The sequence below is a fragment of the Triturus cristatus genome, chromosome 5_2 (genome assembly GCF_964204655.1).
Source record: "Triturus cristatus chromosome 5_2, aTriCri1.1, whole genome shotgun sequence".
NCBI lineage: Eukaryota > Metazoa > Chordata > Amphibia > Caudata > Salamandridae > Triturus > Triturus cristatus.
This window is the reverse complement of record NC_140588.1, coordinates 196,598,620-196,886,977: the sequence shown is the minus strand read 5'-3', so window position 1 is coordinate 196,886,977 and position 288,358 is coordinate 196,598,620. Positions and strand designations below refer to the sequence as shown.

Genomic DNA, 288,358 nt, shown 5'->3' with positions numbered 1-288,358 from the left:
TTAAAAAAATTACTACAGTTACTACAGTGCTATGGCACCTATTTGGGACTTTCCAGGCTCACCAGAGTAGACTAAAGACTCGCTAGTAACTCCGCTATCATTGGCTGGGATACAGTGCTGGACCCAACTTAGCCCTGAGGGCTCCCTGTTATCATGGGAAGAAATAAGCAACTTGACAGACAGTGGGTTATCAAAATTCAAATATCTTCAAATAAAAAGCTGGACTCAGGCAATTGGTATAGAAGTGGGTGCCCAAACGAACTGGAGACGGCCCTGAACTCGAGCAAGCGGAACAAGGAAGAGACGGCCAATTTATACTGGATTATGACTGACCTGGCTGATGGCGATTTCATCCTTCCATCACAGCTGTGGGGAGAGTGCTTGTCTGGCTCCAGTACAGAAGAAATCTGGCAAGTATCTTATGATTTACTATACTGTACAATATATGCTGCCAATTTAAAGAGAAATCATCTCTTCACTCTTCAAAGGGTATATTGGTCTCCTCTCAAGCTTTCTAAATTTGCAAGAGGATCAATTCCCTGTTGTCCGAAATGTGAGCAGGAAAAACAGATGATGCTCATATGTTTTTAAGCTGCCTAATCCTACAACAGTTCTGGGGCTCTGTTGTTGAAGGTATGGAAGCCATGTTTGGTTTCGAAATTCAGGTGAGGTATTTTCCCAAATTATGAGTCATTATCCTTAGATATAAGTAAGCTATCCCTTTACTTAATCCTGCTCGCCAGGAGAGAAATCTGTAAAATAATTAACTTCCTACTCCTAAACGTAGTGCCCCGTGGCACTACGCTTAAGAGTAGGAACTTTAGGAATTGTCAGAGTCCGTGTTACCACTTGCACGGGAGCAGAACGTTGCCAGTTCCCAACGCCCTTCCAAGGTGTTCCCGCAACGCGCAATTTTTAGTATTCGCACGATGCTTAAGAACCCCCGGGGGGGGAAAGGGGATGGGACAGAGAAGAGACTGCTCACACCGTCTACTTCTTGCTTCAGCGTCAGGCGTCTACTGTTGGCTTTTTCTTCTGACAATAGTGTTGCTGCAAGAAACGTTTCTTTAATTACTTTAAGTCTTGACCCCTCCTGTAAACCCCAACACCCCCTCTGTAACTCTACCTACCCTGAAGTGGTGTGAACTTAGCTCCTCTTCTTATTGATAGGGCGAACCTTGACCTTGTTCTCTGTAACAATATAGATTTGATGTTACTAAGCTTTTAAACCTATTGCCTCTAGTACCTTGTATACATATATCTACAGGGTCCTCACTATTCCTCACCTCCTCAGGTCAAGTTGTTCTTTTAATGTGGCGGTTACTTCTTCGTATATGTTAGGATCTTCTTTTAAGGTCTGCTTGTCCTGACTAAAAACTCTTCCTTAGTTTGTCGGGGAGAAACCTTCCTGCTTGAGTCTTAAACCCTTTATTGTCTTTTACCTAGAGGTAATTTTCGCTTCTGATATTTTATCTTACAACTGGTTTAATATCTGTATCTGGCTTTTTCTTCTACCAATACACATTTTGTCACCCTTTTCATGCTACTGTACGGATACTTCCAAAATACGACTTGGTTGAGCCGTCTCTTATCACTCCGGTATTTTTTCTAGGAGAACTGTGCGCCAGCTTGACAAAACTCTCGTCTAACGCTAGGCGCACCACAACAACGGAACAGTCTCACTGTAGTCTTGAGTATTTTCCACTAGAAGCTGGAACGTCACTATGAATGCGTAGGCCTTCTCTGCAACTGCGGACTTTGAATTCACTGAGGAAAAATCAAGTGCGTGCTATCTTCCTCACGGTTCAGGTGAAGTGCGCCTCAGAACGCACTCGACACCTGAACGGCAATGATTGCTCCGAAAGACTAGAACGCGCCACATAGTTTCCTACTGCGGTCAATTAAACCGCCATCTTGGAAACTACAAGTGGCTCTTTTCTTAGTTCCTTGCCTTGACCTATGCTTTAGAGCTAATATGCTCATGGCGAATCTTGTCTTGGGCGGTTTGTTGGTGATCCTGACAGTACCCTCCCTCAAAGTAGTTTCTCTCGGCTTGGGTTTGTCTGGAAACTTCTTGTGGAACTCATTTATCAATCTTGGAGCATGAACATCCGTTGACAACTCCCATGATCTCTCCTCGGGTCCAAATCCTTTCCAGTCCAGAAGATAGTACAAGTGTCCCTTGCGAATCTTGGCATCTAACACTTGCTTCACTTCAAACTCCTCTCCCTGTTCAGTTAGAATTGGCCTAGGTGGTTGATTTATGCGCACCCCATTTGATGCCTTCTTTAATAGGGAGATATGAAACACAGGATGAACAGATAATCCTATTGGTAAATTCAATTGATAAGTCAAGGCACTCAACTTTTTCTTAATTAAGTATGGGGCCGATAAACCTAGGTTGAAATTTCCTATTTCCTTTAAGGCGTAGATTCTTTGTGTTCAACCAAACCTTATCACCCACTCTTAACTCTGGCCCCTTTCTTCTCTTCTTGTCAGCATAGTGCTTGTAATTTTCTTTTGCTGTGGTTAAATTTTTAATGGCCGAACTATGTACCCTAGTCATGTCTTCTACTAGATCTGTAACAACTGGGACATCTGCTACCTGAAAATTTAAGGATTGGTTGGGATGTCTTCCTGTGTTCAAATAAAAAGGAGAATAGCCTGTGGATACATTTTTCGCATTGTTATGTGCGAACTCTGCCGCCCACAAGTATTCTGGCCATTCCCCCTCCTGATCTAACAAACATAATCTAAGGTACTGTTCCAACTCTTGATTTGCTCTCTCAGTTTGGCCATCAGTCTCTGGGTGATAACTAGTAGTGTACCTAGATTCGATATTCAACCTTTCAGTAAAAGATCTCCAAAAATGGGAGAGAAATTGGGAGCCCCTGTCAGAGATTAATACTTTGGGTATCCCATGTGCTCGGACTATATTTTGACTGAACACTAGAGCTAATGTCTTGGCGGTGGGTATTCCCTTCAAAGGTATAAAATGTGCCATTTTAGAAAATGAGTCTACACAAACTAATATTGTATCAAATCCTTGACTAGATGGTAATTCCACTATTAGGTCTAGTGTGACTGTGTGCCATGGGTAAGGTGGTGTGGGCAAGGGCTGCAAAAACCCCTGTGGAGCTCGCCGCTCAGATTTTCCCCTTGCGCAAGTCTCACATGTGGCTACATACTGATGTATATCTTTGATCATATTTGGCCACCAGAAACGTCTTCGGATCAGATCTTCAGTTTTCAATATTCCTTTATGACCTGCTAAAACGTTATCGTGACATTCCCTTAAGGCCTTTTGTTGCATCTCCGGGGCAGGCAGATAAAGGGCTCCTTTGTGATACAGTAAACCCTCTTTAACTTCTCGGTTTGGATCTTCTTTTAACCAACTTTCAATTTCTTCTGGGGTAATTAATTTCTGATCTTCATTCTCTGATTCTTTTAAAACTGCGCCAATCACTCGTTCTGTAGGTATAATTTCTTGACTCTTGACTTCCTCTGGATTTTCTTCAGTACCCAATCTTGATAAGGCATCTGCCTTGCCATTTTGCGATCCAGGCCGATAGGTGATGATGAAATCATAGTTTGCGAAATATAAAGACCATCGCAATTGCCTGGGTGTTAAGGTTCTAGCAGATTTTTAAAAACTTCAAATTTCGATGGTCTGTATAAACGGTGACTACATGTCTGGCGCCCATTAAGTAGTGGCTCCAATCCTTAAAGGCATCTTTAATTGCCAATAATTCCTTTTCGGTTATGGTATAATTGACCTCAGCCGGGGTCAACTTTCGTGATCGAAAGGCCACTGGATGCAATTGCCCTGTCGTTTTATGTCTTTGAGATAGTACACCTCCTAAGGCAAAGTTAGAGGCGTCTGTTTCCACATAAAAGGGTTCAGAAGGATCTGGGTGAAGTAAAATTGGCGCCGATGTGAAGTCTTTTTTCAACAGTGTGAAAGCCTCTTCTGCCTCCTTTGTCCATTCAAAACTCACCCCCTTCTTTAACAACTTGGTTATTGGAATCAATTTCTTGGAGAAGTCTTGAATGAATCTTCGATAGAAGTTGGCAAAACCAATGAAACTTTGAATCTCTTTCACCGATTTTGGAGATTCCCAATCCATTACTGCTCTTATCTTGTCTTTATCCATGGTGATTCCTTCAGGGGAGAGCACAAAACCTAAGAATTCCACAGAGCAAACTTTAAAAGCACATTTTTCCAATTTAATATATAGGCTGTTCTCTCGTAACTTTTGTAGCACCTTCTTCACATGTTCTTCATGCTCTTCCACCGTGTTTGAATAAATCAGTATATCATCTATGTACACTATGACTGTTTGATCTATAAACTCCTTTAACACATCATTTATGAAGTGTTGGAATGCTGCAGGAGCATTACATAGCCCGTAAGGCATTACTTGGTATTCAAAGAGCTCATGTTTAGTTCGGAAGGCGGTTTTCCATTCGTCACCTTTTCGTATTCGTACTAGGTGATATGCCCCCCTTAGATTCAATTTGGTATAAACTTGTGCTCCTTTTATCTGATCCAGTAGGACTGAAATTAAAGGCAAGGGGTACCTGTTCTTAACGGTGATCCGATTGATTGCTCGATAGTCAATACAAGTTCTCAATTCCCCATTCTTTTAGGGAATAAAAGAAAGTGGCGAAGAAACTGGGGATTGAGACGGTCGAATGAAACCATTTTCAAGATATTTTTGCAAGTAATCCTTCAGGTGAGCGTCTTCAAGCTCCGTTAGAGCATAAATTCTGCTGCACGGAAGATTAATGCCTGGCTCCAATTCTATTTTACAATCGAAGTCCCTATGTGGAGGGAGCCTTTCAGCTTCTACCTCACTGAAGACATCCTGGAATTCTGTATATTCCTCAGGCAAATTGGTGGTTGTTATAACACAGATTGTTGCCTCTCTCTCGCTTAAATGTAACGCAGGTGATTTCGTAGGATCTCCCGAACATTTCTTATAACAATTCTCCTCACAATATTTTGAACTTAGTGCTATAGTTCGGGCCCCCCAATCGATTGCCGGATTATGCTCAGTGAGCCATGGCAGGCCCAAAATCAACTGAAACTGTGGGGCATCGATTAAATTGAACTGCAAGGTTTCCACGTGTCCTTCGTCTGTCTCCAACTCTACTGGTTCTGTATGGCTCACAATAGGGACGGACGAAAGGTTGGCGTCGTCAACTGCACGAACTGCTGCCCTCTTGTTTTCTGGCCACTCCGTCTCTACCACCAGTTTATTGAACTGAGCCAAGTAAGAAATTAAATTGCGACTCCCCTGCTTCATTTCCAGCAGCTCGTTGTCTGTTGCCTGCGTAGCCTTTCGTCTGTCAAAAATTCTCAGGAACTCTTTTTTGAATTCATCAAGATTGTATAAAATTGGGTCATTTCTGGAAACCATTGGCATTGACCAAGAAGCTGCGTCACCACTTAGGTATGAAAGAATAAATGCCACTTGAGACTGCGCATCTGGGAAAAGTGCTGGGTGACACATAAAGTGAAGGGGACACTGAGTCAAGAAAACTTGAGCCTTCTGGGGATCCCCATTAAAACGTTCTGGAGGGGCTAAGGGAATTACTGGTGATAACGAATTAATTACTTGAGTTGTGATTTTAGGTTGAGAGGTTGAAGCATCACCGGGATTTCCTTCCTGAGAGGCCGGAAATTTTAAACTAGGTGCTGACAGAAAATTAATCATTTTAAACGTCAAATCAGCAGTTTCCTTTCTAAGCTCTCTGCTTTCCTCTCTCACTGAAATTAATTCCCTTTGAATGCCCTCTAAAACTTCCCCTAATTTTTGGAGGTCTAGTCCCTCAGCCATTCTGCTCAGGTGCTGAATTACAACGTGGGCACTTCACTCTGTCAGAGTCCGTGTTACCACTTGCACGGGAGCAGAATATTGCCAGTTCCCAACGCCCCTCCAAGGTGTTCCCGCAACGTGCAATTTTCAGTATTCGCACGATGCTTGAGAACCCCCAGGGGGGGAAAGGGGATGGGACAGAGAAGAGCCTGCTCACATCGTCTACTTCTTGCTTCAGCGTCAGGCGTCTACTGTTGGCTTTTTCTTCTGACAATAGTGTTGCTCCAAGAAACGTTTCTTTAATTACTTTAAGTCTTGACCCCTCCTGTAAACCCCAACACCCCCTCTGTAACTCTACCTACCCTGAAGTGGTGTGAACTTAGCTCCTCTTCTTATTGATAGGGCGAACCTTGACCTTGTTCTCTGTAACAATATAGATTTGATATTACTAAGCTTTTTAACCTATTGCCTCTAGTACCTTGTGTACATATATCTACAGGGTCCTCACTATTCCTCACCTCCTCAGGTCAAGTTGTTCTTTTAATGTGGCGGTTACTTCTTAGTATATGTTAGGATCTTCTTTTAAGGTCTGCTCGTCCTGACTAAAAACTCTTCCTTAGTTTGTCGGGGAGAAACCTTCCTGCTTGAGTCTTAAACCCTTTATTGTCTTTTACCTAGAGGTAATTTTCGCTTCTGATATTTTATCTTACAACTGGCTTAATATCTGTATCTGGCTTTTTCTTCTACCAATACACATTTTGTCACCCTTTTCATGCTACTGTACTGATACTTCCAAAATACGACTTGGTTGAGCCGTCTCTTATCACTCCGGTATTTTTTCTAGGAGAACTGTGCGCCGGCTTGACAAAACTCTCGTCTAACGCTAGGCGCTCCACAACAACGGAACAGTCTTACTGTAGTCTTGAGTATTTTCCACTAGAAGCTGGAACGTCACTATGAATGCGTAGGCCTTCTCTGCAACTGCGGACTTTTAATTCACTGAGGAAAAATCAAGTGCGTGCTATCTTCCTCACGGTTCAGGTGAAGTGCGCCTCAGAACGCACTCGACACCTGAACGACAATGATTGCTCCGAAAGACTAGAACGCGCCACATAGTTTCCTACTGCGGTCAATTGAACCACCATCTTGGAAACTACAAGTGGCTCTTTTCTTAGTTCCTTGCCTTGACTTATGCTTTAGAGCTAATATGCTCATGGCGAATCTTGTCTTGGGCGGTTTGTTGGTGATCCTGACAGGAATGGACCTTTTGGCCACACCAGAACCATTGTATTTCTAAAACGATCTAATTATAGCGGTGCACTGGACATGTAAAATGCAAATGCCGGGATACGCGGGATCCAAATAGGTTGTAAAAGGGGCAGGACCTTTGGAGTAGTAAGTTCCGTTGGAGTGGGCATCTACAGAACCAAGCTAAAAATATCCATTCAATAACGGGGGCATGTAGTGTTAACGCTGAAGCATTTCACTTTTCAACAGCGTTTGACTACAAGGCTACCCCTTCCCGGTCTCTTTGAGAAAGATTTATTCGATCACAATCGGGTAAGGGCATATACCGATGTATCTTTTTGCCGAAATGATGATGGACAGTACATTAATGAATAGAGTGATTTATGGTGTATATATACATGGTTCCACTGTAATAATCATGCAGTGGAGTCGGATTATTTGAGTGTGTGTATGTTTTAACTTGGGATAAGGTACTCACGGTTTACGAGTTGTAGATTGAATGCTAGCATTGGACGCATACTGCCAGAGGCAGTTTGCGGTTAAGTAGACTCAAGATCAGCTCATTCACACAGTCACAGATCACAGAGTGAAAAAGAAAAAAAAGCACACCGAGCACATTGGGAGTGCAGAATTTGAAAGATGTGATGTAATGAAATGCAAAAATTGTTTTTTGTTTCCTTTCACATTTCTTCTTACAGGCGGAATTTTGCGTTATTTCCAGATGGAGTGATAAGTATACCCTCCATACATTGTTCATGAGGGAACAGCTTTCTGTTCTGCCAAATATTAATATATATAGGTAAATTCCTTAATCGATACCAGGGAGGGAACTCTGTTTTACCCTGAGGAAAGCCCAGGCTCGAGCAGGCCGTTAACCATGGGCTGAAACATGTGGCATATCTTTAGGGTCATAGGACCATTATCTCCAAAAGACCCCTTTTATGTCTATTTTAATATCCGCTATGTCCCCGCGAATAAAGGGATACCTGGGGAACGCAGTAGGATTTTTATCTTTATACCCCCTGGCCTACATCTTCTTAGCGCTCCCTGAAACACGGTCGAGCCCACCCTGACCTCTAGGAGTCAGGGTGAACCCGATGATGAAGCATGACACTAATAGGGTGTGTGAGGGCTAATTAACAAAAAGGAGTTGCCTCCTTTCCCGCATCCAAGCGGAGTACGCCACATACGATTTATTTTGAGCTTGATGGTTCCGGATACCTTACGTTTGTTGCAGTTTAATTGGGAGGGTGTATCCACTTCCTTACAACCTCTCATACCCCTTGGTGCCAGTGGAGCACGCTCTTCCGTCACTTGTGGTTAATAGAGTTCGATGTCACTCAAGCTTTTAAGGAGTGCTGTGTGGTAGGGGTCATTTCAGTCTTTCAGATGAAAGTTGAGGCCACAGAGGTGAATATAGCCTCTGGAGTCAATGGTGACAGAGCGACAAAGTTGGTGTTGGGGTTGCTAAAGGTGGCTCGGGGTCAGTTGGTCAGTAGGCAAGGGTTCCATTCAGTGTGAATGTTTCTGAGATTTTTCCCTTGAAGTGCAGGTGTTCCATGAATGGGATGGCGTTCTCTGTGGATGTTGTGTATTTCATGGATTCCTTGTGGATGATAGCAAGTCCTCCTCCTGGCTTGTGAAGACAGTCCTGTCAAGAGATCGTGTTGACCGCTGGGATTGCTGTAGTGATGTTGGGAGCCAATGAGGGGTTGAGACAGGTTTCTGTGATGAAGAGGATATTGGGTGCGTCCCTGCTCAGACGGTCCCATATTTCGGTTGCGTGATTGCTGATTGATCGTGTGTTAAGAAGCATGCATATGAGTAGGGGGTTGATGTGCAGGTTTGCTATGGTGTGTGGTGTAGGATGGGAGTGTAGACATTGCTGGCGCTTGTATGGTGTGTGTGTTGGGCAGGGGTGTTGAGGGCATTGTTAGTATTTGTGTGGGGGTGTGGGTGGGTGACTGTCAGAGAACCAGCCATGGGTACAAGTGAAAGCTACTAATGTGGTTTGAGATATGCCGTGGCAGCAGTTGGGGGAATAATAATAAATAATAATAAAGGGGCTTGTAAAGCGCATGGTGACGCCATCCCGGCGTGTCCCCGCACTGTGGAGAAAAGTCAGGGCCAGGAGAGGGAAATTAAAGGGAAAACAGATGGGTTTTCAGAAGTTTTCTGAACAAGGTCTCTGAATCCGCTAGTCTGATACTCATGGGGAGAGAGTTCCATTCTTTGGCAGCCATTACACGAAAAGAACAACCACCCATTCTGGCTTTCTTGAGGCGGGGAATTTTAAGCAATCCAGTTCCCCCAGAGCGGAGAGTTCTGTTAGGCTCGTAGGGGATAGCCAGATCAGTCATGTAGGGGGGAGCTTTGTGTGAGATGATCCTGTAGCACATTAGAAGTGCTTTAAATAGGACTCTCTTTTTTATGGGGAGCCAGTGCAGAGTGGCTAGGGCTGGTTTAGAGGCTGATCTTTTTGGGAGTCTAAGGACTAGGCGTGCTGCCGTGTTTTGGAGTACTTGAAGTCTCCTGATGTTTTTTTGTGTTGTTCCGAGCAGAAGCACATTTCCATAGTCTATCCTCGAGGTCACTAGAGCTTGGGTCATAGTGCGCCTGGCTTCAAGAGGGAGGAGGTCTAGGGTACGGTTCAAGGTCTTCATCACCCCGAAGCATTTCCCTACCACTTTGTGCACATGGTTGTCATAGGAGAGTCTGGGATCAACCCAGATCCCCAGGTTCTTAGCTGCTTTGCAGGGAGTGGGTAACGGCCCCAGACATGATGGCCACCACTCCTTGGTCCAGCTCGTATCCCTGCCTCCAATTACCAGAACCTCCGTTTTTGAACCATTTAGCTTCAGGCAGTGCTGGGTCATCCAGCCTGCCAGAGCCTGCATGCAGGTTTTAAAGTTGTCGGCAGCAATGGAGGGTGCTTGGGACAGGGAGATGAGGAGTTGGGTATCGTCGGCATATGAGACTAATTCAATGCCGAACGATTCAACCACTTCAGCCAAGGGGGCCATGTAAAGATTGAACAGGGTGGGGCTCAGGGCAGAGCCCTGAGGTACCCCCTGTTCTAAAGCTATGCTATCAGAGAGGTACATGCCTCTCTGAACCTGGAAGCAGCGGTTGGTGAGAAAGGCTTTTAGCCAGCCCAGTGCTTCCTGGGTGACCCCGGCTTTGTTCAGACACTGCAGCAAGATGGAATGTGCCACAGTGTCGAACGTGGCACTAAGGTCAAGCATAATCAGTGCCATAGTCTGGCCCTCATCAGCGCCTGCCCGTAAGGTTTCGGTCGCTCTCAGAAGGGCGGTTTCAGTGGAGTATCCTGCCCTAAACCCTGATTGAGAACTGTGGAAGGCATTATTAGACTCTAGATGGGCCATGAGTTGGCTGTTAGCTATTTTTTCGGCCACCTTCGCCAGATAAGGTAGCAACGAGATGGGCCGCAGGTTTTCTAGGATATCCTGACTTATGTTCGGTTTTTTCTTTATCGGAAGTACAATGGCTTTCTTCCACTCCGCAGGGAGGGTGGCCGTAGAAAAGGAGAGTTGGAGAATGTATCTAAAGTGTTGTTCTAAGACTTTAAGGCTAGCTGCTAGTATCTTGGGAGGGGCAGGATCCCGAGGGGAGCCTGATTTGATGCTTTTACAGATACTATTTAAGGTTGTGGTAGGAGGGACAGAGAAGCAGTTTAGGCATGTCTTAGCATGACTGATCTCCAAATTCTCAGTGAAGTCAGAGCCCAAGGGCAAATCCTTAGAGAAGTTTGCGTAGATGTTGGTGATTTTACTGGCAAAGTATTTAGCAATATTATTGCACGTTTCAACAGAGTCATTCTGGGCATTGCTCTCATTAGTTACCACCGAAATTTCTTTGAAAATTTTGAAAAGCTCCTTTGAGGAGTTCTCAGCCTCTCCAATGCGGGTCTTATAATGAAGTGCTTTAGCGGAACGGATAAGTTTATAGTAGCTCGCTTGCGCTTTTTTATATTGGTTTTTGGCTGTGGGGCAAAATTTAATGCGCCATTCACGTTCCAGTTTTTTGCATGCAGATTTTGCAACCTGAAGTTCTGAAGTAAACCACGGGGAGGGTTTCCTCATCTTCTTGTTAATTACTGACCTACGGATGGGAGCGGTATTGTCTAGGGCAGTTAGGACACAGTTCTTAAGGCATGTATAGGCGGTCTCACAGTCGGACCCTCCAAGAGGTCCTGCCGCTTCAAGATTGTCGATGAAAGTGTCTAAGTTAAAGTTTTTCCACTTTCGACATTGGTAAATCTGCGTGCTATCGCTCCTTGTTTCAGACTCGGACACCCATATTTGTAAGGGAATGACAAAGTGGTCAGACCAGGGAACGGGTATTGGAGGAAGCGCTTCTACTCCATTCCAGTTGCCAAATATGGGGTCGAGCAGGTGACCTTGTCTGTGAGTAGGGTCCTGGTTTTTAAGAGCTAGCTGCAGGGAAAGTAATTCAGCTTTTATACAGGAGGCATCCTTGTCTTGGACATCATCAAAATGAATGTTCATGTCGCCAAGCACCAGGAGTCTGGATTTCCTCAAGGCGAGATGTGCTGTCGCCTCTACTAGGCTAGCTGTAAAATCAAACAGTCTGCCTGGGGGTCTGTATATAAGAATAACTGATAGGGAGTGTTGGGGCCCCAGTGTGATAGTGAATGAAGCAGCTTCGCAGTGGTCAATTGTCAGGGGGGATAGGGAGCATTCCAGTGGGGCTCTAACAGCGATAGCTATTCCTCCACCCCTATCGTCTTGCCTGTCAAGCCTAGCGATAGAATATCCAGGAGGCAACGCCTCTATGATGTCTGGGTCAGAGTGTTCGCCAAGCCAGGTTTCAGTTAACAGCAAAATATCAAGTGCTTCATCCTCGAGTAGATTATAGACTTGGATGCAGTGTTTACTGAGAGATCTACAGTTAAGCAGTGCGGCTTTTATCAGTTTTTTAGGGGGGTCTATTATGGAGCCAGTTTCAGGAGTAAAAGGGCACATAGAACAGTTGTGTAATGATAGAGCCTTCATAGAGTGTAGACATGGTAGTGTTATAGCAGGACGGAGATTCAACAAGGTTTGTTTATCATACCGTATGTGGAGGGGATTTGGTAGGCCAGGGTGTATGGCCCCGCGCCCCGTCCGGCCGCGGACGGGCGCAGACGGGCTTGACTTTAGCTCGACTTCGGCGCGCTTCCGGCGCGCCCGCTGCACGTGTCCGCTGCGCGGTCGCTGGCCAACACACATTTATAGGCAGTAGGGGCAACTAGAACGCTGACCTGGCCGCCCGAGCCCGGAAGTGCTGGCTCCTCCTCACCCTCCGCAAACAAACACCCAGAAATGGACGCGGCGGACCGGGGCGGGAGTCGGCAAGGAAGTGAGTGACAGGAAATTAAGTGAGCACACAAAAACTTTTAAAATTTAGCCTTACTCGCTAAAATTAAAATACCACGCTATGGATCAGCGCTAACAGTGTGACACATGAAATAAACACAGCACGAGCGGATAGAGCCTGCCACTGCCACCGGCAAGACTCTTCTCCACAGTGCGACTGCGTGAGGCTGCAGATTAAATGCACATCGCCTACAGCGCAACTAGAACGCTGACCTGGCCGCCCGAGCCCGGAAGTGCTGGCTCCTCCTCACCCTCCGCAAACAATCGCCCAGAAATGGACGCGGCGGACCGGGGCGGGAGTCGGCAAGGAAGTGAGTGACAGGAAATTAAGTGAGCACACAAAAACTTTTAAAATTTAGCCTTACTCGCTAAAATTAAAATACCACGCTATGGATCAGCGCTAACAGTGTGACACATGAAATAAACACAGCACGAGCGGATAGAGCCTGCCACTGCCACCGGCAAGACTCTTCTCCACCATGGCGTCTGGCATCTAGCGACCTCAGGAGTGCTTCACAGTATCTGTGGGCGTTGATATAACCAGGGCTGCTGTTGTGGGCATGGTCCAGGCAAAGATGGCCTTACATTTGGCACAGCAGCGGCATGTCCACTGCACATCTGTGATAACACTGTCATTAATTAGGCCCTGGGAGGTGGGAGGAGTCCAGGGTGCCATGATGTCATTTACTGTGCTGATGAGTGTTGGGAAATGGAGTCCTCTTGTTTGGCTTCTTCTTTTAAGGACGGTTTTGTCAGAAAAAACAGTAATGTTACTTCATAGAAGGATGATGAGAAATTCAGTGGTATCACTTCCTGTGCAGGTGGATGATGGAAGATCCAGCAGTGTCAGTTCCTGTGCTAATGGGTGATTTTTATTGAAGTCCTCTTAGTTGTTTCTTCTTTTAAAGATGGTTTTGACAGGATAAGACAAAACAAAAAGCAAAAACAAAAAGAATTACCAATCACTATACACACACCTAAACACATTTATATAGACTAATTACCCCTCCTGACCAAAACGTTTACTTTATGCAAAATCTAAGTTTAAAATAAGCATACTAATTATGATGAAAGGGGATCTTGCTTCGGTACGCCCCCATCAACCATTGCTGAATGAAGAAGTAAAAAAATATTTGTCCAATACCAGTTATGGCACTCAAGATGGCGCTATAATTGAAATTAAAAATAATTAAATACATAGTTTAGTTTAAAGAAAACATGTTCTTGCAGCATAGTATAAAAGGTGTGTGGGTGATGTTTAGCATATGGTTTGTACTGGATGGGCATTATTGCCGTAGAAAATACTATGATCAGACATTTTAAAACTACTCCCACTTTGTATGTGTGCTGTACAGTGCAGCACACATGCAAAGTTTGGACAAAAACACTTTTCTCCTACTTTGCGCCTGCCTCAAGGAGGTTTATTTTTGTGGTGCAAAGCCCTGTCTACAAATGTTAGTAGACGGACTTTACATAAAAAAAACATAGGTGGTAGCATGGGAACACACATGGACTACTTATGGAATGTCTCATTTTAAACAACTTTTTAGCACAAAAGGAGTTTCCCAATGGAAAGAAAACAGTTTATCAAGACTTTTCACCAGTTTGTTTAACCTTTGGTCACCTTTATAACTCTACGCCCAAAAGTTACAGTTGTTAATGTTGAAGAAAACTATATTAATGCATTTATTTTTCGTTGACTTACAGTATTTATTTAGCCAAATTACCTATTTTTTTTTATTCCACTCTACTAAGTTTGATTCCTGAGCTACTTCTTTTTTAAAAGCTTAATTTATTCATTAAACATGTACATAGCAACAATAGCATATGCATTAAAAGACCATTGTCTTCAAAGAGAGATTATCTATCATATACACTGGGAACTGGGAACCCCATGTTACTATGTACACTGCAACATGGACAACATAGACTTCTGCACAGACTTCTACAGGCACAGCAATAGGACTCTTACTCATTGGCAACCCTACAATATCGGGCGACTCAGCAACCTCAGGGTCCTTAAGATGGTCAAGATACGTCCTCAGTGGGACCCAAGCGCCCTTCAAGCTTGAAGATGCTTGGAAGCATAATGGAGTACGTCTCTCCATTGTCATTGCAATAGATCGCACTTCTAAGCCGCTGTTTCAGTGTTAGCATCCGACCCCTCGTCCAATGGATGCCTGTTTGCCTTTTTGCATGCATTAGTTATGCCTCCATTGAACATGTCAAACTACACCATGTGGCCGATTGTACATAGTAGGCCACGAGGTGTCTGTGCTAATCTGCAGGAAGTTCCTCTGCAGCTAGTGAGCAACACTGAAGCTGTTACTCCCAGACTGGAGGGGAGAATGAGTCTGCAGTCAGCAACATGACTGAAGCAAGCACTGTTCTTACTACTACATCTTTAGCAGCTGATGTCGTTTATACTGATCCACCGTCTGTGGATCCACTGCTTTTTGGATTTTTTGAGTCCTGCTACTGAACTGGAACCTACTATTTTTCAACTCAGTGCTTCTGGATATTATATGGATAATGATAACCTTTTCTCAGAAAGTTCTTCTGTTTTAAACACTCCTACAGCACAGATTTGTGTTTTTATTACATGGTTGAAATGCACTTAGCTGGTCCCACCTTGGATATAAGTTTGAATTACACTTTCCTTGTTTTTTTTCTTTATCTGTATTTGATTTTGATGGGTTTTTCCAGTTAATTAATGGCCACTATCTTCCAGATTGTTCTGATACAGAACTGGTCAATGGGGTGTGCCCCCCCCCATTCTTATTCCCATAAACTGAATAGAGACTTGTCCCCCATGAACATTTCAGCCATTCCTTCCAATAACTGATGAAACTGTTTCGGATAAGGTTCCATTCAACATATTCAGCCCTACAGAGATACCATGTGTGTTTAAAGTTTTCATGGGGGATATAATAATACCTGGGTCACATTCAGATGATTGGGATGTTGAACCTGTTAATTCTATGCTCTCCGAGCTGCACTATTACACTGTTTTTGGATTAGAAGACTTGTACCTTAATTCTGCTATTTATGTTGACATGTTTCGTTATCACCATTATGACCATCAAATCCTGCATAGACTCAATGTCTGACGTATACTTTTTAATTATACACAATGGGAACATTGTCCGACTCCCCCATAAGTCCCAAAATGTATACAGCTAAATTCACATATTTTGTCAGGATGTAACACTGTAGATCCTACTTCAGAGTATTTCAAATTAGTTTTCAACCCACTGCAAAAAGATTTGCTTTGACAAACTAAGCTGATTTATACAGCTATGTTTGTCAACCAGTTAGCCCTTACAGGCTATGATTATTGGAAGGACACAATTGAACTAAAATCGATTTGGAGAAGCAAACCTGTGCAAGTCCAGGGGACGGAGACCTTGGTTTGAGCATGTTTAATCTCAACATCGATGATCTACTCAATGACACCGTCCACCAGACGTCTGGGACTGGCAAAAATTAAAGAAATTGATACCCCGGATACTCCTTCCATCGCCTGTTTTGATAATTGGAACAGCTCTAAAGTATGGTGCAGAATGGTACATTCATTTCCACACATCAGATTTTCATAGGTGGTATTGTGGTCAGTAGACACAAATAGTTGTCATGCTCATTTCCTTTTGAAGCTGCTCTCATACAAGAGCAGCTTCAAAATTGGCTGCAGGACAGGCTGGGGGTCTGTGCCTGAAGAAAAGGAGTAGAGGAGCGCGACGTGGAACGTGGCCGGCTGTAGGTAAGTTTATTTCTTAAATTATTATTATTATTTATTTTCTCCCCTCCTTTTGTGACCCCTATTCCCCACTCAACCCCCCGCCCACCCATCCCGCCACTCGTAGCAAACACCGGCTGCTATGGAACAATTGTTGAAATATTCCACACTCCCTGCAGTAAAACATCATCTTCCTCTTCTGTCGAAAGACATGGATTTGTCATGTTTTGTATTAGGTCCTAAATTTCCATGTTCTAAAAGTTTTATGTACGCTACATATAATGAAATTTGGAAATTCTCCCAGATGGTATTTGCCACACGCTTAAGAGAAATTGATCAAGATCATTTGGATAAAGTGTCCGCTGTTGTTGATAATAGTATTAATACACTGTCATCTCGCATTTATAATACGAATAATATTGTGTTGTCTGGTATTGAAATTGTGCAAAGTGGCATGTCAGCATTATATCATGAAAGCGTCACCCCAGGGGAGACGTCCCCTCAATGCACAGCTATATTCTCCAGATGAGTGTAGTAATCTCATTCAAAACACTTTAAACCATATATGATCCGTCAATAGAATGTATATCATGGGCATGGTCAGCTCAGATCTATCATGCAGTTCAGCTGGACACTTTAAACATGTAAGGATGGGCGTGTACCATGGCATTGTGTAAATTTCAGCATATCATTATTCCCTTTCATTTTGACACACAAAGAACAACTGATGGCTATGAAAGATGCAACCTATACAATGCTGTATTTATAGAAGTTAGGACAACATCCATGTACCATAGCCGAAACATCTTCAGCAGTATGCTTGATACACGGTGTAATATCTTTGCCTATCTCAACATTTTAGTTCACAGCTTGTATAAAACATTCCCCTGTTGGTAGATATGAATCCCTAGGAGCGAGATTACTTCATGAATTATGGTCACTTCCATTTACCTATCGTTGTGAACGTGCTGGCAAGGAAGAATTCTTATTGGAAAGTAATGCGACTCTTCCATCAGGCACTCACTAACACGTACACAAGCAAGTTATTGTGCATGGCGCATGTAATGCCTCTGTAGTGAATTTGGCGTGTTTTTTAAAAGAGATACCAGCCCGCAAATGGAGTAATACGTGCTCTCATTCATTCTCATTTTTCTAGTGTGTTCGGAGGACTACTGCTGCTGTTATTCCTCATTTGCAGCATTTTGATCCTATGTTTCTTTCTCTGCAACGAATGTTCCTTTTGCAAGACCTCTGAAACTACCAACGCCCGAGCAGTGTCGTGAACGTATGCTTCGATACTTTGGAATCTTATTGCTTCAAGAACTTGACCTTGACTGGTCACTAACATTCAGACCTGCCGGGTTTACCTGTGTGCTACCCCCGTTTCGCTGCGTCTGGTGCCCCTTTGACTGGGCATTAGATATTTGCCCGGCTTTTCAGACACTTGCTCCCATGTACTTGGAACTGCTGATGAGTCCTTTATCAACCCACTATCAAAGTTGTCCTTTGGGTTTGCGGCTTCTCCGTCATATGGGGTATAAGCCACTCCTTCTTTAGGAGATGCGTGCATCGGCACATGGATCACAAAAACTGGCTCTCCTAGCTTGGATGCAGGTTCTCCAGTATTTGTCTCGGCATCGGCTGAGACCGAGGATCATTTTTGTTATCTGGAACTTGTGACCATCCATCCTGGAGTCCCCAGTCATTGAATTTGCGAGTGACATCATGGATTCCTCCGACTCACCATCATTTAGTCACCTTTCTCTAAATTGACATCTTAGATTTTTATATTTTTTCTAATTCTTCAGGAAAGTGCTTAGTGCATATGCTTTGAGTTTGCTTGCATTGGGATCGCAAACATTATTTTTGAGTTATTTGTCATGCTATTGTTCCAACAAAAAAGAGGGTGTTGTGTGTTTCCTACATGGACATTGCTGTTTTCCATATGTTAACCTAACTTTGCACATTGTAGGCCGCTTCTGCTTTGCACACATTACTTAAAGCACAGATTTGTTTTTGTGCCACAATGTATTTTCACATATAGTTAGCATGTTTTTGACCTTTTCAAGGGATTTAGTCTGCACAGCCTAGGCAAGGTTAAACAACACTGCTTTTTGTTAATTTTGGTGGTTGGACACTAGCACCTAGATATAATATTTTTGTCATATAACTCGGGACATGTCTATCAAAACACTCAGAGAGCGGAAGCTGACAGACAGCGCAGAGGTCTTAAGACAAGAGAGCTGCCTCAGCTAGGATGTAGAACAACTATCTATGAATACTAAATTATGGGGTTGGCTGCCAATACCAGAGATCTATGATCTATAGTCACTAATCATTTAGATTTTGTAGTAAGGGTCGGTTTAGGCAAATCTGTCAGTTAATATGACAGAACTCTATATTGTATACGGTCTGATAGCTATGCTAATGGCATTACTGACCTCTTTTTGTTTGCTACTTGAGGCACAACTAATACACATTGGAGCACAATAGATTCAATAAATATTATAAACTTTCCTTGTGTTTCATATTTCTATTTAATGTGGACAAGTACAACTGAGAAAACAAAAGGGGGTAACCTTCTACCACGATCCTGAGAGTCAAGAGTGTTGTGTTCTGGGGTGCCAAATCAGCTGTCCCCCTGGAAAGGTTAGGAGGGCAAGAGAGGCCCTATGAGCCAGTCAGATTCAGGTCTGTAGATGCTAATGGGGTATGGTGACTCAGTCCCTACATACTGATGTTCTATGGTCCCAAGCATAGTTCTGTTCCTGAGCAGAATCCCTGGCTCTATTTACAAAAAAGTTCAGAAAATGCAGGCAGTGATTTACATCTCAACCTGGGCATACTGTTGTAGGATTTGTTTCCATTCATAAACATTTGCGGAAGTACACATGGCAAGCTTTGTAAAGCACATTTTTATAGGCATAATTCTTGTTGTGTCATGTGGCATCTCTCGAGAGGTCCTTTTCCTTTTATGTGCAATTCTCCATTGTATAGTATTCAACTCTGCGCAAACTCATACTTTAAAAAAATAATCTCCAAAGGAAAAACTTTTATCCATGAATAAAACCCTTCGCCTACAACTTGTGAAGGTCTTCAAGTAGGATAGGAGTTTGAGAAGGCCTTCACACATATATGTCTGTAGGCATTTCCAAATTTCCAAGGCAAACTCTGCTCTGAAATGCCTACTTCTCACCCCTTATGTATGACTGCTAATTTCTCTACATTCTTGCATTTATGATTGCCAGAAATCCTTTTGTGCATTCTGGACAGTCGTTTTTCGGCCCTAAAATACCTTTTTGAATAGGGCCCAATGTTTCGGTGGTAGTGTTCCATAGTACATCTTTGCATCAAAATACATATAAAGAAATGTAAATAATGTAATCACAAGAATATCTTCTTTAGGAGCAAAATGGCACCTGGAATCAAACAGAGAATCAATGAGTCAAGCAGCATGTAGGGAAAAAACTCATCAGAATCAGCATAATATATGTTGGCTTTTACAGCAGAGAGCACAATCGAGCATGCAGTGGTAGGTAAACATTTCTCAAAGAGGTAGCTAACTTAATCCATTATCAAAGTCTGCCTATAGTTGTGTATTATGATTTTGCACAAGAGAGCAGGGTGAAAAGACTCATAGGCTCCTTGTGTAATAAACAGTGAGAACACCCAGCATGACAGCTAGGTATACAAGAGCTAAATCAATGCAAAGTCAGATGAAAAGTGCCATTCTGGACGTTTTTGGTAAAGTACTTAGCAGAAAAATGGATCTGATTCACAAAGGTAAATGTACATATGTAGATTTACTCACATGTAAATCTACTGTTGTATGACATTATTATTGTGTAAACAATAATATCTGACATAAAAATTGTCACAAAAGTATTATGATAGCAAGAATATAATGGGATAGAATATCCGAGGTTAGAATATTGCATTTTTAAGGGCTTAACATTTTTAACAGAAATGTTTATATTTTAGATTTTTTATTATATTGTAATGTTTTATTATTTAGCATGTTTCAGAATTAATAATATGCTATTGCTAATTCCAAAGTTGTTAGTAGTTTGTTATTATTTTGGTAATATTTTAAAAAGTGTTCTTTTTGAGTTTATATCATCTTTTATATATATTGGTGGGTTGCTGTGTTTGTGGTGGAGTAGGGCAGGAAGTTCTTCTTTTAATATATATATATATGTTTTAATGTTTGTTCCAATTTTTCAACATTAATTGTTAGTTAGATTATTAATCATAAAAATCATTTGACTGATAAATTAATGTTGGTATTTTAATTGGTTAAGTATCATTTTAATTATGTAAACTGTTTAGTTTAATTGATTTATTTAATTTAATTTAAAGTAATGGGTTATGTTTCTGTAAATTATAAGCATTTTGTGGAATATATTGTATTTGATTTTTATTTTTTAGCTGTATTTGACTATTTTGGAGGTCATTGGGACTGCAGGGCAGTAAGTTGGAAAGTGTCTTCCCATATTGTTAACTATTTTAAATAGTGAACTATGTTATAATTTTTTTCACTTTTAAATAAGTACACTTTTAAAAACATTTGTTTCAGTAGATTTTATGGTTGTTTACATAAATTGGAAAATATTTGTGTATGGATTTTTAATTAATATTTTAATGGTTTTTTTATGTTGTGATTTGTCTTCAATATTTCATATTAGTTACCATTAATATTTCCTACACTTTCCCTACTGTTGCTTAGGTTGGAGCGGAAATATTATATCTGACTCCCCATAAGACCAAAACTTTCCTTCTGTTGTTTAGTGATGGAGGGAGCTTTATTTAAGGGTCAAGAAGGCAGGGGGCTGAGCACAGAGCTCTTGGAGCCTTCACGGAATGAGCGAGGGAGTGAGTTAGGGAAAAAAGGGGCACCTTAATTTGAGCCGGGGGAACGCTCGCTCTAAAAATGGAGGAAACAGACATGTGAGCCATGGAAACTGAGGCTGAAAGATTTGGCAGTTTTATTAAGAAGGTGCAACTTCAAAAACTACAAGACAAAGGCATAAAATACAAAATACAGAATTTAGATAGTCACATGGATAAGATGGCATTTCTGTATTAAAACTATTGTACTGTCTGAGAGAGAGAAAGACTAAACCTCAAAGACACATTTATAAATGAATTATGGAAAACATAAGTTACATCAAGGAAAATGTTCTCAGAATGTAAAACACACTTGACCTAAAATACTGAGAATACTCACGTACCTACCTAAAACCTAAAAGAAAGCAACTTTGCAAATGTAATATAAGTATGGAATGCTCAATAAGAAAACACCAATTTAGGGACAAAATAGCATAGCAAAATAGCATATACAGCAAATATATTGGCAAGTTAAATTGTATCTTAAAAACAAAAAACAAAAGCTTTTGGGAACCACCCACACCCGCCCGCCATCTACTAACAGACGGGTGGGGTAGTCCAAAGATGTCTCTGTGGTCTCCCTTCTTATGCTCTTTAAGGTGGTCAGAAGTGCCTACGGTATCATCATCTCATGCCACGTCTACCTCGTGACGTACGGTATGGTTCTAATATTTTACCATACATGGTGACGCCCTTTCCAGTAACTGTGGTACGTAAGCTAGGTGAAAGTTCATATCTCAGGCAAGGCGCTTGCCGTAATTTGAATGTGCAAGCAGAAAAATGTGTATTATAAAGGGATTCTGTATATACATATATAAATCTTCACGTCTTGTGTTCCTTAGCTTGACATATCTGCGGTGGCAACTTCCCTAAAAGTATGTACCAGCCCAGGATGCAGTCTGCTGTATGTCGAAAGAACAGGGGGATGTTGAGCCTTGAGATAGTGAACTTAGCACACAAGTAGGGTGGGGGCTCTTAGGGCCCGATTCACAGAATTAACTTAAGACGAAATCCTAAACTTACTACTTTTGGTATTCACAGAATGCACTTACTACTTTTGGTATTCACAGAATGCACTTACTACTTTTGGTATTCACAGAATGGATTTACGACTACTAACTTTACGTCCGCACTCGGGCCGGAAATTCCGGCCTGGAGGCGGGGCTTCCGGCCCGGAGGCGGAGCTTCCGGCCCGGAGGTGGGGATTCCGGCCAGTGGCGGAGATTTAGCCATGGCCAAAATCTCCACCTCTGTGCGGACGTAAAGTTAGTAGTCGTAAATCCATTCTGTGAATACCAAAAGTAGTAAGTGCATTCTGTGAATACCAAAAGCAGTAAGTGCATTCTGTGAATACCAAAATGGTAGTAAGTTTAGGATTTTGTCTTAAGTTAGTTCTGTGAATCGGGCCTGGAGTTTGGAGCAGGAGGCCTCACAGAAAGAGGAGCTGAATACGATTTGGATCAAACCTGCCTTCAGCCTGCTGTACAGGAAAATGGCAGAACTATGGTCAACTTAACAAAGAGGCCTACATATTGAACAGAAGGGCCTATACAGGGGTTTCATTCTGGTTGAGCGGTAAGGATGTCCCAGGGTATTTGTTATATAGTAACACAGGACCGTCTGGTCAATTTAACACGGCCTACAAATTAGGCTGGCAGGGCAAGGACAAGGGTCTCATACCTCAGGTGTGGTCAGAACGGGCCTGGGGCACGCTATGATATAAAATCGACCCTCTCTCATTTCCTCCTCTTGTTCATTTTTTTTTAACAAAATCCTTACAGCATATCTTTCAGGTCTTTGAGGTATTTGGTAATGGTAGCAGGCTGCATTTAGTGTGGTCCTATTGTTACTTTTACAACTTCTATAAGTGCTAGGTTATTCACATTCCCTGTTCTATCCTTGTTCTCCCTTTGCTAATTATGCATTTCTCAGGAGGTGCAACTGCTACGTACTCGGTTTGTTTACTAAAGAGCATGTTGTACATTAGGACAAACAGGTATGACATTGTAACACATGCCGCTTTCTGTGTCGGTAGGCCAGTGTGTGTAAAAATAACATCCTGCTCTGTCAACTGTCCCCCTTTCCCGTCTTTATCAATGACAATTTATTCAATGTGGTACAAAAGTCATTATAATAGCAGCAATGGGGGGTCAATGCTGCTAGTAGCACCCATGATCATTTTCTCTAATTGTTCTGAAAGTCTTGAGCAAGTCTTGAGGCATTGTTCCAATCGTTGGTACGTGTGGCTAGTGTGACTAGTTGGAAGAATGTCTTATCTTCTGCTGCATCTGTACTAGGTTCAAAAAGGTCTGCTGAATAATAATGTAGAGCCTCAGAGATGATACCTTTAAACAGAAAACGTAACCGTTGGTGCCTGTCTTCAAATAATTTGAGAGGTTTGCAAGCACTTCTTATTACTTAGGCACATTCGATATGAAGAAAACAAAGGGAAGAAAAGGTAAAGATGCCTCGATGTCACAACTTGTAGACTGAGGGGTTGGGGCGTTGATGTTTCCAGACGTTCTTTAGGTGAAGTATCCTTGGGGCCCGCTTACATACTTGTCCTTTCTCCTCTGTGTAGCACGTGCAACCCTTCAGGATGAGCTTGGGATACCATTCCCACTTGGTAGTTTCCGTGGAACACATGTAGTTTCTGTGTGGCTCCTTGCCCCTTGCACAACCCCTCAATCATCTGTGAGATGAACGCCGGTCCATTGTCAGAACCCATAAGCAGAGGTTCTCAAAAGCGTGGTATGAACTCTTTCAGGAGGCATTTGGCAATAGTTTGTGCATTGCTGTTCTTGAATTGGCATGCCTTAGTCCATTTGCTGATCGTGCACAAAATAACCAACACGTACTTGTAGTTTTAGTAGGGGGGTATGTTGATGAAGTCCATTTCATGTGGGGAAATGAAGTGGCCTGAGGCAGTGGAATTACAGCTTTAGGAAAACAGTCTGATCTTCCTATCACGTCGTACAAGTGTTGAACCATGAAAAAAAGATGGGCCATGGGGGCAAGCATTATCGTTGGTAAACATTTCTTTCCATTTGGGTCTATTCATATCCCTTTTCTGTTTGCATACATCCTCCCCTGTTCCCTTCTTCCTTTTCTTCCACCCAGCCCTTTTAATAATATATTTAGTGTCATATGCCATTCTTTCTTGTACATCTGCATCAATAAACTCTTTACCAATTGATTCACAGTCCTTGGAGGTGTGTGCAGCACATTCTACAATTGAAACTGGAAGCAACAGGCCTTGCAATAGTTGAGCTATTAATGGTGCACGCTGCATGTGTTGTCCAGCTGAGGTAAGGAGGGAACTCCAAACGAAGTAAAGAACCCAAAAATTATATTGGCATCCCTATACAAGATTTTAAAACGAAATTCATTATCTTCAAAAGCAAAAGAGGAATTAAAACATTGTACTATAGCTTGACCCAACAGCAAACACAGATGAGAATCTCTGTCACAGTAACACCTTTAGGAATCAAAAACACTCATAGTTATCAAACTGTGCCCAGGGATGTGGAATTCCCTTAGCCCCACTCCCAGGACATATTTTCTTGAGGTCAAGGACAACAAGTTTTCATGCATAATTCGTCCTTGGGACAAGTAGGCCCAACCCCTACAGCACAAACCCCTTGGCTGTCAGTCTACAGTACCACATTATGGATCAGGGAAAGGCCTTGTCTGCAATAAAGGTAACATTTGTGTCCATGCGTTAATGCTGTTCAAACTTGCATTTATTGTTCATTAATGCGAAGGCTTTTTTATTAGGGTGAGTGCTCTAAGTAAATGTTGTAAGCTCAAACTGCACTACTGACAGTGGTTAGAGTATGAAAATGTGTACACACTTTTTCAATTTTTAGCAATGTGAGGCTATGTATACTGCTCTCAGAATGCTCTTCAATTAGATGCAAATATTTGCAGAAGCTTGAAAGCAAGACTGATAATTTGTTGCTTTTAAAATGAAATGTTCACAAAAAGAATGCAAAACATTTAGCTAAACTAGTAGACTAAGGTAGGTACCATTTCTTTGCAACATAAAAATAAACAAGCATTGGTAAAGCCAATGAAATTGTTGGTCAGGCTTTTGGCTTTGTCAATGCACAACTTGTTTTGGCAATATTTTTGTGAAACCTCATTGGTGTGGGAGCTGCTGGGCCCTCACCATTATGACAAACATTGACAAAAGCAGAAATTGTTGCGGTCTCAAAAATCACAGTAGTTCCTGGCACTGGATAAGACAACTGTGTGTGGATATGCTCCTTGTGAAAGAACAGTGAAGCTAGCCAAGAGAGGGAGGGAGAGACAACATTTTACTAAACATAAAAGGTCATTGTTAATGCCAGACCTAATTAGGGGCCAAATTATGAAATAAAGTGCACCCATGTCTTTCTAGAGATATACAACTGTTGTAAATTCACAAGACTACAGAAGTAGGCCAAGAAATAGTACTCCTAGAAGATATTTGTGATCTGTATTTCAGCATGAGCAAATATGCAGGTGTACTATATTGCTCAAGCGAAAATCTGAGCTATTGCAAGTTCACTTTTCCTTCAGCCACTTTTTTTTGTGAGCCAGAACTGTTGCTTTCCATTACCTCCAGTCCCAGTATGTAGATCTGCAGAAACGTGGCAACATAAGTGAATTGTTAGTATTCAAAGCCTACTATGGAAGGAGTCCTAACATAATCAGAGAGGCTATTTCAGCGCTCTTACATAATGACATTGCTGCCATAATTTGTCGCTGCATTACATGCCACAAAAGCGACAAGTGTATTTTGTTACAGGACAAGTATATTTAAGAAGCCATCTGCCCCATTAACATGTAGATATTTAATTAAATTTCACACCCCTTTGTGCCAATCCCTACACCTTGAAATCTATTTTCAAACACCATGAAATATTGCACCTATATATTAAAACACATATTAAATCTGTACACATTGTATCCTTGAAACATTATAATGCGAAGCACAGTTATTCAATGCACACTATCCTTCTGTATTGGCATATACTCATTACAAATGATCAATACCTAAACATAATATAAACACAACATTACTACTTTTCCTATTACTACTATCCTTTGTGTCCCTGGCGAATGCACTGCATTTAGAATGCATTTTAGCACATTTCACCTTACACTGTAATTTATTACTCCAATATTCTCTCCAACTCTGAAGAACATCTGCTTGTGAAGATGGCGGTGTTCCTGTTGTGGCTGATCACCTGTCCTCTTCTTCTTTGGACTCAGGGTTGATGGGGCCCTTCCCCTTCTGAATACCTGAGTAGAAAGAAACTTCGCAGCGGGTGTTAATTTATACAAATATATGCCTTCTTACATAATTTCAATGCCACTGTGATGTCTAGTTGATGTGACCTATACATATATTAATTGATCAGGGAGAAGTATATGGTGCGTTAAGTTGTTGTCAGAACATTGAAATATTTGTGTGTGAAAACAGAGCGATCAATGGGCAATAAACTATTTTTGCTTTCTCTCAATTTATTACCTTTAAACAGTCCGTGCAGGCATTGCTATATCGTAATGGACACATGATCTAACTGTCATCCAAACGTGTGGGAAAATGTGGTAGGCCTGAGCCTGTGGTATGATAAATTTTCCTATTTGTATTTTATTTCTAACCAGACACGAGGTGATGAAAACAATAACATTGAGCCCATGTAAGCAAACATCCCGAAGAAATCCACAGGGAAGAATCTAATATTAATAACCTCTAATCATTCATTAACTAAGAAAGCGAAAGAAGAGCCCAAACAGAAGATAGAAACTTTTAAGAGAGATAAAAACTTGTAGTGGTCGAACTGCAAAGTTTATGCAACCACCTCTAAAGTCTGCAACTCTAATTTTAGAAGGCCTCTTTAAATTCACACCTATTACTCTGACAACACTGTGATACTGAGCATTGCTTACTCTATGCATACTGTCCTTTAACATTGAGATCTATTTTATATCTGCACGTATTATTTATTCTTTTGTATTTTCCTAGTACTGGGGCATGTGGTGGCTACCTGTGGTAATCTTATTCCTACGGATCTCTGGTTGTCTCATATTTTGAAGGCTGCACACAGCTGTGCATATCCGAAAACGTATTCCTTACTTCCTCTCACCCATCTGCACATAAACACATACATATTCCTTCACTAAACTGCACTATGTGAAACCTGAAAACACTGTATTCAATCTCGGCTTCCCTGTTACCAAATTGTGTGAATCTAGGCAACTATTCCTCTTCACTTCCACAGACACAAATATATTTCTACACATACATTTTCTTTCTACTAAATCCTATGTTCGCTGCCAACCACAGGAAGCCCATTTCCTGCCTGGCTCAATGCCCAAAATCTGTGGTCGGCCAGGACTGCTACTTCTGAAGGCAGCCTCAAAAATCTGTTAACCCTTCAACACCATGTAATATCCAGACATGTGTTGTCTTTAATTGTACGTAAAATATAGCTTATTTTAAAATAATATGGCTTTTTGTAAAGCGCACGTTTACTCAGAATGATATTGTGGAGCAAAATAGCAAATCTTTATTGTTCCCCTAACTCAATGGTACTCATTTTATCCAACTTGGAAAGATGAAAGGCTGAGGAGACCCAGCAGCATTTGACGTGTGCCCATGAAGTCAAACCATGGGTATATCTACCGTGCATTCCACTCCATATTTCTATCTCCCCTATTCTGTGCACTTCCGTGCACAAGAAATTGGAAGGGAACAGTCTTCAGTCATAACTTGCTTATTCCAATCTTCTGTCTAATGCTCACCATCTGCTCCGACATTTACGTTGCTCTAAGTCTAGTGTCACTATCTTTCTTGGCCATGAAACACAATTTCAAAATTTTCCCTAACCCCAACTGTGTGCTCTTTGTGGCAGCACTTACTGGATCTGCCCTAGTATTCGGGCTACTGCTTGTGCCTTCTTCAGTTACTGCAGAATTTGGACGCAGGTAGGAGTAAATTATTCTGTACTTTGTTGCTCAGTACTACAGCATTTGGTGTAATCTTCAGTGTGAATTATAATTGGCCATTCAAATAGAGAGATATTAATATGTATTTGAAACTGAAAGTATTTCCTTTTCTGCCAGGAAACTATATTACCTATATTGATGGCATTTTTAGTCTTTTTCATATTGTGGGCCATGATCCAAAAATATCAAAAGGAACAGCTCCATTTTACCTGGTATTACATCTTCTATCATTGTGCTCTGGGCGGTAAGGGACGGCAGTCCTTGACCTCACCTTATTATGTGGCTGGTCTATCATTTGACGCTGGGCCAAGTCTCAGGTGTAATAGCAACCAGAAAATGCAAAAAGGTGCTGTGTGTTGTGGCGAGAAATTCATGCAAAAAGCCTTCCTCCCCCTCTTACTACCACTTTACTGAATATTCAAGTGGGAGGATCCTTTACTATGGGTGCAAGCACGCCAGAAAGGTGAGATGAGAAGCGTAAGGTGTCACTGTCAAGGAACAGAATGTACTGAATTTAGTGTGTAATGAGTTAAAATAGGGGAGCCCATTTAAAACCATGCTCAAAAAGACGTAATTAAGAGTCGTGAAGGCAGCTACTTGGAAGCTAGACACAGTATTCACTGGATGTACCGCGCACCAGTTGCGTGGTCTCTAGTTGAACCTGTCTCAGTTAAAGTGGGTGTGCTCGGCACGTACCCAGATGTTCCTGCTTATCACCTCTTACTGTAGTGCACAAGAGACGTACCCCTCTATATAACATCTCCTGTGGTACCACTGTGAGGCGAAGAGATGAGGAGGGCCCATAAGCAAAATAAGAGATGAACGGTAAGTATTTCCCTTCTAAAAACAAAGGTCTTACGGTGAAGTGCCACTTTTATTCATCAAATCATTAACACAGCAGAGAATATATTCATCAGTTTGTTAGCTCCAGAAAGACTATTCAAAACTACAATTGTAATCAGCCCAAAATAGTAACACAAAAATAGATGTTTATGACGCTCAAGTATCTAGAAGGCAAACCCTTAAATGAGAAAATTAATCGTGCAGGTATTTACAATTTCAAGATACATTTAAAGGCAATGAAAGGGTGAAATTTTATGGTCCTGGGGCACTGCACCAAGGCAGCTTAATTTGAGGGGGTGCTTCTGCAAAAGTATGACAAAATAGACGTGTAAACGATAGGGAAAAATAGCTGTCTGATTTATATAAAAGAAGAACCCATTTTATAAAAAAAAAAGCCAATATATATAGCCTGGAAGTCTTAGCAAAGTCTTGGCATTTAAAAACACATTTCTGGAGCGAAGAACAAACTCATGTAATGCAAATATATTTTAAGTCAATGGAAATACTTTCAAAATTCAACATACACTTTACTGCAATGCTAGGAATGCACATGTTAAGTTAGGAGGGACAACCATTAGTGCTTTGCAATAATGTTTTAGAATAAGGGCAATGCAGAGGAGAGAGAAAAAGACAATTTCAAAGTACAATAAGAAATTAGAGCTTCAGCCAAAGATGCTTAGATAGAGGGCTGAAGGAGACCACACAGGCATCAGTGACCCAAGGGGTCACTGCAGTGGGGTAGTCCATCGAATGGACTAAGGAGCAGATTTTTATACTCTTTTAATGATGAACTATTGACCACAAAAGGACAACATTATCAGGTGCCTCTGACCTATAGGACATGACGCATTGTGGTCATTTCTGGGAAAAATTTAAGAAAATAGAAGTGCCACCCACGCTACAAAACTTTCTCAAAGGTCACAAGATTCTTGACCATGAATCATAATGAAAATAAGCACCCATTGAACAGGATTTGCGTCACTTCAAGGAAAAAGTCCTATAAGCCAGATAAGAGAGGGAGAGACGCTAAATTGCAAATCGAGAGAAGGTGACAGACATTATATCTATTAAAGTACACCGCATGTAGCTGAAAAAGGAGAAGAACAGAGGACACCCATTACAATATGGAGAGAGAAGTCGAAAGATGTTGGCTACTGCCAGGCCTAAGATAGGAAACCACAATGCAATGTGATGAAGAAAAGTAGCTCCCCTTTTGGAAGCACGCAGTTGAAAAAAAGGATACTGTTAAACTCAATGCGATAAGATGCCTCCCATTCCCTGCAGAAACGTTCAAACAATACAATTTACACCAAATAAGTCATTAAAATTCAAAACAAATGTGAGCTGCCAGACGCAGCTCCATAAACATGTATCTGTGTCACAAAGTGAGAAAAGCCAGACACAACCTCCTGTCACCAAGTACATACTTCAAAATATAAATGTGAGGAAATAGTTAAACAATTCGAGATATATTGTTGTGCACTACATGGTCAGTTATCTGAAAATTATTTGTGCTAATTAAATGTGGTGCTGCGCCACATAGGTCAGACAGGGGCTGGGGGGGGCAAGGGGTAGCTATATAATACTATTTATTCACAAAAAGGCAACAGCTTTAATATATAAGAAACAGTTACAATCCTAGCTATTATTGGTCTTATTAAATACATGAAGGGCCAGTGCACCAGGCACAGATGCTTAAAAAGACAACCACAATGCATGCTAAAATATTCGCACTTCAATTATACAAAATGTGAAGCATATTATGTACACGTCTATCTATATATATATGAACCCACAGCGCTAAGTGCACATTCTCCTCTGCTGGCCTAAATGCGTACAGAAGGGTGTCTTAAAATAACATAGCAAAAAAATAAACGTCTTTAAATTTCATTTCAACACAGAAAGAGAACAAAAAAGCACATTGGAAGGTGTTCTGTTCATAAACCATAATCACACAATACTCATGTTGACTGTCTTTGGAAATAAAAATATATACTGACAGTCCGTCGCAAAAGCCGAGGAAGTCTGATAACTGCTTATCATAAATCCTCATGTGCCAGTCACAAGACGTAGAGTGGCACATCTTAACCGGGACTCGGAACCACTCCTGAGCCCACAAAAAGCTGAGATTTGCATCATGCAAACTCCTTGCCTTCCTGCACAGGCGTAAACTCTCTGTTACACAAAATATATCTCCATAATAGTAAAAAAAACATAATGTAAGTCCTAAAAAAACAATGCTTAAGCTAGCGAAAACATAATGTCTAATCAATCATCCCGGGGAAACCACTTGTAATAAACTCTAAACAGGAGATATACCTCAGTCCGTTAGCTACGCGTGCCGGAATAATCAACCTCATCCCTATTGGTACTGAAATAGGGGTCCCCTCTGAATTATCAGAGGAGCACTGGCAATAAAAAAACACATAAATAATCACTGAAAGATTGTAAATGCAACCTTTCCCTCTCTGTCAGGTGGTCCCAGGTGGTCCCTGTGACCTCCTCGGACAGAGGCCCTCCCCTTGCTATATTTGGAGAGGCACCATAACACGTTACAACAATAATAAAAAATGAGCACCACTGAAAGACGCCAGATGCAGTCTTTCCTTTGGCTCTACGAGAGGCACAGTAATAAAATACGTCTATTTATAGCAAGAAAAACACATAAATCACCTAACTTCCTAACTTTACTCTCTGGCTCAGAATTCCATTTCGCACACAAGCTTCCTCAGCTTAAAAATGTCCTTTAGCAAGACCAGCCAGACAGGGAAGAAAAACTGAAAGGGAGAAGGAACGCAGAGGTCTCACAAGCGCTCCTCCCAAAAACTGTTACCAAAAGACACACTCACGTCAGGCAGCAATTATAGTTACCCGAGTGTCTGTCTCTGAGGTTCAGTCAGAAAGGAGTCCCGAGTGTTTAGACTGTGTCCTCACGGTCCCAGCTGCAGTGGAAATAGTAAATCTGATCGCTCCAATATCCAGTGCTTTCCCTACAGTTGTTTAGGATTGAATGAGAATGGTAAATTCGAACATTCAAAGAGCCAAACCTTTCTCTACTATCACTTAGTTTGGAGTGGGAATAGTAAATTCAACCCTTCGAAAGAACAGAAAATTGTATTCCTCCAAATTTTAATACTTTTTGGTGTTTCTTTATCTTGAAGTTGGAGTGTTAATATTTTGTTGTCTATGTTTTTCTATTAATTTTTATTTTAGTGGAGTTTAATTGTTTGACATGTATGTTATGTTTCTTAGTTTGGTTATATAATTGTAAATATCTTCTCTTGTTAAAGTGGTATCTATTTTCATTAATGTTTGTAGATCTTTTAATATAGTATACATTTTGGTTAGGTTTATATCTTAAAATTGTTTATTTCCTTTTGTCGAAATGCGTCGGTGGTGGTGTTTGGCATAATGCAGATGTAAATTGTCAGCAAACAACTTGGGAAACTGTGGCTCTCTGTAGTGCAACTTCATTTCTTTGTTCAATATACTAACTTTGGGGTGAGTGGTCATTCCCCAAAAGCGTGCATCGGCAGCAAGAGTGCACTGCGATTTTGACTATTTAAAAAATGGCGCAAAGAAGAAGAAATTGAAGTTCCCTTTAAACCTAAGAAGATGTGTTTAATTTATATAAAAATGAAATTGCATTGCCTGAATTTCAGACATCATTGCAAATGTTGGAACAAGAAATAGAGGAAGATACTAATCATAATGCAGTAATTAAACACAACACTGCATCAACTAATAATACTTCCACTTTCAGGTCTGGTGACCAACTTGGGCAACCAATTATTGATAATGAAGCTGTGGTTGCCATAGACGATGTTCAACATGCAATGAACAAAGTGAATTTGTATGTTGATAATATGGATTACTTAGTATTTTAATTAAATAGTGAGCAACTACAAATATACAAAGACATTAAACAGTCAATGGGTCAAGAACCTCAATAAGAAAATTGATTATGTGTACAATATATGACCGGCCAAGCAGGGAATGGGAAAAGCTTTATTTTTAAAGTATTTACTGTTTAGGTGCATAAAGATTTTTTATTCATGTTTTATTATTTATACAGCATCAAGGATCTCGCACATTATACATCATGACTAGATCTACTGCTTATTTAAACATATGCATCTGACAAGGTGGCATCGCTTTATACAGCTCACATTCTTCACGGTGTTGCAGTCTGGCCTCTGAATGGGGAACAGGATATCACACCATAGCCATTCGTAAGAGTGCATATGTCATGTACCTCTATAATTTCTACTGTATACTCGTTCTCAGTAATTGGTGTCCCTTCACCTACGCGTAAATCCAAAAGCATCTGTCTCCATGCCCTAAGATCCTCCTCCAGTTTCTCATCCTGCCAGACATGTTTCATCCTGACCTCTTCTGCTATCACGCGTTTCTGTGCATAAAGTTACTAACTCAAATGTATATTATGTAGTTACTGCTCCTACTTGCTTAGCAGTACTTAACACCAAAGGAATTGCCTTACTTCGTCTACTGTAACTACCTGTGGAGCATGATTCTAAATGAGAATGCTTTCGAAAGAAACATGTTATTGTTTTTGGAGACTTATTACAATTAGCACCTGTAAAAGGTGAACCATTTTTCCACAAACATTTGTTGGAAGAAACTTGGAATTGTTTGGGAAGTATAGGCCGTGTTAGTATTTGGTTGCATTTCACACATAGAGAACTAACAAAGAATTAGAAGCAAACTAATAATGAAAAATATGCCAAGATATAGAAAGACATTCGTCTAGGCATTGTAGCAAAAGACGCAAAGATTATGCTAAGTGAACAAAATACAAGTAAATTATTTCTAAACTTCATTCACCTGCTAAAGTTATGCATTATCTTCTTTCATGATCACAGCCATTGGTTTCTTTAATCCCAACTGTTGACGAATGTGCTCGATTAAATTTTGAAACACTACATCTGGAAGACAAAGAAATTATACATCTTCTTTGTAAAGATAAAGTGGAGAAACACATAACAAAACATACCTATAAGTAAAACTTTAGTCTCAAAATTCGGAAAGTTAGAAAAGTAAATTTCGAAGACAGGAGGATTGGAGGCAAATGTACAGCTATGTAAAAATTGTTTTGTCATTTTACTTCCCAATTTATATGTAGAAGGAATACTATATGGAGCCATGGGATTTGTAATGGACTTTCTGATGTCTTAAAGAATAAAAATATTGCATTTATTGTGGTTAAATTTGACAACATTAAACAGTAAAAAGTTATGTCTCTTTTGTAGCAAGATTCTTAACCCTCAAAGATGTATATATTCCTGGAGAACAGTTTCCTCTTTATTTGGTTCACATAGTAACAATACAAAAATCACAAGGACTAAGCTAAGATTATGCTCTAATTAACATTGGCTCTACAATATTCAAACAGGCAATGGCATACGTTGCTGAACCTCATGTTAAAAAACTAACAGGGCAATATATTACTGATTTTGATGACACAAGAAATAAAGCAGACAGTAGGTGTGTCAGTGAATACAATCATTTGTGAAACAAATACACCCCTCCTCTTGGTCACTACATCATTTAGAGAGAACCTAAACTATATTTTAAAGAAAAATGTATTCCAAATACAATTACGAGAAAGATTTGGAACAATCATAGAAAAATAAAAAAATTCAAAACAAAACGAAATTACAGGACATCAATGTAAAAATTGAAATAGCTTAAATTGCTATAGCAATGTCATGATTCATCTACTTTTGTGCCTACCTTCTAAGTAAGAAATAATCAACCAGCGTGTACATCATTTCTTAAACACCTTCATAAATCTTTATCATTAAAATCTCTCAGAAAACCACATATACCACTGTATAAGTGACATAGGAGATATGGTAGATATTTGTAGAGGTGCTATTCAGTTTTCTATCAATGAACAACAAGATGCTCAAGAATTTTGCATGGCTGTTCTAAAAATAATAGCTAACAAGACATATCCGAGTTCTAACCTCTTTGGTCTAAGTTACACTTGGGAACATGAATGCTTCCATTGCCTACATTTAAGATCTATTGTTACACAATTTTAAAGATTTGCATATCTACCAAAACCTGATTGCAAATCAATTATATTTACGATTTAAATATGCAAAGCTGTGCAAAAGATCGTATGTCCAAACTGTAAAATCTGAACCTGTCTCAACACTTAATTTTACGCTCGCCGGGAGGTGGACTTTCCTTGCGTGCGCTCCCCGACTTGATGTTAATGAGCATGAGCGAGGAAAAAAACTCTGTGAGCTCCGAGGAGTGGAGTTTTCGGAACTCCGCAAGCTACACGTACCACAGAGTGCAGAAAACTCCGCAAGCAGAGCGGAGTTCAACGCCCACAATTACTGTCTTTGTGTCTTCTATGCTTTGACATATATCACATTACTATAGTCTACTGATATGCGAACAGCAGATGCGCACAGCATGCATGAGGTTTCTTCACAATCCAAAAGATGTGTCTTTCCCCAGGGTTTCATGATAACTACTATCATATGATCATCTTAAACTGTAAGTGTTCTAAATGATGACATAGTTCTGTATCAGAAATGTTACTTATGGTTGAGAAACACAGAAAAAGAAAACCAGTAATGGATTTACTTGATGTTATGTTCATTACATACATTCAGATATAACTGTAGTAGTCTAGTATAAACTTAACATCTTCAGCCATTGCAATTGTGGAACAGTTGTAAGGTGGCTTTTGAAAATAAAAGATTTTGTTACTTCCAGGTTTCCCTATCTCGTAATTGGAAAAATTACATTGAATGTGGATAAAAGACATACAGTTCCTGTTTCGTACAATTGGAGAAGATGTAAGCTAATTGCATGCTGTTTTAGAAAGTCACAAACACAATCAAATTCTTCTTTTACAAAAGCAAAAGTAGGTATATCCCTTTACGGTATGCTGCTGTACTCTACTTTGTGGCACTATGTGACACGCTAATCCACTATACTGTGTGACACAGCACTCAACTGTATGATAGGTGACTCCACTCTACAAAACGCCACTTTTCTGTACGAGATCCCACTCCACTTTACGCCACTCCAGTCTATGTCCCTCCACTGTATCAGACTGTATGGCACCCCACTCTATCACATATCACTTAACTCTCCAACTTTAGACTGACTGTACTACACTTAATAACAGTGCACCCAAACACACACCACTTAACATCCCTTAACTTAGTGACAGACGACTGAATGATACTCCACTCCAAAACAATGCACTGTATGACCGACCACTGTACAACACCACTCAACCCCGCTCCAGTGATTGCTATTTAACAATAGAGTTCTCCACTCAACAAGGCTCCATGCTCCTGAGCTGTAGGACTAGCGGTGGGTGGAATTGGTGGAGTTTGATCCCGCAATAAAATTCTAGGAGGTCACAACAAGGCAGAGTGGGCATTTTGTGCTATATTCTTGGCAAAATGCACCCTCTTGTCCAAAAATGGCTGCGAGGATGCATTTTGATCTAAGAAAATAGCACAGTGAAGTACTACCCCTTACATACTCTGCAGTGATTACTGCAGAGTATGTAAGGGTGCCACGGCTAAGTGGTATGCTGTGACGTCTAAACTTTAGAAACCACTGCATATCACTCTGCATGGCATACCCTTCAGTGCCCTTACATACAGTGCAGTAATTGCTGCTGAGTATGTAAGGGTGTATCCACCAAAGTGGTTTCTAAAGGGAGCCACAAGAGGGACTAGTTCTCCTATGTTTAAAAAACACTGCAGATTAAACTTTAATCTGCAGTGATTTTTAAACATAGAGGGACTGGACCCTCTTCCAGCACTCTTTAGAAACAACAATTTACTGTAGATTAATTAGGCCAGCGGAGCAGCGGAACTTATCAGTAATTCCATGTTACAAGAGTTATAAGGAATTATCAAATTCTTTTAATTTTGCCGGCGGAATTAAACATTTTGCCTAGGTCTTTATACAACAATATACTCCACCCTATCCCACTGCACGACACCATAGTCCAGTCTATTGCACTCAACAACACTCTACTACACTGTGCGGCACTCTATGATACTCTACTTCACCCTTCAACGCTTTGGACTCATCCATTCCACAACACTGTACTCCACTGTATGCCACTGTACAATACTCTACTACACCTTATTACAATATACAATCCTCCCCTATATGAAATTGTACTACAGTCAATGACACCTTTACATACTCTACTCCACTCTAAATTAGTGTATGACATTCTACACCAGTCTAGGACACGCTACTGTGTGACATGCCACTCCCCTCTTCTACAGAACAGATCAGTTCACTGTACACTTATGCACTGTTGAACATTCTACAGCACGTTATGACCCTCCACAGTACGCAACTTTACACCACTGTATGGCACTGGATGAGAGGGCACTTTGCATATTATTAAATATGACTCTAGTACTCTATCATAAGGTTACTTTGTATCCACAATAAGGTTTGTGTTTCACTTCCCTTACACTTACGTTTCATCAGTATTTTATTTTCAAACATGTTTTTCTGCTTCCTAAAAATTGTGGTTAGTATTAACACAAGCTCTTTATTATGGGAAATATTTGGGTAGTTCTAAAAAGAACATGTTTTTTCTTCCTTTTGCTTTTTTTCTTTTCTGTGTAATGTTTGTGTTTTTTCTTATTGGTCAACATGACCAACGAAACAAAAACATTACGTAGATGATAGAGGAGGACAAAAGGGGGGGAAACTAGGGATGTTGGGGAGGATACTGGTGAGCGATGACTAGGGTTTTAATTTTTGGTCATTCTCACTGGCAACAATTATTGTGTGACACAGTAAACAGTACTTGGTAGTATTCCCATACTGCTGCATAATATCACTAGCGTGCCTCAAGATGTGGACTGGCACCCCAGTGTTTGGAGTAGGTACTGAAGGTACATCAGATAAAGTGGATGCTTGTGGAGGTCAAGAGGATACTGCAGATCTTGAAGGGGTTGCATCTGCAACTGCTGTAACCACGATGACCTTCTTCAATTTCTGCTCCCACCTCTGTTCCACATGCACCAACCTTACAGAGTAGAAGGCCTCTCGATACTTCTACATCCCTGTTGTCCCGGAAGCCACACAAAATTACCTTCTGGCACATGTTACAGGTAACCAGCCCTTCCAGTTGACTTTTTCCTCATTAGCTGGCAACGTCAAAAAATGCCACATCACAGACTGGATGTATGACGTAACAACGCGTGTGTTTACAACGCCTGCAGTTACATCGCGGTTTTTACAACGAAGCGATGTAACCACGCGATGCCATTACAACGCAAGTCTTTACATCGACTTGCACTAGATGGCGTGCTAACATTAGAAAAGCGTAATTTACTATTCCAACTCCAGTCCACTTAACAGTAGGGAAGGTGTTGGGATAGTAAACTACACTATTTGTAATGTTAGCACGCCATCTAGCGCAAGTCGATGTAAAGACTTGCGTTGTAATGGCATCGCGTGGTTACATCGCGTTCGTTGTAAAATCCGCGATGTAACTGCACGCGTTGTCAAAGTTTCGTTGTAAAGGTTGTTTCCCACACAGACTCTTTCAACTTACTCCACCTTCTTTTCCACCTGCACCATCAACAGCTCCTTCTGGTCTTCCTCCTGATGCAGCACAGGATCTTTGTGCTCAGCTATAGTGCGGAGATGGAAAGTTGGAAACATACCTCCAAACAACGCTATTTTCAAAAAGGAAAATAACACCCCTTTCCCCTTAAAGGCTCACAGTACAAATGATGAGAAAGGTGTCAACTTCCTGTTTCCTGTAATTGACGTAGTTTTAAGCCAATCAGAAGTTGTTTTACAATCATGAAGCAGTGCAGTACTATCACAATAGTATCTAGGGGGTATTGTGCTACCCACAAACCACATAACAAATTAAAACTCTCAAATTTAACATATAAGTAATAATGCCAGCCTGTTACGACAACCTTTGTGTGTTTTTTTACTAAGGGCCTGATTACGATCTTGGAGGATGGGAGACTGCGTCACAAACATGACAGTTATCCAGTCTGCCAAATAACAAGTCCCATAGGGTATAATGAAATTGTAATTTGGTGGACGGGATATCCCTCAAGTTTGTGATTGAGTAACCCTGAATGCCAAGATCGTTATCAGGCCCTAAGTATTTATATTCTATTACCAAAATATTTTAATTAAACCATTTTTTTAAGTGGCTTACCAACAGAACCCAATACTACTAGGAAGCAGTCAACACCCATAGACACCATCATTACTGTTACATAGTATAAAGAACAAAGAAATGGGCTATAAACACAGCCCAATACTACTAAATTTCACCACCAACCATATATAGTGTGCTGACTGCAGGAAAGGAATATGGCTTTGTTTTACCTTTTAAAAAACTAATATAGAAATAACAATTTATACCTCAAAACATATGTATCTATGTTCTTACTTTAAACTGTTGCATTCCTATATGACACTGTAGGACTGTTTTAAAAAGCAAATATGAGTTTAATGCATTATATGTTCAGAATAAAAGTTTCAAATTCATCAAAAAAATAAAGGTTAAAGCTGACCTTCTGGCCAGAGACCTGCGCGTTCTCCCCGCAGCTCCGCTGGTCTGGTCTGTTGCTGCTGTTGCCTGGTGCAAGCAGGGTTTGAGACCCCTCTCGGCCCACTCTCTGCCTGCCCCTGCTACTGGTATTGTGCCCTCATTGTTGCCTGCTCAGTTTCGTTAATTTAATTCTGCTGTCTGCTTGGTTCTTTTGTTTTCAGTTTTTTTATGCAGTTTTTTTTCTGTGCTCAGAGTTCTTGTCCCATTGCTGTCGCCGTGGCACCTCCCCCTTGCTGTTTCCTGCCTCCCAACTGCTCTTTCCCTCCCCCTCCCCTATTTAATGGTGTCCCCGCCACCAGTGCAATGAAGGCGCACCAAAGGCAAGCCCATCTGAGCCCCTCGGTGACCCGACCGCAACCAGTGCCAGGGACCCTGGATCTCCGACCATCCACAGCTGCAACTCAGCCACCCTCCTTGAACTCAACCCTGGAAGAAACAAAAACTGCCAGCAGTCCACACCGAACACGACCCATGGCCAATTCTCCTACCGCCACTGCTGCCAGATATTCGCCCCCGCCACCAACACCACCGACGCCCTGAGATGCATCATCCTCAACGTGTGCTCCATACACAGACACATCGGTGAGATTTGGAACCTCCTGTACACGCTCTCACCCGACGTCCCCTTCTTTACAGAAACCTGGACCAACGCATCCTCTGCCCCTGACATCACCATCGCCATCCCGGATGGATAAAAGATCCAGAGGAAGGACCAACCTGACCACCTGGGAGGAGAACTCGCCATTGCACACAAAAACTCACTCCGACTCTCCACCTCGAGCAACACCTTCCCCACCTCCAGGTCCAGACCAGCCCCAACTCCACACTTCGCTGCACCCTCCCCTACAGACCCCTTGGCTCTCGGGTCCTCTTCGCCCACACCATCACCGACCTCATTGCACCCCATGCCATCGCCTCCATGGACTACTTACTCATCGGAGACCTGAACTTCCACCTCGACCACCTCAGCGACCCCAACACCACCACCCTCCTGGACAACCTCGCCAACCTTGGACTGAAACAACTCGTCGCCACACTGACACACAGGGCAGGACACACCCTCGACCCCATCTTCACAGGAGGGAACAACATCCACTTCAGCGACACCACGTAACCCCCTTGGACTGACCACAACTGCGTACACTTCCTCATCAACAAACACAAGCCGGCCAAACCTGCTCCGCACCCTCTACGAAAGAACTGGAGCAGAGTCACCAAGGAGCAACTCAACTCCACCCTTAACTATGGCACCCCACCGCTGTAACCGATGCCAACCTTGCAGCCAGGGAATTGCACACATGGATCTCCAACTGCACAGACAAGCTTGCCCGCTATGCAACTCCGACAGACAGAGCCCCAGAAAAGCCACCTGGTTCACCACCGACTTCCAAGAAGCCAAACGCAGCTGCAGATGCCTTGAGAAGAAATGGAGAAATAGCAAGACGACTGAAAACCACATCAACTACAAGAACGCCATGACGGAATACCACCAACCCATCAGAACTACCAAAAGAACCTTCATCCACAACAAAATACTCAACAACTCCAGCAATTCCAAGGCACTCATCCAGGAATTCTCCAAGCCCCCCAGCGAAGCCATGGACATCACTCCCTCCCAGGACCTCTGCGACAAGCTTGGATCCTACTTCCATCTGAAGATCGAAAAACCTCTACGGCAACGTCAACGACCAAACACCTGACTGCGCAACCACCCTGCCCTCTGGCAATGCCACCTAACCCATCATCTACTCCTGGCCACCGGTCACAACCAAAGACACCACCTCGACCATGAAAGGCATCTGCTCAGGGGCCCCCACAGACCCCTGCTCACCACACATCTACCACAGAGCCACCACCACCATTGCGACAGAATTATGACGCACTATCAATGCTTCCTTCAAGATCGGCATTTTCCCCAATGACTGGAAACGCGCAGAAGTCCCACGGTCCTCAGGAACCACTGGCCCATCTCGCTCCTCCCCTTCACGACAAAAGTCGCTGTGAAGACCGTCAAAGCAGAACTAACAAGGTTCATCGAAGATAACTCCATCATCGACCCCTCCCAATCCGGATTCTGCAGCAACCACAGCACTGAGACTGCCATACTTGCTGCCACAGACAACATTTGCACTCTCCGTGGCCAAGGCCACACTGCAGCCCTGATCCTACTTGACCTATCAGCAGCATTCAACACCGTCTCCCACCACACACTCGCCACCAGACTACAAGACGCCGGGATAGAAGGAACTGCCCTTGACTGGATCCGCACGTTCCTCACTGGCAGAAGCCAAAGGATCAGACTGACACCCTTCCTCTCCAAACCCACGGAAATCAACTGCGAAGTACCCCAGGGATCATCGCTCAGCCCAACCCTTTTCAACATCTACATGGCCCCCCTCACCGCCATCATCAGACTGCAGAGCATCAGCATAGTATCCCATGCCAACGACACCCATCTCATCCCCTACCTCACCAAGGACCCCACCACAACCAGACTCATCTTCCAGGAAGGAATGCAGGACGCCGCATTCTGGATGAGCAAAGGCTGCCTGAAGCTGAAGTCGGAGAAGACAGAAGTCCTCATCCTCTGACCCACCCCATCAGCATAGGACAACACCTGGTGGACCAACGCCCTTAGCAGACCTCCGACCCCTACAGACCATGCCAGAAACCTTGGCATTGTACTCGATTCCTCCCTCTCCATGAACTGACAGGTCAACGCCACCGCTTCTGGCTGCTTCAACACCCTCTGCATCATCTGTAAGACTTTCAAATGGATCCCCCTGAGTCACGGAAGACAGTCACCCACACACCCATAATCAACAGACTTGACTATGGAAACGCCCTATACGCCGGCATCAACAAGTCTCTACTCCACAAGCTCCAGATGATACAAAACACCACCCCCAGACTCATCCTCTGCATCCCTCGACACGAGCACATCAGCCAACACCTACGGAATCTCCACTGGCTCCCCGTAGAGAAGAGAGTCACTATCAAGATGCTCACTCATGCCTAACAAATGCCTCCATAACACAGGACCCCAATACCTCAATAAGAGAATCACCTTCCATGTAGCCAAGAGAAACTTCGATCCACCAACCTCGTCCTCGCCGAAACACCACGCATCCGCAGAGCCAGAACAGGGGGATGAGCCTTCGCCTACATCGCAGCCAACACCTGGAACGAGCTTCCAATCTACATCAGACGCACCCCCTCCCTGAACACCTTCAGGAAGGCTTTCAAGACCTTGCTCTTCGACTGAATGGAACCGCAGTTCCCCCACCCCCTCAGCGCTTTGAGTCCCTCACGGGTGAATAGCCCGCTTACAATTCCCTGATTGATTGATTGAGTTTTAGTTAGGAAAATGTTATCTGTTATTACAATATAAAGCCAAATTAAAGTACACAAACCTTTGAAATTTTAATAACTAATAATTGTACCATGGCTGTTTTTTTTCCGGCAGTTTAAACATGCTGAAATGTATCCGAAGAAATGTCCCGAAAAAAACATCACATACGGAATTCAGTATGTGTAATAAGGATTGCATATGATGTTCCTCATTTTCCAGTGAAGAGCTTGGAAAAGGAGGTTTTTACTGGCCCTGGTAATGCTATTTGTTAAGGAGCACATTACGTACGGCCCAGTTAATTGTAACAGTTGCAGTAACTTCTGTTACCACAGAGCTCACAATTAGCAGGTTGATGGCTAACACTGCGCGCCCAGTTTCAACCAGTAACTTTATCAAGAAAAAATAATTATCGGGACGTGTAAGCAGTAAAATCCACACGTTAATTCACGAACCCTTAATTGGGTGCTATCTCTTGGACTCAGTAAATTCTGACAAGGGGACTTGGATTGTATCAAGTTCGCACATTTTCCTAATCTACTCGTGAGGTAACATTCGAAAGGCTTCACGTTACTGACTGGTCTCTCACAGCCAGATGACAGAGAGGGCCAGTGTGTAAAACGCTTACCGAGTGAGATGCGTGCTTTATAAATGCCATAAAACTTTACATCGGGGGTGAGAACACGTTTTACCAACCCACACGTGATTTTATCCTCTTCCGATATATATAGCGCGAACTCGACCCGAAGGTATGGGAGCGCTTTACTTGAGCACCGGTTACGTTTCACAAGGACACATTCATTGTTATAGTTTGGTAGGCATGGGAGATGAAGTGATTTGCCCAGAATCACAGGATAATGAATCCAACGAAGCTCGAACCTTGGTTTTCCAGCTCCAAAGTCGGCAGTCTAGCCTTTCGTCGTTAAATCTGTATGTAAGAGCTTTCAGAAAATATACTTTCTCGAATGAAATGTGCGCCGACGGGTCTCAAAAACTCCAAAACCCACACCTGTTTTTTTAAATGTCTTTCCCCTCCGATTATGTTACTTTTGCAAAACACCCAGTGTGATGTTTAATGGTCTCAGTGGCAGGAGCAGTCATTACCCCATTCACAGCGCAGAGGAAGAGCGGCTCTTTTCATCTCGTCGTGAATTTACCTTTTGGAATGCATTAACTTTTCACCTGACCCCGAGGATGCGGAACAATTTTCGGTTGTCCAAAGCTGTCATGAGCCTCTCAGCTGCCTTTGTTTTAGCTGTCATTCCTTTCCTCTTCCATTCTGAAGTGTTTAGAAAACATCGCTCCGGTACAGTTGAAGTTCAGTTCCTAGAACACGGCTCTGTTTGATGCACGGATGCTCGGACGCCGATGAAACGTAGTACTGAGCATGGCTGCCCTTTCCGTCTCACATATCACAGGTGTCTGGGCAAGTAAGCAACTCCTTTTATTATTATCCCTTGAAGTTATTCATATAAAGGTCTTGGTTGACACTACCTTACATCCTTAATAACTACCAAGAGAGTTAAAAGGTGTGAAGCCCTCCCCAAAGCCATCTAATAAGGGAATTACTTTGTAAGGGTTACCAACAAGTCTGGAAATCTGTGTTTTGAGATAGCAAAATATTCAACCTTAATTAACTAAGTTACCACGCAACACCGAGATCCATCAAAGTGCTAGAGGAAGTGACGTCACATATCCTTTCCTTAGATGACATCACAGGGTGCCATCTTGTCCCACCTTAGCCTATCAAACGACTGCAAGCAGGGACCACTATATAAAGTGATCATAGTTATTAAAGGCCCTATTGGCTTGTCTTGTCTCTGCTTAAAAATGCCCTACGGCCAGCGGTAGAAAGGACAGTGGCAGGTGTATAACATATCCTGTGTGTTTGTAAACCTCACGTTTACGTATTTGTAAACCTCACGTTTACCCGTAGGCATCTTGGCGCAGAATAACAGATGTTTATTGTCACCAACTCGATAGCACTCATTTAATCAACGTCAGATGGATGAAAGGCTGAGGGGACCCACTGAGATTCGAACCAATGACTATGAGATCAAACACAGGCCCTTGCAGTGGGTGCATTAGTCCACTGAGCCCCCTGACCCAGCTGCAACATCCCTAAAAAAGGGGAGTCAGGGTTTGTTGCTGCTACCCCCAATGTACGACCATGGAGGTTGGATGTCAATGGTACTGTAACCCAACCGCCAGTGGTGCTGGGTTTGTGCAACATGAAAACTGGCTGGTCTTGATTCCCTCACGCTTTTCCTTTTCACCACCTGTATCTTGTCTATTTAACACACTCTCACAAGTTCTTCTTCCATGCCTACTTTATCACTGGTTCCCTATCTTTCGTTTCCTACTTCTTTTTCTCCCTTTTCTGCCATTTACTCTCTTGCTCTGGGTCTAAGTCTAACGAGATGCCCCCCCCCCCCCCGCCCATCACCAGCAACCACTGCGCAAATTAAGCACTTGAAAATGAGCATCGCACTCGTTAATTTGATTTATCTCTGATTGTAATTAAAAATGACTGACATGTATAGAATGTAGAATTTGATTACATTCCCTGGCTGTTCACATAGTTCATAATGCATGAAATTACAACAATTGACTTAAGTATACACAGTGCATACAGTTATATTCTCATCCTATATAATGTGTACATATACAAGATGGTGCTGGGACTCTGTGAACTAAACAACAAAGTTACTCTAACGGCACTCGCACATGTATGCCTTAATAATTTGAGAAAACGTCTCTAAGGGGCAAAGAATTGTGAAGAAAAAAGTTGTTTTTGGGCGACCGGTTTACTGAAGGTGCATTATAGCAGAACAAAAGCCAGCGTTTTCAATATGTAATTGTGCTTGGTGAACAGGTGGAAGTGGGATGAAAGCAGGCTGTGTGTTACAAAACAGAATATAGATCCAAAGCATGGGTACTGGTAACTCGCTGAAAATGGGGTAATGGTATTTTGACAAGGGGAGAAAGTTTTGCAAACTTGGCCTGAAGCAGTGCATTAGGGTGGCTGCAGGCGTGATGGGAAGGTTTGCATCCGATGGCTCTGTGTGCAGGAAATGGATGCGGATAAGGTAGACCGCAGTAGTTCTTAACCTATTGACTTATGTGGACGCCCATTTAATCATCAGTGGAACATGAGGACCCCCTCTGAATCATTATTGGAATCTGGGGACCCCCACCGAGTCATTACTGGGAGCCGGGGACTCCAGCCTAAGAGTTTACGATTATTTAAACCTCATTAATACACAAAGAAGTGCAGAAACAAAGTATTCTTCAAACAAATACAAAAATGATGTCATATTTTACTTAATTCACAAAAAATATGAAAAGGATTAACATTTTGGAGCTTGTCTAAATTTAATTGAGACCACTCATCATCCATACTATATTCTGTTTAATGCACTTGCAGGGCTCCCAGGAGCCAATCTGAGGATTCTAACTTAATTTTTTGCCACCAATTTCAAATTCCTTCACCTTTACAGAGCGTTAAAAAAAATTACACTATTTATTTTACCTCTTTATTTAAATACATTTTATTAAATTGGTAATATAATTTAATTTTCGAGGCAGCCTCAGACTCGCTGAGTAGGCTTTTTGTGTCCCTAGGAGTCCCCGCACCACAGGCTAAGAACCACTGAGGAAGAGGCTAGAATGGGTCAGACAGTGGTTGGCGGCATGAAATTGAGAGGATTCGAATTAAAAATGTAAAAGGGGGGAAAGATTAGGGGAAAAGAGGGGCAAAGAAGTGGTTGAAGAATGTGGTTTGGCAGCAACGGCATGGAGGGCAAAACCTTGCGGGAATGGAGATGTTTTGAAAGAATTTCAAATGAAGGTGGGTATTTGATGCAATAGGGAAGTTTGTGAAAAGCTTGAAGAGAGATCAAAGGAAATGTCTGGTGTAAAAGGGAGCAATGAAGGGAAATATGCTGCATGGAGCCATGCAGGGTACAGGCAAGTCTGGGAGGCAAAGTGCATGCAGACTACTTCATACACTCACTCTAGGGTAGTGGTAGTTCCTTATCAGATGGGAACAAGTGAGCAATTTTGGGGTAGATTGTTGTACTCTTTACATGAATACATTGGTAGCCATGTTGTAAGTTTCTAAGTCTTCTTTATTGGTTCCAGTTCCAAATGATAGCAGTCTTAGTTCAGCCATGTACCAGCTCCTACACCAGCCCCACCAGGAGCAGCCTGCCTAGCTGCTCAGCCCATCTCCAACTGTCATCACTCATCCACACAGGCACCCAGGCATTCCATTCATCACAGTCACACCAACATTCCGTTACCATCTCTCACTCTGGCTGAGCAGCTAGAAAGACCTCGGCTAATTACAATTAAATGTAATACTCAGGATATAACATAGATTTTAAAGCTGGGGTTTTCAGCTAGGGTTATTAAGGCATCTGGTAATGTTGGGAGTCTGAATTGTTACCATCAAATGTTGTTCAGAAGAAACTAAGGCAGGATTACTGATGGAGAGAACGACAAGTCCATAGCTTCCTTGGCTTGTTGGGGATGCAATAGAGTTGCACCTTTGTTGTGATCCCTAGAAATGAAAGGTATTTGTTCAGTCAGCGTTTGGGAAGGGCAGTCAAAAGGAGAATTCAGGCTAGGAAAGGCAGCAGGTTTCTTTATGAGAGCATGAAGGATGCTGTGAAAACTTGTCAGGGAGGTTGTGGGGTAGGGGATGGGACAAGTGTGACACTGAGGTGGTTTTCTTGCTGTGACAGCATGTTTTTGCTTGTTTGGATGTAATGCTTTACAGGCCTGGGGCTTCTCAGAGGTGCACTGGAGTTTTTAGAGCATTTTCCTTGCTTGACACATTGGGTTTTATTATAGTGGATGGGGTAAACACTAAGGGGACTGAAGGGGGAAGTTGAGGTTGTGTTTTTCAAAGCTTGTGAAGACATTTAGGGACGCAAATGTTTTTGGAAATACAGAACGGCTGGTGACCAATATCACATTAGTAGAAAGAAAGATGCAGAAAATGTATTAGGCATGTGACATTGGGGTGGGCTGGGCATTGTTGATGGGGGTAATCATATTGGTGGGGCAGTAAGAGTGTTGGAGGGGAGATCTTTCTGAGAACAGGGCAAATTCATTGTAGAGTGTGGGAACACACGTGAACATTAAGTAGATAACTAAAGCTACTAGGTCAGGAGTATTGGTTCCTGTGGACTAATACAATTAATAATGATACTGGTATGCGCAATCGCAGTGAAGGAAAGGGTTAAGTCGATATCCAAAAGGGAAGAAACCATATACAGCTCAATATTTGGTAAGAGCAATAGTTGTTTATATTTATAACAATGCAATTTTACAAAACACAGTGTCCGCGTTGTGCATGGAACCTAGAATAATAGTGACATATTTTTGACATATACACTTGCTTACCAACATTTAGTAAAGTTGACCATCAAAAGTAATACGTAATATAAGTAATATAGACAGCGTCCTTATAAAATAATAGCAGCTGGTGAATGGTTCGCTTTAATTTTGTCGACGGCGTTTTGATCCCCAAAGCAGTGAGGGGTCTCTTCAGGACCTGATGATGTAGGGACATCTGAAACAAATAATTATCTGTCAGCTTTATTAAGGTGCACCACAGGGAAGTGAAAGTGTCAGAAGGCTACTCACATGGGACCCAGCCAGGCACCCAGTGAGGGGAAGGAAGCTGACAGCAAGGTCAATTGCACGGAGTCGCAAGACTGGATGTAGAGAAAGTAGAATTCGAAGGGGAAACACGTCAGTCCATGTGATTCAGGTGGGTCTCAGGAGCGAGGCAATTAAGATTCCGGTGTAAATGTAATCATTCTGACCAGCGGGGTGTGACCCTCCAATTTTTAAACAATGCGTACACAACAATCCGTGTATCTTAAATGTGGTTAGCTTGCAAGGGACCAAAAGCACGTGCAGTCGCTACGCGTTAATGTAGAACCATCCGAGTCTGTCTCCACTTGTTCAATTGAATAATTGAACAAGTGTAGACGGACTCGGCCGGTTCTACACTAACGCATAGTGGCTGTGCGCGCTTTTGGTCTCTTGCAAGCTAACCACATTGAAGGGTCACACCCCGCTGGTCGGAATGATTACATTTACACCAGAATCTTAGTTGCCTCGCTCCTGAGACCCACCTGTTTACACGGACTGACGTGTTTCCCCTTGTAATTCTACTTTCTCTACATCCAGTCTTGCAACTCTGTGCAATTAACCTCACTGTCAGCTTCCTTCCCCTCACTGGGTGCCCGGCTGGGTCCCATGTGAGTAACCTTCTGACCTTTCATTTCCCTGTGGTGCACCTTAATCACGCTGACAGATAATTCTTTGACTCAGATGTCCCTACATCATTAGGTCCTGAAGAGACCCCTCACTCCTTAAAAAGTTTGAAACGCCGTCGACAAAATTAAAGCAAACCATTCACCAGCTCCTATTATTTTATAAGGAAGCTGTCTATATTACGTATTACTTTTGATGGTCGACTTTACTAAATGTCGGAAACCTAGTGTATATGTCACGAATATGTCACTATATTTGTAGGTTCCATGCTCATGCTCACTGGGGACACTTCGCACTGTTTTTTGTAAAATTGCATTGTTATATATATATATAAACAACTATTGCTATTACCAAATATTGAGCTGCATATGGTTTATTCTCTTTTGGATATCGACGTAACCCTTTGCTTAGCTGCGATTGCGCGTACAAGTATCATTATTAATTGTATTAGTCCACAGGAACTATTGTTTCTTGTGAGTAGGGTCTCCCTTGTTTCCTGTACTCGGCTAGGTCAGAAGTGGCACTAACAAACACCAGGTGCATTGCTATAGTAAAGGTATGGCACTGGGGAGTGGAGTTGTGTACTGTGGGGGTAAATGGTCTAATGAATAGGTATGGAAATGTTTCTAAGATACTTGGAGGTGATTGTTCACAGGTTAAGAGGCGGGCAATAAAAGGGAAAAGACAGGTTTGCTTTTTAATGGTTAGATGTGTTGTAGCGTTTCTACTGGGCTCTTTGGATACATATTTAGTATTTCTTATTATTTTTCTAACCTCTGGCTACCTATCACACTCTATTGGTCCTCTGATGGATCTTGTTTTGTGCAGAAAGAGACTGGTTATTTAGAGGATGAGCAATTATCTAATGAGGACCAGGAATAAGATAATTGCTATATTCAAATTATATTTCATCCACTTAAGAATCCCAACGGACCAGTCAGATCAAATGATTTACCCACAAGGAATAATGAGTCAGAATCAGCAGAATTTAGCTTAAGTTTCAAGTTTAGTTATTCATTCAGAAGTAAAGATCATTAAAATAACAGTATATAACACTAGAATTATATTAGTACTGGGTTTAATCAGGAAATATTTATTTTTAGGAGATTCAAAAGGTGACTGGGAAAAATCTCCCTCGGCCGTGGGAGATTTGGACATCTATAGCATGTGGGTCAATAGGAAATCAGTTGAGTATCATGCAAATCCTTAGGAAAGTTCAGTAAGTTCCAAGTGACCAGTTCCAGTTTGGAAAGACATAAATCTGCCTCAGTCTGTCACTTCAACACCAAAGTCACAGCAGCATGACGTAAACCTTTCAGCCGAAACGTATTAACTGCACTAGCGCACCGATCGACAGCAGATTGCAGCATTACATCACAGTTCGCTTTAGTCCTCAGATGTCCAAGTCGTCACCACTCACTGCTGCAAAGCTGTTCACACAGACATGCACCTTTGGTTCCATAATCCAGACAATATACTCCAAAGGATGTATGACGTTACAACGCACACTTTTACAACGCACACTTTTACAACGCATTTTTTACAACGCATAATCCATTACAACGCATGACATTACAACGCATGACACTACAACGCATTTTTAAAAAATACCTTTACAACGCATTACCATTACAACGCATACTACCTTTACAACGCATACCATTACAACGCATAATATTAAATTGCATTTAAGGTAAGTATTAGATAGTATAGGGGTTAAAATTACTTTTCTAACTCCAGGGGGTGCAACAGTAGGGTAAGTGTTGGATAGTATAGGGGTTAAAATTACTATTCTAACTCCAGGGGGTGCAACAGTAGGGTAAGTGTTGGATAGTATAGGGGTAAAAATTACTATTCTAACTCCAGGGGGTGCAACAGTAGGGTAAGTGTTGGATAGTATAGGGGTAAAAATTACTATTCTAACTCCAGGGGGTGCAACAGTAGAGTAAGTGTTGGATAGTATAGGGGTAAAAATTACTATTCTAACTCCAGGGGGTGCAACAGTAGGGTAAGTGTTGGATAGTATAGGGGTAAAAATTACTATTCTAACTCCAGGGGGTGCAACAGTAGGGTAAGTGTTGGATAGTATAGGGGTAAAAATTACTATTCTAACTCCAGGGGGTGCAACAGTAGGGTAAGTGTTGGATAGTATAGGGGTAAAAATTACTATTCTAACTCCAGGGGGTGCAACAGTAGGGTAAGTGTTGGATAGTATAGGGGTAAAAATTACTATTCTAACTCCAGAGGGTGCAACAGTAGGGTAAGTGTTGGATAGTATAGGGGTAAAAATTACTATTCTAACTCCAGGGGGTGCAACAGTAGGGTAAGTGTTGGATAGTATAGGGGTAAAAATTACTATTCTAACTCCAGGGGGTGCAACAGTAGGGTAAGTGTTGGATAGTATAGGGGTAAAAATTACTATTCTAACTCCAGGGGGTGCAACAGTAGGGTAAGTGTTGGATAGTATAGGGGTAAAAATTACTATTCTAACTCCAGGGGGTGCAACAGTAGGGTAAGTGTTGGATAGTATAGGGGTAAAAATTACTATTCTAACTCCAGGGGGTGCAACAGTAGGGTAAGTGTTGGATAGTGTAGTGTAATATTATGCGTTGTAATGGTATGCGTTGTAATGGTAGTATGCGTTGTAATGGAATGCGTTGTAAAGGTAGTTTTTAAAAATGCGTTGTAGTGTCATGCGTTGTAATGTCATGCGTTGTAAAGGATTATGCGTTGTAAAAAATGCGTTGTAAAGGTAGTGCGTTGTAAAAGTTGCGTTGTAAAGGTTGTTCCCCTACTCCAAAGGCTCCCGGGTGACACCCCTTGGAATTACCTGAAATGTCAGACCACTCTGTCCTATTGGTCGTCTTTGATAGGATGAGGATGATGTAGTAAGTAAAAAGAATACAATACAGAAGACTTAAGTAATTCAGATTATGCAGTTTCCTTAAATGTTGTAAGCGTAGTCGTATCAACAATGAATATTTTGGAGAAAAGTGAAAAAACTGCTTAGGAAATGTCAATAGTTTTTTCTGAAGTATCTGTTCTAGCATGTATCTGATAATGTTACCATTACCATTAAGTGTACTGAGGATTGACAAAGGAAAAATATGAGAGTTAGAATACAAATGGCAACTTCACGAAATGTTCTCACAGACTTCAAACTATTCAGTTCATGAGTTCAATTTTCGAAAGAAAGAAAAAGCAGAATTTGCATTAAACACAGCTCACACACGATGGGTTTTTACTGAATTATGAATCTCACATTAATAACAACAGGTACTATTTTTCATGAATGAATGCATTAATAAACACTTGAATCAAGCCATAATAAATTCATGTAAATATGAGGTACTCATAACATTTTAGTAAATGTCAACATTACACACATATAGAATAAGTACATTATTAGTCTCTTTGCATATATACTATGAGGCACACATATTTAATATGCACGTTTGGCAGAAATTTTCACGATAATACTTTAGCCAAAACCTGTGGAACACATACCTTTCTTTTGTCATTTTCAGTGTATAAATTACAGCATCAAATAATTCATTCATAAATTCTCACCTAACAAATAAGCTATTACTCATAGCATTTCTTGAATTCATTGATATCATGTTATCAAATCATAAGATTAAAATCAATGATCAGTGTTAATGATTCACATCTAATAAAGTAAACAGAAATTTAGCATGAGCTATTCTGGTATCTGCTTGCTTTTACGATTCAGTATCTGAATCAAAGTTGTATTTGTTGTTTTGCAAAAATGTGAAGCTAACACGTTTTTCATCATTTGTGTAATGTCTTGTCAAAAATCTTTACTTTTTGTCACAAATTTGTTAGATGAAATCGATGATCTATCAGATGTGAAGGAGGTTTCATGACTAGAACAGATTTTAGGAAAACTGATATGGTATGCTATGTTCAGGTTTGAGATTATTAAATCCCAACAGATTATTGGAGTGCAGGTTCTGAAGGTTTGGGGGAGGAAATGGGATGCAGAAGGTAAGTATTGAGTATGGTTGCAGCAACACGTTTTATAGGAGTTTACTCTGAGCTTGGTGCTTTTACAATGAAGCATTGATTGAGGTTGTTGGGTAATCAAATTCCACTGGACTGCTAGTAGGCATGGATTTGTAAGGGTCACAGGTTGAAGATGTGTGTTGCAATGGTTTTTGAACAGACAATTATGATAGGGAGGATGGCAAGTTTGAAGGAAGATTGAGGAAATCTAGAGCTATGTAAAGCATTTTTGATTTTGCTGGGGAAAGAGGGATTGTGAAGTGCCATTGTGTGGCAGAAATGGAGGTAGTGATGAAGTGATTTAACTCTTTAAAGAGAAACAGTGAAGCAGACTTTTGGGTACCAAGGAAAATGTATTGGGAAGTGGGCTCTTTTAGTAGGAGGAGGAAAAGATGGTAGGTGGCTGTGTTTAATTTGAAGGCCTTTAACGTTTATGCAGAGTGGGTGCTGTAGGTCCTTCTGTATGGGAGTGACTGAAAGGGCAGAGAAGAGGTCAGTTGGGAGTAAGGCTGGATTGGAAACCAAAAGCAGTCCTGGCAAAATTGTTTAAACCAGGCCTGCCACCTTCATCTCTGCTTTCTCATCTCTCTCACTTTTTCTCATTCTCCTCTCTCATTCTATTTCCTCTGTCTCTCCTGAAGCCCCCCTGTGTCTGATGTACTCACCTAGGGAAGATGGAGAAAGTGACAAAGGTACCAGTAGTGGACTCCCTGCTCTAACAATTTGCCTCCAATGGTTCCAGTCGTCCATGGAAATACCTGGCAGTGAGAAAAAGGAGTACTAGCAAATTACTGGGGGAAAAGGGATGCCTTGTGGAAGGAACATTGTGGCCCACCCATATTGAATTACTGGAGAGGAGACAGTTTAAGAGACAGTTGAATTTTTGCAGTGCAAGAGGAGTAGACAGATATGTGTGAGAAAGGAGGGTGAGCTTGCAGTAGTCGGCACTTACTATGTCAGAAGTGCATAAGGGTGATGGGTTGACTTAGGAACAATAACTAGGTAGGTGTTAGGGAGGAAGATGAAGCAGGGTTAATTGGAAGTTCTAAAAATGTTGGGCATGTAGCTGTGCATGGAGTTTATGGGTGCAGAGTCAGAATATTGAGTTGGAAATGTTGACCTACAGAAATATCGACAGCAAGAATATCGTGTTCAAGAATTTCGACTTTAAGGTAAGAAATATCGTTTTTAAAAATATAGAAGTCATTAATATCATTTGCAAAAATATTATTTTGAATTAATTAATAATAAGTTGGTAATTAGTATTAATTTATTAATTGAAAATGACATATGGATATTGCGTAATTCATTTTAAATGTGCGTTGTGGGGTTTATAGGGGTAAAGGGCTGGAAGTAATTTACGTTCCATTAATTAATAATTAGTTTTTAATTAATGATAATTAATTAATTGAAAATTAAATATGGAAATTGTGTAATTAATGAAATACACTTGACCCTATGGTCCACATGTAAGTCCATTACCTCCGTTAGAGCAGTGGCGTAGTTGGTGAGCCCTGCGGAACGCCTTAGGCCAGCTCAAAAGAGCAATGGGTGGAGCCTAGCAATGTCTCTAATCAGCCTCCTACCCATGTCATAAATTAGAAGTGTTAATGGGGTGTTACGGGGAATCATCACCAAGTCCCTCAAAAACGTATGCTCAGACCTGCTGATTTAATCTACGTTCTCAAACCCCCATAGCTCGGCTCCGTAAAGAGCCGAGCTAACTGCATTTGCGTCATAAACTACAAGGGCCGGGGCAACTGGCCTGCAATACGAGGAGCAATGTTCTTTGGTTAGTGCCCCGGTCACGCGTTTATGGTTCAAAAGCATTTTGGCTAAATGGGGCCTCCAATGCATTTTGTCAGAGAGTCGAATACCAAGATATTTGAAGGTCCCGACTCTCTCCAGGGGGATACCATTCAGTGTGAGATTGTTCCTAAACGATTTATGGGGGTTGAAAACCATGAGCTTTGTCTTTTTGGTGTTAATGACTAAGCCCTGTGAGTCACAGAAAGATTGGTATCTGTTCATTAATTTTTGTAGCCCAACTGGGGTCTTCGACACCAACAAGGCGTCATCAGCGAACAGGAGCATTGGCACTTTGTCGCCCGCTTGTATTGGGGCATCGGCTGGGTCTTCTTGGAGAAACCTCAGCACCCCGTTAACGTATAAGGAGAACAGAATGGGGGCCATGATGCAATCCTGGCGGACTCCCTTGCCAACAGGGATCTGCTCAGTCAGATGCCCTTGGGCTCCCCATCTCACCTGGGCATAGTTTCCCTCATGGAGACGAATCAATAGGTTAAGAATTAGGGGTGGAGTGCCCATGTCTTTAAAGGTCTGCCACAATCTGGCCCTAGGTACCAGATCGAATGTGGTCTTTAGGTGGATAAATGCAAGGTAAAGGCTGTCCTTTCCAATTAGCACAACTTTCCAATATATAAGCATTAGCCTAAATACCTGGTCGATCGTCCCTGTACTGGCCCTAGAGCCCACCTGGTATTGAGAAAGGACATCCTCCTCTTCGGACCATTATTGAATTCTCTGTAAGAGGACCCTGCCTAGCACCTTTTGCATAACGTCAATCAGACTTATGGGCCTGCAATTTGAGGGGTCTGCCTTATCACCTTTTTTTTAAATGGGGACCACTTCAGCTCCTTTCCAGGATTCTGGGACTGGGCAACCTGCAACCATAGCGTTGAACAATAGCTGAAAATAACACGACCATCCTCTAGGATCAGACAGGAATAAATCACCTGGAAGTCCGTCTGGACCAGGGGCTTTAGCAGGGACTAATTTCTTAATTGCTACCTCTATTTTGACCAGCGAGAAGGGATCACTAACATTCCCTACTGGAGGGACGTAAGTGGGGACACATGGCTCCTCCAGACATCCGTCCTCTGAAGTGGAATATAGTTTCGCAAAGTGGTCATACCATTCGTGGCAGGTGATGTGGTTGGGCAAAGTGCTTAGATCCCTGTTGTTGCCCCGGCTCACTAGTGACCAAAATTGGTGATGCTTCCTCGTAACACCGCATTAACACCTCTAATGTACGACATGGGTAGGCAGCCATTTAGAGACATTGCTAAGCTCTGCCCATTGCTCCTTTGGGCCCACCTAAGGCGTACCGCAGAGCTCACCAACTACACCACAGCTCTAACGGAGGTAATGGACTTAGATGTGGACCATAGGGTCAAGTGGATATCATGTGTGAAGAAAACTGTGACACTGCTTGGCCTTAAAGAATCATGGGACACCCAAATTCCCCTGAGCAAGGTGGAACTTAAGCGCCATTATTGGGATTGGATAGACAGTCAGGAGCTTAGCAAGCCAAATATGGGGAGATTAACGGATTAATTTCTTTTGTTTAAGCAAACTAGAAGCCTAGAGCCTTACCTAGATGTGACCCAGGTCCCATGGGATAGGGCCCTGTATATTCAGTTTAGGTTTGGCTCGCTCCCTGTTAATGCTCTAACATCCAAGTGGCACTCGGCTGAGAACACAACAGAAAGATGCCCTTGCTGTGGAGCCCCGATGGAGTGTGTTGCTCATGTCATGTTCTCTTGCCCAGCTTATAACAACACAAGGTTCAAATGGTTAAAACCAATTTGCAGTGACATGGGCACCCGCGACCACCGTTTTGCTCTGCGCATCCTTAATTCCGATCCAAATGTCCTTTTTTCTAGTAGGGTGACCAAATTTCTAAGCCACGCATGGCTAGTTAGGAACAAAGCCCTACGTGGGGTGACCTTACCATAGGCCTTCGTGATTTCTGAGGCAGCCAAAAAAAGCTATGTGGTGTTGCACTTACTAAAACTACAGATTACATTGGGATGTCACCACAAATTTAGAATGTCTCTTTTTTTTTGTTTAAATTTCTTTATTGGAAATTTTACTTTTCATGGTACATTGTTATACATTTGCATTAATACATGATGACAGAAGTAAACAGGCTGTCAGACTATATCAGTGTATTGTGGAACATCCATCCTATCCTATTACATAAAGTTTGAGCACGAGACATCATAATTACATGGATATTACATCTCCAGTGGACTAGTGCAAGTGATGGTAGGCTGACTAGTGCCTGGCGCCTGTATGTGTGGGTTTCCGCGAAGGAGCGAATTGATAATCAGTCCCCCCCTCTATCCCTGTACACCTCTGCGGTAAATTACCATGTTTGTGTTCCCAATACTTATGAACCAGTTCTAGGGGTGTCGGGGGGTAAACGTAGAACAGTTAACTAAGGGAGAGGGGGATGGGAGGGGGTCGGGGAGCCTGCGAGCTGTATTGTGGTAAACATCTATTGCGCGGTTGGTTCCACCTCATCTATGAGGTATCTGTGGTATCAGTAGATCAGGGAGTGAGACGTCCAAAGGGGGTTACCTCTCCCATCGTGAGTCAGGGCTCCATTCTGGTGGGATCCTAATATACGGTCGGCCCTTCATCTCCCATAGTTATGAAATGCCGGCATTTTCTTGCGCTATCGGGGACACGGGTGGAGATTGAGATTGTGTAGCCCCGGGTGAGTCACCTAGTGTTGTTTCTTGTGTAAATTGGAACAGAAGTTGCGCCCATTCCATGGAGATGGGATGTTTGCGAATCCCCTTCACTTCCTCATCTCTCAGCGTTTCTTCCTCCGCCTCCCCCCATTTTTAAACGGCACTTATCCAGGCTGCTTCCGGGGGTCCTGCTGGTGCCCTCCAATGCATGGCTATGCCCCATTTTGCCAGGAGCATGGCTAAGGACGCAAACCTGCACTGCACTTTTTCTGTCTTCCGCCTGCGGAAGACCCCCAGGGCACATGCCTCCCATGTGTCAACATTCGTGAGGTGGACCGTTGCCCCCAGCACCTGATGGACCCCACCCCAATATGATTGGATTGTGGGACAGTCCCGGAACATGTGTTTGAAGTTCGCCTCAGTGTTTGACATCTGGGGCAGGCGAAATGTGGGTAAAATCAGTGAAGGTGATACGGTGTTAAGTATGCGCGATTTAGAATATTGAACTGAATGTTTTTGAAGCGCGTGTTTCTTGAAACCTTTTTTTGGGTACTCTAGAGCCTTTTCCCATTTAGGGGCCAATTCCGATCCGGGTCGGAAGGGCACCGAACGCGATCCGGCCGGAAAAACTGCGAGCCATACACGTGTTTTCCGCCCGACTCATACAGCTGTACGAGCAAGCAAGTACAATCCGAGCTACATGGAATTCACCGACCGAGTCGTTTCCAGGTCCGAACCGCTCCGTACGTCTCAGTCGTAAGCTAACCGTGGCATGCAATGGATGTGATTTACGACCGAGCCAGTACAATGCACGCGTCGGACAGCCGGTGCGAGCCGGAGTGTCCGGCTCGCAAAACGTCCGGGTGGTTGCATTTGGGGGTCCGCGTCGGACCCCCTGTCACCCGCAGCCCTACGACTCGGACACAGGGGGAGATCCAAGGGTCCCCCCAACACAGGCATGTACGGTGCGGATGGCACCAACGCGTACCCACTGTAGGGGGTGCCCTTGTGCGAGACATACCCATTCAGTCAATGGGAGCCCATGTACTCATCGTACGACCGGCTCCCATCGACTTCTACAGGAGTCCAACCGAACCGAGTCCGGCAGTATACGGCCGCATCGTACTCGCTCGGTCGGACTGCAGGACTCCGGCTCGGTCGGAAAACACTCCGGAGTGCTTTCCGACCCGGATCGGAATCGGCACCTTAGAATATCTCTTTTGATGGACATAGCACCAGCACTTTATACAAATACTGCTGTGATGAACCATGCTCCTCTTCACCTCTTTTTCCTCTTTTTTGTATACTTCTATTTTAACTATTTTGTACTTTTATGGTAGGAATTCATAGAAAATGGCATGCACACTTTTTTAGATAAATGTTTTGAGTGATATTTGTTTTATGCTCTGTATTATAAAATAATGCCATAAATGTTGCGCCAAGACATTTTAATTGAATGTTTGTAACCAAAGACTTTTTACCATCGAGTACATGTTTTATTTATTGTATAAATGTCAAACAATGCTTTTATGATACAAGTTGTCGAAATAAAGCTATTGAAAATTGAAAATGGTAATTAATTTTAGGTGTGGGTTGTGGGGTTTATAGGGATAAAGGGTGGGAAGTAATTTATGTTTTTTAATTAATAATTAGTTGATCATTAATATTAATTAATTAATTGATATTCAATTAGGGTAATTGATTATGTTTTTGTGTATGGATTTTACTTTTATAGAGGTAAAGGGTGGGGAGTAAATACATTTTACTTACTTTATAATTAGTTGTTAAATACTATTCGTTTTTTTAATTGAAAATACGTTTTAATTGTGGAATACATTTTTTACAGTTTAATTTTAGCTGTGATTTGTGGGAGTTATAGGGGTAAAGAGTGGGAAGTTTAATCATTTTTATGAGTTTTAATTTTTTTTTTAATTAATAATGTTTCTTTAATTGGTAATTAATTATATTCATAATGTAAGTACATTTTCTTTTCAACTTAGATGTGCATTGTGAATTGTGTGATGTTATAGGGTAGGAAATAAAAAGTTAATTTATGTAATCATTAATGTTTTTGTTTCTATATAATTTCTAATGAAAAATATTTATTTGAAAATTATTTTTTATTTTATTTAATATATTTGTAGGTATGAGTCATATGCATTTAACATTATAATTTGTTTTTAAAAATTAGTAATATTGAATATATTTGTATTGTAATTTGTAACATATTTATATATTTTTTATGTAGTTTATTTTTTAAATATTTTTGTTGTTGTTAATATTTTGTTTGTTTTTAATTTTGAACTGCCTGGAGTTAGAGTATTAATTGTTACCCCTCCGAAATCCAACACTTTCCCTACTGTTGCACTGATTGGAATGGAAATAGTAAATGTTAACCCTCCACTATCCAACACTTTCTCTAGTGTTGCACTCACTGGAGTGGGAATAGTAATTTATACCCATTCTATTTCGAACACTTTCCCTACTGTTGTACTCATTGGATTGGGAATATTAATTTGTACCCTTCCGATATCCAACACTTTCCCAACGTTTGCACTCATTGGAGTGGGAATAGTAATTTTTACCCCTTTGCTATCCAACACTTTCCCTACTGTTGCACTCATTGGAGTGGTAATAGTAATTTTTACCCCGCCGCTATCCAACACTTTCCCTACTGTTACACTTATTGTAGTGGGAATAGTTATTTTTATCCCTCCGCTATCCAACACTTTCCCAATAGTTGCACTCACTGGAGTGGGAATAGTAACTTTTACCCCTCCACTATCTAACACTTTCCCTACTTTTGCGCTGACTGGAGTGGGAATAGTACATTGTATCCCTCCACTATCCAACAGTTTCCCTACTGTTGCACTCACTGGAGTGGGAATAGTAATTTTTACCCCTCCACTATCCAACACTTTCCCTACTGTTGCACTGACTGTAGTGGTAAATTTAGGTTTAAAGATTTTTAAATAGTTTAATGTTTTAATTTATAATAGAATGTTTTTTAAAATAGATTTTAGGTTATTGGTATATAAATATATACATATTTGATCAAGGGATCTGGGTAGCCCGAAACGCGTATGGCGGCAAAACGCACAATGAAATAAAAATATCAAAAGCACGCACCAAGTGGAGTCCGTTCCGTTAATTTTTTGGATGCAGAAGAAGGAGTATCCCAAAAAATAAAAATATAATATACATTACCTACTGGCAGTCGCCAGTAGGTAGTTATAGTTAGGACCTATTTTACATAGGAAATCCGCAACATTCTATTTGGAATAACGTTGGCGCCAATTGACGAATCTTCGCGAACTTTTCAAAACTTTTGGCCAGCTCCGGTCCGCTCCTATCCTGAAAATTTCACAGTGATTCGTCAAGCGGGGCCCGAGAAAAAAGGGGGGTCCCTAAACGCATTTTCCCATAGGACCTGTTGACGCAGCTACAACCCGAACTGCTGAACGGAATTACACCAAATTTGGCAAAGAGGTAGTCTTCAGTTCAGACTCGTGACTTTTGCTTAAATGGTGTAAATCCGTTCAGTAGTTCCTGAGAAAATTAGAGTTAAAAAGATAGATATATCTGGGCGGACCCTAACCACACATCTCATCGTGAGATCTGATTGGCTGTCAGTACTTCATCCAAGAAGTGTTGGCAGCCATCTTGGAACCAATATACATGATAGCACCTCATTAAAAAGCATTGCAGTTAATAGAAGGTTTTAAGACTTTAGTTACATTATAAATCATTTGTTCATGGTACCATACTCATTTTAGGAATTGTGGTGTGTTCTAAGGTGATTTTACCATGTGACAAAGCCTTCTGCTGTGATATCATGAATCATGTTTGAGAGAAAACTATTTTCTCATGCTTTTCCCACAGAGGTTTGGAAGGTGATCTATAAGCTAAACTGAGAGCATATTTTCTGTAAATTCACATTATCTTTCTCAGTCATGTGAGAATGAAGTCTGACATTCTCAGTAAAATATGTACATCCAACAAGGGCAGAGACTGTCAGTTGATTCCTTTGTGTTCTACTGCAGCATCCCAGAGTGTTCTAAAGAACAACTAGAGCGCTAACAGTCCTCCTTATAAGTTCGCTGCCACGCTGCCTTGCCGCTTGTAAACCGGGAAACAGTCAGGCTTACCTGCACTTTAATTGTTGTGTCACCCGCATTCGGCGGGACTTAGTTAGCGGGGGCTCCTGGCTTACGGCGCTTGACCGCCATCTTGGGGTGGGTGAGGGAAGGCTTTGGCCATTCTAGGCGCCATATTGGGTGGGTCAGCCGCCATACTAGGCGGAACCCGCGTGGCGTAATACTATTAATAAGAATGGAAGAACGGGCGCGCAGCGTTCGCGCGGAGCGGGCGCGCCGAGGGCGCGCCGGAGGTGCGCCAGAGGTAAGCCCGTTTGCGCCCGTTCGCGTCCCGGTTGCTCCCGGTACTACAGGGCGACTACTCCACACTTAGTATACTCCCGAGAAGAATTGTGTGCCTTGAACCACCATATGGCCCCAAGTAAACGATCTACCACGCGGTCATCTATCCAGCCCACTATATCTTGTGGCCTTCTTAATGTCCGCTCCCTTTTGAAGCACCATGCCGAAATTGCGTTACTAGTTGAGTCTGCTAAATTGGATATTTTGTTTCTAACAGAGACCTGGACCAGAACAGATAGTGGAGCGGAGCTGGGTTGGGCTTGCCCTCCGGGCTACTTTATAAGACATATTATTATTATTTAATCTTTATTTCGGCCGATTTGGCCATAAAAGATGTACAAAATAAGCACAATGAACATGTAAAACCATCAGAGAAAGTAATCAGGAAACACATCAGATAAAAGACCGTACAATTAAAATTAGAACTTAAAATTAGGTGGGAGCCTGCGACTTTAAAATACGGGTGCGAATATGCCAGACATTAGTAAGAAATTTGGCTAGTGCAAACACAATTGGACCTGAAACGTCAGTTTTTAAAATCCTATACACCAGGAGGTACTCCCTAAAACCAAGGTTTCTAATGAGTGGTAGGAGCCAATATTTCCTGGCGGCCTTGTAAGTTGGACAAAACAAGACCACATGCAGATCGCTTTCCTCTGCTCCCACACATGCCGGACATAGCTTGGTAGATGGCAGTGTTGACCAGGAGCAGGTGTAAGATCGCAGAGGCAATGTGCCATATCTCCATTGGAGAAATAGCTTCCTGGCAAACACAGGAGACATAGCGTCCAGAACCCTCTCCAGCCGGTATGAGTCCTTGCTTTGCGCGAATACAAATGTTAGTGACCCCTCATCCTTGCAGTCTAAGGCCATAGATAATTTCTGCTCGTGGTAAGCACTGACCAAAGCTCTTCGTGGGATCCTTAGTGAGGCATTAGCAGGATCCGACCACAGGTCGGGGAGCCCCAATCCCGTACAGGACTTTTTTATATATTTTATCCACGGGATCTGTAGAGCTTTAGGGTGGGTTAGAAACTCCCTCAGTTCCGCCCTATACGAAGAAAGTTCTTCGCTGCTCCATAGCCTTCGCCAGTAGACTATGGGTCTGAGACCTAGTTCATCTGCTATTGGTCTCAGCCCCAGGTCCATCCTCGGGGGGAGGAGCGGGGTACCGGACGGGAGTGCTACTATCTGTCTAATGAAGTTGTTCTCAGTTATAGACAAGCTGCAGGAAGCTGTGTGACCCCACATTTCCGCCCCGTACATCAGAGCTCCTCTTGCCTGAGCCTTGTATATCTGAATAAGCGGCCCCAGCGGTCGATATGTCGAGCTTTTCATCATCCGAACGATGCCGCCAGTGGTCTGCACTAATTTAAGATTAACCCTAGTCTGGTGGGTTCCCCAAGACATGGTTTCATTCAGCGTTACACCTAGATATTCAAAGGTGGAGACTCTCTCTAAACGTGATGCTCCCAGTAAAGGGTTCGGGCGTGATCTTGGGGTTGGGTTCAAGACCATAAACTTGGTTTTGGTAGAATTAATTTCTAACCCCCTATCTGTGCAGAAAGCCACAAAAGAATCAAGGATCCTCTGTATCCCCATGGGAGTTTTGGACAGCAGCAGGGTGTCATCTGCAAACATAATTGCAGGCACCCTGCTGCCATTCAATTTTGGGGCATCAGTGTATTCAGTTCCATTGAGATGAGCGATTACCCCGTTGACGAAGAGGCAGAACAGGGTCGGTGCCAATACACAGCCCTGTCTGACCCCCCTGTCAACGGGGAATCTGTCCGTTAGTTCCCCAAGTTTCCCGCACCTGACCCGGGCATAGTTATTATGGTGCAATCTCTTTAAAATGATCAGGATGTCTGGGGGGACCCCCATCTCAGCCAGAACACTCCAGAGTTTTCCTCTGGGCACGAGGTCAAAGGCCGCCCTCAGGTCCACAAATATAGTGTATAAACTACCCCCTTCCAATATTGCTGCCTTCCAGTAGATAACGTTCAGACGAAAAACCTGATCCACTGTGGAGACTCCCTTTCTAAATCCCGCCTGGTACGGACTGAGGGCGCCTGTTTCCTCTACCCAGTCCTGAAGCCGATTCAGCAGTATCCTGCCAAACAGCTTCTGTGACACGTCAATTAAACTGATTGGTCTATAGTTGGCTGGGAGCAGGGGCGAGCCCTTTTTAAATATAGGAACCACCTCTGCCCCCAGCCAAGTACTCGGAATTTCCATGCCACGCAAGACTCCATTAAACACAGCAGCCAGATAGGGGGCCCAGACACCGGGCTCTTGCTTGAACAGGTCCCCGGGCAGGACATCCAGACCTGGCGCCTTTCCGCCTTTAAGTCCCGTTAATGCTACCTTCACCTCGCCCACTGTTATCAAATCCCCGCCATACTCTGCCAGTCCAGTACCGATGTCAATCTTAGTTACTCCCAGCTCAGAACTGTAGAGAGACTGGAAGTGTGCCTGCCACACCCCTGCTGCAATATTTGGCTCTATTGCCGAAAGGAGGTTCCCCGACCCCCCGTTTACTACTCTCCAAAACGTTCGGTGGTCTCTTGCTGCGAGGGAAGTGGTAAGCTCCTCCCACTGGTTCTCCTCCCATTCGGTTTTAGCATGGGTAACCAGTTTTTTATAAGCCCGTCTATTTTCTCGCAGCTTCTCTCTGCCTGTTCCCTCCTTGATGCTTCTAAGGAGTTCTCCCTTTGCCTTCCTGCAGGCTGCATTGTACCATAGGGCCTTATGTTGCTGGGTCCTCCTCTGATTCTGAACCCTGCTAAAAAGCTCACAAGCCGCTCCCTTTATAAGGTCCTCATGAGCCTGATATAATTTCTCATGGTGGTCTGTATTGCCCACATCATTGGCTAGCTCTCCCACTTTTTCCAAAATAGGGATTAAACCTGCGTAGAGCTTCGAAAGTTTCACTTGGCTCGTAGCTAGTTTATCCCACCTGATTCTTCTCCTGTTATTATCTAATAGTAGTTCGGGGTTGAACTCCTCCATGGTTGTTGTGGAGGCCTTTAGCCCAGGATGGCTAAAATCGAGTTCAAGGGCGTTATGGTCACTATCCAATCTCTCCACAACCCTAAAGTCCAAGATAGAAGACCAGTTCACTATCTGCACAAGGGCATAGTCCAAGCGGGACTCTCTTCCCACTCTGTTGTACGCGGTTTTGCTTGGTACATCTGACTTAATACATCCATTGCAGGCTCTAATTCCATGCTTTAGGGTAAGGGCAGTAATCTGCAGTGCGACAGGCGTCCATGCCTTTGGGGAAGGTCCTACGACAGAGGGTACTGACCACCTGAACTCTTCTTCCATGGGAAATCCCTCTACGAGGCCGACCAGCGGCTCAAAATGGGAATTTAAATCCCCTCCCACTATGTAAGTAATGTCTCTTGGCATTTCCGCTAAGTATACTGAAAGCTCCTCTATAGTGGGAGATTCACGCGAAGCTCCCACTGGCCTGGAGTAAATATTTATCAGGGCAAGTTTCGCTAAGTTCGGCCAGGCTAGTAAAACCACTAGGATATCATCTGATGGCACCGGTAGGCGTGAAGCCTGGCATCCTAAGTGGGATGCCACCCAGGTTGTGAGTCCACCAGAGGGGCGGCCCTTACCCTCCCACCTAGCCGGGATGGAAAATGACTCGTATCCTTGGTGGTTGTAATCTTCCCTTGCCCAGGTCTCTTGGAGCATGCAAACATCCCCGGACTCGATGTAAGTTGTCCAATCTTGAGTGCCCAGTTTACTGGCAAGGCCAGCCACATTCCACCAAATTAGTCTCATGTGCGCTGGAGAAGCCACAGAACGGATTGCAGAGGTGGAGTGGGGGGAAGCGCCAGCACCAGAGCCAGAAACTACACCAATTGCTCTAACAGGGTCATTTTCAGAGGTGGGTTCAGCCGGATCAGGAAGTTTACTGGGACCGTTACCCAAGGTCACAGGATTTGAGTCCGGGTTTGGGGGCAGTCAGTCCACACCATCCAAACCGTTCAGGCAGTTAAAACGATTGTGGTCCAAAAAGGGAGTCTCCAGAGGTCGATAAACTGGACGTGGAGCATATCCCCTATATCTAGATCTTCGTTCCACCCTTGTCCAGTTACCTTGTGACAGATCATGGTGCATGCAAATGGGAGGGAAAAAGAAGGATACTGGCAAAGTCTGTATGGTAGAATCCAGTGATCTATTTGACCCAGCACAAATGTGTAGTACTGTTCCAGGGTCTCGAAAAGACACAATGATACAGTCCCCTGCTATTGATTTCCCCGACTTCCCCAACCATGGTACCCTTCTTACCATAATAATCTCATTGTTGAGGTGGGCTGGGAGAGGTCTATTCCAATTCAACCATTTAATGGTTTTCCTCTTGAGTGAGTGAAAGTTCTCATTTTCACCCAGTTCTAAAGAAGGAACACCAGCCAGAACCACCATGAGGCTGTTAGCCTCTGGTAGTAGGTCGGGTCCCCGTGGTCTAGACATATTCCTCGAACTACGGGGAGGGGTGGTGGAGTGGGATTTATTTGTAGGGACACACTCTCCCTCTCACAGCTCGCAGTTAAACAAGTGACAGGATTTGAACTCTTGGCCTTCTCCCTGATGGCTCAGGGTGGCATAGTATTAGCAGGTCTTCTTTGTTATAGACCACCCTCCGGAATCACTTCTTCCTTCCAGCAATTTATTGACCTTGTTTATGACCTATCTAACTCACATGCTAAGTTCATAGTGTTGGGCGATTTCAATCTACGACCCTCAGGCTCACAAGAACTAGCCTTCAGAGAAATCTGCCAAGCATGTAGCAAAATACAGCTAGAGCAGCTTGTGCAGTGTTCTACTCATGTGAAGGGGCACACCTTGGACTTGGTCTTTGCGGACAAGAAGTTGGTCGTTATTAATGAGGTCATGGATCAATGCTGGACAGATCATGCTTTGGTCCTTATGTCCATCTTTGTGTCAGGAGAACAGCGTAGTGAAGATGGCCTGGCTAGGCACAAATTTATTAGACAATGGTCTCGTTTGTTAAGGGGGTCAAGTTTACCTTCACTACTGTCCACAACATTTGCGGTGGAGGAAACTGTGGATAAAAGCTATGCTGCTCTTAGTCAACAAATTCTGACATCATTAGACGAATTGATCCCTCTAAAGAGGATGAAGAACAAACCTCTGAGAGCCAACGCCTGGTTTACTAATGATCTTAGTCAACAGAAACTTCGCTGTATGCAGGCGGAGCGTGCTTGGAGGAGAGGATACGGGGAATTGGATCGTGTGGCGTATAGGCAGGCCTTGCGGGAATATAAAGTCCACTTAAGGATGGCCAAGGCGAAGTTCTTGGAAGATTCTTTGACCAAAGCCACTAATAAATCACAGACCCTCTTTAAACTGGTAAATAACTTGGCCAATCCTGCCTGCGCAGCACCAGTTACTGTAGTATCTCAGGAACTGTGTGACTCCTTGGCCTCTGCGTTTGAGGAAAAAATTAAGCTAATTCTGAGTGGCCTTTCGACCTCGGGCAACGTGGCCTCGGGAAAGCTTTCTCCATTGAAATCTCTCCACTTCCCAAGTGATGAGGAGGTTAAAGGGGAGCAACAGCAACTATCTTGCTTTCCTACCCCTTCCTTGGAGGAATTCTATACACTAGCTAATGGTGTGTCCTCAGGCTCCCCACTTGACCCTTTGCCACACAAGATATGGAAGGCTCTCCAGACAGAACTGCTACCTCCGCTGCATACCATCTGCTGCCAGTCATTGGCTACAGCTTTGGTCCCTGACAGCTGGAAGCTGGCAATAGTGACACCCTTGTTAAAAAAGCCTTCTTTGGACCCGCTATGTGCAGCTAGCCATAGGCCTATCTCGTTGCTACCATTTCCTATAAAAATTTTGGAGAGGCTGGTCACAAGAACTCTATCTAACTTCCTGGAATTCAACTCATATCTGGATGCAGTCCAATTTGGATTTAGACCAGCGCATGGGACCGAGACCGCCTTGATCACCGTGTTGGATGATCTGCGAACGCGTGTCGACACAGGTAAGGCAGCATTCTTAGTGTTGCTGGACATGTCGGCCGCGTTCGACACGGTGGATCATGCTGTCCTTTTGGACCGCCTTCAGAGAGCGGGTGTTGCTGGTTTGGCGTTAGGCTGGCTAAAATCTTATCTTGGTAATAGGCAACAAGCGGTTGCATTACCATCTTTTCGCTCAGCCATACGTCAGGTGAAGCAGGGTGTGCCACAGGGTTCCGCGATCAGCCCGATCCTTTTTAATCTTTACCTCCGACCCCTAATCAGTTTGATAAAATCATTCGGCATTTCAGTTATCAACTACGCCGATGATACGCAACTGATTTTTTCTTTTGAGGGTAAGGAGGCGGTCTCGAGGGACACTTTTCATCAGTGTATGTCGGAAACTGCAGAATGGCTTCGGTTTAATTCACTCCAATTTAACGGGGCAAAAACCGAGGTGCTTCATTGCTCCTTGGACCGGCCCTCTCGCCCGCTTCCAGGGGATTTCTGGCCGGCTTCTATTTTGGGCACTGTGACAGCTGCTGAGTCGGCTCATAATCTGGGGGTCATGTTTGAACCTAGTCTGCAGCTTGACGCCTCTGTAAACAAGACCACAGCAACGTGTATGGGCTTACTTCGAGCCCTACGTAAAATCCGGCCGTTGCTCCCCCTGGGAGCCCGAGCAGAGGTGGTGCGTAGTACTATACTCAGTAGACTAGACTACTGTAACGTACTGCTTCTGGGGGCTCCCAAGTTTTTGGTAGCTAGGTTGCAGAGGGTTCAAAACATGGCAGCCAAATTGGCCCTAGCCCGACCACGCTCCGCGTCATCCTCAGCAGCATTATTCGACCTTCATTGGCTGCCTGTCCAGCAGCGTATTCTTTTTAAGGCCGCATGCATTGTTTTCAGGGCGTTGCATGGGCTGGGACCTCTGCCACTCCAAAACCTCTTTTTTTGGTATCAGGCTGCTAGACCCCTAAGATCCTCCTCGGCGTTCCTGATAAAAGTTCCTAAAATTGTCAGAGTGAGGATGGGCGGCCGCGCTTTTGGCTTTACAGCAGCTAAGTTGTGGAATACCCTTCCACTGTCGCTAAGGAGTAAGCAAGATCTAACTTCCTTTAAAAAAGAATTGAAGACCTTTCTTTTTCCAAGAGCAATGTAGTGTATTAGATCTGATGATCCGTTGAAGGTCAAGCGCCAGGATACCCTTGGGGTGGCAGTCGCGCTCAACAAGAATATAATACATACATACTACATACATACATACATACATACTTATGACAAACGTATTGCACACCTGAAGCCATCCTGATTGGAATAAAGTGGTAACTCTTAAAACATTTAATTTAAAAAGGAACAAAATGAGGGGGTTCATTTTGCCATAGAAAGTATGATTAGTGCTGCAGAAAGAAAAATTAGGGCACATTTTGAGTGACTTCTCAAATCCTCTTCTATTTCATTAACAAATTCTGACATGCAGACTGAAACATGCACTTTCAATACCAGCAGCAGACTTCCCTGGTGAGCAGAAGCTTTACTACAGTGATCTAATAAGCAACTTGAGTGCTAACATTCTGAATTTATGGCAAATGTGTGACACATCTGAATGACTTCTTGATGGAATCAAAGTAAAAAACTGAAGTATTTCCTACTGAGGAGACTGCAGTAAATGAGGAAATTAGGAAACTTCATAACAAATAAGTCTCCCAAAATGGCCACCAGAGACAAAAGAGCCCAAATGTAGCATAAATATCACCCACATGTAGCCCAAGTATAGCCCAATGACAGAATGTCCCAGAGTGTTCTAACGAACAACTAGAGTGCTAACAGTCTTACTTATGACAAAAGTATGGCACACATGAAGCCATCTTGATTGGAATAAAGTGGTAACACTTAAAACATTTAATTTACAAAGGAACAAAATGAGGGGGTTCATTTTGCCATGGAAATTATGATTAGTGCTGCAGAAAGAAAAATTAGGGCACATTTTGACTTCTCAAATCCTCTTCTATTTCATAAAAAAATTCTGACATGCAGACTGAAACATGCACTTTATGGCAAATGTGTGACGTATCTGAATACCTTCTTGATAGAATCAAAGTAAAAAACTGAAAGCATGTCCTACTGAGGAGACTGCAGTAAATGAGGAAATTAGGAAACTTCATAACAAATAAATCTCCCAAGATGGCCACCAGAAACAAAAGAGCCCAAATGCAGCACAAATATCACCCAGATGTAGCCCACATGTAGCCCAATGACAGAAGTGTGCAAAACACGTATTTTTTGTGTATATAGTGCAGACTTGTCAAGTATTGGAGTGCTTTACATAAGCATTGGTTACATCACACAAGATCAAATTCATTTTGGTTGTAGACATGGGGAGATTAAGTGATTTGACCAGAATCACAGAATGTTGAGCTGAAGCAGAAACTCTAACATGGTTCCCCAGTTGCAAAGTCTGCAGCTCTAGAAGTAACACCACATCCTCTCCCCTAAGTGCAACATGTAATCAAGTGGTCAACTGGGTAAAAAAACATAAAGATTACAAATAATTTAAAAGTTCTTTGTCGCTATTTGAAAACTCAGAAAATATGTCCTCATTTTAGTTTTTTAGAGCACTAACCATAATTTTGATGCAAATAAGACCCTCTCATAAATGTAATTTCTAAAGGAAATGCTCTAGGTATTACAGTTTTGATTACATCAAGATGACGTCAAGGGTTCCACACTTTTGTAATAAATATAGAATGTTAGCAATCTAGTTGTTCATTGGGATACTGTTGAGAAGCAGAGGCCAGGGGCACAGACTCTGAACATTGAAGGCAGGTAGGAGAGTGCAGAGGCAACAATTTGACCACACTGGGCAGGCAGGAAGGGCAGTGGCAGCACAACAGATTATGGAGGGCAGTGGAAAGGGGGGCAGGGGCAACAAACCAACAATACAGGACTGGAAAGAGAGGCTGTGGCAATATAATAGACCATTGTGGGCAGAAGGAAGAGGCAGTTGAAGTACAATCATACATGTCAACAGACCCGTTTCAGCCAGGAAAAGTCCAATGTTTTTAAGCTCAAATGGGCTTTATTTGATCTGTCTCCTGTCTACAATCTCCTCTTTTTCAATGTAACTCAAAGGGGAAAATCAATACCCCAGTTTTTTTTCAAAATCACCCTCTTACCAAGTTCAAAATGTTCGCAAGTATGGCACATTGGATCATGGTAGGCAGGAGGAATTGGTGTAGGGACCTGGACTCAGATAACAGAGGACAGGAGGGACATGGAGAGGTGCACCAAACTGACCCTACAGGGCAGGCATCAGGGTTTGCAGCAGCACAATACACCACACAGCGCATGCGGGATGGGAGTGCAGCACAACAATCCATAGAAAGCCATAGGGAGGGGACAGGACCATGCACATGGACAACAGAGAACAGATGGGAAAGAGGCAATGGTAGCTAGTTGACCATAATGGACAGACAGGAGAGAAAGCTGCAGCATAACAGACCATAAAGGGCAGGAGGGACGGATCAGGGGCATTACAATGGAACAGACAAGCCAGGAGGGAGGGAAATGGGGGTCTGCACATGGAAACAGAGGGCTGGGGGCAAGGTGGCAGGGCAGGAGCAGCAAGATGACCATGGAGGTCAGGCAGGATGGGCACTAGAAACAAGACACACCATGGAGAGCAACAATGAGACTATGGTGGCATACACACAGACCATGGAGGGAAGGTGGGAGGGGGTCAGGGGCAGCTAGCTGACCACACAGGGAAGGTGGGAGGGGCCATGGCAGCACAGAAGACCATGCATGACAAGCGGGAGGGTTAGTGGCAGCACAATGGCTATGATGGGCAAGAAGGAGGGTGAAGGGGCATGCACAAAGGACCATGGAGGATAGAAGGGAGGGTCAGGACCTGGGCACAGACAAGAGAGTTCAGGGGAAGGGGCCTCACGACAGACCGTGCGGGGCAGGCAGGAGGAGCAGTTGCAGCACAACAGATCAGGGAGAGCAGAAGGGTGTGGCAGTAAAATGGACCATGGAGGACAGGAGAAAGGGGATAGGGGCATGGCATGTGGACAGGCAGGGTGGAGGTGGCAGGGACAGGTTACAGTCATCTGACAATGCTAGGCAGGTGGGAGGGGAGTGGCAGCTCAACAGAACACTCAGAGTAGATACGAGTGGCAGGTCCATGGAACATAGTAGGCAAAGAGGATGGAGCAGGGGCATGCACAAAAACATCGGAGGGCAGGGGGAAGGAGAATAGGGGCAGCAAGCTAAGCACAGAGGCTAAGCAGGAAGTCAATGATGGGCCATAGAATTGGGCAATGGAGGGCAGGAGGAGTGGACTGGTACATCATGCTAAATGGAGGGCAGTGGCAGCACATCAGACCATGCATGGCAGGAGGGAGGAGGCTAGTCCATGGATCCAGACAACAGAGGATAGGGAGGAGGTGGATGGGGCAGCAAGCTAACTGTTCAGAGAAGGTGGGTATTAGGAACTTTATTGTTTTTAAAATGTGTCTGTGCGAACTACTTAAAATATGAACAAGTATGCAGCATAATCTCACTTTTATTTAGGAAGAAGAGGACGTTTGTGACTGTGACTCCGGGCTCACTTGGCAGAAACACCCCCTGACCCTCCACCCCCATCGCAAAATGTAATGCCCGTGAAAAGGGTAGGTGGACGCAGTGTTATATAGAACATAGTCCTGAGAGCACGATTGAAAATGAAAACTAGATGTAGTATATGGTATAAACTATGCACCAAAAAGTGTGATATAAGATGAACCGGGGCGTGAAATATAATATGCAATACATTGTGCGCAATGACAGATTCATTGGAGAGCGCGAGATAGCACAGGCACTAGCGCGTGCTATGCGATATGCGCCTTGGAGTGTAATATGCACAGGGCAGTGTTGTGTAACATAACTAGTCTCTAAAGTTGTAATATAAAATATGTGCTGGGGAGTGTAACGTTGCATATGCACTGTGACAAAGATATGGATCCCAGATTGTAATATGTATGGCATAGCACTGTGCGTTATAACATACACATCGAGGAAGGCACGTTAGATGGGGCAATATAACCCGTGCGAAGGCAAGTGTGGCATGGCATATTCCCGGGGTGGTGTTACAGTGCACATGGGCTAGAGAGTGTCATAGCATACGCACTAGCTGGTGGAATACAACACAGAGGTGTGAAGCAATCGGCGGGCACTAGTTCGTCTCCTTTCCAGAGAGTAAAATAAAAAGTATTACACATCCGGCGGTGGATGTGTTTTATATTAACCGTGAGGGGGGTTTCTTGCATAATTTGGTCGAATTTTTGTCGAATCCCCTTTGAATGGCTTGGTGTGCGTGTATATTAAATGTGCCCGTCAATAGCTACCCATGTTTGTATAAATAAACAACAAGGGTGTCTACTTGGAGAGTACCCACCAGCGGGGGCGCCGGGATTAGGCACGGTAGGGCGTCAGACACGTCAGAGCTTCATTAGCGGTGTAAATACATTCCATGTGAATTCATTCTATGCATAGTCGCCTTTTAATGAATATCACGCAAATCGTCACGGTGATAGGTACATACGGTTTGTCCAGCATGTCCTAGGTGTTTCTATAAATATATATATTTTTAAAATATTAAAAATCAAAGGCCGGCCCCAGGGGATGGGGTCCCCGGAGCCATAAGTGGCCTGAGGAGGGGGGCAACGCAACCCCCTCCTAAAGAATTTAAATTTAAAAAAGGCCATGACCCTGGGGTGGGGTCCCCGGGGCCGATTAAGGCCTTGGGAGGGCCAAATTTATTTTTTTCAACAAAAAAAAGTTAGGGTGCAGGCCCTGGGGGATGGGGTCCCCAGGGCCAGTAAATTAGAAAATGAAGGGGGGCCACACAGCCCTCCTTCTTAAAAAAATTAAAATAAATAAAAGACCGGCATCGCGCTGGAGGCCACGCCCCCTCCTTGCAGCACTCTGCAAACGCGCCCCCTGGCCAGTTGTAAGTTGGGGAATTAATTCCCCTTCAATACTGAGGGTCCCTGAGGGCCAACTAGCCCAACAGGTATCTCCAGTGTGCGCCAGGGAGCTGTGTTGCAGACAGGTGTTCTGAGGCCACGCCCCTTTTTACAACTCTATGCAACACAGCTCTGTGGCGCTTACTGGAGGTACCTGGTGGGCTAGTTTGACCCTAGGGACCCTTAGGATTCAAAGGGACTTAATCTCTCAACTTAGAACGGCCACAGGGCGCGTTTACACAGTGGTGAAGGGAGTGGACGGGGCCTGAGGTGACGTGTGCAAATACGCCCTGTGGCGCGTTTTAATTTGGGGAAATAATTCCCTTTCAATCCTGAAGGACCCTGGGGGCCAACTAGCCCACCAGGTGCTTCCAGTAAGTGCCACTGCTCTGCGTTGCAGAGAGGTGGTCTAGGCCGTGCCCCTTTTTACATCTCTCTGCAACACAGCTCTGTGGTGCTTACTGAAGGTACCTAGTGGTCTAGTTGGACCCTAGGGACCGTCAGGATTCAAGGGGACTTAATCTCCCAACTTAAAACGTCCACAGGGCGTGTTTACACAGTGGGGAAGTGAGGGGATAGGGCCTGAGGTGACGCGTGCAAACACGCCCTGTGGCGCGTTTTAAGATGTAGTTTTAATCCCCTGCCCTATTATATACTAGGGGCATACAGAGGAGGTCATGCTGATCACAGGGGGACCCCAACACATAGTGTTCCCTAGTGTATGTAGGTGTTTTCACTGTATTCTGAGTGTCTTTTAACATCGCACTGGCTCTAGGACTGGTTAGTCAGACTCAGTTACCACCAGTATCCGTCTGAAAAAGTTGAGGGTACAGGATGATTTGGCAACAAGGCTTCTTTCTGCTCTTCTGTTAGTTCTTTCTGCATGTTATCCTTCTTCCTGCACTTTTCTTCGTCTTTGAGGACTTCTGTTGCTTCTTTCTGCATTTCTTTTTTTTCTTTCTGTGCGTTTTTTCTTCTTTCTTCACATGTCCCATCTCTGTAGGCATAGTTAGAAATTAGCATTTAAAAAACCTTTGAAATTCACTGAAAAAAACATAGGTTTCAGGGGCGTTATAGTTAGCTGGACTTTTCACTCGTACAAGACCATTGAAATTCCCCCGTTATAGTTAGTTCAGCTAACTATAACTCGCACGCCCGCAATGCACTGCTGATGACGTCACATATTACATCACTCATGACATGGTCAGTGACATCACTCATGACATCACTGATGACATCTCAAATGACATCACTAATGACATCACTGATGACTTCATCCTTGTGATAGAGTGGCAGACCTCCTCTTCCCCTAATATAACCTTTGATACACACATTCAAAAATAGAATCTACAATGTTCAAAACAATGGACATACCAATACCAGTTACAACAACCTATTCAGTAATTCTAAGATCCACATACACATACACTCATTCACCAACAGTCCTATACAGTCACTCATACATGTACTCACTCATCATATGTACTCACACACCTATACATCCTGTTACACAACGCCACTCATCCATAGAGTTACTCACACACATAGTCACTCATGCTAATAAAGAATCAAACATCCATTTACTTGCATATACAGTTATACACACACCACCACACTTACTTCTACAGAAACGTACACATACTTAGTCTTTTAAACAATCACTTATAGAAACACATACTTATTCATACAGGAACTCTTTCAATCTCTCACTCTCACATATACTCACTTATATACATCAATAGTCACATATACTAGTTTAAAACATATGTAGTTACTCATAAAGACACTATTGAGACAGTCTATCACTCACTAACACACCCATGCACACACTCATCCACCCATACAGTCCTGCACACATGCTGTCTTCAAAACATACAAACAGTGAGTCACTCATTCATGCACCTATGCACTACGTAATACCCCCACCGAACCATACAGACACTTAGACACTCACACTGATACTCAAAAAACCAACTAATAACCTATATAGACACTCATGTAGCTACTCACCAACCCATGCAGCCACTTATACACAAAGTGAGAGACTGATACAGATATTTACACATTTAAACATTACTCACTAAGCCACGTATTCAGTAAGATACACTTAATCAGTCAGTTATACAATCAATTTTTCAAAAACAAATCATCCATTTAGACACTTATATACCCCTTTATTCTTCCATCGACCTTGAGATATACATATATAAAACATATGTAATTTTCAGAAAAACACACATTCACTGGATGATGTCATCAGTGATGTCATTTGAGATGTCATCAGTGATGTCATGAGTGATGTCACTGACCATGTCATGAGTGTTGTGATATGTGACATCATCAGCAGTGCATTGCGGGCGCGCGAGTTATAGTTATCTGAACTAACTATAACGGGGGAATTTCAATGGTTTTGTACGAGTGAAAAGTCCAGCTAACTATAACGCCCCTGAAACCTATGGTTTTTTCAGTGAATATATATATCTATATTCACTTGAAAAACCATAGGTTTCACACATGTTATAGTTAGCTGGACATTTCACTCGTAAAAAACCATTGAAATTCCCCCATTATAGTTAGTTCAGATAACTATAACTCGCGCGCCCGCAATCCACTGCTGATGATGTCACATATTACATCACTCATGACATGGACAGTGCCATCACTCATGACATCAATGATGACATCATCCTTGTGATAGAGTGGCGGTCGCGCAAGTTATAGTTATCTGAACTAACTATAACGGGTGAATTTCAATTGTTTTTTACGAGTGAAATGTCCAGCTAACTATAACATGTGTGAAACCTATGGTTTTTTAAGTGAATTTGCAAGGTTTTTTTAAATGCTTATTCCTAACTATAACGTGTGTGAAACCTATGGTTTTTTAAGTGAATTTGTAAGGTTTTTTTAAATGCTCAGTTATGTATGTTAAATACATGCCCCTCTTGGCTTTAACTCACTTTGCATCATGGTAGATGTAGTATCCACAATGTCAATTGCATAGTGCACGCTGCCAGATGAATGCGCTGTTAATCCTTTAGTAGGTTAGCATGTTAGTCCATAGTTGCTCACCTTCACAATGTCAAATTTCCACCAACTGGAAGCACAACGTTCCCATCAGCGCTTCAAATTACTAGCGCCAGAGACCTGCTCTTCCGCAGTGGGGCCCTCCCGATCTGAGTCAGACGGTAATAAATCAACCAAAAACCCACTCTGCATTCGAGGGCCACACACGTTGTGAAAACGATTTCCCGTCTTGTTGGCAGAAAGAAAGGCTTGCAAACAGTGTCCTTTCAAGCATATTTATTCAGCATGCCTCAAATCCAAACATGTTTCGGGCAGCATTGCCCTTGGTCACTGGCGTAGGCAAATTCAGGAAGCAGCAAAAGTTTAAAAGTGCACCTGCGCCTTGTTAAATACACACCCCTCTTGGCTTTAACTCACTTTGCATCATGGTAGATGTAGTATCCACAATGTCAATTGCATAGTGCATGCTGCCAGATGAATGCGCTGTTAATCCTTTAGTAGGTTAGCATGTTAGTCCATTGTTGCTCACCTTCACAATGTCAAATTTCCACCAACTGGAAGCACAACATTCCCATCAGCGCTTCAAATTGCTAGCGCCAGAGACCTGCTCTTCCGCAGTGGGGCCCTCCCGATCTGAGTCAGACCGTAATAAATCAACCAAAAACCCACTCTGCATTCGAGGGCCACACACGTTGTGAAAACGATTTCCCATCTTGTTGGCAGAAAGAAAGGCTTGCAAACAGTGTCCTTTCAAGCATATTTATTCAGCATGCCTCAAATCCAAACATCTTTCGGGCAGCATTGCCCTTGGTCACTGGCGTAGGCAAATTCAGGAAGCAGCAAAAGTTTAAAAGCGCACCTGCGCCTTGTTAAATACACGCCCCTCTTGGCTTTAACTCACTTTGCATCATGGTAGATGTAGTATCCACAATGTCAATTGCATAGTGCATGCTGCCAGATGAATGCGCTGTTAATCTTTTAGTAGGTTAGCATGTTAGTCCATTGTTGCTCACCTTCACAATGTCAAATTTCCACCAACTGGAAGCACAACGTTCCCATCAGCGCTTCAAATTACTAGCGCCAGAGACCTGCTCTTCCGCAGTGGGGCCCTCCAGATCTGAGTCAGACCGTAATAAATCAACCAAAAACCCACTCTGCATTCGAGGGCCACACACACTGTGAAAACGATTTCCCATCTTGTTGGCAGAAAGAAAGGCTTGCAAACAGTGTCCTTTGAAGCATATTTATTCAGCATGCCTCAAATCCAAACATGTTTCTGGCAGCATTGCCCTTGGTCACTGGCGTAGGCAAATTCAGGAAGCAGCAAAAGTTTAAAAGCGCACCTGCGCCTTGTTAAATACAAACCCCTCTTGGCTTTAACTCACTTTGCATCATGGTAGATGTAGTATCCACAATGTCAATTGCATAGTGCATGCTGCCAGATGAATGCGCTGTTAATCCCTTAGTAGGTTAGCATGTTAGTCCATTGTTGCTCACCTTCACAATGTCAAATTTCCACCAACTGGAAGCACAACGTTCCCATCAGCGCTTCAAATTTAAACTTTTGCTGCTTCCTGAATTTGCCTACGCCAGTGACCAAGGGCAATGCTGCCCGAAACATGTTTGGATTTGAGGCATGCTGAATAAATATGCTTGAAAGGACACTTTTTGCAAGCCTTTCTTTCTGCCAACAAGATGGGAAATCGTTTTCACAACGTGTGTGGCCCTCGAATGCAGAGTGGGTTTTTGGTTGATATATATATATATATTCACTGAGAAGACCAAATGTTTCAGGGGCGTTATAGTTAGGAATTGGCATTTAAAAAACCTTAGAAATTCACTAAACAAACCATAGGTTTTAGGGGTGTTATAGTTAGCTGGACATTTCCCTCGTACAAAACCCTAGAAATTCCACTGTTATAGTTAGTCCAGCTAACTATAACTCGCGCCCCTGCAATGCACTGCTGATGATGTCACATAATACATCACTCATGACATGGTCAGTGACATCACCGATGACATCACTGATGCCATCTCAAATGACATCACTGATGACATCACTGATGACGTCATCCATGTGATAAATTAGTGCATCTTCTCACCCCCTACTATAACCTTTGATAAACCGACTCAAAATTTCAGACGGCCATTTTGAAAATCATAGATACACACCCACTCATTGACTCTTAGGTCTACATACATCTCCACTCACTCACCTGTACAGTCACTCATACTTACAGTCACTCTGTACAGGATTTTCATATGCATTTATACACCTATATAGACACTCACACACCGCCAATCATCCATTGAGGTACTGACACATCTAGTCAGTCATGCAAATAATTATTCACAGTCCAATTTACTCACCTATACAGTTAAACACACTCAAGTTCACTTACTCATAAAAATACTAACAAATTCTGACGCTCTTATACAATTACTGATACAAGCACACACTCATCCATACAGCCACTCCCAAAATCACACACTCTCACATATAGATAGTTATATACTCTTACACACATATACACTGCGTTTCACATATGTAGTTACTGACACATGCACAACTGAGATATACATTCAATCACTAGCACACCCTTACATACAGTCACCCAACCATACAGTCCATCACAGATGCACTCTTAAAACCCTGCACCCACTGAATCACCCACTCACACATCTATGCACACACACCCTACCCACACAAACACTCAGGCACCCATACAGATACTCAGACAACCAATCAATAACCCATATAGACACCCATATAGCTATTCACAAAACCATGCATCCACTTATACACCAACACACAGACACATACAGACATTCACACAGTTTAGTCACTAGTCTGCAGTAAGATACACTTAATGACTCACTTATAGAGTCAGTTACGCACCTAGAAAATCACCCATTCACACACTTATACACCCACTCATTCTTCCATAGGCCTTTCACTATAAATATATAAAACATATTTAAACTTTACAGAAACACACAGTCACTGGATGATGTCATCAGTGATGTCCTCAGTGATGTCATTTGAGATGTCATCAGTGATGTCACTGACCATGTCATAAGTGACGTAATATGTGACGTCATCAGCAGTGCATTGCAGGGGCGCGAGTTATAGTTAGCTGAACTAACTATAACAGGGACATTTTTAGGGTTTTGTATGAGGGAAATGTCCAGCTAACTATAACGCCCCTGAAAAATTTGTTTTTTTTAGTGAATTTCAAAGGTTTTTTAAATGCCAATTCCTAACTATAATGGCCCTGAAACCTTTGTTTTTTTCAGTGAATATATATATATATATATATATATATATATATGTATATATATATGAGAGCCAAAATCCAACTTGTCAGAAAGTTTCAAATGTACTGAAGCTTCTTAAGCAGGAAACGGACACCAATGAGTGCTGTTGCTGTTTATTCAAATGCAAGAAATGCCGCCATGACGCGTTTCGGGCTCACAAGCCCTTGATCACATGACATGCCATTTGCTTTTTTTCCTTTTTTAAAGTGCTAGTGCTATAAATGACCATGAAGACAGACTATGTGTCTGTTTTCCAACATATCGATTCACGACATAATGCCAGATATCATAAGGCTGTTTTACAGCAGATTACAGTTTTGTAAACAATTTCATACACTGTTTAAATACATTGAAGTGTGCAGTATAATTCTTCTGTTAGTACAAAAAATGAAGACAGGCTATATATGTCTGTCTTCGTACATTCCGATTTACGGCTTAATGCCGAAAGACAGTTGTTATTTGCATCACTGTGTGATTGTAAACAATTCCACTCTCTGTATAAATACAATAAATAACGATGTTGATGTACTAATATCGTGACCATGTGGCATAATAATGGGGCAGGAAATAAATATGAGGATATACAATTTATGAGTGTTAAAAACATTCTTGACATAAAACACACAAGATGGAAGCTGTTGTATACTGTTAAGATTACAATTCCTTATTATTTCTCAAAGTCTTTCCTTGTCCCATATTGAAAAAATCAGCGATATGTTGGGCTGGGTCATATGTTATAAAGTGCTAAAAATATGTGCAACACCTGAATAAGTAAAGTGCAAATAGTGCTTGGAACTGTTTTAGAATAAAACAATTAAAATTCGGTGCTTAAAAAGACATATTCCTTTTTTATCCAAAAAAGGAAAAATATAGTTTAAAATTAAAATTAAAGGGAATCAGCTAGGATGCTAATGGATACCTCAAAATTTGAGACTGAAGTGGAGTATATAGGCCATCTAGCTTCATAATAGATGCCTAATGTCTGGATTAGTAGAATCCTTTTAAATGACAATTGCACATCATATTTCTAGAGCCAGGTATATAAGTCTTCGGTTGTATTAAGGCCATTTGGATACTTACTATCGAACTCCAAAATATATTTTGTCTCCAGTTTCCTCAATTGGGCCTCTCTGTTACCCCCTCTTCTCAATGGTGGTATTGAATCCACAATATAATATTTGAGATCTTGTACAAGATTGTTATGGACTTCCTTTATGTGTCGGGCCACAGGATAGCTTGGATCTGCATTAGCTATACTCTGGTGTGTTGAAGAATTCGCTTGTGGACTTGTAGCTTTGTGCTACCGATGTATTTCAATCCACAAGCACATTCCAACACATAAATTGCATACTCTGATTTGCATGTCAGTGATTTGGAGATTGTGGTAGGGGCCAAGTTGAATGGGGTTGTAAAGGTGTTTTTGTTTAAACCCAGTCTGCAGGCTTTACATGAGAAGCATTTCTTAAACCCTTTAGAACTCTTTAGCCAGTTTTTATTTACAGAGATTTCTGGGCTACTTTTGACTAAATAATCACTGGATGATGGAGCCTTTCTATAAGTAATGACTGGATTAGCCGAAAGGTGTTCACCAATTATTGGATCATTGCGCACGATGTGCCAATTTTTTCTTAGAACACGACTAATTGCATCTCTTTGTTTGTTGTAAGTCATAATTAATCTTGGACTAGAAGTCTCTTTTGTAATTTGACTGGGAATCATAGGCGGTTCTATGCTAGAAATGGGAAATAGCAATTCATCTCTGCATAGTTGGTAAGTTTTATTTATGGCCGCCGAGATTGTGTGTGTAGAGTAGCCCCTCGCTAGAAAACGGTTTTTGCACTCTTCTTGTGCTTGAACCAGATCCTCGTCTCTGCTGCATATGCTGCGAAGCCGCAGCATTTCTCCATACGGAATGCTATATATAGTATGTTTTGGATGGAAACTGGAAGCGTGTAGGATGGTGTTGCCCGCTGTTGGCTTGCGATATAATCTAGTCTCCAATTTATCATTGTGTATGAAAACTTCTACATCTAAAAAGCAAACCGAATGTTCACTGATATTGTAAGTGAGATGCAAGTTGATATCATTATCATTGAGCATGGGGATGAATGTTTCTGCACTTTCCCTGTTGCCATGCCAAACCAAAAATAGGTCGTCTATGTATCTGACCCATTTAATTATGTGTTTATTGACTATATCCTCATACAGGGTATGTACTATTTCCTCCTCCCACCAGCCCATATATATATATATATCTATGTATCTCTCTCTCTCTCTAGATATATATATATATATATTACCTACTGGCGGTCGCCAGTAGGTAGTTATAGTTAGGACCCTGTTTCCATAGGAAATCCGCAACATTCTATTTGGAATAACTTTGGCGCCGGTCGATGAATCCTCGCAAAATTTTCAAAATAGGTGGGGCGCTACGCTCCGCTCCTACCCTGAAAGTCTCGGGGGGATTCGTCAAGCGGGGGCTGAGAAAAAAGGGGGGTCCCAAAACGTGTTTTTCCCATGCATTTTTCCATAGGACCTTTAGACACAGCTACAGCCCGAACGGCTGAACAGTTACTTGAAATTTGGCAGAGAGGTAGTTCTCAGGTCAAGGAAGTGCCTTTTGTAGGTCTGGTGTAAATCTGTTCAGTAGTTCCTGAGAAAATAGCATTTAAATCAATATATATATCTGAGCCAGCTTACGGTGCGCTTACCGTGCGCTTACGGTAAGCTTACCGTACGCGTACGGTGACGTGCGCGAGCGCGATTCTGAATGGCTGTTAGATCTTAGTAAACATTCGAATCGGTCGAAACCAGGAAGCGGCGGCCGCCATTTTGTGTGTTTCACTCAGAAAAAAAAGGGTGATAACTTGAAAAGGGGGCAAGGAAGAGAGTTACAGACCCCCTAACATTTGAAAGGGGGTCAAAGAAGGACAGAAAAGTACAAAAAAAACATTTATTAATTTTAAAAAAAAATCGCGGGGTACGCGTACGGTAAGCTTACGGTAAGCTTACCGTACGCGTACGGTAGAAAAAAAAAATAAAAAAAGAAAATAAAATCAGATTTAAGTGTTTAGATATTAGGGGGCTCTAAAAAGAGCCGTTGTGTTTATGAAGTGATTTGATTTTTTAGTGGTACCTACAAGTAAGTCCCGACGCAGAGTCTAAGGTTCAAGAGGAAGACTCTGTTCCCTTCATCAGTGAAGTGTACACCATCTCCTCTATAAATGTCTTGCATGTCGTAACGCAAGTTGTTGTGGTAAATGGAACCCATACCATAGTCTCAGAGGAAAGCAGAAACAGATTTGTTGACGTGCTTTCTTGCTTTGTCAATCTGCGGACAAAATTGATTGGACCAGTTCCATTTTTGCCTTTGGCATATGTTAGAATACACAAAGGCAGTTTTAGGGAAAAGTGAAAACAATTGTGCAAAGGTGTCCTTCATAAGCATTTCCAGACCTACCCCAGTCAAAGTGCCTAGGTCATTGCCACCACAGTGCACTATTATGAGGTCAGGGTGTTGGATTTGCATGAAGGATTTCACCAATGGCATCAATTGGTGCCACTTTAACCCTCTCTGACCAATCCATTTAATGTCTACATTTGGCAAAGCAAGGTCTCTCACCATACCTGTTTTCTCTGCATACGTTTCACTCCAGAAGACATAGCTGTGCCCTACAATCCACACTGTGAACATCTTCCAAGGAGATCTGGATGCACTCAGGAGGTGTAATTCAGTAGAATGGTAAAAAGAAATGAAAGACAGTTTGGAAATGGAGGCATACATATTTTTTTTTAAAAAAAGAACTGATTGGCTGTTTCATACCATTCTACACTAAAAACTAGGCTGTATGTGTAAATTTATAGAAGCATGTTTTGTATTGGTACAGAAAAATGTGTTACCAAAGAACAGTACTATGGATTTGCTGTTAGGTTTGAAAAGTCAAGCACTCCTGCTCTTTGGAAATGAAACATTGTGTGGTGAACTTCTGACCTAACTCTACACAGCAGTGTTTCAAGAGCAGTTGCTATGGTAGCAGGCAGAAGTCAAGTTGGGGGAAGGGTACTAGGCTGAAGTCAAGTTGGGGGAAGGGTACTTTTGGAAAAGGGTTGGTTTTCAACCAATAGAAATGTGTGATTACATTTGAAAAAAAGGGGGAAGCACTGAGATTTGAAACTAACATGTATATGTGTGGAAAAAGAGAGGGAAACATTGCCATTATCTGGTTCTGCTGAGAGGAGAGAGGTGTACAGAACAGAGATCCTGGCTCTGATAATCTGCTGTTTGAGTGCCACATTTCTTTCACAACTAACTAATTTTAAAGGTGAGTTAAGAGTTTGAGAGGGGATGTATATGGTAAATTAAGAAATGAATAATAGAATTGGAATTCCTTTTGTTGAAGTTGTGTTTATCATTTTGTGTTTTGGGAGAAATTTAAATGTGAGGAACATGTAAAATAATATGGATTATGTTTTCACCATAAATTAAGGTGTACTGGTATAAATGAGGAATACTTTTAGGGTTTGAGGTTCCAGTCAGTAATGCAAATACATTCAGCATCACTAAGGCTGGTTGCCCTTGCTGGAGTGTAGTCAGTCACCCAGGTTACACATGTTGCTGGTCTCAAAAAGCTGTTTGGACATTTACTTTTTTGAGAATCTGAAAAGTGGATTCAAAATGTGTCAGACTGTAAAAGTACTTATCACTTGCAAAAAAAAAGAGTAGTAAGTGTGCTTTCAAATTGGCAAAGAAATTTCGTTTTCTGACTAATATGAAACCATGACTCTGCGTGCAAAGAGGAATTATAGGCAGAGATTTATTGCGTATTGCTCTGGTGATTTTACATTTGCATTAGATGGAAAGGGGGAGCTATTTTTTTCTGCAGAAGCAGACTCTTAGCACACACCCAGCTGCTTATCCTGTGGAATCATGCATAGTATTCACAACCGAGTGGGGTTTGAGGTTGCAGTCAGTAATGCAAATACATTCAACATCACTAAGGCTGGTTGCCCTTGCTGGAGTGTAGTTAGTCACCCAGGTTACACATGTTCCTGGTCTCAAAAAGCTGTTTGGACATGTGCTTTTTTAAGAATCTGAAAAGTGGATTAGAAATGTGTCAGACTGTAAAAGTACTTATCACTTGCAAAAAAAAAGAGTAGTAAGTGTGCTTTCAAATTGGCAAAGAAATTTCGTTTTCTGACTAATATGAAACCATGACTCTGTGTGCAAAGAGGAATTATAGACAGAGATTTATTGCGTATTGCTCTGGTGATTTTACATTTGCATTAGATGGAAAGGGGGAGCTATTTTTTTATGCAGAAGCAGACTCTTAGCACACGCCCAGCTGCTTATCCTGTGGAATCATGCACAGTATTCACAACCGAGTGGGGTTTGAGGTTGCAGTCAGTAATGCAAATACATTCAGCATCACTAAGGCTGGTTGCCCTTGCTGGAGTGTAGTCAGTCACCCAGGTTACACATGTTTCTGGTCTGAAAAAGCTGTTTGGACATGTGCTTTTTTAAGAATCTGAAAAGTGGATTCGAAATGTGTCAGACTGTAAAAGTACTTATCACTTGCAAAAAAAAAGAGTAGTAAGTGTGCTTTCAAATTGGCAAAGAAATTTCGTTTTCTGACTAATATGAAACCATGACTCTGTGTGCAAAGAGGAATTATAGACAGAGATTTATTGCGTATTGCTCTGGTGATTTTACATTTGCATTAGATGGAAAGGGGGAGCTATTTTTGTATGCAGAAGCAGACTCTTAGCACACACCCAGCTGCTTATCCTGTGGAATCATGCACAGTATTCACAACCGAGTGGGGTTTGAGGTTGCAGTCAGTAATGCAAATACATTTAGCATCACTAAGGCTGGTTGCCCTTGCTGGAGTGTAGTCAGTCACCCAGGTTACACATGTTGCTGGTCTCAAAAAGCTGTTTGGAGATGTGCTTTTTTAAGAATCTGAAAAGTGGATTCAAAATGTGTCAGACTGTAAAAGTACTTATCACTTGCAAAAAAAAAGAGTAGTAAGTGTGCTTTCATATTGGCAAAGAGATTTCGTTTTCTGACTAATATGAAAACATGACTCTGTGTGCAAAGAGGAATCATAGACAGAGATTTATTGCGTATTACTCTGGTAATTTTACAGTTGCATTAGTAGGAAAGGGGGAGCTATTTTTCTGCAGAAGCAGACTCTTAGCACACACCCAGCTGCTTATCCTGTGGAATCATGCACAGTATTCACAACCGAGTGGGGTTTGAGGTTGCAGTCAGTAATGCAAATACATTCAGCATCACTAAGGCTGGTTGCCCTTGCTGGAGTGTAGTTAGTCACCCAGGTTACACATGTTCCTGGTCTCAAAAAGCTGTTTGGACATGTGCTTTTTTAAGAATCTGAAAAGTGGATTAGAAATGTGTCAGACTGTAAAAGTACTTATCACTTGCAAAAAAAAGAGTAGTAAGTGTGCTTTCAAATTGGCAAAGAAATTTCGTTTTCTGACTAATATGAAACCATGACTCTGCGTGCAAAGAGGAATTATAGGCAGAGATTTATTGCGTATTGCTCTGGTGATTTTACATTTGCATTAGATGGAAAGGGGGAGCTATTTTTTTCTGCAGAAGCAGACTCTTAGCACACACCCAGCTGCTTATCCTGTGGAATCATGCATAGTATTCACAACCGAGTGGGTTTGAGGTTGCAGTCAGTAATGCAAATACATTCAACATCACTAAGGCTGGTTGCCCTTGCTGGAGTGTAGTTAGTCACCCAGGTTACACATGTTCCTGGTCTCAAAAAGCTGTTTGGACATGTGCTTTTTTAAGAATCTGAAAAGTGGATTAGAAATGTGTCAGACTGTAAAAGTACTTAGCACTTGCAAAAAAAAAGAGTAGTAAGTGTGCTTTCAAATTGGCAAAGAAATTTCGTTTTCTGACTAATATGAAACCATGACTCTGTGTGCAAAGAGGAATTATAGACAGAGATTTATTGCGTATTGCTCTGGTGATTTTACATTTGCATTAGATGGAAAGGGGGAGCTATTTTTTTATGCAGAAGCAGACTCTTAGCACACACCCAGCTGCTTATCCTGTGGAATCATGCACAGTATTCACAACCGAGTGGGGTTTGAGGTTGCAGTCAGTAATGCAAATACATTCAGCATCACTAAGGCTGGTTGCCCTTGCTGGAGTGTAGTCAGTCACCCAGGTTACACATGTTTCTGGTCTGAAAAAGCTGTTTGGACATGTGCTTTTTTAAGAATCTGAAAAGTGGATTCGAAATGTGTCAGACTGTAAAAGTACTTATCACTTGCAAAAAAAAAGAGTAGTAAGTGTGCTTTCAAATTGGCAAAGAAATTTCGTTTTCTGACTAATATGAAACCATGACTCTGTGTGCAAAGAGGAATTATAGACAGATATTTATTGCGTATTGCTCTGGTGATTTTACATTTGCATTAGATGGAAAGGGGGAGCTATTTTTTTATGCAGAAGCAGACTCTTAGCACACACCCAGCTGCTTATCCTGTGGAATCATGCATAGTATTCACAACCGAGTGGGGTTTGAGGTTGCAGTCAGTAATGCAAATACATTCAACATCACTAAGGCTGGTTGCCCTTGCTGGAGTGTAGTTAGTCACCCAGGTTACACATGTTCCTGGTCTCAAAAAGCTGTTTGGACATGTGCTTTTTTAAGAATCTGAAAAGTGGATTAGAAATGTGTCAGACTGTAAAAGTACTTATCACTTGCAAAAAAAAAGAGTAGTAAGTGTGCTTTCAAATTGGCAAAGAAATTTCGTTTTCTGACTAATATGAAACCATGACTCTGTGTGCAAAGAGGAATTATAGACAGAGATTTATTGCGTATTGCTCTGGTGATTTTACATTTGCATTAGATGGAAAGGGGGAGCTATTTTTTTATGCAGAAGCAGACTCTTAGCACACACCCAGCTGCTTATCCTGTGGAATCATGCACAGTATTCACAACCGAGTGGGGTTTGAGGTTGCAGTCAGTAATGCAAATACATTCAGCATCACTAAGGCTGGTTGCCCTTGCTGGAGTGTAGTCAGTCACCCAGGTTACACATGTTTCTGGTCTGAAAAAGCTGTTTGGACATGTGCTTTTTTAAGAATCTGAAAAGTGGATTCGAAATGTGTCAGACTGTAAAAGTACTTATCACTTGCAAAAAAAAAGAGTAGTAAGTGTGCTTTCAAATTGGCAAAGAAATTTCGTTTTCTGACTAATATGAAACCATGACTCTGTGTGCAAAGAGGAATTATAGACAGATATTTATTGCGTATTGCTCTGGTGATTTTACATTTGCATTAGATGGAAAGGGGGAGCTATTTTTTTAGGCAGAAGCAGACTCTTAGCACACACCCAGCTGCTTATCCTGTGGAATCATGCACAGTATTCACAACCGAGTGGGGTTTGAGGTTGCAGTCAGTAATGCAAATACATTCAGCATCACTAAGGCTGGTTGCCCTTGCTGGAGTGTAGTCAGTCACCCAGGTTACACATGTTGCTGGTCTCAAAAAGCTGTTTGGAGATGTGCTTTTTTAAGAATCTGAAAAGTGGATTCAAAATGTGTCAGACTGTAAAAGTACTTATCACTTGCAAAAAAAAAGAGTAGTAAGTGTGCTTTCAAATTGGCAAAGAGATTTCGTTTTCTGACTAATATGACAACATGACTCTGTGTGCAAAGAGGAATCATAGACAGAGATTTATTGCGTATTACTCTGGTAATTTTACAGTTGCATTAGTAGGAAAGGGGGAGCTATTTTTCTGCAGAAGCAGACTCTTAGCACACACCCAGCTGCTTATCCTGTGGAATCATGCACAGTATTCACAACCGAGTGGGGTTTGAGGTTGCAGTCAGTAATGCAAATACATTCAGCATCACTAAGGCTGGTTGCCCTTGCTGGAGTGTAGTCAGTCACCCAGGTTACACATGTTTCCGGTCTGAAAAAGCTGTTTGGACATGTGCTTTTTTAAGAATCTGAAAAGTGGATTCAAAATGTGTCAGACTGTAAAAGTACTTATCACTTGAAAAAAAAAGAGTAGTAAGTGTGCTTTTAAATTGGCAAAGAAATTTCGTTTTCTGACTAATATGAAAACATGACTCTGTGTGCAAAGAGGAATTACAGACAGAGATTTATTGCGTATTGCTCTGGTAATTTTACATTTGCATTAGATGGAAAGGGGGAGCTATTTTTTTCTGCAGAAGCAGACTCTTAGCACACAGCCAGCTGCTTATCCTGTGGAATCATGCACAGTATTCACAACCGAGTGGGGTTTGAGGTTGCAGTCAGTAATGCAAATACATTCAGCATCACTAAGGCTGGTTGCCCTTGCTGGAGTGTAGTCAGTCACCCAGGTTACACATGTTGCTGGTCTCAAAAAGCTGTTTGGACATGTGCTTTTTTAAGAATCTGAAAAGTGGATTCAAAATGTGTCAGACTGTAAAAGTACTTATCACTTGCCAAAAAAAAGAGTAGTAAGTGTGCTTTCAAATTGGCAAAGAAATTTCGTTTTCTGACTAATATGAAACCATGACTCTGTGTGCAAAGAGGAATTATAGACAGATATTTATTGCGTATTACTCTGGTAATTTTACAGTTGCATTAGTAGGAAAGGGGGAGCTATTTTTCAGCAGAAGCAGACTCTTAGCACACACCCAGCTGCTTATCCTGTGGAATCATGCACAGTATTCACAACCGAGTGGGGTTTGAGGTTGCAGTCAGTAATGCAAATACATTCAGCATCACTAAGGCTGGTTGCCCTTGCTGGAGTGTAGTCAGTCACCCAGGTTACACATGTTTCTGGTCTGAAAAAGCTGTTTGGACATGTGCTTTTTTAAGAATCTGAAAAGTGGATTCAAAATGTGTCAGACTGTAAAAGTATTTATCACTTGCAAAAAAAAAGAGTAGTAAGTGTGCTTTCAAATTGGCAAAGAAATTTCGTTTTCTGACTAATATGAAAACATGACTCTGTGTGCAGAGAGGAATTACAGACAGAGATTTATTGCGTATTGCTCTGGTAATTTTACATTTGCATTAGATGGAAAGGGGGAGCTATTTTTTTCTGCAGAAGCAGACTCTTAGCACACAGCCAGCTGCTTATCCTGTGGAATCATGCACAGTATTCACAACCGAGTGGGGTTTGAGGTTGCAGTCAGTAATGCAAATACATTCAGCATCACTAAGGCTGGTTGCCCTTGCTGGAGTGTAGTCAGTCACCCAGGTTACACATGTTGCTGGTCTCAAAAAGCTGTTTGGACATGTGCTTTTTTAAGAATCTGAAAAGTGGATTCAAAATGTGTCAGACTGTAAAAGTACTTATCACTTGCCAAAAAAAAGAGTAGTAAGTGTGCTTTCAAATTGGCAAAGAAATTTCGTTTTCTGACTAATATGAAAACATAACTCTGTGTGCAAAGAGGAATTACAGGCAGAGATTTATTGCGTATTACTCTGGTAATTTTACAGTTGCATTAGTAGGAAAGGGGGAGCTATTTTTCTGCAGAAGCAGACTCTTAGCACACACCCAGCTGCTTATCCTGTGGAATCATGCACAGTATTCACAACCGAGTGGGGTTTGAGGTTGCAGTCAGTAATGCAAATACATTCAGCATCACTAAGGCTGGTTGCCCTTGCTGGAGTGTAGTCAGTCACCCAGGTTACACATGTTTCTGGTCTGAAAAAGCTGTTTGGACATGTGCTTTTTTAAGAATCTGAAAAGTGGATTCAAAATGTGTCAGACTGTAAAAGTACTTATCACTTGCAAAAAAAAAGAGTAGTAAGTGTGCTTTCAAATTGGCAAAGAAATTTCGTTTTCTGACTAATATGAAAACATGACTCTGTGTGCAGAGAGGAATTACAGACAGAGATTTATTGCGTATTGCTCTGGTAATTTTACATTTGCATTAGATGGAAAGGGGGAGCTATTTTTTTCTGCAGAAGCAGACTCTTAGCACACAGCCAGCTGCTTATCCTGTGGAATCATGCACAGTATTCACAACCGAGTGGGGTTTGAGGTTGCAGTCAGTAATGCAAATACATTCAGCATCACTAAGGCTGGTTGCCCTTGCTGGAGTGTAGTCAGTCACCCAGGTTACACATGTTGCTGGTCTCAAAAAGCTGTTTGGACATGTGCTTTTTTAAGAATCTGAAAAGTGGATTCAAAATGTGTCAGACTGTAAAAGTACTTATCACTTGCCAAAAAAAAGAGTAGTAAGTGTGCTTTCAAATTGGCAAAGAAATTTCGTTTTCTGACTAATATGAAAACATAACTCTGTGTGCAAAGAGGAATTACAGGCAGAGATTTATTGCGTATTACTCTGGTAATTTTACAGTTGCATTAGTAGGAAAGGGGGAGCTATTTTTCTGCAGAAGCAGACTCTTAGCACACACCCAGCTGCTTATCCTGTGGAATCATGCACAGTATTCACAACCGAGTGGGGTTTGAGGTTGCAGTCAGTAATGCAAATACATTCAGCATCACTAAGGCTGGTTGCCCTTGCTGGAGTGTAGTCAGTTACCCAGGTTACACATGTTGCTGGTCTCAAAAAGCTGTTTGGACATGTGCTTTTTTAAGAATCTGAAAAGTGGATTCAAAATGTGTCAGACTGTAAAAGTACTTATCACTTGCAAAAAAAAACAGTAGGAAGTGTGCTTTCCAATTGGCAAAGAAATTTCGTTTTCTGACTAATATGAAAACATGACTCTGTGTGCAAAGAGGAATTATAGACAGAGATTTATTGTGTATTACTCTGGTAATTTTACATTTGCATTAGATGGAAAGGGGGAGCTTTTTTCAGAATCTGAAAAGTGGATTCAAAATGTGTCAGACTGTAAAAGTACTTATCACTTGCCAAAAAAGCAGTAGGAAGTGTGCTTTCCAATTGGCAAAGAAATTTCGTTTTCTGCCTAATTTCAAACCATGACTCTGTGTGCACACAGGAATTGTTTTTAGATCTTTAATTTGTGAAGGTGTTATTGTGATTTTCACTTGTAGGAAAGGGGTACTTAGTATTTTAAGATTTGAAAAGATCATAAAAAATGTAGTAATATATTTAAATAAAATAAAGGAATTTTTTTAGTTTTTTTCAGGTATTGCTGAAGAGCAGTGAACAAAATTTAAGATGCATACAAAATCCAGACTAAGGAAAAACCACAAAAAAAAAACTATATTTGAAGACAACTGGAGGACCTAAGTTAGTTGGAGATGCTCATGTTGGGAAAAAGAGAAAGTCTTCTGGTAAGCAGACAAAAGATTTTTTAAAGAACATCTTCAAAAAAAGGAAAAATGTACAAAATGTCTGTACTGGAAAGAATGTTTTAAATAAAAAACAACAGGAAAAAATTGAGCATTTAGTTAATGCAAATATACCTTCAGAAACAATAAAGATTAACTTAAACAGAAAAACAGCGTTTAAAGAGATACGTAGAAAAATGTTTCAGAGAAGAGTTATGTCCAATTTGATAAAGGATGTGAAGAAATATAAGCAAAAGGCTAAATTTTATAAGAGAAAAAAAGAAATTGAAGCCATTGCAGCTAAGGCATTAGAATTAAAAAGGAAACTATTCATTTTAATTTTGAATAGGATGCGTACATTAGATAAAATGGTTAATGTACTGAAATCACAAAGCAAAAGGAAAAGAGTAGTGAAAAGAACAAACTTTTGTAAAGTGTTTTTAGGAGAATGGATGCATAGTTCAAGTAGTGAACCTTTTTTTAATGAAGAGAGTTATTTTCAAAGTAATAGTTTGCTGCATGCAGTTGACACCAGAGGTCGTGCTTATGAAGTGAAAAATGGTTGTATAATGGAGAAGGAGAAAATGGTTCCAAGAGATGAGGTACAAGTGATGGCGGATGAGGCTATGGGGAGACGTCCTAAAGCCCCAGTGTACACTTGGAATTGTAGTAGTATTTGCACTGTGCGTCAGGAATCTATTGATACATTTTGTGAGTTTCTAAGAGAATATAGTAAAAAAAGTGTAAAACAGAAGATTAAGGTGCTTCAAAGTCTAGATCCATGCAGAGTGAGAGAGAATACTGGTTTGCAGGGTCATTCTCTGGCTTGTCTATCTAGGTAAGTGTGTAAAAGTGTTTTTCATCATTTTAGGATGCTGGCTGTTCCTCATAGTGAAATGAGAAAGTTTGTGAGACCGTTGTATTTTGCTAAAAGTCCAGCAATAAAGTTAGATGAATTGAATAGGGCTCTGTTCCGTGGATCGGTATCAGATGTAGAGAAGGTTACTGATGAAATTCAGTTTTGTTACTTTGGTCCTGAACAAGACAGTGCAGAAAAGGACACAGTAAATGAGGAAGAAGTGGAAGAGAATGTAGAACCCTCTGTAAGTAAGACATTTAATGATCACATAACAAAATTTGCAATAATCTCTAATGAAAGACCAAATATTACTTGTATTTGTTGCCGCAGAACTCATTATAGAAAACAAACCAGGAATGTTGATCTCTACAGAAAAAGTGAAAATGAAGATAATTATAAGTGGAAGGATTTTGCCACATATATATTTCTTGAAAATTGTTTTGAATTGGGTGAAGATCAGCGTATTTGTAAATACTGTTACAACAAGTTAGAGGAAAATAGAATGCCGACCAGAGCTGTACATAATAATTTAGAATTGGATGTTATTCCTGCCGAACTTTCTGAATTAAATACTTATGAGTCTATACTTATTCAATGTGTTCATCCGTTCCAGACCATAGTACGTATGGAGCCCAAAACTGGTAAATTACCTCCTTCAGATTTACTGAGAGGTTTAAAAGGAAGAGTGGTGTATTTGCCCTTGGATTTGAAAAAAAATATGGAAACTATTGATGCAGATACTTTGGAAACTGAACCATTAGTTATTCTGGTTAATGGTGTACCTACAAAGAATAAGAAGATTTGGCAGGAGCTGGTAGATGTACGGAAAGTACAAAGAGCAAATTTGTATTTGAAAAGGAATAACAAATGGTATGAATCAATTTATATAGAAGAAGAAGAAGAAGATTTACAAGAAGACACAGAAACACCAACTGGACAAATTGAAAAAGTGGACAAGTCAAAGGAAGACGAAATTTATGAACATTTTAGCATACATCCTCTTCATTCAAAAGAAGTTATGGGAGACAATATTGATCTGTTTCAGATGAAGAAAGCAAAAGGAACTCCCGTGAGTGTATGGGAGGAGAGCTTGGAAGCTCGATGTTTTCCCCAGCTGTTTCCTACAGGAAAAGGAGGACGATACGATGAACGTCCAGAACAGATTCCAGCTTCTGAGTATCGAACTACAAGACTATATGCAGAAGATCCCAGATTTCGACAAAGTATTCCTTATTTGTTCCATCTTTTATTTGAAAGCGACTTGTCTGCATTATCATATGCAGTAAATCACATTTTAAAAAGTGGAGTACATTTACAAAATGTGTCTGCTAAGGATTTTATGGAGAAAGTGCAGCACCGAGATGATCATTTGGAAACACAACTGATCAATCTGATGGCTTGTCAGCGTGGGACAAATGAATATTGGTACCGACGCCATGGTGAATTAAAATGCATGTTACGAAATTTAGGAACACCAACATGGTTCCTTACTCTAAGCTGTGCTGAGTACGCTTGGGATGATTTACTGGATTTTCTACGAGAGGCAAATTCAAACATTAAAAACATCGAATACAAGACAGCAGGAGAACTGTGCTCATTGGATCCGGTTAATGTTTGCAGATATTTCAATCATAGATTTGAGGCTATGATGTCCTTCATCTGCAATAAAAAAAATCCACCTCTTGGAGAAGTAGAGGATTTCTTTTGGAGAAAAGAGTACCAGGCAAGAGGTGCTCCTCATATTCATATGCTGTTGTGGATCAAGGATGCCCCAAAGTTTGGAACAGATACTGATGAAGCAGTGTTATCTTTCATTGAAGAATATGCAACATGTGCTATACCAAAAAGCACAGAAGAGAAAAAGTTAAAGGAGCAAGTTTTACGTTTCCAAAGTCATCGGTGTGGAAAATACTGTCGACGGAAATACAAGAGCAAAGATAAATACTACACTAAATGTCGATTTGGATTTCCTAGACCTGTTCTTTCAAATGGAAGAGTAAACAGTTTTATGTCATCTGTGAGACATACTATTACAAGAAAATCACCTAAGAATACCTACAACCTTAAAAGAAAAGAAGAATCAAAAAATATAAATGACTACAACCCAGTCATTTTATCCATGTGGAATGCTAGCATGGATATACAGTATGTAGCTGACAATTCCATTGCTGTTGCTCGATATGTAACGTCTTACATTACTAAATCTGAAAAAACTGAATTGAAAGAAATGTGGGAAGAGATTTCTCACGAGAAGACTGTCAGTAAGAAGCTGTACAGTTTCAGTTTAAAGATGTTATCGCGGGGGGCGTGGCCAAGATGGCGGGGTGAGCGGACGCTTCCTCCCGCAGCTCCTCCGGCCCGGCCAAGCTTGAGCCCTTTTCTTACGCTTTTCTCCCCCTGCTGAGGCTCAGCGCGGGAGAGGAGAGTGGCGGAGCATCAGGGGTGCATATTGGTGCTGTTTTGGTTCGGATCGCCTCGGGGGAACCCCCCCAAAAGTTCGATCGAGTTCAAGAGACGACGGCGAGCCCGAGGGGCGGAGCGCATTGGAGTGCTGTCCGGACACCTCGGTTGGGCCTGGTGCTGAAAGTTGCGATTTGGAGGGGATCTGGCCCGCCGCTCGACGGAGATCGAAGGAGCCTTGCGGGAGAGGACCCGACGGGGCGGAGGGCTTGAGACGGGCGCCCCGGCACTCGGATTTGTGATGGCAACACCTCGCACTGCGGGGGCCCCTAACCCCTAGCCGAGGTACAGCGGACTCCCTGACGGGGTTGGACCATCTGGGCCCTGTGCGCGACGGACTGGGGCCGGTGGTGGAACTTATTTGACTGTGGGGTGCTTCAGGGGCCCCGGTGGTGTCGTCGGGCCTGGTCATTTTGGCCTGCTCCGCCCTGCCGCCATTTTGTCCCCGAAGGAGCAGTGGTGGCAGCCTTCGCCGGAGTCCTGGCTGCTGGATGCAAGTGACCCCCGCTGCTGCTGGGCTGACTCTCGGAGGGATGTGCTGATGAGACCCCCCCACTGCGGCCCCCTTGGTTGTCTCGCATGGGCTCCCGCGGCTGACGGTGACCGGGCTGGGCCGCCATTTTGTCACCTGTGACGCAGCGACTTCGCTCGTGGGGGATACCCACGTCGAGTGCTTGCCGGCGGCTGAGCACCCCTGGGGCGCCTGGATCCGTGCTCGACTGCGGAGCTAGCGATGTCTGGAAGAGGCGGCCCGAAGAAAGGGGACCGTACCCTGCCGGACATGCTTGGCAGGGCCCAGCAATTGCGGGACAGGACGCAGCCCTCACCGGGGTCCTCCCGGGCTCCGGCGGATGTGACTGGGGGGGAGCCACCCGTCACGAGGGCCTTTATGGAGGAACTGTTTAGCTCCCTCAGGGAGGACTTCCAGACACTGAAGCGGGAGGTGGCCAGTGAGGTCCGAGAAGTGCGCAGGGAGGTGGAGGGCCTTGGCGAACATGTTGAAGCGGTGGAGACGGAGGGCCAACATCGAGCGGAGGAGATAGTCCACCTACAGCAGGACGTTCTCCGCCTCCGGGAGCAGTGTGTGGAGCTCCAGGCCCACTCTGAGGACCTTGAGAACAGATCTCGGAGGAACAACATCCGAGTGCGTGGTGTGCCGACTGCGGATGAGGGGTCCGATCTGAGGGGCTACCTGCAGGCCCTGTTCCGAGAGATCCTGGGGGAAGCTGCGGACTTTCCCATCAGCATTGATAGGGCGCATAGGGTCGGCCGGCAGCGCCAGTCATCGGCACCTCCACCGGACATTCTGGCCTTCCTGCCCGACTTTCCACTGAAGGAGCGCATCATGGCTGAGGCCCGCAGGAAACAGCCCCTGACTTTCCGGGATCGGCCGGTGGCGCTTTACCAGGACCTCTCCGCCATCACGCTGCAGAAACGCAGGTCCTTTAGGATTGCCACTGACTTTTTGCGCGAACACGAGACGCAGTACTCTTGGGGTCACCCCTTCCGCATGATTTTTCGGTGGAATGGGGTGTTACACCAGCTACGCTCCTTGCAAGACATTTGTGGTGTCCTGGGGCTCACGGCGGCGGAGGAAGAAGGAGCTACGCCGTCGTGGAGGTCCTCGGAGAGACGGAACCGGCGGAGGTCAACGAGGCGGCGCTCAGCGGCCAGCGTGGGGCGTCCGGACTCCCCTACCATCAGGGCGGACATGGCCGACGCTCTGAGGGCGGCGGCCGGGGACTCGACCGGCTCCTCTGGCGTGGCCTTGACGGCCTAACACACACTCCGGGGGGAGATGTCTTTAGCTTCTTTACATGCTTGGTACGGGGCGGGGGGGTGGGGGGGGAGCGGATGGAGGTGAGTGGCTGGACGTCCACTTCGTTCTTTTCTACGGACTTGCCCGTCTTGGGGCTTGACTGAGACAATGGGGTGTTTGAGTTTGTGGGTGGCTAGTTGCCAGGGTTGTGTTTGGGGTGGGGGAGGGGGTTGTTTTGGGGTTGGGAAGGTCCCGTCCGATGTTGTCTATGCCCGCTTTGTTTTGGCTTGTCCTGCGCGACGGCCCCGCGCGCCCCACCCGCTGATTCCCTGCCCATTGCATGGCGCTCCCGATCCCCGCGAGGAATGCCGGGCCTAAAGGTAGTGACCCTTAATGTTCAGGATCTGAATAACCCGGTGAAGCGCAGAGCGATCCTATCGTTGCTGGAGGGGACGCAGGCGGACATTTGCCTTTTGCAGGAGACACACTTATTGCCCCGAGACTGCCATAGGATGCGTTCTGCCAGGTTCCCTACCCAGTTCTTTTCCTCGGCAGCGAACAAGACGGCGGGGGTAGCCATTCTCCTAGCGAGCTCCTTTCGGGGGGAGGTTTTGCAGAAGTGTGCTGAACAGAAGGGGAGGCTCCTTGCGTATCGCATGCGCCTGGGAGGCATAGCATTTACGGTCGGCTCCGTTTATAGCCCAAACGATCACCAAGAGCGCTTCCTAGACTCCGCGCTGGTGGATGTCACTGCTTCCCCCGACCGCCACATTATCTTGGGGGGGGATCTTAACATTGTCTTCGATTCTGTGATGGACAGATCGGCGCAGCGCTTCCCGCAGACGGGGGAACTGTCCCGGGCTGGGAGGGCCCGGATTGCGGAAATGGACTTGCACGACCTCTGGCGCTCCATGCACCCCACGGATAGGGACTACTCTTATTTCTCGCACGCACACCGAACCTACTCACGGCTGGACTACCTCCTGGTGAGTGGACCGATGCGTGCCGCTGCCACGGCGGCGGACATCGGGGTCCTGACCCTGTCTGACCACTCCCCAGTCACCGGCGTTTTCCAGTGGCCGGCGGCCTCCCCCTCTCGGGGGGTGTGGCGCCTCCGGGATACCCTTCTACACAAGAAGTCGGTGGTGCAACGCATCGGGGAGGTCATACGGGACTATCTCACCCACAATAGCAACACTGACACCTCGCAGGCGACACAGTGGGCGGCATTGAAGGCAGTCCTCCGGGGGGAATTTATCTCTATTTCTGCAGCTGAAAATAAGGAGCGGCAACTGAAGAGGGATGAGCTGACAGCTCAGGTCCGGGAGCTTGAGCAGGTCCACCGCCGCACGGGGGCGCCGAGGGTGTGGAGGCAGTTGAAGGCAGCGAGGAAGCTCCTGTCGGCTCTGGATCTTGACAGGGCGGAGTATGCCGCCCTACGCTTGAAACATGCCTACTACGCTGGGGGGGACAGATGTGGCAAGCTCCTAGCACACCGGCTCCGGTTCGCGCAACAGCGTAGCGTTGTGAAAGAATTGGTGGGCACGGACGGGGGGGGGTTGTCTCCGGGGACGCGGAGGTAGCGGAATCTTTCTGCGGCTTCTACGAGGCGCTGTATGCTGAGGAGCCCTCCTCGCCACGGGATGCCGACGGCTATTTAGAGTCGGTGACCCTCCCGGTACTGGATCCGTCTCAGGCGGACCACCTGGAGCGGGACATCCATGTTGAGGAAGTGATTTCCGCTATCGCGCGGCTGAAACATGGCAAGGCCCCGGGCCCGGACGGGTACACGTCGCTATTTTACAAGACTTTTTGCACGGTTGTGGCCCCTGTCCTTACTCGGCTATTTAACTCTTTCTCCGAATCGGGAGCCATCCCTCCGGATCTCCTGAGGGCGACGGTCGCGGTAATCCCGAAACCTGGGAAGGACCGGGCCCTCTGCGGCTCGTACCGACCCATCTCGCTTTTAAATGTCGACCTAAAGTTGTACACGGGGATTCTCGCGTCCAGGCTGAGTCCACACCTCCCCGGTCTGGTGGAGGCGGACCAGGCTGGCTTTGTGCCCGGCAGACAGACGGTTGACAACACCAAGCGGGTGACGCATGTTCTGGAGAAGGCCTCAAGGATCTCGGGGGAGCGGATGTTGCTGTCCGTCGATGCGGAGAAGGCCTTCGACAGAGTCCACTGGCCGTATCTTGAGCTGGTCCTCAAGAAATTGGGAATCGGCGATAAGTTCCGCACCATGGTATTTAACTGCTATAAGCATCCTTCAGCGTCGGTGCGGGTCAATGGGTGTAGCTCCGGGGGCTTTGCCATCGAGCGCGGCATGCGGCAGGGCTGCCCTCTTTCGCCGCTCTTGTTTGCCCTCTACATGGAGCCGTTTGCTCAGAGGATTCGTAATAATCCGGATGCTTTCGGGGTCCGGATGGGCCAGTACGTCCACACCGTCAGTCTCTACGCGGATGATGTCCTGTTGACCTTGGACGACCCTAGGAGGTCGCTGCCTGCTTGCCTCCGGGAGCTGGACGCCTTTGCGGGGGTGGCCGGCTTCTAAATGAATATGAGCAAGTCGATGGCGTTAGACGTGTCCCTGGCTGCGGATACCAGGAGGGATCTTCAGCGGCTCTTCCCCATGCAGTGGTCCTCGTCCACGGTGCCGTACCTGGGGATCCTACTGGCGCCTACATTACCGGAGATGGTTACGGCCAATTATGCCTCCCTCAGCAGGAAGATCAAGGATGAGCTTGGCCGCTGGAACAAAGGCCTGCTGTCCTGGCTGGGGCGAATCGCGGCGGTCAAGATGACGGTGTTGCCCCAGATACTATATCTTTTCCGGGCCCTCCCGCTCCAGCCCCCGGTGGGCTGGATACGACAAATGCAGGCTGACATCTCCCGCTTTGTCTGGCAGGGCCGCAGGCCACGCATGAAGAGGGTCCTCTCCACGCTTGCTCCGGAGGCGGGGGGTCTCGGTATTCCAGACCTCCGTAAGTACTTTCAGGCGGCACAGCTACGCTATCTGGTGGAGTGGAGCAGGTGGGAGTCCGACAAACATTGGCTCTTCCAAGACCAGGCAGTGGCGGGCCGCACCTTACAAGAGGTTCCATTCCTGCGCCGCGCGCATCGCCCCCCTAATCTTTACGCTTCCTTTGTTACGCGGGTCCCCCTGCGTGTGTGGGACGCGGTCTGTGAGGCCCGGGGCCTTACCACCTTCCCTTCGCCGCTCACGCCCATTGTGGGCAACCCGCACTTCTCCCCAGGGATGGAGCCGGGGGTTTTCTCCCACTGGGTGCAGGCGGGCTGCAGGGCACTCTTCCAGATCTATGGCCCGGAAGGAGTGGTTCCTTTTCAGCAACTCCGCCAGGAGTTCGGCCTGACGGAGCTGGACAGATTGCGCTACATGCAGGTTCGGCATTGGGCCCTCCAGCCCCAGGTGCGCGCCACCGCCGCCCGTCCAATTACACCGTATGAGAGGTGGTTGGCTACTAGGACCTCCGACGCTAAGCTAATTACCGATCTGTACAAATACCTACAACCCCCGCCGTTTCACTATTACAACCCGGGGAGGGAGCGCTGGCACAGGGAATTGGGCAGGACACTCAGCCACAAGGAATGGGACAAAATTGCGTATCGGGCGCGGCACTCTGCATATCACACGGGCCTTACGGAGACCTTTACTAAGGTGTCCACATACTGGTACTACACCCCGGAGAGACTGCATGAAATGCATAAGCACACTGACAGGGGTGCTGGCGGAGCTGCGGGCAGGAAGGTACCCTTTCACACATTCTTTGGGATTGCCCAGTGCTGACCGCCTACTGGAAGGAAGTTCTGGACGAGGTGGATAAGCACTTTGGGATAGAGCTGCCGCGACTCCCGGCGTATGTCCTGTTGGGCCTCCCCAATGACCTAATGTACCCACTGAAGTCCCGTAGGGGTAGGCAGATCGCAATTGCGCTGGGGTCTGCGGTTCAGAACATTCTAATCCACTGGCGCACAGCCACCGTCCCCTCCATCACCGGTTGGTTGCATAGGCTTTGGCATGTGCTGGGGATGGAGAAGCTGTCGCTTACGGTTGCGGGGGAGATAGACCAATTTGAAGAGCTGTGGCAACCCTTTCTAGCGCTGCTGTCCACTGAATTCCGGGAGCTCACCTGCCCGAGGTATCTTAGGCTTCTCAGGCTGACGCCGCCGGTGACCCCGGCGGACTAGTTTACATGTGAGGCGGGGACCTCCCAGGGAGGGGGAGGGGGGGTGCGGGGCTTCCTGGTGAGGATTACTCTGGTGCGGGACCATAGGACGGGGGGGGGGTGTGGGGGGGGGGGGTTTCGTTACTGGGAGGATGGGGGATGGGGGGGGGATGGTGTTCTGTTGAGTTGCTGATGGCTTTCATTGCTTAGATTTGGGGTGTCGGATGCGCGGGCGGGGTTCCATAGCTTGTATTTCTAGCCTTCATTTACTGTGTTTTTCCCCCTGACTTACTGCGCTACCTATTGCCAACCCTCTGGAGATGCACCCTTTTTCTTTGACTGTATTCCATGTATCCTGACCTCCTATCCCCCTCCCCCATGGTTTGTTTTTGTTTCAATAAAAACGTTTTAAACATAAAGATGTTATCGCATCGAGAAATTGGATCCTACGAATGTTCAGATAGGTTATCTTCTGCAAGTCTCTACTCGAAATCAAGAAGAATAATTTGGGCAAGTTTAGGCCTTGCAGCAATGAGAAATCGGGTACTGAAATCTGTTGGAGAAATTGAATATTTGGCCGAAAATGACCCAGAAAGTACAGATATTTTGAAATCAAACATGTTGGACACATATTATCCCAAGAGAAGTCATCATCTGGAGAACATGTGTCTCTATGAAGTGCTGCAGAACTACATTTATTCACGGAAAGCCGCAGAAGACATCAACAATGGAAAATATAAAGTCATTGGTGAGGAAGGATGTTTGGTGAAGCAAACAAAAGGAAGTTTGATAAATCACAGGAAGCTGAGTTGCGACACTACTGACAAAAAGGAATTTTACTACTTGGCTCTTTTACAGCTGTTTAAACCATGGCGTACAGAGGATGAACTACTGGGAGATTTTCAAAGCTATGAAGATTCATTTAATGCTTGCAAAGACAGCATACAATGCAGTACATTCACAACTTATGTGCAAATGTTAAATGAAGAAATTGAACAGGAAACTACAATTGCAGCTGAAGTAGCTAGAGACAGTTCTCAAGACAGCCAAAGTTCAGGAACACTCAGTCAAGATCCCCTAGGACAACCAATCGTTGAAAATGAAGCTGCAATAGCCATGAATGAAGTGGAAACGGCTATGAATCAAGCTCAAGAAGAATTTATAGACTTACCAAATTTGGAAAGACAACTGAATGAAGAGCAGCAACAAATTTATGAAGAGATCAGAAACAAAATTGATCACGGATTACTACATGAAAAAAAAGAGTGCTCATGCACATCATTTCATCCAATCAGGATGTATGTAAGCGGACAAGCTGGAACTGGAAAAAGTTTCTTAATAAAAGTCATCAGAAGCTACCTACAGCAAAAAACGGATTCTACTTTGTCTTGTGTGGTTACTGCTCCAACTGGGTTAGCAGCATATAACATAAAAGGAATCACCTTACATCGTTTGCTAATGTTACCAGTGGAGCATGAGAACAAAATACAATACCACAAGCTAACTGGAGAAGCATGCTTGGAAGTTTCAAGAGTATTGAAGAAGATGCAAGTTCTCATTATCGATGAGGTGAGCATGGTATCAAACTTAATGCTTGCCTTTGTGCATTTAAGAATGCAGCAAATTCTAAGGACAGACTATGACGTGTTATTTGGTGGAAAACATGTCATAGTTTTTGGGGATCTTCTACAGCTTACTCCAGTTAAAGGACAACCAGTGTTTAATACTGTGACACATGAAGACACAAAGAAGTCATTGGGAAGCATTGGTAATGCAAATATTTGGTCCTTCTTTGAGTACAAGGAACTTACTACTAATATGAGGCAAGCAAACGATGAAGAATATGGAAGTATTCTGAAAGATATCAGGATTGGACTACTGACTGAAGCTGGCACAAAAGCATTACAGAGTAGGTTGCTACATAATTTATTTCCAAAGGAAGAAATAGTTGCAGAGAAGATATACAAGAACATTGCAGAAAAGAAAAGTGTCATCTGCTTAATGCCAACTCTACGTGAATGCTCAATATTCAATGAGGAGCTTTTGAAATTGGAAAAGGAAGATATCAGGAAATTGGAAGCAGTGGACAAAATTCAGGATGGAAGAATTACTATCACATTAACAGGCAAACTGAAAAATAAATTGGATTCACTAGAGAAGAACATTTCCAAAACTGCTGGATTAGAAAAAAATCTATATGTTTGCATGAACTGTAGAGTATTTTTAAGGAGAAATTTGGATGTTGAAAAAGGTTTAGTTAATGGAGCTATGGGAAGAGTTGTGGGTTTTATTAATTATCAGAAAAAAGATGGAATAGAATGTTTAAAAATAAAATTTGATCAGATAGAAGAAGTTATAGACATTTGTCGTTGTACAGTTCGTTTCATGCTTGTGAAAGACTTATATGTACAAAGGAAACAGTTTCCGTTTTCTCTAGCATATGCTGTAACTATTCACAAGTCTCAAGGATTGACTGTAGATTGTGCATTTGTAAACATTGGTTCAACTGTGTTCAAAGAAGGTATGGCTTATGTAGCTTTGTCACGAGTGAAAACATTATCTGGTTTATTCATGATAGACTTTGATGATTCAAAAGTTAGTGCTGATGCAAATTGTGTAAAGGAGTATAATAGATTAAGAAGAACCTATGCTCCTCATTTAGGTCAGTATCCTGTGTTAGAGAAGCGTGTAGTTTCTCGTAAAAGGAGAATTGAGAATATCTGTAATGAGGATGTAGAGAGGAGGAAAAAAAAGAGGAGTGATGTAATTGCAAGCAAAAAGAAAAAGGAAAATGAAGAAGAGGTTGTAGGATGTCATTTTGAAAATAGCTCTGGTGTCAACTGCTACGCTAATGTAGTGCTGAATGTTGCATTTTATCTGGAAAGTTTGCAAGAGCAGATAATAGTAAATCAGAGAAAAAGATTCTGTTCTGAGTTGAGTCTCCTTTTTCAAAAGCTGAGTAATGATAAAACTCAAATAGAAAGTGCTACTGAAATTAGAAAACTTTTAGATGTATGTTCAGGACGAACACAGTTTTCTCAAAATGTACAGCAAGACGCACAGGAATTCTTGATGTATTTTCTTCAGGTACTGGAAGAAGAAGGGGTTCCCATTGAAAATATGTTTGGTGTCTCTTATAAATGGGAACATAGTTGTGAAAACTGTTACAATACATGTGGCTCTAATGTTGATTCTGAAAGGTTTATTTATTTAACATTGCCAGACAGTAAAACAGTCACTTTTGCTAAATTTATTAAAGATGCTAATCATAGCATGGAATGCGGTGAGTGTAAATCTGACATGTTTTCAAAGTTAATTTTAAAGGAATACGGACAGTATGTAATTTTAATGATGCAACGATGTAAAGCTGATGGTTCAAAATTGGATACTTTAATAAAGAAGTTTATAGGACAGCAATTATCAATTTCAGGAAAAACTTTTGTAACAGTTGCAATAATTTTCCATGAAGGACCTACTGTTACTTCTGGACATTACACAGTTTATCTTAAATGTGAAAAAGGCTGGACACTGTGTAATGATTCCCAATTGATTTTCAAGCAACGTTTGCCTTTTGATTTAGCAAATTCCTATCTAATCTTCCTGAAACCAAAATTTTAGAGAGACTTGGCAAGATCTGTACAAAACAATTTTACCATTTTATTGGATTACCATTGGAATTTTCAAAAAAAAAGATTTTTCAAATTACCATTTGGCCTAATGGAAAGGTAACCAATTGTAATGTGGACTTATTTAATTTTTAATGAATCTTTCGGAAACCAAAAATTTAGAGAAAATCGGTAACATCTGCACAATTTAAATTTTGGAATTTTATTGGATTACCATTGGAAATTTATTCAAAAAAGATTTTTAAAATTACTATTTGGCCATAAGGAAAGGTAACCAATTGTATTGTGGACTTATTTAATTATTAATTAATCTTTCGGAAACCAAAATGTTAGAGAGAATCGGTAAGATCTGTACAATTTAAATTTTGGAATTTTATTAGATTACCATTGGAAATTTAATCAAAAAAGAATTTTAAAATTACTATTTGGCCTAAAGGAAATGGAACCAGATGTATTGTGGAGTTATTTGAGATATAATATTTTTGTGATTATGCTTCTGAAACAAAATTGTCAGACGGTATTTTAAAGAAATATTTATTGTTATTAGATGATATTTTTATAGAATATTATGCATTTCTATAATGTTATGTTTAAGTAAAAAGAGATTCTGGGCTTTTTTAAAACAATCTTTGAGATTGTTATTTTTTTTTGCCCGCTGTTAAGTGATGAATGCAATTGCTTTCACAATTTATAGTGAAATGCAATATATTCTGAAAACAGCAAAAAAAAGGCAAAACATTTTTTGGGGAAAATATGTAAATACGTGTACTGTGTTATATAATGATTTATTAAATATTAATACTTTTTTCTTTTTTTTCAGATTGTGAAAGAAAATTTTCGAAAAAAACCAACCATTTTTTCAAGTAATTTCAATTACATTTTAATTAAAAATTAAATTGTTGGGTGGGTCAGGTAAGTCAGAAATTAGATGGTCCCTTTCTACCACTTTATCTCAAACAGATTTTTAGTATTTAGTTATTAATTCCTCAAGGATCTTGAGATGTGGTAATTGATTTTTAGTGTTTTTAAAAAAAAAAAAAAAAAAAAATTACGCTTACGGTAAAGCGTACGGTAAAAAAATTACGCTTACGGTAAAGCGTACGGTAAAAAAAAAAAAAAGTTTTAAAGAAAAAATAAAAAAAAGTTGAGAGGTAAGGTTGGCTCTTAAAAGAGCCGTTGTGTTCATGCAGGGACAGAGGAAAGGAAGAATGGGAACATTAGCTGGTAGGACAAATGTGCTGGTCTATTTTGTTGTTAATGAGGGGAACACTGGTCTCCCTATGAACAATTAGACCATGGCAAAATGAACACCGCATAGTAACCCTCGCAAACCGATGGTTCGTTTCCACAGGATCAGAAAAAGGTGAATCTGCCCCCACAGATGAAGGGCTCTGCTGAGCTTCCGAAGAAGGACTCGGCTGAGCTGCTGTGGATGTGCTTGGTTGACTTACTGAAGGGTTTCCTCCAGTATGTCGAGCATGTGTCCTAGGGTGTACATCGTGAAGGTGTCTCAACATAGTGTGATTCCCGAATGAATACTTCTTGTTGGGATTACCTCTCGAAAGTACACGCTGGCACAGCTTGCAAGTCACCAAAGCAGCATTGACTTTTTTCTCACCCTCAGGAAAACTAAAATACTCCCATATAAAAGAGCTCTTCTGTTTCCTCCTTCTCTGCCTGATGGTGGTGCTGCTAGCCTCACTCTCAGTAGAAGAGTGCTGGTCTGCCATCGTATCACAAAGACAAGTCAGCTCCTTCTCCTAAGGGATCACAAGCAGAAATGAGGGGAATGGGTGTGGTGTAGGAGAGTTCTAGAACTGAAAGTAAGTGTTTCATGATCACATGACCCACCGTGCGCGTACGTTACGCTTACGTTACGCTTACGGAGCGCTTACGGTAAAAGTACGCATGCGCGTAAAAAAGACACGCGCTCGCGCGCATGCACATAACAGTCACTCCCCAACACTTCCACGTAACGTGCGCGTGTAGCGTACACGCTTACGCGCCCCATACGCAGTACGCACGGCTACGCAAATTGCGTAACTATACGCAAAAAGAGTAGATAAATTACGAACATTACGTAAACCGTACGCTTACCGTACGCTTACCGTACGCGCACTTAAAAAAAAAAAAAAAAAAGAGAAAAAATGATTTTCTATGTTATACTAATATATCTTACCTGTTTGGTAAAAAAAAAAAAGAGAAAAATTAATATATTGCAGATTTTTTTTTTTAAAAAACATAGTGTTTTAAGAGAATATAAAGTTTAAAAAAAACACATTAAATATATGAATTTATAATAAAAAAATCATACAAAATCAATAAAAAAACCATGGGAATCACATATGTTATAGGTAAGAATTAGCATTTAAAAAACCATACAAATTCACTGAAAAAACCATGGGTTTCACACACGTTATAGTTAGAAATTAGCATTTAAAAAACCTTGCAAATTCACTGAAAAAACCATAGGTTTCACACACGTTATAGTTAGGATTTAGCATTTAAAAAACCTTGCAAATTCAGTGAAAAAACCATAGGTTTCACACACGTTATAGTTAGCGGACATTTCACTCATAAAAAACCATTGAAATTCCCCCGTTATAGTTAGTTAAGCTAACTATAACTCGCGCACCCGCAATCCACTGCTGATGACGTAACATATTACATCACTCATGACATGGTCAGTGACATCACTCATGACATCACTGATGACATCTCAAATGACATCACTGATGACATCATCCTTGTGACAGAGTGGTAGACCTCCTCTCACCCTAATATAACCTTTGATACACACATTCAAAAATAGAGACTAAAATTTTCAAAACAATGGACATACCAATACCAGTTACAACAACCTATTCATTAATTCTTAGATCCACATACACATCCACTCATTCACCAACAGTCCTGTACAGTCACTCATACATGTACTCACTCATCATATGTACTCATACACCTATACATCCTGTTACACATTGCCACTCATCCATAGAGTTACTCACACACATAGTCGCTTATGCTAATAAACAATCAAACACCCATTTACTTGCATATTCAGTTATACACACACCTCAACACGTACTTCTACAGAAACTTACACATACTTTCTCTTTTAAATAATCACTAATAAAAACACATACTTATTCATACAGGAACTATTTCAATCTCTCACTCACACATATACTCACTTATATACAACAATAGTCAAATATACTTCTTTAAAACATATTATGTAACTCATAAATACACTATTGAGACAGTCATTCACTCACTAACACACCCATACACACACTCATCAAACCATACAGTCATGCACACATGCTGTCTTCAAAACATACAACCAGACAGACAATCATTCATGCACCTATGCACTACGTTAAACCCCCCACCGAACCATGCAGACACTCAGACTGATACTCAAAAAACAACCTAAAATCCAATATAAACACCCATATAGCTACTCACCAACCCATGCAGACACTTATACACAAAGTGAGAGACTGATACAGAAAATTAAATATTTAAACATTACTCATTAAGCCATGTATTCACTAAGATACACTTAATCAGTCAGTTACACAATCAATTTTTCAAAAACAAATCATCCTTTTAGACACTTATATACCCATTTATTCTTCCATCGACCTTGAGATATACATATATAAAACATATTGAATTTTCAGAAAAACACACATTCACTGGATGATGTCATCAGTGATGTCATTTGAGATGTCATGAGTGATGTCACTGACCATGTCATGAGTGATGTAATATGTTACGTCATCAGCAGTGGATTGCGGGTGCGCGAGTTATAGTTAGCTTAACTAACTATAACGGGGGAATTTCAATGGTTTTTTATGAGTGAAATGTCCGCTAACTATAACGTGTGTGAAACCTATGGTTTTTTCACTGAATTTGCAAGGTTTTTTAAATGGTAAATCCTAACTATAACGTGTGTGAAACCTATGGTTTTTTCAGTGAATATATATATATATCCCAGGAACTCCGCTACTGCCTCCTCACGGACAACGGATACGGACCACAGTTTGGTGCAAATTTTGTTTATTTCAAACACACAATGCTGCCATGACGCGTTTCAGCCCGACCTTGGGCCTTGATCACATGACACGGTAAAGCGTCACCCCATTGGTTTATATAATACAAGTAACAAGCAAAGTGATTGGCACATGTGTTAAAACAAATGACACAAATAAAAGACTACAAGCTACAAGTTCACAAATTTTTTCTAAGCTGACAATACGAGTAAAATACAAGTAAATCAATACACCTAAAATCTTATGAAATTTGTTTAAAAGAATGTCATTTTCAAATAAGATTATTATAGGTTAAAAGATTTTTTGTATGTAGTTGAAACTGTTGCTTGTATAAATATCTCATTGAGCTTGATTGTACATATAATAAAAATACTAAAGTGCAAAGTGCCTACTACGAGGGAAAAAAACATTTTTTTAAACCTATTAAAACATTAAAAGTGTTTAATGTTATGAGGACCTATTTTTGTGTTTAATATATGTGTACCTCACCACAGTACCCTGGTTCACCCAAATTGTGCGAAGTGTTTTTCGCATGTTTATATAATTGAAATTCTCAGCTTAAATGCCTGAGTCAAGGGATAAAAAAAGAGATTTTTTTATATAAATATTATCACTGGAGCCCCAGTGATTTGTTACTCGCGCGCCTGCAATCCACTGCTCATGACGTCACATATTACATCACTCATGACATGGTCAGTGGCATCACTCATGACATCACTGATGACATCATCCTTGTGATAGAGTGGCGGTCGCGCGAGTTATAGTTATCTGAACTAACTATAACGGGGGAATTTCATTGGTTTTTTACGAGTGAAATATCCACCTAACTATAACCTGTGTGAAACCTATGGTTTTTTAAGTGAATTTGTACGGTTTTTTTAAATGCTAAGTTATGTATTTATTAATATATATATTTTTTTAAGGTTTTTCACAGTGCGCGCACCGTGCACGCACGGCACGCACCGTGCGCGCACCGTGCGCGCGTATAGATATTTATATGCTTTTAAATGCTATTTTCTCAGGAAATACTGAACAGATTGACACCAGACCTGCAAAAGGCACTTCCCTGACCTGAGGAGGACTACCTCTCTGCCAAATTTCAAGTAATTCTGTTCAGCCGTTCGGGCTGTACCTTCGACTAAAGGTCCTATGGAAAAATGCATGGGGAAAACGTGTTTTGGGACCCCCCTTTTTTCTCGGCCCCCGCTTGACAAATCACCCCAAGACTTTCAGGGTAGGAGCTGAGCGGAGCGCCCCATTAGTTTTGAAAATTTCGCAAAGATTCGTCAACCGGCGCCAAAGTTATTCAAAATAGAATTTTGAGATTTCCTATGGAAACACGGTCCTAACTATAACTATCTACTGGCGACCACCAGTAGATAATATATATATATAGTTTAGTAGTGTTGTGTGGATTCTTCAAAATTGTGCTAGCAGACTACCTGCACCAGTGCCAGTTTAATGATTTTCACAAAGACCCGTCTTAAAATGCAGAACCTTCAGACAAATTTATGTATTTATTTGTTCACAGTTGACATGAAACATGCAATACATTTTGGCTTGAAAAGTCTTTCTCAAGTCTGTAGTTACAATATAAATGAGCATCATTTTTAAAGTGAAAAAAGTTGAAAAAAATATCACATGATCATGAACAAAGAAAACAATTTTAAATGCCTGTGAATAATTTATCTACAGTTAGTCTTCATACCTAGTTGTAAAAACCCATTTATTTTCTATTTGTTAATTACAAAAAATAAATATAAGAGATTATATGCAAAAAGCCCAAATGGACCAATCAGTTCTTGCTGCCTACGTATTACTCCCAAGCGGAAATATCTTTACTTTATAAATCTTTATTTGGCTATAAAGCCATAAAAGCACATACAAACAATCACAGTATAAAATACATGAAGTCCCATTGAAAAAATACAGTGAAATGTTTCATATATAAAATAGCATCTTACTACAACACTAATGCCCATTTCAGAACTTTTCAAGGCTATCGAGGCTGGACCCGAAAGACAAGTGCGTGGGGACAAATTGTATTAAGTAATACGAGCAGTCCCCAAACAGGGTGCTAGTCCCTCATTGAGACCTGCTACATATCCTTTGCTGTGGGCAGTATGATCTAACTAAATGTCTGAGAATCAATTATCTCACATACTACAGACAAGACCCACTATACTGCATTCTTTTATATTTTCTGAGCCTCCACATGCATAGCAAAAAATGTGAAAGTGCAAACACAATGGGTTGCCTAATGTCACTACTCATAATCCTGATTGCTAATGTATAATTTCCCCATCCCAAATTGAGACACAATGGAAGGATCAATTTCCTTCTGTACCCGAGATAAACTGGGCAAAAAATTATTACATGCTCCATCATTTCTCTGAGCTTAGTACAGAAAGGACAATGTCCATCTATCTCAGTGGGAGCATGCTGCCAGTTGGCAGTGACAGAGTAAATAGGCAGGATTGCTAACCGAGATTTCATATAAAGTGTTTTGGCTTTTGGGGGTTCTAGCTCATCCAGAAATGTTTCCAAGATGTATTCATCTTTAAACTCAGGAAAAGATGCTGTAAGGGTACATACCCTGGATTGCCCTAAACTAGATTCATGTAAGTGCTGCCAATATGTACCCTTTGTTATTGCCTTGGATACCCAACTGACTTCCAGGGGGATAGTCCATAGATTCCCACAACTAGTATGGAACAAAGATTGTTTGATGAATCTGAACCAAGGGATCTTAGATGCTCCAGGCAGTCCCAACAATTCATCAAAACCCAATCTATAGTAAATCATTTCTGAGGTTGCTCAAATCTTCACCAATACAATATAGGCCTCAGTCCCGATTTGTTAACAATTGATCTCACACCAAGCTCCTATCTTAAAGGAAAAAGCAGAGTACTAGCAGGGAGATTAATTAAGAGATGCACAAAATTGATTTTTATACTTTCAACAGCGATCTTGGGGCCATGTGACCCCAGAGCTCGGCACCGTATAGGGCCACCCAAGTGCTTGAAGATTGTACATTTGGAGGACTGGGGATATTGGGTGGAAATGGAGCCCTGCTGTGACTTCACCCTGAGAGTTGTTCTAATTTTTACCTATGCCTTGTAATGTGGGGTTGCCAATTAAAATGCTCAGTGACCGTAACCCCTAGATAATCAAATATTTGGACTCTTTTCAATGGGGTCCCATTGTGTGTAGGGTAGGATCTGGTGGGTGCACAGTGATGCAAAACCATAAACTTGGTTTCTGCAAACAGAGGTTTCTGCAAACAGAGGGGCCTAGAGATCCTTGCAGAAGAACTCAAACTGACCCAGGAGCTTTCTTAAGTCCCATAGGTGTTTTGGAGATCAAGAGTGTATCACCCGTAAACAGAAGTGCCAGAACCCTGGCACCAGCTAGTCTTCAGGTATTGTTCTCGCATTTCTCAAGGTAAGATATCAAATCATTAATAAATAACATAAAAAGATTTGTGGTCGGCATGCACCCTTGCCATACTCCCCTGATGTCTGGAATGCTTTCTGTTAACTCATCCTGAGACCCATATCTAACCTGGGCAAAGTTGTGATTATTCAGTCTTATAATGACATCTAAAAGATACATTGGACTTCCAATACCAGCCAATACCATGCAAAAGGTCTCCCTGGGTACTAAATCCTGCACACAGGTCCACACATGTAATATGGGAACAGTCCAGGGAAGACGTGGCTTGGCAATTCGGGCTGGACTGTTCCCATGAGGCACAGGGTCAGACTGATTTGCATATGGCCATGTCTGAACTGGGGTGGCAGAGTGGGCTAAAGAACGGTGATGGATTAAACCCAGATCAGTTGACTGGGGGTGAGTGCTTGCAATGTTCAACACTCCGTCCATCATTTCCTTTGGTTTTTGCTTTGTTCGCCATAAGTTGGTAGGGTATGCTCAGACGTGAGTCCCTTGCTCACTTTGCCACTGGATTCAAGCAAGCCTGGCTGAAGACGGCTGAAATGCCAGAAACCGGTCCTAGGAAGCTTGTTTCCGGTCCACAGAAGACATGGCTTGGCAGTTCAGGCTGGACTGTTCCCATGAGGCACAGGGTCAGACGGATTTGCATATGGCCATGTCTGAACTGGGGTGGCAGAGTGGGCTAAAGAACGGTGATGGATTAAACCCAGATCAGTTGACTGGGGGTGAGTGCTTGCAATGTTCAACACTCCGTCCATCATTTCCTTTGGTTTTTGCTTTGTTTGCCATAAGGTGGCAGGGTATGCTCAGACGTGAGTCCCGTGCTCACTTTGCCACTGGATTCAAGCAAGCCTGGCTGAAGAAGGCTGAAATGCCAGAAACCGGTCCTAGGAAGCTTGTTTCCGGTCCAGGGAAGACATGGCTTGGCAGTTCAGGCTGGACTGTTCCCATGAGGCACAGGATCAGACTGATTTGCATATGGCCATGTCTGAACTGGGGTGGCAGAGTGGGCTAAAGAACGGTGATGGATTAAACCCAGATCAGTTGACTGGGGGTGAGTACTCGCAATGGTCAACACGCCGTCCATCATTTCCTTTGGTTTTTGCTTTGTTTGCCATAAGGTGGCAGGGTATGCTCAGACGTGAGTCCCTTGCTCACTTTGCCACTGGATTCAAGCAAGCCTGGGTGAAGACGGCTGAAATGCCAGAAACCGGTCCTAGGAAGCTTGTTTCCGGTCCAGGGAAGACATGGCTTGGCAGTTCAGGCTGGACTGTTCCCATGAGGCACAGGATCAGACTGATTTGCATATGGCCATGTCTGAACTGGGGTGGCAGAGTGGGCTAAAGAACGGTGATGGATTAAACCCAGATCAGTTGACTGGGGGTGAGTGCTTGCAATGTTCAACACTCCGTCCATCATTTCCTTTGGTTTTTGCTTTGTTCGCCATAAGTTGGCAGGGTATGCTCAGACGTGAGTCCCTTGCTCACTTTGCCACTGGATTCAAGCAAGCCTGGCTGAAGACAGCTGAAATGCCAGAAACCGGTCCTAGGAAGCTTGTTTCCGGTCAAGGGAAGACATGGCTTGGCAGTTCAGGCTGGACTGTTCCCATGAGGCACAGGGTCAGACTGATTTGCATATGGCCATGTCTGAACTGGGGTGGCAGAGTGGGCTAAAGAACGGTGATGGATTAAACCCAGATCAGTTGACTGGGGGTGAGTGCTTGCAATGTTCAACACTCCGTCCATCATTTCCTTTGGTTTTTGCTTTGTTCGCCATAAGTTGGCAGGGTATGCTCAGACGTGAGTCCCTTGCTCACTTTGCCACTGGATTCAAGCAAGCCTGGCTGAAGACGGCTGAAATGCCAGAAACCGGTCCTAGGAAGCTTGTTTCCGGTCCAGGGAAGACATGGCTTGGCAGTTCAGGCTGGACTGTTCCCATGAGGCACAGGATCAGACTGATTTGCATATGGCCATGTCTGAACTGGGGTGGCAGAGTGGGCTAAAGAACGGTGATGGATTAAACCCAGATCAGTTGACTGGGGGTGAGTACTCGCAATGGTCAACACGCCGTCCATCATTTCCTTTGGTTTTTGCTTTGTTTGCCATAAGGTGGCAGGGTATGCTCAGACGTGAGTCCCTTGCTCACTTTGCCACTGGATTCAAGCAAGCCTGGGTGAAGACGGCTGAAATGCCAGAAACCGGTCCTAGGAAGCTTGTTTCCGGTCCAGGGAAGACATGGCTTGGCAGTTCAGGCTGGACTGTTCCCATGAGGCACAGGATCAGACTGATTTGCATATGGCCATGTCTGAACTGGGGTGGCAGAGTGGGCTAAAGAACGGTGATGGATTAAACCCAGATCAGTTGACTGGGGGTGAGTGCTTGCAATGTTCAACACTCCGTCCATCATTTCTTTTGGTTTTTGCTTTGTTCGCCATAAGTTGGCAGGGTATGCTCAGACGTGAGTCCCTTGCTCACTTTGCCACTGGATTCAAGCAAGCCTGGCTGAAGACAGCTGAAATGCCAGAAACCAGTCCTAGGAAGCTTGTTTCCGGTCAAGGGAAGACATGGCTTGGCAGTTCAGGCTGGACTGTTCCCATGAGGCACAGGGTCAGACTGATTTGCATATGGCCATGTCTGAACTGGGGTGGCAGAGTGGGCTAAAGATCGGTGATGGATTAAACCCAGATCAGTTGACTGGGGGTGAGTGCTTGCAATGTTCAACACTCCGTCCATCATTTCCTTTGGTTTTTGCTTTTTTTTCGCCATAAGTTGGCAGGGTATGCTCAGACGTGAGTCCCTTGCTCACTTTGCCACTGGATTCAAGCAAGCCTGGCTGAAGACGGCTGAAATGCCAGAAACCGGTCCTAGGAAGCTTGTTTCCGGTCCAGGGAAGACATGGCTTGGCAGTTCAGGCTGGACTGTTCCCATGAGGCACAGGATCAGACTGATTTGCATATGGCCATGTCTGAACTGGGGTGGCAGAGTGGGCTAAAGAACGGTGATGGATTAAACCCAGATCAGTTGACTGGGGGTGAGTGCTTGCAATGTTCAACACTCCGTCCATCATTTCCTTTGGTTTTTGCTTTGTTCGCCATAAGTTGGTAGGGTATGCTCAGACGTGAGTCCCTTGCTCACTTTGCCACTGGATTCAAGCAAGCCTGGCTGAAGACGGCTGAAATGCCAGAAACCGGTCCTAGGAAGCTTGTTTCCGGTCCACGGAAGACATGGCTTGGCAGTTCAGGCTGGACTGTTCCCATGAGGCACAGGGTCAGACTGATTTGCATATGGCCATGTCTGAACTGGGGTGGCAGAGTGGGCTAAAGAACGGTGATGGATTAAACCCAGATCAGTTGACTGGGGGTGAGTGCTTGCAATGTTCAACACTCCGTCCATCATTTCCTTTGGTTTTTGCTTTGTTCGCCATAAGTTGGCAGGGTATGCTCAGACGTGAGTCCCTTGCTCACTTTGCCACTGGATTCAAGCAAGCCTGGCTGAAGACAGCTGAAATGCCAGAAACCGGTCCTAGGAAGCTTGTTTCCGGTCAAGGGAAGACATGACTTGGCAGTTCAGGCTGGACTGTTCCCATGAGGCACAGGGTCAGACTGATTTGCATATGGCCATGTCTGAACTGGGGTGGCAGAGTGGGCTAAAGAACGGTGATGGATTAAACCCAGATCAGTTGACTGGGGGTGAGTGCTTGCAATGTTCAACACTCCGTCCATCATTTCCTTTGGTTTTTGCTTTGTTCGCCATAAGTTGGCAGGGTATGCTCAGACGTGAGTCCCTTGCTCACTTTGCCACTGGATTCAAGCAAGCCTGGCTGAAGACGGCTGAAATGCCAGAAACCGGTCCTAGGAAGCTTGTTTCCGGTCCAGGGAAGACATGGCTTGGCAGTTCAGGCTTGACTGTTCCCATGAGGCACAGGGTCAGACTGATTTGCATATGGCCATGTCTGAACTGGGGTGGCAGAGTGGGCTAAAGAACGGTGATGGATTAAACCCAGATCAGTTGACTGGGGGTGAGTGCTTGCAATGTTCAACACTCCGTCCATCATTTCCTTTGGTTTTTGCTTTCTTCCTGCAAGACACCAGAAAACAAGCTTGATTGATAATGACCATGGAGACATTAATAGAAACAGGACTAAAGGCTTCAGAAGTAACTAGAATAGGGCCATATATAATTGTAGCTGCTGAAGATTTATAACAGTCCCCCATAACCTCCAATTCTTTTGTGACAATTTTGTGATTACCAATGCAGTCTAAAGCTGTCAAGCAGAGGGGGCATACTGAACCTAAATGAGGTTGGGGACACGACTATATGTTTCAGAGATATTTAAAATATAGGCAACTAAGGGTGTATATACTAATGAATTAAATGAATCCCACATGCCCTCCAACCCTCGTGAAGTGGCCTCATGGGTACCAGTACAGTCCATGGCTTCCTGTGCGGGGGGCATCCTGGTTGATTATGGTGGCCAAGGCAAAAATAATCACTAAAGCCCCTCCATCAAGTTTGTGTTACCTCTACTGTCTGCCAATTGTCAACCACGTTTTCGACATTTACAAACTGCTGAAAACAATTGTGTAAGGGTAATTCAAAGACTGGGCGCAGTGGAACAGGTATCCTAATCATTGGGCAGGCCAAAGCCAGAGACATGCTTGCCTTTCGTGGCGGTTTATAGAAGTAACAACAACACGAGTGAAAAAACTTCTGGTCTGGAAAAAGAAAAGGATTGGGAAAAAAGTTAGACTGCAACAGCCAGTCAGACGTATTTCTTAAGGAGAGTCTTTCTATGAGGATAGAGTCCCATCACCCACTTGAGTGGCAAGCTTCATCATTTGGGATTATACTGGGTAAAAACCCTACTATATCTCTGTGCTACAACCTTCTAGATTAACGAAGGGAGCTAACAGATAATACAAGAAATTGTATCAGGTGGTGATAACAATGAACCCTAGATGAGTCGTCTCCAAATTTTAGTCATGGGTGAGGGTTGCAGTGCAAAAAAGTGTTGGTGCAAAAAAAGGTGGTGATGTTTAAAATTGACTACCAGGATACTGAAAATTTATATTAAGTGCTAACCTAGTGTCAAAAATAAAAACAGTGCATAGACAGTTTTAAACAAATAACTGTACGAAGGCCATATAAAATGGCAGGTCTAAATGTTTCAACTTTAGGGTGTTATGTCCCTAGCTTTCGTCAGGACCTCAAAAAGATGAAACGCTACTGCAAAACTGTGCTTATGTGCCAAAGTTTAGCAAAAAACAAACAAGAAAACTGGTTGAATCAATACAACCTGTCTTGCTCCTGTATGCACAAATTGGAAAGGCTATCACAGGAGTATAAGCTGCAATCCTGCAAGAAAGACAGAGAGACAACAGCAAATAATAAAACCTCCCAAAGACGTGCACAGTACTATCGTTGTAAAGAAAAACATTTATCCCAATCGTACTTATGTTGTTTTGTATATCTATATCTTTTATCCACTGGTATAAACTGTCAAAACAATTTTCTAATGCAAACTACTGCGCTTCCCCGGCTTTATGCGGGTGTGCTCCTCACCTCACCTGGCAACCGCTCAGGGTAGGAGGCACCGCTCTATAAATAGGGTATAAACATAACAATTGCCTCAGAATCTATGTTATTCTCTGAAAATATGGTTAACCCAATACATTTTTATATCAGCCCTATAAAATGATCACCAAGGCTTGTTCGCAAAGAGCTCCCAATCAATATGTTGAATACTGATAATGTTGGTATAAAATCTCGCAGACAAACTTGTTAAGACTTCTCAAATCGTAAAAATACTTGAATGTAAATATAACATATACTTTGTCTGCAGAGCCAACTGTATATCACTTCGTTGTCCTTATCCCTTAGTTTCAATATAGCGCTCGCCACAAACATATCAACAACCATGTGCATACATGTCAGAGAGCTAACAATAGCTCATATATACGACGACTGTTTGTGTGGAAAAGATCGCCGCTTTAAAATTCAGGTAATGAGCTCAACACCTCATTTGAAAGGTAAAGTAACCTACAAGTTTAGGAGGGAAGCATAGAAACATTCTCCCCATTTTAAGAGAAAAATACCAGCATCAGACAAAAGTCCGAGTCTTACCTGTCCGTCGGTACCTCTGGCTGGACCTAAGGCGGAAGGGGAGGTAACCGACGGTACAGGAGCCATATATTTAAGTCCGGGCCAACCATTCACCATCGATAGAGTGAATCGCGTCCAAACAGCATCACCTGACCGCACGAGGGTGTGCGCGTGATGTCAACATTTTACGAAGCTGCATGCTGAGCGTGTGCATGTCAGTATCTCTTGGGAATTGTAGTCTTTTATTAAATATATCCGCACAAACGTAAGTACATACTGTTTAAGAAATTTAAAACAATACGCAAAAAGTGCACAAACCATGGCCTCCATAGGGTAGTCCTTTTATGCATGATATATATACGGAGCCCAACATTTTCAGAGAGGAAAAAGCAAGGACTGATATACATGGTCAGAAACTTAAGTATAATATTACAAAATACTATGGCAATCGCTCAGATGTTATTTGTTAAAAAGATAGAAAAAAGATAGAAAACTTTTTTTTAATATGCATTCCAGAAAACACTTATTGTGCAAAAAATCAATCTTTTAGCATAAGAAGACCAGGAATGTTATTAATACAAAAATGAATTGTATAAGAGAACTAGTGACTCTCTTCTCAAAGAGAAGAAGTAAGCCCAATTTAGTCTAATCTTCTTAGCAGTGATAGCAAGGTTTGATACCAATGAATCCTATATAACAGACATCAAAAGTGAAATAGCCATCTAGAAGGTGACAAATAGTGTCCGTCATAGAGTCACCCACGGTATTTCGTCGTTAAGACCCTGGCTATCACTTCTGAGTTTAAAAATCCATTTTTGTTCTCTAATAAATAGGAACCTTGTGATGTCACTCATATGAGATGGTATCAGTGGTTGTTCTAAAACCGTCCATCGTAATTCCTCTGCCTTATGTTTCTGTGTCAAAAAGTGATTAGTGAGTCTTGTCGCTTGTTTATTGCGCCTAATGGTGCTTTTGTGCTCATTTATATGCAACTTGACCTTTCGTGTCGTCATTCCCACGTATCTCAATGAACAAGGACAAGTGATTTCAGGATCCAAGGTTTTCCAGTCCCTATGTCTATTGTTTTGGTTTGTTGAGTTTGTGGGCAAGCAGTACAAGACCTACATGAAAAATTACCCTGTACTGCAGGCATATCCCACAAGGTGCTGACTGTATTCAAGGATGTGTTCAATGGCCTAGTATGTACCAAGCTGTCTCGAAGGCTAGATCCTCTTTTGAAAGAGAAGAGAGGAGTTGGAATGCTTTCATTGCCTATGTTAAGAAGTTTCCAATGCCTACGTACACTTTTTTGTACTTTATTAGAAAGGGTGCTGAATGTGTTGACAAAAGTAAGTCTTGTAAGCGGAGGCTTCACAATTTTTGGTTCAAGAGGAGCATCACGGTTATTATTAGCTGCTCGTTTCCAGGCCTGTTTGACCAGTCTTTTAGGGTATTGGCGATTTCTTAGTTGTTCACACAGAGCTCCTGCATGACGGTGGAAATTGTCTACATCTGAGCAATTCCTGCGGATCCGCAAGAATTGCCCAATTGGCAAATTTTCCCGAAGGGCTTTGGGATGGTGACTTTCAAAGGTCAGTAATGAATTTTTTGCCATTGGCTTACGATATAAATCGCTGCCTAATTTACCTTGAAAGGGACAGATAGAAATATCTAAAAATGGTAAACTGACTTTGTTGTATTCAATAGTAAAATTAAAATAGCGATTTTGTTTATTAAGCCAAGTATGGAACTCTAATATCATGGTCGAAGTACCTCGCCAGATAACAAAGATGTCATCTTTGTATCTTTTCCACAGCAAGATGTGATTGCGAAAGAGATTGCTGTGGTCAAAGATACATTTCTGCTCAAACAAATGGACGTACAAATTCGCCAGGCTGGGCGCAAAAATGCTGCCCATTGATGTATCTGAGGTTTGGAGATAAATCGTATCTTCAAATTTGAAGAAGTTCTCAGTCATGGCCAATCTAGCACACTCCATGATAAAGTGTACTGGCGTGATAGTATCCAGATCCTTTGCAGCTAGAAGACCTCTTACTGCTTCAAGGGTTTCTTCTTGTGGGATACAGGTGTATAAGGATTCAACATTCAGACTTACCAGGAAATCAGTTTCTATATCAAATTCAATTTCTGGTAGTAGTCTTAGGATGTCTTTCGTATCCTGCAAATAGGTAGGCATCTCTCTGACCAAAGGTCGTAAGAATTGATCTACAAAACTCGATAAGGGTTCCAACAGAGACCCTATCCCTGAAATGATGGGACGTCCAGGTGGCTGTCTGAGGGCTTTATGAATTTTAGGCAATACGTTGAAGTAAGGCATTACCGGATGGTGTGTAATCAAAAAATCTGCTTCTTGCGATGTTATCCATCCTTCTGCTTTGGCCTCTTCTACTAAAGTCATTATTTCTTTCATGAGCCTAGGTGTAGGATCTTCCGCTAATGGGCAGTACGATTTCTTGTCGTCTTTTTTCTATCTTTTTAACAAATAGCATCTGAGCGATTGCCATAGTATTTTGTAATAATATTCTTAAGTTTCTGACCATGTATATCAGTCCTTGCTTTTTCCTCTCTGAAAATTTTGGGCTCCGTATATATATCATGCATAAAAGGACTACCCTATGGAGGCCATGGTTTGCGCACGTTTTGCGTATTGTTTTAAATTTCTTAAACAGTATGTGCTAACGTTTGTGAAGATATATTTAATAAAAGACTACAATTCCCAAGAGATACTGACACACGCACGCTCAGCGTGCAGCTTCGTAAAATGTTGACATCACACGCTCGCTGTCAGGTGATGCTGTTTGGACGCGATTCACTCTATCGATGGTGAATGTTTGGCCCGGACTTAAATATACGGCTCCTGTACCGTCGGTTACCTCCCCTTCCGGCTTAGGTCCAGCCAAAGGTACCGACGGACAGGTAAGACTTGGACTTTTGTCTGATGCTGGTATTTTTCTTTTAAAACGGGGGAGAATGTTTCTATGCTTCTCTGCTAACCTTGTAGGTTACTTTACCTTTCAAATGAGTTGTTGAGCTCATTACCTGAATTTTAAAGCGCCGATCTTTTCCACACAAACAGTCGTCGTATATATGAGCTATTGTTAGCTCTCTGACACATATGAACATGGTTGTTGATATGTTTGTGGTGAGAGCTATATTGAGCCTCTCTATTGAACATTGAGGGGATAAGGACAACAAAGTGATATACAGTTGGCTCTGCAGACAAAGTATATGTTATATTGACATTCAAGTATTTTTACGATTTAAGAAGTCTTAACAAGTTTGTCTGCGAGATTTTATACCAACATTATCAGTATTCAACATATTGATTGGGAGCTCTTTGCGAACAAGCCTTGGTGATCATTTTATAGGGCTGATATAAAAATGTATTGGGATAACCATATTTTCAGAGAATACCATAGACTCTGACGCAATTGTTATGTTTATACCCTATTTATAGAGCGGTGCCTCCTACCCTGAGCGGTTGCCAGGTGAGGTGAGGAGCACACCCGCATAAAGCCGGGTAAGTGCAGTAGTTTGCATTAGAAAATTGTTTTGACAGTTTATACCAGTGGATAAAAGATATAGATATACAAAACAACATAAGTACGATTGGGATAAATGTTTTTCTTTACAACGATAGTACTGTGCACGTCTTTGGGAGGTTTTATTATTTGCTGTTGTCTCTCTGTCTTTCTTGCAGGATTGCAGCTTATACTCCTGTGATAGCCTTTCCAATTTGTGCATACAGGAGCAAGACAGGTTGTATTGATTCAACCAGTTTTCTTGTTTGTTTTTTGCTAAACTTTGGCACATAAGCACAGTTTTGCAGTAGCGTTTCATCTTTTTGAGGTCCTGACGAAAGCTAGGGACATAACACCCTAAAGTTGAAACATGTAGACCTGCCATTTTATATGGCTTTCGTACAGTTATTTGTTTAAAACTGTCTATGCACTGTTTTTATTTTTGACACTAGGTTAGCACTTAATAAAAATTTTCAGTATCCCGGTAGTCAATTTTAAACATCACCACCTTTTTTTGCACCAAAACTTTTCTGCACTGCAACCCTCACCCATGACTAAAATTTGGAGACAACTCCTCTGGGTTCATTGTTATCACCACCTGATACAATTTCTTGTATTATCTGTTAGCTCCCTTCGTTAATCTAGAAGGTTGTAACACACAGATGTACTAGGGTTTTTACCCAGTAGAATCCCAAATGATGAAGCTTGTGACTCAAGTGTGTGATGGGACTCTATCCTCATAGAAAGACTCTCCTTAAGAAATAAGTCTGACTGGCTGTTGCAGTCTAACTTTTTTCTCAATCCTTTTCTTTTTCCAGACCAGCAGTTTCTTCACTCGTGTTGTTGTTATGTAGGCTGGGGACATAATTCTGCTTGGTCTTTAAATATTTTCCCTTGGACCCTTTTTTTGAATATATTTTGTAGCAGGTTTATAGAAGTACCCCAAAATCAAGAGCTGGGGGCAAGCATGTCATCTGCATGAGGAATCTCATTCACATAATTATTTCTGTGTTTTACATTCAGACAGAATCAACTACTAAAAGAGTGAAATTATAACTGTGATAGAACAAAAAAAGAGCGGGAAGAACAGATCATTACATAAGATATGTGCATGCTCAATTCACTCACTACTCCTCACCAATGCTCATGTCAACCAGCTCATGTGAATTCAACACTATATTTAGATTCTAATCCTTGAAGTGCCAAGATTCTACTCCTTCTCTTACACTCTCTGAAACACAATCAATCACAAAATATTGAAAACAAATCTAATTGCTGTTATAAAATTGCTTAAAATGTTAAGCCACAAGATACTTTTCAGACATTTTGCATGTTGGCCACACATTTTCCAAAATCCTCTTGTGCGCAATAAAGATCATGCTCTCCACTTAATATTTTGATGAGGATATGTTAAAATGAATAAAGTAAAATCTGTCTTGCATGTAAGACGTGTTTTAATATTTTTGGATATTTAAGATAACTGTATAGGCTTTGTATATTCTTTGCAATGCAATTCATGTGTTGCTTGACCTTCTTAGATTACACATGATTTACAGTGATTATATTTTCTTAGTGAACCACAGTTTCTTTCTCATTATTTCCAGTATTGGTAACCTACTTCTTTTGTGGTGATTGCATATTTACAAAGTGTGTCACATTTTTGATGCAACGGTGGTGCAGTGTAGTGCTCCATATTTACAAGCCCATGTAAAGCCACCCTGCGTGGCTTTTCGTGGCCTTGTAAATACGGCCCCATTTCACACTGCACTTTACATGAAAGGGACATGCTGATGGTGTTGCTGTGGGAGTTCCGATGCAACACCCATGGATTCTGCCATATTCCCAGATTTACAACATTTTGTAAACCTGGGAATGCATTAGAATGCTATGCCTGCCCAGGGGAGTAATAATTATATTTCTCCTAGTTTTTCCTCTTCCTATGCATGCTGCATTGTGCATCACACATAGAAAGTGGATAATACCTAACGTCATTGTTTTTGTGCAGGAAGGGACACTCCCCTAAAACGCAGACACCCTTGCACCATGGCGCAAGGGGGCCTGCGTTGGTGCATTGCAGGCAATTGTGCACCAGCACAGGGTAAAGCACAGGGACGCCACATATTGCTGTAAATATGACACATCCCTGGGCTTTGAAAGCTACGCAGCACAGTGCTGCCAAATGGCTTGCGGTGCCGCATTGCGTCTTGTAAAAAAGCCCCAATGTATCTCATTAGAACCATTTAGAACATTTCATTATAAGTGGGGGTTAACTTTGTGTAAAATGTTGTGGGTGTGTTTAGAGTTCAACTTCTATACTCAAAGATGCGAAGAGATTTACATTACATTAAAGCCATGGCGTTGCACATACTCCACTGCTTATCCCTCCCATAGAGATGTTTGTTAATCAAGCTTTATTCTTGGAATCATGATCATCATGAGATAAGTTTGCCTGGCCGAACCTTCTTTGTGTTTTTTTTTATCTTCGGGTGCATCTGTCAAAAAATAGGAAGCCATTGTGTAGGACAGGAGATACTTTGCTGATTGATGCGGGGAAGGGTGTTTTTACTCTTTGGACTTTTATGGGCAGGTGCCTGTCTTGTATGTGAATTGAAACTGTAACATAATACCCTTTCCTTTGCCGTTAGTTGCAGTAATAACATAGGTTCTGCATACTAGAGCCTGCGGTATTACGATAGAGAATAGCTTTTTTCATACTGGATTTTCCAGAGCACAGATACCTGTTTAGATGAACATGGTACATGAATTGCCTGATGAGGACTCTAAGATCATGATCCTGTTCTAAGCATGTGCACAGTCGCAGAAAGGACATGCGATTCTATTGTGAATGTAGTTGTGCTGTCTACAGTGCTCGCAGTAACCAAGGAATTCTACCAGATGGTGCTTGAGTTGCAAACAGCACAGTGCATAAATGTGGAGCAGCAACCATTGCTGTGTGTTCACGAACTCCGCCCTCTGCACTTCATTCACTTGTCTCAAGGATTTACAGATACGTCAAGAATCCTGACGTATCTGTAGGCGCAAAAGTGATGCATTGCTGAAGTGTGTCTGAAAACAGACACAACTCCAGCAATGTGTCCTTTCACAAGGGGCAAGCCCCATGTGAAAGGCCCTGCCACAACCTTACGCCTTCTCTGAGGCAGGCGTAAGGATTTGATGCAGTGGCATCCTAGAAGTGGCACACTGCTCCACTTCTACTTGGCTTTCTTGCGGGGGAACGCCCATCCTCCATACATTATACCTGATGCAGGCATAATGTAGCGCAGGGGTTTACAAAGTGACACATCTGCCTTGATGCGTCACTTTGTAAATATGGCTCAACGGGGTGCATTATTTAAGCTGCCAGTGTGTCAACAAAGTGACGGACCGTCAGCGTAAATGCGTCACAAGGGGCTCATAAATAAGCCCCCAAATTTGTATTGAATACATGCCTCAGACCCCTTTTGCATCAATGCATGAACAAAGAGCAGGATCTCTGATGTAGTCCTAGTATTGCTTAACACTTTTCCATCAATGTATGCTCTTCTGAATCAAAACGTATTTCCTCGCGAGATATTCAGGCCACTCTTAACCATGTTGATAACAACATAACCTGTGTATCCCTTCTGCTATGTTGATGCTGAAAAAGAGATAATTGGTGATACCCAACTTGGTGATAGTCATTTTATTGACCTCAGATGGATGAAAGGTTTAGTGGACCCAGTGGCGGCACTTTCTATCAGAAGTTGCCAGTGTGCCCCAGTGGCACTTAATTTAGAGGACCTGGGCGTACTTAGAACTATATTTAAAAAACATAAAGCCATGGACACTGCATGCACTTGACATTTTGCATTGGCAGTGTTGTTGCTGACATGTTCTTATTTATTCCACTGACCTTTGCCACCCTGCTTCACTTATTTCAGCCAATATTTCTCAGAAATGAAATGCAAAGGATGAAATCAATGGACTTGGCAACGGTCAATAGGGCGTACTAAATCTTCAGCAGCGTCACTGCAACTTCTAAGACTGTGACTTTAAAAATATGACTCAAACCTTGATTTTCATACCACCGAGGGATTCATTACATTCATGTTCTTCTTTGTAAGGATGTAAACTTCAACTAAGCTGCGCACAGACTTTAAAAGGCAAGCTTTCTGTAAGAAAAATAATCTTTTTTGTATGATCACTCCCTAACTTCTGACGGATTCTGCAGTTTTTTTCAATTTAAGTTACGCTGGACCCTGCTGTCCAGGCCCTAGGCATGGACTCTGAGCTCTCAGAATGTACGCATAATTGGTTAACACCTAATTGGCATATTTAACTTGCCTGAAAGTCCCTAGTATATGGTAAAAAGTACACTCAGGGCTTGTTAGTTAAATATCACTAGTGGGCTTCAGCATTTAATTGTGTCACTGCTGCTGTGACAAAGTGAAAACATGGCTCTAGGTCTACCACGACATCCTAACCGGGCAGCTTTTAAACTGCTAACTCGACATGGAAAAATAACCCTTTTTTTCCAAGTCCAAACTTCCCTTTTTTAATATTTATAAGCCTCTCCTAGGTAAGGCCTTAGAATCCCACAAGGGAGAGTGCTAAATAATAAAAAGAAGAACATGTTGCTTTTATGTTTTGCATGTCCTGATAGTGAAAACTTGCAGTTGGCATTTTTACCGTAGAAAGGTTTGCTAATATGGTAGTCACTGGCTAACATGGGGTTCATTAGCTCAAACACTAAGGCCCTGATTACAAGTTTTAGGCAGAGCTGTGGCGCAGTGGTACAAACCGCGAGTCGACCACTCTGCCAAAAATCCTGCCCGCCATATTGTGACTTTTTCGTATTGTGGCAGGCAGGCGATGTGGCAGTCCCATGACGGTGCCTCTTTTAAAGGCGGCGGTGCCATTAGAAATGCACCGCAATGGGACTACACTACCAGGTTCCTGCACAGCATGGACTTGAAAGTCCATGCCGTGCAGGAACCTATGTGCATGTACACAGGGGGCACATGTTATGCCCCCTTATGTGCATTCACATATGTTTGAGGCACAGGGGGACCCTGTAGGGCCCCCTTTGTTTCCCACCTGCCAGGCTTTTCATGGCAGTGGAACTGCATGAAAAGCCAGGCTGAGAGAAAACTCGTAATATCATTGGCGGGACCATGCCACTAAGCATATTGTGGCCTCTGACCTCGGGTCCTACACCAGGGAATGGTGCTTCCATGGCAGAGCCGGTGGCTCCAGGGCAGTCTCACTGCCGGAGCCGTAATCGGGTGGTCATACCACCGGTGCGGCGGTTGCTGGATGCGCCACCGCTGCGCCACCACTAGTCCTTGGACAACCAGACTAGTAATAGGACCTTAAGTGCTAAATTCCACTTCACTTAATATAGTTTCAAGGCGTCAAATGAATTGCTACATTAAACCCGACATAGTAACGAAGTTGTATGTAAGGTAACTTGTAATATAAAGGGCACTTTAGAAATCCACCACTTCCTTGTCCCAAAGTTCTAGCAGCCATTTTTGATCAACTACAGAAGTTGTCACCTAAGACAGCCTGTTGCCCTGCTGCCAAGAAGTGTGAAGAGCTCCCAGGCATGAGGAAGGAAAGAAATAGGGGGGTGATGTGACCTCCTCCTCATCCTGACAAGATGACCCGAAGGCTAGGGCCAAGATTCAAAGAGGCAGTCACCTATGATAGGCAAATGCGAATAACACCTTTTATTTGTGTAGGTAGACAGGCTGGCATGTCACCCAGAGGGGCAAAACCCATGGTATATTTTATTTTCCAGGAGGAGTAGCTCATTTCACTGGACACACCACAAGGGTGTGCCCATAACTCTGACCAAAGGAGGAAAAGGATTTGGGGAGAAGGATGCAATGTGGGATTGTTTCGTGCCAATTCCATGGAAATGATGCAAGAGTGGGTAAGGGTATCCTGATAGGAATTTTGCCCCCATTGCCTATGAAGTCCATCCCACACACAAACTCAAAATTGGCAAACACTTGGCACTCCTTGTTACCAGTCTCAGGGCACCACTGGACTCAGAAAGGACCGAAGGAGGATTGCACCTGCTGGACCTTTGGCCCTCAGAAATGCAGATTGCACCAAGTAAAACAGTACCTGCATAACCAAGGAGGAAAAGGCTCCTCCTGCTGCCTATTTCATGGGGATAGACTCCAGAGGCTGGACCTGCTCCCACTCATGCCAAGGACCAGTGAGCTGGCCCCAAGGACTAGTTAACTAGCTTTCTGTAATGCTTCAGGACATAAAAGCTAAAGAAGCCCTGCATCTGCAAAGTGCCCAGCTGACCAGTTGCAAATGGTCTTACCCAGGAATCTACTGGTGTAGCCTGTGAGATCAAGTCCTAGCCCCCAACAGATGCCCCCCAGGTCCTGGACCCTTGGCTGCTGCAGCTAGAGTTTACTGTTTTGCCTCACATAACTACAACTTCTAAGACAAAACTAAAATATAGTAGTGTTTTTTTGGGCACAGAGTGTGAGACTCATACACTACAGCTACCTACTAGTTCAAAGAACGCCATTAAGAACCAAGGCTTCCAACCAGACCACTGTATTTTGATTGTCCATCAGCATTGAATTCAACACCGAACTTAGGCTGCAAAGGACCCCATCGAAAAGCCAGTCAACAAGAAAAATAACTAGAAAAGTTTCTAAGTATGAAGATTAACACTTGACGAGGACCAACCTGACCCCTGTATCCAACCCTTGCTCCTCCATGGTCACCCTGATACTTTGACTTTGCTTCGGAACCTCACATTTTTGGAGTGAATTGAAGTGATTTATGAAAACCATGCAATAATCCTAATTCCGATTCCCTGCGTCAGATTTTTTGTTGTTTTGGTGTCTATTTGAAGAGAAATATATATCCTATTTTTAAAAACTGCAGTGGAATTTTAAGTGCCTCGTGTTTATTACTTATTGACTTTTTGGTACTGAGAAATGCTTTACACATTTTGCCCTTTTAGTTAAACCTGAAAGCTCTGTGCCACAGCTAATCAGGACTGAGCTAAGGTTTGAGTTTAGAAACCTCACTGGACCTGATACAGAATAGTGAAATTAATACTTGGGAGCCTATTAGGATGGCACCGTGGAAAATCCGGCATCCAAATTAGGATCATCCGCCAAAATAAACCGACCGCATTGAAAAAGAGGCCAAGAAAAACCGTCGGTAGCGGGCGGAGATGGCCAAAACTCGCCTGCGGCGGTCGAATTCGCGGCAGTAAACCATCAAACCACCACCAGGACAGCGGAGACACCCCATGGAAAATTAGGATAACCCCAAAGCCCACGTGGTACGTTCAACAGTTTCCGACCGCCGCGGTCACTAATAGTGATGAATGGGAGAGCCGGCGGAAGAGCTGCAGCACACCCACCGCTGCAGACGCTCCATGACAAACATGGCAGACGAATGAAAAAATCCACAACAAGGCCACAAAGTGCACACACCAAAGCAGCCATGCACCCCAAAATACAGAACACACCCCAATGACACAACCACATGGCAAATACAAAAATACAAATCCCAGGACAACCCACACAACACACCTGACAGAAACAACCCATTTGGAAACACCCACATAGCTGAGTGGAAAACCAGCCCCTTCCCTGACCACAATCCTTTGCAACACTCCAGAAGAGAAGGGCTTGAACCATAACAGAAAGGAGAGGCAAAACATTACACCACACACACATCACCACCACCACCACTTCCATACCTGCACCTCTGACCCCCTGCACATCACACACCATACACATCACCCCTTCCACCACTCACACCCCTGCACTCACAACCCCTTTGCACATCACACACCATGGCACACACCATGACAACCCACAAAATGCCAAAATTCACAGAGAGTGAGTTGAAGGTAATGGTAGATGAGATAGTCAGAGTGGAACTACAACTGTTTGGTAGCCTGGTCCAACAGACACCATTAGCCACAAGAGCCCAAATGTGGGCAAGGATAGTTGAAAGGGTCATTGCAGTAGGGACCACCCCGTGCTCAGAAAATGAAATCATGAAGCAGTGGCATGACCTGAAGAGGGTTGTCAAACAGAAGAGGAGCAAGAACCGTGAGCTGGCTGAGAGGACTGGCGGTGGCCCTCCCATCCCACCAAAACCATTCACTGCATGGGAGGAGAAGGTTCTCTCCATACTGCATCCCGAGAGTCTCACAGGATCAGCCGGGGTGTGGAGGCTGGTAAGTACAAACAAATGACTACCACCACACTGCTATGTACTGGCTTGCATAACTACAAAGCTACCCCCCCTAGGCACAAGTACATTCATATGCACCACACACTCCCCAACACATGTCTCACAGATCCAACATTCACTCACTCACTCACATCCACCCCAAACGTAGCTAGCAACATCATCATGGTGGCATGTGCACAGGCAACCAGCACAACAACTCCCACCGTGCCTCCTGTCCCACCCCTGAGCAGGATGTTGCACTCCACACCACCCAGAAGCATCAGGAAGCCATGGTCCCACTACAAGCAAACTAAAAGGTAGGTAGCCATCTTGCCATGGAGGCTGTTTGGGGTGGGAGGCCTGCACTACAACTCCCACCATGCCCCCTGTCCCACCCCTGAGCAGGATGTAGCACCCCACACCACCCAGAAGCATCTGGAAGCCATGGTCCCAGTACAAACAAACTAACAGGTAGGCAGACATCTTCCCTGGGAGGTCTGTTTGGGGGTGGGATGCCTGAACAACAACTCACCCCAGGCCAACTCGTCCCCCAGACGCATGTGTCAGCCATTGTATCACCACAAACAAAATAACAGGTAGGTAGACATATCATGCTTGCCAGTCACACCCCTGAGCAGGATGCAAGCATCCACCACAGACACACACAGATGTGTCAAGTCAAAGCCAAATGGGAATCCAGAACAGGTAAGTAGCCAGTATGTGCACACAGCCAGTGTCCGTAAAAGCATGGTGCCACATGACAACACCAGCTCTCTCATTGCACACACATAAACACAGATCTTGCCACTCAAACTGTGCACACAGCTAAGCCAATGAGACTGTCACAGCAACCAAAGTGTGACACACCAATGCACATGTAGAAGAAAGTCTGGGCACAATCATGCACAGCACTGAAATCCATGTGTAAGTGCCATGGGGCAGAGGAGCAGGGACCAAATGAGAAACTAGAAAGCATGGTTGGTGGTACAAATCCAGATATGCACATGACAAGACAAAGGTATGGAGGAGATGACAATGGCCTGTTCATTGCCAACGTCTGACAAGGCAGAGTGAGCAAAAACAGAGTCCTCACAGAAGTGTTTTCATGCGCTAGTGCCTAGATGGCAACATGTCCCTGTACTCAGAAATCCTGCACATTGCGCATGGTAGGTATTGACAACTCACACCATGGACAAGTAATGCATGTACGACAGCACCATGTCAGGAGGCACAGTAGTGCACATACAACAAAATGTGATGAGTAGTCAACTGTGTTGTGTACAAACAGTGAATGACATACAGCTAACACAAAGCTTTCGGTGTGCACTACAATGACCATCTCCCATCTGACCCACAGGTGACCAAGATCTCACTGCAGAGGACAACACCAGCAACCTGCACAGCCAGTCCCCCCCGGTACATGGACCCTTGGATATTGACTCCCAGGATTCTCTGGACGATGAGCTCGAAGCTGGCCCATCTGGTGTGCCATGGTGCAACAGGTCACAGGACCCCATCGTCCACCCCACCACATCTGCTGCAATAACAACATCACTGCAGACCCCTGCTGTTATGGCCTGTGTGTCCACCGCCACCACCACCACCAGTGCTGCCTGCTACACCCTCCCTGTCCCAGAGGATGACCACCCCACACCACCGACTGAGGAGGGCAGGGAGAGGATGTGGGTGCCAACTTGGTGAGGCAACTGGCCCATGGCAGCAGGGAAGGTGGGAGGGGCAGGGTCACCCACAGACAACAAGAGGCTGGGACCCAATCCCTGGACCACATCACCAGAGTCTTTGGGGCATATGAACAGGCCCAGGGACGAATGGGCCGGTTGGACAAACTTTTCTGCGAGCTCATCCTGCTGATGAGGTCCATCGATACCCGCATGGGAAAAATTGTGGACCTCTTGGGTCAGCAAGTGGCGGCACTGAGGGACAGGCCGGTGCCACAACCAACACCTCCCTCTGGTGGGCTGCAGGATGACAGTTCACCATCCTCCCCTGTGGCCACAGAGAGGGGTGAGTCCTCAGACCCCACTGGCCATACAGCCAGGGCTCCCCATGCCAAGCACCGAAGGGGCCATCCTAAGAAAACCCTGGGAGTATCTGGAGGCAAAGCAACTGCCAAACGCCAGTCGCTGAGCCAGCCCTGATGGCAACCCTCTTCACCACTGCATTGACTTTTTGGACTGTCCTTCCCCACACTGCCTTGTGAATGGCATCTGTCTGTTGGACTGGGTCACTACATCAATGTGATGGCAACTCAATTATCTCAACTGCCATACCTGACAACTCACTGCTCCACTAATCACCTCATTGTAAATGTTCACCCCCCTCATATGTCACCATTGAAAATAAAAAATCCTTACACACATGTTGTTGTGTCTGCTCCGTCTTTATTGCAGAATGTACTGTCTTCAACATGATTACAATGTACCAGGAGTATGGAATGTACGTAGGCAAGGAGAGGTTAAAGGCACCTAGGAAAACACAACAGAACAACATTCACTAGTCTTGTTGTGTCATCACAGACATCACACAACACCTACCATCAAGATAATCCAACATGCACACATCACAATGGGCAACAAGTGCCAACACACACATCCTGTCGAAGTACAAAACTGCCCTGTTCCAGAAACATTGTCAGCCACCACAGTCAACAACGGGCTGCAGTCACAAAGCCCACATACACCTTCACAACAACAGCAACATCATCAGACAATGGATCAGTTGTACATTGTCACTCACCTTCAAGTGAAGTAGCGGGTCATGAGCTGTTGACGCAGGTCAGCACCTTCCTCCTCTCTACTGTCCTCATCACTGGACATGGGCTGGTTTGCAGGCGGGGGCATTTGCTGCTCATCAGCATCCAGGAGCAGGGGGATCTCCTTGCGAATGGCTAGGTTGTGGAGCATGCAGCATGCCACTACAATCTGACACACCTTTCCGGGCGAGTTCATCAGTGCACCTCCAGTCTTGTCCAGGCAGCAGAAACGTGACTTCAGCAGACCAAAGGTACGCTCCACCACACAACGTGTCCTCCCATGGGCATCATTGTAGCGGACATCAGCTGCTGTCCTGGGATTCCGCAGTGGGCTCAGCAACCAAGGACGGTTGGGATATGCAGAGCCACCTATATGTGACAAACACAGATACACATTGCACTGTGGCTGGGTCAGAGGACAGCATGTCACACACACAGCACGCTTTTTTGACTAGACATACTCACCCACAGTCCATGCACGCTCAGGAAGCAGATTAGCCATCAGCTGGGGTACAATGCTGTTACGCAGGATGTAGGAGTCATGGGCCGAGCCTGGAAATTTGGCACACATGTGCGGGATGATCATATCTGCCTGGCACACCACTTGCACATTTATGGAGTGGAAATGTTTGCGATTCCGGTAGATGTGCTCACGTGCCTGTGGTGGTACAAGCCCAACATGGGTGCAATCAATGGCACCAACCACATGGGGGATGTGTCCAAGGGGATAAAAATCTCCCTTCACAGCAGCCAATTCCTGCCCCCTGGAAAAATGGATATATGTGTCCTTGTATCTCATCATGGCGGACAGGACATCCCATAGCACCATGCTGAACATGGGTTGCGACATCCCACATGCGCTGGACACCGTGTGCTGGAACGATCCAGTGGCAAAAAAATGCAGGGCCGCCATTACCTTAGATGTGGGGGTGAAAGCTGTTGGATATTTCGGCGAGGCTGCAGGTGGGGCTCCAACTGAGCACAAAGGGTCTGTAGGGTGGCTCTATCCAGACGGAATTTCCAGATGATCTCATTCTCCATGTCTGCCAGCACCGTAAAGGGACGATCAGATTTGGTCACCTCCTAGTTGAGATGAAAGTGGACACATGTCAATGCAATACATCACGAGATGGGCACAGCATCTCACGTTTTGCCGGACACAACGCCAACAGTGACTGTCATCTAAATTGTGTTACAGACCAGCTGACATGTAGGGACTCCTTCAGCTACACTGATCGTACACCTGTGAACTGACACCCAGCAATTACATCCAAATCATCCTCGCCATATGAGAATGCACATATGGATGTGGCCACGTTCACCATGGGCACACCTGGGAGTATATCATCCAGCATTAGTGTAAAAATGCAACACCACTGTCTCACAGCTAGCTGCTGCACCTGACACGCCTTCAGGCGTTAGTCGAACTTGGTACACATCAACAACACAATGACCACAGGATGAGCATACATGACGAGTGTGTGCATGGTCAAACAAAAGCGAACAGGCACATATGGACAATCTTCAACTTGTCATACATCACAGTGATATTCCCTGCACTTTTACACCTTAACATGTGCACACATTGGTGAGTCCATGACAACACTGTCCTGTGTACAGGCACATAAATATCACAAATGACATGTGACGGAGTACATGCCAATCTAAAAAATCACATACACAAACATGGCATGTGTGCCAATCAGTGGGGTACATGGCACATTGGCATTGTGTGCACTGTGACGTCCCATCAACCATGGGGACACTGTGCACTGTGGATGACTGACAGTTGGCCATTGACACAGCATCATGTGTCCATTGGTGCTGTCACAGTCATCCGCCACCCAAATCCCAGTCACCCATGTCACTGTATGGCACCCAACTCGTGGTAGCTACCGCCTGGCCACCTGCGGTGGGTCACCGCCAATGCTACGGACACAATCGCAGTAGTCACTGATACATATGTATTGCCAAATGGTGGTTGGCATGCTCCGCCACCCAAATCACGGTCAGCCATGTCACTGTATGGCACCCAACTCGTGGTAGCTACCGCCTAGCCCCTGCGGTGTGTCACCGCCAGGGACACAATCACGGTAGTCACTGATATATATGTATTGCCAGATGGCGGTTGGAATGCTCCGCCACCCAAATCCTGGTCAGCCATGTCACTGTATGGCACCCAACTCACAGTAGCTACCGCCTGGTCCCTGCAGTGCGTCACCGCCATGGACCATGCCCTTACAGCCAATGGAATCCGCTATCGCAGTGGCATGATGTAATTTTGAAAATCAAGGTAGGCGTGCTCTGCCACCGCGGAGCCCGTCATTGAATGCAATTGAAAGATGCACCACCGCGGTAGTGCCCGCCTGGCCCCTGCGGTGTGTCACCATCATGGACCATGCCCTTACAGCCAATGGGATCCGCTATCGAAGTAGCTTGATGCAATTTTGAAAATCGTGGTAGGCGTGCTCCGCCACCGCAGAGCCGGTCATTGGATGCATTTGAAAAAGGATGAACTGGAACACCAATTGAAGCAGCTTAGAACCACAGAAACAACACCAGGGGCCTATATATGTGTGGGAGAGAGCCCCACATTGCCACTGCTCACAGATCCTGCTGCCTGAAACCCCTCACCTGTCGCTGCCTCCAGGGACTGGTGCCTGAGACTCCTCACCTGCTGCTGCCTTCAGGGACTGCTGCCTGAGACCCCTCACCTGCTGCTGCCTCCAGGGACTGCTGCCTGAGACCTCTCACCTGCTGCTGCCTCCAGGGACTTCTGCCTGAGACCCCTCACCACCCACTGCCACCGCTGCTGTCTCATGTCCACAGTGATAGCAAGGACTGAGAAGATCCGTGCCAGTCCCTTCACAACTGAGGAGCTGGAGGTCCTGGTGCATGAGGTGCTCACACAGTACCCAAGGCTATATGGTGCCCCAAATGTCGTGGTGAGTCTTCAACAGTGGGAGTGAGAGTGCATGGGGGGCACACATTTAGTCGGTCTGATGCAGTATGTTTGGACTGTCCTTCCCCACACTGCCTTGTGAATGGCATCTGTCTGTTGGACTGGGTCACCACATCAATGTGGTGGCAACTCAATTATCTCAACTGCCATACCTGACAACTCACTGATCCACTAATCACCTCAATGTAAATGTTCACCCCCTCACATGTCACCATTGTAAATAAAAAATCCTTACACACATGTCGTTGTGTCTGCTCCGTCTTTATTGCAGAATGTACTGTCTTCAACATGATTACAATTTACCAGGAGTATGGAATGTACGTAGGCAAGGAGAGGTTGAAGGCACCTAGGAAAACACAACAGAACAACATTCACTAGTCTTGTTGTGGCATCACAGACATCACACAACACCTAACATCAAGATAATCCAACATGCACACATCACAATGGGCAACAAGTGCCAACACACACATCTTGTCAAGGTACAAAACTGCCCTGTTCCAGAAACATTGTCAGCCACCACAGAGTCAACAACGGGCTGCAGTCACAAAGCCCACATACACCTTCACAACAACAGCAACATCATCAGACAATGGATCCATTGTACATTGGCACTCACCTTCAAGTGAAGTAGCGTGTCATGAGCTGTTGACGCAGGTCAACACCTTCCTCCTCTCTACTGTCCTCATCACTGGACATGGGCTGGTTTGCAGGCAGGGCCTTTGCTGCTCATCAGCATCCAGGAGCAGGGGATCTCCTTGCGAATGGCTAGGTTGTGGAGCATGCAGCATGCCACTACAATCTGACACACCTTTCTGGGCAAGTCCATCAGTGCACCTCCGGTCTTGTCCAGACAGCGGAAACGTGACTTCAGCAGACCAAAGGTGCGCTCTACCACACAACGTGTCCTCCCATGGGCATCATTGTAGCGGACATCAGCTGCTGTCCTGGGATTCCGCAGTGGGCTCAGCAACCAAGAACGGTTGGGATATGCAGAGTCACCTATGTGTGACAAACGCAGATACACATTGCACTGTGTCTGGGTCAGAGGACAGCATGTCACACACACAGCACGCTATTTGACTAGACTTACTCACCCACAATCCATGCACGCTCAGGAAACAGATTAGCCATCAGCTGGGGTACAATGCTGTTACGCAGTATGTAGGAGTCATGGGCCGAGCCTGGAAATTTGGCACACATGTGCGGGATGATCATGTCTGCATGGCACACTACCTGCACATTTATGGAGTAGAAATGTTTGAGATTCCGGTAGATGTGCTCACGTGCCTGTGGTGGTACAAGCCCAACATGGGGCAATCAATGGCACCAACCACATGGGGGATGTGTCCAAGGGGATACAAATCTCCCTTCACAGCAGCCAATTCCAGCCCCCTGAAAAAATTGATATATATGTCCTTGTATCTCATCATGGCGGACAGGACATCCCGTAGCACCATGCTGAACATGGGTTGCAACATCCCACATACACTGGACACCGTGTGCTGGAACAATCCAGTGGGGGTGAAAGCTGTTGGATATGTTCTGCGAGACTGCAGGTGGGGCTCCAACTGAGCACAAATGGTCTGTAGGGTGGCTCTATCCAGACGGAATTTCCGGATGATCTCCTCATTCTCCATGTCTGCCAGCACCGTAAAGGGACGATGCAGATTTGGTCACCTCCTGGTTGAGATGAAAGTCAGCACATGTCAATGCAATACATCACGAGATGGGCAAAGCATCTCAAGGTTTGCCGGACACAACGCCAACAGTGACTGTCATCTAAATTATGTTACAGACCAGCTGACATGTAGGGACTCCTTCAGATACACTGATAGTACACCTGTCAACTGACACCCAGCAAGTACATCCAAATCATCCTTGCCATATGAGAATGCACATATGGATGTGGCCACGTTTACCATGGGCACGCCTGTGAGTATATCATCCAGCATTGGTGTAAAAATGCAACACCACTGTCTCACACCTAGCTGCTGCACCTGACACACTTTCAGGCGTTAGTCGAACCTGGCACACATCAACAACACAATGACCACAGGATGAGCATACATGACGAGTGTGTGCATGGTCAAACATAAGCAAACAGGCACATATGGACAATCTTCAACTTGTCATGCATCACAGTGATATTCCCTGCACTTTTACACCTTAACATGTGTACACATTGGTGAGTCCATACCAACACTGTCCTGTGTACTGGCACATCAATATCACAAATGACATGTGAGGGAGTACATGCCAATCTAAGAAATCACATACACAAACATGGCATGTGTGCCCATCAGTGGGGTACATGGCCCATCAACCATGGGGACACTGTGCACTGTGGATGACTGACAGTTGGCATTTGACACAGCATGATGTGTCCATTGGTGCTGTCACAGTCACCCGCCACCCAAATCCCAGTCACCCATGTCACTGTATGGCACCCAACTCGCGGTAGCTACTGCCTGGCCCCCTGCGGTGTGTTACCGCCAATGCCAGGGACACAATCGAGGTAGTCACTGATACATATGTATTGCCAAATGGCAGTTGGCATGCTCCGCCACCCAAATCACGGTCACCCATGTCACTGTATGGCACCCAACTTGCGGTAGCTACCACCTGGCCCCTGCGGTGTGTCACCACCAGGGACACAATCACGGTAGTCACTGATATATATCTATTGCCAGATGGCAGTTGGCATGCTCCGCCACCCAAATCCTGGTCAGCCATGTCACTGTATGGCACCCAACTCGCGGTAGCTACCGCCTGGCCCCTGCAGTTTGTCACCGCCATGGACCATGCCCTTACAGCCAATGGGATCCACTATCGCGGTAGCATGATGTAATTTTGAAAATCACGGTAGGCGTGCTCTGCCACCGCAGAGCCGGTCATTAGATGCAATTGAAAGATGCACCACCGCGGTAGCGCCCGCCTGGCCCCTACGGTGTGTCACCGCCATGGACCATGCCCTGACAGCCAATGGAATCCGCTATCGCGATAGCATGATGCAATTTTGAAAATTGCGGCAGGCGTGCTCCGCCATCGCGGAGGCGGTCATTGGATGCAATTGAAAGATGCACCACCGCGGTAGTGCCCGCCTGGCCCCTGCGGTGTGTCACCATCATGGACCATGCCCTTACAGCCAATGGGATCCGCTATCGAAGTAGCTTGATGCAATTTTGAAAATCGTGGTAGGCGTGCTCCGCCACCGCAGAGCCAGTCATTGGATGCAACTGAAAGATGCACCACCGCGGTAGCGCCCGCCTGGCCCCTGCAGTGTGTCACCACCATGGACCATGCCCATACAGCCAATGGGATCCACTATCGCGGTAGCTTGATGCAATTTTGAAAATTGTGGTAGGCGTGTTCCGCCACCGCGGAGCCGGTCATTGGATGCATCTGAAAAAGGATGACCTGGAACACCAATTGCAGCAGCTTAGAACCACAGAAACAACACCAGGGGCCTATATATGTGTGGGAGAGAGCCCCACATTGCCACTGCTCACAGATCCTGCTGCCTGAGACCCCTCACCTGCCGCTGCCTCCAGGGACTGGTGCCTGAGACCCCTCACCTGCTGCTGCCTCTAGGGACTGCTGCCTGAGACCCCTCTCCTGCTGCTGCCTCCAGGGACTGATGCCTGAGACCCCTCACCTGCTGCTGCCTCCAGGGACTGCTGCTTGTGTCCCCTCACCACCCACTGCCACCCCTGCTGTCTCATGTCCACAGTGATGGCAAGGACTGAGAAGATCCGTGCCAGTCCCTTCACAAGTGAGGAGCTGGAGGTCCTGGTGGACGAGGTGCTCTCACAGTATCCAAGGCTATATGGTGAACCAAATGTCGTGGTGAGTCTTCAACAGTGGGGGTGAGAATGCATGGGGGGCACACATGTAGTCGGTCTGATGCAGTATGTTCCTGAGAGTATGGTGTTGGGTCATGCACTGCCTAACATGCTGTCTCCATGGGTAAGGGGTGTGTAGTCTATTTCACATGTTACCCTGCCTGCACGTCAAGATTGGAGGGACATGTCTTGTCTTGTCAGCCATACAGTGACGCAGCAAGCTGGTAATGCAGGAGTCAGGACAGTGATTGCTTGTGTGAATGACTGTGTGGGTCCCTGTTGTCCATCTCAGTGTGAGCCCCCCATTGGCCTGTACAGTCACCGTTAAATCTGACAAGGACCCATCACTGAATGTACAGAGTGTTACATGTGTGTTTTTTGCAGGACTCTCCATCGATGAGCTATATCAGCCCTGTAGATTGCACACGACTGGCCCTGTGAGAAGGGTGTGGGTTTGTGAGATCATGTCCCTCAATCTGGCATCCATGACACAGTGTGTTATTCACAGGGCAAGGTCGTTGAGACCTGTGCAGTGTTGGACACAGTGAGTCTTCCCCCAAACGCATGTTGACATGTGACGTATGTCTTGCTCTACCTGGAAATGGACAGTAGATGTGGGCAGACTACACATGGCTTTCTGTGCTAGCATCCTGCTTATATGTGAGATGTGCAGGTACTGTGTCCCCCTCACACCTGCATGCATTTACTTGTGCTTCTCACATGCAGATGTACCCTGTGAGATGCATTCCTGTCTCCGCAAGACATATCTGTGGAGTTGGAATGAGTCAGTATCATGCTACTCTACTGGGAGATTTTGTTACATAACACTGTGTCACTGATGTTTTCTCACTCTTGTCTCCCATGCCTGCAGCTCAAAGTACACCAGCATAAGGCCGTGTGGATGGCCATGGCGACCAAGGTGCGGGCCCTGGGTGTGTCAAACCGCCGGCGCACCCACTGCCACAAGAGGTGGGACGACATTTCACGGCTGGCAAAGAACATTGCAGAGATGACACTGGGGCTGCTCCCTCGCAGTGGCAGGTTGGTACGGCGCAGCATGACACCACTGATGTGCTGCACCTTAGCCGTGACACACCCTGAGCTGGATGCACGATTGAAGGAGCATCAGCAGCAAATTAGGGGTGAGTATTTTGGGAAGGGTGACTTTGGCTGTGTGTGGCTGCCTGTGTACACAACCTGTGCCAGCAATGGGCTATGTGATGTTGGTTGTGTGCTGCAGTGGCTTGTAAGTAACCTCTGTGCTGGGTGCAGCTTTCATGCATTTGTCATACCTGTGCTTCCTAAGGGAATTCGAGTACTGGGCATTTCAATAGCATTCTGGGTGGTGGGCTTCAGGTCTGAGCTATTTGTGTTACTGTTTGAACGGAGCCACATGCAGGATGTTGTGCTGTGTGGTCATCACATGGCTCACTTATGCCTGGTTTTCTTGTTTACACACACTGTTTGAGTAACAAAAGTGTGTTGGCACAATGTCAATGCACAGGGTGGCGTGCAACATGTAGATTTAGTCATGGTCCTGGTTGCTTTGCTTGCATATGTTTGTTCTGTTGCTGCCACTGAACTGATCGTACATCTCTCTCTCTCATGCAGCATCTCCCATGGTGGGGAAACAAGCACAACAGCTGCACAGGAGCATAGTGACACAGATGTGACCAGCGCCTCGGAGGTGGACAGGAGTCTGCTGGAGGAATCACAGCCCGAGACGCAAAGTTCAACGTCATTTGATGCCAGCGGCGATGCTGCCATGTTCGCGGGCACAGGGAACGGGGACTCTGCATCATCTTCTACCTCACAGCGTACAGTGCCCACCCTCTCAGCCACTTCCTCTGGTGCTGCCAATGTTCGCACCAGTAAAAGGGGAAGAGTCTGCTTCACACCAGGCACCACAGCCCCTACCCCCCTGCTGCCATCAGTGCAGAGTCTGTGGAACTTTTGCACCAGCTGTGTGTAGGCCAGACAGTTCTCCTCAATGCATTCATAGACCACGACAAAAAATTGGCTCCGGTGGTTGCTTTCATGGAGGGCGTACATTCAGACATGGGTGGGCTGCACCAGACTGTCCAGTCTTTGTCCTCCGCAGTGACGGCAGCCCTTCAACTGGTGCAATCTCGTAGTCCAGCTCCAGTCCCTTTGTCAACCCCCATGCCAGGGGCCAAGTCTGACGATAGTGACCATGCTCCACCGACCTCAAGGTCATGATACAGCACACGTAGCACACAGCAGCAGCAGTCCAAGCGGTCCAGGCCACAGACACCATCCCCACAGAAAACCAAAGCCACCCCAGAGTGCAAAGACAAAAGCCCGTCAAGCGACACCAGGGACCAAAAAGAAAAGAAGCAGACCTCAGTGTCACATGGCTCAGAGCCATCCCCAGCCAAGGACTCTCCTGTCCCAAAAGCGTCTCCCAAAAGACAAGCAGACAATTTCCGTGCCCACTGAGAGGGTGGTGCCTGCCAAGGGTACACATAGGAAGGGCTCCAAGGCAGATTCACCCACTACCTCGACTCCCATTCCAAGCCCAGTGAAGCAGGGAAAGGAGGGCACTGTAGGGGGAACACCTGGTAAACTGGAGGGGCAAAGGCAAGGCCAGGCAAAGCGTACCACTGGATCCAGCACGTCCCCAGAGGGAGAGCCAGCGTCTGCATCTGCTGCAGCCTTGGTGTTGAGTGTGCCTGTTGTGTCCACACACTTCCCATTGATCTAATGTCAGGCAAGCCATTTAGAATCCCCAAGAAGTGAAAAGGTACCCCTCCACAATCTTCCAACCACACTGTGTCTCACGTATGCATGACTCCACCTCCACGTGCCAGTACACCAACTGGTCGAAGCAGCCCTCCGGCTTGCCAAGCCACTGATAGCTCTGCCTCAACTGGGCCTCTCTCTCCCCAGTCAAGTGCTCCAACTGTGCCCGACACCCAGCCAGCTCCCAGCCTGACTGACAGCCAAATCTGAATGTTGGTCAACCTCACACACCTGCCTCTCCCACAGCGGGGCCCGTGCTGCCCATCGTGACACCCTTGACTGTGTTGCTGACCATGGCAGGGTACAGTCGCACACATTCCCTGTGCAGCTTCTAATGGACAAACTCTACTCTTAGTCCTTCCTACTGGCCTTGTCATTCACTGCTGTGTGCCCCCTGCCTGTGCTGCTTCTCATGGACTCACTCTGCACTTAGTCCTGCCCACTGGCCTTGTCGTTCACTGCTGTGTGCCGCCTGCCAGTGCAGCTTCTCATGGACTCACTCTGCACTTAGTCGTGCCCACTGGCCTTGTCGTTCACTGCTGTATTCCCCCTGCCTGAGCAGCCTTTCATGAACTCATCCTGCACCTTGGACTGGCCACTGGCCTTGCTGTTCACTGCTGTTTGCCCCCTGCCAGTTCAGGTTCTCATGGACTCAGTCTGCACTTAGTCCTACCCACTGGCCTTGCTGTTCACTGCTGTTTGCCCCTTGCCTGTGCAGCTTCTCATGGACCCAGTCTGCACCTTGGGCTGGCCACTGGCCTTGCTGTTCACTGCTGTTTGCCCCCTGCCTGTGCAGCTTCTCATGGACTCACTCTGCACCTTGGACTGGCCACTGGCCTTGCTGTTCACTGCTGTTTCCCCTTGCCTTTGCAGCTTCTCATGGACTCAGTCTGCACCTTGGACTGGCTACTGGCCTTGCTGTTCACTGCTGTTTGCCCCCTGCCTGTGCAGCTTCTCATGGACTCAGTCTGCACGTAGTCTTGCCCACTTGCCTTGCTGTTCACTGCTGTTTGCACCCTGCCTGTGCAGCTTCTCATGGACTCAGTCTGCACCTTGGACTGGCCACTGGCCTTGCTGTTCACTGCTGTTTGCCCCCTGCCTGTTCAGCTTCTCATGGACTCAGTCTGCACTTAGTCCTGCTCACTGGCCCTGCAGTTCACTGCTGTTTGCCCCCTGCCAGTGCAGCTTCTCATGGACTCAGTCTGCACTTAGTCCTGCCCACTGGCCTTGCTGTTCACTGCTGTTTGCCCCCTGCCTGTGCAGCTTCTCATGGACTCACTCTGCACTTAGTCCTGCCCACTGGCCTTGCTGGTCACTGCTGTTTGCCCCCTGCCTGTGCAGCTTCTCATGGACTCACTCTGCACTTAGTCCTGCCCACTGGCCTTGCTGTTCACTGCTGTTTGCCCCTTGCCTGTGCAGCTTCTCATGGACCCAGTCTGCACCTTGGGCTGGCCACTGGCCTTGCTGTTCACTGCAGTTTGCCCCCTGCCTGTGCAGCTTCTCATGGACTCACTCTGCACCTTGGACTGGCCACTGGCCTTGCTGTTCACTGCTGTTTCCCCTTGCCTTTGCAGCTTCTCATGGACTCAGTCTGCACCTTGGACTGGCTACTGGCCTTGCTGTTCACTGCTGTTTGCCCCCTGCCTGTGCAGCTTCTCATGGACTCAGTCTGCACGTAGTCTTGCCCACTTGCCTTGCTGTTCACTGCTGTTTGCACCCTGCCTGTGCAGCTTCTCATGGACTCAGTCTGCACCTTGGACTGGCCACTGGCCTTGCTGTTCACTGCTGTTTGCCCCCTGCCTGTTCAGCTTCTCATGGACTCAGTCTGCACTTAGTCCTGCTCACTGGCCCTGCAGTTCACTGCTGTTTGCCCCCTGCCAGTGCAGCTTCTCATGGACTCAGTCTGCACTTAGTCCTGCCCACTGGCCTTGCTGTTCACTGCTGTTTGCCCCCTGCCTGTGCAGCTTCTCATGGACTCACTCTGCACTTAGTCCTGCCCACTGGCCTTGCTGGTCACTGCTGTTTGCCCCGTCTGTGCAGCTTCTCATGGACTCAGTCTGCACTTAGTCCTGCCCACTGGCCTTGCTGTTCACTGCTGTTTGCCCCCTGCCTGTGCAGCTTCTCATGGACTCAGTCTGCACGTAGTCTTGCCCACTTGCCTAGCTGTTCACTGCTGTTTGCACCCTGCCTGTGCAGCTTCTCATGGACCCAGTCTGCACCTTGGACTGGCCACTGGCCTTGCTGTTCACTGCTGTTTGCCCCCTGCCTGTTCAGCTTCTCATGGACTCAGTCTGCACTTAGTCCTGCTCACTGGCCCTGCAGTTCACTGCTGTTTGCCCCCTGCCAGTGCAGCTTCTCATGGACTCAGTCTGCACTTAGTCCTGCCCACTGGCCTTGCTGTTCACTGCTGTTTGCCCCCTGCCTGTGCAGCTTCTCATGGACTCACTCTGCACTTAGTCCTGCCCACTGGCCTTGCTGGTCACTGCTGTTTGCCCCGTCTGTGCAGCTTCTCATGGACTCAGTCTGCACTTAGTCCTGCCCACTGGCCTTGCTGTTCACAGCTGTTTGCCCCTTGCCTGTGCAGCTTCTCATGGAGTCAGTCTGCACCTTGGACTGGCCACTGGCCTTGTCATTCACTGCTGTTTGCCCCCTGCCTGTGCAGCTTCTCATGGACTAAGTCTGCTCCTTGGACTGGCCACTTACCTTGCTGTTCACTGCTGTTTGCCCCCTGGCTGTGCAGCATCTCATGGACTCAGTCTGCACTTAGTCCTGCCCACTGGCCTTGCTGTTCACTGCTGTTTGCCCCCTGCCTGTGCAGTTTCTCATGGACTCAGTTTGCACTTAGTCCTGCCCACTTGCCTTGCTGTTCACTGCTGTTTGCCCCCTGCCTGTGCAGCTTCTCATGGACTCAGTCTGCACCTTGGACTGGCCACTGGCCTTGCTGTTCACTGCTGTTTTCCCCCTGCTTTTGCAGCTTCTCATGGACAAGCTCTGCATTTATGCCTTTTTCTTCTCTAATGGGGCCTATCTGTGCAATTTGTGAATAAAGACAGTTGCTCATGTTGTCTGTTTTGTCTGTGTCCTTACTGAATAAAGTATTTCCTGTGTGTATATGGTTTACTGTGCCACATGCTCTGTATGCCACTTCAACACTGCCAATGATTTGTCTAGTTTTTATAGGTGTGATAGGGACTTCATTTCCTCCTGACTCTGATGCTTGTGGGTGCAATGATGGTGGTTTACGATGAAATACCGTTATCATTATCATTCTTTGTTCATGTTAGATATATTGTTCACATGTCAGGTTTGGGGGCACTGCCAGCACAGTGTGTGATTCATTCCACTGGATTGCAGGCAGGCTTGCCAGGATCATCATGTATGTGTGTTTTTACTTTCTGTGCGCCCAGCAGTGTAGGTGTATGGTCTTGTTGTGATGGTCAGTCATCCTAGTCACATGGGTTACTTTCAATGTGTGCACCTGGGTGGTCAAGAAGTGAGTAGTGTGACGGGGGTGTGTTTGTCGTGAGTGTTGATGTGTGTGTGCCCATGCAATGTCAACTACACACATGTGTCACCCATGAGTAGAATGCATTTGTGTGATTGTTCAGGCCTGTGATTGTGATTGTGTGCACATGTGTGAGTTGTATGTTGTGCACTGTGCAGTGTGTTGGTGTGTCCTTGCAGTTCTGGCTGACTCCTACTTGTTGTTTTAGCTAATTGTGAGTATGCAGAGTGTGTGACTGGCAAGTCAGGCTTTTGTTTTGTTGAACAGCCATGTGTCTTGATACTGTTTGTACTCACTGTGCATACCTGCTCAACCACACTGATATTGTGGGTGGGATGTGCTCATGCATTGCTATCACATGGGGCTTTGTTGCCTGCAGTGTGGCATGTGGTGTGCGGTGTCATACCATCCCCTATCTGTGCTTCAGATGCCTTGACATTGTGATTCAGCACTCCCTCTATTTGTGTATGGTGCACTCCTGCCATGTCCACTACTGAAATGTATGCCACTTCACTTTGATGTCAGCTGTCCCCTTGTGTTGCCTGTCTGTGTGCCTCCCCATCACTTAATTTGTGACACTGTGCTTTGTGGTGCAGATCTTTGTCCAGGAGCACTGTACCACTCATGGCATTTCCCCAATTAGTTATCTGTGTTGTAGTACTGTTCAGCAGTCATGATTGCTCATGTGCAGTTCAACTGTCTTTGCTGGCCAGTCCTCTGGTCAAGTTGTTTCCACTTTGGTGTCCCAGACTTGTGCATCTGTGGGTTTTGTGTTAGGTGTATGTGTGTATGCTGGGGTACTACTTGACTTCCTGAGTGTGATGTTGTCAGTGTGCTGTTTTGCTTGTTGTTGCGGGTGTTCATGGTGTGTCTCTCATGGCTGTGTGGGACTGTTATGTTTTGTGTTCACACACTGCTTGTTGTGCATGCAGTGCTGTGGGTGTATGTTGCCTTGTCCTGGCGTGCATCCCCTGATTTCCTGCTGTGTTTCCTATGTGATTTATTGGCATGTGCATCTGTTGTGTGTTTGATGTGGCTGTGTTGTTCTGTGATGGTGCATTTCTTGTGTGTGTTGTGGTATGTTGTCTGTGCATTGTTCCTGACTGATGTGGTTGTGCACTCCTGTTGTGTCTGTGCTCCTATTGCCTTCCCACAGTTTGGCTGCACAGGTCATGTGTGGTCTTGTTGTGGTTCTGTGTGTGTTTCTGTTGAGTTATGTGTTTGGCAGTTATTTTTGTGCAGACATTGGTTCTGGCATCCCTGTGTGTGTGTGATGTTTGTGGATACCCCCAGGGAGTGTCATTGTTTGTCTGTGTATTGACTGGACATTATTGACACCCTTCTGTGTGTCTGGCACTGGGGCTGTGTGCTGCAGGTGTTAGGGAGGTATGTGTGGAGAATCCTACTTGTGTTTGACTGTCATGGAGTGTGTCAATGTGCCCTGTGTGTTGTGCTGCTGGCATACTCCTGTGAAGCTGTTGTGTACATATGTGTGGCTGTTCACAGTTTGACTTCAGGGCCTTCCTTTCATCCCCGTGCCTATAAATGGGTTGCCTTGCTGTCTCCCTGAGTTGTTGCACTGAGGTGACTGTGGTTTGAGTTCACTCACTGTGCCTGTCATGTTTGCTTTGATGGGGTGAGGGTGTTGTTCTCTGTTCCTTGTCTTGCATGTGATGTACACATGCTTGTTGGTTGTCTCCTTGGCCTCCCATTTGTGTGCACCTCACTTTGGCTTTCCTATATGTTGTGCTCCATTGCTGGTGGCATGTGGAGTGTGTATGTGGCTGTGTGTCAGTATGGGATATGTCTGTGTGAGTTGGCATGCTGTGTGTCCAGTAGGATGTTTGTTGATTGTATTTGTGTGCGTTCATTTTGTGCTTGTATTCAGCTTTCTTGCCATGAATGTGGTGTTGTTGTGGTGTGTGTGTTGCCCTGGGCCTGTGCTTTGGTGCTGTGTGTTTCTCTGCAGCCACTCCTGCTGTTGCTGTCTCCCTAGTGGTTTGTTGTGTGGTGCTGGGTATGGATTCACCTAGCTTGTGGTCGGGCATGGGGTGCACAGGGGGTTGCACATGGCATGTCCATTCAGGGGGGGTGGAGCAGTGTGTGGAGTGTGGAGGTGTGGCCCTGTGTACTTTGTTTCCTGCCCATGCCTGGCGCTGGCCCTGCCTTCTGCATTGTGCACATGTTTTCCCTAGTCTTGACCGCTGCGGTGACGTGACCGGGACATTACTTGGAGATCACGGTGATGTGTGAGCTGGCTGCGGAGGGGTGACTTGGTGGCAGGTAGGAAATGTGTGGGTACACTTGTGTATGTGTTCCTGTCCCCACCAGGGTGTCTGGTGTGGCCAGGGACCCTGTATCAGCCCATGAGTTGTGTGTTGTGGTTGTGGGCAGGATTGTGTTGTTGCGTACCTGCGGCGGCGTCCGCGACGGTCCATGAGTTGCTGGTGATGTATCAGGTTAAGCACCGGAAAGACGTGAAGAGCTGGATCCATTGCGGTCTGGACTGGGAATAAGGTTTCGCACTCCGCTGTCGAGCTTCTGCTGTCTCTAGTTGGGCGGTTTCTCCGCTGCGGTGCGGCTGCCTTTTTGTGAAATCCTGATTTGTACAGCGGACGGGACATCATTCTGCACGGCTGTGAGGCTCCATTGGCTCCCACCGCCGAGGTGGCGGGTGCACTTTGATGGCGGTGCACATCACACTACGGTGGACGGGAAATGGGCAATGTTTGGCCATGCTAATATGGCGGGCGTGAGGCCCGCTGCTGGCGTGCGGAAAAAGGCATTTTCCGGCACAGCGGTGGTGCCACCGCCCGCCATCCTAATAGACCCCTTAGTGAGGTCTCACTACCGCCCCAACTAACAATCCACTTTTCTCACAATGATGTTTCAACAGTGTGATGTATTTAGCAGTACCATTCAGCTAATAGGCTACAAAATGTATTTGTTCTAAGCCTTTAATTGGGTAATTTGTGATTTTTCCAAAGTATTTTTAATTCTATCTTTTGCCCCTTATGAAAATGTAAGGGGCACTTAAAGCTAGACGTGGCTAACCTACGCAATCTGTCCATCTGGGAGCTAAAGGCCCTGCACAAGAAAAGAAATCTCAAGATAGGCAACAGAGATACCAAAGCCAATTTCCAGAGAGCTCTTAGGGCCTGGGAGGAAGCCAGGTTAGCTAAGACCACCCCTGAAAGAGAACCAGAGAGGGGTAAAGAAGACAACATCCCTGTATTTCAGTAAGATGATGAGAATGAAAATCTGTTTCAATGCAATCCAGAAAGTGCATTCTCTGTAAATGGCAGTGTAGGAAACTCAGCCAGCACTAGCTAGTCAACAAGGCTTGCGGAGAGGTAGAAGGTTAAATGGCAATACTGACCTTGGAAGAAAAAGGATTGACCATTAAGGGAAAAAAACCTGACCCTAGAAGAGAAGATGGCAGGACTAGACCTCAGGCCCTAAAGAGATGGTGGCAGTAAACAAGAGTTATATATGTAGGGGGATGGGTGGGTCACACAACTCTAGACTGCCCCAAAAGTTTGTGTCTAGTTCTTTGGTAGGAAATTACATGGATAATTTGTTTGCCTGATTTGAAAGAGCTCTAGGGATGACAAAGGTGGGCACCCAACACTTGTTGTGGTAACTGATTATAGTTACTAGGATCTATAGGCTCCAAACACTAGAGAAAAGACACAGCAAAATCCTATCACCACATGAAACATGTCCTTGTCAAAAAGCTTGGTATAACCCCAGAAGAGTACCACAACTAATTTAAGGGATACACACAAATATATGCAGCAATCTTGGATAGACCTGCAGCCATAGCAATAAAGGCACTAGAAGGTTGGTTGAAGGGCAGTGAAGCTAAGACATATGATGGGGTGTACAACTTTTTGTGAAGGAGCACATTTTAACCATTTATTTCTGAAGTGCAACTACACCGTCATCTAGTAGACTCTAAGCTGTCCAGTCCCAGAGAGCTTGGCAAGATAGCTGATGAGGGGGTACAAATCAGAGAGTCCTAGAAGTCCCAGTCAGGAGGAAAGAAAGGAGGTCAGGCCTTACAACAGGGAAACGAGGAGCGCAGTAAAGGCAGAAGGAAGGAGTTTCTAAAGCCCCCAAAAAGTTTTCCAAAAGGAAAGGGAGTCCTATGACCCATCCAAGTCCAAGAGGGGGGGATGTAGAAGGAAAGAATGTTGACCCGTCAAAGGCTGGGGTATGCTATGACTGTCAGCAGTCTGGGAAGAAGAGAGGAGATCCTATTTGTACCAAGTGTTGAATCATGTCTTCTAGCGCAGAGACCTCTTTTTCATTTCAGTTTGAAGACATTTGGTATTGAACATATAACAACTGATGAATTGTTATTTTATCAAATTCATATTTCTGGCATGTACTTCTATTTTCTAAATGTATGATGAATATGTCTGATGAGCAAGATCAATCAAAAACACATTCAGTGGTAATTGAGTGACTACCTTAGAAATTATTCCAGGAATGTCATAAATCGCATGACTGTTTGCCTCCATAATTCTATTATTTTATCTATTCTTATTACTTGCTTTTAGGCTTCTTTCTTTTAGTTTTCAGTTCTTAAACACATACAGGACAGGTTCCATTTTACCTTTAGTCTCCATTTTAGTTAGCCTGTCCAGGCTGTCCAGCTTGTTTATCTTTGGCCACAAATCCATTCTAGGTAATGGAGTTCACAATCTTTGACAGTGGAGGCAGCCATTTTTTCCTCTATGCAGAATCATCAACATGTTGGTCTTTGAGGCAGATGTCATATGTGCCTATCTTTCCAAGAACTGTGAAAGTGTGAAGTCATTTAGATATACACATTAACAAAACCCCCAGTGCCACATCAGTCTGGGGCAGGTGCCTTTTTCAAGGTCATATAAGAAACTTAACTCAAATAATGTAGTCTATATTGACACATGGCTACCTTATTAGTACATCCACTGATGTATATGATTATGTCAAAACATTCCTAAGGTGACATTGCAAATTTGCTCTTAGATAAGATACAACACATAAGGACTACCATTTGACCACTTAGCTAGTAGAGAAACTTTACCTAGGTCACAGATGCAGATCCAGATGAGTACAAATAGAGAGGCAAACACAACCAATTCATGTATATAGTGAGTTCAGGAACAAGTGAATAAAAGTTGCCGGTCCTGGTTGCTGTGTTGGTGTATTTTCTCTATTATATCTGTTTTTCCACAGAAATAGCGCAGCCAACGCGTTTCACCTTATAGAAGGCTTCATCAGGGCATATACAAGAACAAGCCACTCGAGAAGGGACAAACAGTGTTTCTCTTCAAAAGATAGGCAGTCTTATTTGAGCTGAGCTGCTACAGGTTGTAGTATCACGGTATCTCAATGCTTCAAACAAATCAAGGATATAGGAAGAGTAAAGCCCATGCACGTGTCATCACATCCCAATGGAAGTCAGAACAAAAGACCAACCGCTTTCGTGTTCGGAAGCGTAATGGTCAGAATATTCTTTCATGCATAACTGGTCATGGGTGAAAGAATATTCTGATGCTATATCCTCGATTTGTTTGAAGCATTAAGATTAAGGACGCTTCTTCAGTAGACTCCGAGCGCGAGACGCCGGAAGATTCAAGGAAGCAAGTTTATACCTGAAGATATACGTACACAGAGGCCGCTGGCCCCGCTTTTCCAATCAAGTCCTGAGCCCACCGAGATTGTGGGATTAAATACAACCACTTTTCTGCGAGCGCAAGATGCCGGAGGTCCCAAGGGAGCACATGGTGCCCCTTATTTAGGACAATAAAAGACAAAACTTCCCCTGTGTTTCACCATTGTGATAAACTGAGTTTGGTAGTTATGTTTTTTGTGTATATGTCCTGGGTTATATCACTAATCCTTAAACAAATATGATTTACCAATATAACAATTGACCACATTGAATTTGGTGGAGTTGTTTGTTTTTCAAAGAATCAGTGTTGAGACTTACCGTACCATTAATTGGGGTCCTACCTTTTGTGAGGACAAAATAAGAAATGGTTTAAATTTTGTTTTGTGGCAGAACCACTGCTCGTTTAACGTACTTATCCCCAGGTTCTGCATGTGACTGGGTTACCCCATTGGTATTATCGACCAGGCTCCTAGTAGGCCTCTCCAGTCCAAGATCCGGACAATTCTGGCTTGGGAGCCTCCCAAAACCCAAATGTTAACTTTCTTGGCCTAATAGGGTACTACAGGTGGTTGGCAAAAAGCTCGGCAAAAAGCTCACAATAGAACTCGCCTTCAAAAAGCAGATCAAAAATGGCATTTGGACTGAAGGCTGTCAGAAGACCTTTGATACCCTGAAATAGGCTATGTGCTGCTCAGCGCATGCCCTAAAAGCACCTGACTATAGCAGATAGTTTAGAGTCGGGACAGATGCTGAAATTTGGGTACTGTTGTTACGGGTAACTGATCAGGGCCAGGATCAACCTGACATAAAGTCCCTAAGGTTTGACTCTATCTTATGTAGGCCCCAACTCCATCTTAGTTCACAGAGGCCACCATCTTCCTTAACTTGGGCCAAGATTATTGCCTGAGATTCTGACAGAGACGGTCTCAGCTGCTCCTGCTGCAAGCCCACTTCAGGCTTCACAGATGATACATATCACCTGAAGATTGAAGCTGATAAAGCCAAGTCCCCGATAAAGGCCGACTGACTGCTATCTCAAAGGATGTTTGCCCTCAGCGGTGAACACTGTCTTCACACCTCTTCTGATAAAGACAGCCTGTTCTGTCAACAAGGTATGCACTATGCAGTCCATCTCTCTCTCTAAGAAAGTCCAGACTGCAAGTTTCTCTGTCTTTCATGGTCTCACACTATAGAACATAGAAGTAGGCGTTAGGGTATTAGGTTCTAGATAACATGTTGAATGACATTTGAACAATGCTGGAAATGCTAATTTTATTCTTGTCATTTGCTGTGTCTTGTTGCTGTTTTTATCATATTCTGTGTAGTTGTTTTAGATGTACTGAGAAACAGATTGTTCCTGTAGTAATAAATAATTTTAACTTAAAATTGTTCACTTTTTTTTAGTCTACTGTGTGTGTGATACTGTGAAAAAACGAAATTTGACCGGGAGCAACCTGCCCCCTGCATCTGACAAGTACTCATCAAGTTAAGCCTGAATTTTTGACTTTGCCCCAGACTCTCATTTTGAGGCTCCTAGACTAAGAGTGAAAAGCGCAAATTTGCAAAGCTTTTTGAAGTGAATTTCAATGATTTATGAAAATTTCACAAAAATCATAAATGTGGTTTCCTGCCTCAGATTTTGGTGTCTACTTAAATATATAAATATATTCTATTTTTATAAATTGAAGTGGGGTTTTATTGTGTCATGATTTTGTACGTATTGATTGTTTTGGTGTTAATAAATGATTTACACTTGTTTTCCTTTGAGTTAAGCCTGACTGCCATGTGCCACAGCCACCGTGGCGTGAGCTATGGTTTGATTTAAAGTAACCTAGCTGGACCTGATTCACATAGTGACATTATAACTTGGAGAGGTCTAACAATCCCCCAACCAATAATCCACTTTTCTCACACCTTCCTTAGACAAAGGATTGCTACATCACTTCAATAACAGTGCAGGAATACCTAACACTCAGATCGAGGAGTGTAGCTATCATTAGTGGAACAGGTGCAGCTACAATGGTTCCCAGGGCTGTACACTCTTTCCTCCCCAAAAGGGGCTCATTTTTATACTTTCTATTTTTTTCTAAATATTCTTGAAGAGAACCTCCTGAATCCTTCCTATGGTAGAGGGTCTTGTTCTCAGTTCAGGTCAGGTATTACACCCAGCTATGAGAAACACAGGGGGAGGTAGCGGGTAGTAACAGTCATAAAATTGGGTAGCACCCATGGTAGATTCAGGTGGTGGCCTCCAAATAAATTTTCTGGATAGCAGTACTTATTTATTTATTTACACATTAAGCACTGACTAATGGGTTTCAGACCTATGACCATGAGATCAACCACAGTTCCCCGAAGTGGATGCATTGGTCCATCAGTGCACCAACCTATGAGATCCCATTCGCTTCTGTTTGATAGGCCATTCACAGTCTGTTATCTGCCTGTAGGGTCTTCCGGGACCCCTTGGGCTTGCATGGTTGTTTGACCTGCTTTCTCCTCGCCTCTCCAATGGTAAAAGCATTTTCCTTTTCATTTCGTCGCTTTGCTGGTGTGAAGTGTCAGGGACTCTCCGCTCATTGCAAACACGTCTTCACAATGGCCTGCACCAATACATCATTTTCAAGAAGCCCTCTCATAACCCTTCCTTGTGCTTCACAACCTGCTATGTGTTTAACTGACTGATATTTTTCACTTCTGTATAACTGATGATCATGAATAGAATGAAAAAATTGAAAACAAGGTCGCAGCAGTTGGATGAATGCCAATAAATATGACTAGTGAGTTCACTTATCATCAGCAATGTCCAAATATCCTGACTATAAGATCATTATCTGCAGCCTTGGCTCAGCCAGCAGCTTCATGCCTCTTTGAAAAGATTGTACATTTTTATCCTTTCTGCTTCTTGTAAGATAAGAGTTCTCACGTAAAGGTTCTTTTTTCCATTCATTTAATCTCCTGCATTAATCAGGAGCTTTTAGAGGATCAGAAACAAGACAACATGGTTGTAAAACTATTTCCACAATTTACATTTTACTGCTGCTCTGGGGCAAAACGGAATTCATGTCAGTCACATCTCTCCCTGTAGCATTTTTGTTGTTTATACATGAAAGGCTAAAGTGTTATGAGATCTAATACTGTGTTGTTTTAATCCATTTATGGATTTTACTTGTTTTTAAATTGTGTCTGAATTGTTGTCTTTTATGATGTATTTTTGGTATTCCAAATAAAGATTTCTTGGACTTCAACTCAAGTCAGTGCTTCATACCTTAAGGTTCTTTTTCAGAGTGCTGAGGAATTTGGAGTAATGTGAGGGAACTTGGGGGCATATTATCAAGCACAGCGTTAAAATTATCGCCACTTTAATGGCAGAAAACTGCCTCTAAAGCAGCGATAATGGGCTTGATAATATGCTGCAGAGAATTCCAATAGAAGCTCAGGTTCACACCAGAACATGGGCTTCTATCGGAATTCTCAAGGGCATATTATCAAGCCCTTTATCGCCGATTTAGCGGCAGTTTTCTGCCGCTAAAGCTGCGATAATTTTAACGCAGTTTCTTGATATATGCCCCTATGTTACTGCAAATTTCTACTCTCATTATGAGTTGTCTGGTAATCATTCCAGTAACTCCAGTTCCTGGGTTACCAGTACCAGCAATCAAAATCTCCTGATGAACCACGTAGGTCTCATGATTCTGTTGAGGCTGGTAGCTGCCTTTTCTAGAACCCTCAAAATAAAAAGGGGCCAATTGACACTGTGAGGTTCTGGGACTTGTTTGTGGGTATTCTCTCAAAAACGTATAAATCACCCATTTGGTGTTGAAATATTCCAGTCGGAGAAATGGTTACATGTTTACCCACCCAGTTTAGATGGGTGGACACAAAATCATTTTTTACTGTTCCTTAATGCCACATGAAACCTGGTGGCAAGGAACAGTAAAACCACTGTCGTGCTCCCCTCGCAATAGGAGAAGCCTCCCATGGCAAGGGGGGCATTACTTTCTCGAATACTGTTTGCTACAGGGTTGTGTCCTTCCGACTTTGTTAATTGTTGTCATAAACCTGTCAACCTCAACATACAGTTTGAGGCCACATTGGCATGATTTTACAGTGACTGATGTAGAGCAAGGTGTAATAGGACACAAACTCAGGTCCTTATTTATATTCTGGCAGATAGAATATTCCCCATTGGCCTGGAAGAGGACTTTACGTCCCGCAGGCCAAGAATACTCCCCCTGCCAGATTTATAAATGACAGCCTGCCAGGCTGTCATTTATAAAGGCATTGACAGGAACCGCGGTCATGGCGGTTCCTGCTAATGCATTTTACTGTATATCACAGGGCTGCGTCGAAAGGACGCAACATTGTAGCAAACTGTATTCATGTTTTCTTTTCCAAAAGGAGAATCCCAAAACAGGATTTGCTTTTGAACAGAAAAAAAAGAAATGCTCCCCTCACCATAGGAGGCATCTCCAATGGCAAGGGGAGCATTAGTATGGTTTTACTGTTTCTTACCACCAGGTTTTACCTGGCAGTAAGGAGCACTAACAAATGACTACATTTCTGTCCATCTAAACTGGGTGGGTGGACATGTACCCCCTCCTCCGACAGCCCTTACTCCCCAGGGCCATCGGAGGATTTTGGTCACAGCTGAAACAGAACAATCTCCACAATGGCCAAACTTATGGCCTGCTGCCATTAAATATGGGAGTGGGCAACTATATTAGCGGGGAGATATCTCCATCTCCATTGTGAAGGAGTACTTCCTCTGCCAATATATAAACCAGGCCCTCAGTTCCTTGAAATGATGGGCAATTGTTCTATGTGTTTCAATAATCTTTTTCTCCAGTGCCTCATCAGCCTAAATGGACCGAATTTACTCACATTCACTTGCTGTGGTCATCAACTATTATCAGGAGATGACATCCATCCAGTAAGTTTGCAAACACCTAATGACTAAGGTATCAGAGGGATGCTTTCAGAATTTAAGGGTGCAAGTGAGCCATTCAGCCTTGTCACCTGACATAGTAGACAACCAGTTATCCGTATTCCACTTGATGATCAATATCATGGACCATACTCTATGATGTAGCACATCTTTGTTTTAACAAGGCCTTGGTGTCCAGTGTGTGCCAATTTTAAAACTCAATATGCTAGCAAAACAGGCACAGTAATACAATTATTTCTGAGCAGTAGTCCTTCTTCTGTGATTGATAGCCTGTCCTGCTTACTTTGAATAGCCTGCAGTGTATTTGAAGCCTCAGAGTTGTGATATAATTGATTTTTTAGAATGTGTCACCATTTGTTTTCTGTTACACTCTTTTCAATTGAGTGGCATTCATCATAAAGAGAGGCTGTCACCATTTCTTTGATATCTAAATGGTGTGGTCTCTTGAGCCCTACTGGAGTGAGGTCCTCTTGGACTCACTTCGGTTCTCCATTTTAGTTTTACATTTTGCACATTTTAGCAGACTTCCTTTTAACTATATTATTTTTACATGTTTTATTTCTGAGAAGACAATGTACATGATGCTTGTTTTAAGAAAGTCTTTCCTGCGACATTATTGGTACACTTTGTTCAAAGCTAAGAACAGAACAAGATATCGTAGTTTTGCATGGCCCACTAGGGGGCGGTTTCTACATCTAGACAAAATATTGCATCAAAACTGTACCTCTAACACAGTTGTTTTATTATATAAACAGTGCACGGTCCCTTAATGTGTCAGAGGGGCACTCCAGCCACGAAGGTCCTGGAACGACAGATGTGTTCAACATGCAGCTCTGCTAAAGCTGATCTTCCATCCTGATCCTGCAGAGAAGGATTACCAATACTACCCCACACCAAGTCAGCACGGTATGGGGTCTCAGGATAACCTAAGAGATTAGGCAGAGGCTACACCGGCTATGCTCTCAGAGTAGGGGAAGTGATAGGCAGGGATATATATATATATATATATATATATATATATATATATATATATATATATATATATATATATATATATATATATATATATTACCTACTGGCGGTCGCCAGTACGTAGTTATAGTTAGGACCTATTTTCCATAGGAAATCCGCAACATTCTATTTGGAATAACTTTGGCACCCGTTGACGAATCTTCACGAAAATTTCAAAACTTTTGGCCAGCTCCGGTCCGCTCCTATCCTGAAAGTCGCGGGATGATTTGTGTAGCAGGGGCTGAGAAAAAAGTGGGGTCAGTAGTTCCTGAGAAAATCAAAATCAAAATCACATATATATCTGGGCGGAGCCTAACCACACATCTCAACGTGAGATCTGATTGGCTGTCAGTACTTCATCCAAGAAGTGTTGGCAGCCATCTTGGGACCAATATACATGATAGCACTTCATTAAAAAGCATTGCAGTTAATAGAAGGTTTTAAGACTTTATTAACATTATAAATCTTTTGTTTATGGTACCATACTCATTTTAGGAATTGTGGTGTGTTCTAAGGTGATTTTACCATGTGAAAAAGCCTTCTGCTGTGATATCATAAATCATGTTTGAGAGAAAACTATTTTCTCATGCTTTTCCCACAGAGGTTTGGAAGGTGATCTATAAGCTAAACTGAGAACATATTTTCTGTAAATTCACATTATCTTTCTCAGTCATGTGAGAATGAAGTCTGACATTCTCAGTAAAACATGTACATCCAACAAGGGCAGAGACTGTCAGTTGATTCCTTTGTGTTCTACTGCAGCTTCCCAGAGTGTTCTAAAGAACAACTAGAGCGCTAACAGTCCTACTTATGACAAACGTATTGCACACCTGAAGCCATCTTGATTGGAATAAAGTGGTAACTCTTAAAACATTTAATTTGAAAAGGAACAAAATGAGGGGGTTCATTTTGCCATAGAAAGTATGGTTAGTGCTACAGAAAGAAAAATTAGGGCACATTTTGAGTGACTTCTCAAATCCTCTCCTACTTCATAAAAAAATTCTGACATGCAGACTGAAACATGCACTTTCAATACCAGCATCAGACTTCCCTGGTGAGCAGTAGCTTTACTACAGTGATCTAATGAGCAACTAGAGTGCTAACATTCTGATTTTGTGGCAAATGTGTGACACATCTGAATGCTTTCTTGATGGAATCAAAGTAAAAAACTGAAAGTATTTCCTACTGAGGAGACTGCAGTAAATGAGGAAATTAGGAAACTTCATAACAAATAACTCTCCCAAGATGGTCACCAGAGACAAAAGAGCCCAAATGTAGCCCAAATATCACCCAGATGTAGCCCAAGTATAGCCCAATGACAGAATTTTCCAGAGTGTTCTTAAGAACAACTAGAGCGCTTACTGTCTTACTTGTGACAAAAGTATGGCACACCTGAAGCCATCTTGATTGGAATAAACTGGTAACACTTAAAACATTTAATGTAAAAAGGAACAAAATGAGGGGGTTCATTTTGCGATAGAAATTATGATTAGTGCTGAAGAAAGAAACATTAGGGCACATTTTGAGTGACTTCTCAAATTCTCTTCTATTTCATTAAAAAAGTCTGACATGCAGACTGAAACATGCACTTTTAATACCAGCAGCAGACTTCCGTGGTGAGCAGTAGCTTTGCTACAATGATCTAATGAGCAACTAGAGTGCTAACATTCAGAATTTATGGCAAATGTGTGACATATCTGAATACCTTCTTGATGGAATCAAAGTAAAAAACTGAAAGCATTTCCTACTGAGGAGACTGCAGTAAATGAGGAAATTAGTAAACTTCATATCAAATAAAACTCCCAAGATGGCCACCAGAGACAAAAGAGCCCAAATGCAGCACAAATATCACCCAGATGTAGCCCACATGTAGCCCAATGACAGAAGTGTGCAAAACACTTATTTTTTGTGTTTTTGCAGTTTTATATAGTGCAGACTTGTCAGGTATTGGAGTGCTTTATATGAGCATTGGTTACATCACACAAGATCAAATTCATTTTGGTTGTAGACATGGGGAGATTAAGTGATTTGACCAGAATCACAGAATGTTGAGCTGAAGCAGAAACTTCAACCTGGTTCCCCAGTTGCAAAGTCTGCAGCTCTGGAAGTAACACCACATCCTCTCCCCTAAGTGCAACATTTAATCAAGTGGCCAACTGGATAAAAAAACATAAAAATAACAAATAATTCCTTTGTCGCTATTTGAAAACTCAGAAAATATGTCCTCATTTTAGTTTTTTAGAGCACTAACCATAATTTTGATGCAAATAAGACCCTCTCATATATGTAATTTCTAAAGGAAATGCTCTAGGTATTACAGTTTTGATTAAATCAAGATGACATCAGGCGTTCCACACTTTTGCAATAAATATAGAATGTTAGCAATCTAGTTGTTCATTAGGATACTGTTGAAAGGCAGAGGCCAGGGGCACGGACTCTGAAAATGGAAGGCAGGTAGAAGGGTGCAGAGGCAACAATTTGACCACACTGGGCAGGCAGGAAGGGCAGTCGCAGCACAACAGACTATGGAGGGCAGTGGAAAGGGGGGCAGGGGCAACAAACCAACAATACAGGACTGGCAAGAGAGGCTGGGGCAATATAATAGATCATTGTGGGCAGAAGGAAAAGGCAGTGGTAGTACAACCATACATGTCAACAGACCCGATTCAGCCAGGAAACATCGAATGTTTTTAAGCTCAAATGGGCTTTATTTGATCTGTCTCCTGTCTACAATCTCCTCTTTTTCAATGTAACTCAAAGGGGAAATCAATACCCCAGTTTTTTTTCAAAATCTCCCTCTTACCAAGTTCAAAATGTTCGCAAGTATGGTACATTGGATCATGGAAGGCAGGAGGAATTGGGGTAGGGACATGGACTCGGATAATAGAGGACAGGAGGGACATGGAGAGGTGCACCAAACTGACCCTACAGAGCAGACATCAGGGTTTGCAGCAGCACAATACACCACACAGGGCATGCGGGACGGGAGTGCAGCACAACAATCCATAGAAAGCAATAGGGAGGGGACAGGACCATGCACATGGACAACAGAGAACAGAGGGGAAAGAGGCAATGGCAGCTAGCTGACCATAATGGACAGACAGGAGAGAAAGCTGAAGCATAACAGACCATAAAGAGCACGAGGGACGGATCAGGGGCATTACAATGGAACAGACAAGCCAGGAGGGAGGGAATAGGGGTCTGCACATGGAAACAGAGGGCTGGGGGCAAGGGGGCACGGCAGGAGCTGCAAGATGACTATGGAGGTCAGGCAGGATGGGCACTAGAAACAAGACACACCATGGAGAGCAACAGTGAGACTATGATGGAATACACACAGACCATGGAGGGAAGGTGGGAGGGGGTCAGGGGCAGCAAGCTGACCACACAGGGAAGGTGGGAGGGGCAGTGGCAGCACAGAAGACCATGCATGGCAAGCGGGAGGGTTAGTGGCAGCACAATGGCTATGATGGGCAAGAAGGAGGGTGCAGGGGCATGCACAAAGGACCATGGAGGGTAGAAGGGAGGGTCAGGACCTGGGCACAGACAAGAGAGTTCAGAGGAAGGGGCCTCACAACAGACTGCGTGGGGCAGGCAGGAGGAGCAGTTGCAGCAGACCAGGGAGGGCAGAGGGGTGTGGCAGTAAAATGGACCATGGAGGACAGGAGGAAGGGGATAGGGGCATGGCATGTGGACAGGCAGGGTGGAGGTGGCAGGGACAGGTTACTGTCATCTGATAATGCTAGGCAGGTGGGAGGAGAGTGGCAGCTCAACAGAACACTCAAAGTAGATAGGAGTGGCAGGTTCATGGAACATGGTGGGCAAAAAGGATGGAGCAGGGGCATGCACAAAGACATCGGAGGGCAGGGGGAAGGAGAATAGGGACAGCAAGCTAAGCACAGAGGCTAAGCAGGAGGTCAATGATGGGGCATAGAATTGGGCAATGGAGGGCAGGAGGAGTGGACTGGTACATCATGCTAAATGGAGGGCAGTGGCAGCACATCAGACCATGCATGGCAGGAGGAAGAAGGCTAGTCCATGGATTCAGACTACAGAGGATAGGGAGGAGGTGGATGGGGCAGCAAGCTAACCGTTCAGAGAAGGCGGGTATTAAGAACTTTATTGTTTTTAAAATGTGTGTCTGTGCGAACTACTTGAAATATGAACAAGTATGCAGCATAATCTCATTTTTATTCAGGAAGAAGAGGACGTTTCTGACTGTGACTCCGGGCTCACTTGGCAGAAACACCCCCTGACCCTCCACCCCCATCGCAAAATGTAATGCACGTGAAAAGGGTAGGTGAACGCAGTGTTATATAGAACATAGTCCTGAGAGCATGATTGAAAATGAAAACTAGATATAGTGTATGGTATAAACTATGCACCAAAAAGTGTGATATAAGATGAACCGGGCGTGAAATATAATATGGAATACATTGTGCGCAATGACAGATTCATTGGAGAGCGTGAGATAGCACAGGAACTAGCACGTGCTATGCGATATGCGCCTTGGAGTGTAATATGCACAGGGCAGTGTTGTGTAACCTAACTAGTCTCTAAAGTTGTAATATAAAATATGTGCTGGGGAGTGTAACGTTGCATATGCACTGTGACAAAGATATGCATCCCAGATTGTAATATGTATGGCATAGCGCTGTGCGTTATAACATAGGCATCGAGGAAGGCACGTTAGATGGGGCAATATAACCCGTGCGAAGGCAAGTGTGGCATGACATATTCACGGGGTGGTGTTACAGTGCACATGGGCTAGAGAGTGTCATAGCATACGCACTAGCTGGTGGAATACAACACAGGGGTGTGTGGCACTCGGCGGGCACTGGTGGGTGTAACACAGCATTGGGCTCAGCCAGAAGTGCGCTGTGACTCTCAAGTGAGGTTCGTCTCCTTTCCAGAGAGTAAAATAAAAAGTATTACACATCCGGTGGTGGACGTGTGTTTTATTAACCGTGAGGGGGTTTCTTGCATAGTTTTTGTCTAATTTTTGTCGAATCCCCTTTGAATGGCTTGGTGTGCGTGTGCATTAAATGAGCCCATCAATAGCTACCCATGTTTGTATAAATAAATGACAAGGGTGTCTACTTGGAGAATACCCACCGGCGGGGGCGCCGGGATTAGGCACGGTAGGGCGTCAGACACGTCAGAGCTTCACTAGTGGTGTAAATACATTCCACGTGGATTCATTGTATGCATAGTCACCTTTTAATGAATATCACGCAAATCATCATGGTGATAGGTACATACGGTTTGTCCAGCATGTCCTAGGTGTTTCTATAAATATATATTTTTTTAAAATAATAAAAAACAAAGGCCGGACCCGGGGGATGGGGTCCCCAGGGCCATAAGTGGCCTGAGGAGGGGGGCAACGCAGCCCCCCTCCTAAAGAATTTAAAAAAAAAAAAGGCCATGCCCCGGGGGTTGGGGTCTCCGGGGCCGATTAAGGCCTTGGGAGGGGGGCCACGCGACCCCCTTCCTAATTTTTTTTTTCAACAAAAAAAATGAGGGTGCAGGCCCTGGGGGATGGGGTCCCCAGGGCCAATAAATTAGAAAAAGAAGGGGGGACACACAGCTCTCCTTCTTAAAAAAATTAAATAAATAAAAGACCGGCATCGTGCCGGAGGCCACGCCCCCTCCTTGCAGCACTCTGCAAACGCGCCCCCTGGCCAGTTGTAAGTTGGGGAATTAATTCCCCTTCAATACTGAGGGTCCCTGAGGGCCAACTAGCCCAACAGGTATCTCCAGTATGCGCCAGGGAGCTGCGTTGCAGACAGGTGTTCTGAGGCCACGCCCCTTTTTACACCTCTCTGTAACGCAGCTCTGTGGTGCTTACTGGAGGTACCTAGTGGGCTAGTTTGACCCTAGGGACCCTGAGGATTCAAGGGGACTTAATCTCTCAACTTAGAACGGCCACAGGGTGCGTTTACACAGTGGTGAAGGGAGGGGACGGTGCCTGAGGAGTTGGGGAAATAATTCCCTTTCAATCCTGAGGGAACTTGGGGGCCAACTAGCCTACCAGGTGCTTCCAGTAAGCGCCACTGCCCTGCGTTGCAGAGAGGTGGTGCAGGCCGTTCCCCTTTTTACACCTCTCTGCAATGGCGCTTACTGGACGTACCTAGTGGGCTATTTTGCCCCTAGGGACCCTCAGGATTCAAGGGGACTTTATCTCCCAACTTAAAATGGCCACAGGGCGTGTTTACACAGTGGGGAAGGGAGGGGACGGGGCCTGAGGTGACGTGTGCAAACACGACCTATGGCGCATTTTAAATTGGGGAAATAATTCCCCTTCAATCCTGAGGGCCCCTGGGGGCTAACTAGCCCACCAGGTGCTTCCAGTAAGCGCCACTGAGCTGCGTTGCAGAGAGGTGGTCCAGGCCGTGCCACTTTTTACACCTCTCTGGAGGTACCTAGTGGGCTAGTTGGACCCTAGGGACCCTCAGGATTCAAATGAATGTAATCTCCCAACTAAAAACGGCCACAGGGAGTGTTTACACAGTGGTGAAGGGAGGGGACGGGGCCTGAGTTAACGTGTGCAAACACACTCTGTGACGCGTTTTAAGTTGGGGAAATAATTCACCTTCAATCCTGAGGGACCCTGGGGGCCAACTAGCCCACCAGGTGCTTCCAGTAAGCGCCACTGCGCTGCGTTGCAGAGAGGTGGTCTAAGCCGTGCCCCTTTTTACATCTCTCTGCAACGCAGCTCTGTGGCTCTTACTGGAGGTACCTAGTGGTCTAGTTGGACCCTAGGGACCCTCAGGATTCAGGGGGACTTAATCTCCCAACTTATAACGGCCACAGGGCGTGTTTACACAGTGGGGAAGGGAGGGGACGGGGCCTGAGGTGACGTGTGCTAACACGCCCTGTGGCACGTTTTAAGAGGTAGTTTTAATCCCCCTGCCCTATTATATACTAGGGGCTTACAGAGGAGGTCATGCTAATCACAGGGGGACCCCAACGCATAGTGTTCCCTAGTGTATGTAGGTGTTTTCACTGTATTCTGAGTGTCTTTTAACATTGCACTGTCTCTAGGACGGGTTAGTCAGACTCAGTTACCACCAGTATCTGTCTGAAAAAGTTGAGGGTACAGGATGATTTTGCAACAAGGCTTCTTTCAGCTCTTCTGTTTGTTCTTTCTGCACATTATCCTTCTTCCTACACTTTTCTTCGTCTTTGAGGACTTCTGTTATTTCTTTCTGCATTTCTTTTTTTCCTTTCTGAGCATTTTGTCTTCTTTCTTCACATGTCCTATCTCTGTGGGCATAGTTAGAAATTAGCATTTAAAAAATCTTTGAAATTCACTGAAAAAAACATAGGTTTCAGGCACGTTATAGTTAGGAATCAGCATTTAAAAAACCTTAGAAATTCACAGAAAAAACTATAGGTTTCAGGGGCGTTATAGCTAGCTGGTCTTTTCACTCATACAAAACCATTGATATTCCCCCGTTATAGTTAGTTCAGCTAACTATAAATCACACGCCCGCAATGCACTGCTGATGACGTCACATATTACATCACTCATGGCATAGTCAGTGACATCACTGATGACATCACGGATGACATCATCCAGTGAATGTGTGGTTGTCTGAAAATTAAATATGTTTTATATATGTATATATATATGTATATCTCAAGGTCGATGGAAGAATAAATGGGTATATAAGATTGTGCTTGGGCTGTTAAATATATTAAAGCTTATTTCTGGTGGGAAATGTTCACCATAAAAACTGATAATGAGCCTTTATTGTCCCTGCTTAATAGTAATGGGATGGGTAAGTCCTATTTGGCACGGATGTTATCCAGAATGTATGAATATAATTGTTGGGTTACTTATATTCCTGGCTTTTGCAATATTTTAGATGCCTGCTTGTCAAAGTTGCCCAACTCTTTACTAAAAGTAACATTGGAATTGATTGAAGAGTGTGTTGTAGCATCTGTCGATCATGTCTTTAGTGTGGGTGAGGGGAGCTTTACCAAGGAAGATTGGATTTAAAGCATTAAACATGAATAGGAGCTAATTTGAGTCAAAGAATTTATTAGCAAGGGTTTGCCTCATGAGAAATTACTATCCTCTGTAATGCAAGGCAATTGGACAGTTAAATATGTAATTTCTGTCAATAATGGTGTTGTCACGAAGGAAAATAGTGTTATTGCCTCCCAGAAAATTTGCTACATTATTAATAAAATGTGCTCATTCTAGATATATGGGTAAAACTCACCAAGAGAAGAGAATTATTTTGGTGACCTTATATGGATACACAAATTTACAGTTTTGTCAAACTATGTTCCAAATGTGCCAATTCTGATAAGCCCTTTGCTACAAGTCTGATCAGACCAATACATACAGCCTTTTCCAAAAGGCCTTGGGAAAAGCTAGCTTCAGACTGCTTAAGACCATATGAAAGTTTATCTCAAAGGTTGTTTCTTTCCTTATTGGTTATTTTTCCAAATGGGTTGAAATCAAGCGGGCTGCTCAACCCACTACTGATTCTGTAATTGATTTTCTCAATGGGTCTTTTATGAAGGAGGGTTTGCCTGACAGAATGGCCATTGATAATGTGAAGCATTATACAGCTCAAAAGTTCAGTGGCAGGTGGTGGAAATTTAAAAAGGCAGGTCGTTTACATAGATAATTGGCGAATGCCAGCGAGCGAACGAGCGCAGGGAGCGAGCCTGACAGCAATAAAGGGGATTCGGGGGGGGGGGGGGGGTATGTTTTAAAAATTGGTGTCTTTTTGGCGCAATTTCAGCATTATTTCTGAGATAAATGGACTAAAAATTCAGTTCTTCTAGGCATTCATAAAAGAAAACTCATACATAATTTCAGAGAATTTCTGGGTTGCAAAGCAAGTCTGACTTCTGAGGGGGGCTAGGGTGCTAAGCAAGACTGCTTTGGCTCTACCCTTTCTTCCAATAGAAAACACATAACATAGGTGCATAAACGTCCACAAAGAAACACACTTGTAATTTGTTCCTACCAATAATGCAGGCTAGCCACTTCCTTTTCTTCAACAGCTATTCAATTTTGATTGCCCAGTAATCTTCATGACATATTAAATAGCTACAACTATAAGAAATATCCATTCGAAACAAACATTTAATTTTTAGGAAGTCAGTAAAAGCTTTGCATTTTTGAGCATGGCAATTTTGCAACAAAAAAGATAAAGTTGTACTTAACATAATTTGTATATCGCTCTGAAGCTCTTGGGTCCATCAGTACCTTAGAAAATTACTAAATAAAAATAAGTTATGAAATGAGTCTAATATGCATTGATTAAAATATGAGAAATGTCCATTAAAAATCTTTCATTCATTTTAGAAAAAAACAACAAAAACTTGATAAGCAAAGGCAGGCTAGGTAAAATTGTTAAAAAATAAAACATTTTACTTTATTTTTAAATACTTTGCATGCCACTCTCAGGCCTTTGTGCCTGTCAGTACAGTAGAAAAAGGTTACATAAAAATAAATTATGAAAATAAATAAATGTACATTTTAAGAAAGATCCCTTCAGAACCAATATGATATTTGTAAACTAAAACCAATACAATTATTTAAAATAATACTATGTAAATACTTTGCATGACACTCTCAGGCCCTTGTGCCTGTCAGCCAGCAGAGCAGAAATTAAGTTCCCTCATTTCCCGTATTATGGTAATAATTGACATTCTGGCCTAAAAGTTGTCATAGACTTACTGTGCAGATTTTTTACTATTAACAAGTGATGGGGAAAAGAAAGATGATGGAAGGAGGGACACGGGGGGGGGTGAGGGCAGTAAAATACAAAAAGGGAAAAAGGCTAGGAAGACACTCAAAAATGCAGCAAGCAACTGTGTCTTAGATCGCACTGATACACTCATAGAGGAATGTGAGGACTTATTGGTGAGTGAGCCAATGCAGCTTACGAGGGATAACCCCCTGACACGTATGGATCACCCTGTTAGAAAGAGTCCAGATAGCTGCCCCGTGATCCCTAATATGTTTCTTAAGCCTAAAAAGTGTCCTAAGGAGAGCAAGGGTAGGAGTCAAACTAGCCCAACTAGGGCATCAACCTCCACTGACATTATTATAGATTCATTGGAATCTGATAGTATCCAGCTGATAATAATTGACCCTGTCATTAATTGCACTAATAGATTCCACATTTTGTTTCATTCTCGGGAAGAGGGCAGCGTCCAGAGTACTGAAGGGCTAGTGTCTGCAAATATAGATCAGGTTGGAAAACAGGTAGCGACACATATCTCAGATACTTATGAGGTTATTCGGGCAGTCCACTCATTACTGACTGAATTGGGGTCCCTGAAAACCATGATGATGAACTTAATTTCTATGGTTAAACTTTTGATGCAGGAAAAGACAGCCAGCACTGACTGCCCAAATTACAGATCGAACAATACCTGCACCTTGCCACCAGCCCAGGTAAAGCCATCTACTACTCGAGCAATTGAAACATTGAGTAAAGTAGCCCCCCACGTAGTGCAGTGGCCAAGCAGAGTATCTCTTCTACAATGACCCCTGCTGGAAATACTGTAGCTACCACTACTAGAACTATAAGTAGCTCCATGCTCAAAAGCACAACAAGTAAGCAGAGGCAGCTACATCTGGGCAGGACTCTCAATACCTGCACACCATCAACCAGGCTGAGTCCAAATCATGAAGTGAGGGGGGCTGGTACATTTATTAAGTCTGTTAAAACTCGAAAAATGTTCATGGTAAATGTCCTGAAATTGGGACAAAACAAAATAGAAAGTCCAGACTCATTGTCTAACAAGGTGATACACTGGATGCGGCATGTAAGGGGCTGTCGCTCAGTAATAAGGGAGGACATTTTGAAAGTGGGTAGGCTTACTTCCCCTAATAACCCGATGGATTGCATTGAGCTAACTATGCAGAGTGAAACTTTAGTTGAAAATCTTTTGACACTTGAATTTAGAACTTGCTCCCCTGTCCATTTGACTATTCAGTTTAGGCAGTCTCCCCCTGCTGATAATTGTAATAATCTTCACGTACGGCAGGTAGCTAGAATAAGTAATTCTACTCTTGAATGTAATGACACACAACAGGTAAACATAATAGGCAGTTCTACTCTTGAATGTAATGATTGACTGCCTGGGTTTCTCATGACATGTGCTGACAGTAGAGTAGACCAATCATTATCTGGGGAAGGTGATCCTATAGTGACGTGGTCCTGCAGTACCCAAGGTGGGCCGATTGAGGTTGTCCAAAATTTAACCTCAAATGTATTAGAACCTGTGGCTGGAAAAAGGTCTAGCAACCCTCGGTTAGAGTCTTGTCTGGACCCTATACCCAACACTAATGATTCTAAAAGGGATACTTTGCTATCATGGAACATTGCAGGAATTGGTCCTAAAATACTTTCTCCAGATTGGGTTGTGTTTATTGACCTCTTTGACATTTTCTGCTTACAAGAAACGTGGCTGTTAACTGCCCAACATCGGGAAGGCTTTTTAAATTATCATGTACCAGCAGTTAAAGAAGTAAAAGGGCACCCCTTGGGTGGCTTAACCATATGGGTACGGCAATCTTTAGGCATTAGTATTAAGGAACTTCCTATCAATAACAATGATATTCAGGCATTAAGATTAAATTTAGGTTCTTTTGGTAAGGTTGATATTTTTAATATTTATGCAAGGGGAACAAGAGGGGCTAGGTCTCAAGTTATAGCGGCTTTAGATGAACTCCTTTAATCTCCATTCCTCAGAAAGTAAAATAGTCATAGTAGGTGACTTTAATACAACATTTGAACCACTTGTCAGGGAGGAATGGCCCCTCACTGAAGAGGAAGATGTTGAGTGGGGAGTCCCAAAGATGGAGCTTGCTCCCATAAAGAAATGGACAGAGCTGGTAGTCCAGATAAACTCTGTCTGTTTAGAGAAAGGGCACAGGGCACTAAATGGTAGGACTCCTCAAGATAAGCTAGGGCTTAATACATTCAACAACGGGTTTAGTAAAAGTAGGATCGATTATATTCTCGTTAGCCTGAACCTCTGGCATACTGTTGATGACATGGAGGTGAGAGATAGAATGGAAAATGATCACAATCCTCTGTGTGTTGGGTTTAATTGGTGGGTACCTGAACAAGCGACTGCCAGAGAGGCTGAATTACACTCCCATGATGTGTTCCCTACGAATAATATGAGAAGGCTTAAGTGGTCGAGTGTAGCTGAAGGCCCACAGGCCATGGATAAAAGGAGGTTGACCAAGCTCTAGTAACGCTGAATAGCATAAATCCTAATAATACTAGTCTGGAGAATGTCACCCAGTATCATGACAGCCTTTTCCTACACTTGAAATCTTATTTTTTTAAAGCACACAGGAAAAAGAAGGCAACTTATCAGAAATCCAGTAGATGGTACGATAGTGACTTCCGGCAGACAAGAGCCCTCCTAGGGAAGGCCATTAAAGAAGGGGACCTAGCCGCAGTACGTGCTGCTAGACAGGTATACAAAAACTCTATGGCCAAAGCAAAACGTTCCTCGGATGAAAAGAGATGGCAGGACTTGAAAGAGGCCAGCAATAAGAAAGATAGTAAGCACTTCTGGGCCATTATTAAGTGGGACAGAGACTGTATTCCTGATTCCCCAACTAATCACGTTTCCCAGGAAGAGTGGGTTAAACACTTTGGACCACAATATGCATGTAGCTCTTTGGAGTTGACAGTGGGTGAGACAAACTGTGTATTTTTTGTAGATGAGGCTTTCACTATTAATGATGTTGAAGTAGCCCTTTGTGCAGTCGTCGGAGGGAGAGCCCCCGGCCAAGATGGTATCCCCGCTGACGTGTTTTTACATGATAAAGTCAAATGGGGAAAATACATCTTATTATTGGTTAACGCAATTGTGCGAGGAGCTCTCATTCCGGACTCCTGGAAAGGGGCCGAAATAATCCCCGTGTATAAGAAAGGTGAAAAATCCTTGCCGGGGAATTATCGTCCCATCAGTCTGATTGACTCACTACAAAAAATATTGGGGAGATTAATTCTTAATAGGATCCAGGACTGGGTTGACGAGCACAGTATATTGTCACCTCTGCAAGCTGGTTTTCGTGCCTATACGAGCACTATTGACCAGGTGTTTCGTTTTGTTTCACTATACTGGAAGGTGGTGGCTTTGGGCAAAGGCAGCATGTATGCTGCCTTTGTGGACATAAAATCAGCCTTTGATCTCGTCCCCCGCTCCAGGCTATGGATGACCCTTCAAGATTTAGGTCTATCTGCTGAAGTCTTGACGCTCTTAAAGAGATTGCATGAGGGCAACTATGCAACAATACGTTGGGGCTCACAGGGCTAGGTGACTGATTCTTTCCCGGTTGAGCGTGGGGTGCGACAGGGATGCGTCATGGTCCCGACATTATTTACTGTATTTATAAATCGGATAGTTGATTGTATGGCAAGAGTTAACACACATGCCCCGGTCTTGGCAGTGATTAAAATCCCAATTTTAATGTTTGCCGATGACACTGATAATTTCAAAGACCCCGAGTGGGCTCCAACGAGCTCTGAAAGTATTTGAGGAGTTCTGCTCCACTCGGGGGCTCGAAGTCAATGTGTCAAAAACCAAACTCATGACATTAAATCAACATAAAGTTTTTAAAGGTGGCATTCTAATGAACAGGCATCCCCTGGAACAACTTAAGGACTTTACATACTTAGGGGTGAATATTCAGAATGATTTAAAGTGGAATCACCAGATTAACATGGCCACCCTGAAACATCGGTAGCTGTCAGGGGCTCTCCGCCTCGAGCACAATAGGTCTCTGACGAAACCTATTAGACCAGTGCTCCAAGTTTACGACGCTAAAGTGGTGAGCTCTGCATTGTATGGCGTAGAACTTTGGGGGTTAGAGAACTTGTCAAAATTAAGTTCATCTGAAAATAAGTTCTTGAGAGGTATTCCTAATCTCCCACAAAGTACACCGCTCTGTCCGCTGTTCCACGATCTTGGGAGGAAACCTCTCCAGGATATTGCAACGCTACGCACTGTGTTATACTGGCGTAGATTGTGGACAACACCGGAATTAAAACAATATGCTGAAGGTTTCATGGATATCATAAAAGCTGATACCTTTCATAAAATTAGTTGGTTGTATGGTGTGAAAGATATCTTAGTTAAAATTGGAATGACGACACTCTGGGACGAACCCACTATATCCTGCTTTCCAACTAAGAAGGTTTTAAAAGAGAAATATTAGGAGATGGTCACTTTAGGTGTTTTTAGTGCCAGTGAAGCATCCTCTTTAACAGGAAAAAGTTTGGAATTTAAACCCATCTCGACTTATGAACCATACTGGGACACTGTTACTAAACCCATAGACAGGAAGCTCTATTTTCAGCTGAGAGAGGGTTCGCTGCCCCTAAGATCTTTTACCTCGAGGTGGACTAAAACAAGTGAGAGTAAGTGTCCTTGTTGCTCGGCCTCCAATGAAACTGTTGCGCATATGTTATTTGCCTGCCCAGGCTATGAAAATCGTCATAGAGTATGGCTGAGGCCTGTATGCAAAATCTTGGGGACAAGATGCAGTTTGGCAGCTGAAAGAATATTGTGTACAAATACCTCATCTCTCTTATTCATAGCAGTTGTCAAATACCTAGGATGGATGTGGATAATTAGGGCAAAGTCCATCGCTGTTTAAAAATGTGCCTCGTTAAACTGTGTTAATATATTTTTATTACCCATGAGTTTAAAAAAAACAATATGCCCTGTCATACAGTGCTTCTTATATTCATTGTTTTTTAGACAATTTGTCTATTTACCATATTTAAACGTCCCCATTAGCATATATGCTTTTTAATAGGGTTTATTATGAACTCTATGAATTTTGTTTACAAATTATTTTAAGCTATGAAATGATTGTGTTAGGTCTGACCAACTGTGAACTTTATGAATTTTGTTTACAAACAATTTTAAGCTATGAAATGATTTTGTCAGGTCTCACCGACTTCGAATTTAGAGTTTTGTCTCAGGAAATTATGAACTATTGGGGACACATAAATTGTAACCATTGTCCAAATAGGCTTTTATATAAAATTGAGTGTCATTTTATTGTAAGTATTATAATTGTATGTGCTTTTATGACGATGTGTCGAATAAAGCTTGTTTGGTATTGGTATTGGCAGCTGCAGCAGCATGTACAGCTATTCCCCAAGCGGTATAGCCTTGTAACTATTTGAAGAATTTCTCCTGGGATCCTGTTAATAATTAAAATATGGTGTAAGCTTTCAGGCTTGGTGCCATTGCATGCACAACACCCGTGGTGATTGAATAGTTTGAACTTGTTAATTCAGTGATCTGCCTAGATTTTAAAAGGTATATTCAAATTATGGGGTCCTTGAATTACTATTATAAGGATAAAATAACTATATGTTAGGAGAAAACCTAAAACAAAGTAATTTAGACTTGACTTTAGATGGCAAATAATACAAAACGTATGGAAAATGTTCTCCAAAAAGCATAAGACTCATTGAGCAATACCCTTTAAAACAGTTCTAGGCAGATCTCTTGTATATCCAACACAGTGAAATTCATGTATATTTTCTAATTAAGAGTTTAACATTGCAGTTAGACCATTTCAAAATTCTACAAAGTTTTGAACGGAGCTATTTTACACACAAGACAGACTAAAATTCCAGCCGATAGACAGTGCTAGTCCTATCAGTGATCCTATTACTCAATGGACAGCAGTCACACTGTCAAAACACATTAGATAGATTGTATTTATCCTACTCACTGTATATACTCAGTGTGCAGTAAAACTTTTGTGTGCACAAAAGTAGACTGAAAAACATTGGTGTCAAAAAATATTGTCGACTGAAAAAATAGAATGAAAATAAACAGTGGCTTAAAACATGGTAAAATGTCACGCATTATAGAGCAAATGTAAGTGTACTGGGAGCAGGGGTAAGGGGCATCCACCTAAAGTACACAGGAGCATTTAAAATGAGGTGGGGTAAAGGGGCAGGAGACTAGCAATGCATTATTCAGGTAATGTTAGCATTAATGGATAGTTAGGGGATTTTAGGGTAGCACCAAGAAGTAGTAGAGGGCTATTGTGAATTAGAGTACTATTTTTTTAAGCATCAAGAAAGGATAGAATTTTTGGGCAGTTTGGGGTGTGAAGGCTTTAGAGATGGGAAGCATTAAGGGATAGAAAGGAATTATTAGGCTACAGTTAGATGAATGAAATAGTGCATACAATATTACAAGTTAAAAATCAATATTTTTGGAATTTTCATAGTTCATAATGAAAAACACAAAATTATTCCCTTGAACTTTTAACTCGCCACAACCTCATAATCTCTGCACTGTTCTGCTAGGAAAAAACAACAGGCCTTCACACCTAAAGACCACACAGTTGGCACCCATATACAGCTGAATGTATACTGACAAATAGCCTCCCTCACATCGAGGATAGTAATGGAGGGGCTATTAATTTTGATCTGTGGATCAGTAAGGCAATAGATTAACTAGCCCCGGAGAAAACAACCCAGCCTAGGAGATGATTACTGACTTCTCCATGGTATGCGGCAGAGTTAAAGGTTGCTAAAATTAAATATAGGAGACAGGAACGTCTCTGGAGATCGGATTACAGTCCTGCACACAAGAAGAAATATAATCAAATATTGGAAGAATATAAATCCCTAATAAAAGTGGCCAAAACGACTTATTTTACTAATAAAATTCAAGAGGCTAAAAACTCCTCTACGGAACTCTTTAAAATAGTGACCTCCCTAACTAAGAGCCCTAATGACATAATTTTTCGTCCTGGTCAAAATTTCTCTGATAAACTTGCCCTTTTTTTTCAAAACAAAATTCAAGAAGTCTATAATGAGCTTTTGAATCTGCAGGTCGATCCTGGAAATGACACAGGCAAACCCATTGAGGATCCAGTTAATCTGAACTGTCTGACCCAATTTTCTCCTTTAAGCGAAAACCAGGTCAGTGACCTATTAACTCAAATTAAATCAGGTTCACCCCTTGACCCTTGTCCTCCCTGTATTTTCCATCTGGCCCCTACAGAAATAACTGCTTTCTTGGCTCCCCTGTTAAATGAGGTTATTAGATCTGGAGTTTTTCCTTTGAGATGGAAAATGTCCTGTATTAGGCCCATTCTTAAAAAACCTTTATTGGACCCACAGGACATCAAACACTATCGCCCTATATCCTGCCTCCCGTTGCCATCTAAAATATTGGAAAAAGCCATCAATTACGAGCTGATGGAATTTATAGACACAAACAGTTCCTTGGACTCTACACAACATGGCTTTAGACCTAGACACTCAACAGAATCTGCTTTAATAATGGCAACGGAGGAAATCCGTAGAGTTATGGACAATGGTGGCAGGGCCATTCTTGTCCTCCTTGATTTAACGGCAGCGTTTGATACCGTAAATCACAGGGTATTATTGGGAAGATTGAAATCATTAGGTATCAAAGACTCTGCTTTAGCGCTACTTCACTCCTTTCTGGATTCTAGATCACAACAAATTCATTGGGAAGGACTTCAGTATGAGGTGTTCTCTCTCCCATGTGGCGTCCCTCAGGGATCTGCGTTATCCCCGACATTGTTTAACCTTTACGTAACACCACTGGCAAACCTAATAAAAGATCATGGGTTAAAATTAGTGTCTTATGCTGACGACACTCAGCTGGTGGTGTCTCTGACTCAAAGTGTGGAAGTCACGGCGGAGAGATTCAGAAATTGCCTCTCTAGTGTGATGAGCTGGATGAGTACAAATTTTCTCAAGCTTAACACTGAGAAAACGGAGGTGATCGAATTTGGCCAAAAACCCTCTATCTGGAACCATCGTTGGTGGCCTCCAGAAGCAGGTGTGTGCTCAGTCCCAACGCATAAAGTGAAGAACTTGGGCTTCCTGGTTGACAAAGATTTAACACTAACATTTCAAGTCAACCAGGTTACTTCGGCCTGCTTTTTGATGATTAAGGTTCTTCGGAAGATACTATAGTTTATTCCTTTCTTCTTAAGGAAAACTGTAGTAGGGGCTCTAGTTCTATCTCGTATAGACTACTGCAATGCGTTGTATGCTGGAATTGGTGAAAGACAGCTCTCTAAACTCCAGTCCCTGCAGAACGCGGCGGTAAGAGTACTGTTAGATCTTCCAAAACACCATCCTACATCATCAAGTATGAGGTGTCTTCATTGGCTTCCAGTGCGGAGGAGGATACAGTTTAAGGCTTTATGCCTAGTACATAAAGCTGTACATGGAGGAGGGGCAGATGATATGAAATTTCTCTTCCCTCGCTATGTACCGACTCGGACATTAAGATCGGGGAGTTTAGGCCTAGTAAAATCAAGAGGGCCCGGTGGGGTGGTAAGGCCTTTTCATTCCAAGCGGCAAAGTTATGGATTACCCTGCCAACAGAACTGCGATTAGGAACAAACAAGACTCTGTTCAGAAAAGCCTTAAAAACTTGGCTATTCACTATATCTTAGATACGATCCCGATTACCTCCCTCTCTCACAGCGCCAAGACGCCTCGGCATAAGAGCGCTTAATAAATATCTCAGTCAGTCAGTCAGTCAGAATGTGGACCTTTCCCATAAATAGAGAACAATGTCCTACCTTGTGGCCTGAGGTCAAGGACCAGGAGGCTGAGTTTTGATCAAGGTCCTGGTGCAGCAGAGTCGGAGCCACCACATGTCCTCTTTCGATATCTCTTAGTACTGATCTTGAATGTGATTATATCACGACCAGTCTTAACTCGAATTTCTCATGTGCTAAAAGAATTAAACCAAGAATTATTACCAACAATTACATTGCATTCATGTAATGTTTCTAGCAGACGTGCTTCCTGTACACTACTGTTTTCCACAAAACAAATTAAAAAAAATATTTAAAATAATAAACTCAGGTGGTTTTTAATGGAACGTGCATAAGTGCAAGTGAGCTCCTGGGTCTCTGCAAGCATGGTGATGTGTGCAATTTTGTGTAGAGTTACATGTTTCTACAAAGAAGTGCATGCCCATGTTTAAACATGAATCTATGTGAACGAATGTGTGTATATGTTTGAGTATGTGTGCATTGCAGTGAGCGTCTGTGGCACTGGCCCTAACGCTAGAATCCTCTTGGTGTAGTGAGCAGAGGTATGGGAACACCTCATGTGACTAGAGGGGGCATGGTAAGTTTAGGTTTTACAATGGCTACATTCAGGGGGCTGGAGAGTCAGGGGACAGGTAAGCCAGTGATAATTTCCAGTAACTGGACCCCAAGGTTGAAAACATTCGGCACCAAGGCCAATGCCCCCTTAAAGCAGCCTATAGTCACCTTTCCAGAAAACAACAGTTGGCAACGTTTATGACTTGCACTAACTGAGGAAAGTGTTTTACACTCAGGAAAGCAGCCAGTATGCCAATAGATTGGCGATTATATTTTTCCAGGCAGTGCCAAAATTTGATTGTGCTAAGAAAATATGTGGGACAAACTGCATGATTTCCATGATGCACTTACTGCCAGCGTGCTGACTGCTTAAATACATCCACTCATACAGCATGCAAGGTGGTTAGAACCCAGGGGTGCTATAGCTTGAATGAATAAAGCATTCTAGTGTGGTGATGCGGACGTCAGCACTAGTCTGACCACTAATGAGTGGTACTTGACAGGACTTGAAAAGTGAACATTCTTCAAAATAAAAAAAAAGTGTCTCTTTTTAACATTTGAAAGCTTAGACATTATCAAGTCAAATTATAGCACCGCACTGAGAAGACTTAATTAAACATGATAGGAGATAGGGGCTGACACCCACACCTGAATAGGGCTATGCCTGTCCCAACACAAATAGCTGCATAACCGCCTGTAGTGTGTCTGGAGCCAGGGATGGAAGGGCAGAGACCTTTTGAGGATCAAAGACAACCCTCTTTTATTGTCTCCCCCACTTCAAAGACACATTTTGGTATTAGTACTGGACCTGTGACACCCCCAAGTTCAGTCACTTTGGGGTCTGAAGGAGACTCTGCAACTACGAGGCACTACGCTGTCAGGAAGGACTGCCCCTTTGTCACTGCGCTGGCCTTATGCCTGCTGATTGCTGTACTGCCAGGAGTGACTGCCTCTTTGTACTGTGCTCTGCTGTGTTGGCCTGCTCCCTGCTACCTCTGCGGTGACTGACGACTGCCCTCTATATCCCACAAGTTCCCAAGAACTTATTAGCTTGTCTCCTGTTATGAAAGAATCAGGGCCATAAATGACTTCTGTGTACCCAGACCGAGCACTGCATGCAAAACAACATCTGCTGTGGGCTATTGGTATGTTTTATTGGGCCACCAGACACACTCACACAGTCTAGCACCTGCTGTGTTGGTGCGCGGTCACCGTTTGCTACTAGTCATACTCGAGATTGCTGTTTTTGAAGATACCGCAGTGCCGCGATGTAGCCCTTTCCCCTCAGTCAGCACCAGGAGCACCGAGCAGCGTGACTGCATTCTGGTTGCCTAGCAACACAACGATCTGAGCACGCTCTCTCCGGGCTGTTTGGGCCGAAGATTCACAAGACTGCCTCTACTGTGGCTGAACCCTAGCCCTGCCTGCCTCTGTGCTCCGTGTGTGAGGCCCGCTGACACAGCAGTATGGGGCCAATGACCTGCCTGTGTTCCTGCGGCCATGGCGGAGCCCAACTCATCTTCCTACCATGTGAACCCCATGTGCGAGACTGGCGACAACCAGAGCAGTGACTCCAAGCCCTAGGTACTGTCCCTAGGGCCCACGCGACCTGTCTTCAACCCCCACTGTATTAAAAACCTTTCTGAGGCAGAGGCGGCCGATGGGCTCATTTGAGGATTACTGTAACTCCATTATAGTTTCATGAGCACTGTGATGCCCCAGGGGAATGAGCTATTAATGTTACTACTGGCATAACTCTTGATAGACTGATTAGATTGTTATCCTTTTGGCCTCGTTTTAATTACAAAAATATGGCCTATTTTTCTACAACTGGTGTGGAGTTTTTTTTGTGGTGTCTTTCACTGTATTACTTTACTATGTGTTTCACAAATACTTTACACATTGCCTCTTTGATAAGCCTGCTCTGTGCCAAGTTACCAGACAATGAGCACAGGAAATTGTACATGTGTATCTGAATTAACCTGAGTGGTGGTGGGTTCTGTCTGGCTTAGGTGTATACCCTAGCCAACCAAAATCCTCATTTGTAACAGGGACACATTCAGCAGCACCTCCTGCTGCAGGTTGTCTGCGCTTTTATTCCGAGCAGCAACGTGCAAGGGGGGGCAGCCGTTTATCAGATTTCAGCTGGGCCCATAACAAAGGCCGAAGTTAAAGGGCCATCAGGCCTCCTTTTAATCCAGGGAGCTATCTGGAACCTCAAACCTAAAAGTAAATTCCTCGACCAAGGCGAAACAGCTGTCCTCTTCCTCCTGGACCTCTCAGATGCCTTCAACACCATTTCCCACCACATCCTCTGCACAAGACTCCACGATGCCTGCATCCGGGACAAAGCCCTGGATGGATCTGCTCCTTCCTCATCGGACGAACACAGAGCATCAGACTTCCACCATTCAACTCAAAACCCACAGAGATCAGCTGCAAAGGGCCTCAGGGCTCCTCCCTGAGCCCCACCCTCTTCAACATCTACATGGCCCCATCTGCAGCCATCGTCAGAAACCACAGAGTCAACATCGTCTCCTACACCAACAACACGTAGCTGATTCTCTCCCTCACAGAGGAACCCACAGCCGCCAAGAGCACCTTCTGCAACGGGATAAACGCAGTCGCCACCGGGATGCAAGACAGCTGCCTCAAGCTTGACTCAAACAAGACCAAAGTCCCCAACCTCTGATCCACCACCCAGTGCTGCCACCCCCTGTGCTGGGCCGACTCCTGGTGGCCCAGGCAGAGGGGGCCCGCAGCACTTGGAACCCCCCACACCCACCTACCACATTCGAAACCTTGGCATCTTCCTGGGCTCCTCGCTCTTAATAAACCAGCAAATCCACGCTGTTTCATCCAAACTATTTCCACACGGTCCATCTACTACATAAGATCTTCCAGTGTGTCCCCACCGAGTACAGGAAAACCGTCACCCACGTGCTCGTCAGCACTCTAGCCGGCACCACCCAGAAACTCCAAAAGAAACTGCAGAACATCAAGAACACCTCCGCCAGACTCATCCTTAACATCTCACGCCGCCACCACATCACCGGCCACCTGAGAGGGGAAACAGCCATTACAACGAATTCAATACAACACATGCCATTACAATGCATGCCAACACAACACAAGTACCATTACATCACAATGCCATTACAATGCATGATATTACAATGCATATGCCTTTGCCAAGCATGCCTTTTCAACACATTTCCATGTAAAAGCATGAATGGGGTGTAGAGGTATATGTTTTGGGGTGCCAAGGTTAATTGTATGATTGAGGGTGGGTTTGGGTTTTGGGTGCCCAGGGTAATTTTAGGGTTTAGGGTGGATTTGGGTTTTTATGTGCCAAGGGTAATTTTAATTTTTAGGGAGCTATAGGTTTTGGGGTAGCAAGGGAAATTTTAGGGTTCAGGGTTGGTTTGGGTTTTGGGGTGCTAAGTGTAATTTTAGGGTTCAGGGTGGGTATGGGAGCTGGGGTGCCAAGGGTAATTTTATGGCTCAGGGTGGGTTTGGGTCTTGGGGGGCTAATGGTAATTTTAGGGTTCAGGGTGGGTTTGGGGGTGATAAGGGTAATTTTAGGGTTTAGGGGGTGTGGGTATTGGGGTGGTAAGGGTAATTTTAAAATTTTAGGGGGTATGGTTATTGGGGTACAAAGGGTAATTTTGGGGTTTCAGGGTGTATTAAAATATATATAGATATATACATATATATATTATCTACTGGCGGCCGCCAGTAGATAGTTATAGTTAGGACCTATTTTCCATAGGAAATGCGCAACATTCTATTGCCAATAAGTCTGGTGCTGGTTGATGATTCCTCGCGAAATTTTCGAAACTTTTGGCCTGCTCCACTCCGCTCCTACCCTGAAAGTTTCGTGGTGATTCGTAAAGCGGGGGCCGAGAAAAAAGGGGGGTCCCAAAACACATTTTCCCCCTGCAATTTCCCATAGGATCTGTTGTCGCAGCTACAGCCCGAACCGCTGAACGGAATGACATCAAATTTGGCAAAGAGGTAGTCCTCAGTTCAGACTCATGCCTTTTGCATAAATGGTGTGAATCTGTTCATTAGTTCCTGAGAAAATTAGGGTAAAAAAGTTAGTGATATCTATGGCCGGGGAGGATCCATGGACCCTACCCGCACCGTAAGCGCACCCTCCCCGAATCGAGCGCGCACCCTCCTGATCGCGCGCTGAATGCTAATTGGCTGTCGAGTGTCTGTCTACATTCGAAACTAGGAACTCTTGGCGGCCATTTTCTGCCTCGGTAGAAGCGAGGCTGATGAAGCAAGGGGAATAAGTGTGTAAAACATATAATGGGGGCAGAGTGGAAATACTCTGACCCTCTCGAGGTGCTTAGGGGGTCCCAGAAGGACCCCCTGGGGACACCTTTTAAAAAAAAAAAAAAAACAGCGAAATGCGCGCAGTGTGCGTGCATCCTATCGCGTTTGGTGCACGGATCCTCTCGCGTTGGGTGCGCGGATCCAAGGGAAATTTTTTTTAAAAAGGCAAGAAATAATTGGTTGTATGACAACTTTCTACACTGAAAGGTAGGGTGTATATTTCTGTTTTTTAAAGGCATGATTCTTATTGGTTAACAAAAACTGATTGTAAGGAACATTATATATGATAAGCTGATATGTTGAAAAGTCAAGCACACTTGCTGTCTTGTTTAGCAACATTGTGTGCTGAACCTGTGACCTGTGTGCTCAGTGCAGTGTTCCATGACCTGTTTCTATGGTAACAGGCAGAAGGCAGATTGGGGGAAGGGTTGAAATGTATTTCATTTGGAAAGGGTTGAAATGTTTAACCAATAGAAATGTGTGTTTGCTTTTGAATTAATGTGTGAAGGATTGTGATTGTGTGTTTACATGTATATGTGTGGAAAATGAAAGGGAAACTTTTCCATTCTTTGGGGTAGATTTATGTTTCCTGGCACATCCCTGCAAATCAGCAGGGATGCGCCAGGAAAGATGCGTCACGCAAGTTTACCCTTGCGCCACCACAGATGCGCCGCATTTACAATGCAGCGCATCGTGGCGCAAGGATAAACAGATGCGTGACGCATCTGATGGCGTAAGGGCGGCGCATTGCTGGAGTCGCGTCGCAAGCACGACGCAACTCCAGCAATGTTTAGGGGCTGCCCATACCTAACATGCTGCGTCATGCCTTACGCCTGCTTCAAGCAGGCGTAAGGTTTTGACGCAGCAGCGTCGGAAAAGTGACTGAGTGAAATCTTGTAGATTTCACTGCATCACTTTTCCGAGGCTTTTTCCGATGGAACGCCCACCCTGCATACATTAAACCTGATGCAGGTTTAATGTAGCGCAGGGCTTTACAACGTGACGCATCTCCCTAGATGCGTTACGTTGTAAATAAGGCGCAACATGGCGCATGGTTTACGCCGCCGCTGCTTCACAAAAGTGACGCAACGGCAGCGTAAAAGTGGCGCAAGTCTAACATAAATCTGCCCCTAAGTTTTTGCTGAGAGGTGCACAGTGCAGAGATTCTGTAAAAGAAAATCTGGTGTGTGACTGATATCTGGTGTGTGACTGATATACTTCTTAATCTACAAAACAACTTGAAAGGTGAGTTATTTAATTTTGAGGGGATGTATGTAGACTATTTGGATTTTAATCAGACTAATGTATTTCTCCTGCTAAAGTGTAGGGAGTACTTTTTTCTCTACAATCTTATTGACAGTGTGTGTGCATGTAGAAACCATTCTGTGATAAGCATTTGTGTTTTTCATGTGTTTGCAGACAGATAACTGTGCTGTTTTTATATTTTGGTAGAATTAGAAACCAGTCATTGTTTATGAATTTGTGAAATGAGTTATGTTTCTATACTAAAATGTAGTACTCCTTCTAGATGAAGAAATGTGTTTGGGTATAGTGCAAGGGATAGTGTTGTTTGTCTAGAATCAAACAGTGAGTATGTGTGCATTTGGGAACCACTGTGAGAGAAGCATTTGGTAACATTGTGTATTTGCTGACAGATAACTGTTTTAAAACCTGTCATGTTGTCAAGTTTTAGTAGCATTGGAAGCCAGTCTTTGCTTATGCATTGGTAAAATGAGTCATGCTTTGACACTAATGTGCTGTACTTGAATATGTAGATTGTGTGTAGTCTCCTTACCCCTTGCACAGTAGTGAATGAGTTTTTGTAAGCTGCTAGGGATAGTGTTGCTTGTCTAGAATCACACTCTGAGTCTGTGTGCATTTGGGAACCACTGTGAGAGAAGTATTTGGTAACATCGTGTATTTGCTGACAGATAACTGTTTTAAAACCTGTCTTGTTGTCAAGTTTTAGTAGCATTGGAAGGCAGTTTTTGCTTATGCTTTGATTAAATGAGTCAGGCTTTGACACAAAAGTACAGTCCTGAAATATGTAGATTGTGTGCAGTTACCTTACCACTTCCACTGTAGTGAATGAGTTTTGGTAAACTCCTAGGGATAGTGGTGCTTGTCTAGAATCACATTGTGACTCTGTGTGCATTTGGGAACCACTGTGAGAGAAGCATTTGGTAACAACGTGTATTTTCTGACAGATAACTTTTTTAAAACCTGTCATGTTGTCAAGTTTTAGTAGCATTAGAAGCCAGTCTTTGCTTATGCGTTGATTACATGAGTTAGGCTTTGACACAAAAGTGCAGTCCTGAAATATGTAGATTGTGTGCAGTTCCCTTACCCCTTGCACAGTAGTGAATGAGTGTTGGTAAGCTGCTAGGGATAGTGTTGCTTGTCTAGAATCACACTGTGAGTCTGTGTGCATTTGGGAACCACTGTGAGAGAAGCATTTGGTAACATCGTGTATTTTCTGGCAGATAACTCTTTTAAAACCTGTCATGTTGTCAAGTTTTAGTAGCATTAGAAGCCAGTCTTTGCTTATGCGTTGCTTAAATGAGTCAGGCACAAAAGTGCAGTCCTGAAATATGTACATTGTGTGCAGTTCCCTTACCACTTCCATAGTAGTGAATGAGTTTTGGTAAACTGCTAGGGATAGTGGTTGTTGTCTAGAATCACACTGTGAGTGTGTGTGCATTTGGGAACCATTGTGAGAGAAGGATTGGGTAAGATTGTGTATTTTATGACAGATAACTGTTTTAAAACCGGTCATGTTGTCAAGTTTTAGTAGCTTTAGAAGCCAGTCTTTGCTTATGCATTAATAAAATGAGTAATGCTTTGACACTAATGTGCTGTACTTAAATATGTAGATTGTGTGCAGTACCCTTATCTCTTCTAGACTAGTGAATGAGTTTTGGTAAACTCCTAGGATAGTGTTGCTTGTCTAAAATCACACTGTGAGTCTGTGTACATTTGGGTAAGGATTGTGATAGAAGCATTTGGTAACATTGTGTATTTGCTGACAGACTGTTTTAAAACCCGTCATGTTGTCAAGTTTTAGTAGCTTTAGAAGCTATTCTTTGCTTATGCATTGATAAAATGAGTCAGGGTTTGACACTGAAGTGCAGTACCATGTACTATTCTCATCACTGTTTCCAAGTACTCATGTTGTGAACCATACATTACACATAGAAAGCTTCAAATGTCTATGCAGTATGCATGCAGTCTTCTAACATACTATACACTTGTCTTTCACATCTTCAATTCACTAGTCAGTATCCATACAGTCCAGCAAACACCCTGTCACTCCCTTTGCACTCCTCTAGTGACCCATTCAGTACCAAGTACTAATCCATTCACTGTGTCAAAAGCCAACCACTTATAAATTCACCCAGGCACTCTCCTTGCAGCACTCTAATCAGTCAGTCAGTTCCCAAGTACTCATGCAGTCAGCATGGCCTTAGCACATAGACTGCTTCAAATGCCTATTCACTATGCATGTGGGCCTCTAACCACCTACACAGTTGTCTTTCACACCTTCAATTCCCCAGTCAGTAATCATACACTTCTAGCAAACACCCTGTTACTCACCCAGTGTGTCTCCTTATAGTACTGTAATCATTCAGTCAGTTAGCATGTAGTCTTTTAGTGAGGTAGGCTTTAGGGCATGAACTGCTTCAAAGTATTATGCATTATGCATGTAGTGTTTTAACCATCGTCACACTTGTGGTTTAGGGCTATAGTTTCTTAGTCAGTTTTTATATAAAATGTGTTTGTACAGTAATGGAATAGTATACATTTGAAAGTTATTAATATACATTTATTTGTGATTCTTTTTTACAGATACAGAACAGGAGTGTTTCTCATCCGTTTGCACTCTTCTTGTGCAAGATTGTTTGGATGAAGGGTCCTTAGGTGTGTCATCATACTTGCCGTGCCGTACGAGTATTTCTTGTTAGGATCCCCTCGCAACAGAACTCTTTTGCAAATCTTACACGTGACCAAGGTGGCATTGATCTTTGTTTGCCCCTCGGGAAAAGTAACACATTTCCACACCACTGAAGAAAAACGTTGTAAGCGTGGTGCCTCCTCCAAAAATTCATCCTTAGATTTGGTGAATATTTTAAAGCGACAACATTTACAGTTTTTGTAAGTTAAACTTATAAAATTTTGTTAGCCGAAAGCATTTTATATATCTGGGATTTGTATCTTGTGGTATTTTGCTGAGAATAGCATGTTGTTTTTTTTTTAACAATCTTTCTTATTGTTTTTTTTTTGCCAGCTGTTAAGTGATGAGTACGATTGAAATCACTATTTTTAGTAAATTTCAATATATTCTGAGAACAGCAAAAAAGGCAAACAAATTACTTTGTGGAAATTATGCTGTGTTGTAAAAAATGTATTATTACATGTTATAATTTTTTCTCCTCTTCTTTCACAGATCCAAATTTAAAAATAAGCAATTTATATTAATTTAGATTGGAATGAAAATTTGAAAACAATGTATAGCATTTTTTATTGCTATTACTGTGAAGGTAAGTTTAACTAAGTCTCAATATGTAGAATGAGGAGGTCTGCAAGAAGCTACAAAGTTGAAACACGTTTCTAAAAACATTCTGTTTATACCTATGTAGTTTTGAAATCTGACCATAATCTGATATCATGTGACCTGCAAAAAAAGAGATTTGAGGGGTTCATAATATTTCCCATTATAGCTATTGAAGGACTGTAATCATTTCAATCAATCTTCTTTGAACATCTTTGCAGACAAAACTCTGTGCTTTCCTTCTATCATTCGCAAGGAATTTTAAAACTGGAAATATGTCACTTTTTGTAACATAGTTATTGCGCAAGACACTCTTTCATATTTACAAAGAGAGGAAAAGGCACTCTGTGCACTTTTTATACTCCATGTAAATATAACCTCATTATGCACACCAATTTGCGTTGAAAGGTGTTCTATAAGTGTTGTTGTGCATGATTGCACTGAATACTCATAGAAAAAGACACATGTCTAGATTTGTCAGAAATCATAAATCTCGATATGTGTGTGAATGCTGCGCCATTCTAAAATTGGTGTAGGAAAGCACAACAAGGAGAATTGTTTTCATTTCTCCACATTTTTATATCTTCAATGCATGCTACAATGCTCAGCATGCATTGAAGGAGAAAAATGCCTTTACTGATTGTTTTTGTGCAGGAAGGTGTGTCTTCCTGCACAAAAACAAACAGCACATGACACAGATATCCTTGCACTATGGTGCAAGGGTGCCTGTGTCACCACATGGCTGCAATTTAAGCAGCCGTGCAGAGAGAAGCATAGATTTGCAACATATTTATGTACATATGTTGCATCCCTGTGCTTCGGGAGTACTACAGCACACTGCAGTTAAAGAGGTTACTGTGTGATGCTGCAGCACTTCCTCATAGTTCTGCACTTATACATTCACCATACGCTACTAATGCATTCATTCAGTCAATTACGTACTACACATACATTCGTCTAAACTTTCACACACTAACAAAGAAATTTAGCTCTTTTTTTAAACTAGGAAAGTTAGTTCTTACATGACCTTTTTTTTCTTCTTTCTTCTTTTATATTTTTGGGGGGGTTTTCTGAACAATTCTTAATTTTTTTTGTTTTTTCTGCAAAAAAAACAAAAAAATAAAACAAGAGGAACTAAACAATGAACTCCAGCGAACAATAAAAAATGTTTTTAAAAAACTAGCAAATGTGACTCTCTTGCCGGCGGCAGATCAGATCGATCGACTGCTCACCGTAGCACAAAGTCGCATTGCACTTAGTGCAGAGCACTTTTTCAAATTCAAATTGAGGACGGATGTCCAAATTTTGGGCTGATGGATGCACTCTTGAAGTGCTCAGCTGCGATGAGGTGGAAGGTGCAGGAGCAGGAGTGTCTCTCATCCGTCGGCATTCTTCTCGTGCAAGATTGTTTGGATGAAGGGTCCTTAGGTGCTTCATCATACTAGCCGTGCCGCACAAGTATCTCTTGTTAGGATCCCCTCGCGACAGCACTCTTTTGCAAATCTTGCATGTGACCAAGGTGGCATTGGTCTTATTCTGCCCCTCAGGAAAAGTAAAAAATGTCCACACCACTGAAGAAAAACGTTCTTTGCGTGGTGCCTCCTCCAAAAATTCATCCTCAGATGTATGAGGAGATGCAGGGGATGCCTGCTGCCCTGAAGCCATTTTTAGTAGAAAAAAGTTAGAGCTAAGTGTAAACTTAGTCTATAAAATCTTCTTCTCTGCAAAGAGATGCTCCTCCAAAGAAGGTCAGAGAAGAATGATTGAATTGGGTGGGGTCTTTTAATAGTTAGAAGAGGAAGTGTAATGAACCAATCAAATCTCTTTTTTTGCAGGTCACATGGGATCCGCGCACCCTGCGCTTAGGCAGCACGCACCCACCGCGCATCCGCGAAATTTAATTAAAAAAAATTATAGGATTAGATGTAAAAATATATTAGTTTCAAGACTAGTTTAGAGTTTGTCTTCAATTAATATTCACATGAAATACATATATATATGTTTTTTTAAATGTTAAATATTTCGCGGGATCCGCGCACCTTCCGTGTCATAGACACAGATGACGCATCGTGGAAGCGCGTAAACGTCGCATTACGTACATCGAACGTGTCGCGTATAGGCTGGGAGTCTCGTACCTGTCGCATTGCGATCGCGCACTAAACACGTACCCAACGCATACCATGCCCGGATGCTAACGCGTAGAGATCGAGAACGGTGCGCATAGGGTGCGCGGATCCAAAAACATGGGAAAAAATATATAAAATAAAGTTTTGAACATATAGTTGAAAAAATATTTTTAAAAATATAGAAAATATGTTTGAAAAACCCAATAAAAACAAATAATATTTTTTAATTTTTAAAAGAATTAATTACAAAAATAAATTTAAAAAATGGTGATAAAAAAGAATTTAGAAAAAACATAATTAATAAAATTGACACTCTGAATTTGAAAAATATAGAAAGCCAATGAAAATCATTAAACATGATATCTTTAGAGATAAGTCATAGACAGGAATTAGCATTTAAAAAACCTTAGAAATTCACTGAAAAAACCATAGGTTTTATGCACGTTATAGTTAGGAATTGGCATTTAAAAAACCTTAGAAATTCACAAAAAAAAAACATAGGTTTCAGGGGTGTTATAGTTAGCTGGACATTTCCCTCGTACAAAACTCTAGAAATTCCCCTGTTATAGTTAGTTATATGACCATGTCATGAGTGATGTAATATGTGACGTCATCAGCAGTGCATTGCGGGGGCACGAGTTATAGTTAGCTGAACTAACTATAACAGGGGAATTTCTAGGGTTTTGTACGAGGGAAATGTCCAGCTAACTATAACACCCCTAAAACCTATGTTTTTTTTAGTGAATTTCTAAGGTTTTTTAAATGCCAATTCCTAACTATAATGTGCATGAAACCTATGTTTTTTTTCAGTGAATATATATATACATACACACACACACACAAACACACACACACACACACCATTACTTACCTTAACCACTTTTACCAAGTATATGCCTTTACCATGCATGCCTTTGCGTTGTAATGGCATGCGTGGTAAAGGCATATGCATGGTAAAAGTGCGCGATGTAATGGTAACGCGTTGTAACAGCACTTGCGTTGTTACAACTGCGTTGTAAATGCATGCTTTGTGTTGGCATACAATATAACGTCATATATTCCCTGAGAGACCTTCAATTGCTATCTATCAACAAAATAATTACCTTCAAGTTCCTCACACATGCCTACACATCCCTCCACAACGCCAGACCTGCATACCTCAACCACCACTTCTCCTTCTACACTCCCACCAGACATCTCCGCTCCACCCAACTGGTCCAGGCTGCCTTCCCATGTATCCACAAGACCACTGCTGGAGAGAGATTCTTCTCCTAACTCCTGGAACTCCCTGCCTTTGCACCTCAGGCAATCACCATCACGGCTGCAATTCAGGAAGGACCTCAAGACGTGGCTCTTCGACTGATCCGCAGATCCCCTTCCCCCCCACACTCAGGGCCTTGAGAGTAACCCTTACGGGTGAATAGTCGCGCTTTATAAAACTACTGATTGATTGATTGCAATGGATGGGAAAGAAAAGCTCAAAGCTTATCACTTCATTAGAGGCTTGCTTTTGACTTTGTATTTACACAAATAATTTAAATACCAGTATTTTGTTTTCATTTCTTTTTATAGTGTTACTCATCCACATGTAGGGTGTCAAAGTTATTTAGATCACAAGGACACATATATTGACAATAAATCATGAGTGTGTACATCAATGTACAGGTTGAGTTACATAAGTAAGTGAGGGTTACGAGGTGTAAGAGTTGCATGCTGTTTATAGCTTACTGTGCTATATTAGAAGGATTACAATTTATGAACTGTAAATAACAAAATGATCTCTGTGTTAAAAACAGTAACCCACTTATCTAGCTACATAAAATAAAAATCTGTCATCTGCATATTACATTGCACGTTACATGATGTGCTTTGCATGAGACATATTAACCCATGCAAGTTTATTTAAATGCACTCATGAGCAAGTTTATTTAAATGCACTCATGAGCCATGATACTTGACCTGCTAAACGGACTGTGCAATATGCTAAAAAAAAGTTACAAAGCAGCATATTTAAGTAATGCAAACATTCCAAAAATAATTTAGAAGCACAATATTACATTTTTCACACTTACCTTATCCGGCAGCTTCTGTCCTGGTCAGTCAGCCGGTTGATGGTGTCATTGCTGGTTGCTGGCTGTCTGTGCTTCTACAGGGTCAGAAGAGCTGAAAGTGAAAGCTCTACTCTGTACAGCATTTGACTCCACCTCACAAGGTCATGAGTTAAGTCTAGTGACATAAAAAAAGTGTTAACAGCGTTTCTTTTTAAAAAAATAAAGTATAAAGTTAATACAATATTCGTTCATTGCAATGATTATTGTAATAACAATAAAATACCTTTCCCAACTCGTCATAGAGATGGGTGGGGTCAGTTATGCTTGACCCTACCCCATCCAGTGACGACTGGTGAAAGGGTGGGGTGAGGGTGTCCTTATTCCTGGCCCAGCTTAATCTGAACCTGTAATGCAGCCTCGGGCTTGCCATATCCATTAATATATTAAAAACACAGAAATTGCATGGAAATGAATGTGTTATAATGAAAGATGTCTCGTAGACAGGTCACTTAGAAACAGGTTGTAGGTTTATTGGTTAGTCACAAAGTCCATGTAATGTTCATATAAAGCCCATGTAGAACTCCTGTAAAGCCCCACCAGGAGCAGCCTCCACTGGCGACGATTTGGAGGAATCTACGTGTGTGCTACTTCAATGGATTATGGTTTCTGATGCTTAAAGGATTTACAAGAAAAAAGGAACTTCAAGAGAACTTAAAAGCTGGTATTTAAGGAACCTGTGTGTTGCTGAAGGAAACTGTACTGGAACTAACTAAGGATGTGAGTAAAGAAATTTAAACTTATGAACTCATGTAGAACTCCTGTAAAGCCCCACCAGGAGCAGCCTCCCTGCTGCTCAGCCCATCTCTTCCAACTGCCAACTCCTCCAGTCCCACACACTCAACATTCCAAGTGACATCACTCATGGCTGAGCAGCAAGGGACAGAACAGTAATAAGGAAGATGCACCAACAACAACAATAGGTTATAACAGAATGGTAGACATGTTAGCTTTACGAGTTCACGAGCAGGCATGTTAGCTTTCCTTTTCATTTTTGGATAAACGGTTTGCTGCATATTTTGTGTAATATCTTCACTCTCTTTATTTAATTCTAAATACACATCGTCCCTGTGGATAATAACGTTTTTATATCATCTAGGAAATAACAAATGCTTATCTACATGCTTTCTCTTTACTATTGTCCTTACAGCCTTGAGAAAGTCACGGTGGTGACAAAGCGCTCGTTGGCTGCCTTTCGTGTGTTTTCGGAAACAAGGACTGGACCGTCATTACATCCTGGAAGAAAGCTTTTAAAATGATGTCAAGCATGATTTACATGTCTTGGGGGCATATTATCAAGCCAGGCGATAACATTATCGCCGCTTTAGCGGCAGAAAACTGCCGCTAAAACGGCGATAATGGAATTCCAATTGAAGCCCATGTTAGATGTGAAGGACATCTAACCTGAGCTTCAATTGGAATTCCATAGAGCATATTATCAAGCCCATTATCGCCGTTTTAGCGGCAGCTTTCTGCCGCTAAAGTGGCGATAATTTTATCGACTGGCTTGATAATATGCCCCTTAGTCCTTGCCCTATTGTAGCAAATATAACACATTGTTAATATACGAATACATTATTAATTGAATATATGATTACATTTGCTTGTTATGAGGAATCTCTTCTCATCAGTTTTTTCTTTGGGTCAAACTTTATTGTCTTTAATGAAATGAGTGCCAGGGTGCTTTTCGAAAGCGTTTGGCAAGTTACTGCTGTTTCTTGTGCTAATACACCTTAGGTAGTGGGGTGTTTCACCCTGAGTGGCACCAACTTGACTTTTTTCTTCATGTAACGATTGTTTTTCTACTGTATAAGGCCGGTACTTTTAGTCGATCTTGAGGTGCGACCCTTATTGCCACCACTACCTTCTTGTGTAGGTTGTATTGTACGTTTTACCTAGTTACCTTAAGTTTGACTTCAGCTTGTGTTGTATTTGCTGCCTCACGCTTTCCATGAGCCTTTTCCCATTTACTTACCTTCTGTCAGTTAGGTGCTGCCCCTTGGCTTGATAATATCTTCAACCTTTGCTGGGCACATTTGTTACAATAAAGCTTTGTTCTTCACCATTTTGCCTCTCTGTGGGGCATATCATCAAGGGCTTTATCTCCACTTTAAAAGCGGGAAAAGCGGAGATAAAACCAATGCCCTATAAGCAAGAGGGTGCTATTCGCATGTTAGCACCCTTTTACACTACGCCTACCTTTGTATCTATAATGAGATGCAAAGTGGGCGTTCCTGACATTCACTACATGTCAGGAGAGCAATAACGCGTCTTTGCGCTATGAGCAAGGATGTCCTTCCCTTTTAGCAGACGTTAGTTTTTGGAGAAAACTGCTGTTTTCTCCAAAAACTAACATCTGCTAAAATCCTGACTAAGCCACCCCTAACACTGGGGGTGGATTATGCTGATACGACCACAGGGTCGTAGCTGATACGACCACAGGGTCGTATCAGCAAGGTTATCGCCCTTTTGCAGGGAACATCGCTGGAAAACCAGCGATGTTCCCTACAAAACGGCGATAACATCGCTATCTCTGGAATTTTTATCGCCCTGGAGCAGCGCGTTGATAATAACGCGCTACCAGGGCAATAAAAAGCAGAGATAGTCAGCGATAAGAATATTATCACTAAGCACGGCCAGCGATAATTATCGCTGACCGTTGCTGATATGGCCCTGTGTGCCTTCATCAAACTTCTGCAATTTAGTACGATGATTAGGTATTTGATGATCTAATTACTTTGACGATAGCAGTAACTGTTTATTGCTCCTTTCAGCATCCTTATGTAGACGAATATTATCGCCTCTTCTGGTTGCTTTGGTTTCTGGACTACGACTATTTGGTGATACCCATGGGGCGGGGAGTTTCAAGCCATCTTTCAACTTGTTCTCATACGTGAAAAGAGATGTTTCCACGTGTCATCTTGATGGGTTGACTGAAGGGCAAATGTCTAACTTTGCAATTTTATCTTTGACCGTGCTGCATCGCAGTCAATTCAGCTGGTCAGTGGTGGGGAGTATAAGAAACAACTTGTGAACTTTTTTGCCTGTAAGGTGTAGCAACAGAAATCAGGGGCATATTAACAAGGGCTTTATCTCCGCTTTTTTGGCTTTAAAAGCCAAAGAAGCGGAGATAAAAATATCGCCCTATCAACAACAGGGTGCTAACATGCAAAATCGCATGTTAGCACCCTTTTTCACTACACTTCCCTTTGCATCTCTAATGAGATGCAAAGTGGGCGTTCCAGAGCAAAATAATAAGCGACATTTCTCCTATTATCAAGCTTCACGCTAACCCTGTTAGAGACAAAAAAAGCAGCGCTAACCACGGTTAACGCTGCTTTTTTACGTCTGCTAATTTTCAGACTTAGCCATGTAATCCAATGGGAGGTGTATTACATGGCTAAGTCCACCATGGGCTATCAACAAGGATATCCCTATCTTTGTAGTTTTATCACTGCATTACCAGCGATAACCTCCCAAAATGCCGCTATCGCTGGATTTTTTATCGCCTAGGCGGTTAGTGTTGTTAATAACGCGAAAACCAGGCGCTATTATCCAGCGATAGCGGGCGTTAAAAAAATTAAAGCTAAGCGCCCTTAGCGTTAATTTTCCCTGTTCCTTGTTAATATGCCCCTCACTTTGTTGCTGGGTCAGTCTCTTTTATTGTTGGTAATTTTTCAAATGAGCAAACCACAGCTTCCATCTTCATGCTACAGTTATGGAGCAGAAATTATGTCAAATGGCATTAAGGTTGCTGGTTTATTTTGCAACATGATTCTCACCATGAGTTATCTCTGTTTACTTCCTAGCCCTTGAGTAATGTGAGCACTTACACAAAAGGAGGTTTTTTTTGTTCATCACATAGAACACAATATTAGTGTCCCACTTGGATGTATGTGTCACCAGTTCACTTTCTGAGTTTTATGATGAGTTAAATGTCGGTACTTATTCAAATTCTGGGCCGGATTCACAAAAGTTAACTTTCAATTCAGTGTAAGTTTATGACTTTTTACAATTCACAAAGCAATTTTATTAATTGGTATATTTACGGCTGTAGAGTCTTCGCACTCATGGCCCAGACTCCGCACATAAAAAATAGGCATTCGTAAGGATACATAAAATTGCTTTGTGAATTGCAAAAAATCGTAAACTTGCGCAAAAGTGTAAGTCTGCCTCTGTGAATCAGGCCTAAAGTGTATTAGGTGAACCTGTTTTTTTACGTTCTGAGGCTTGTGGAGTTCTGTTGAGGATATGGAGGAGTCTTTGCACCACCTTCCGCTTGCTCGGTCAGCCTCTTGCCGCCTTCCGTTACTGTATGAGCCACACTAGGTGAAAGTGCAGTAGACTCAGGTGGGTTCTTCAATGAACCTGGTGACTCCAGTGCCCTCGCATTGGGTGGAGTAGGTGGGTGGGCTAGCAGAGCTGCACTGCATTGCCATGCATGTTCAGCTGGAGGTCTTTGAGCACGGTATGCATGAGTCTTTGCTGTGGTCACCCCTCTTGGCACAGCAGCTGTGCAGGTGAGCAGAGATGGACCATGATGCCCGCTTCTGCGGCCGATGATCCTCCTACCTCAACATCTGCAGATCAGGTGTCGTGCGGGGCATTCTGTTGAGGGCATCATGCATAAAATGTAAGATGGGAAAACAGTCATAGTAAAAGCAGTTTTAGAAATGTGCTCATCTAGGGTCTGATATATAAATGGTTTTTGAGTCGTTAACTAGCCGCAAACTGTTAGCGACTAATAAATATGTTGTTTGCGATGTAGAAAGACTTTCTAAATTAGTGTTTCCTAAACTTGCACACCACACCAATGAAATATCAGTTTCTTGTTTCTGTGATATAAATGATCAAATCGCTATAGGAAATTTCCAAACAGCAAGTCACTATTTTGATTCACAAAACATTTGCAATTTGGAAATTTCTAAAAACACTGTGTTTCGCACTTGAAAAAGACCATGAATTTGAAACAGGTGGTAACCACATGTGAAGTATAAAATGTGGCTGAAAAAAGCCTTACAATCTTTCACAATGGCTGCACTTTCACAATGGCTGCACTGGGTCCTCAACAAAGAAGGAAATGAAGGGCAGAAAGGATATTCAGGCAGAGAATGACCTTGTTTGACCAAACCAATGAGGGAGTTCATTCAAGATACAGGTTAACCAAAGAGGTTATTTTTAGTTATATTAATGAATTAGGCCCTGTATTAAGTACACGTACTCTGTGCAGTGTGGCAAAATCTACACATATTCAGTATAGTGTAGTTTACGTCTGCTAGCTTCTGGGAGCTATCAAAGCAGTGTGGCAGTTGCGGGAGACATGGGATTACAACAAATGCGCTACAACGCATTCCTTTACAATGCAGTTGTTACAACGACCGCATTGTTACAACATGAACAATTACATTGCAAGTTGTTAAAATGACTTGCTGTAGAGGGCAGAAGGTTTTGGATTTACAATCCAACAACTTCCCTGCTGTTGCACACACTGGAGTAGGAATAGTAAATTATACTATTCCTAAATCCAGTGTGCCAGGGTTTACCCAGTTGGCTGTTTGTGCTGGACTGTTCCCATGAGGAGCAGGGTGAAGACTGATTTGCATAGGCTGGGTCCAAACTGGTTGTCGTAGTGAGCAATTGAATGATGGATTTAACACAGATCTCTTTACTGGGGGTGAATGTTTGAATTATTCAAGATTCTGTCAATCATTTGTTGCCGCAGCAATTTTCGCCCTAAGTGGGATGGGTATACCCAGACCTGGATCACTTCCTCGCAATGCCACTCGGTTCAAGCTAGCTTGGCTGATGATGGGTGATACCCTGAAACTGGTTCCAGGAAGCTTGTTTCCAGTAAAGGGAGGACCTGACTTGGCAGTTTGGGCTGGACTGGTCCCATGAGGAGAAAGGTCAAGACTGATTTGCATATAGCTAGGTCCAAACTAGGGTGGCATAGTGAGCAATAGAGCAATGGATGTGTCCCAGAATTCTTTACTGGGGTGAATGTTTGATTTATTCAGAATGTTGACCATTATTTGTTGCAGCAGCATTTTGCACCCTAAGGGTGATGGGTATGCCCAGACGTGGGTCCCTTGATTGCTGTGCCACTTTATTGACGCTAGCCTGACTGATGACGAGTGGTACCCAAGGACCGACCCGACCATGCTTCTTTCTGGTCCTCGGAGGACCCAGCTTGGTAGTTTGTGCTGGACTGTTCCCATGAGGAGAAGGGTCAACACTGATTTGTATATGGCTGTGTCAATATTGGGATAGTGTAGTACTAGTGAGCAAAAGAATGCTGGATTAACACAGCTCTCTTGACAGGGGGTGAGTGTTTGAATTATTCAGCATTCCATCCAACATTTGTTGCCACAGCATTGTTCGCCCTAAGAGGGATGAGTATATCCAGACATGGGTCCCTTGCTCGCTATGCCACAGGATTCAAGCTAGCCTGTCAGATATGAGGTGATAACTGGAAGCTGGTCCCAGGATGCTTGTTTCTATTCCAGCGAAGGCCCAATTTGGCAGGTATGGCTGGACTATTCCCATGAGGAGATGGGCAAGACTGCTTTGCTTATGGCTTTGTCCAAACTGGGTTGGCATAGTGAGCAAAGGAATGATTGATTTGACCAAGATCTCTTGACTGGGGGTGAATGTTTGATTCCTATGAGGAGCAGAGTTAAGTTTGATTTGCTTATGGGTGTGCCCAAACTGGGGTGGTGCAGTCAGCAAAACACTGATGGATTTAACACAGAGCTCTTGACTGGGGATGAATGTTTGATTTATTCAGCATAGCGTCCATCATTTGTTGCTGCAGCATTTTTCACCCTAAGTAGGATGGATATGCCCAGACATAAGTCCCTTGCTCTCTGTACCACTGGATTCAAGCTAGCCAGGCTGATGAAGGGTGATTCCTTGAATCCGGTTCCAGGATGCTTGTTTCCAGTCCAGTGAGGACCCGGCTTAGCAGTTCCAGCTGAACTATTGCCATGAAGATCTGGGTCAAGACGAATTTGTATATGGCTGGATCCAAACTGGGGTGGTGTAGTGATCAATAAAATGGTGGATTCAACCCCGATCTCTTGAGTGGAGGTGAATGTTTGATTTATTCAGCATTCTCTCCATCATTTGTTGCTGCATAATTGTTTACCCTAAGTGGGATGGGTGTGCCTAGACATGGGTCCCTTGCTCACTATGCAAATGGATTTAAACTAGCCTGGCTGATGAGGGGTGATACTAAAAAATCAACAAGTTAAATCCAACTCCCTTAAAGCTATTTCTTTAATGTGGCGAATAATCTCAACCATCAACTAATTTTATTACACCGTTTTAGCATTTTTGAAGGAGGTAGCCCGTTTTTCCTATTTTCTTTTCTCTCAACCCACTTCCAGTTTATGGTGAAAACCAGTGTGTATCCATGGGCGATCCAGGAAAGCTGTAGATTTCTGAAAAATATGAAAGATTCTAAATTCGGCAAGTGGTCATATGTGTAGACCACTCAACGTTGTCCCATAAAACCTAACTGTTAAAATAAAGAAATATTGAAAATGAGTAGAAAAAAACTGCCATTTGTGACAACGTTTTCATCTGTTGCCTTTAGTCAAGATGGCTGATTTACAACAGCAATATACCATTATGTCCACTAGACCCTTCTAGTTGTGGAGATATATAGGGTTTGTAGGTTCTCCAAGAACTCAAGGTACCCAGCGCAAACAACCGAGCTGCGCCATACAATCATTTTTCATTGTGTACCAAGTATAAACCATTTCAAATGGTGAAATATGTAGAGTGAAAAATAGGTAACAAGGAAATCTATGTATTTCTCAAATTGTTACCAAATATAGAGTTTTGGAGCAGTGTTTATTTGTACATCTTTGAATTTGCGAGTACCCATACTAGCATATGATTTATAGGGTGTTTTTTTAAAAAATGCCTTCTTTCTTACACACTGGCATACATTTGTAAGTTATAAATGCAGAAAAATCTAATTGGTATCAACAAATGTTCTACTATTTTATGCTTCCACATGTCTTCCGATATTAACGGTACCTCACTTGTGTGGGATTGCCTAATGTCCACAACAGGAAACGGCCCACAACGCAACCTCAATACATCATATTTTTCCACTCAAAATGGAGCCATTTTTTTGCAAAGTGGGTAGCTGTGGATTTTGGGCCCCAGTTCAGCCATTACTTATAAAACCTGGCAAACTTGCACATTTTTTAAAGCTGGACACATGGGGAAATCCAACATGGGGTGACATATGTGGCTCTCACCAGGGTTTTCTTTACTCAGAATCTCTTGTGAACCTCACACTTTGACTAAAAAACACATTTTCCTCACATTTCTGTGATGAAATGTTACCTCACCTGAATAAATCACATTTTTCCACTCAAAATGACCAATTTTTTGGACAGTGGGTAGCTATGGATGTTGGGCCCTAGCTCAGCTGGCACATAGGGAAGCCTAGCAAACTTGCACATGTTTTACAATTAGACATCTTGAGAAATCTGGGGTGGGGTTACTTGTGTGTCTCTCACCAGGGTTTTTGTAACACAGAATACCTTGCAAACCTCAAACTTTGACTAAAAGACAGATTTTCCTCACATTGCCGTGAAAAAAAGTTCTGGAATCTGTGGGGATCACAAACGTCCTTCCACCTACCACTCTCCCCAAGTATCCCAATAAAAATGATACCTCACTTGTGTGGTTAGGCCTAGTTCCTGTGCAAGGAAACAGCCCAAAACACAACATGGATACATTACATTTTTCCATTCAAAACTGAACCTTTTTTCCCAAAGTGGATAGATGTAGAATTTGTGCTGTAGCTCAGCCAGCACCTAGATAAACTTAGCACACTTGCACATTTTTGAAAACAAGACACCTGGGGAAATCCAAGGTGGAGTGACTTCCGTGGCTTTCACTATGTTTTTCTTCCCAGAATCCCTTGCAAACCTCCAACCTTGACTAAATAAACACATTTTCCTTACATTTCTCTAATGGAAAGGTGTGGAATTTAGGGAAAGCCACAAACTCCCTTCCACCCAGCCTTCCCCCAGTCTCCCGATAAAAATGGTAGCTCACTTGTGTGGTAAGCCTACTGCCCGTGACAAGAATCAACCCAAAACTTAGCCAGCATGGATGCATTTCATTTTTCCACTCAAAACTGTACCTATTTTGGCAAGGTGAGTGGCTGTGGATTTTAGGCCCGAGTTCAGCCGGCATCTAGGAAAACCTAGCAACCCTGCACATTTTTTAAATGAAACAAACAGGGGAATCCAGGGGTGTGTGACTTGCATGACTTTCTCTTCGCAATTTTATCCAGAAGCCCTTGCAAACGTCAAACTTTGCTTTTTTTTTTAGTCAAAGTTTGTGATGTGCAGGGCATAGTAGGTAAGAAAATGGTGTCGGATCCATGAAAAGCACACCACAGTGGACTTCCCTGGATGTCTAGTTTTCAGACCTGTCTGGATCTGGTAGGATTTTCCAGGTGGCAGCCTACTCAAGCCCAAAAAGTGAAGCAATTCACCATTTTGGGAGTCAGCCACACTCTCCTGGCCCATATGTAAAATCAACACCCAAAAGATTAAACTTTCCTCTCACTTGCCATTGGGATGGGATGCTTTAGTTTACAGGGGAGCCGAGAAACTGTTGAGCCATTAGGGATGAGGGTGGACCCTGATGTTAGAATAGACCAGGCTCACCACATTATTGTATTAAAACTATATATATGCCTGCCATACAGTGGGCTTTCTGCCGCCCCAGGGGCAAATTAGAAGCACAACTCCTCTCTGCCCCTGGGGTAAAGAGACTGGTTTGTCCCTTTCGTGGAGGGGACGTGGCCAATGCCAGAGTACAACAGCCACAGCACTTTGTTTTACCCCAAAGGCAAAATCCCTAGTGTCAGGCAGAGCACCAGAGGGGCCTTTTAGTACCTCCCCAGTGTCGGCCAATGTCACCTGCATTTGGGAGGTAGTGCAGCCATTTGCCATTGGTCGACGGCCGCTCATAAAAGTTTAAGATATTCAATCGTAACAAACCACTATTTGCAAAAAGTAAATGTTTGGAAATCATCTTCAATGTTTACTATTTTACGATTTGGTATCGAATTAGGATCTTATGTCTCTGAGTGTTTCTGCTGTGCCACAATAATGTGAGGCTACTTTGTTTACAATTACATGACAAAAATCGTACTCTGACTGTGCTCTGAAATGAAAGCAATTGCTTTCACTCGATCACCGTTGCAAGTATTGACAAGGAGTGTAAGTGCGGCTGTTGAACTGTAAGGCCTTGAAAAAGGATCTGGCAGATCGCATGAGACCCATGGGCTATATAATGATGGCTTACAACGACAACAATATCTCAAAACAAAGAGGTAGCAAGAAACAAACAAACAAACAAACAAAATAAAGAAAAGTACTCAAGGAAGAAACAATTGAAAGCAGCAAAAATACAGTTGTGGCACATTTTTAACACTTAGGGGCTGATTACGATGTAGGTCGGAAAGGCTCCAGACGGTATTCAGATTCTCAGAATCCGATTCGGAATCTATGTTTCCTACCGAATCAGACACATTTCTGACTGACCGATTATGATGCAAGGAAACCTTTTTGGCTGTCCGATTAGGTTCCGATTGGCATTCCAACAGCCCGAGTCGTTCGGAGCCAAATAGTACAGCTCTTTGAACACAGTTTCTGACTGAGCAATTACGATGGCCGATTCTGACAGCCGTTCCAAATTGGTCTGCCCGACATGAAACAGCTGTTGGAATCTGACTTTGGGGGCCCTTAGCAGGCCCCCATCACCCATAGGCCTCTGGTTGGGGCCCATGGGGTACCCAAGGGACCCCTCTTTCCAACCATGCACAGTGTGGCAGGCACCAGGAGATGCCAGCCACAGGGTGCAAGGTTTTCCCCAACCACCTCTTTTTTCAATGGGAGCCTGTGTTCTCATTCGAAACACTGGCTCCCATTGAAGTAAATGTGTGTCCGACCCAACAATGTTCGGAAGCATCGTTATCAGTCGATCGGACTCACAGAACCTGATTCGGTCGGAAACGATTCCGAAACCAATCCGTTCAGAAGAGTTTCTGACGGACATCGTAATCATCCCCTTAGCAGTTTTATCCACCGATTAAACAACTCTACTGCTGGGTCACACCTTGCTGTCATGCAAGCTGATGTTAGCCATGCCACAATGAGAACTGTTCTATAGAAGGCATGGGGTTTGCCTTGTTCAGCCACCATAAGGAAATTGTATTGCTTTACATGCGAGTTTCCTACATCTCAAGCATGGATATATTTGTTTTTCCCTGAAAAAATGTGAGGAAAGAGCACAGCGAAAAATGGGTTTTTCAGTGGATGTGCGACAAGCATGGGAAAGAATGCACACCTAGTATGCCGATACTCTGGGGCATATTTAAAACAGAATGGTGAAGTTAAGCAAAAATTGCTAACCCCACGCTTTGCCATTCTGAAAATGCAGGGATGCAGGGATGCAACAGAAGTCTAACTTTAGTAGTAGTAAAGTTAGACTTTTGATCTAAGTTAGACTTTTGGTCTAAACTAATACCGAAAGTCTAACTTTAGTAGTAGTAAAGTTAGACTTTTGGTCAATGTTAGACTTTTGGTCTAAACTAATACCAGAAGTCTAACTTTAGTAGTAGTAAAGTTAGACTTTTGGTCTAAGTTAGACTTTTGCTCTAAACTTAGTCCAAAAGTCTAACTTTACTACTTTTAAATGTCCTTTGTGAATACCGAAAGTCGTAAAGTTAGACTCTCGTCTCAGATTACTTCTGTGAATCGGGCCCTGAATCTATTCACAAGCTGAGGAAATGATGCAGCTCAGTTTGAGTGTAATATCATTGGTTTCCTATAATTTTGTTTTCAGTCAGAACCACTAAGAAATTGGCATACCTCGACTAGTCTGCAGTGGTTGCAAGTGGGGTAGAGGGGTCCAAGTGAAAGACATTACAGTATGCAGATAGAAGCGCATCAGAACTGGTATCTAAGACTTTTAGTCCTCACAGGTGCTTGGCTACTGCAGGGACCTATAGGGTTCAGCTGTAGTGGTTTTACTCATATGGCTGTTGGTACAACCCAAGATGGCTCTGGTCCTTTAAGATTTGGATTTCTGGTCAGAACATCATCATCAGTGTTTGGCATGCTAGGTGAATACTGAAACCTGAAATGGTACAAGTTTGACGCTGCTAACTAGCCACGGGAGCCCACAGCACCCAACACTATGGTTCTTGTTACTTTAGTGGGGGAGTTGTCTGTCCTCAAAGTGAACTTGGGACTGTGTCAGTAGTTACATCTTTTCTTAGTGATGTTTCTTTCAAACACTGACAGGCTGTGAATGGCACATGCAATGAGCATGACGATCTTTCTCTCTGCCCCTGGTACAGCACAGCCCTCAGTACAGAAACGCTGGTGTTGACATAAAAAAGGAAGGACTGATTATAGCATAAGACTGCTAGGAGTGGTGCTGTGAAATGCCTAATCAGAGTTCTGAAATCTACGAGACAACCTGTGTTCAATGGGCTGAGAGACCTAGTGATGTGCTACTAGGGTAGGAAAGAGGTCAGTGTCTTTCTTTGTTGGAGCTATACATTTGTCAGTTAGATTTAGGGCTAATTCATTGTGCAAAGGTTTAACACTATCTGATGGCAATGGCTGCAGATTCCCACGAAGCTTTACAAGTCAAAGTGTTGGGCATAAAACAGGTGCTGAGGGGAATCACTGTTGCTCTGAGTCAACATGAGATATCTTCTTGACAATGGATGCAGGAATTCAACCTCCTTGAAAGAAATCACGTGGCCCCTCTTCTAGAGGTGGTTAATGATGATCAGTAACTGTTTTTTGCATTTCTCCAGGGCCCTCCAAAGAGATCAACATCATCAAGGTACACTGTGAATTGAAGAACATTACTGTCTTCCACAGTATTCACATGCCTTTTAAATGGTGATTTCCAAGAGGCATTGGGGTTGAATGTGAGAATATTGGCAGCAAAAATATAATCTATCAGAAACATTGTTTCCTAAAATATCATCTGATTGAGTGCAGTTTTTCTGCTATTAACATAAATGGTGGTATATTTTTGTAAACAACATTTAGGGCACAATATTGCTGTCAGGTTATATTTTCGTTACATTGTCCTGGTACCATACCAGCCTTGGGATTTTCATGTGACCTCGTAGAAGGCGAGCAGATACTTGAATGCAGTCTTTTCTTTGTCTTACTATACCATGACAATCTGATTAAAACAGTTCTCATATCCTGGGCAGAGAATAACCAGCTTTGGACAAGGCTGCCATGAGCCTCATCAATTGAGGGTACTGTATGCTGGTGTGGGATGCACTGGTTGTTAAAGGTTGCTGGGGTCTGCTGATATGGTAGATTGTGGGGATGCAATCCCTGTTGGATGGAGTGTGAATGGTCCTTTAGAAGAAGCCAGACTTTTGTCTCTCTTCCTGATCACTGTCACTGTGGCTGTTGATAGTCAGATGCAATCACTCACCCTCTATGTGCCCCTGTAGTGCATGCTCAAACCCGCAGATGACCCTGCTGTGAGGAGCGTTACTCTAGACGCATGAAAGGAAAACTGCCTCAAATCATTTCTGAATGTGCAGACAGAGAATACACATTTTTTATCTGCTAAGCCTGTATAAGAGTTGAAGCTGCGGGCCCATGTCTTGTTCCAATTCCAAGTCTTTCTGACTAGGGAAGGCTGCTACAGAGAGTACCCAAGGAACTTCTTCACAACTTGAAATGGTGTCTGAGAGGGGAGGAGACATCACCTGGACTCTGTTCTGGAGAAAGAGCTGCATCATTCCCCTGCACACCTGGAAATACCCTGCCTGAATGAAAAGGGAATGAGTGAGTCAACCTTGCAGGAGGAGCTAACTACCAGAGAAGGGAAGAGAAGTTGACCCTTGTGCCGTGGGTTCCTCCTCACAGAGATTCCCTGGAACGTTGACTAGCAAACCTCTGGCAGGAGCTAGTCACCCTTGCTGATGTAGAGGACCCTCAGTACTGCTGAAGTGAGTCAGAGTGGATCACCCCATTGAAATCCACCTGCTTAGTCCATGGCACTTGTCCAAATGATCCCAAGATGGACTCTGCCTTTGCAACCGTGGCACTTGCCTCCGATGTTCCTGAGCAGTCTGTGTTTCTGAAGATGGGTCTACTGACAAGCCACTGGCCCTTGCCCAAGTGTGCCTGAAACAGACTCTATCATCTCAGTCAAGGCACTTGCCCCAAGTGCCCCTGTGGTCTGTGCTATTGAAGAAGAGACTTTTGCCAAGCATGAGACACTGCCCGAGTTTCCCCAAATGTACTTTGTGGGTGCTAGCCCTTCAGCATGTGCAAACTACACAATTGCAAGTGAAGCTGCTGCCTTGCGGTATTTGACCACAATGTGCCTGAATGACTGTATGGCTGACTGGGTCGCTGGTTGGACTAAATCACCACTACTGAACTGTGAAGTGCCTAGAAGTGGCTCAAATTGTCCCTACGTAGATCTGAGACCAAAAGCCGCTGAATTGCTGACTCAACTTTAGATATCTGCCCTGCTGAGATGTCATATCACCATTCAGTCCATGTGGAAGAGGCCCTGCCGAGACCCTCGGGACCCAGCCTCCAAATGAATCATTGTGTGTATAGAAGAGGGATGCCTTTCTGAAGACAGCTCCACTTCCGAGGTCTCCACCGAATTCCACCACACATCCCTATATATGCTACCAGGACAGGAACAGAGGGCTGGTGCTCCTGCAACAGGCCCGTCTTCCTGCTTTGAGAGGAAGACATGATTTGAATCACACAGAGCCCTTGTTAAATCCAACTGCAGACTCACAATTGGTGACATAACATATACTGAGAACACGGTAATGCCTAAGAGAGGGGAGAGGAGCATTGCACTTGTAATTGATACTCACACCAGGGTACATTAGAGCTAAGAGAAAGTAAAGGGAGGTGGAGAGAGAAGCAGACGGTATCCCAACCTAAAGGAAAGTGGCCCTGTGCCAGAGACTCTGGGTACCTGCACTTTTATAGTGTGTGGTATTGTGTTTTATTGCCCATTATAGTACTTATCTTTTACAAATCTGAGCACTGGGCTAGACAATCAAGGTATTATCATGCTGGGTGTCTCTTGAGTGCAGAACCTGTTATACACCCACACTACTATAACAAAATACGGTTCGAAGCCGGAGGGTCTGAGGGAAAGGTTAAAGACCACACACGGTTTATTCCCCAAAATCAAGACAAATAACAGTACGAAACCCCGAGGTCTATCAAAAGCTAAGAAAGTGTGGAAACCACTACTTCAAAAATTAAATGAAACCAGAAAAGTGAAACACAAACAATGTCTACGCCCAATAGATATGTCTTCATCATTTGGGATTCTCCTCCCAGAGGAAAAACCTAGTTCCTCTGGGGGCTACAACCCCCTCTCTGAGAGGGAGGAGCTCAGGGATGTTTTGTGATATGATGTTGGATATACTAAATCCACAAATGTAGAGCTAGAAGTATGAGTGAGGGCGCAGCGCAAAAAAGAAATTTTAGGAAATGTGAAGGAAGGTGAAATATATAAAACTAGCTCAGGAACGTGAAGAAACTTTAATATAGTATGTTCTTGGCCAGGATTAAAAAATCGTGCACCAACAGTCGACAGATTTTTAGACCGCGGTGATGAAACAATTGGTCAACATGTTTCAGCCATCTAGCCTATAAGAAGGCTCGGCTTTCATCAGGACCTGTAGTGCTACTGCGTGCAAAAGAAATGTGTCATAAACACAAAAAAGCATACAAGGACACACACTCTTTCAGTGTGTCCAAAAGTTGGTGACAATTACCTAAAAAGTAAGATACATAAATGTAAGAATAACCAACAACTAGTGGTGTTCCACAAGAAAAAATCTTGAAAATGAAATAGACTTACCCGTGAGCACTGGGTAAATCACCTCACCTCAACCTGGCAACCGCTCAGGAAGGGAGCACCGCTCTAGAAAAGACGGTAGTAATTCATTGTTAATAAGGATGTCTACATACAAAGGGGGATTATTATATACATTTCTAAACCCTTTGAATGAGCATGTGAAAAAGGGAGCCAAAATTAATTGAGGGAGACTGATATTATGTCAAAAAGGAGAATATAAAGTGAGCAGCTCATAAAGTGCTTTAAAAAATGAGCTGGACACTATGTTAAAAATAAAAAATAATATTGTGAACCATGGAATGATTAACAGGACCCATGTTCGTGTAGTCGCTTCAATGATAAGCTACACGCTGTATTTACAATAAAAAAACAGAATTAGGTAAAAATAGATGTTAGAGGCCGTGCAGTAATCACATGGTTGAGCATGCTCTCTCCTTTGATAGTAATGAAAGCTGACACTAGCATATTGCCAACTCAAATTTAAAAATATAATCTCTCTGCCTAAATCTACTATCGATTCAACAGAAGACAAACTAATTTAAAATGAGTCAGGCAAGGAAACTCTAATTGAAAATAGTAAGCTTAACACGATTGTTAGTAGGAGGTCTTCGCAGGGCTTACCTATCCGTCGGTACGCCGGCGCCGTATTGAGTCTGAAGCCGGAGGTGCCGGGACAGTGGAGCCATTTCCTCTATAAACCCCTCCTTGTCAAGAGTGTAACCAATCACAGCACAGAACGGTCGTGGTTAGAGCGCATGTCGGTGGCAAAAAACACTGTTTGTTGGAGCATGCGCCTTACGATATATGTCAACGCGTGTGTGCAAAAAAGGGGGGGGAAGAAAGGGGATCACCATTGATGTTGTTCAGTCTAATTTGTACAAAAGAAAACACCACAATGTCAATACAATCCGCAGGTACAACGTAGACCTCTCTTGGACCAATAACGGCATAGAACGGTCATGGTTACAGCGCATGTCTGTAGCGAAAAACTATTTATTTAAGCATGCGCATTGCGATGAATAACATGGGTGCGTCAAAGCGCATGTGCAAAGAACAGACAACTCTGTAAGTGTTGTTCGATCTTTGTTGTGCAGCAAAAACGGCCACACATCCATATCAATGCAATTAATCCACGTATAAATATATGAAAGTGTGTAAAGCCTGCTTATGAATCAGTTAGATCAGTACAAAAAAAGGGGGGAAAAAGGGAATACCAATCGCAGATATACCCAAAACAATTTTTTGTACTATATGAGCAAATTCAAAATAATTAGAAATGAACAAACCCAAGTCTAACAGTGATCAGTATGTGTATCATCAAATGTAGAGAAGATGTTTCATGGTGAACCAGGGTCATCAAGATATCCACTATAATCCCTGTGGTCAAAACGGTGTATCAAAGAAGTACCTGACATATAGGTTTGGACAGATGTCTACAAAAGCAGCCAAGGAATGTCATCATTCAAACCACAGGTATCAAACTGGTTAACCACTTTCTCACAATCAAACATAGTCGTAATGACTTAAAGTGGACAGTTTTAGAAAAACCATTTATCCCGCCTCATCTCACTGACATCACTGCTTTTTTGTTTAGGCAAGAACAATGGTGGGTACATAAGTTACAGTCTGATACCTGTGGTTTGAATGATGACATTCCTTGGCTGCTTTTGCCACCCCACTGATATTCCTTCTACGGGTTGAGACAACACTGTCCCTCCCCAGCGTCGCACCTAACATGGTGCCCATGTTGTTACGAAGTAACGCTCTCTGGCATACTTTTGACGCAATATATATTTAGTGAGGCTACTCTTTAGGCAGTTACCCCCACATCTGCCATTGCCACACCTTACCCCTTTTGCTGGAATGACCTTTGTAATAAGGAAGGGGTCTTTATATGACTCACCCCCTTCCAATAAAGCACCCGTATTGGGTCTCCTTTTCATTGCACCATCGTTACGCTCCAGGTGTGGCTACAGGCAGGCGCAATTTCGCGCACCGGTTACTAAGATGAACACGTACTTATTCCTGCCCTGTTCTCCCATCCCTCACCTCCGAGGTGGCAGAGATGGGTTAGGTTTGCATCCTCACTTTGTAGCAGGATAGTAACTACTATTGACTCTCCTTGCCTGTGGTACTCAGCATATTTGCTCCTGAGCCGCTTCTGAGATGTTTTTCTAAAAGACAATTTCTCTATTTAAGAAACCATTTACTGTTGTGTCTCCAGCCAGCTAAAATTTAGCTTGATCTCTACGTTCACTAGAGGAGCCTTATGACTTCCCTAATTGAATGAGTGTAACCTTACAGACGTAGTGCTTGTTTGTATTATGTGCTACCCTCACGTGTGTCACTTTGTTTGTTTGATTATAAGTGGTCTTCACTCTTGTGCTCTTGGCACCTTTACTATTAAGGGCTGACTTACAAGTACATCTGTTTTATTGGCAGCATTTGTATTCTCTACGCTACTTATGCCTATAATTCAACTATATTTTAGTTGCCTAAACTGTTTCTATATTTCCACTACAGGTTGTTGTTTTACCACCACTAAAGGTATAAATCTTGCTACTACATTTATATGGTAGTGATTGGATAAATTAACACTGAACAAGATAATATTCCCAATCACTGTCTAGATTGGGAATTTAGGTCCTGATGAATTGTCCTTGATCATTTTGACTACCATGTCAAGAAACCTGCCGACCAACTCATGCACTTTCCTATGAGCTGATACAGACCATTACTTCTGGTTACAGACATCACTTCTGATTTTAACCTAGACAAGGGGACCCTCTGAATGAAAATACTATTAGGGTACTCTTTAGGCTATTTTAACTCACTCACACCAATCTACACTTGAGAGCCCACCCTCATACACCCAAGCCTCACATATGGCAGAAAACAAAAGACCTCTGGCAAAGAACCCCCTTGTGGGTGCCTTTTGGGCACTGCAGCGCTGGCCCAACATGGAGCAACGCCCTATGATAAAGCATGACACCCATTTGGGCGTGTGAGGGCTCTTGCTACTGACCATTCAGATACCCCCCACCTGGGTCCTCAGGGTTTAAGCACCGACCTGTTTGTGTTTTCGTTATTCACTTCTTTGTTGTTATGAAGTCCAGCACAACACCAGTTTCCACTAGTCTACTAGTCTCTGGTTACAGAAAAACAACCAGTTCCCTTCAACTTGCAGTAACTTCGGACTGAGTGACCAAACTGAACTACAACGACTCTGGTGCAACTTTTGAGGGTCAGGACTCTGTCTCCTTGGGTGCACCTCAGCGTCCAGCGGCAGTCAGGTTCCTTAGCACTGGGCTCTCAAGAGTGCAGGCTTCCCAGCTTCTCAGCTTTTATAACAGAGAGCCAGCCAAGTGACTCTCAGAGTCACCTTCTCTGTGTGGGGATGGGTATGACTTTTCCATAAGTTGGACACCACAGGCACAGGTACTTGTAAGTATCACTGGCTTGACAGGTGACAGAGGAGCAGGGCGACCAAATTGCACTCCAATGACTCTCCCAGGTCCAGCACACTATGGGTGGAACTTTTTGGGGGTTGAGACTCGGTGTCCCATGCTGCACCTCGGCATCCAGCTGCAATCAGGTTTCTTGGCGCTGTGCCCTCAATGATGCAGTTTCTCAGCTTTTATAGCCCTGTGCCTGTAATAGAGAGTCACCCAACTGACTCTTAGAGTCACCCTCTCTGTCTGGAGATCGGCATGACTATTCTATGAGTGGGACATCACGGGCACAGTCCTTTTGTTGCTAACCCAAAATGCAGCAGGTGCAGTCTAGCCTATGGTGCAGCCTCTCTTTGCTGGGTCCAAGGTAAAACAGGACAGTCATATTCAGTTGTCTCTACAGTCCAGACATGATCTGAGGTCTGGGTGCCTGGGCTGCCACTTTTATGCTGACTAGGATCCAAGGCGGAGGTAGCAACTAACTAACCAATGGACTAGCAAATCCATGCCATCTGATGATGATTTCCTGAGAAGTATGGCCTCAATATAGCCCAGAGTGCACTATTCAGCCCACTCCCCAGATGGCAGAACACTTCTCTTGGTGTGTGGATCTCCCTATCCCAACCCAGAGGTATGACTAAGGTGGTACACTCCCTCTGTAAAAACAGTTTGACACAAAAACCGCCCTGACAGCAGCCACCAACGACATCCAAACCCTCCTCGACTGAGGAGAAACAGCAGCTTTAACCCTCGTCCACCTCTTGATAGCCATCAACACCATATTACACCGCACAATGATCAAAAGACTTTACCACATAGGCATCCAAGGGGACGCACTCATATAAATCACCTCCTTCCTCACGAAAGAACCCAGAGGATCCACCTCCCACCTTTCACCTCGGGAACCAAGGAGATCACATGCGGTGTTCCCCTGGGCTCATCACTTAGCCCCATATTCTTGAATGCATATATGACTCCGCTGAGCAACATCGCCAGATCCCATGGTTCAACATAATTTCCCATGCAGACGACACCCAACTCATCCTCTCACTCACTGACGACCCCACCACCAACAGAACCAGCTTCCACAGATGCATGGCAAACATCGCCGACTGGATAAAGAAGAACTGCCTGCAGCTGAACACACACAAGGAAGAACTTTTGTTCTTTGGCAACAGCAGCAACACATGGAATGACTCCTGGTGGCCAACAGACAGAGGACCTGCACCCACCCCCTCCAACCAAGCCAGAAACTTCAGGATCATCATTGACAACAAGCTCACCATGAAATCACAGCTCAACGATGTCTCCTCCACCTGCTTCCTCACTCGGCGCATGCTGCGTACGTTCTTCAAGTAACTACCCCGACACACGAGACGCACCATAACAGAAGCCCACATCACCAGCCACCTAGACTACGGCAATGCCCTCTATGTCGAAATTGCTGCACACCTTCAACAGAGACATCAGACCATAGAGAATGCAACCTTGCCTAACAAACCCACATCACACCCCACCTCTGAAACTCTACTGGCTCCTCATTTAGAAGAGATGCAAATTCAAGCTGCCGACCCACGTACGCAAGGCTCTACACAACCAAGGACCAGCCTACATTACCCACTGCCGTCCACCAACCATCGAGAAGACTACGCTCCACCTCCTTTTCACTTGCCCATACTCCCCACATCTATCAAAGCAGAAGTGGAGGACGATCTTTCTCCCACATTGCAGCAAAGACCTGGATCAGCCTCCCCAAGCACCTCCAGACCATCACCTCACTTCTGGAATTCCAAATAGCCTTCAAGACCTGGCTGTTCTAATAAGCCTCAGGGGCCTGCAAGTGCTTTTTAAATCTCATGAACTCTTTCCTCAATCACTGAAGTGCATCTAATCATAAACTCATAGTGCCCGAACTGCAATGCCAAAGAAAACAACACTATCCACATACTTACCTCCACCATCTGAAAGCCCACAACCTCTCAGGCAAAACGGGCATGTTCAAATACAGCATGTGTATATTAAAGACGAACATTCAATGTGCCGAGCTGTAAATGAATTGTGTCACGTGACCCAATCACTTGCAACCTCGCAACGAAACCACCTTATACAAAACACCTTTCTTTCAAAGTACCTTTAAAACATATCAATAATGAAGTTGACATCCAGTTAAATAATATGTGAATGAAAACAAAGCATATTCAACCAATAAATTGTGAGAGAGAGCAATATCACTGAGAATATAATCTGATCTAATGGATGATCATTGGGCTGTGCACCCTGGGTTATGGGACCTGACGAGGCTCCATTTATTTTTATGTTACATAATGCACACAGACGGAGTGCATTCCAGGATGGCACACCGTACACATTCCCTGGAGCATTCGAGAAATGGTGAAGTAGAATATTTAGCAATATCATTCAAACGTAAGCACTGCTGAGTTATCTGCATCTAACTCCATATCTTTGCCATTGGGCTACAAGCCGTTCCACAGTAAAAACGACAATCTGGGGTTTGTACTTTCCATAAAACAAACGTCCATCTTTTTCCTATAATGCACCCTACATTTAGGACTCAGTAGGCCTGTCTTAGGGGTGACTTATAAATATTTAAAAGAAAAGGTTTAGTCTTTGCCGTTGGTTCAAATGGCAAATTTGAGTTACCAATTAAAAACTGCTCTACCATTCTACAATGCAGAATTGGGAGTCGTGCATGGCTTTGTCACACTTGTGGTGGAACAATAAGTGCTGCAGTCCTCCTTGAGGGAACCTTACATTACAGGCCCTGGGTATTCTTAATACCATATATTAGGAACTTATCAGTAAGTTAACATATGCCAATTTTTGGCAAACCAATTAGACATACATGTTTTAAGGGTCAGAGCACTGGTGCTAAAGTCAGTGCACCTTCAGAGTAAAAAAATAGCAGCATCAGTCCAAATACCGTGGATGATCATGCAAAAAGAGACGTTTCTTTTCAATCTTCATTAATTTATATATATAGTGCTTAAAACCCAAAAAGAGGATATAAAATGTGATGGATAGGATACTTAAATTGATCTCAGCCATTGTTAATTACTGAGGTCGCATTCCAATCCAACATTTCTTTTGACTAACATGCCACCTCAGAGAGAAACGAGCCATAAACAAATCCATCTTGGTCCTGCTCTAATATGAACAATATTGTAAAAACTCTGAAGAAGAACCAACAACCCCAGACTGGTTTCAGTGGCATAGTGGGTAAAAACAGTGGACTAGAATGTTGATCTGATCAATCGCCAGTGGCTCAGATTATGTCAAACATTGCATTCATCACCATGTTGCAGTTGATGCCTTACGTGTGATGGGTGTGCACAAAACATGGATCCTGTGCTAAGTGTTACATATCAGAAGACATTGTTTTGTTACACCTACTTAATTGGTAAGAGATCTTGGGGCATAATTACAAGCCCCTATCGTCACAGGAACGCCACTTTTAAAGACGTTCCTGTGGCAATAGGGGCTTCGCGTTATTTACAAGGTGGTGTTACACTTAATGTGGCTTAACGCTGCCTTGTTAATAATTTACACTTTCACGCAAATTTAACGTGAAAGGGGTAGGCAATGAGTGTTGCAGTGGGCGTTCCACCGCAACACTCATTGATTTTGATGCTGCACCCTCTTTACAAGCGTGGCGTAAATACGGGACAGCACCAAGATTGAGACGAGGGAAAACCTGGTTTTAACATGGCAAAACAAGTAGAAATGCTTTATTTTTCCTTGTTTTTGCTGTTTTGCTGTTTTGCTGCATTGTGCAGCACACATGGAAACAGCAAAACACCATGAATGACTGTTTATGTGCAGGAAAGTGTCCCTTTCTGCACATAAACAATCATTACAAAATGACGATTTGCAACTACTATGTGTGCTGAACCATGCAGCACACATATAAGTTTCAAATCACCATTTGTGAATGTTTATGTGCAGGAAAGGACACCTTCCTGCACATAAACAATCATTCCCTCAACACAGGCATCCTTGTACTATGGTGCATGCATTGGCGCTAGGCCACTTAATTTTAGCCCCAATGCTAGGGAAAGCACAGGGATGTGCTGTATCTTTGTAAATACGGCTCATTCCTAAGTTTTCGAAATGGCGGAGCGCGGCGGTAGCATTTTGTGCCTAACGCCACTCTCCACCATTTCATTGTAAATATAACCCATGGTGTCGTCTTAGAACTTCTGGTAAATATGTCCTGGACTTTGCCGCTTGTATGACAAAAGCTCTTCCTCCAGCTCTCGCTTTCTATGGTGTAAAACAAGAGCATTTTTATGACAACTGAGTCATTCAATCATTCTGTAAGGCTGCTAAGGAATAATCCTGGATTTCAGGTAATCTATCACTCTTCAATAACATGCTTCTTGTGCAGTAGTTAGCATTTTTAGCTTAACTCTGACTTTCAGAGAAGCTAGCCAGAGAATGATGTCACAATAGCTCATAAAACCCAAACATATATCATTAAAGCAAAATTGTAGACTACATATTTTTTGTGATTGATAGAGATGCAGGACTTCATAAAGAGAACAGTTTCTTTTATACTGCATGGCCTCTGTAATAACTCAGCAGTGCAGCTGTATGAGTAGTAAAGACATGTGAGTATGGCATAGCATGGCATGTAGGTCATAATTCAATTTATGTAGCTACTTCTTGGCTGCACGAACTAATTGTTATTTATAATAATTAAGGTTGACTCTGCTTGTTTCTCTTGCATATACTGCTCTCTATCATCCACATCTGTGGGTGCAAAGTATTTGGATCACCATTTCAGTTGAAGGTGCCTCTCTCATGTCTTTCTCCACAAAAATACTTGCTGGCATAGAGGAGTCATTGCTTGACTGTGGATGTCATCAGGCTGGTTGTCTGTTGAAATCTCCTTCATTGTGCACTGAGGTGTCCATTGAGTTAGGCACATAAGTATTCCACATAAGGAACCTCTACCACACCATAGAGAGTGAGTCCTTCAAAGTGGTTGTAGTGACAGGTGACTATGGTACTGCTTGACAAGGGTTGATATATGATGGAAAACGGTGGCACCACTATCTAGGATGTCTGTTTAAGTAGCTACTATGCCCTTGAATACCTACCAGAACGCCAGGTGCTCACATTGGGTGCTTTGTTAGTAGACTCCCTCAAAGATGCCAACACTTTATAGTAATAAACAACAACAAATACGTGAAGATTAAGCCTTGTTCAAAAAGCTCACAAACAAGTCTGTAGCAGCTGACCACACAGAAGATAGCTGACTCGAACACAGAACATGAGCTGAACTCAAACAAAGCAAAGCATCATCAAATATAAAAGGACTTAGAACAGTGTAAAGCTGACAGCACTCGAGTACCATACAGTAAAGCTTTCTAGCATAAAGCAAGGATGGGAAATTATACTTTCTTAAACCTGTGTCACAACCACCTACCACATGCCTCCTTCCTTAAAATGAAAGTATGTTGTAAATTGCAGAAGTGAGACCAATCAAATGCAAACTTGGACAAAGTAGAAGAAGAGCAGCGTAGAAGAGGATTCAACCCTTGACAATGACCTTGAACTTTTGAGGCAAAAATATCTTCTCTATAGGGTGACCGCTGAAGTCCAAACTGGTTTTACAAACAACATGCGACAAACCAGCCGATTCCAAGGTTGAACCACAGAAACTTGAATTTTCTGTGATATTCTCACTTGATTCTGAAGCATCTTCCCTTGAATTAGAAACATCAACCTCTAGTTCAACCAGATCATCTCCATTGGTATTGCCATTTCGAGTCCTGAATTTTGAAAAAGTGAAGGAAGTGACCCGATTAGGGCCACCCGGGTCACTCTCGACCTCCTCTAGCCTTCCACTAATGAAGAGTCGATGACGCAGTAGGGAATACAAGCAAACTAGTTTATTCACAAAGTATACTGCAGCAGAGTCCATTCTGACCAGCCTCCTACGATGGCTGGCAAGGGACTGACTCTAACAAGCATAAAGTTACATTATGTATGTTGCAGAGTCTACAAAGACCAGCCTACTATGGAAAAACACTGGTAACTGTCGTAATACAATGGGGTTACAGAACAGAAGTTTCCATTCCGCAGCCTGGTACAAGTTAGCTCCTATCCAAGGTCGTCTGGCCTATCCTCCCCTCTAGACAGGTGGGAGAAGGCCTCTACGTAACAGAAAAGGCATGCGTTAATGAGCAAGTTTCAGCATTGGAGAAACAAAACTTACCAAGGACCATTTCTCGTAAATGAGCAAGTAACAGTTTCGATTTTAATACAAAATAGTGTCCTCGAGAACTAAATTGGTGGCACAGTTGTCAACCTAACAAATGCAAAATCTGCATTTACTAATTGCGTTTCAATTCTAACACAAGCAAAGTCTGGTGGTTCCCAACTGTGTTCATAATTGTCAGATTCAGATTTAAACATTACCAACCTTGAAATATTCCGCCATGTACCATTGTTATGTAATGCCAAACACTTGTCAACACAAACCACAATCTATACTTTAGAAAATGTAGAAACCCACCCTTCTTAACACAGTAAGGTAAGTTCATTTTAATATAACCACTCAGCTGAGGTTTAGCACAGTTGTGATTAGAAAACAACAAGTTCTTATAAACTTTACCTTTTTTATTCCTCCATTTCTCTTTGCTTATGTTCATGCATCTTTTTAACAGAAACCATTTCAATTGGACCACTAAACTAAACAGTCCTTGGTTTCCTCCCTTTTCACAAATAAAGGGACTAAATCCTGTGATAATGTGTGCAGTACAATTATGAGACCAAATAAAATAGGCAATAAGCCTCAATACGATGGAAGTGAGACTGTCACCGACAGCCCATAAGTGGCAGTCCACCCGCCATCCATAGAAGCGGTCCGACTGACAGATTATGATTCAGAGGTCACAGTCATCGGTCATAGGGACACGCCGCTGCTTTTCTGACAGGCGGACAGCAATTTCTAAAATAAAGGTGGTGCCTGCTCAGGCACCGTTGCAGGGATTACGATGTATGTTTTCTTCGGCCAGTACATGGCAGTCTGACTGCCATCTACAGGCAGACAGAAAGGGACTTTGAGGGCCCCTAGCAGGGCCCCCGTCCACTGTTGGCCTTCACTATGGGCTATGGGAGGCCCATGAGGTGCCCCCCGAAACATCCATGGGCCCTGTGCCAGGCACCTCATGGATGTTTTAAACATGCCTATTTCTGTTGTGGCTTGTGCTGCTGCCCTTTTTTGGGTTGTTGCACAAACCGCAACAGAAAAAAAACGGGTATATTTACAAGCCCCTGGCGCCACAGAAAAGGCGCTTTTTACAACGTTCCTGTGGCAATAGGGGCTTAACCTTATTTGCAAGGGGCTTTAAGCCACTTATCGTAGCTTAACGCTACCTTGTAAATAGAAAGGTAAACTTGCCAACAAGGGATTTTGTTTGGAATGAGAAAATTATTTCAAAAAACGTAATTTATAAATGTGTTGAAATGAATTAACACCACAATGAAATCAATCAACTGATCTAATCATCAGTTATTAACAACAACACACACGGGGATTTTGTTTTTTGATTTAAACACAATGATCTTTATATATTCATCAGAGATAAAAAGGAGTACAGATGGAACAATGATTTGAGCAATATTTCATGAAAGCAGGGGGCGATATTAAATCCACATTTCATCAATAGAACATCTATTCCAACTTAGTTTGAACAGAGACAAAACTCATTATTGAGAAAATGGTCCACTGTACATAACAAATATACTGAAAGTAGATGGTATAGTCGACGTTTCGGTCTTGGGTGGTGTCAATCCGTCAGACCATCTTCAGGACAATTATTGCATAAACAAGACTCTTTTTGAATCTTTTTAGCGTTCTCACGAGACTTTGTTTAAAATCGTGAACTAAATATTTTCAGTGGTGCAGGTAGTCTTTGACAATTTTGACTGCCAATTTGTTTAAAAATGGGAGTTTTTTCTCCTGAAGTTTCGCAGATATCTAACGTCTGTATCGAAGTACGCATAGGGGTCCGTCCGAGTCCGGAAAGCCCCCCTATGCGTACTTCGATACAGACATTAGATATCTGCAAAACTACAGGAGGAAAAACTCCCATTTTTAAACAAATTGGCAGTCAAAATTGTCAAAGACTACCTGCACCACTGAAAATATTTAGTTCACGATTTTAAACAAAGTCTCGTGAGAACGCTAAAAAGATTCAAAAAGAGACTTGTTTATGCAATAATTGTCCTGAAGATGGTCTGACGGATTGACACCACCCAAGACCGAAACGTCGACTATACCATCTACTTTCAGTATATTTGTTATGTACAGTTGACCATTTTCTCAATAATGAGTTTTGTCTCTGTTCAAACTAAGTTGGAATAGATGTTCTATTGATGAAATGTGGATTTAATATCGCCCCCTGCTTTCATGAAATATTGCTCAAATCATTGTTCCATCTGTACTCCTTTTTATCTCTGATGAATATATAAAGATCATTGTGTTTAAATCACAAAACAAAATCCCCGTGTGTGTTGTTGTTAATAACTGATGATTAGATCAGTTGATTGATTTCATTGTGGTGTTAATTCATTTCAATACATTTATAAATTAAGTTTTTTGAAATAATTTTCTCATTCCAAACAAAATCCCTTGTTGGCAAGTTTACCTTTTTGAATTTATCTGCCCAAGCCCTCAAGGGTATATTGGGTCTGCCCCTCCTTCATTACCTTGTAAATAGGGCACCCTTTCAAGCTACACTTAGAGTGAAATGGTGGGCCATGAGTGTTGCGGTGGGCGTTGCGCCGCAACACCCATTCATTTTGTCACGGCCCCATATTTACAAGGGTGGCGTAAATATGGGGCAGAGCCAAAATTAAGACCAGGGAAAACCTGGTCTTAACATTTCAAACAAGGAGAAATGCTTTATTTCTCCTTGTTTTTGCTGTTTCTATGTGTGCTGCATTGTAGAGCACACATAGAAACAATAAAACACCATGAATGATTGTTTATGTGCAGTAAGGGACACCTTCCTGCACATAAACAATCATTACAAAATTTACAAATTGCAACTTCTATGTGTGCTGCAAAATGCAATACAAATCACCATTTGTAATTGTTTATGTGCAGGAAGGGGCACCTTCCTGCACATAAACAATAATTACCCCCAACGCAGGCACCCTTGCTCTATAGTGCAAGGGTGCCTGCATTGGCGCTAGGCAGCCCAATTTAGGGACAGTGCTACGGGATATGCAGGTGTGCACCGTATCTTTGTAAATACGGTGCATCCCTGTGTTTTCAAAATGGTGGAGTGTGGCGTTGGCAACTTGTGCTTAATGCCACGCTCCGTCATTCTGTTTTACATATGTCCCAACATGCTTCATCGTAATTTGGTGAGTAGAACCGCCAACTTCATATTGGCTGGTCTCCAGCCGTTCAATGATGGTGGTCCGACGCTCATGTTTACTGCCATCATAATATGGCCCAATATGTTGTTTAACATTTAACCGTGACTTCAAAGCTAATTCTAAGCCCTCAACAATAACCTGATTACATCTTTTCACAAGGTCATTTTTATTCCGTGCATACAATGCTGTACGCTTATGTTTGATTCCCATACCTTCAAGAAAATGTTGCCACTTATGAGATGTAAATTGTACACCATCTCTGATGTTACCAAATCCAGAATATCTTCCCTTCTAAAATATTCAATTCAATTAGATACCTTAATTCAGGTAACTAGGAATAAAGGTATGGCAGAAACGGAACACACTAATTATAAAAACAAACTTAAAGTCTCCCGAAACACTTCTGGCATCTCTAGGTACATTGATCCAATCTTAGTCAAATATCATGTAACCGCCTCCAGTTCTTCACGGAACATTTACATTATTTTGCTAGGAAGGTCTCCTGACAGGTTCCGAAACGGGCAAATCCGATTCAGAGCCTCTGTTCCCGACTGAATTGTCCCCCGTTCAGAACGATCAAGTAGGATGCAAAGAGCTCATCTGCGTTGATCGAATCGTTTCTGAATCCAATCCTGTCAGTCTGACTCGTTCGCAGCAGCGCAGCCGAATCATGATGCGCAATGGAACCGGCTTCCAAACGAGCGAGTATGATGCACGATTCGGACAGCGGTATCAACTCGCCTGTGGGAATAGGACTTTGGGGGACTGAAGTGGGCCCTCCTTCACCCGGGGCCCTCTGAATATGTCCCGTGGGGGTACCAACGGGTCCCCCTTCCCATGCATGCACAGTGTGACAGGCACCATGGGGTGCCCGGCTTAGGGTGTACGCTGTTCCCCACCCACCCCTTTTTGCTATAGGAGCCTGTGGACGCATTCAGTATACAGGCTCCGATAGAGTTCGATGGGAGTCTGAGCAAAACGAGTCCGTAACCATACGGGTGCATCATAGTAGATCGCTCTGACTCGCAAAGTACAATTCTCTAGGATAGACCTCCAAATCTGAGTCGTATGGAGGGCTTTCCTAGTGAGGACATACTCAGCCCCTTAGAAGAAAATTCATAAGCCAATTTTAGAATATTGTAATACACCAGATAAAACAGCTAAAACATGGTCATGAAGTTGCCCAGAGAGAGTTACAATTAAATTTAAACTGCATATCTTTTCCTAACTGACGGTTGTTTGGCGGCCCTCTTTTCCACCCCTAACTATTTTCTCTACTGAGGAGGGAAGTTATCCCGAAACCCGAGCCATGTCTCGGGTGATATTCTAAAACCCGGGACATGTATCGGGTCTAGAGATCATCAATTCAACAAGTACTCACTTGCACCCACTGGGGTGAACCACTCAAGAACTCCTTGTCAGAGATCATCAGTTCTACAAGTACTTACTTGCACCCATTGGGGTGAACCACTTCAGAACTCCATGTACCAGCTTCCCCAGGGGCGACCCGGAGGAGGGGCTAGCGGAGTGCGGTCCATTGCGATTGGTCTACAAATATGGCTCCCTCGAGCTTTGAGCTGACGAGCTCCTGGACGACGCACCTGCGTGCCTGTGCGGGCAACGAGGCCTTTGACGGTTGTTTGGCGGCCCTCTTTTCCACCCCTAACTATTTTCTCTACTGAGGAGGGAAGTTATCCCGAAACCCGAGCCATGTCTCGGGTGATATTCTAAAACCCGGGACATGTATCGGGTCTAGAGATCATCAATTCAACAAGTACTTACTTGCACCCACTGGGGTGAACCACTCAAGAACTCCTTGTCAGAGATCATCAGTTCTACAAGTACTTACTTGCACCCATTGGGGTGAACCACTTCAGAACTCCATGTACCATCTTCCCCAGGGGCAACCCGGAGGAGGGGCTAGCGGAGTGCGGTCCATTGCGATTGATTTGCATATCTTTTCCTAACTGATAAGGCATATCTGATGTTATTTATTAAGCACTGCATGGCAAATTTCCAAAGACCCTAACTGCTCTAAAAATGCCATCCCAATCTTGTAATGCCTGATACTGACAGCCACCAAATCGAGGTCAGAAAGAAGTTAGGCAAGGGTCTATATAGAGTGCAAAAAAAAACATAAAGTGAGTAGTGCCTTGATGTGACAAGTTATCACAAGGGAATTTGGGGAGGATTGGGAACCAGGTGACCTGCAAGGGAAAAGTGAACAAAAAGTACAGAGTGGTAGATGTAACTGAGTAAGGTACAATCTGTGTTGCAGATTGCTTATTACAGTGAGTTAAGGTTCCATCCTTGAAGAAGTGAGCTGCACACAATACGTAATGACAAAATGCATGGTTTGCGTCTTTACATTGGCCACCGTTGAGTGATATTCGAAAAACAAAGGACCTTATTTACAAGAAATTAACTCAGCGTTGCACCGCAAGTCATTTGGCTGCGCTGTGCTGCGCCACTTTCAAAGCACAGGAATGCATCATATTTACAACAACATGACATACCCCTAAGTACTTCCCTGCGCTGGTGCATAATTGGCTGCCATGCGCCAACGCATGCACCCTTGTGCCATGGGTGTCTGCGTTTTATTGGAGATTGTTTTTGTGCAGAGTGGACCACCTTCCTGTACTACATAACCACAAGAGGTGTTTTACTCTTTCTATGTGTGTTGCAGAATTCAGCACACATAGAAAGAGGAAAAAACGAGGAGAAATAAAAGTGATTTTCCTCGTTGCGCCTCCTTTCACTATCCCTGGGTGAATCGTAGGATTCTGACGCATTTCCAGGTTTACGAAACGTTGCAAATCTGGGAATGCAGCACAATCCATGGGTGTTATGTGGGAACACCATCAGCATCACCCATGACATTCCCCCTTCACGCAAAGTGCTGCGTGAAAAGGGGCCGTATTTACAAGGGCACGAAAATGCACGCTGGGGGGCTTTACGTGGCCTTGTAAATATAGAGCACCACACTGCACTGCCAGTACATCAATAAAAGTGACGCACACGTGGTGCAAGGGGCTTGTAAATATGCCCCAAGGCTTTCACTTGCACTTTGGTAGTGACATTAATGAAGTTTGGATGCAAAAAAAAAACACTGTTGAATGCAGTTTAATGAACATCTATTTCAGGCATTTAAGCCATAGGATAGCTGCCATTTTCTCTAGGGCTTAACAGTCTTTGAGATGTAACCTGGCAAGCCCTCCTTGGGCGTACACCAAATCTTAATCCATAACTTCTGAGGTGTAATGTTAATTGCATCCTCTAGGTGGCTCATCCCTACCTGGGATGATAAATGTAGGTGGATATATACTGGGGGATAAAAAACCTGTGGACAAAGCTGTTTCTGCCCTTTGGAGAGATTATGTGCCCAGACTCCTACAAAATAAAGTCCCACCAGGAAAAAATTCGGATTATATAACTGGATTAATTCCCTCTGGTTTATGACCAAACTTCAAAGCAAAATTAAAGACTGCTTCAAAGCTCTTTGAAATTGCTGGCATCATACGTTAAGTAGGTGGCCACAACTTTGAATGAAAAGTATCCCTACGTAATTACAATTTTAACATTGGCAACTGGGACTCCCTCAATGCAATGAAACTTAGATTTTGTAGTTTTTGTGGCTACTTACCATGATGAGTGATTGATCTAAATCCAGCAGAAAAGAAGTTAATGAATGCAAAATAATTTGCAGTCCATTAGCTGTTCTAGAAATGAGAACTGTGTCCTCCACATATAAGAGAGTTGAAATGGGAAGAGTCTCACATTTTTGGCATGACTTCCCTTTTAGCGAGAGATAGCTATTTAATCCATATATATATATATATATTACCTACTGGTGGTCGCCAGTAGGTAGTTATAGTTAGGACATATTTTCCATAGGAAAAATATTTTTTGTTTTCCCAATAACTTTGGCGTCGTTTGACGAATCATCGCGAAATTTTCAAAATTAGTGGGGCGCTCTAGTCAGCTCCTGTCTTGAAAGTTTCGGGGTGATTCGCCAAGCGGGGGCCAAGAAAAAGGGGGGGTCCCAAAATTTGTTTTCTCCATGTTATTTTCCATAGGAAACTTTAGACACAGCTACAGCCCGAACTGCTGAACGGAATTACACCAAATTTTGCAAAAAGGTAGCCTTTGGTTCAGAAAGAGTCCTTTTTGTTAAATGGCGTAAATCCGTTCAGTAGTTCCTGAGAAATTAAAAAAATAGAGGTTGGAAAATCAATTTCCCATAGGAAACTTTAGACACAGCTACAGCCCGAACTGCTGAACAGAATTGCACCAAATTTTGCGAAAAGGTAGCCTTTGGTTCAGAAAGCGTCTTTTTTTTTAAATGGTGTAATCCGTTCAGTAGTTGCAGAGAAATTTAAAAAAAAGAGTTCCGATATCTAAGGCAGCGGTGGATTCGCAACCCCTCCCGACCACGAGCTTCACTGTTTTTGGCTGCCAACACTCCAAACCAGGAAGTGTTGGCAGTCATCTTGTGACTCGGTAGAACTGAATCACAAGAAAACAGTGAAACAAAGATACAAAACAAGAAAAGGGGGCAGGGTAGAAACACCCTGACCCCCCGGGCCTGCTCAGGGGGTCGCACAAAGGCCCCCAGGGCCAAAAAAAGATTTTTTTTAAATTTCGGCAGAAGTTACGTTGGGGTCACGAATCCCGCCGAAATTATTTTTTTTTAAACGAAGCACGGGCTCCCGCGCTTCGTTTTCTATAAGCCCACGGGTGGGCCATATTCCCCTATGTGCAGCTGAGTTCATAATAATTTATTATGTATTTCTTCCTCTACGTTATGTTATGTTATGTTATGCAGTGGTGTACATCAAGGATCCCTGTATATTCACTCCTTTAGACATATGATTGCAAAGGGGTTGCTACATACATTAATTCTTCCGTGCTGTGGTTTGCATAGGGGCTAAACATACACTCCCCTTCTAGGCATCTGGTTATATAGTGGATTCTGCATGCATTCCCTCTTCTGTGCAGAGGGTCGGGTTGTCCCGGGTGGTCAGTGCAGCACTGGGAACCAACAGAAAGTTAGAAAGTCGGCACCAGGTGGGAACCCAGTAATCGGAGAATAATTGCGTTAATCAGAGTTTTCCACCCGGAGCCATCCATCAACGGCAGCCAATGATCCTCGCTTCCTCCAATGCGCGGGGTTAGGGTGCGAAGCTCCGAACCCAGACTATATTAAAGCCGCACCTGAGCGGGGCCATCAGTCATGCCAATTAGGGATGCGTGGCAAGGTGGGCGGGGCCAGACCGTTACAGGGGTGTGAGGAGTACAGGGAAGACCTACCTGTGTAGCCGGAAGATTCTACAAGGAAACCCCGAACATACGCGTCCTCAGGACGACATTAGGCCAGTGTGCGTCCGCCGGTGGGGCGCTAGGATCTGTGCTCCCTCCCCAGCTGGTTGTCAATGCCGACATCCGTTTCATTTTATCTTCAGCTACTCTTTCTCACTCTTATTTTCTCCTCTCCTTTCTTGTACATTTGTGATCTTGGGTGCCTACTACTTGCCAGATGTGGTAATGCAGCACAGACTCTTGTTACGTTCGATGCTTGGCTTCCCGGGAGAGAAAGGTGGAAGGAGCGGGTAGAGCTGGTGCCCCACCCCTCTCAGACATCGTCAGACCTAACCCTTCCCTCACCCAGAACCCATGCGAGCTTACTGCCCCTCCCACCCTGCCTACTCATCACACACACACCTACCTACAGTCAGACACTGTCACCACCCCAACCCATTTCACCCACCACACGCATATCTCGCTACAGCCAACTTTTATCCAGCTCCCACACCGGTACTCGGCTCCACCTCCCCCCGGCCTGCCCCACCCACCACGTGCCCACCCAGCTCCAGCCAGACTATATCCAACTCCCACATGCCCACCTGGCCACAGCTAGACTGTATCTGACTCCCACATAGACACTCGGCTCTACCCCGGCTTGTCCCACCCACCACACACCCACTCGGCCCCAACCCGACTTTATCCAACTCCTACACAGACACTCGGCTCCACCTCGGCTTGTCCTACCCACCACACACCCACATGGCCTACACTAACATTTATCCAACACCCACACAGGTACTCCGCTACACCCCAAACTATCCCACACCCTACCTACCCACGGCCTGCCTTCGTCCAATTCGCACACAGATACTCGGCTCCACCACAACCTGTCCCACCCACCACAATCACATCAAGCCCCAGGCAGTCCTTATTCCAGCCCTCACCCATATTCCATGCAGTCTGCAGGCCCCACTCCAACCTACAACATGCTTCTTTCCAAACCCCAAACTTTGCCAATCGACTAGCTCTCCCTTCGTTTGTCTGCACCCCTGTATATGAACCCTGTCTCTCCTGCCCTTTCTTCTGTGTGAGCACCCCCTGGGGCTCACCAAAATCACCCTTAGAACAGACATGACATGTGAGAAGTTCCACGCCTCTCACTTCTAGTGCCTCGTTTCAAAGTGACTTCTGTGAGCTTCGATGTGCCCCGTCCCAAGCTTCGCAAACCAGCGCTTACAAGCACAGCCACAATGCAGGCAGGTGCAGGAGCACGGGAGGAGCAGTCACTTGACACGCTGGGCTGCTAATAATGCCCCCGTAGTGAAGCTCAAAGGACACTTTGCGCTCAGGGTCCCTGCATACAGGCCTGCTAAGTCCCAAGCTTTCCTCCTTTTCCTGCATTCGTTCATCCTTCCCTATTGTTCTCCTCAAGGTCCCACCTTCTTTCTTCCCCTTCCCCACCCCAATTTCTTCTGCAGTTCTGCTTGTTCTTGCTGTTGTTCTTTTCCCCTCTTTTTTTCTCCTCTTCCTATTTCTGCTGCCCCCTTCTCGGTACCCTCTTTTATTCGGATTCTTACTGCCCTCCTCCTCATCTCCTCTGTACATTTTCTTCTCTTCTTTCTGCTCCTCCTCCTACTCAGCCTCCTATTCATTCTCCGAAGTATTCTTCTGCACCTTCCCTCATTTCCCCCTCTCTTCACTTTCCTTCTTTTATATCTTTTCCTCCTCAACAGCCAATCCCCAAGCATCCCTAATCTCTTTCTCCTTTTTGTTCTTCTTCTCGTTCCCTTACTTCTATTCATTATATTACCTTCTAGTCTCCTCTTCTTCTTTTATTTGTTGTTCCCCTCTCCTCTTGTGCCTCCTCATACCCTTCCTTGTTTTTCTCATCCTCCACCAGTTTTCTTAATTCTCTTCTATTTCCTCTTCTTCTCTAACACATTTTCTTCCTCTTTTTCTTCTGCACTTTCTTCCCATTCTATCTTCCTTTTCACCTGTTTATGTGTATTTTCATCTTCTCTTTCTTAAAGTTCGTATTCCCATTGTTATTTCACTACTTCTTTTTTGCTCACGTCTTCACACTTCTCCAACTTCTCGTGTTTTTCTTGTTCTTCTTTTGTTTTGTTTTTTTCTTATTATTTTTACTATATACCTCTCCCAGGGGGCGTGTTTGCACAGTGGTGCAAGGAGGGGCGTGGCCTGATTTGACAAGTGTGCAAACGCACCCTGTGGCGCGTTTTAAGTTGGATAATTAAGTTCCCTTCAATCCTAAGGGTCCCTGGGGGCCAAATAGCCCACCATGTACCTCCAGTAAGCGCCAGGGAGCTGTGCTGCAGAGTGGTGGTCCAAGGCCACGCCCCTTTTTACACCACTTTGTAACGCAGCTCTGTGGCGCTTACTGGAGGTAGCTGGTGGGCTAGTTGGCCCTCAGGGACCCTCAGGATTCAAGGGGACTTAATAACCCAAATTAAAACGTGCCACAGGGCACGTTTGCACACTTGTCACATCAGGCCCTGCCTCCTCCCTGCACCACAGTGCAAACGCGCCCTGTGGCACGTTTTAGGTTGGGGGATTAATTCCCCTTCAATCCTGAGGGTCCCTGGGGGCCAACTAGTTCACCAGGTACCTCTTCTAAATGCCACAGTGCTGCGTTGCATAGAGGTGCTCCGAGGCCATACCCCTTTTTACACCACTCCGCAAACGCGGCTTCTGGTGCGCTGCTAGTGGGGCGATGAGGTCCTCTTGTGTCTTGAGGACCTCAAGACGCAAGTGGACTTCATCCTCTGAGCAGCAGTGCGCCAGAAGCAACGTTTGCAGCGTGGTGTAAAAAGGGGCATGGCCTCAGAACACCTCTCTGAATGTAGCTCTGTGGCATTGACTGGGTGTACCTGGTGGGCTCCTTGGCCACCAGGGACCTTCAGGATTCAAGGGGACTTAATAGGGATGTCATAGTTAGAAATTAGCATTTAAAAAACCATTGAAATTCACTGAAAAAACTATAGGTTTCAGGTACGTTATAGTTAGAAATTAGCATTGAAAAAAACCTTAGAAATTCACTGAAAAAACAATAGGTTTCTGGAACGTTATAGTTAGCTGGACATTTCACTCTTACAAAACCATAGAAATTCCACGTTATAGTTAGTTCGGCTAACTATAACTCGCGCACCCGCAATGCACTGCTCATGACGTCACATATTAGATCATTCATGACATGGTCAGTGACATCACTGATGACATCACTGATGACATCTCAAATGACATCACTGATGACATCATCCACGTAAAAATCTGATGCACCTCCTCACATTCTAATATAACCTTTGATACACCCACTGTAAAATACAGACTACCATTTTCGAAATCATGGACACACCATTACCAGTTTCTACATACGCACTCACTGATTCCTAGGTCTACACACACATCCACTCATTCATCCATACAATCACTCATACATGCAGTCACTCATCAATACAACACTATCATATGTACTCATACACCTATACAGACACTCACACACCGCCACTCACCCATGCAGTTACTCACACACCTAGTCAGTCATGCAAAGAATCAATCACACTCCCATTTACTCACCTATACAATTATACACACACACCTCACTTATTCATACAGATACTAACGCATACTTACTCTCATATATTCAGTGATACAAGTACACACTCATCCATACAGCCAGTCTCACAATCACTAACTGTCATGTATAGTCATTTTATATACTTCAACTCTCACATACACTGCCTTTTACATATGTAGTTACTTGGACATGTACCACTGAGACATCCATTCACTCACCAACACACCCATACACACACTCACGTACCCATACAGCTGTTTCCACATGCACTCTTGAACCCATACACCCAGTGAATCAACCACTCACACATATATGCACAGTCACACACCTCCCATCCACCCACACACACTCAATCTCCTGAAAAAATACTCAGACAGCCAATAAATAACCTATATAGACACTCATGTGGCTACTGACCAACCCATGCAGTAGCTGGCACAACAACAGACAGACTGATACAGAGATTTACACAGTTTAGTCACTAACCCATGCATTCAGTAAAACACATTTAATCACTCACTTATACAGTCAGTCACGCACCTACTAAATCCTCCATCCAGCCCCTTATACATCCATTCATTCTTCAATACACCTTGGAATATGTATAAAACATATTTAAACTTTACAGAAACACACATTCACTGGATGATGTCATCAGTAATGTCATTTGAGATGTCATTAGTGATGTCATCAGTGATGTCACTAACCATGTCATGAATGATGTAATATGTGACGTCATGAGCAGTGCATTGCGGGTGCGCGAGTTATAGTTAGCTGAACTAACTATAACAGTGGAATTTCTATGGTTTTGTAAGATTGAAATGTCCAGCTAACTATAGCGTCCCTGAAACCTATGGTTTTTTCAGCGAAGCACAAGGAAAGCTGACATTGTGAAAGCCAGTCGGTGAAACGCAATCTGTCAGCGTTTTGGGACGGGGGGAGCTCATAAAATAAAGCATTGATGCTTTGAATCTTTTGGAGTGCTTTCCGTTTTTACACGGCACAGCGTGTTTGGTTGTTTCATATATATATATATATATACCAACAACCTGTAGGTATGACCAAATCCTCAGAAACTCGTGCCAAACAAAACCACAATGCCGCGGCTCCAATGGCATAGCGTGTTTATTTAAACGCTAGCAACACGATCCCAACACGTTTCAGAGCCTTCCACTCCTTGCTCATGGGTTAGGTTAGTAAGCTGCTTTACATTTCTTTTAAAGAAACACCCACATGTGTTAGTGCAAATGATAAACATAGAAAAAATACTCATTGTTCTTTAAATTTGTACATAACAGAGTCATTTCTTAATGGAGACATTCTTGAAATTTCTATAATGGGTATGGCTAAATTCATCGAGTCAAATATACTTTTCCAACATTTTTTTCCTAATCACGCTCAATTCATTTTTTGAACCAACTATTGTCATCTACTTTTACGGCACTGCTCACTCCCCACTTGGACCATAGCGTACCTTGATACATGTATTCCAATGTAGGTGTCTAAGTAAAGCAATAAGTGCACTTTCTACCCCCATATGTTCCATCACGATACATAATTTTGAACTATTTACAATATCAAATGCACAGGAGAAGTCCATAAATGCCACATGTAAGGCGTCTCTTTTGGCTTTGATGTACTTCCCCATTAGAAAGAACAAGTTTAGACATGGCTCAACTGTCCAATGCCTGGACAAAACCCAAACTGGACAGCAGATGAGATATTATCAGCTTCAGCTCATACCTCTAACCTACAGAGGAGGACTCAAAACAAGATTTTAGTGGTTGAGTCCAATATTGACATTGGACATTAGCGGGTGCGTTGATTCTTGTCCCCTTTCTTAAAAATTGGTACCGTTACTGCCTCTTTCCAGGACCATATAATAGGACCAACAATTGCTGCTCGCAGTACACATGTTATTATCAATGCCCAGAAAAAATGTTTTCTTTGAAAAAGGTCCATTGGGACACCATCAAGACCTGCACCTTCCCCAAGAGGCTACTTATAGCTGTTGTTATAACGTTTTTGATGTTAATAGTAAGACTCGGGGTAAGGGAGGCTCCCCGGCCAACATCATTCCCTCCCTCACAGTGAGACTGGTTATTAATATTCTCTGAGTCAAAACTCTTATAGAAATGGGTTACCCAGGTATCAGCCAATATGAAACATTTGACCTTGGGGGTGACATAATCCGTGAACAAAAGTTGATTTACTACTGCCCAGAACCCCCTTCTGTCCTTGGCGCTCCCAGCAGTTTCAAGATTTACCCAAGTATTCCTCCTAATCTCTTCTTTCTGATTCTCTAGAGCTTCCTTATATCCTCAGTGGGCAAGTTCAATGACTTTGGTATTTCTATTGAGGGATTTAAGAGCTGACTTAAGTTGTCTCTGTGCAGTGGTGCAGGCTGAGTTAAATCATTTTCATGGTGGGACTCTCTTCATGGCTTTCTTTGCTGACAGAATTTGTGTTATAGAAAACATAGTGAAACAAAGCCATTTATGACAGAAAAAGAATCTGCCTCGAATGATAGACATACCCTTAAAGCAGCCGCTTTATTTGTAATTAACTCAATAATGAAGTGTTCCGGATCTATTCTATCCCATTGATCCTCAATTCCTTGTTGAACTGCGACTCCTACCTCATTAGTCCCCTCAAATTTACATTAATAGACTAAGGAAGGGGATTATGGTCGCTAGCACAATTAACAATAACTAGAAAAGTTTGTAATAAGAACAGACAAATCTGATTGTAAATTCCATCAATCAATCAATCATCACTTGATATATCACACAGCTGCTCAACAGCTGCGTCCGGTGCTCGTACAGACATGCCAGACTTGCCGAGATATCATAAATGCTTAACAATGTCAAATAGCCAAGTTTTGATTTTCATTTGAAAGTGGCCAGAGACTCAGTCCAACGCAGATTAGGTGGAAGACTGTTCCATAGTTTAGTTGTGAGAACAGTAATGAAGCTGCCTCCATGGCATGACTTTGAGAACTTTTCAATCCATACTAAGAGGGTATTGCTAGACCTGCGTGCTCTCTCCTGCGTGTATGGGGCCAGTCTTTTCCACAAGTAGTGAGGGGCATGTCTATGGAAAGCTCTGAAAGCCAACGTCAAGGCTTTACATTTAAGGGGCTGTTCCACCAGATGTCTCAGATGTGGAGAGATGTGATGATGGTGAGGGACTCTCCCAATAAGTCTGGCAGCTGCGCTCTGGATGAACTGAAATCTGTGGAACAGATGCGCAGGGAGACCAAGGTAGAGACTGTTTGAGTAGTCCAGGAGAGAGGTGACTAAAGAATGAACTACAGCTTTTCTAGTCTTCTCTTGAACCAGATGAAGAAACGTTTTTAAGATGTTCATTTCCATGAAGCAGACCGACAAGGTTTGTTTAGTTGGAGTGGCAAATGATGCCAATATTTTTGTCCGAAAGGGTCAGCGTTGGAGGAGCGTTAAGTTTCGAAGGCCACAAGAGGGAGAGAAGTGGGGTTCCACTTTCATTTATAACCAAAACTTCACTTTTATTGGTATTTAGTTGCAGGCAATTTGCCTCCATCAAAGCTGCAACTCCTCTAAGGCACTCCTCAAAATTGTAAAAAGCTGCCTCCGAGTTGTCTTGGAAGGAAAAGAGCAGTTGAGTGTTGGTGGCATACAACTCTGCCTTAATACCCCATGTTTTGATGAGATTTGCCAAGGGGAAAGGTAAAGATTGAAGAAAAGCAGGCACGGGGCAGATCCCTGTGGGACATCACACAGCAGTGGTTTATGTGATGAAAAACAAGGTTCTAAATACACCTGTTGCAATCTGCCCTCCAGGAAGGATTTGACCCATTAAAGAGCCTTGCCTGAATGCCAAGGTACCTAAGGGCCTGATTACGAGTACAGCGGTCTGTGAACTGCCTTACCAGCAGTCACTGTTCAACCTCCTCCAGCTTGGCAGTACGACCGCCGTATTACGAGTTTGTCAGATTGCCTGTGCAGGGACCGCGGTCGAAGTGCCAACACTGCCAGTCATGAATATAGCACATTACAACACGTGCTTTTACAACATGGTACTTTACAACACAGTCGTTACAACGCGTTGTTACCACGCATGTCATTACAACGCAAGTCATTTCAACGACTTGCTCTAGGGGGCGCGTTGGACTTAGAAATAGTATTAATGACTATTCCTACTCCAGTTTGCACAACAGCAGGGAAGGCGTTGGATTTCGAATCCAACATATTCCCTGGTGTTGCACACCCCCTAGAGCAAGTCGTTGAAATGACTTGCATTGTAATGACACGCGTGGTAACAACGCAGTCGTTGTAACGACCACTTTGTAAAGTACCGCATTGTAAAAGTTGCGTAGTAAAGGTTGTTTCCTGCCAGTCATGAGCAGACTGCCGCGGCTGTGGTAGGGGAAAAGCAGCTGCTACAGGGAGGCACTGAGGAGTCTTATCGTCGTCCGTATTACGAGATGGCTTTCCGATGAGCTGACTGTGGTGGTGGGACCGCCGTCTTCACGTTGGCCGAAACTAAGGATTTCGGGTTCATACTCACCCCATCCTGCTCTTCCAGGAAGAGCTCAACGTGGATCCCTTTCTCCAGGTCTCCACTTCACAGCAGTAACTTCACTCTGAAGAATACAACCCTGTTTGCTGTGATCTACAGGTAAGTACTTTTTGTACCATATCCACATTGCCTAGACTGGCCTCATATGGGCAGGACTCCAGCAATGGGTAGAAGGTAGTTTTCCACATGCATCATTCATATGTGTGCATTTGACACATATGCAGTCAAAATACTCACACAGGCATCAAGAAATGCAAATTCTCTATTAATGAAACCTCAGACTTTTCACAAAAAGTGAACAAGACTCCGAACCTTCTCTGGCTCTGTCACCGAAGATCTTGAACTCACTCCCTCCAGAAATCCACAGAATTCCCTACACAGCTGCTTTCAAACATGAAGTAAAAGCAATCCTAATGAACAGGTTCCTGCCTTAAGTGACCATTGATCTTCTGCTTTGTAACACCCAGTATTGTCTACCTCACCGTACCAAGCAATGTTTGTCCAAATCCTTGTACATTTTTATTAGCTCACTATGTTATGTTATGTTATTGGTATTTCTAGAGCGCGAACGATTACCCAAGGGTGTCCTGGCTCTAACTGCATTCCTCTGGGCCTTAAGATAGAGACATGGATTATAGGTTAAAAAGCCAAGTTTTCAATTGCTTCCTAAAAATTAACCCCTCTCTTATCGTCTCTTACTTCCTAAACAATGTTCCCTTTTTACCTAGTTCTACCCTTCCATTATTGTGAAGCGCGCTGATACCCCTTGGGGTCTTGTTCGTGCTATACAAAACATCTTTAAAAAAATTTAAAACAAAAAAATGTATATATATATATATATATATATGGAAAACAATTCTCCTCCACTACTATACCTCTGCAGCCACACTGAGGGTATCGCTGTGAATTCGTAATACAGCGGTAGGAACACAGCCGGCACTGCGGTCTTTTAGAGGTTCCGGCATTCAGGTGGTCGGACCGCCAAACTCATAATCAGGTTTGTTCAGCAGGATGGAGTGTGAGATCATGTTGAAGGCTGCCGACAAATCAAGAAGCAACACCATGACAGGTGAGCTCTTATCCATATTTTCTCTGACAGACTCCACTCCCTTAAGGAGAGACATCTTTGTTCAGTATCCTGCATGGAAGCCTGACTGTAAGTTGTGAAGGATGGAATTGGCCTCCGCAAAAGTGGACAGTTGTTGATTAACTAATTTCTCCAGACTTTGTGCAGGAGCTGGGAGGAGCGATATGGGCATGTGATTACTCAGAACACCTGTGTCGGCTTTTTACTTTTTACGGAGTGGCAGAAGTGATGCCTGTTTCCAATGCATAGGAAAGGCAAAAGACATGGGAGAAATTCCATATTTTTTTAGAGGAGGATTGAAGTGCTGGGTCGTAAGTCTGAAAATATGCAGAGGGCAAGCAATATCAGGGGGAGCCAGACTTACATTTTAATATCTCATTCAAGGAGCATTCTTCTAAAATAGGGGCAAATTCTGAGAAGGATGACTTGAGGCATGGGGAGCATTGGCGGTGTCTTAGCTAAATCCTCCTTCGGTATCTCTGAAAAGGAGGCGTATAGATTTTGAATCTTTTCATGAAAGAATGTCAACAGGTTTTCACTGACGTCGGCTGAGGGGATATTATTAGTTTTAGTCCCGTTGGGGGAGAGAAAGGTATTTACTATTTTAAGCACTTCACTGGAAGAATTAGCCGCCATCTTGATATAATGTGCAACGTATTCTTTTATTGCATTGCTTATTTTCTTGTGGATGCTACTAAGCTTCGCTTTATAGAGCATCATGTCATTGGGGGTCACATTAGTTCCTGCAATTGGGCTCTAAAGCTTTGCACCTGCTTTTCTCAGTCCTTAGGGTTGGGGAAAACCACAACATAGAAGGTCTCAGTCTTTTTGCCACATACTTTTTTAGCGGTAGAAGGTGGTCTAATGAATTAGTGATCCAACTGTCAAACAAAGAAATGGCAGAGCCAACTAATCCTTGAAGAATTAGGGGAGAGGAACTCAGGGACTGAACCAGAGACTCTTCTGACAAATCCTGCCACTTCTTTTACATCTCTGAGAGAGGGGTGAACCTAGTCTGTAGGGAGGGACCCAGAAACGCAAAAAGAATACTAAAGGGATCTAGTCAATATAGTGCTTCAGTTACAATTATAGTTAAAGGTCAGGGCTGGAAGGCTGGTGGATGGACCAGAATCACTTACAAACACCAAATTGATTTTAACTGATAACCTATTTAATGCTTCCCTAGAAGGGGTATATCTAAAGTGAGTTAGATATTCTCAATTTGTATCCACTAGGCCCCAAACTAACTGACCTCTAGACTTGAACACATAAAAGTTAAAATCACCTGCCCAAACAATTAATACCTGTCAACTAGCTTTTAAAAGATAACTTGTTATAAAATTAAGTAATTAATCAATCACCTCAATGGACCTTTGGCAGGAAATATTATAATATATGTTTAGAATAATCAGATCAGACACCCGGTAAAGACAGATGTAAGTTTTGAAACCAAGTAGTACAACAGACTACTTCAGCCTTAATAGCATAAAGATTAACAGAGACAAAGGCAGCCAAACCCCCCTTCACTTGCTCCACTAGAGAAGGAATTGCAAGGTTACAATAAGTGTGATAACCATCAATACAAAAATGGTCCATCATCCAGGTCTCGTGATAACATATTAAATCATACTCATTGATAAACATCAACCAGTCAGTATTAGGGAGTTTGGAGTGTACACATGCTAAGGTCCATGAAAGAAGACTAAGATCCTCCAGAGACTAAAACTCACTTGATCATAGTCAGATAGCTGGTGAATCGAAGGAATCTGAAAAATCTAATCTGAAATCACATATACCAGAAGTTGACAGAACAGGTTTAATCTTAGGGTGTTCTGAAATTGGCTGTCAATTAGTTTTTTCAACAGGGTTGAGCAGAGTAAAACAATCTTCAAGCAAGCTAATGACTGCATCAGAATAAGAACTGGACAACCTTTTATGTTATGTCCACTTTAAAAAAATAGTACATTAAAACAATGAAGTACAACATACTTTGCACAATTTCTTCATACAGACACAAAAGAAGCATGAATAAGCCCTTCCTCGAAGCATCAGAGACATGCTTGTTTGATGTCAACATTCTGCAAGGCCTATTCGCTAACTTCATTTTGTAGTATGCTTAGTAGTTCTAAAATTGTACTACGTAAGTACTCCAAAATGCTATTGACAAAGCTACAAGTGTAAATCTCCAGGTTCGCCTCTCCTATCTTTTTCTATGAGGGGATCCTTGTGCATATACATTTACTGGGTAGTACTGAAAGTACTGGTAGGGACCATGGGGAGTGACTGATAAATGGGGCATGCTGACTACTAAATGGGAGGGGTTTAGGGAGGAATAAGGCAGCATTTACAGAGTGCTAGGGAGGGCCATGCAGCCACCCAACTAAGAGGAATCTATTCAGAAACTGCACTTATAAAGTTGGTATTGTCAAAAAGGGTCCCAAAAAGTAGTAAATTACTCTGGGTCAGAGCTGGAGTGATACCAGCACCACACATGACTAACTATTGGTGCAGCAAAAAACTCTCATAGAAAATATTGTCAGTTTGGACTTCAAATAAAACGCTGTAGGAAATAATGTTAATAAATCAATTTAATATTAATATTATTTTTTAAACAATTTTTTATGTAATTAAACTACTCCTATTTAAAGATGGACCACTTTTATTAATTAAAGTTAATATTGCTGTAAAGCTTTTTAATTTGTTCTATACTTAAAATAAACATATAATATTCATTTACCTTAATATTTAATATGCCACTCATTTTTAAACGTAAATATACCTTTTTACTTTTTAATATAATATATTTAAATTGATTAAAAATGTAATCCAACATTATGTTAATAGTGCTTTATAGCATCTTTATTAACATAAAAATATTTTTACTATTTGTTTTTATTTAAATAAACGTTTTTACTTTTCCCTCTGCTTCACCATAAGGAGACTCCACAGCTGGGGTTGAGATCTCCCTATGGCAAAGTATAAGGAAAATATAAAAAGCTTATTAAACTTTATATTAAATTAGCAAAACTATTTCTTTGTTAATGAGTATTGTAAATTAATTTTATACATTTGTTTTAAATGTAGAACAAACTACACAATTATTTAATTAACTTAAATACATTAAATTAAATAGAAATATTTTTCTGAAGTTTAAATTAAAACAAATCCCACCTAAAGAATAGAATAAACTTTCTTGTTCATTAATATATTAAAATTCAAAGAAATGTCATAAAAATAATTTATGAATAAATGTAATTACTTATTTTTAGGTATTTTTGAAAAATTAAGTTACGTTTGTTTATTTATTTAACTATTTTTAATACTTTCATTTTATTTAATTTAACATTATTTCCTATGGGGTTTTCTTCTATGTCCCTACCTCCATTATTATGTGTTGGAGAGGGTGTTGCAGTACCAGTGGGTGACAAAGTGTGGTGCTAGACTTGATACTGTTTCTTTTTGGCAGTAGTAAGTTTCAGGGGGTGGAGACATGTAAGTGTACTCCTTTAGTATATTTACACTTTGATTTTGTTAATAGCCAAAAGGATAGGAGTAAATTACACATATAAATTACTCACAACTGTAAGTTAACATTGTGAATATTTCCCTGAGTTTTTATAACCTTATTGAACACTTGACACAGTGAGCAATTCTTAACCAGATCTTTAATCTGTGATTTTATATATAACCACCAAAATGTGTCCATGAACTTCCTTGGTGTCCAATTCTCCAATATGGCACAAATTGGCTAAAAAGAAAATTGGGGCTATTCACAAATGTAAGTTACAGTTGTGAGTAATTTACAAGTGTAAATTACTCCTGCACTTCAGGGTACATTTTATAAGAAAATATATACAAATTAAGTATTTTGGTAGAAAAACTTACTCCCACTTTTGCATGAGTTTGACAACATGAGACCAGTAAGGTTATGAAGTGAGCTAAGTTGTCAGGTTTCCTACTGAAGGATGAGGGTTGGGAAAGAATGGATGTTAGACTTGGCCCCTTTTTGTAGGGTTATCCCCAAACTTTTTGACTTCTTCCTCCTATTTTTCTGAGCTGTTGTTTTGGCTTTAGGACTCTGGGCACTTTACCACTGCTAATCAGTGCTAAAGTGCATATGCTCTCTGTGTAAATTATGATTGTGATTGGTTAACCCTAATTGGCATATTTAATTTACTGGCAAGTCCTAATAAAGTGCACTGTGTGTTCCCAGGGCCTGTAAATCAAATGCTACTAGTGGGCCTGCAGCACTGATTGTGCCACCCACGAGTAGCCATGCAAACATGTATCAGGCCCGCCACTGCAAAATCTGAAAGCGCAGTTTTAAACTGCTACATCGACCTGACAAGTCCACACACTTGCCAGACCCAACCCTTCCTATTAATTAGATGTAAGGCACACCTAAGGTAGTCTCATGGGGGTGTGTGGGCCAAAGGACTCAGGGTTTCCCACATGCCCTTTATCCTTGTGGCACACCCAGGGGTTCCCCACCGATTGGTTGCTTCAAACCAAGCTGACCAATCAACACCTGACATTTTCCATTGCTCAGCTGCCGTCTGCTCTAATTTCCACTCCCAGTAGGGGTTGTTGCGGGCCCCTAACTGGTCTGGCTGTGCCGCCCCAGCCCGCGTGCTTTCACCATCGTGACAGGTAAGCAATGGCCTCCCACTGACTCCTGAAATCCCAGCGAGGTAATAAGCTGCATCTGGAACCCTTTCTGCTTCAGCATCCAAGAGCCACTGGTCATGTCAGCATCCAAAGTCTTACTTTGTACGAGATCTACAGGCCAGGGCAATGCTTTGTAAAAACAGTGATGTGCAGGGACTCACAAACGTATTTTGGGGGGCCCCTGTTAGGAACAGCTTTGAATTTATGATACAATTTCAGCCCTCTTTGGCTAGGTCACTAACTGTGCACAGACACTTCAACCAGATTCTAAATGTGTTTACATCTAATATTCAGATATAATTTTCAATATTGTAACACAGCAGCAGCTCACTAATGCTACTACAAATAATCTCCGTGACACCCTCCCATTTCTCATATGTGAGGTCCTGTTTTGATCTAAAAGAAACTTTATGTTTCATGCAACATCCATAATACACACAACATGTACGTGCAAAATGTCTGTACTGGATCTCATACATCATATACATTAAAAATCGATTAAAGGAAAACAGTATTTAAAACAATCTGTTTAAGAATTATTCAAGGTCATTAGGGCAAGACTCTGCATAACAGAGGTGGCTCTAACAGGGGGACCCCTGAAAGTCTGGGGCCCTGGGCCAGAGCCTACTTTGCCCATGCATTAAAACGTCTCTGGCGATGTGGTCTAAAACAGCAGGGAAGCATTTCTTGGTGGCGCATCCTATTAATTGATAGATGACACTTTGTGGCAATACTGTGTAGTGCTTTGACTTTCAGAGAGCGGTGCTTTCATTTTAATTGAAAGGTACCATGACTTTTGACATTCAGAGGATGGCAATAGCCAGGGTGGCATCCAAACACTATTTATTTTTGTGATTTCAACATTGAAACTTCACACAGAAGACATTCTCACTTGCTCTTCTTTTGCATCCCTTCCTAAGGGGAGGCTTGGAGTAAAGTGATGGGACGTTTCAGTTAGAGCTTAGGGTGGCAACACTTATGGACATGTGGCCTGACTAGAGTCAATTGTACAAGAAGAACACCACAAACTGATGAACAGAAAGGGCAAACAAAGAAATACCCAGCCCTCGTGAGTGTTGGTTTCAGCTGATATAACACCCTGTTGCTAATCCACTTTTAAGTTTAAAACGTTTTATTGAAACAAAAACAAACCATGGGGGAGGGGGATAGGAGGTCAGGATACATGGAATACAGTCAAAGAGAAAGGGTGCAACTCCAGAGGGTTGGCAATAGGTAGCGCAGTAAGTCAGGGGGAAAAACACAGGAAATGAAGGCTAGAAATGCAAGCTATGGAATCCCCGCCCGCGTATCCGACACCCCAAATCTAAGCAATGAAAGCCATCAGCAACTCAACAGAACACAATCCCCCCCCCATCCCCCATCCTCCCAGTAACGAAAAAACCCCCACACCCCCCCCCCGTCCTATGGTCCCGCACCAGAGTAATCCTCACCAGGAAGCCCCGCACCCCCCCCCCCCTCCCTGGGAGGTCCCCGCCTCACATGTAAACTAGTCCGCCGGGGTCACCGGCGGCGTCAGCCTGAGAAGCCTAAGATACCTCGGGCAGGTGAGCTCCCGGAATTCAGTGGACAGCAGCACTAGAAAGGGTTGCCACAGCTCTTCAAATTGGTCTATCTCCCCCGCAACCGTAAGCGACAGCTTCTCCATCCCCAGCACATGCCAAAGCCTATGCAACCAACCGGTGATGGAGGGGACGGTGGCTGTGCGCCAGTGGATTAGAATGTTCTGAACCGCAGACCCCAGCGCAATTGCGATCTGCCTACCCCTACGGGACTTCAGTGGGTACATTAGGTCATTGGGGAGGCCCAGCAGGACATACGCCGGGAGACGCGGCAGCTCTATCCCAAAGTGCTTATCCACCTCGTCCAGAACTTCCTTCCAGTAGGCGGTCAGCACTGGGCAATCCCAAAGAATGTGTGAAAGGGTACCTTCCTGCCCGCAGCTCCGCCAGCACCCCCTGTCAGTGTGCTTATGCATTTCATACAGTCTCTCCGGGGTGTAGTACCAGTATGTGGACACCTTAGTAAAGGTCTCCGTAAGGCCCGTGTGATATGCAGAGTGCCGCGCCCGATACGCAATTTTGTCCCATTCCTTGTGGCTGAGTGTCCTACCCAATTCCCTGTGCCAGCGCTCCCTCCCCGGGTTGTAATAGTGAAACGGCGGGGGTTGTAGGTATTTGTACAGATCGGTAATTAGCTTAGCGTCGGAGGTCCGAGTAGCCAACCACCTCTCATACGGTGTAATTGGACGGGCGGCGGTGGCACGCACCTGGGGCTGGAGGGCCCAATGCCGAACCTTCATGTAGCGCAATCTGTCCAGCTCCGTCAGGCCGAACTCCTGGCGGAGTTGCTGAAAAGGAACCACTCCTTCCGGGCCATAGATCTGGAAGAGTGCCCTGCAGCCCGCCTGCACCCAGTGGGAGAAAACCCCCGGCTCCATCCCTGGGGAGAAGTCCGGGTTGCCCACAATGGGCGTGAGCGGCGAAGGGAAGGTGGTAAGGCCCCGGGCCTCACAGACCGCGTCCCACACACGCAGGGGGACCCGCGTAACAAAGGAAGCGTAAAGATTAGGGGGGCGATGCGCGCGGCGCAGGAATGGAACCTCTTGTAAGGTGCGGCCCGCCACTGCCTGGTCTTGGAAGAGCCAATGTTTGTCGGACTCCCACCTGCTCCACTCCACCAGATAGCGTAGCTGTGCCGCCTGAAAGTACTTACGGAGGTCTGGAATGCCGAGACCCCCCGCCTCCGGAGCAAGCGTGGAGAGGACCCTCTTCATGCGTGGCCTGCGGCCCTGCCAGACAAAGCGGGAGATGTCAGCCTGCATTTGTCGTATCCAGCCCACCGGGGGTTGGAGCGGGAGGGCCCGGAAAAGATATAGTATCTGGGGCAACACCGTCATCTTGACCGCCGCGATTCGCCCCAGCCAGGACAGCAGGCCTTTGTTCCAGCGGCCAAGCTCATCCTTGATCTTCCTGCTGAGGGAGGCATAATTGGCCGTAACCATCTCCGGTAATGTAGGCGCCAGTAGAATCCCCAGGTACGGCACCGTGGACGAGGACCACTGCATGGGGAAGAGCCGCTGAAGATCCCTCCTGGTATCCGCAGCCAGGGACACGTCTAACGCCATCGACTTGCTCATATTCATTTTGAAGCCGGCCACCCCCGCAAAGGCGTCCAGCTCCCGGAGGCAAGCAGGCAGCGACCTCCCAGGGTCGTCCAAGGTCAACAGGACATCATCCGCGTAGAGACTGACGGTGTGGACGTACTGGCCCATCCGGACCCCGACAGCATCCGGATTATTACGAATCCTCTGAGCAAACGGCTCCATGTAGAGGGCAAACAAGAGCGGCGAAAGAGGGCAGCCCTGCCGCGTGCCGCGCTCGATGGCAAAGCCACCGGAGCTACACCCATTGACCCGCACCGACGCTGAAGGATGCTTATAGCAGTTAAACACCATGGTGCGGAACTTCTCGCCGATTCCCAATTTCTTGAGGACCAGCTCAAGATACGGCCAGTGGACTCTGTCGAAGGCCTTCTCCGCATCGACGGACAGCAACATCCGCTCCCCCGAGATCCTTGAGGCCTTCTCCAGAACATGCGTCACCCGCTTGGTGTTGTCAACCGTCTGTCTGCCGGGCACAAAACCAGCCTGGTCCGCCTCCACCAGACCGGGGAGGTGTGGACTCAGCCTGGACGCGAGAATCCCCGTGTACAACTTGAGGTCGACATTTAAAAGCGAGATGGGTCGGTACGAGCCGCAGAGGGCCCGGTCCTTCCCAGGTTTCGGGATTACCGCGACCGTCGCCCTCAGGAGATCCGGAGGGATGGCTCCCGGTTCGGAGAAAGAGTTAAATAGCCGAGTAAGGACAGGGGCCACAACCGTGCAAAAAGTCTTGTAAAATAGCGACGTGTACCCGTCCGGGCCCGGGGCCTTGCCATGTTTCAGCCGCGCGATAGCTGAAATCACTTCCTCAACATGGATGTCCCGCTCCAGGTGGTCCGCCTGAGCCGGATCCAGTACCGGGAGGGTCACCGACTCCAAATAGCCGTCGGCATCCCGTGGCGAGGAGGGCTCCTCAGCATACAGCGCCTCGTAGAAGCCGCAGAAAGATTCCGCTACCTCCGCGTCCCCGGAGACAACCCCCCCGTCCGTGCCCACCAATTCTTTCACAACGCTACGCTGTTGCGCGACCCGGAGCCGGCGTGCTAGGAGCTTGCCACATCTGTCCCCCCCAGTGTAGTAGGCATGTTTCAAGCGTAGGGCGGCATACTCCGCCCTGTCAAGATCCAGAGCCGACAGGAGCTTCCTCGCTGACTTCAACTGCCTCCACACCCTCGGCGCCCCCGTGCGGCGGTGGACCTGCTCAAGCTCCCGGACCTGAGCTGTCAGCTCATCCCTCTTCAGTTGCCGCTCCTTATTTTCAGCTGCAGAGATAGAGATAAATTCCCCCCGGAGGACTGCCTTCAATGCCGCCCACTGTGTCGCCTGCGAGGTGTCAGTGTTGCTATTGTGGGTGAGATAGTCCCGTATGACCTCCCCGATGCGTTGCACCACCGACTTCTTGTGTAGAAGGGTATCCCGGAGGCGCCACACCCCCCGAGAGGGGGAGGCCGCCGGCCACTGGAAAACGCCGGTGACTGGGGAGTGGTCAGACAGGGTCAGGACCCCGATGTCCGCCGCCGTGGCAGCGGCACGCATCGGTCCACTCACCAGGAGGTAGTCCAGCCGTGAGTAGGTTCGGTGTGCGTGCGAGAAATAAGAGTAGTCCCTATCCGTGGGGTGCATGGAGCGCCAGAGGTCGTGCAAGTCCATTTCCGCAATCCGGGCCCTCCCAGCCTGGGACAGTTCCCCCGTCTGCGGGAAGCGCTGCGCCGATCTGTCCATCACAGAATCGAAGACAATGTTAAGGTCCCCCCCCCAAGATAATGTGGCGGTCGGGGGAAGCAGTGACATCCACCAGCGCGGAGTCTAGGAAGCGCTCTTGGTGATCGTTTGGGCTATAAACGGAGCCGACCGTAAATGCTATGCCTCCCAGGCGCATGCGATACGCAAGGAGCCTCCCCTTCTGTTCAGCACACTTATGCAAAACCTCCCCCCGAAAGGAGCTCGCTAGGAGAATGGCTACCCCCGCCGTCTTGTTCGCTGCCGAGGAAAAGAACTGGGTAGGGAACTTGGCAGAACGCATCCTATGGCAATCTCGGGGCAATAAGTGTGTCTCCTGCAAAAGGCAAATGTCCGCCTGCGTCCCCTCCAGCAACGATAGGATCGCTCTGCGCTTCACCGGGTTATTCAGACCCTGAACATTAAGGGTCACTACCTTTAGGCCCGGCATTCCTCGCGGGGATCGGGAGCGCCGTGCAATGGGCAGGGAATCAGCGGGTGGGGCGCGCGGGGCCGCCGCGCAGGACAAGCCAAAACAAAGCGGGCATAGACAACATCGGACGGGACCTTCCCAACCCCAAAACAACCCCCTCCCCCACCCCAAACACAACCCTGGCAACTAGCCACCCACAAACTCAAACACCCCATTGTCTCAGTCAAGCCCCAAGACGGGCAAGTCCGTAGAAAGGAACGAAGTGGACGTCCAGCCACTCACCTCCATCCGCTCCCCCCCAACCCCCCCGCCCCATACCAAGCATGTAAAGAAGCTAAAGACATCTCCCCCCGGAGTGTGTGTTAGGCCGTCAAGGCCACGCCAGAGGAGCCGGTCGAGTCCCCGGCCGCCGCCCTCAGAGCGTCGGCCATGTCCGCCCTGATGGTAGGGGAGTCCGGACGCCCCACGCTGGCCGCTGAGCGCCGCCTCGTTGACCTCCGCCGGTTCCGTCTCTCCGAGGACCTCCACGACGGCGTAGCTCCTTCTTCCTCCGCCGCCGTGAGCCCCAGGACACCACAAATGTCTTGCAAGGAGCGTAGCTGGTGTAACACCCCATTCCACCGAAAAATCAGGCGGAAGGGGTGACCCCAAGAGTACTGCGTCTCGTGTTCGCGCAAAAAGTCAGTGGCAATCCTAAAGGACCTGCGTTTCTGCAGCGTGATGGCGGAGAGGTCCTGGTAAAGCGCCACCGGCCGATCCCGGAAAGTCAGGGGCTGTTTCCTGCGGGCCTCAGCCATGATGCGTTCCTTCAGTGGAAAGTCGGGCAGGAAGGCCAGAATGTCCGGTGGAGGTGCCGATGACTGGCGCTGCCGGCCGACCCTATGCGCCCTATCAATGCTGATGGGAAAGTCCGCAGCTTCCCCCAGGATCTCTCGGAACAGGGCCTGCAGGTAGCCCCTCAGATCGGACCCCTCATCCGCAGTCGGCACACCACGCACTCGGATGTTGTTCCTCCGAGATCTGTTCTCAAGATCCTCAGAGTGGGCCTGGAGCTCCACACACTGCTCCCGGAGGCGGAGAACGTCCTGCTGTAGGTGGACTATCTCCTCCGCTTGATGTTGGCCCTCCGTCTCCACCGCTTCAACACGTTCGCCAAGGCCCTCCACCTCCCTGCGCACTTCTCGGACCTCGCTGGCCACCTCCCGCTTCAGTGTCTGGAAGTCCTCCCTGAGGGAGCTAAACAGTTCCTCCATAAAGGCCCTCGTGACGGGTGGCTCCCCCCCAGTCACATCCGCCGGAGCCCGGGAGGACCCCGGCGAGGGCTGCGTCCTGTCCCGCAATTGCTGGGCCCTGCCAAGCATGTCCGGCAGGGTACGGTCCCCTTTCTTCAGGCCGCCTCTTCCAGACATCGCTAGCTCCGCAGTCGAGCACAGATCCAGGCGCCCCAGGGGTGCTCAGCCGCCGGCAAGCACTCGACGTGGGTATCCCCCACGAGCGAAGTCGCTGCGTCACAGGTGACAAAATGGCGGCCCAGTCCGGTCACCGTCAGCCGCGGGAGCCCGTGCGAGACAACCAAGGGGGCCGCAGTGGGGGGGTCTCATCAGCACATCCCTCCGAGAGTCAGCCCAGCAGCAGCGGGGGTCACTTGCATCCAGCAGCCAGGACTCCGGCGAAGGCTGCCACCACTGCTCCTTCGGGGACAAAATGGCGGCAGGGCAGAGCAGGCCAAAATGACCAGGCCCGACGACACCACCGGGGCCCCTGAAGCACCCCACAGTCAAATGAGTTCCACCACCGGCCCCAGTCCGTCACGCACAGGGCCCAGATGGTCCAACCCCGTCAGGGAGTCCGCTGTACCTCGGCTAGGGGTTAGGGGCCCCCGCAGTGCGAGGTGTCGCTGTCACAAGTCCGAGTGCCGGGGCGCCCGTCTCAAGCCTTCCGCACCGTCGGGTCCTCTCCCGCAAGGCTCCTTCAATCTCCATCGAGCGGCGGGCCAGATCCCCTCCAAATCGCAACTTTCAGCACCAGGCCCAACCGAGGTGTCCGGACAGCACTCCAATGCGCTCCGCCCCTCGGGCTCGCCGTCGTCCCTTGAACTCGATCGAACTTTTGGGGGGGTTCCCCCGAGGCGATCCGAACCAAAACAGCACCAATATGCACCCCTGATGCTCCGCCACTCTCCTCTCCCGCGCTGAGCCTCAGCAGGGGGAGAAAAGCGTAAGAAAAGGGCTCAAGCTTGGCCGGGCCGGAGGAGCTACGGGAGGAAGCGTCCGCTCACCCCGCCATCTTGGCCACGCCCCGCTAATCCACTTTTAACATATAGCATGTATGTTTCTTTTAAATGTATGAATTTATTTCATCTTTACGCAGAAAGGTGAAACACAAAATATCACAAATCCAAGGAATATTAAGAATTTTAAAAAGATGAAAGGACATGTTTACATTAGTGGCATTGAAAAAGTGTCATAGTAGTATGAACATTATATATTTCCTTTCTGTAAAACAAAAAAGATTGTCAAATTGTCTAATCAAAATCTAACACTCATTTGCCAAGATTGAAGGGACAAGAAATGTGTTCCCTGGTTTGGATGCAACAATTAAAGTGGTTGCAAGTCTGGCCACTGTCATTTGTTGGTTTCCAATCAATCAGGCATTTATAAAGCGTGGCAAATCACTCATGAGTGTCCCGAGGTGCCGGAGTTGCTAACTGCTTTGTGGTGATCTGTTCATTCGAACAGCCAGGTCTTGAGTCCTTTCCTGAATACCAAGAGCGATGTGGCAGTCCTGAGGTGCAGCAGAGTGTTGTTCCAAGCTTTGGTCACCAGGTGTGAGAAGGAGCGTCCTCCGCTGTTGCTTCGGTGGATCCAGGGGGGTGTTTGTGAGGAAGAGAGAGGCGGATCCTAGTTGTCTAGTCAGTTGGTGGAAGGTCATGTGTTTGTTGATGTATGCTGGTCCTTCGTTGTGTAGGTCTTTGTACGAGTGGGTCAACATCTTGACTGGCATCTCTTCTGGATCAGAAGCAAGTGTAGCTTTTAGAGGTGCGGTGTGATGTGGGTCTGTCTGAGGAGAATGAGTCTTACCCCTGAGTTTTGTATTGTCTGTAGTCTCTTCAGGTGGCATGCAGTGATTCCTACGTAGAGTGTGTTCCAGTAGTCCAGCCTGCTGGTGACAATGGCTGGGTGACGGTCCTTCTGATGTTGACAAGGAGCCAGTAACCCAAATTATTCTCTAAGCTGAAAGTAGTATTTTTAAAATTTATGAAATTAGCATCTGACTGGAGGTTTGTCTAGTTCGGAGAAATTCTGAGTTAAATGTATAAATGTCAGGAAGTGTAATTGCGTAATACAGCCCAGGGATTGCAGGAATTTGCAAACTGCCTACAGTAAGAAGTGCATTCGGAAGTTGTTTACTAACACTGCAGAAGAAATGGAAAACACCTTTGCCTATTGCAATCGCAAAAATACTTTGTGAATGAACATGTTGTTCCTTTGTTAGCTAGTTCAGAAAGGTTTGTATTCCTCAAGTAATTGTGATCTATATGCCCCAATAACCCATATCTTGTCAGACTAATGTCTTTTTTTCACATTTAATAGTAACTTAGGGGCATATGTATCAACATCACCATTTGCGATTCTCAAATAGCGATTTTTAAAGAATCGCTATTTGAGAATTGCAAAACGGGATGTATTTAAAAAATTGCAAACTTTTTGTGATTTCTTAAAATTCCTTAATTGCGATTAGCAAATTGCGAAATTGCAATTAAGGAATACCTGGCCATTCATTTCTATGGGCCAGGAGACCCATAGGAATGAATGGGAAGTAATTCTCAAATAGCGAATCGCAATTTGCTAATCGCTATTTGAGAATAATTTCAAAGGTGCAAGGGTGTCATGATGACACCCTGATGCACCCCTGAAATTAGCATGTGTGTGCATATGGCGCACATACATGCCCTAAGGGCATGTATGAGCGCCATGTGGCACTTTGTAAAATTTAAAAAAGTGCTTTTTGAAAGGAAATCGCAAATTACCACCAACTGGAAGTTGGTGGTAATTTGCGATTTCTTAAGGATAATTCGCACAACTTGGGTGCTTTTTACATGTCATTTAAGAAATCGCAATTTGCGATTTCTTAAATGCTTGCGAAAAGTTAGGAAATCGCAAAATTAGCGATTCCTTAAATTTGCGCTGAAACATGGCTCATACATACCGTTTAGCGATTTTTTATTCGCAAACGCTGTTTTTTGCGAATCGCAGCGTTTGCGAGTAAAAAATCGCTTGATACATATGCCCCTTAGTCTCTTTAATGAATTCATCAATATGTATAACTTTTTCTGCAGACCCACTAGGATCAAGTCCATCTTTATAATTTCGTCTGCATATAATTTAAACTTCACAAAATCTAACATAGGTGGAATGGAGAGGGTACTAGTTAAAGTGTTGCTTTATCAGAAATAAAAAAAAGAAGAGAAAAGGCGCAACGATATTGTAGCTTTAAAAGGGTCGTCCTTTTAATGATGTCACCTTAGGTCTCCAATCCAGAGCAGCCATCATCAAACTAAGGAACATTCGAGAAAGCTTGTGGTTGGTTAATCCTCAGAGATGCAGGACTGAGCACGGAGTCTTTTATCTCTACTCTGGATGGCCTTTTAAACCATTTTCAGTACGATTTTCCTAGAGTATTTATAACTGTGATCCACTAGAATCTGACCCATGTGTCCTATCAGCTGCAATAAGGGAGTGAGGATTCTCCAGTTGAATAGGTTTTTTCCACAGCCTCAGTCTGTCCGCCTTGCCAAAGTCTGTGGATAGATCCATGAACACTCAGTATAGAACTGACTTTTGTGTGAAATATATGTTTCTGATGCAATTTAAAGAGCCAAACAATTGTCCAGTGTCAAGTAATCCTTTGTGAAACTTGTTCTCCCCATCAATAATGTGGCATTTTAACAGGTGGTGGAAACATTCTTGAACAGTCGTAGAATTTCTTACTGCAGTGCAAAAAGAGGATGTAGCATAAAGGCCTGAGCTGCCGACTTTGGGCTGGACAAACAAAGTTCGAGTCTCGACGTTGACTCAGCATCCTGTAATCCTGGGCAAATCACCTACTCTCCCTATGCCTACAATTCAGTTCCTTAAGACACTCACAGTTGGTTTGCCACACTTTAACCCCTTCAGTGCCACGCCCTTTCCCCCTCCTGTGCCGGGCGTTGCATTAGTGGGTGGGGTTCATGACGAGATAGTCTCGTCATGGGCACAGCGCAACCGTGCTCCATGACGAGACTATCTCGTCATGGGCACTGAAGAGGTTAAAAGCCTGGATTAATATTTATAAATATCGACCATGTTTCTATACACTAATCAGGATTGATGCCTACTTGGATTGGATTGTTGACAGCGCGTTATCAGGAAATGACACAAAATTGGGCTCCTGATTTGTTTGAGTGCCAGTCCATTCCCTGTTGTGCCCCAGCAAGGAACTGTTTTCACAGTTTCACTACTAATTCCCAGTGAGTGCTGCTCACTTTTTCAAAATTGTGGAAACCTACAGCAAACTCCTAGTGGCTTTGAAGACTCATCAAGCTAATTTGAAGGTTCTGGCAACATTTGAGCAACCATGTCAACTCCGGTGTCCTGGAGCCTTCGGTCAGCTTACCATCCACAATCTTCCATTCAACAGGAGACTAGAAGGGAGTGTTCATGCTTTGTACAGCAAAGTAGAGCTCTTTAGAACTACAGTGGAGCATTTCTTGGTGCCGCATTCTGTTGCAGCACAGTTGTGCATTTGATGCATATCGCGTGGTGGCACTCTGTGGCTCATATTTTATGTGCAGTCTTTTGACTTTCAGTGTGTGGCACATTGACGTTCAATGTGTGGAACTTTTGTCTTTCGGAGTGTGGTAATAACCTAGTTTCTCAAACAATTGGAGCTCTCTGAGTAAATGCCCTTTGTAGAGTTTAAGGGGCATGGGCCTGAAGCCTCATTAAAAGCCATGTCAGAGTTATCTAAAAGAGCATCACAAACTCATCAATAGGTCTGAACATCCCATGTATTTGTTATCCTTATTGACCTCTTGACACTTCCATCTTGATTTGCAAATTAAGTGATACTGCTCTTGCAGCCATTCATCTTAATTCCTGAAACCCTTTAGGGCTCGCGAACTCACTTGCTTTGCTTACTCAGCAGCATTAAGATTTGGTCAAACTGAGGGGTATTTTATTATTCTGGCTACTTCCTTGACTGTCTTCCCATGCTTGCCGAATAGGCTCAGCAGGGTTCCTTGTTGCACACCTGACACTGAAAATTCTAGTATACTGAAGATGACCCTAAAAAAGCAGTCACTAATCAGACGTCTTCAGCACCATTTTCCTAATGCTTTCACTCTCCCAAATTTAGATTAATTATTCTTCTCTTTACAGAACAGGTTAACACTTCAGTGTTCTAGTATTCAAGATATTTCTATGTCTATTTGCAAAAGGTTAAACAATATTACACCCAAAAGCTGAATAAACTATCCAGTCATAACTATTTTTTAAAGGTCAACTTAGTATTTCTGAGTGCAAATAGCAGAAGTATTTTCCACAAACATACTATATAATTATTTCTTAGAAGTCCTAATCTCCAACACGTTTTTTTGTATGATAGCTTTTCGGCTTTCGAAATTCTTCATAAAGTTAGCACATGGTGGCCTTTATTGTATTGGACAGATTCCAAAACTAGGCAGACATGCAGGTAGGTTAAATAAAAGAACAGTTTTTTCTTAATCTGCTAAGCAATATAATTGTTGCTGTGAATGTGTCTGTTTGGGGTTTTTCAAAGTAAAAAGTGATTTACAGAAAATTAAGATTCTTCACAGTCTGTTGAGCAGAAAATCTGGACTTTATTAAAGACAAAGAGGCCAAGGATTTGCAAATCTCCTTTATTGCAAGCTCACAGCAGCAACAGTTGAAGAATATAGAACATCAAGAACATTCAAACAAGGTATACATTCCTCCCACACACACCCTTCTTCATTCTTCCCGCTCTATGAACAAGATAACTCCAAAGAACTTAAATTTCAGTTGATAAAACTGCACCAGCGGATATCCCAAACAGAGGCAACTTCTTATTCTGAAAGAAAAACAAACAATCTGAGATAATAAACTTGAACTCTACTAGGGAGGGTTTTAATTTGAAGGGATAATCTTAGGGTCTGTGGCTTTAATAAAATCCAGAATGATTTTCTGTCCAACAGGCTGTGAACATTTTTAATTTCATGGTATGGCATGGAGGCTAACATAATGCAAGTTTAAAGTGCATTTAAAACATTATCAATTGCAATTGCGATAGGTCTAAAAGGACATTTTCTAAACCTATTTTCATTAGACCAATCTGCAGCTCTAAGGATATCCTCCAGCCCACACCTCCCCCAAGATAAAAGCTTTGGAAGCTGCACACCGGCCTCACTCATATTCTCGTTCACCCATCGCTCTAAGGTAGGGAAAGAAACAGCCCTATGGGGTCACCTATGAGAAATTAACAGTTGTGCTGCACTCCTTCTCAGACCTTCAGTTCTCCTCTCATGCTCTTTCAAGCATACCACTATGCAAAGTAATTCATTCTGTTTAAAGAAAGGATAGAAAACAGAAGTTGACATAGCCTTTGTTCTCAATGTGAAAATAAAAGCAAACCCTTACAGGTTGATAGACCCTGATAGTGACATTTAAGGCCTTCACATCCAAAGTCCGACTAAAAGACACATGGCAGAGTAAAACTGTAAGCTTATAAGATATACTATCCAGGGACAGACCAGAGTTCACTCCGCATCTGATGAGGACCCATAGGACATTTCTAACACCCCATAAAGCAGTGTATTTCGCAGTAGGTGCTTTCAGTACCTGCATACTTTGCATGATTTTCTTAGTCAGTAAGCTCTGGCCTACAGAGACACTAACCACCAAACAATGACCCGCTGCTATGAGGTGTGGTGCAGTGGGCAGTGCCACTGATTCTGGAGCACGTGGCTCACGGTTCGATGACTGGCTCAAGTGGCAGCTTAGCTCAGCACCCTGTGGCTATGGGCAATAGCTCACTTCATTTCTCCGATGGACCCCAGTGCCTTCATTGCCCTAGAGGTGATTAGTTCACGCTTTACAAATACCAGATATATCTGTAAACATTAAGTGCCAGGTTATGAGTCTGGCGGTCCAAGGACCGCCAGACTCATAGTGGCGTGGCGTGGCTGTGGTGGATCTAGCCACTGCTGCACCAGCATTCCGACCCGCTTATTACAACTCAGGCAGTCGGAGCGCACTAGGACCACCAACTCCACCAGAGCGGAGGTCAGAGGCCGCAATAGGCTTGGTGGGACCGCCACTGTCCAGGGAGCATTTTATGAGTTTCCTCATTGCCAGGCTTTTCGTGCCATGAGAAGCCTGGCGGAGAGGAAACAAAAGGGGTCCTACAGGGCCACCCTGTGCCTCAGACATATGTGGATGCACAGAGGGGGCATAACATTTGCCCCCCTGTGTGCATGCACATAGGTTCCTGCATGGCATGGACTTTCAAGTCCAGAACTTGAGGCCTGAGTCACTAAATTCCAATTCCCACAAAATTGGACCAGTTTGCCTCCCACCTCTATAGGTGTACCTGAAAGGTCTTTCAAAACACTTACCTGCGGAGAAACCTCCCTGCTTTCGAGCACCTCTGGAGAATCTCCCACAAAATCTCTGCTTCTGGGGATAAAAGCTTTGGTGGGTGCCGAAGCTTGACTGTGAGAACCTTGCACCATGGCACAGGGAGAATCTTGTTGAAGCTTTACCACGGCTGAGGATCTAAACCCTCGCTCTTGTGGCCCTGCAAAACCTTATCCTGGAACACCTTCTTGATGTCCTTTTGGGAAATCTGGATGGAGCTAAACATTCCCACATACTTGGTGATGTCCCTTATACAATTGTCACCGAAGATGAGCCTCTGAGAGGCATGGTCCCCTTCCATGCTGGCCAACTCGACCAGTTTAGGGTCGATTTTGAGGCGGATGCCCTTCCTCCTCTTATTTTGTGAACACAATATTTACGCTCCCTAGGAGACAGATGGCCTTTTGGGCCAATTGGCACCACTGCTCCTTAGGGTCAATAAGAGTGTCGCCCAGATAGGCTACCATGGCCATCCCAAAAAGTTTGGTTGGAGGGCCAGAGATGTCTAGCAGACGACTGTGGCAAGACTTCAAGCCCTTGTCGAACCCTTTCCAGGGTCCTTGCTGCCCTTAGCATGGAATGCCACCAATTTGGCTTTTAGATCCAGGGTCATTCCAACCTTGTCAGGGAGGGTGAGACATGGGCATTCTGACCTCAAGCGAGACCTGACTTACTTTAGGATCTCTTCCCTAAGCCAGAATGAGAGGTACTCAGCAATGTGCTGAGAAGGCACCCACTTGGGGGAGAGGGGATGTTTGTTAAGGAGGGGATCAAACATATCTCCCTAAAAGGGTCAATAATACCCATTTTAGAGCTTGAGGCCTTAAATGCCTCATCATACATTCCCATTCCCCTGACCTTCACCTCCTCACTATCAGTGTCAAATTCAGAGGAGCAAGAGAGGTCGATCTTGGGCTCAAGGTCCTCATCACTGTTAATGGAGATGAGAATTTCCGGGCCTATTCCTTGTTCATCTATAGTGCCCAAGGCACTGCACTTGTCATCGTCCACAATGCATGGTAAATAGTCCCTGGTGGGTTTAGACCTTTTGGCCCCATAGACAGGCTTCCCCCTGCAGGCCAAAACCTCAGGGCCTTAACTACCACATGCATACCTCCAGGCTGTCTGCGCCTGCAACAGGCCATCACATTTGGAGAAGAATTCACATTTTTTGTTACTGGTCTCATTCCTGGACCCCATTACCTTCTCTAGGGCCCTGTTGATGAAGCCCTCCAATTTTTCCTCCATACTGTTTCCCAAAGATTCCACAAACATGTCTGTATGGGTAAAACACAAACAGGTAAGTCTAAATAGCAAAGTTGTAACAAGCAGTGAGCTTGACCTCCTAGAAAAAGGGGTCAGACATTGGCAGCTCTAAAATTCAGCAAATTCAAGCTATACAGCAACCAACAGGTTAAAATCGCCCGCAGTATTAACTTTAACAAGGTGTTCTCAATTGTCTAAAATGGTGGCTGGCACATCAAGGATCTTTCCTGTAATGGCTGTTGCTTTCTCCTTTCAGTTTTAGTTCTTTTGTTTTCTATTAATGAAGTTGGGTGGTGCGGTTGCAGCGCACCACGCCGCACCACCAAAGAAAGTGATCCAGGAAGCGCCGGCAGCCGCTGAGAGGCACACTCTCTAACACTTCCTATCATTCTGACTGAACCTTTGTTACTCACTTATTTGCAGTCATTCTTACTCATTCCCAATCACTCTGGTTCACTTTTATTCACTTACTGGCACTCAATATCACTCATACGCTCTCATTTTCACTTACTATCTGTCACCCACTCTAACTCACTCTTACTCAGACACACACACATACAGACACACACACACACACTCACACAAACACACTCATCTGCACACAATCTACATTTAATGCATTTGCTCACACATTTCAGACACACCAGGTCACAGATCCACACATTCTCTCTAACACAAACACAGTCTCACTTGCACAGATGCTCACAACATACATTTAAAAGAATTGTATTCTACTTACCACAGCTGCCAGCAAATGTTCCATTCTAGTTCGCGGTGCTCCATTGATTCCATTGATTATTACTCTAATAGCAAATAATTGATCATTTTTCACCATTAGGGTAATATAAAAAAGGACAGGAAACAGGATGGATGGAGCCCTAATGCCCATGATTGCTAGCTACACCTGTGATCTTGGCTTGATTTTGTCACCTCTGAGGCTAGGGATCACAAATGGTTTGCCAAGGTTCACAAGGGATAAGCCAGAGGTCGCAGCTACGGCCCCCTGTAACCCCTAAATAACATTGATGGTTGAATTATTTCCAAATGTAGACATTAAAAGTGTATATTGAATATTTATTAGAGTTAAATTGGGAAATTGTGTTATCAAGTTTTGTGAAGGCAAGAGTTTTTGTGGGTGAAAATAAACTGATTGGGACTTGGAGATTTGTCCTAAAATATGTACATTTTTCTTTTTGTTCTGCTTCCTTTTAGGATTAAGTCCAATTTAGGCTCAACGAAAAATTCAGACTCCCACATGTCCTTCTCTCTTTTTTTCCAGGTTTCTGGTGAGGTCAGTAGCAGACAAGAGTCACTCTCCTCCAAGGAACGTAATTCAAAGAGAACACAGGTATGTATACATAAAAAATAGAATACAGATAAGCTAATTAATCAATTTAAAAAAAACATTGTTTTCTTTTCCTTTTCTTGCTTTGTCAACTCTCTTCCATTTCTCAATTTGTCTAACATTATTTTTTTTTCTGTCTGTCTTTCCTTTCTCCATATCTGGGATATCATTTTCATTTCTTTCTTTTTCAATATCTTGGAAGTATCACTCTTCCCCAGTCCTTTCTTATTTTCCTCCTCTCTTTCTTTCTAATATCTTTCCCAAGAAGAAAATGAGTGCAGTCCAACAGTAAAAATAATAAAAACAACAGATTAAATTTCAAAAATGCAGTGATCAATTGATTATTCCCTAATAGTCATTCAATTAAAGTGCTACACTCATAATCACCCAGTTAGGAGGAAGGATTGTTTGAGTTATTAATCCCTTCTCTTCGGGGTACTGTGAGAAAGTGCATCTGCTACTTTTTTTGAAGTTCTAGGAACAAATGTAACTCGGATATCAAACTGGGAGAAGGACAATTCCCACTGAGCTTGGCAAGTATTCTGACATTGAATGGTCATTAGGGCTTGTAGGGTTTGATGGTCAGTTCTAATTTCAAAAGGATAACTGGTCCCAAGTAATAAGTGTCTCCATTCTGTACATGCCTACTTCATTGCCAGCAGTTCACACTCCAATGCCGAATAATTCCTATCTGCAGTAGTCAAGGAACAAAAGGAGTAAAAAATAGGATTCTCTTGAGAATCATCATCTTGCTCCTGTGCAAGAACCACTCCCCAAGCTTTTTTGGATGCATCAGTCTCTACCACAAATGGCTTCCTTGGTTCGTGATGACGGAGAACTGGGGCACAAGTAAAGGCCCTTTTCAGAAACTGAAATGCTTTTTCAGTCCAAGAACCCCATTGAAATCCACAGGTCAATTGTTCTTTCTTTAGGAGTCAAGAGATTTTGGATGAGTAGGTGGAGAAATGTTGATAAATTGAGGCTAAAATTCAGCAAATCCTAAAAAGCGCTGGGCTTCCTTGACGGTAGATGGAGACGGCCAGTCCAGTACAGCAGCGACTATGCTAGGATCCATGGCAACTCCTGTTGACTTTAATATGAGACCCAAATACTCTACTTCAGATGCTTCAAAGGTACACTTTTTAGGTTTGCAGATTAGATGGTTCTCATGAGGTCTATGTAATACTTTGAACACATAATGGCGATGGTCTGATAAGTTTTTGAAAAAAGTCAGAATATCATCTAGATATACTATGAAAAAAAGGTTTTGATTGTCAGCAAAAAAACTACCTATAAACCTTCGAAACACTGATGGGCGTTACAGAGTTCAAAGACCATCTCTCTTTCTTCATAGTGGCAAAACGGGGTATGAAAGGCCGTCTTCCATTTGTCACTGTTTTTTATGCACAGTAGATAATATGCTCCTTTAACATACAAGTTGGTGAATACACAGGATCCTCGAACAGCTTCTAAAACGTCTCTATTGAGAGGAAGAGGATATCAATCCTTAATAGTTATCTCATTTAATCTCTGAAAGTAAATACAAGGCATTGGTCTTTGGTTTTTTTAGGAATGAGAGGAACAAAGAATAGAGGAGCTCCTGCAGGTGAGGTAGAAAGCATATTGAGCCCATTTTAAAAAATTTCCTTCAAATACTACTCTTGTAGAACATTTTGTTGTTTCGGAAAAGGAATATACCCTGCTGAAAAGAGTTTCAAATTCTGGTTTAAGACCAATGGCACACTCATAGAGCCAGTGTGGAGGCAACTGTTCAGTCATTGGTGATGAGAATACGTCTTGAAACTCCTTATATGGTTCTGGGACTATAGTCATGATAGCCACAAGAGGGTTCTTTCTTCTTAGCCTGCTATAACACAGTCTATTGACTTTTGAGAGGCCCCCAAACAGTTCTGGTTGCAGTAAATTGAACTCAAAGAAATGGTATGTGTTGCCCAGTTTAAATAAGGCCTTTAAGTGGCTAGCAAAGGCCCAATTGAAGTGCAATGAGGAGAAATCGGAAGTGCTCCTCTATGGTTCCTTCTCCCTCATTTTAGAGCAGATATTTGGCCTGTGTGCTATCCTATGCCCAGCTCCTCCGGATGTCCAGCAAAAAATCTGGGGGTCCGGTTTGGTGAGGATTTCAGATTTCTGCCTCAGATTTACAAATTAGCTGGCGTGTGCTTCGGCACTCTTAAACGCCTTAAGAAGTTTTTGCCTCTTTTACCAAAAAGGGCTAAGGAAATGGTAACCTGCACGCTCATCTTGTCAAGGTTAGATTATGCCAATGCTCTGTACATTGGTCTCCCGGCATATCAGCGAAAGAAGTTACAGATTGTCCAGAAAGTGACGGCTAGAATCCTGTTGGATATGCCAGTTAGATCCAGTGCTAGTCAGAACTTTCGAGATCTACATTGGCTCCCAGTTGAGCAGCGAGTATGGTTTAAGGCCCTGACATTAGTCCATGGTGCTCTTTACAAGACTGGACCTCAATATCTTAGGAGACGGTTTTCGTTCTATGAGCCGACTCAACACCTTCGTTCTACAGGTCAATGCATTGCTGTGGTTCCTTGGTTCCGCCAGACTAGGTTAGGCAGCTGCTCTCTTTCTGTTAAAGCGGCCAGGGCTTGGAATGCCTTGCCCTTTGAATTACGAAACATGGAGAGCCTCAGGGTATTTAAAAAACAATTAAAAACCCTGCTATTTAAGTAATCTCCGGCTAGCTCATTTCTTTTCTTCCTCTTCTACCATTTTGCTATCGCGTCGGGACACTTTCTAGTAGCCGTGCACGCTATAAAAGGAGATTAACATAACATAACATAACAAGGATTATTTAGACACAACCAGGGAAGACCCAGGATAACAGGATGATTGGGAGATGCAAGTACATCAAAATATAGCTATTCTTGATGTTTAAAAATTGACATCCGTAATTTAGAAGAGCCTTGAATGATAGGGAAAGAAACTAAGGGTTCCATCGATTGTGTGAATGATCACAGCTGTTTCTTTCTGTCCCTACAAATCTGATTAGCTGATGCCCAAGTGGAATCTAAGAAATTGATTGTGGCACGAAAGTCCAATGCAGCCATCGTTGACACCGTTCTCTCTAAATGCAAGGTCATGGGCAATAAGAAGAGCTGAGTTCCTGTTTCTGTAACAAGGTTTGAGACGGATATTTGAGGAAGATATCGTTTATCCAAATTCTCCTTCTCCACAGAGTTGGGCTTAGGCGTTTTCCCAAGGTTTGGAGGGGGCAACGGAACACTCCCTTATTAGATGTCCTCTTTCTTCACAATATGAGCAAAGACCTCTTTAGTGACACCTTATATTCTCTTCTTCAGACAAGCGACCTCGCATGGACCCTTTTAGCATTGGCTCCTGCTGGAGCTCATGTTCTTTGGTCCTTCCGTTCAAATGGTAGGCATTGGCCGTGGGTTGGAGGACGAGTAACTACCCTGCTTCCTGTGTTTATCTCTCCTTCATTTCTTTATACAAAATTAAATTCGGAATGCTGTTTCTATGGCCTCATTTGGAGTAGCTAGCAAGGTATATGTACCAGTTCACCTTTGATTTCATCTTTAAGATCACGACAAAATAAAGTGAGAAGGGTTCACTCGGCCCATTGGGTTTTAGTCACCAGTCTTCTGAAGCGAGTTCCATAAGCCATCACCTCTTGAGTTCCCTGTTGAATATCACACAAGGCATCCTCCACCAAACATTCCACATTTGGGCGCAAAATATCTTTCAAAACATTTCCAGGAACAGTGCATAATTTTGCAAACATAGGTCCGATGTTGCCACCAAAGTCATTGCCCAGCCAAGCGCATCACCAGAGAGCTAACCAATTATATGGCCCACCTTTGTTCTGCCCAATTCAAACTGGGTTGTACGGAAGGTGAAGTGAACTGTTATGGCATCCAGGAATTTGCAGACCATCGTTCCACTGCCTCCAAAGCGCATAGCACCCACAGCTGTGGCACCACCAAGCAAATTAGGAGTTGCCTGTCCACCACCCTTGGCATGGCAATGAGAACCCCATTAAAAGGGTGGCAGAGAGGCAACAAAGTGGGCCCTAACAGGGCCCCCTGCATCTCCTGGGCCTGGAGGTGCATGCACGGGGGACATGCAGGGCCCCCTTGGTTTTGCACCCCCAGTTCCTGCACCGTGTGGCATGTATGCCACATTGTGCAGGAAGGTGCAGTCAGTGCTCTGAGAATGGTGGTCTTCATGTCAAGTTCTTCTATGAGCCTGACAGACCGCCACCTTAGATTGCCACAGCACAGCCCACCAGAACTAATTTAACTCCTAATCTGGCAGGCAACAACACCACAGCTTTCGCGGTTCTACAGCGGACGGTGCAACGTAGGTCTGCCAAAATCGTCATGAGACCCTAAGACTAATAAGATTCGAAAAACTTTAAAGAAGAATCACATGGAGGCTAATGAGGAGAGAATGTCTAGCAGAATAGGTCTGGTAACCGTGTCAAAAGCTGCAGATACATTTAAATGAATTGGAAGAAAGAAGAGTTTAGCTTTAGTGAAGTTATAAAGTAATTAATGATATCAAGAAAGCCAGTTTCATTGAAATGAGTGGAGTGTAATCCAGACTGAAATGAAGAGAAAGGAGAATAGGCTCCACAGAAGAAAAAAAGTTGGGAAAGAACAATGCATGGGCTGACATTTGATAGAAAGGTGACAAGAGAAACAGGACTAACATTTGGAGGAGTAGATGATCCAGAGAAAGCTTTTTCAAAAGATGCAAAATAGCAGTGTGCAGAAAGAGCTAGGAAATATACTAGATTTAAGCAAGAGGTTTAAAAAAAAGTTCAGCTGTGGGACAAGTCTATTGTAGGGTGGAAGGAAGGGACTGGAAGTGATGGTGCAGCTAGTGGATTTTAGTTTTTTAAATAAAAAAAAGACAGTTCAGATACAGTAATAAGGGGAAATAAGGAACCCAGTTGAGACTGAAGGCAGTTTGGGGGTATATGAAAAATGGCATGAACTGAAAGAAGCATGAGAATTGCGGAATTTTCTGATGAAGTAATTAACAAAATTGTTAGTATATGTGTGGAACTGTGTAGCAGCATCAGGAGAAGAAGATTTAAGAAGCTGATCTGAGATAGCTTAAGTATGAGGCACGAGGGTGAGAATTCGATTTTGATAATATATTTGTTAGAATTTTTAGACAGAAAGAATGATATCAGATTGTAGAGAAGAAAGACTACTTAAACTTGTAGTAGAGCAAGTCTTTTGCCACAGCCTGTCTGTCAACTTTAAGTAGATCAAGACTGGGCAGACAAAGGGCATGATTCATATCTTGGCAGACCAGTTACTCCATCACAACGTTGATGGATATCCTGTCCGCCGAAATATAAATCCCATAGGATATAATGGGACTTTTATTTTGGCGGATGGAATATCCGTCACTGTTGTGATGGAGTAACCCGTCTGCCAAGGTATAGATCAGGGCCTTAGACTACAATGAAGAAGTTGAGCCAAAGATAACAAATAAAAAAGGGATGTATAGAGAGCATGTGAAAATTCTAAAAAGAAAGAAAGCAGTAGGCGTTCTTAGAGCCGTACTGACTGGTGTAAAAACAAGCAATGGTAAATGCATTCGGTTTTGCATATGTGAATTACTAATAAGCTGCTTTTTATTGTAAGTTTTAGTTGTTGAGCAGTTGTACAATATAAAAAAAGTGTTATCACTTGTTTATGTACAAAAAGGTGATACATTTTGCTGTTACTAGTGGTATAGTGCGGGTAGCAAATGTTTGAAAAAGAAAAGGAAAGAGGGAAATAATAGGACTAATTGATGTAATATATATATTCTGTGTTAAGAGGAGTTCTGACAACTTTTGGATCTGGTGCCACTGCACCTGCTGTACCATTCAAATAATGACCCTATTGCCTGCTAGATAAATGCACTTGTCACTGTCTCGTCTGGTAGTAAAATTCACCAATAATCTGGATTTAGTGGGGTCCCTAGAGCTTTTGGCCCCAGTGCCACTGCACCATTCAAATCACGTCCCTTTTAACTCCAAGGTACCTGCAATTGTGACTGATCGTTTAGTAGTCAAATATAGCAATATTATGTGTTCAGAGGAGTTCTGACTACCTTCGGGAGAGATGCTAATGCACCTGCTGCACCATTCAAATCATGACCCTGTTGTCTGCAAGGTAACTGCACTTGTGGTTGCCTTGTTATGAATAAAATAAAGCAATATTAGGTTTTTATAGGAGTTCTGACAGCTTTTGGGATCAATGCCACTGCACCTGCTGCACCATTCAAATAATGACCCTGTTGCCTGCTAGATAACTGCACTTGTGACTGCCTGTTTAGAAGTGAAATATTGCAATATTTGGTATTTAGTGGAGTTATGACAACTTTTGACCCCAGTGCTAGTGTACATGCTGCACCATTCAAGTCATGACCCTGGTGCCTGAAAGATAACTGCGCTTGTGACCGCCTGTTTAGTTGTTAAATATAGCAATAAATATGACTCGATTTCAGTGTTGTGGTTCACAAACATTACGGCTGAGGCACAGTTGCTACATGCACCTCTAGTACTGGTTGTTCACACCTGCTCAGTTGCAGTATTTGGGTTTTTTCAGAGTAGGGTCATTTCTATTCTTATTGCGCTTAACGTGACAGGAGGACACACATGGCCAGTTCTCATTACTTGGTTACTAGCAAAACATAGTTATTAAAATCTAAGTAAGAATGCTATTTGTCCTGTATATTTATTTTAAACAAGGACTGGAGAGGAGCGCAACGGCCGACTCATTGTGTTTCTCCGTGTGTCACAAGTGCACAGGAGTGCCCAAGAATAGAAGCGACAGGCCAGTCATCACATTTCAAGGTAAGACCTCAAAGAGGTTCCAGCTGCACCCCGCTGCATGAGTACACACTTTCTTAGCTCACTCGTTCCTCTGCCTGACACACTAATCTGTGAGGGTGCAAAACGTCTGACTGGACTGCGACTACGATCAAAGAGCGCTTTGTTACAGAAGGAAGGGGTCTGCGATGGGGAAAGCTGATCATGACACCGGCCACAGACATGAGTTTGCAGTGCACACACTTAAGCACTATGCTTCTAAATGAGCATTACTCGTCTGCCGATCCAAATGACCCTTTAATAGTGCTCCTCATTCAGACTTCGATACCGTGAGCCCTGCTTCACTACGCTGATGTATGCCTCCATTGTTGTCCTGAGCAAACTGCGTCACACAGCAATCCTTATACTACCAGCCCTCAGACCCAAAAAAGTCATCTGGCCGAATACATTTCATGAGGTAATTTAGGAGGCATGACGATAATAACTCTCTGAGAGGTGGACAAGCTTGCTGTTATCCTCCTGAGGGTGGGTGCAGCTGAGGTCTGTGGGTGCGCTGCGAGGGCCGCTGCAGCGCATGGCGTAATTTACCCTTGTGAGCAATTGGCCCCACTGTTGATGTTCACCCACACAGGTCACTGGCAGTATGCGGGTAACAGCACACCTGATGCTGCTGATTCCGGAACATGAATCATTTATAGGCTAAGTGCCCACCCAAAATGATCATAAATGTGATATGAAACTCAGACGCTCTTTTCCATAAGGGCGGAGAGGGGTAACATGCACAACACAGCAAGAATATCAACCTCGGAACCCCGGCTACATGTGCCGGACACTTACCAGCCTCCCCCTGCTTGCTGCCACCAGGATCAGTCCACGCCACCTTCCAGGCTGCGATTGGAAGAATGTGAGTGCCAACACATGGGTGGAAAGGACAGGCTGGGCAGCCATAGACATTGAAAGAGGACAGTAGTGATGCCATGCTGGAATGGGCTGTAGTAGTGTGGTGGGTTGGTGTCGGCTGGTAAACACAGCTATACAGAGTAGGTGGAGTTTTTGCCAAACTTCGCCCTCCAAGTGGAGTGCGGTGTGACCAAAACTCCGTGAACTCCGCTGGCGGAGTGGAGTTTATCGCCCACCATTAATCATGATGCCACACCGTTGTAAACATAGTCTATACCGCCTCATATATAACTAAGTGGGAGAATACCATACTCCTCGCTGCAACTCGTTTCTTCAATTGCCGATACAAGTGCTGTATTTGCAATTGAAGAAGTGCGGCGAGGAGCATGGTATTCTCCCGCCTTAATATTGAATGTCTCAATTATATACACGGTGGTATAGACTGTGTTTAAAATGGTGTGGCAGCATGGTGGACTACTAGACTATTTGAGAAAATATATGGAGGTCGATGGTTGAGGCTATCCAACCCATGTGATGGTGGTGTGGTAGTTGAATGAGGAAGTCCTGATGAGCTGAGATCCCTTTGGAGTCAAAACGTTCAGCATAAACTGCCTTTCTCAAATGCTGCAAAACACAGGTGTTATCAGCGTGTGCATTAAATATGCAGATTATATCCCTGTGATTTGTGGAAACACTCTTGCAGGCAGGGGGACATTTTTACTCGATCTCGGCACTCCGAGTCCGTTCAAGCAAGCACTCTTTTGTAAGTACCTTTTAAACCACAGTGGGAAGCGCTTGCTGAAACCCCTGCCGAAATGTCGCTGTAAAAAATTACGAGTGTCCCAAACCCTCAACAAGCCAATTCCAGCCCCGAAGTCAAACCTAAAAGCATTCCTTGAGTAAGTTGCGCCTTTCAATGCAGTCATCTCCCAACTCGTGTTGGGCGGTTATCATTGCAAGCTGTTGCGGTTTGGCGGCTTTCAAGAGCTGGTGGCTACTATACTATTTGAGAAAATATATGGCGATAGATGGTTGAGGCTACCCAACCTATGTGATGGTGGTGTGGTAGTTGGACGAGGAAGTCCTGATGAGTTGAGATCCCTTTGGAGTCAAAACATCAACAAAACCCCCTAAACCCCCAACAAGAGAAGGTAGTGAATTTATTGGCGCTTGTATGTATATATATATATATATATATATATATATATATATATATATATATATATATATATATATATATATAATCTACTGGCGGTTGCCAGTAGATAGTTATAGTTAGGACCGTGTTTCCATACGAAATCTGAAAATTCTATTTTGAATAACTTTGGCGCCGGTTGACAAATCCTCGCGAATTTTTCAAAATAGGTGGGGCGCTCCGCTCCGCTCCTACCCTGAAAGTCTCGGGGTGATTAGTCAAGCGGGGGCCGAGAAAAAAGGGGGGTCCCAAAACACGTTTTCCCCATGCATTTTTCCATAGGGACCTTTAGTCCAAGGTACAGCCCGAACGGCTGAACAGAATTACTTGAAATTTTGCAGAGAGGTATTCCTCAGGTCAGGGATGTGCCTTTTGAATATCTGGAGTCAATCTGTTCAGTAGTTCCTGAGAAAATTTCAGTTAAAAGTACATATATATCTATATGCGTGCACCGTGCGCGCACGGTGCGCGCACGGTGACGTGCGCGAGCGCAATTCTGATTGGTTGTTAGATGTCAGTAAACATTCGAATCGGTCGAAATCAGGAAGTGTCGGCCGCCATTTTGTCTCTCGCAGTCTGAGGCAGTCAAAAACAAAGGTGGAGAATGTGAAAACGGGGCAGGGTGGACAGTTCCTGACCCCCTAGCCTTTGTCAGGGGGTCAATGAAGGACCCCCAAGGGTGAAAAAAACATTTATTTTTTTGACGAAAAAGCGCGGGGTGCGTGCACCGTGCGAGCATGGCACGCACAACGCATCGTGGGCGCTCGGTGCGCAAAGCGCACCGAGCACCCACAGCGCGCGCACGGTGTGTGAAGCGCACGGTGCGCGCACGGTGCGCGCACGGTGAAAAACCTGAGAAAAAAAAATATTAATAAATACATAACTTAGCATTTAAAAAACCGTACAAATTCACTTAAAAACCCATAGGTTTCACACACGTTATAGTTAGGAATTAGCATTTAAAAAACCTTGCAAATTCACTTAAAAAACCATAGGTTTCACACATGTTATAGTTAGCTGGACATTTCCCTCATAAAAAAACAATGAAATTCCCACCTTATAGTTAGTGCAGGCAACTATAACTCACGCGACCGCAATCCTCTGCTGATGACGTCAGATATTACATCACTGTATTTAGACAACTATTTACCCATGTCTTCTTCCATTAATCTTTAGCTATACATATATTACAAATATTTATTTTTCAGAAAGACACATATATAATCAGTGATGTAATATCTGACGTCATCAGCAGAGGATTGCGGTCGCATGAGTTATAGTTGCCTGCACTAACTATAACGGGGGAATTTCATTGGTTTTTTACGAGGGAAATGTCCAGCTAACTATAACATGTGTGAAACCAATGGTTTTTTAAGTGAATACATATATATATATATATATATATATATATATATATATATATATATATATATATATATATATATATATAGTAACTCTACTAAATGATAATTCACCAAATCTACAATTTACAAGCGTAGCTAATAGCAACACTATGGAATTTCTAAATTTAAAACTAGAGATTAAAAATAATAAAATAACAAGTAAACTATTTAGAAAAGCTACAGCAGGTAATAGTTTATTGCATGCTCAGAGCTGCCACCCAAAAAACCTCATTCACAGTATTCCGTACGGTGAGTTCTTACGAGCCAAATGAAATTGTAGTACGGAAGAGTGGTTACTCCATGGAAGAACAAGTTATGGTAGAGAGGTTTCAGGCACGTGGGTATAGTAGATCTATTATCAAGAATGCAATGCAAATGGTGGCTAACCTTAAACGAGAGGACCTGTTACTCCCTAAAAAAGAAAATGAGAAGAAAGATGAACAAACACGCTTCATTACCACTTACCATAATCAAGCTTGGGAGGTGTCTTAGATTGTATACCCCAGAGAGAGAGCGGAGGCAATCGGACATTAGAGTTGAGAAAGTAAGAGTCAAAAATGATTATAAAATATGACACCAAGTGCCCCACAGGTTTGAACCTGGATGAAGAAATGTCAGTCCACTTAAAGTAAATATTAGTATTATTAGCTGCTCCCGTACTGTATCAATGTTTTTAAGGTTTTGTAGTAGTTCTTATTTTATATTTTTATGGTGCAGTAGTTCAACTTTTAATATAATTATTATTTGGTTTGTTGCAGGACACTGAGTGCAGAAGAGCATATTTACCTTGCAATATACTATAAGGAAGTTATGTATTATCATGATTGAGTTTGCTCACTGGAGCATGACAACAATTATTAACAACGCATTGTTTTTTGGTTTATATAATTAGTATACTTTGTCGTTATAACAAATCTGGCATTGTATAGTTAAATCAGTTGATCGGTCTATACATTTCATTATATACAGTACAGTTAACCACTTGGGAAGAATTGAGGGTAACCGAATCGATTCAGATGTATAGTAAACTCATTAACATGTTATCTGTACCATGATTATGAATTCAGGACCATTGAACCCGAAACACAATATGCGTTTGAAAAACCCACTCGCAACATTGTATTTCTATTAGTGTGCAACGATTATTTCAACTTTGTATCAGGGTTGCATTTAGTTCTGCCAGAATTACTCTGCTTTAATTTAAAACGAGAACTGAAATGTCTCATACAATATTTGTTCGAACAAAAACTTTATTGAATGCACAAACCATCAAAGTCTGTTTACTATATCTATTGTGTTGAACGGAAATGCACACTGTTACTTTAAAAGCACCATGATTCACATGAAACCTTGCCCGTGAACAAGGAGTGACTTTGAACTCCGAAACGCGTAGGGACTTTTGTTGTTTGGAATTAACACGTCTTTTGGCTTGAGGCCGCGGCACCAGTGTGTGCTCTTACTAAAGGCATTGGTCACTGGATCTTGTTGTGACATTTGGGAGTGGCCATCCTGCCACGTTGCCCGCCGTCTTAAGAGGCTCGGGCGAATGCCGACTTTTGCGTTGTAATTTGAAAATAAAGCCCTTGTCCGCCCCCAGGAACTCTGACCGGACTACAGGAAGGACTTTGGGGAGAGCCGCCTTGGTACCTGCGGCCGCGAAGGGCAAGGAGGAGTCGGAAGATTTCTGTCCCTTTCCCCATGAAGCCGCGGTAGAGGTGAGCGAACGCCATAAGTCTTTTTCCTTTACAGTTCAGAGGATTTAAAGTGGGGAGCAATACGGATTACAGCGGTATAAATAATTTCGATTCCGCTGTATAAAGACACGTGTTAGCAGCAATGCAAGCTGCTTGAATTCTGCTTTCATCAAGCTTTATTCTGAGACAATGGCAACAGAAAGAAACATTAAGAGGCGGAAAGCAGCGAGCAAGCTGTTCACAAAAACTTCAGTTTTAGTGGAGAGTAATCCAACTGAACAAACCATTGCAAATACTGTTGATGATAATCGAAAACTGTGGGACAAATTATGGAAGTTATTAAAAAAGAACAGTCTAGATGGTGGGAGGCCACGACATTGCAACAATACATAGAGGTGAGGAAACTACCTCGGGCCTCCGCATTTTTATCACTCCAACATTCCAAAATCCAAATCCTGAAATGATAGATGAATGGATGTCTAATAATCATGAATGTTCTCTAAACATGTTGAAAATCCTTAGCAAATATGCCGAAAAAGAATGCATGAGATTAAATGAAGAATGTGAAGAAATTATAAGCAAATTGAAAGAATTATATAACACAGAAGAATTCGAGTTGGAAATGGCAAAGATAAATAAAAAACTGGAAAAGATAGAGGAAGAAATAAAAACAAAGAAACTGACCAAATTTCATCGAGATGAAATGGATTATAACAAAGGACAGATCCTTACTTTCAGTAAGAAATTTGATCATATAAGGAAGGAAACTAAAGAGACAATAGAGCTACAACAGCCAACATCCTCTAAGGTAATGACCACAGCGACAACGGAGACAGAAACAGGAGTTTCTGAAACTATAGATAGTGATATTAGTGGAAGTGATCTGTCTATTCAACCGGAACCTAAGATGGTAAAAGACAGAATTATAAATGAATTTACGTTAATGGCCAAAGAAAGGCAACAAAATGTACAAGCACACAACGAAAGCCTGATCAGAGGTCGTGGTTGCGGAAGAAAAGGAGGAAACAGAGCAAGGCTTACCAGCAGAAACATATCGGACAACCCCGTGGGAGTTCTTACAAGGGGGAGAAAGGCGAAAAAATGAATGAAAGAATGACTGTGGTAAACATTTCTAAAGACTCTTTTACTAGAACAGAGTTGGAAGTATTATCTTTTGGACTGTCTTTTTGTCCATCTTCAAGGTACAACTATACTGAAATACGCACTGATATGTTCAATTTTGTCAGAAAGTTCAAACTGAAAAAATGGTTTGCTATTAACAAACCGCAAAGCATACAGCATGTAAAATCGAATCCTTCGTCATTAACTGCTTATGATATTAATACATTACATACAGTTCATGAATTAGGCAATGTTGAACAATTTGTTGATGACCCGTTTGTAAACCTGATCAATACTGATATCGACATTGGATTGAGTTGTGGAAAACATTTTAAACCTGAATCTGTCTTTATCCCTCAAATTAATAATGATGTCAACAATTGCTTTGAAAAGGGTATGATTAAAGAATTGCAGAGAATTGAGAGAAAAAACTCCAATGGTGTCCAGAATCTTAGAAAAACACACAGAGAGGCGTTAAAAAGTCTAGATGAACGGACAGACATTGTAAATAAAAAGTCTGATAAAGGGGGTCACTTCAAATGTATTTAGATGAAGGCTATAAATAACTGGCAGACACTGATAAGTATTGCGTTACATCTAGAAGTGTCTATGAGAAAGCTAACTTAGATGTGTCAGATAAATTAATAGATTGGCGGGACCAAGGCATTCTTGAATGGGACGAATATCTGTTCTTAATATGTAAAGATCCAAAAATGCCAATGCTATATCTATTACCAAAAATACACAAAGATGCCACCACCCCCCTGGAAGACCTATTGTATCATCAAGAGGAAGTTCCCTTGAGAATACATCCAAATACGTTGATCATTTTCTGCAACCTGTGGTACAAGGCTTACCATCCTACATCAAAGATACGGGGGACTTCCTGAGAATTATCAATGGAGTCACTTGGAATGAACAATATCTGTTGATGAGTATGGATGTGTGTAGCCTGTACACATGTATCCCCCAAAATCAAGCAATTGATGCATGCAGGCACTTCCTAAAAGGAAGATCGCTTTCTTTTTTGCTCCACATGAAAATGATTCTGGAGATGATTTCTATCTGTCTTAAAAACAATTTCTTTCTCTTCAATAAGCTAATGTATAGACAAACCCAGGGGACGGTGATTGGAACTTGCTTCGCCCCCAGTTTTGCAGGTCTTTACCTCGGCTGGTGGGAGGAGCAAGTTGACAGAAACACCAGACAGTATAAAGACCACGTCGTCCTCTGGGCTAGATATATAAACAACATCTTCTGCATTTGGCATAGCAATGAAATCCAACCACAGACATTTGTAACTCTACTATATGACAATTCACTAAATCTACAATTTACAAGTGTAACTAATAGCAACACTATGGAATTTCTAGATTTAAAACTAGAGATTAAAAATAATAAAATAACAAGTAAACTATTTAGAAAAGCTACGGCAGGTAATAGTTTATTGCATGCTCAGAGCTGCCACCCAAAAAACCTCATTCACTGTATTCCGTACGTTGAGCTCTTACGAGCCAAAAGAAATTGTGGTACAGAAGAGGGTTCCTCCATGGAAGAACAAGTTATTGTAGAGAGGTTTCAGGCATGTGGGTATAGTAGATCTATCATCAAGAATGCAACGCAAAAGGTGGCTAACCTTAAACGAGAGGACCTGTTACTCCCTAAAAAAGAAAATGAGAAGAAAGATGAACAAATACGCTTCATTACCACTTACCATAAACAAGCTTGGGAGGTACAAAGAAGTCTACAAAAATTTTGGGAAGTGTTAAAGACTGATGAAGATCTCAAACAGAGTGTAGGTAATCATCCATCACTTACATTCAGGAAGGCAAAGTCTCTAAGAGATTCACTAAGTATGAGCACTATTAGGGAACCCAAAAAAACAAGTGTGTTGCAAGGTTTCTTTACGTGTAACAAATATAAAGCTTGTAAATTCAGTCAAATTTGCAAAACAGTAAAGATATGTAATGATAAGCCAGCATTTAAAATTTTGAAGTACTTAACATGTAATACAGAGTACACAATCTATGCTCTCAAATGTCCATGCAACCAATTTTATATTGGTAGCACGATCCATAGAGCAAAGAAAAGGATCTTGGAGCAATTGCGTGCTATAAACAAAAACAACAAGCAATACCCAGTAGCCCGCCATTTCAAGTTAAAACACAATCAGAACGCCAATCTTTTAAAATTCTATGTCTTAGATTGTATACCCCAGAGAGAGAGAGGAGGCAATCGGACATTAGAGTTGAGAAAGTTAGAGTAAAAAATTATTATAAATCATAACACCATTTGCCCCACAGGTTTGAACCTGGATGAAGAAATGTCAGTCCACTTAAAGTAAACATTAGTATTATTAGCTGCTCCTGTACTGTATAAATATTCTTAAGGTTTTGTAGTAGTTCTTATTTTATATTTTTATGGTGCAGTAGTTCAACTTTTAACATAATTATTTTTTGGTTTGTTGCAGGACATTGAAGCTGAGTGCAGAAGTGCATATTTACCTTGCAATATACTATAAGGAAGCTATGTATTATCATGATTGAGTTTGCTCACTGGAGCATGACAACAATTAATAACAACTCGTTTGTTTTTTGGTTTATATAATTAGTATACTTTGTCGTTATAACAAATCTGGCATTGTATAGTTAAATCAGTTGATCAGTCTATACATTTCATTATACACAGTACAGTTAACCACTTGGGTAGAATTGAAGGTAACGGAATCGATTCAGATGTATAGTAAATTCATTAACATGTTATTTTTACCATGATTATGAATTCAGGACCATTGAACCTGAAACACAATACGCGTTTGAAAAACCCACTCGCAACATTGTATTTCTATTAGTGTGCAACGATTATTTCAACTTTGTTTCAGGGATTAATTTAGCTCTGCCAGAATTACTCTGCTTTAATTTAAAACGAGTTCTGAAATGTCTCATACAATACTTGTTTGAACGAAAACTTTATTGAATGCATAAACCATCAAAGTATGTTTACTATATCTATTGTGTTGAACGAAAATGCACACTGTTACTTTAAAAGCACAATGATTCACATGAAACCTTGCCTGTGAACAAGGAGTGACTTTGAACTCCGAAACGCGTAGGGACTTTTGTTGTTTGGAATAAACACGTCCTTTTGCATTGAGGCCGTGGCACCAGTGTGTTTTCTTACTAAAGGAATTGGTCACTGGATCTTGTTGTGACATTTGGGAGTGGCGATCCTGCCGCGTTGCCCGCCGTCTTATGAGGCTCGGGCGAATGCCGACTTTTGCGTTGTAATATATATATATCTGCATATATATTTATGTATATATATATATATATATATCAACCACCAACTCCAATCTTCACCAAAAGAAAGGACACCGACACCAACGACTTCACTGAATTCACACGTTTAATGCTCTTACTCCATTGCTACGCGTTTCGGCATCACCTGCCTTAATCATGCAACAAGAAACAAGTTCAGTGTATGGGTTAAAATACAAATACGTAAACTGCATTTCAAGGTCACATGGTTTTTCACACCAATCACTGGCTTATAAACATGGAGAGAAGACTTCTCATTTTCATGTGGGACTTTCTCTAATTCATTTTTTTCATTTTTAATCTTTTTTAATCTGAAACAAAACTTTATCCAAACAGGCAATACCTAGTAACAAATATTACTTCATATTTGTTATACAATCATCATCGTGGCTGTAGATAAGAATATAAACATATATATGCACATGAAACGATAGGACAATTTTAAAAGAAACTATATCAGGAGATTCCTTTTTAGAAAATTCCCATTTAAACTCCTTCAGTGCAAAAATTACAATCAATGAAGTGCAAAGGTGCTTGTCTCCCAATATACCAATAAAGTGCAAGTGCAAAAAAAAGTGCAATACCATTTCACGCTTCGCATCATATTTCCTTTCTCCAATCTTTTTGAAATATTCTTATTCTAAGGTCCTGGGCAAGTGCCCTACACGTTTAGCCTGTAAAATACATCTATCAAAGTCCTTGCAGTTGCTAAATGACTAATGCAACATTATTCCTTGCCAGTGATAAAATTGAAATTGCCCCGTTATAGTTAGTTCAGATAACTATAACTCGCGCGACCGCCACTCTATTACAAGGATGATGTCATCAGTGATGTCATGAGTGATGCCACTGACCATATCATGAGTGATGTAATATGTGACGTCATGAGCAGTGGATTGCGGGCACGCGAGTTATAGTTATCTGAACTAGCTATAACGGGGGAATTTCAATGTTTTTTTACGAGTGAAATGTCCAGCTAACTATAACACGTGTGAAACCTATGGTTTTTTAAGTGAATATATATATATATATATATATATCCACATGAGCTTTCTCCGTACTGAGGGGCCACCGACCCTGACAGGGCGGCCTCGGCGATGCAGAAAGGGAGCAACCTGCTTCTGACACAACAGCACAAATGAATTGCAAAGGCTCGACATTGGAGAAAAGGGGGCTCTTTATTTGACATAGGGCCGCAGATTTCAATCACTTCCAGACGCGTTTCAGCTGATTAGCCTTAATCATTGGGGGATGGGTAGTGTTGCCAAGTATATATATATATATTATCTACTGGCGGTCGCTACTAGATAGTTATAGTTAGGACCTATTTTCCATAGGAAATCCGCAACATTCTATTCCCAATAAGTCTGGCGCCGGGTGATGAATCCTCGTGAAATTTTCCAAACTTTTGGCCAGCTCCGCTCCGCTCCTACCCTGAAAGTTTCATGGTGATTCAAAAGCGGGGGCCGAGAAGAAAGGGGGGCCCCAAAACCCGTTTTCCCCATGCAATTTCCCATAGGATCTGTTGTCGCAGCTACAGCCCGAACCGCTGAACGGAATGACACCAAATTTGGCAAAGAGGTAGTCCTCAGTTCAGACTCGTGCCTTTTGCATAAATGGTGTGAATCTGTTCATTAGTTCCTGAGAAAATTAGGGTAAAAAAGTTTGTGATATCTATGGCCGGGGAGGATCCGCGGACCCTACCCGCACCGTAAGCGCACCATCCCCGAATCGAGCGCGCACCCTCCCGATCGCGCGCTGAATGCTAATTGGCTGTCGAGTGTCTGTCTACATTCAAAACCAGGAACTGTTGGCGGCCATTTTCTGCCACGGTAGAAGCGAGGCTAAAGAAGCTAGAGGAATAAGTGTGTAAAACATATAAAGGGGGCAGAGTGAAAATACTCTGACCCTCTAGAGGTGCTTAGGGGAGTCCCAGAAGGACCCCCTGGGGCCCCCTTTTAAAAAAAAATAAACGGCGAAATGTGCACAGGGTGCGCGCATCCTATCGCATTTGGTGCACGGTTTCTCTTGCGTTGGGTGCGCGGATCCAAGGAAAAAAAAATTGAAAAAAGACAAGAAATCATTGGTTGTATGACAACTTTCTGCACTGAAAGGTAGGGTGTATATTTCTGTTTTTTAAACGCATGATTCTTATTGGTTAACAAAAACTGATTGAAAGGAACATTATATATGATAAGCTGATATGTTGAAAAGTCAAGCACACTTGCTGTCTTGTTTAGCAACATTGTGTGCTGAACTTGTGACCTGTGTGCTCAGTACAATGTTCCATGACCTGTTTCTATGGTAACAGGCAGAAGGCAGATTGGGGGAAGGGTTGAAATGTATTTCATTTGGAAATGGTTGAAATGTTTAACCAATAGAAATGTGTGTTTGCTTTTGAATTTATGTGTGAAGGATTGTGATTTGATGTTTACATGTATATGTGTGGAAAATGAAAGGGAAACTTTGCCATTCATTGTTTTTGCTGAGAGGTGCACAGTGCAGAGATTCTGTGTAAGAAAATCTGGTGTGTGACTGATATACTTCTTAATCTACAAAACAACTTGAAAGGTGAGTTATTTAATTGTGAGGGGATGTATGTAGACTATATTGATTTTAATCAGACTAATGTATTTCTCCTGCTAAAGTGTATTGAGTACATTTTTCTCTACAATCTTATTGACAGTGTGTGTGCATGTAGAAACCATTCTGTGATAAGCATTTGTGTTTTTCATGTGTTTGCAGACAGATAACTGTGCTGTTTTTATATTTTGGTAGAATTAGAAACCAGTCATTGTTTATGAATTTGTGAAATGAGTTATGTTTCTATACTAAAATGTAGTACTCCTTCTAGATGAAGAAATGTGTTTTGGTATAGTGCAAGGGATAGTGTTGTTTGTCTAGAATCACACAGTGAGTATGTGTGCATTTGGGAACCACTGTGAGAGAAGCATTTGGTAACATTGTGTATTTGCTGACAGATAACTGTTTTAAAACCTGTCTTGTTGTCAAGTTTTAGTAGCATTAGAAGGCAGTTTTTGCTTATGCTTTGATTAAATGAGTCAGGCTTTGACACAAAAGTGCAGTCCTGAAATATGTAGATTGTGTGCAGTTCCCTTATCACTTCCACTGTAGTGAATGAGTTTTGGTAAACTCCTAGGGATAGTGGTGCTTGTCTAGAATCACACTGTGAGTCTGCGTGCATTTGGGAACCACTGTGAGAGAAGCACTTGGTAACATCGTGTATTTTCTGACAGATAACTTTTTTAAAACCTGTCATGTTGTCAAGTTTTAGTAGCATTAGAAGCCAGTCTTTGCTTATGCGTTGATTCAATGAGTTAGGCTTTGACACAAAAGTGCAGTCCTGAAATATGTACATTGTGTGCAGTTCTCTTACCACTTCCACAGTAGTGAATGAGTTTTGGTAAACTCCTAGGTATAGTGGTTGTTGTCTAGAATCACACTGTGAGTATGTGTACATTTGGGAACCACTGTGAGAGAAGCATTTGGTAACATCGTGTATTTTCTGGCAGATAACTCTTTTAAAACCTGTCATGTTGTCAAGTTTAAGTAGTATTAGAAGCCAGTCTTTGCTTATGCGTTGATTAAATGAGTCATGCTTTGACACTAATGTGCTGTACTTAAATATGTAGATTGTTTGCAGTACCCTTACCTCTTCTAGACTAGTTAATGAGTTTTGGTAAACTCCTAGGATAGTGTTACTTGTCTAAAATCACACTGTGAGTCTGTGTGCATTTGGGTAAGGATTGTAATAGAAGCTTTGGTAACATCGTGTATTTGCTGACGGATAACTGTTTTAAAACCGGTCATGTTGTCAAGTTTTAGTAGCTTTAGAAACTATTCTTTGCTTATGCATTGATAAAATGAGTTAGGGTTTGACACTAAAGTGCAGTACCATGTACTATTCTCTTCACTGTGCCAAAATTGAAAATTGAAAAGTTTTACCCAGGCACTGTCCTAGCAGTAGTCTGATGATTTAGTCAGTTTCCAAGTTCTCATGTTGTGAACCACACATTACCACATAGACTGCTTCAAATGTCTATGCAGTATGCATGCAGTCTTCTAACATACTATACACTTGTCTTTCACACCTTCAATTCCCTAGTCAGTATCCATACAGTCCAGCAAACATCCTGTCACTCCCTTTGCACTCCTCTAGTGACACATTCAGTACCAAGTAGTAATCCATTCACTGTGTCAAAAGCCAACCACTTATAAATTCACCCAGGCACTCTCCTTGCTGTACTCTACTCATTCCGTCAGTACCCAAGTACTCATGCAGTGAGCCAGGCCTTAGCACATAGACTGCTTCAAATGCCTATTCACTATGGATGCAGTCCTCTAATCACCTACACAGCTGTCTTTCACACCTTCAATTCCCCAATCAGTATTCATACACTTCTAGCAAACACCCTGTCACTCACCCAGTGTGTCTCCTTATAGTACTGTAATCATTCAGTCAGTTAGCATGTAGTCTTTTAGTGAGGTAGCCTTAAGGGCATGAACTGCTTCAAAGTAGTCACACTTGTGGTTCAGGGCTATAGTTTCTTAGTCAGTTTTTATAGTACAGTAATGAAATAGTATAAATTTGAAAGTTATTAATATACATTTATTTGTGATTCTTTTTTACAGATACTGTTTTTTAACGTAAAAATAGATAAATCATGCCAGAAAAAAAAAGAAAAAGAAAAGAGACTCAGAAAGGCGCAGGAGCAGGAGTATTTCTCATCCGTTTGCACTCATCTCGTGCAAGATTGTTCGGATGAAGGGTCCTTAGGTGTTTCATCATACTTGCCATGCTGTACGAGTATTTCTTGGTAGGATCCCCTCGCGACAGAACTCTTTTGCAAATCTTGCACGTGACCAAGGTGGCATTGGTCTTTGTTTGCCCCTCGGGAAAAGTAAACAATTTCCACACCACTGAAGAAAAACGTTGTGGGCGTGGTGCCTTCTCCAAAAATGTAGAAAGAAACAATGAACAGGAGTACACCCGTTTTCCCAGCAGAGACCGGGCAAAGTTTTTAACACAACAACAATGTCTCAACTGGATATCATTTAAAATAGCAAGTCTAAACGCAGTGATGTCAATCACAAAGGGAAGGGGAAAAGAAATAGAGACCACAGGACAAATTAGAAAAAGGTATATATTGTAGGTAGTTAACAGCACTACGGTACAATCAAAGTACAAATGACCAAAATAACACAAGTGAGCACTGGGCGTGCTAGTGATAGTGAACGGCGCAGTGACACAATGGGTGAAGACAGCGTGAACGGCGAAAAAAACAATTATAATGACAATGTGGTCAAAGAAAATAATTATATACAGTCTGGTTTGAACAAATTTTAAAAGACCACAGAGAAGCCAAAGTTCTTTGCTGAGGATTGTCGACGGCGTTTCAGCCTGATATAATTTCAGGCCATCATCAGGACAATGGTCATAGTTTAACGTATGCTGTATGGACAAAGGAAAGGTAGAGTATTTAAAAATTCTCAGAGAGAAAAGGAGTGAAAGTGACCCAAAAGAGAAAGAAGGAGAAAGGTACCTGGGCGTAATATAGATAAGTGTAGAGAATCCAAAAGAGGTGGAATGTACGCAGGCATAAATCAGCGCCAGATCTAGGAAGAAGAGGGAGGAGGGGACGCGGTTATTAAGCCACATCAAAAGGGTATTACGTTCTGTGGGTTTTCGATACAGATTAGTACCTATGGCTCCTTCTTCTGCATGCAACATAAGGTCAAGGAAAGGGAGATCATTAGTCCTAACATCACTAGTGAAAGTGAGATGGTTCTGAGAGTTATTGAGCCAAGTCATGAAGGATACAAGATGTTCATGTGTACCACACCAAAGTAAGAGAATGTCGTCTATATAACGACGCCATAATTTTATCCTATTGAGAAAAGGATTCAAGGGGGTAAGAAAGATAGTGGTTTCCAAATGATGGACATATAATATGGCAAAATTTGGAGCAAAACAAGCCCCCATGGCTACACCTTTGATCTGTATGAAGAAGGTGTCTTTGTATAGGAAGTAGTTATTGGTGAGTGCAATGTGTAGTAAATCCATAAGGAAATCAGACGGAATACGGGTGGGTCTTGGACGGGTATCTAGAAGATAGTTTAGGACCTTCCCCTCCGGTTTGCAATCCACCCCCCTAAAACCCTGCTCCCCTCTTTTTACGCTCAGATTTGACTTCCATGCCGGGCTCCAGGACAGCCATTGCTCCCGGCCACAGCCTAATTTGACCTCCCAGGCTTGATACCGTCCATCGATTTCATCACTCGTGGACCCATTGCTACAAAATCCTTACGAGGTAAGACCCGACAGTTTAGGATATATTCGCCTTCGCTTTGCAATTCGCCTTCGTTTTGCAATTACCCTCCACTTCCCTAACCTCCGTTTTTCATGCCCAGATTTGACTCCTATGCCTGGCCCCAGGTGATCCATTGTTCCTGGCTACAGTATTTTTGACGCAGACCATCGACTGCTTTAATCTTTGGTAATTACGAGTTCTTCCTCCCTCCCTTAATTTATTACATGGTACAATTATTGGCTTAATAACCGCGTCCCCTCCTCCCTCTTCTTCCTAGATCTGGCGCTGATTTATGCCTGCGTACATTCCACCTCTTTTGGATTCTCTACACTTATCTATATTACGCCCAGGTACCTTTCTCCTTCTTTCTCTTTTGGGTCACTTTCACTCCTTTTCTCTCTGAGAATTTTTAAATACTCTACCTTTCCTTTGTCCATACAGCATACGTTAAACTATGACCATTGTCCTGATGATGGCCTGAAATTATATCAGGCTGAAACGCCGTCGACAATCCTCAGCAAAGAACTTTGGCTTCTCTGTGGTCTTTTAAAATTTGTTCAAACCAGACTGTATATAATTATTTTCTTTGACCACATTGTCATTATAATTGTTTTTTTCGCCGTTCACGCTGTCTTCACCCATTGTGTCACTGCGCCGTTCACTATCACTAGCACGCCCAGTGCTCACTTGTGTTATTTTGGTCATTTGTACTTTGATTGTACCGTAGTGCTGTTAACTACCTACAATATATACCTTTTTCTAATTTGTCCTGTGGTCTCTATTTCTTTTCCCCTTCCCTTTGTGATTGACATCACTGCGTTTAGACTTTCTCCAAAAATGTATCCTCAGATTCGGTGAATATTTTGAAGCGGCAACATTTACAGTTTTTGTAAGTTAAACTTATAAAATTTGTTAGCCGTAAGAATTTTATATATCTGTGATTTGTATCTTGTGGTATTTTGCTGAGAATAGCATGTTGTTGTTTTTTTAACAATCTTTATGACTGTTTTTTTTTTGCCCGCTGTTAAGTGATGACTACGATTGAAATCACTATTTTTAGTGAAATTCAATATATTCTGAGAACAGCAGAAAAGGCAAACAAATTACTTTGTGGAAATTATGCTGTGTTGTAAAAAATGTATTATTACATGTTATATTTTTTTTTTCTTTTCTTTCACAGATCCAAATTTTAAAATAAGCAATTTATATGAATTTAGATTGCAATGAAAATCTGAAAAAAATGTATACCATTTTTTATTCCTATTACTGTGAAGGTAAGTTTAACTATGTCTTAATATGCAGAATGAGGAGGTATGCAAGAAGCTACAAAGTTGAAACACGTTTCTAAAAACACTCTGTTTATACCTATGTAGTTTTGAAATCTGACCATAATCAGATATCATGTGACCTGCAAAAAAAGAGATTTGAGGGGTTCATAATATTCCCCATTGTACCTATGGAAGGACCACAATCATTTTAATCATTCTTCTTTGAACATCTTTGCAGACAAAACTCTGTGCTTACCTTCTATCATTCGCAAGGAATTTTAAACCGGAAATATGTAACTTTTTGTAACATAGTTATTATTGTGCAAGACACTCTTTCATATATACAAAGAGAGGAAAAGGCACTCTGTGCACTTTTTATACTCCATGTAAATACAACCTCATTATGCACACCACTTTGCGTTGAAAGGGTGTTCTATAAGTGTTGTTGTGCATGATTGCACTGAATACTCGTAGAACAAGACACATGTCTAGATTTATCAGAAATCATAAATCTCGATATGTGTGTGAATACTGCACCATTCTAAAATTGGTGTATGAAAGCACAACAAGGAGAATTGTTTTCATTTCTCCACATTGTTTTATCTTCAATGCATGCTACAATGCTCAGCATACATTGAAGGAGAAAAATGCCTTTATTGATTGTTTTTGTGCAGGAAGGTGTGTTTTCCTGCACAAAAACAGCACATGACACAGATATCCTTGCACTATGGTGCAAGGGTGCCTGTGTCACCACATGGCTGCAGTTTAAGCAGCCGTGCAGAGAGAAGCATAGATTTGCAACATATTTATGTACATATGTTGCATCCCTGTGCTTTGGAAGTACTACAGTACACTGCAGTTAAAGAGGTTACTGTGTGATGCTGCAGCACTTCCTCATAGTTCTGCACTTATACATTCTAAGGGAGGGCGTAGTTCGCGAAGTAGCACTTCGCGAAGCTACGCAAAGTGAAGTTCGCACTGCGCGAGCTACGCGTAGCACTTCGCGAACTGCGAAGTAACATGTTCGCACTGTGCAAGATGTTGTTTTCAATGATTGCACAGTGCGGACAAGCAACCGGCACTGTGCAATCATTGAAAATGGCATCTTGCACAGTGCGAGCTGTAGTTTTCTGCTGCTCGAGTAGATTTTTACTCGAGCTGCAGCTTTCTCAACGCGAACTGGTAGTTTCTCATCGCGAGCGGTCGCGAGCATACGCGACCCCTCGCAATGAGAAACCTGACCTTCTCGCGTTGGGAATCTCGCCGGGAGGTTTATTTTCCATGCTCGCGATCACGAACAAGGAAAAAGTCTCGCCAGGATGTCATTTTGCTTGCTCGCGGTCGCCAACTTGACGTTGAGGACCGCGAGCAAGCAAAAAATGACCGCAGCACTACGCAACACTACGCTACGCGTGTTCGCACTGTGCTACGTGCAGTTCGCGTAGTGCGAAGTAGCGCGAACTTCGCAAACTACGCGAGCGTAGCGTAGTGCTTCGCCCAGGCGTAATACATTCACCATACGCTACTAATGCATTAATTCAGTCAATTACATACTACACATACATTCATCTAAACTTTCACACACTAACACAGAAATGTTGCTCTTTTTTTAAACCAGGAAAGTTAGTTCTTACAAGAACTTTTTTCTTCTTCATTTTTTTTTTGGGGGGGGGGTTTCCAACAATTTTGTGATTTTTTTGGAAGAAAAAAAAACAAAAAACAAAACAGGAGGAACCAAACAATGAACTTCAGGGAACAATAAAAAAAAAAAACTAGCAAATGTGACTTTCTTGCCGGCGGCAGATCAGATCGATCGACTGCTCACCGTAGCACAAAGTCGCATTGCACTTAGTGCAGAGCACTTTTAAAAATTGAAATTGAGGACGGAAGTCCAAGTTTTGGGCTGATGGATGCACTCTTGAAGTGCTCGGCTACGATGAGGTGGAAGGCGCAGGAGCAGGAGTGTTTCTCATCCATTTGCACTCTTCTCGTGCAAAATTGTTAGGATGAAGGATCCTTAGGTGCTTCATCATACTAGCCGTGCCGCACGAGTATTTCTTGTTAGGATCCCCTCGCGACAGCACTCTTTTGCAAATCTTGCATGTGACCAAGGTGGCATTGGTCTTATTCTGCCCCTCGGAAAAAGTAAAAAAATTTCCACACCACTGAAGAAAACCGTTCTTTGCGTGGTGCCTCCTCCAAAGATTCATCCTGAGATGTATGAGGAGCTGCAGGTGATGCCTGCTGCCCTGAAGCCATTTTTAGTTGAAAAAAGTTAGAGCTAAGTGTAAACTTAGTCTAAAAAATCATCTTCTCTGCATAGAGATACTCCTCCAAAGAAGGTCAAAGAAGAATTATTGAATTGGGTGGGGTCTTTCAATAGTTAGAACAGGAAGTGTAATGAACCAATCAAATCTCTTTTTTTGCAGGTCACATGGGATCGGTGCACCCTGCGCATACGCAGCACACACCCAGCGCGCATCTGCGAAATTGATTTTAAAAATTTATAGGATTAGATGTAAAAATATATTAGTTTTAAGACTAGTTTAGAGTTTGTCTTCAATTAATATTCACATGAAATACATATATATATGTTTGTTTAAATGTAAAATATTTTGCGGGATCCGCGCACCTACCGCGTCATAGACGCAGATGATGCATCGCAGAAGCGCGTAAACGTTGTGTTACGTACATTGAACGTGTCGCGTATAGGTTGGGAGTCGCGTACCTGTCGCATTGCGATCGCGTACTAAACACGTACCCAACGCATACCATGCGCGGATGCTAACGCGTAGGCATCGAGAACGGTGCACATAGGGTGCGCGGATCCAAAAACATGGAAAAAATATATATAAAATAAAGTTTTAATCATATAGTTAAAGAAATATTTTAAAAAATATAAAAAAATATGTTTGAAAAACCCAATAAAAACAAATATTATTTTTTAATTTTTAAAAGAATGAATTAAAAAAATAAATTTAAAAAATGGTGATAAAAAAGAATTTCAAAAAAACATAATTAATGAAATTGACACACTGAATTTGAAAAATATAGAAATCCAATGAAAATCATTAAACATGATATCTTTAGAGATAAGTTATAGATAGGAATTAGCATTTAAAAAACCTTTGAAATTCACTGAAAAAACCATAGGTTTCATGCACGTTATAGTTAGGAATTGGCATTTAAAAAACCTTTGAAATTCACTGAAAAAAACAAAGGTTTCAGGGACGTTATAGTTAGGAATGGGCATTTAAAAAACCTTAGAAATTCACAAAAAAAACAATAGGTTTCAGGGACGTTATGGTTAGCTGGACATTTCCCTCGTACAAAACCCTAGAAATTCCCCTGTTATAGTTAGTTCAGCTAACTATAACTCGCACACCCGCAATGCACTGCTGATGATGTCACATATTACATCACTCATGACATGGTCAGTGACATCACTGATGACATCACTAATGACATCTCAAATGACATCACTGATGACATCACTGATGACATCATCCATTTGATAAATTAGTGCATCTTCTCACACCCTAATATAACCTTTGATATACCGACTCAAAATTTCAGACGGCCATTTTGAAAACCGTAGATACTCCAATACCAATAACTACACACCCACTCATTGACTCTTAGGTCTACATACATCTCCACTCACTCACCTGTACAGTCACTCATACTTACAGTCACTCTGTACAGGACTATCATATGCATTTATACACGTATATAGACACTCACACACCGCCAATCATCCATTGAGGTACTGACACATCTAGTCAGTCATGCAAATAATTTATAACAGTCCAATTTACTCACCTATACAGTTAAACAGACTCAAATTCACTTACTAATAAAAATACTAACAAATTCTGACGCCCTTATACAATTACTGATACAAGCACACACTCATCCATACAGCCACATTGGACAATGGGAAGCACACATGCACATATGATGTGCTTCCCATTGTCCAATTTGTCTATTTCCCTGACTTGGGTGCATCTCCACTGGACATGTAGGTGTGGGCATCATTGGTGTAGGAGCAACTGGGTCCTCTGTGCAGCTTGCTGGACATATGTATTGAGTATGTGCAGATGACTTAAGGGACACTCCCGTTCCCAGGTTGTTGTGACTAGAGCCTTCATTGTGTGGATGGCTGACTGACCAAGTATTCTGCTGACATGACTGACACCTGCTGGGACTATGTTTGGCACAGCTGAGCTTCCACAGGAGTTGAGTCCCCTCAAGTAAGTGTGTTGTTCTGTGACATTGTCAGGACCCATGGTGTGTGTTGTGTGAGCATGTGTGTGTGTGTCAACATCCCTTTTCTTACACAGGCAGCGTTCCCTTGATATGTTCCTGTTGTTGATGCTTGCTGAGTTGTACTGTGTTCATCCCACATCTTTGCCATGGGCTACCAGATGTGTGGGTGCATGACACACTACTGTTAATTGGTGTTTCATCATTGGGATTTGTCAGTTCTGAGTGGTGATGATGTGGTCAGACGCAGATGGGACACAGTCAGGGGTCCCCAAGGTACTTCTTTGTTCGCAATATCATGTAGTTGTCCCTAGGTGGTACCTTTCAGTGATTGAGACATGTGTATGTGTGTGTGACTGCTCCCACTCGTCCGGTTCAGGGCTGCAATGTTGGCAGGTGTCAGCATGTGTGCCTTGTGGTTCTCCTTTGCTTCTGCATTGTCCTGGGACTGTGGCAGGTATTCCGAAGGTTACAGGAGCTTTGACGTCATGGCCATGTACCGCATACTGTGCAGTATGTCTGCCATTCACCAGGGTTGGAGACTGTCCTTGTGTGATGAGTCAGTGCACCTTAGTTCCTGAATGAATGAATGAAAGGTAGGTTTATATAGCGCAACTGTCACTCCAGACGGAGCCTCCTGGCGCTGAAGATAACCAGACTGACTGTTAATATGCGAACTAAATAAGGGCAAGAGAGTAGGCGTCAGAAAGACCAAAGATCCAGGTCTTAAGGGCACGTCTAAACAGATCTTGCTGTTGTATTGCCCTCAGTTCCTTAGGTAAATGATTCCATGCTTTTGCTCCCAGTATCGTGGCTGATTTCCCTCCCTTTGTTGACAGTTTAAACCTGCACACTGCCAAAAGATTAGCCGAGCTTGATCGTAGTGTTCTGGCAGTAGTGTAAGGTTTAAATCTGGCGGAGAGATAGGCAGGGCCGACTCCTCGAACGGCTCTAAAGGTCGTCAAAAGAAGTTTGAAAAGGATTCTTTTAGGAATTGATAGCCAATGCAGAGTCTTCAAAGCAGCCGAGGCCGATGATTTACGGGGAAGTCCCAAAGCCAGTCTAGCAGCTGCATGTTGGACCACCTGAAGCCGTTTTAGGGAAGATTTGTTAATCCCAACGAGAAGGCTGTTGCAGTAGTCCAACCGCGACAGTATAAGAGCTACTGTTACTGTTTTCCTTGCTGCTGATGGAATTACATTGAAGAACTTTTTCAGTGTACGGATGTGGCTGAAGCAGATCCCCGTTAGTTTTGAGACATGAGGCTTAAATGAAAGTGAGGAGTCAAAGAGAACTCCCAGATTTCTAGCAACCTCAACAGTGGATGGAGGGGCTGCAGTAGCCTCTGGCCACCAGTCTTTGGGTTGAAACGTGTTGTTTTTACCAAAGGGAAGAATCTCTGTTTTGTCGGTGTTACAACAGAGATGGTAGTTAGTCATCCATTCAATGATCGCTGAGAAACAGGCTTTAAAATTCTCCTCTGCTGATGTTGATCTATCCTCCAGAGACAGAATGAGTTGTGTATCGTCAGCGTAGGATGTGGTCTCGATTCCAAAGGAAGAGATCAGTGAGATCAGTGGAGCCATGTATATGTTGAACAGCAGGGGACTGATATAGGCCCCCTGAGGGACACCCGTGGAGACGGTGCGTTCAGATGACACACAAGATCCCAAGGAGATGACCTGTTTCCTGTTAGACAGGAATGATGATATCCAGGCCAAGGTCAGGTTTGTGATGCCGCATGATCTTAATCTGGCTAACAGGATATCATGGGAAATGGTATCAAACGCGGCAGACAGGTCCAAAAGAATCAAGACTGCCTTCCTGCCACTGTCCAAGATGAATTACAGGGTGTCAGTAATCTCAAGTAAAGCTGATTCTGTCGAGTGTTTCGGACGAAAGCCCGACTGTCGAGGATGAAGGATAGATGCAGATTCAGTAAAGCTGGCAAGTTGTTGACATACTATTTTCTCAGTGATGTTACCCAAGATGAGGAGAAGAGAGATAGGCCTATAATTGGATAAGATTGAGGACTCTACATTCTGTTTCTTTTTTAATGGTTTGACAATCGCAAATTTCCAATCCGTGGGAACATTACCCAAGGCGAGTGAGGAGTTCACTATACCATTGATAACTGGATTAACCACATCAATGATATGATGTAAAAAATTTGGAGGGCAGACGTCCAGTGGTGAACCAGATTTGCAGGCTAATATAGCCTCTTTTGTTTGGGCTAAAGTAGCAGCTTGAAATGATAGCAAAACAGGAGGATTGGTACTGGGGTCTGATTCACTTGCGTCATTAAAATCTTCCAGTTTCCAAGTCCTAAAGTTCCTTTGAATGTTTTTAACTTTGTCTTCAAAAAAGCATGCAATTTCATTGCAGAGTGCCACGGACGACGGTATGGTAGTGTGCAGGGCCTTAGGATCAGTAAAAGATTTTACAATTTTAAATATTTCTTTTGTATTGTTCTTAGCTATAGTGATTTTATTGCAAAAGTATTCCCTTTTTGCAGTATTAATGGCCAACTTATATTTCTTCCTAAAGGCTTTGAAGATATGCAGACTGGATACTTCGTATCCCCTCCTCCATTTACGCTCCAGCTGTTTGCTATGTAGATGGAGATCCGCTAGGTCCTTGGAAAACCAAGGATCGTTGTGGATCTTCCTTTTAGATATTCTAGTGGCTCTTCTAGGGGGTTCCAATTTATTCCCAATGGATGTGATCCAGTTATTCAGTCTGACTGGGTCCTCTTCAGGTTCCCCTATGAGTTCAGGTACAGTATTTAGAGCCGTAGCTATCAAGAGAGGATTAGAGGCCAACAAGAGCCATTTCCGCTTGCTAGTATAAGTGTGGTCAATGTCATTTATACCTGTACTAACTTTTTGGGGAATAGAAAAGCCAAAAGGGATAAAACTGTGGTCCGACCAGACCTGTGGCAGTGAGTTACTAGTCTGTAAGGACTCTAAGTTGGTGCAGACGGTATCCAGTGTATGTCCACCACAGTGAGATAGGCCTTGGACCATCTGTTTAAGTCCCAACATAGAGATAGTTTCTAGGAAGGATGACACTCCCGAGCTACTCTCGCATTCTAAATGAAGATTAATATCCCCAAGAAGAGTAAAATTCGAGTATCTAAGCACTGCCTCACTGAGGGCATCTCCCAGGGATTCTAAAAAAATGTTGCTATTACCTGGCGGCCGATATAGCAATACTCCAGAGAAGGAAAAGGAATTGTCCATGGTACAACAAAAGCCCATGTTTTCTGCTCCTTTAAGGCCATGGAGGGAAAAAGTCTTCACCTGCACAGTCTCCCTATGTATGATGGCGACTCCCCCTCCCCTGTCATCCTCTCTGTCCAGCCTACACATAGTAAATTCTGGCGGCAGAGCGGTTACTATATCTGGATTGCAGTCTTCCCTCAACCAAGTTTCGGTGATAAATAGGAGGTCCAGTTTGTTCTCAACAATCAACTCCTTTATGTCCAGGGCATGCTTCCTTAAAGAGCGAACGTTTATTAAACCTCGAAGGATGGATACCGAGTGGGTGTGTGTGATGTCTGAGTCAGTCGTTATATGATGGTCAATTACATTAATTTGGGTCCGGCATTGCAGGCAACTTATCGGACCCATAATACCCTTAACCTCTAACGAGTGACCGCATTGTGTACCTGTATTTAGTTCCTCCAGATTCCGAGTGGTCATGGTCTGGATTGGGGGGCAACGGGCAGCATGGCTGGCGCTGGGCGCGTAATGGTCGCGGACGGGCGCAGACGGGCTTGCCTTGGGCGCGCCTTCGGCACGCCGCCGGCGCGTCCGCTGCGCGCGTCAGCGCCGTAGCCTGTTTAAATACTGTGTGAGAGAGAGTGGGTCCGAGGACTAGACCGTGACACTCTCAAGATGGCGGATGTCAAGTGTCCCACAGGAAGTGGGGAAAACGATTGTAGCGTAGGAACTCCCTCCACACAACCAGCACCAGCTGTGGTGGACCGGGGAGTGAAGGCAAAAGTCGAAATTACACAAGCAAGAATTCACAAGGTAAATTTAGATAAATCACAATGCGTTCCCTGCAGCGTGAAATAAGGCGATTTTTATGTCAGGTTAAATTTAAGAACTCCAAACGCCGCAAAATAAAATAAAACAGTGATTTAAAAGGTAATTTTTAAGCACAAGAAGCGAGCCTTATTTACAGCATTCACAGCACAACCAGTTATCCTCCCAACATTACTGTGGTTGTCATGGGTGCATGTACAATTTCACCTGTCCATGTGGGCTTCACAGATGCACATTGGTGCAGTTTGGGGTGTGTGGTGTTGAGGGTGGACTGATGTAAATGTTTACATGGATGGGCCCTAGCTCCCGTTTGTCCATGGATGACGGGCCATGCTGAGTGAATTGTGTTTTTGTAGGTGTGATGTACGTTTGTGGCACAGGACACATGTCTGGGTTTCACAGTTTGTACGACATCTACCTTTGTCGTCATCACAGTGGACGTGTCATGCATGCTTGTGTCACCCCAATGTATGGTCCCTGGGGGTAGTACTGTTGTGTGTCAGTCTCTTGCGGTGTTAGTTGCTGTTCATTCCAGCTTGTGTCACATGTGTCTGTTGTGCTCTCTCTCATCT

The 288,358-nt window shown here is 43.4% G+C and overlaps 1 protein-coding gene across 1 annotated transcript; it reads left to right on the top strand.

The window, feature by feature from the left end:
• The first annotated feature begins 93,796 nt into the window (after positions 1 to 93,796).
• LOC146822785 (uncharacterized) lies at positions 93,797 to 220,338 on the top strand. The gene is made up of 3 exons (XM_085606300.1): positions 93,797 to 95,916; positions 102,451 to 104,835; positions 220,063 to 220,338. The coding sequence occupies exons 2-3, from the start codon at positions 102,451 to 102,453 to the stop codon at positions 220,336 to 220,338; spliced, it is 2,661 nt and encodes an 886-aa protein (XP_085462426.1). The 5' UTR covers positions 93,797 to 95,916.
• Positions 220,339 to 288,358: the final 68,020 nt, after the last annotated feature.

What these genes read in the sequence shown, in the direction of transcription:
- LOC146822785 (XM_085606300.1), top strand. Translation starts at nt 102,451, where the DNA reads ATGTTATCGCATCGAGAAATTGGATCCTACGAATGTTCAGATAGGTTA. An exon ending in AGGAAAATGAAGAAGAGGTT is followed by an intron (nt 104,836 to 220,062) that starts GTAGGATGTCAT and finishes TTATTTTGCTAG; the next exon opens with GAAGGTCTCCTGACAGGTTC.